The sequence below is a fragment of the Pleurodeles waltl genome, chromosome 8 (assembly GCF_031143425.1).
Source record: "Pleurodeles waltl isolate 20211129_DDA chromosome 8, aPleWal1.hap1.20221129, whole genome shotgun sequence".
Taxonomy (NCBI): Eukaryota; Metazoa; Chordata; class Amphibia; order Caudata; family Salamandridae; genus Pleurodeles; species Pleurodeles waltl.
In genome coordinates, this window is record NC_090447.1 from 1,170,513,839 (window position 1) to 1,170,802,196 (window position 288,358).

Here is a 288,358-nt window from a genome sequence, read left to right on the forward strand (position 1 = left end):
TCCCAGAGTGATTGTCCCATAGTTACCCTTAAAAGCACTTTACTTTGATTCGATTGTGAATGCAATTTGTTTAGCAAAACACAGTTTAAACTTAGCTTCATTAAATACTGTGCCAGCTGCTTTTGGGAAGGAGGGGGCAAAGATGAGTACGGGTTGACCCGGCCCTCAAATGCCAACCTCGCCCACCCTCCCCCCGCATCCGTGGCTATGGGTTTGATGCCAGCAAATAGGTGTACTGAGTGGCCAAGAAACGAAATACACTGAAGGCAGCATCCACCAAGCGGCATTTTATAAGGAACCATAGCTTGGATGCCCAAGGCCAACTCACCTTCTCCCCTATTAACTCTGCATAAACAAATACATTTCAATTTCAAGATTTTTTCTTCCTCTGGTGAAGAAGTTGAACTGCTTCAGGGAATGTGGGTGTCTCCATCTCTGTGAGATGGATGAAGCCTTTGTGATTTTTTATCTCGACTACACATAGTGTTAACAGTATACTGGCAAGACCTATTAATTCCACTGCATTGCATTCACCTAGAGTGGGATTTTTATCAGCCCCTTGCCCATGACTGAATAGCTCTGCTATCAATCACCATTGTCTGCTCCTGATTCAAGAGCATTCCTCTATGTTCCTATGTTTGTCCCATCCGGAAGCATTTCAGTCTCACAGTTTTCTGGTTGGAGGAGCTGTATCCTTCCACTGTATACTAGGGTGTATTTTTTATTTTGTCTTTAGGACTTCATTGGAGTGCATGTGTTTCCTTGCCCTCTCCTTCTTTTCCGCCTCTGCTGCGCACTCTCTCTCTTCAATCTCATCTGTTCCTTTAAGCTCCCTGCCCCTATCCCGCTCCCCAAGTATATATATATTTCTCACCTCTGTGTAGTTATAGTTAAGACCTTGTTACCATAGGAAATGTATTTTTATTTTGCTAATAACTTTGACGTCATTTGACGAATCTTCACAAAACTTTCCTAAATAAAGTTCATCCATCCCAGCTCTTTTCTGGAAAGTTTCAGGGTGATCCCTCAACTGGGGCCCAGAAAAAAGAGGGGAATCTGAGGAATCACAGGAGCCAGGAGGGGATTCCGACATGGCCGCTAGCGGAACCCAGGTCTGATAGAGCTGCGTCTTTCTAGTGGTGATGAGGTCTGATAAGGGGGCGGAGCCGCACTGCTGCAAGGAGAAAAGTGAGAAAGTCGAGACAGAAGGGCCTCCCAATAAAAGCAGAATTGAGAACCAAAGAAGTGAAGGAGGGAGGAGGCACCAGCACAATACGTACAGGATCAGAGTTGGTGTAGGGAGAAACTTAGCAGAGATACCTGCAGGAAATGGCATGGGTGATCATGATGGCAGCGTCAGCAGGTTCCAAGAGCCACAACCAACTACTTGCAAGCCCGGCAGTCAGGAGAAGCAGGAGGATGTACTGGGCACCACAGCCATAACTCTGGAGACAGGTTGTGGCCACAGGCAAGTGATGATTTTCTGGTTTTTACACTTACAGAGGTGGTGGTATAAAAGAGGGAGAAGAAAAGTACCCTAGAAGGAAATAACTAAAGCATAGTGGGGGGAGCATTGAGAGAAGGAAGACAAAACACTCATGAGGTGGATGGTGGTAGCACAAGCGCACATAATAAGCAAGGAACAGCCTATTAATTGTATTGTGTGTTCTTTTTCCAGAGGGTCTCCGCTCCTCTTAACTGGGCCACAGAAGAGAAGGGTAGAACCTCAGGCAGAGACCAAAGGCTGAGCTGGAAAATCCCTAGCATTGGAGGGATCCCTTTAATTGTAATACTTTGAGAATATTCACAATTACCCAAAAAGATTCTAATAAAATGATTTAAACCTATAGCCCGTGGTTCCATGGTTTATCCTACCCTATTACTGGTGGCTAAAACACAATTTCCCCATTCAGTTTCAATTGGGATTTTTTAACAGCTGAACAGAATGCAAATATGGCAAAAGGAGAGATCTTTACCCCCAAAAGCAGGCTTTTTGCGATATGGGGTAAATCCATTCAGTAGAGTTTGAGAAACTGTGGTTCAAAATTCATAAATATCTTGATGGTTGGGTACGTGGGTATCCCGCGAGCACTCAACTTCAAATATTAGAGAGATCTCATTGGCCAAGGAGGCTTGTCTTCCTGCTGGCTGCCTATCTCCCTTGACTTCTGTGGAAGCTTGCATTCTGATTGGTTGGCCACAACATTGAGTACAAGCATTTGCAATGCAATAGGTCTCACATTTGTGTGAGTTAGAGCTACTGGTATTGTAAAGGATAATGTTTTTTACTTACGTGTTTTGTTTTATAGTCTAGTGCAGTGGTTCCTAACCTGTGGTCCGGGGACCCCTGGGGGTCCCCAAAGTCTCTTCAGGGGGTCTGCGACTGCTTAGAAAATTTAATAACATTAACAGATTAGGTCCATAGCTTTCAGTGATTACTCATTGGGGGGGTCCCTGGATTCCAATGATGATTTATTGGGGGTCCCTGGGTTCCAGTACTGATAAATGGGAGGTCCACAGCGGTAAAAAGGTTGGGAACCACTGGTCTAGTGAATGTATGTGGTGTGTAGTGGAATTATCTGATTTTTTAAAATTGTAAGTTGTTTATTTGTGTGTTGTGGAATTGTGTTTTGCGTAGTGTATTTGTGTAGTATGATATGGCATGGTGAATAGATAGTGTTGAGAGCTGCAGTGAATAGACAGAAAAGAAGAATGACAGGGATAGATAGTTTGTGCAGTTAGTGGTTATTAAAATTGAGATAGAGGATTAGAAATAGTGTGTAAGAAAGAGATAAAGAAGGGGAGAACAGGTTATAGATGGCTAAAGAGGGAGTTTTTGTGTTTGTAGAAGACACTTTAAGAAGAGAGGAATAGCGTGTGTTTGAGGGATGGACAATTGGAAAAGGCACGTGAAAGAAACTGGGCATGAATAGAGCTTACTACCCCTGTTAAGGCGTCAAAAGTGCTTTTTGGAGAGTAGCGTGCTACTCTGAACATCAAAAGGATTAGTGATGGATTAGCATAGGGGAAACATGAGTATAGTATTAGTATTAGTATTAGTATTAGTATTAGTATTAGTATTAGTATTAGTATTAGTATTAGTATAGGGAGGTATTGGTTAATTTGAGAGGAGGACATGTGAGTCTGTTTCTTGGAGTGAATAGAGTACTGGAGAGATAGAGGAGGGAATTATTCAGAACTGTTAATCTGGAGATTAAAGTAGTAAAATGTGGTTTTGGATTAGTCAAGGAGAGATCAATGAGGGAGTATTTAGTGGGGTTTTGTGGGAGATTATAGTTGTAAACTGAGGTTTAGATTGAGGCAGGAGGGGTAGCGGAGGGAAGAGGTTAGGAAGGGTTATTTGGGAGATTATATTAGTTGAGTGGGTTTGGGATGGGTCTGACAGTGGATAAAGATGATGGAATCGGGAGTTTTAGGTACATTTATTTGTGGTGTATTTATGTTGTATTTATTATAGTGTTAATATGTGTAGTGTAGTAACGTGTTATTTATTGGTATTATGTAATGGAAACATGTTGTGTTGTGTGGTGCAAAATTGTGTTGGGTTGTATTGTGTGTTGCTGTGTGGAATTATGTGGCATCAATTGTAGTGGTATAATGTGGCATAGTATGCAGTAGTATTATATTGTTTGTAATTAAGTGGTATGTTGTGAAGTGGATATTTGTGGTGTATAGTGTGATTATGTGTTTTGGAATTTAGAGGGGATATGAGTAATGTAAATATGTTGCGTGAAATGTAGATTATAGTGTGATTATGTGTTGTGTAATTATTTGGTGTTGAATTGTTTTGTGTGGAATGTGATTATATATTTTGTATATTTTGTAGTGTAGTGTAATTATGTAGTAGAGAATTATTGTTTTAGCTATTTTAAACATATGTATCAAATATTTAAGTAATTATTGTGATGGAAAATGTTACATGCCCTCTGTTTTTCCCCTTTAAAGCAAACCTCCCATCAAGTGAAGTGAATTTGTGTTAAGCTGTTTTGCTGTTATGTTTTTTGAAGACCATGTATCATTATTTTCCTTGGCAGGCTACTAAACCATTTTACCCCAAGAGGATAGACATGGTATTGTAAGCATTCAATTGTATATGTGCTCCATTAAGTAAGTGTATTGAAATAAAATAGTCTCCTCTCCAATTATTTAAAATATTTTTTTTCTAGTGCATATATATATATATATGTATATATATATATATATATGCACTAGAATTTTTTTTTTTTTAATAATTGGAGAGGAGACTATTTTATTTCAATACACTTACTTTTTTTTCTAATGCATATATATATATATATATATATATATATATATGCACTAGAAAAAAAATATTTTAAATAATTGGAGAGGAGACTATTTTATTTCAATACACTTACTTAATGGACTAATTTAGGTTTGGGTTTGAAGTACGTTTTTTGTTTTTTACTTGATGTAACTATATATCCCATAATGCAACATAATGGCATTGGAGGTGTAATGATATAAAAGGGGAACTGAAGGGTATGCTCACTAACCGTGAACAAGACCTGACTGGTCGAAACGCGTCGGGTGATGGATGTTTTGGTCTATGGAATTCATTAAACATTAGATGACTGGAATCCTTGGAGTGCCGCGTTTTGACTTAATCGTCAATTGTTGTGAATTTACAAACTGGGAATCAGTCCGTCCCTGACACAGGCACCAGCTGGACAGCAGGCTGTGAGAGGGGGCCAACTTGTATATATATATATATATATATATATATATATATATATATTAAACATTTTAATTTTGGTGCAGAGATCATTTTGATGTTGAGCAATTGCCCTTGTTATTCATATAAGAGTACGTAAGTGCCAAGCAACTTAAACACTACCCTTTTCGTGGAACTAAATTGTTAATGGCTTAAGAGTTGTGTTTTGTAGGCTCCCCAAGAAGCTGCTTTGGAATTGATTTTGCTCAGCTTAAAGCTACATAATGCAAGTGGTGTATTCTGCTATTGTTAAAGTGTATATAAAGCGGCTCCATAGTTTCACCTTGTGTTCTATGTATTGGTCGTGCTGATGTTTGGCACACAGGAAATGTTTGCGTATTATAATTTAGTTGTCTCATGATCTTTGTAAGTTCATATAGGTTATAGTGTCTTACCTATACGTTAGTACTTAGTTGTCCATATGAATGTTTTGAATTTTCAAATATGTAAGTGTTAAAACTGTTTTTCATTGATAAAAGTCTCCAATAGCTAAAATGGAGATGCCTCCAAATGGATGATTTGATGCTTTTGTTTCTTGCAATCTGTTATGTATAAAATTTAACATAGTTGTCCCAACCACTGAAATGTCATCAATTATTAGTACTTTAAGTTGCACTAGTTTACTTTGAAGAGTAGTCCTGTTTTTATGACCTTACCGCTTTGGCCATCTTAAAAGTGGTTTGGCAAAGTCGTGGGAGGATGTCACGTCATACCGGTAGCATACCACCGAGTGTATTACAATGTTCCCGCCATGGGCATGGGCAATGTAGGGGCCTCCCCTACGGCCCCCGGCACTGACTTTCCACCAGCCTCTTAATGGTGGAGCCCCCGCCATGCAAAAGCTGGTGTAAAGTGGGGTTGTAATCAACTAGGCAGCACTGTGTTCCACTCTGACTGCTGTCACCCCATAGGGAACAATGTTCCTGGCAGGAACAGCCATCTCTTGTTGGGTTAGCCCACCAGGGTTGTAATGTGGCGGTCGGACCTCCACAGTTGCAGTGGTCCGCCTTTCACCGCGAGGCTTGCTGTCCTTGGACCACCAGCCTCGTAATTAGGCCCTGAGTGGCTGCTAAGTAAAAAATTTTGACACAGGTACTTTGAATGTGCTATATATATAGACCACCACACTCGTAATGAGCCTCATAGTCCGTTGGGTTTGGTGTTATATTACATTGTATGAATGGAGCATTTATGCTAATGTTGTGAACTTTTTTAAATGATTGTTTATGCCACAATTGATTATAAATAGTACAAATGTATTCTGGACCATAAAATATTTCTTTGTGGAAGTTGCTAATTATGTTTTTTGTTTTTTCTCTATTAGTTTGTACATTTGACTCGTTGTTTGTTGTGTCATATATGCTGTTATTGTGCATATGTACTTTTTTAGTGAATGTACAATTGTGTTAGTTTCTGAATTAGTAAATGGAATTGTCTCTGTATTTGTGTTAAGAATGCGCTTTTCACTTCAAAGGTTCTTCACAAACCTTTATTAGATTTGTAGCATGTTTATCCAACCTCCTCAGGCAGTGAACCGATCATAACTGACGACATTCAAATCTCCCACAGAAGCTTGACACTCCCTGGAATGCTGTGACCTCAAAGTGATTGTCACCACATTCCAGCCAAGTGATCTAGTGCAAGCCACAACACATCTCCCTCCCTTATAATTTAATATCAGAAAACAACAGTTGAAAATCAATATTATTAAAATAATAAGCTTCTAATGGAGCAAATTACATCACGGAAATCATATGCGTACAAAAATAAAATAAAACATATTATGTACATATACATACATTCAATTTATGTATACCAATAGAAGGTTCCCTTATTTAATAAAATTCTTCTATATCATGACTTAATTAAGTCTGTAGTTTGTAACTTTCCCCATTACATAGTCCTTGTGCTAAGCAGTTTATATCTATCTCTTCTTAACAAAAACATTTTATCATCATTCAAATCCTCCAGCCCATGACTCTCTTTTAACATAGTTTCGGAACCAACCCCATTTAGTTTTGTTAATCTAGATATACTCCAGATACTCCCTGAGTCTAAAATTGTGTCATTCTTTTTAAGAGAAGTTATCGCAAAAGGACCCATGAATTTTGAATGCCCCTTTCTTATTATATAGGTCTTTTCACTAAAACTCTGTCACCGACCTGAAACTTTGATTCATGTGCACAATTCTTAGCATCATAGTGAGTTTTATATTTATTTTGATGTTCCATCCTACGCAGAACAAGCTCATCCTTTGGAAAGTCCACATTTTGGTCCCCATTTATTTCTAGCCACACAGGATTGAGTTTGCAATGTTGTTTCCATTTTCCAAGTGAAACAAATGGAGATATAGATGTTACACTATTAGGAGTGGCACGGTGTGCCCACCAGGTTTCTTTCAACATTTCTTTTAGGAATGTCTTATTCAAGAGCACACGCTGTGCAAAAATTTTTATTATCTTATTCATAGTCTCTGCTTAATTACTGGCTTGAGGTGAATAGAGGGCTGTCTTGAAATGAGTTATTGACAATTCTTTAAGAACATTTTTCATTTCCTGGGATCAAACTGTACACCATTATCAGTTGTAAGAGTTTTTGGAACACCCTCCCTATAAAATTCTTCTTTTAAAAAATTGATTACTATTTTAGTGTTTACCGTAGCCACACACTAAATGACCACACTCTTTGACATATAGTCTACCAGCAGCATAACATATCATTCATCATCGGCTAGAAGATCAAATGGCCCTGCTATATCTAGACCTAGCTTAGTCCATGGCTCCACTGGAACCTCAACAGATGACAGAGGAACTGTGTGAGTTTGCTTTGTTTTTTCATTATTCGCACAATGCCAACAATCCTTTACTGCCACTTCAACCTCTTGATCCATTCCTGGCCACCAGTACCATTCACTCAAATGAGCCTTGGTCATATTTCTCCCTAAATGTCCTTCATGAGCCAAGTTAATTAACTTCTGTCTCAAAACATCATGAGGTACCACCCGTTTCCCCCTTATTACTTTCCCATCACTAATGCTAAATTAATCTTTTAGGATTAAGATCTTGTTATTGAGCTTAGAGCATAAGCCAAGTACAATAACTTCACATACCATCATCAATTGGTCAATTGGTGGTCAACAATAATAGATAGCGAAGGAAATAAACAAGGAAAAAGCAATGTAAAACAACATAAGATGTCTATGTCTATTCTGGGTCCTACCAAAAGGTCCTTTAACAGGGGCCAATAGGGACTAGCTGTGAAACTCTATAAGGGTGAGTACCGTTTTGTCTAGGTGGTGTCTGGATTGGTCAAGTGCAGTATTCATAGATAATGTGGGCAGGTCAGCTCTCTAAACTTGTCAGAGAGGTAGTCGATGCAGGAGCCCCAAGTCTTAGCAAACAGCGGCAGTGCCCCTGCAGCCCTCGCCGTGATCTTTTCCATGCCCAGAATATCCCATAATTTATGAAGCCAGTCCATGTGCGTGGGGATGTCACTTGAGTGGCACTGAGACAGTAGCAAATGTTTAGCGGCCCCTATCAGCAACGTGATAGCCCTCCCCTTTGGGGATTTGAGAAGATAAGGCAGGGGGTTTGGAAGCCCTAACAGAACGTAGCTTGGGAACCTCTGAATGGTAGTTTCATAGATGTCATCTATAGCATGTAGAACGGAGTCCCAGTTGGAGGCAATTTTAGGGCAGTGCCACAGAATAAGTGTTAATGTACCCAGCTGGCCACATTTTGTGCTACCCGACCTCCATCAGTGCTACCCGACCTCCATCCGGCAATCCGCTGAGGTCTATTTCACCAATAATGAGCTATTTTTAGGAAAAGTTCCTTGTTATTGATATTACAGGCTGAAACCCTCACCCGGTGAGGGACATCCCACCATTCTTTATCGGAGAAGGAGTGGCCACACTCCCTCTCCCACCTGTGTCTCACCGAAGTCTTCACCAAGAGGGGAGGCATCACCAAAAAAACATAAAGATCCGAAGTAAGCTTTTTATCAGTTGTGGGAGTAAGCAACCAGCTCTCGAAGGGGGTAAGGGGTCTGCATGTGTGTGGGCGGATCGCGGGTGAAGTCACCCAGTGGCGCAAGGCCAGATAATGCCAGTACGCTGCCGCTGGTATGCCATAATCCTCTTGGAACTGCAGGAAGTCCATGACACCATCAGCATTGAAAAAATATCCAACTCTCTTACAGAGAATCCTGCCAGATCTGGAATGCATAATAAAGAGTGCTTTGGGCAATAGCATAATTTTGACTGCTGACACACGGCCCAGCCAGGAAAGGCCATATCCTTTCCATCTAATCAGATCCATCCAGTAGGGTCCAACACCTCTGCTGCGTAGAGGGAGGTATGAAATCACTCAAGCTCCCTAAGAATCTGATCCTCCTCACCTGACACTGCTCTGTCCTGCAATCTAATATCATTTACCCTCCGCTGTGCTGTTTGGTTGCGGAGGTGAAATGCCAATAGGCGCCCTGCCTTATTTCACCCGCATAGCACTTTTGCTTTGTGCGCAGGAGAGCATACTCCACCCAGTCTGTATTTAGGGACTTTAGTTGTTTGTGGATCACCGTAAGCTCTCGGTGCGTCGACATCGAGCCAGTATTCCTATGCGTCCTCTCTAAATCTCTGACTCTGTCTTCCAAATGCTGGCGTTTGTCTGCTTTTGTCTCTTTCAAAGTGGGATTTTTTGCTAATAACTTTTCTTGTACTTTTACATTGTTCGTGCACCTGACAATATGGTCTCTGACAAGCGAATGAGTCAGTTGTTCAAATTCGCACATACAAGCTAATGTTTTGAAGGCTGCAACATACGTGCCAATTTTCTCCTGTTTCCCCTGCACTTTCATGAAAAATGTGTGCCTTTCCAGTACCAGATTAATCTGTGCACCAAAATGGTTCTCCGACATCATTAAAGACATGTCAAAAACATTATCTGGTTCACCATCCCCATGACTAATGATGATTTCCTCTAAGCTCTTATACGCATTTCTCACTTCTATTCCTAAATTATGTAATAATCAGCTTGTTTAAGAACTGCCGAAAATTGTTCTCCCCCAATTGCAACTAAGTATCAATCAAATATCTGCTTCCATCTTTTCCACGGCAAAATGGGATTGCCCTTCTCTGAAAGGAAATGAGGATGCTCAGACATATTAGCACCTGCCATAATGTCTGAATATTTGAATTGTTAGTAACAGTAGAAGTACTATGGGCTAACAACCTATTTCTCAGTTGCTCAAAGGGACTGCAGTGTGCTGATCACTGAAATAAAGACCAGCAAATAACTTGTATATGTATGTATAAAAAAGGTGTGCAGATCAACACTTGCTTGACGAGTGATCCACGTGTCAATAAATAATTAAATAATAATGGTGTGCGGATCACCGCTTGTTGCCGAGTGACCCACGTGAGAAAGATTAATCAAAAATGGATGTAGGCATTTACAATCAAGTTTCCCCTTGTACGTAAGAAGAAACGCTGTTGCAACAAAACTGCCTGTTTGCCATTACTCATGTTCCCCAGCTTTATCCAATCACAGTAGATGGAACGTCATATGCTGACAACATCAATCACTTGTGCTAACGATGTCATCATTTTGCTCGCAGACAGCAATGAGTGCACACCTCTCTCCCGACATTGGGAGTCATTACAACCCTGGCGGTTGGTGATAAAGTCGCAGTAATACCGCCAACAGGCTGGCGGTAAATACCGCCAAATTATGACCATGGCGGAAACAGCTCAGACAGACAGCCACTTTAACACACCGCCTGCCAGGGCGGATTCAACAGGCACCACAGCAGTAACCGTCTACAGCCAGGCGGGAGATAATGTTCCACCCACTGTATTAAGACAATCCAATCCACCACCATTTCCGGGGCAGTACCAACGACATCAAAAACCTGGTGGAAACAGAGCTCAGAAGGGAAAGGACTCACCTGTGGAGACTCAGGGAAAAACCACGCCACCATGGATCCCGAGCTGCATGTCTTCCCCATTATCTTCTACGTGCTGCTCCACTACGAACACCAACGACGGCGAAGACCACCTAGTACACAGGTGAGCTGGGGAGGAAAAAGAGAGTGACACACACATGCAACACACACACACACCCAACACCATACACACAAGCAGATGCAGTAACATAACATATTTACCCCGTATCCCTGAGGAATAATGCAAGGACAACTACAATAGATTAAAAAGATAAAATAGTAGCAATACGTGCATCAAAATAAAAAAGTATATACATATTTACAAATGTAGGGACACTGCCCAGTGCTCAATGTTCGTGGGCCACAGGGCCACATTATAAAGTCCAAGGCCCCAATTCACTCCTGCAACAACACGGATAGAACACTGCAGGGGCATTAGGTCAAAAATAGGCAGGCACCTCAGGGGGACGGGGAACGGGGGCACCTCAGCCTGAAGATGGTACATTGCCACTGGTCCTGGATGGGGCAACATGCCCTGTGCTTGGTCCTGGGGAGTGCAAGGCCACAGTCTCTCAAGTAGGTGACTTTCTCACATGCTCTGGAGGGGGCAACCTGCTCTGTGCTTGGTCCTGGGGAGTGCAAAGCCACAGTCTTTCAAGTGGGGGACTTGCCCACATGGTCTGGAGGGGGTATCGTGCCCAGTGACCTTCATCCTGGGGAGGATGGGCTGAGTGGATGTCATCTCCACTGGCTCTGGAGAGGGCATCATGCCCAGTGTGCTTCATCCTGAGGAGGATGGGTTGAGCGGATGTCATCTCCACTGGTTCTGGAAGGGGCATCGTGCCCTGTGATGCAGAGGTGCAAGGTCACAGTCTCTCGGCTGGGTGTCACACCCACTGGATTTGCAGGGGACATGCCGCACAACAGCCCATGGATGCAGGTCTACAGAATGTCCGCCGGCGGTGACGGCTGTTCAGTGTTGGCAGTGGTGCTGCTGCTGCTGATCGTGGTGGGGGGAAGCTCCAGCCCATCCCCTGCAGCCTCGGACGGCTGCCCACTGGTGCTGCTGCTGCTGCTGGTGGAGGGGGAAGCTCCAGCCCATCTCCGGCAGCCTCGGATGGCTGCCCACTGGTGCTCCTGCTGCTGGTGGTCATTGGGGGAGGCTCCAGCCCATCCCCTGCAGCCTTAGATGGCTGCCCGCTGGTGCTGTCAGAGCTGCTGGTATTGGTGGGGGGAAGTTCCAGCCCATCCCCTGCAGCCCCGGACGGTTGCCTCTGGTGCTGCTGGTGCTGCTGGTGCTGGTGGTTGTGGGGGGAGGCTCCAGTCCATCCCCTGCAGCCTCGGCCGCCTGCATCACCATGGTTGGTGGTGGGGTCCCTGACTGCGTCCCAGGACCAGGACCCTTGTCCTTACTGCCTGCTTGTGCAGGCCCCTTGCACTTCCTGCCAGCAGCCGGGATCCTTTCCCACCTGGAGTTGCTGGGGACATTACTGTGTCCGTGGACTGGGTGGCTGAGGTGCTCGCCTGGGTTTTGACCACCCTGGCCTGACGTGAAGGACGTGGTGAAAGGGGTAGGTAAGAGGTCAATGGTGGAGAGGAAATGCTTCTTAGGGACATTGGGGCAGGAAGAGGGAGAAGGAATGGGAGTGGAGGAAGAGGGAGTGGTTGTAGGAGGTGTCAGTCTGCTGTGTTTGGGTGCAGGTGCATGGGCTCATGCTGTTGTGAAGTGGATGGCTGTTGGGTGTCTGAGTGCTTGCGTTTGTGTACTTTGGGAGGAGGGGGCACAAACGCAGTGGCAGAGGACACAGGGGACGTGTGCATGGATCTGGGGGTGGTGACTGCCAGTGAGGTGTGTGTTCTGATAGGTGTGCTGGTGATGGGGGTAGTGGATGAGGATGTAGTGCATGCAGGTGTGAGTGGAGATGCTACTGGGAGGGAGGTGGAGGACGTGAAGGAGGGGGACACAGTGGAGGCAGTGGATGTTGGTATGTCTGCATCTGGATGGTGTTTGTGCAAGTGCCTGTGTTCGATTAAGTGTGGTGCTTGTGTTTGTCATGCCCACTCTTGTGTGTTGCCCTGTGTGCATGCCCATCTGCCTGTGTGCTTGAGATAGGTTGGGGTTGAGGGGAATGGGATTGGGTAGAGGAAGTTGGAGGGGGGAGGATGGAAACACGGAGAATGGCTGCCATCAGATAGGAGGCCAGAGCCTGGATTGATCTCTGTTGGGCCGCCAAGCCAATGTGAATGCCCTGCAGAAATGCACTGGACTGTTGCATTTGGGCTGCCAGCCCCTGGATGGCATTCACAATGGTTGACTGCACAACAGAGATGGATCGCAGGAGTACAATAGCCTTCTCACTCAGGGCAGCAGGGCTAACTGGGGCAGGGCCTTAGGTGCCTGGGGCAAAGGAGATGCCCACCCACCTGGGTGGGCGGGCACGGGAAACTCGCTGAGGGGCTGCTATAAGGGTGGTGCTGGTACAGGGGGTGGCAGCTGTATGTGTAGCTGGGGTGGGCACAGAGGTGTCCGCCACCACCAGGGAGCTTCTCTTGGAGGAGGTATCAGTGTCCGAACTGTCCCCTCCAGTCTCTGCCATGGTTCTCCCCTCGCCCTCTGTCCCACTGGTGCCCTCACCGTCAGTGTACTCGGCCTCCTGGGTCCTGTGGGATGCAGCTCCCTCATTCACCGGTGCCTCTGCTCCTCTGCCATATGATGCTAATGCACATAATGACAGGATAACAAAACAAAAAGGGGGGACACACACCGCCAACTGTAGCATACTTGAGACCCACACAGCCCTGATCAGTAGTGACTGCCTTCTAGCTAGGTTGGAGGAATTTCACATCAGAACCCTGCCCAACATGGACCTACTCTGCAGTGTCTGGCCTGGCCTAGGGGAACCCACAGGCCAACATCCCCCACCCGGATACCACCCCACCAGGCGTAAGTAGTAATGAAGGGTACTGTACTGACCCCCTTGTTGCTGCTGTGATGCCTCCAAGCACCCATCCACCTCTGGATAGGCCACTGCCAGTATACAGGCCATCAGGAGGGTCAGAGTTCGACGGGCACCCCTTCCCCGTTGGGAGGCCATCCTGAGCTGGGCGCCCACCGACTTCCGTGCCCAGGATCTCAGGTCCTCCCACCGTTTCCAACAGTGGGTGCTCCGCCTGCTGTAGACCCCCAGGGTCCGCACATCCTTGGCGATGGCAGGCGCTGACCTGCAGAGAAATACACACAGAGAAAGGTATTAGTCAGACCATCCTGCCTGTTACACTCATGGCCCACCATGCCCCTTCCCATTCCCATTTGCACAGACATGGCCCAGCATATATGATGCCCATCCACCAACCCCCCCACATGAGGACTTCACACACAGCACTCCATGCATTCATGCTCCATGCATCATACTCACAGTGTACTCACCTGTTGGTCTGGAGGCCCATACAGCAGTCGGTACTGGGGTAAGACCCCATCCACTAATAGCTCCAACTCCGCTGAGGTAAAGACAGTGACCCTTTCCCCAGGCACGCGCATCATGGTAGGTTCCAGACACGGGTCACAGCAGCACATGCAGTGTAGGTCCTCTCCTGTTGAAGGTCAGGTAGCAAGTGAGTGAACAGATGGAAATTGCGGTCATGTCCGCAGCGGTGTGTACCGTCACCGCCGGCGTACATCACCATTGGCCACTGTACCCCATAGGGCCCAATGATAACCAATGAGGAGTTGCACTGGGGTTCCCGACCGCCTCCCGCAGTGGTGCACAACGTCAGCAGAATTACCTCATTTCCACCTGTCCCTCCATACTGACAGGTAGACGCCATTTCGGAGGGGGCAAGCCATAGATCCTAACCGCGTCACAGTTCACAATTTCACATTCTTAACATATTCCCCCAAAATATTGTAATACTCACAAATTTGCATTGAACTGTAGTGGTTACAATGTACAGATAATGACCAGCTGCTCACTCTTTTACCCCATAGATTGCAACTGCTGCAGATGAAAAGGAGATGGAGCCATCCCCCTGTGTACAGATTCCTGGTGGACTTAGCAACAATGGAGGACAGACAGATTATCCTCACCTATAGACTTGACAGGGCCACAATCACAGAGCTGTGTGCCCAATTGGAGCCTGACCTGATATGTGCGATCCGTCACCCAACTAGGATGCCCCCTCTTGTGCAAGTGCTATCTGTGCTCCATTTTTTGGCAACAGGTTCTTTCCAAGTGACAGTGGGCTTGGCAGCAGGAATGTCACAGCCAATGTTTTCAATAGTGCTCACTAGAGTGTTGTCCGCCCTGATTAAACACATGTGCAGCTACATCGTTTTCCCCCAGGTGGAGGATTTGGCCACAGTGAAGGCTGACTTCTATGCAATGGGACATATCCTCAACATCGTTGGTGCGATTGATGGGACACATATTGCATTTGTTCCCCCCCGCCAAAATGAACAGGTCTTCAGAAATCAAAAAAGTTATCACTCGATGAATGTGCAGATGGTGTATTTGGTGGACAAGTACATCTCCCATGTCAATGCTAAGTATCCAGGCTTGGTGCATGATGCTTTTATCCTGAGGAATAGCAGCATCCCAGATGTGATGGCCCAACTCCAGAGGCACAGGGTGTGGCTAATAGGCGAGCCCTGGTTCCCACCCAGTGGATATTGGTTTGTGGGTATGGTGTGGGCCATATGGCATAGTGCGTGGCTAACAGTTGTCCCTCGATATCTGCAGGTGACTCTGGTTACCCCAACCTATCATGGCTACTAACCCCTGTGAAGAATCCCAGGACAAGGGCAGAGGAACATTACAATGAGGCACATGGGTGAACAAGAAGGATTATTGAACGTACATTTGGCCTTCTGAAGGCCAGGTTTCGGTGCCTCCATCTAACAGGTGGATCCCTGTGCTACTCACCCAAGAAGGTCTGCCAGATCATCGTGGCATGTTGTACAACCTTGCCTTGAGAAGCCGTGTGCCTTTTCTGCAGGAGGAGGAGGCTGGAGATGGCTGTGTGGCAGCAGTGGACCCTGTGGACAGTGAAGATGAGGATGCAAAGAATGAGGATGAGGAAAACTGAAGTGCAGTCATTCGTCAATACTTCCAATGACACACAGGTAAGACAGTGTTATTTCACATTTCATTGACAGTTTGATATGTGTCTTTGTCACTGGCAGGCTGTGAATTCCTACTTCAATGGCCACTCACTGTACCCATTGGCATCTCTTTTTGTAGATGTTAGTGCCCCACTATTGCTCCTGGTGTGCTCACTGCAGCCAACTACAAGTCTTCCCTATGTATACATTACTGTACAGCTGAATTGCAATGTTTAAAGCTTGTTAAACGAATACACACTTAAATCATTTGACTACTCATACTTGAATTTTTTCAAAGTGTGTTTATTGCAGTGCTATGAAGAAAAAAGGGAAGTGCTATGGACAGGTATGATGATGGAGGAAGGTCCAGGTTAGAGTCCAGTCTATTTGTAGCACAGGTGCATTGTCCAAGGGGGCATAGGAAGGGGAGCAATGGCAGTTTAAGGTGGACAGGGTGACTGAGTGGGGCACAAGGGTTACATTCAGGAGAGTCTTATTTCCTGGCGGGGGTCTTGGCAATAGTATCTGGCTTCTGCCTGGATTGCAGGGAATATTTGCGAGGTGGTTCTCCTTCTGCAGGGGGAGGGGTGATGGTGGCCTGTTGGTCCTGTGGCAGGGCCTCCTGTCCAATAGCGGCAATGGAGGTGGAGGGCTGTTCAGTATTCTGGCTAGTGTCAGGGGCCCGCTGGTGTGCCAATGCCTCCCTCATACTGTTGGCCATGTCTACCAGCACCCCTGCAATGGAGACCAGGGTGGTGTTAATAGACTTCAAGTCCTCCCCAATCCCCAGGTACTGTCCCTCCTGCAGCTGCATGTTCTACTGCATCTTGTCCAGGATCTGGCCCAGCGTATCCTGGGAATGTTGGTATGCTCCCAGGATCGCAGTGAGTGCCTCCTGGAGAGTCAGTTTCCTGGGCCTGTCCTCCCCCTGGTGCACAGCACTCCTCCCAGCTTCCCTGTTATCCTGTGCCTCTATCCCCTGAACCGTGTGGCCACTGCCACTGACCCCAGGTCCCTGATCGTCCTGGGTTTGTGGTGTGCCCTGGGGTCCCTGTAGTGGTGGACACACTGCTGATTGACATGTCCTGGGGACTGAGGTATGGGCCTGCTGGGTCGGTGCAGTGGTGGTGTTTCCTGAGGGGGGTGGCTCTATGGTGGTGTGAGGCTGTACCTGGGTAAGTGATTGTCCGCCAGGTTGGTCATCCAGATCGAGGTGACCAGAGCTGCTGTCATCACTGTGGGCCTCTTCTGTGGGGGGACTGGAAGTTGCTGGCACCTCTTCTCCGGTGACATTGGGGTACCGGTGGGGATGTAAATGCAGTATTATTGTTTCTGTGTGTGACATATTGTGCATGGGTGGGTTGCCCTCTATGGTTATCATTTCCCTGGCAGCTTTGCCTTGTGTGAGTTGTTATTTGGTGGGGTAGCTGATTGTCTCTAGTGTGCATGCTGTAGTGATAGGTGTCCATGCAGGTCTGTGAGTGGGTCCATACATTGGTATTGCATGCAGTGCTTGGCATTGGGATGAGTGGGTTTTGATGGTGGGGTGTTTGGGAGGTGGTGGAGTGATGGGAGTGAGGGTGGGGGTATGTGATGCCATGCAGTTAGCGGTGTGTGATAGGAACAGTGAGTTGACTTACCAGAGTCCAGTCCTCCTGCTACTCCTGCCAGGCCCTCAGAATGCATGATTGCCAAGACTTGCTCCTCCCATGTTGTTAGTTGTGGGGGAAGAGGTGGGCGTCCACCGCCAGTCCTCTGTACTGTGAACTTGTGTCTTGCTGCAATAGAACGTACCTTCCCCAGTAGGCCGTTACACCTCTTCCTGATGTCATCCCTTGTTCTGGGGTGCTATCCCACGGCGTTGACCCTGTCCACGATTCTCCGCCATAGCTCCATCTTCCTAGCAATGGCTATCTGCTGCACCTGTGATCCAAATAGCTGTGGCTCTACCCCGATGATTTCCTCCACCATGACCCTTAGCTCCTCCTCAGAGAATCTGGGGTGTTGTTGTGGTGCCATGAGTGTAGTGTGAGTGGTGTGGGTGAGGATGTGTAGGGTGATGTGTTGGGGTGTGTGACGTAAGGTGCGTGGGTGGTGTGTAGGTGATGGTGGTATGTGGCTCTGGTTGAGTGAGTGCTCTTGCTGTCTCTCTCTGCTGGCAATTATTGGTAGTCGTAAAGGGTTATGGGTAATGTGGGTGTGTGTTTTATAGTGGGGTGTGTGTGTGTGGGTGTGTGTATGGGTGTCAGGTGTGTGTAGTTTGAATTGTCGAAACTGATGTTGTTTTGTTTGAGTGTGTATATTTTGAGCGTGGCGGTATGTACCGCCAATGGTTTACTGCCATTAAATGACCGCTTTGGTGACTCATGGGTCATAATGTTGTGGGCGTAGTTCTGTTGCCGTAACGGTGTGGGTTTTGGTACCGCCAGTTTATCACTGACTTTTGGGCTGGTGGATTTGTGTGTGTGGCTAAATAGTGACGGATTGGTGTGTTTGTGTCATTGTATGGTTAGCGGATATCCGCTGCGACGGCAGTATGTTTGTGGCAGTCAGCATGGCGGTAAGTGGGATTTACCACCAATGTCAGAATGAGAGCCATAGTTCCTTTAACTAGTTGCACACACGCCAAGGTTCAACTCACACCTCGGCTCGGTTCACTGCCTTCAACCAGTCGCAAAACTTGCCAAAACTCTGCCCACACCTCGGGTCAGCAAAAACAAACAGAGCAGTTCCACTCTCTCGTGGTGTCTCTCCTTTCACCTCGGTGTCCACAATATCACTTCAAAAGATGCTTAATGTGAGTGGCGTGGGTTCCAATTCATCTAGGAGGTTGGCCTCGTCGTCAGTGTTAAGAATATGCGTTTTACTTCAAAGGTTATTCATAAACCTTTATTAAATTCAAAGCATGTTTATCCAATCTCCTCAGGCAGCGAATCGATCGTAACTGACCACTTTCAAATCCTTGATTGTCACCGTATTCCAGCCAAGTGATCTAGTCCAAACCACAACAATTTGTTTGTGATTAAGTATGTCATTATATTAAAGCCAATATTGTTATGTATTGCATTTTCTGTATGTTTATTTGAAATTATGGTATTATTAACTGTATCTATATTTGTATGTGTCTGATGTGCAAGTAACGTTTCTGTACTATATTATATGTAATAAGTATGACTGTATTTTTACTTGTATCTATATGTATGTGCAGCAAATCCTTTTGTACTGTTTTTTTCAGTTTTCCTTTTCTATTTTAGGTGTGCAGCTTGAAGTGTTTTTATATTAACTGTATTTATAGTTATTGGAGGTAGTTCAAAAGCAGCAGTATGTTCATTTGGAACTTTAATATTGTTTGCAAATTGATAAATACGTTGTATTATTCCTTCAAAGCTCGTCATCTAGATAGTAATACAGGTTCCATTTGGATGAAGCATCCCTTTGTTATCTCGGCTATGTGAATAAAAAATGAAGTAAGTATGTACATTTGTGAAAATTGAAATAGTATATGCCTTCATGCAGAGAATCATGCCCAAATGCAAATTTACTCTAAACCTAATGCACTTTTAAAGTCAGGATATCAAGGATCAATATGATATAGTATGCGACCACAAAAAGGTGTTCTTAGTTTAAGTGAATATATTGTGTTATTGTGCTGAATATAATTAGGTAATTCATCTGGCTGCATATGCATTTGATTAGTAATGGAATGCATTCTAATATATGTTATCACCCAAATCCATAGTATAATGTAAAACATTGTGATCCCAAGTTTCCGCAGGTTTATAGTACTTATGTGAAAATGCAAAAGTACTATTTGGTAGGCATTGTTTACCCCTTGAAGTATTTTCAAAATATTTAATTGCCCTGATGGTAATTTGCTTTTATAATGAAATCATATTAAATGTTTTGTAATTTAAATACAGTTTGTGTTTTTCTGGAAGTGTGTATTTATTCTGAAGAGCTATTGGTGTTTGTAATTGTTTTATGTATGTTGTATATTATTGCGGTGGTTGTTAAAGATAGTTAAAATGTTTCATAGTATATGTTGCACTGTGGATTGTTTTTGATTTATTGTTTTTGATATATTATGTGTTTGTATGCTAATTGTATGTAAGTTAGATACCCTTTTGTTTTAATTTATAATACATCTGGTACTTACTTTTTCAGATTTTGGAGTTGTTTAATTCCTGTAAGAGAATAAAAAGAAAATTATTAAATTCATGCTGTATATAAAGTTGTTTCTAGCGATGTGGTGTGGAATAGGTTGTAGTGTATTGATGTAGTGAAGTATATTGTATTAAAGTGTATTGTGGTATTTTGTGTCGAGTGTAGTGGGGTCGATTGGAGTGTGGTTTATTGAAATGGAGTGAGGTGGAGTAGGTTGGAATGAATTGAGGTATTGTGATGGATTGAATTGGAATAGAATGGGGTGGATTGCATTGTGATAGAGTGGGCTGCATAGAAGGAATGGGTTGGTTTGGAGTGGGGTGTATTGTAATAAGGTGATGTGGACTGGAGTGGTGTGAAGTTGATTGGATTGATGTGTGTGAGTGTATTGTTTTGCAGGTATAGGAGCACAGTGGGGTGAACTGGATTAGGTTGGGGTGGAGTGAATTGGGTTGGAGTGGGGTAAACTGGAGTGGGTGGAGGGGGGTGGATTGGATTATATTGGATTAGAGTGTGGAGGATTGTTTTGGAGTGTTTTGGGGTGAAGTGGATTGGACTGGAGTGTAGTGGATTGGAGTAGAATGGAATAGGTGGTTTGGATGGATTGGAGTGGGTTGGTTAAATTGGGGTGGGATGTACTGAACTGTGGTGGGGTGGATTAGATTGTGGTGGAATGGGGTGTATTGGAGAAGAATGGGCTGGAATTGAGTGAGGTGGATTGAGTGGGTAGACTGAGGAGTGGACTGAGTGGAATGTATTGGAGCAGAGTGGATTGGAGCAGAGTGGGGTGGATTGAAGTGAGGTTGATTGTATTGTATTGGAGTAGGGTGGATTGAAATTGTGTGTACTGGATAGGAGTGTGGTGTATTGGAATGGGTGGATTGGATTGTAGGGGGTGGATTGATTGGAATGGGATGGATTGTATTTGGGTGTGTGGGGTATATTGGATTGGGGTGAGTTGGGATGGATTGGTGTGGGGGCAATTGCATTAAGGTGGAGTAGATTGGAGTGGTGTAAATTGTAATTAGTTGGGTGGATTGGAATGGGGTTGATTGGAGTGGTGCGGGATGGGATGTATTAGAGTGTGATTGAAGGGGGGATGATACCGAGTGAGGTGGACTGAATTGGTGTTGATTGAATTGGGGTGGATTGTATTGGGGTGGAGTGAATTGGAATGAGGAGATTTGAGGTGTGGTAGATTGTAGTAGGGTTGTTTTTTTAAAGTGGGTTGTGGTGGGGTGTTTTGTATGGCGTGGATTGGATTGTGGTTTGTAGTGGGGTGGGACGGAGTGGGATAGATTGGAATGGAGTGGGATGGAGTGGATTGGGATGGTTGGGGTGTGTTGGACTGGAGTGAGGTACGATGGATAGGAGTGGGGTGAATGCATTGAGGTGGGGTGGATTGGAATGGGATTTGAATTTGGATTCGTTTGGATTGGATTGTAGTGGGTTGATTTTTCATAGGTTGGATTGAAGTAGATTGGAGTGAGGTGGGATAGATTTGAATGAATAGAAAATATTTATCTAAAAACAACAAGACCAAAATGACACAAATCCACAATACACAAGTTATCAATTAAAAAGCAAAAATAGTCTTCAAGTAGTTTTAAACACACACTAACACTGTTAGCGTGAAAATGTACCTTGGGTGCATCAAAAATAACCCAGCACGGGCGAGTGTGCTTTAAAAAGGGCTTGCAATGCGTTGATTTCACTCACGAGCGAGACCTTGCGTCATTCCTCCTTTAGTCGGGTCGGTGTGCGTCGTTTCTTCTCTCTGCAGGAGAGCGATGCGTTGACCCGGTCAGCACTCTTGGGTCCGGGCAGGCCTTGCGTTGTTTTTACACGCCCAGCTGTACTTGTGTCAGATATCCAGCCGCACGTTGATCCAAAAACCCACTGGTTGCGATCTCCCAGCCTCCGTCAGCGATGCTGCGTGTAATTTCTCCAGCTCCAGGCATCGATTCTTTGGTTGCGTTGCAGGCGAGCGTCGATTTTCAGCCACGAAGCCAGTGGCGCGTCGTTTCTTCAGTCACAGATATGGAGTTGCGTCGATCTTTTCCTCGCACGGTGTTCTGGAGGCAAGCTCTAAATCAAGCCCTTGGAGATCTTCACAAGATGGAAGGCACACAAAGTACAGTCTTTGCCCTCTTACTTCAGCTATTCTCCAGGCAGAGGTTCCTCTTGGTTTCCAGAAGTGTTCTCAAGTCTGTGGTTTTGGGTGCCCTTCTTATACCCATTTTCTCCTTTGAAGTAGGCCTACTTCAAAGTAAAGTCTCTTTTGAATGTGAAATCCTGCCTTGCCCAGGCCAGGCCCCAGATACTCACCAGGGGGTTGGAGACTGCATTGTGTGAGGGCAGGCACAGCCCTTTCAGGTGTGAGTGACCACTCCTCCCCTCCCTCCTAGCACAGATGGCTCATCAGAAAATGCAGACTACCCCCCAGCTCCCTTTGTGTCACTGTCTAGTGTGAGGTGCAACAAGCCCAACTGTCAAACTGACCAAGGCAGGGAATCCACAAACAGGCATAGTCACAGAAATGGTATAAGCAAAAAAATGCTCACTTTCTAAAAGTGGCATTTTCAAACACACAATCTTAAAATCAACTTTACTAAAAGATGTATTTTTAAATTGTGAGCTCAGAGACCCCAAACTCCACATGTCCATCCGCTCCCAAAGGGTATCGACACTTTAATCAGATTTAGAGATAGCCCCCATGTTAACCTATGAGAGGGACAGGCCTTGCAACAGTGAAAAACAAATTTAGCGATATTTCACTGTCAGGACATATAAAACACATTACTATATGTCCTACCTTAATCATACACTGCACCCTGCCCTTGGGGCTACCTAGGGCCTATATTAGGGGTGCCTTACATGTAAGAAAAGGGAAGGTTTAGGCCTTGCAAGTGGGTACACTTGCCAAGTTGAATTTACAGTTAAAAACTGCACACACAGACACTGCAGTGGCAGGTCTGAGACATGATTACAGAGCTACTTACGTGGGTGGCACAACCAGTGCTGCAGGCTCACTAGTAGCATTTGGTTTACAGGCCCTGGGTACCTCTAGAGTGCTGTACTAGGGACTTACTAATAAATCAAATATGCCAATCATGGATAAACTAATTACATCAAGTTTGTAGAGGAGCTCTTGCACTTTAGCATTGGTTAGCAGTTGTAAAGTGCCCAGAGTAAAAAAAACAGCAAAAACAGAGTCAACAACCTGGGAAACAGAGGCAAAAAGTTAAGGGAGACCAGGCCAAGGATGAAAAGTCTAACACTAGGGTGGATTAGACTGGGATTGATTGGATTGGAGTAGGGTCTGTTGGGATAGGGTGGAAGGGATTGGGCTGGATTGGATTGAGTGATGTGGATTGCATTGGTGTTGATTGGATTAGGGTGGATTGTATTGGTGTGAGGTGTATTGAATTGTGGAGAATTGGGGTGGATTGGATTTGAGAGTGGTGGATTTTTTGGAGTGAGATGCAGTTGGATGTATTGAGTGTAGTGAATTTAGGGTGGGGTAGAGTTGTGTGGATCGGAGTGTGGTGGATTGTATTTGGGTAGAGTGGAGTAAGGTGGGTATGTTGAATTGAGGTTGTGTGGATTTTATTGATGTGTAGTGTATTGTTTTGAGGTGTAATGGGTGGACTGGATGGGAATGGGATGAATTTGACTGAATGGGGTCAATTGGATAAAGTGGGATGAATTAGATTTAGTGGGGTGAATTGGATTGATTGGAGTGAATTAGATTGACTGAGGTAGTGTAAATAAGGTGGATTGGAGTGAAGTGAATTAGAGTGGAGTGGGGTGTACTGCATAGAGGTACTGTGGCTTTTATTGATATGTAGTATATTGTTTTGAGGTGTAGTGGGGTGGATTGTATTGGAGTGGGTGACTTGAATTGAATGGAGTGAATTGATTTATTTAGTGGAGTGCATTGGATTGATTGGAGTAAATTAGATTGAGTGAGGTGCTTTAAATATGGTGGATTGGAGTGAAGTGAATTGGAGTGGAGTGAGGTGGATTGGATTGAGTGTGGTAGATTGTTTTTAGTTGTGTGGATTGTATGTTGTTGGTTTTGATTGTATTGCTTTGGAGTGTGGTGTGTTGGATTGGGGTAGGGTGGATTGTGGTAGGGTTGACTGTATTGGGGTGATGTGGACTGTATTGGGGTAGATTGGATTGTGGTGGATTAGAGTGGAGTGCACTGGTTTGGATTTGAGTGGATTTGATTTAAGTGGACTGGACATAAATAGAGTTTATTGTATTGTAGTGGGTTGGATTGGAGTGGGATGGATTGGATTGAAGGGGTGTGGGGTGGGGTGAATTGGACTGTGGGGAGTGTTGTAGATTGGAATAGGATGGGATGAATTTAAGTGGTTTGTAGTGGGGTGAATTGGATTGGAGTGAGGTGTATTAAGGTGGACTGGAGTGAATTGGTTTATAGTATTTAATATGTATTCTATTGGAGTGGAGTAGGTGTATTGTGTTGCGGTGTATAAGATTGAAGTGGGATCATTTGGAATGCGATGGAATGGATATGAGTGGGTGTATTGGTTTAGATTGTATTGGAGTGGGGTGTACTGAAATGGTTTGAATTGAATTGGATTAGAGTGTGGTGTGTTGTATTACAATAGGGTTGATGTTAGTGGGATTTGTTGGTTCGCATGTGGTGATTTGGATTTTTAATGGGGTGTATTGGATTGGAGCGTGGTGGATTGTAGTGGGGTGGGTTGGATTGGATTGGGGTGGTTGGACTGGAGTGTGAATTGAATTGGAGTAAGGTGGATTGCGGTACATTGGAGTAAAGTGGATTTGTTTTGGGTGAGGTGGATTGGATTGAGGTTGATGGAACTGGGAAGCATTGGATTGGTGGGGGATGGATTAGATTGGAGTGGAGCAAATTATTTTTGTATTGGAGTGTGGAGATTGTTTTGGACTGGACTGGGCCAGGTTGTTCTTATTGAAGTGGGGCAGAAAGTTTTGGTTTGGAGTGAGGTAGATTGTTTTGTGTTGGAAAGGGCTGATTGTTTTAAATTGAGTGAAACAGATTGTTTTGAATTGAAGTGGGATATATTGGAGTAGGTTGGATTGTTTTGGATTGTATTGGTGGAGATTGCTTTGCATTAGAGTTGGTGTTTTTTTGTATTGGGGTGTGGCTGACTTTTTTGTATTGGAGTGAGGTAGATTGGAGTGAGACGTACTGTTTTGTATTAAAGTGGTGTAGAGTGTTTTTGAATATATAGGTTTGGATTGGAGTGGTGTATATTGTTTTGTATTGGAGTGGGATAGATTTCAGTTGAGCAGATAGGAGTTGTATACATTGAAGTGGGGCAGATTGTAGTGTATTGTAGTGTGTCATTTTGAATGGGGTTGATTGTTGTGGATTGGAGTGGTGTAGATTGTTTTTTTATTAGAGTGTAGAAGATTGTTTTGGATTGGAGTGAGGTAGAGTGTTTTGTATTGGAGTGGGGTAGATTGAAGTGGGATAGATTGTCCTGTATTGTAGTGGGTTTGATTATTTTGGATTATAGTGGTGTATATTGTTTTGGATTGGAGTGGGAAATATTGTATTATGACAGATTGCTTTTTGTTGGATAGGGGAGATTGTTTTGGACTGGAGTATAATATATTGTAGTGTGACAAATTGTTTTGAATCGGAGGGGAGCAAATTGTTGGGGTAGATTAAAGTTGACTGTATCGTATTGGACTGGATTGATTAAAATGGATGAAATTGGGAGTGTGATGGAGGGGAATGGGTGTATTGGGTAGTGGTGGATCTAATTGTAGTGTGAAGGACTGGAATGGGATTGAATATATTTGAGTGGATGTAGTGATTTGCATTGGATTGGAGTGTGGAGGATTGGAATGGTTTGGATTGTATTGAATTGGAGTGTGGTAGGTTAGCTTGGAATGATTTGAATTGGAGTAAGGTGGGATCGATTGGAGTATGATGGTTTGGATTTGAATGTGTTGAATTTTATTGGAGTGGGGTGGGTTGTAATAAAGTGGATTGGATTGGAGTGGGGTAGATTGGATTGAAGTGGAGTGAACTGTGGTAACTGAAGTGGGGTGTATTGCATTTGTGTGAGGTGTATTGGAGTGGGGTAAATGGGATTGGGCTGGGTTGTATTGGTGTGGGGAGTAGTGTTAGATTACTATTGGGGCAATTTGTATTAACACAGATTATAGTAGGGTATAGTGTTTTGTATTGTAGTGTGATAGATTGGATTGTGGTTGATTGTATTGGTTTATGATGTATTAGTTTGGAGGGTGTGATTTGTGATGGATTAAGGTTGATTGTATTCTGGCTGATTGGAGTGGAGTGATATGGAGTTATGCATGTTCTTATAGATTTGATTGAGGTACAATCTTTGTATGTGTTTAGGGCATTTTTGTTTTATTTGCAGTGTAGTTTATATTTTGGTGTTTAATGTTGTAAATTGGAGTGTGCAGATTGTTTTTGTTGTTGTTTTGGATTAAAGTAAGGCAGACTGTTTTGGATTGTAGTGGGGCAGATTGTTTTGGATTGTAGTGGGTTATATTGTTTTAAATTGAGTGGTACAGATTGTTTTGCATTGGAGTGAGCCAGTTTGTAGTAGGGCAGATTGTTTTGGATTGTTGTGGAGCAGATTGTTTTAGTTTTGAGCTGGGGGTATTGTTTTGGATTGGGGTCGGGCAGAATTGTTTTTAGTTTGGATTGGGAAAGATTGGAGTGGTTTGTATTGTTTTGTTTTGGATTGGGGCAGGTTGTTTTTGAGCAGATTGTTTTGGATTGGAGGGAGGTAAATTGAAGTAGGTTAGGTTGTTTTGGATTGTATTGGTGCAAATTGTTTTGGTTTGGCATACAGGTTATTGTTTTGTAATGTAGTGGTTGAGATTTTTTTGGATGAGAGTGGAGCAGATTGAAGGGTGGTATATTGTTTTGTATTGGAGTGGAGTGGATTATTTTGGTGCATATTGTTTTGGATTGGAGTGTGGAATATTGTTTTGGATTATAGTAGGGCAGATTGGAGTGAAGCAGATTGGAGTTGGGCAGACTGGTGTTGGGTAGATTGGAGTGTATTGAAGTGGGTAGATTGTAGTGAGGCAAATTCCAGTTGTGCGGATTGGCGTAATGTTGATTGGATTAAATTGGAATGGTGTAGAATGAAATTCGGTATATTGAGTTGGGGGGGGTGGAGTGAAGTGAAGTGGGGTGTATTAGCGTGGAGTGGGGTGGATTGTAGTGGTTTGGGTGTATTGAATTAGGGTGGATGGGGTACATTGGAATGAGCTGAATTGGAGTGTGGACAATTGTATTGAGGTGAAGTGGGCTAAAATGGGAGGAATTATATTTAGTGGGGTGGACTGGAATGGGGTGGATTGGAGTAGGGTGTATTGGAGTGGGTCGCAAGGGTTGTACTGGACTGGGTGGTGTAGTATATATTGGTGTTGACTGGATTAGGGTGGATTGTACTGGTGTGGGGTGTATTGCATTGAATAGAATTGGGGGGGTGGATTGGAATGTGGGGGATTTTTTAGAGTGGATTGCAGTGGGGTGTATTGTAGTGGGGTGTGGTGGAATGGGGTGAATTGTACTGGGGTGGAATGTATTGGGTTAGAGTGGAGTAAGGTGGGGTGTATAGCATTGAAGTGTTGTGGATTTTATTGATGTGTGGTGTATTGTATTGACGTGGGATGTATTGGATTGGAGTGGGGTGAATTGAATTAAGCAAGGTGAATTGCATTTCTTTGGAAAGTACGGGGTGTATTAGATTGAATGTGATAGATTAAATGAGGTGGATTGGAATGAAGTGGATTGGAGTGTAGTAAGGTGGATTGGAATGAGTGTGATAAATTGTTTTTAGTTGGGTGGATTGTATTTGATTGGTTTGGATTGTTTTGTTTTGCACTGTGGTGTATTGGATTGAGGTGGTGTGGATTGGGGTGGTGTGGATTGTAATTGTTATATTGGATTGTGGTGGATTGGAGTGGAGTGGTTTGGATTTGAATAGATTTGTTTTGAGTAGAGTGGTTTGAAATGGGGTTGATTATATTGTAGTGCTTTGGATCTGATTGGGGTGGATTGGATTGGAGTGTGCTAAGGTGAATTGGATTGCTGTTGAGTGTTGATTTGAGTGGTATGGGATCTATTAAAGTGGTTTGCAGTAGGGTGAATTGGATTTGAGTGGGGTGTATTAAGGTAGACTGGAGTGAACTGGTTCATGGTGTTTAAAATGTATTTGATTGTAGTGGGATGAAGTGGGGTGGGTGTGTTGGGTTGAGGTGTAACAGATTGAAGTGAGGTAGATTGGAATGTGTTGGAATAGGTATGAGTGGGTGCATTATATTGGATTGGATTGGAGAGGAATGTATTGGAATGTGTTCATTTGAATTGGACTGGAGTGAGGTGTGTTGTATTGAAATAGGGTGGGTTGTAGTGGAATAGGTTGGATTTGAATATGGTGGTTTGGATTGTAATGGGGAGGGGTGTTTTGGACTTTTTGTTGTTTGGTGGATTGTATTGAGGTGTGTTGAGTTTGGGTATTCTGCACATTATAATTTTGAAAATTAGACATAATATATACATTTTTGCTTTGCGAAAAATAGAAGAAGATATTAATTATCTTTTGAGAACAGCACCAACGAGCAATAAGCAACCATAATATTAGTCCAAAGCAACAGTATGGGGCCCAAGCCCTTGCTGTATTTTAGCAACAGTGTTTTGCAAGTGCATAGTTATATATGTCATCATCATCATCAAGTCAATTTATTCGGTTAGAAAATTTTCAACCATAGAAACATAGAAATAAACAACACATAAAAACAGTTAAAAAGACAATTACATTCAAAATTACAGTACTCATTTGATGAATCCATAAAAGAATAAATATTTATATAAACACTAGCAAAAATAAAAAATTAACACTTTTCCGACAAGTTATAGCTCCCTTTAAAAAGGAACCTATCCCTTGCCACACCAACGCATCAGAATTCATACACAGCCACATAAAGGCTGGGTGGTATTGCACAACACTCCTGTCCCTCAGAAGAGGTTAATAATATGTATAACATTTTTAATTGATAAATATCTCACTTTGTTATATTTGTAAGAAGATAATTATTAAGGGCCACATGTACAAAACTATTTAGCATGCGACAAATGGTGAATTTGACGATTTGTGACTGCTAAATGGCCTTTTGTAATGTACTAATGAAATGTGGTTTAGAGGCATGTGAAAAGCAATTTGTCTTTTCGTTCTCTTTTATATTTGTAAACTGCAAACCGAGCAATGTAGCAAAATACATTATTGAAATAGTATGCCTATATATGCCATGTTTGCACTTAAATTGCTAGGAATAAAAAGAAACACTGCTTTTCAGACACCTCTAAAGCATATTTAAAAACAAACAATTAGAAGACAAACATGCAGCTTTTTAATGCGCACAAACGGCACTGATAAATGTGATAAAGTTAAAGATCAAAGCCGATACATTTTAATTGGGTATAAACGTGACAATGAATGTAAATATTGTAATAGTGTGGCTAACAATAGAGAGAGATGCTGCCTTACAATTTGCACAAAGGCACCAATAACATGTTTTTTGTTTTGTTTGCTAAATTGTTATAGTATTTGTAATCTTAAATTGTGTTTATGTGTAATGTAAAATTATGGCTTCCTTTTATGTTGTGCTCTTTTATATAGCTGTAAGCTACAAGTATTCCTATCTCCCCTGCCGTGTAAAGAAGAATGTATGCTGGGAGTTATAGTAAGGCACATTAAAATTAAATGGGAATATAGTCACTTTCTGCAAATAGTTATCTAAGTAAAAGCATAAAGACCATTAAGTCTGCCAGATTTTTACATGTTTAACCAACTTGTTATAGTGAGGGCAGCTTTTAGTTTACTTAATATTTATATGCTTTGTAGTAGGATGAAAGGTGAAGGTAAAGGTAAGTGTAGCTAGAGATAGGTGTAGGTAAAGGTATGTGTTAGTGGAGGTAGGTAGCAGTAGATATAGGTAGAGATAGAGGTAGGTAGAGGTAAATGTAGGAGTAGGTAGAGGTAGGTGTAGTTAGAGATAGGTGCAGGTAGAAGTAAAGGTAGGTGTGGGTAGAAGTAGGTGTAAGTATTGGCAGGTAAAGGATAGTTAGAGGTAGGTGTAGGTGTAGATAGAGGAGTTTGCAAGTAGAGGTAGGTAGAGGTAGAGGAAGTCAGAGGTTTGGGTAGGAATAAGTAGAGGTAGGTGTAAGTAGAGATAGGTGTAGGTAGAAGTAAGGTAGGTTGAGGTGGAGGTAGGTAGAGGTAGATAAGATAGAGGTAGGTAGTGGTAGAGGTAAGTAAAGGCAGAGGTAGAGATAGGTGTAGGTAGAGGTAGGTGTAGATAGAGGTAGGTGTAGTAAGAGGTAAGTGTAATTAGAGGTAGAGGTAGGTAGAGGTAGAGAAGGTGTAGGTAGAGGTAGCTAGTGGTTAAGGTAGGTAGCAATAGAGGTAGGTAGAGGTATAGGAAGGTGAACGCAGATATCGGTGTAGGTAGAGGTAGGTGTAGGTGTATATAGAGGTAGGTGTATGTAGAGGTAGGTGTAATTAGAGGTAGAGGTAGGTAGAGGTAGGGAAGGTGTAGGTAGAGGTAGGTATAAGTAGAGGTAGGTAGTGGTTGAGGTAGGTAAAGGCAGGTGCAGGTAGAGGTAGAGGTTGATGTAGGAAGAGGTAGGTGGAGGTAAAAGTAGAGGTAGGTATAGGAAGAAAAAGGTAGAGGTAGAAGTAGGTGTAGGTAGGTGTAGGTAGAAGTAGGTAGAGGTAAATAGAAGTAGGTAGTTGTACTAAGACGTAGGTGTAGGGAGAGGTAGAGTTAGATGTAAGTTGAGGTAGGTGTAGGTAAAGGTAGATGTAGGTAGAGGTAGTGGTAGATGTAGGGAGAGGTAGTGGTAGATGTAGGTAGAGGTATGTGTAGGTAGAGGTAAATGTATGAACAGGTAGAGATGGGTGTAAGTAGAGGTTGAAATAGGTGTAGGTAGAAGTAGGTTTAGTGGAGGTAGAGATAGGTGTAAGTAGAGGTAGTGTAGGTAAAGGTAGGTGTACGTAGAGTTAGGTTTTGGTAGAGATAGGTATAGTTTAGGTAGAGGGAGGTAGAGTTAGGTAAAGGTTGGTATAGGTAGAGTTAGATGTAGGTGTAGGTAGAGGTAGTTGATGTAAAGGTAGAGGTAGGTGTAGCTTGCCGAAGAGTGCTGATAAAGAAATACATATTAGCAAAGCTGAAATATGTGGTGTTTTATATTGGTAACAAGGTGTGTATGGGCTTTGAAATCCTTACTTCAAATGAATTGCATTTCTCTGTTTGAAACCAAAAACCCAAAGCGCTTTATATAGCGTACATATGGACTCATAACAATAGAAACTAAAGTTTCTTAGCTCCCACTGTGCTCCCAGGCATGAAATCCATTAAAAAAAAAAACCAATTTAGCGTACATATTAAAAAGGGGCTCATTCTGATCTTGGCGGTCTTTAGGCAAGACTGCTGCGGTGGTGGCTGCCAACAGACTGCCATGTTGGTGGTCAACTGACCGCCGTATTACAACCCACACTGTGAAAACCACCAAAAAACAGCCAAAATTCTGAAACCGCCAGGATGACAGGCGGAATAGAGGCGGTCCCACGACCAACACCACCAGCCCGACACAAATCAGCCTACCAGATTACGATCCACAAATCAGCACAGCCATGACGGAAAACCATTGGTGGTGTGAGCCGCCACGGTCAGAAACCACCACTGACAGAACACAACACTACATTGTGCAGTTTGAATACCACACACCTGACACATATCCACACATCGGACACACCTCCACACACCACCAGATAGCACCACCCATAACCCACAATCCTATGCAACTAAAACACCATACAGATACACCGAGAGCAGGCACATACACAAAGAGAGCACCCTGACACCATAGGAACACACACACCACACGCATCACACATCTAAGAAACAAACACAACACACACATAACTACCACACACATTCTGCTACAACAGTTCATCCCTCACAACGCATCACCCAAACCCCATCATTCACCCAACACCGCACCCTTTCATACACTACACCCCCACACCGTAAACACAATCACAAACATGTCCTCACAAAAGCACCCAAGATTTACAGATGATGAGTTGAACATCATGATGGATGAAATTGCCAGGGTAGAACCATAACTGTTTGGAGCACAGGTCCAGCTAACAGTCAATTGCCAGGAAAATTTAGTTATGGTAAAGAATAGTCGACAGGGTCAACTCTGTGGGCAACCATCCACGCACAAGGGAGAACATCAGGAAGAGGGGAAACGACCTATCAAGGAAGGTGTGTTCCATGGCATCAAGACACCAAATAGCAGTGCAGAAGACTGAACAGTGGGCCCCCACCTCATCCCCCACACTTCACATCTTGGAAGGAGAAGGTCTTGGATATACTGCATTCTGAGGGTCTGACTGGATTACCTTGGGGACTGGAGCCTAATAAGTACCCACAACATCAATGGCACCATGATTGTCGTGTCCTGCATGCTTCCTCACCATCTAAATACCCCACAATTCACTGATTTTCCCACTGCACCTACCTGCCCATCACCCAATGCCCCTGTCCTGCACCACCCCACATAGTCCTATTGCCCACACAGCCCTTGGCAAGGGCAGGGATACCACATCCTAATCCTATCACTACGACTCCCACAATGCACCAAACCATCCATGGTAAAAACTGCAATGTGCACATCAGGTCACATTTCATGCAAGTAAGACTATTATACAATCTACACCATCTAGAATGTACGACAGAAGACCAGTTCATAGCAATGACAACAATGCAATGCAATGGCACACCAAGTAAGGCAAAACACAGCAACAGCCCTGTAACCATTCAAATTGGACACTGATCCATATCCCCAAGGCTGTAATGGAGTGACCATGGGTTGGAAAGTAAGATGCCAGACTCCATGCACACAAAAAAGATCCAGAGACATTAGTATGTACTCACATACCCTGTTCCCTATGGAACATCATGGGCCAATGTTCAGCCATTATGTGACACGACTACCAAGCCTGACTACACACCAGGTACCAGAGCCTGTTTGTCATGTCAAGTATCAGATAGTTACAGAAACCCATCTGCAGTGCCATATGTACCAAACATAGATGACAGCACACAACATGGAGTATGGCACTCTTGTCACAGATTCCCATGTACCACCAAGCTATGCCGTGCAACTACTGTCATTTTAATTGCTGGGAATCATGCTATGCCATTGTCTGTATCACAAAATTAGGGTGCCAAACACTTTCTTAACTGTACTCTGTGTCTCAATCCATCCACATGTAACCCTGCCATTGCCATCTTGGAGAGGATACCAGTCACTGCCAGTACTCCACAGGATGAAGGCCCCAGTGAGGACAACATGCCTGGATGTCTGGACAGTGACGACTTACCTGGCCCATCCGGGAAATCTGGTCAGTCGACGACTCCCAGCCTAACCTTGCCCACATCAGTCCCTCCACCACAGTTGCACAGGCATCACAGCCTAGCAAGCACCCCCAAACAGGTATCCCAAGGACTGTTTAAACAATTGTATGCCCCACAGTACAGGGTCCTGAGTCTGACCTTGACACCCCAGACAATGATGGCTCTGCTAACACTGGGAGTGGTCACACCGTACCAGGGGCACAGGCACCTGGAGGGAAGGGGCGTGGAAGGGATGCTTTGGGACAGAGGATGAGGCAGTCAAGGGACTCCACTGACCAGGGTACCATCTCACAAGTCCTGGGAGCATACCATTCTTCCCAGGACAGGATGGGTCAGATCATATCCATGTTGGGGGAAAATCAAAGGCTGCAGATGGAACACCACCAGGAGGCCATGCGGCAGTCACACAATGCCACCATGGCCTCCATAGCAGGGGTTCTGAGGGACATTAACACCACCCTGCATGACATAGCTATCCACCATCAGGACCCTTCCAAGAGCAACGTTGCATCTGCCCCCTCAACATCAGTGACAGCTAGTGGAATGGAGGCCTTGGCAGGGGAGTCCAAAGGCTCCCTCTGTAGCAGTAGAACCCCCGTAAACGTGGACGAACATCCAGACATCAGGCTGCAGCAGCTGCCAAGACCACACCCACTGCCAGGAAGTGAACCTCTCCTGGTTTGTCCCCCTTGTGCACCTCTGAGACACCCTGTTGCCTGTTCTGAATTCTAACTCTATTTTCCCATGGGACAATAACTCAGGACCTGTGTGGCCAAATATTGTACCAGCTACTCTGATCAATCTATCTTCCATGACTCCACTTATCACCTGATTATTATGTTGTACACTTTGATTTGGCTTCTCACAATACTGATATGCACAATAAATTATAGACACAGCTACTGTACATGTGTGTTTAATAGTACAACAACATATGTCCTTCTACACAAATGTGGTCTGGCAATGGCCCCCTGATTCTAATTGGCAATAAAATGGCCCATCAGAGGGAGGCCCACTCAGCAGGACACACATGACAACAGAAATGTCAATGGACAGATGTCACAGGATGATATAGATATCCACAGTAACACCAGGGTAGAGACCGTTGAGGCATCTGCAAATAGAGCAAGACATAGAGTACCATCAGGATGTAAGAATGAGTTAACAGTAAGCATATGTACAGCTAATCGACTGTGTGCCTATTATAGTAAGATTCCAAACCATAATCATCTAGATATGACCTATACAGCACAAGCTTCAGGACCTTCCTAATATCACATGAACAAACTATCTGTCCTGCACACCTCTCAGAACTATACTCCAAAACCTGAGTATGTATACCCGAAAGCCTAGGTAGAAGACCCACAGATGATATCCACATCCTGTGAGTGAGAAGAGCTGGCAACAGGAGAATACATGAAGATCAGCTCTAAACTGGTCAGTCCGTGATAGAAGTGATTGTTTGAATCAGTTGCCACAACACATGTTAGGGCAGAACCAACATACCTACTGTCTGTTGCAACAACTCACACACAAGCACTAGACATCATTACACCATCACATTTCCCAGCTAGCTACTTCTGACTGTGCATTGATAAGACATGAAAGGTTCCACCTCACATACCTGTCTGTCACTGGAAGTACTGGTAGATGAGCTCAGTCCTACAGTCAGCAGCTCCTTCGTCCTCTGGCTCTTCATCACTTTCCATATCACCATTTACAGGCACAGGTCCCTCTGCCTCACCCTCATCAGCTAGTAATGGTATCCGACGCCTCAGGGCTAGATTGTGGAGCACGCAGCAGGCAACGATAATTTGGCAAACCTTGTGGTGCGAGTGGAGGAAGGCACCTCCAGATAGGTCCAGGCACCTAAATCTTGCCTTCAGGAGGCCGGAAGTACACTCTATTACACACCTTTGTCCTCCTAAGGGCCATATTGAAACGGAGTTCCCCTGGCGTGGCTGGGTACCTCACAGGTGTCAACAGCCAAGGAAGGTTTGGATAGCCAGAGTCAGCTGTGAACAGAATGGTAGAACAAAACCAATTGAGGTACTGTGATTGTGCAGATTGTGAAGACAGGTCACATAACATTTAGAAACATAACAATGCATACTCAGCAACCAGCCAGGCCCTCTCTGTGTGTAGTCATGCCATCATGGTTGGGACATTGCTGTTCCGCATGATGTAGAAGTCATGCACTGATCCAGGAAAATTTGCAGTCACTTTGGAGATATACTGGTCTGCCAGGCACACCACCTGAACGTTGATTGAGTGGTCGTTTTTCCTGCTCCTATACACGTGTTCATTGATAGTAGGAGGGACCAGGAATACATGGGCACCATCAATGGCCCCTACCACATGGAGAATCAGTCCTCTCTAATAAAAGTCACCCTTCACATTGGCCATATCTGTTCTTTGGGGAAATATGATTTAGCTGTCCAGGTGTTGGAAGAAAGCACACAGCGCATCCCTCAAAACCTGACTGAACATGGGCTGAGACAACCCTGCTCTTAAGGCGACAATATGCTGGAATTTGTCAGTGGCCAAGAAGTGTAGCACTGACAGTACTTGAACGATGGGTGGTATGGAATAGGGATTGGGATTGCCTGGCATCAGATCTGGCTCCAACTATCTATATAGATCCATGATGATCTGGCAATTCAGATGGTAGGTCTAGATGCCATGTCTTTCCTAAATGGTTGCCAGGTCTACCAGTGGATGATACACTCTTTGCTGTCTCATTCCCCTCATGGCAGGATATCTAAAATGAGAGTAGTAAATGTACAATAAAGTCATGCAGTTGGCACACGACAGCAGCACACTGAATACTTTCAGACACCTCCACATGTGCAGTGACTGCGGAGCAGTATTGACATAAATATCACAGACAATAGAAATGGACATCAGACACCGTCATTACAGCACATTGGCTGGAATGTCAGTCAGAAAAGAGATGTGACACATATGTATGTGAACAAGTGTGGGTTACTGTGAAATACTGCACTGATGACACATATGTCACTAAATTCACCTATCACTATCAGATGCCTATGTACCTCAGAGTAGTTACACTGACCTATCCACATATATACAGGCTCAACAGGTCCTTTTTATATGTTTCTCCCATTGTGTAGCATTATCATGAACAAACTACATTGGGTCATATTGGATTAAGGTTGATCAGGTGTATGACACACTTATTTAAGAACCTGCATCGAGTGCATGTGCCCAAGGTGCCTGACCTACTGTTCTGGACAGTTGGAAGTGACCTCAGTCCGCCAATGGAAGTCGTCATGGAGGTAGGTGGTTGCAATCACCATGTAATAGGTTAACATTGCAGCCTATGGCGGAGTTGGGCCAATGGCAATGATCTCTGGTGATGAAGATCCTGTACATGGAAGTCGTGATCGCCATTTTCATGCAGTTTTGCTCACTAGACTCCTGGCACTGTTGCTAGCAAGACCTCCACTACATGAGCTTCTGTGTACTCCCTCTGGGAGCCATCATGCCACGTCCTGCAGATAATAGGACCCCTGTCTACACAGAGGAAGAGCTGGAAAAGCTGGTGGAGGAGATCCTACCCCTGTATGGAGAGCTATATGGGGCACCGGAGGAACAGGAGAGTCCAATGGCCCAGCCATGTGTGAAGTGTTTTGTGTGTGACGGTGAATTGGCCATGTGAGCTCTATTTGGTGTAGTTAAATGCATGTGGCATAGAGTACAGACATGTGGCCATGTCGGATGGGTATGTGTACTCACTTGCTGGTACAGTTGTGTAGCGTCAACTAATGTTGGTATGGTGCATGTGTACATTACTTTCTCCTTTTGTCTGTGTCATCCATGCAGGTGAACTCCCATCAGAAGAAAGGGATCTGGCATGCCATCGCCAGGCAAGTGCGGACCCTGAGGGTCCACAGCCAGGGGAGCACCAACTGTCGCAAGCGGTGGGAGGACCTGAGACACTGGGCCCAAAAGACCACAAAGGCCCAGCTGGGGGTGTGCTCCTAATGAGGGAGGGGTGCCCGTCAGAACCTGACCCCCCTAATGGCCCGCATTTTGCCAGTGGCCTACCCTGAGGTCGATGGGTGTTTGAGGGTAGCACAGTAGCCACAACGGGGTAAGTACTGACTGTTGCCTGATACTTGGCTCTAGTTGAATGCTGTTTACTGTCTCACTGTACCTTCAGTGACGATGTTGTAGGTGAGGATTATTTCTAGACTAGTGGTAATCAGCTGGTATCACCTTGCCCTTGTATGGGATGTGGAGCAGCCATAATGTTTTGCTGTGTATGAGTTTTGAAATCATGTATCATGACATCATTCTGACTGCATGTGGAAATGCTTGATGTCAATGGCACATGTGTTGCACATCCTGCCATTCCTATGCATGTGAGCTGGTGTTTCAGTATACCCTTTTAACCTATCCCACACCATCCCTCCGCATATGTTTGTCAGTGGCTCTAAGCTGTCTGATCACTCCCATTTGCATTAATCACCTGTTGTAGCAACAGGTTGAGTCACTTATTTGGTACAGCTTCACAACATTACTTTTTTACTGCTTAAGATTTGGACTCCATGTGAGGCTGCCATATCATGTACAAAACAAATATGGTCTGTCTAAGCCTGTACATATCTGTGTTTGGCGTTGTAACTCCATTGACCATTTATATCTCAATAACAATGGGGTATGCAACGAAGAAACATTGTACTTAAGGTATATGCTTTGGGTTTTCGTGATACAACTGCTTTTCCATGTGATTGACATGTGGGCATTTCATCTCACTCCCAATGGGTGGGTAATAGTCAATTCTAGTGGTTTGCCAGAGCCAGCTTTTTACAATATGTGATGTCAATAGTATGTGAGGAAATGGGCAACAATTCCTTTGAAACCTTAGTAATGTGCTGCCTACATCATGTTTCATTGTTTAATTAGGGGCACACCATGTGGAGTAGGACAATCTAGTTACCCTGGGCCAAGCTGATGTGTCCAGTCAGGTGAGGAATATGTATTGCATCACTCATGTGATCATGAAGTAATGGTCTGGCTGTACCACTATATAGTAAACAGGTATGTGTTGTAATTGGAAATGTCTTTAATGCACTGGCAGTCGTGTTGGGCCACGTGTAAATCATGTGTACATGTCATTTCCGTGTGATATTTGTGTAGTCTGGAGTTAGGAACATGTAATCACATGTCAGGTATGGTGTGAGTGATGTAGGTGTACTCATGTTGCCAAGTCCTGGAACTTTGAGCTGCATGTCAGGTGGAATGGTAGGTGGCCTGTAATGTCTATAGTGGCTGCTTATTGTGTAGTTGTTTTGACACTACACTCTGTGATTGACTATGAATGTGTAATGGGTGATATGTAGGCCATTGTAGCTGGACATGCAATAATGACGTTATGGGGGTTATTCTAACTTTGGAGGAGGTGTTAATCCGTCCCAAAAGTGACGGAAAAGTGACGGATTTACCACCAGCCGTAATACGAGTCCATTATATCCTATGGAACTCGTAATACGGCTGGTGGTATATCCGTCAGTTTACCGTCACTTTTGGGACGGATTAACACTCCTCCAAAGTTAGAATAACCCCCTATGTGTTGTATCTGTGTTTGGTGTGTGGGGATCTTCCTCTGCAATGCCATGGCTGTTCCACAGACATGTTTTCTATACATCAGTTGTCACCTGTACGGGAGTGCCACCTGTTGTGGCTTGATCAGTTCAGGTACCCCAGTTGCCATTTCTGAATTGGGGTCAGCAGCAGTGTGAAATGTATGGCATGTGCTGTGTGGGATGCGATTTGGGTAGTCTACACTTTGAAGGGACATTAGCATTTCATGTGGATTGGTCAGGTGTAGTTTCAGGACATGCATGATGTGTTGTGATCACTCACCTGCTCTTCATATCGGTGATGGGAGTATGAAGAGATAGGATGTGAAATATGCATAATATATCTACTTCACCAACGGCAGGAGTAGCATGTAGGCATGGCTTTTCAGGTGTTCAGATGGATTAATCCAGTCTTGCTTGATTACTCAAATTTGAATGTGTGGGAGAAGGATCACCTGAAGTGATGGATAGTATCAATATGATGTGACACGGGATAGGACATGTGTAAAGCCAACTGAGAAAGCCTAGCCTGGACCTGTTCACATACAGTACTGCATGCTTCCATGTTTATTTGTAAGTAATATGATGACTCTTTCTCTCCCTCTCTGCTCTCCCTCCCTCTCTCCATTTGTGTGCATCAGCAAGTGATGCTGCTGGCCACGGGACCCGGAGTGCTGCGACCAGCAACAGCAAGGGACCCAGTGGCCCAGAGGGCGAGGCGAGTGCCATGGGGGAGACCGGAACATCATCATCATCGGAATCCTCCTCCAGTGGACACTCCCTGGCAGTGGTGGACCCATCTGGGACCACCTCAGCACCATCTTTGTCCACTACTCCCTTATTACCACCACCCTCCCTGTAGCTCCTCACTCAGTTGTCCTTGCCCGCTCACCCAGGAGGGTGAGCGTCTCCTTCGCCGCAGCCACCTCTGCTCCTGTTCCTGTCATGGTGTACCCTTTTTGGGAGCACCACAGCACCATTTTTGTCCACCCTCCCCTTACAACCACCACCCTCCATGTAGCTCCTCTCCCAGTTGTCCGTGCCCACTCACCCAGGAGGGTGGGTGTCTCCTTCGCCACAGACACCTCTGCCCCTGCCCCTGTCAGCCCTGCTGCCTTCAGTGAGGAGGCTAGTGACCTCCTGATGTCAATCTCTGTGGGTCAGTCAACCATTGTGAATGCCATCCAGGGGCCTGCAGCTCAAGTACAATAGAGCAATGTGTTCCTAGAGGGCATGCATGGTGTACTGGTTGGCCTACAGAGACCCTTTCAGGCTCTGGCCTCCATACTGGCGGCAGCCAGTCACCCTTTGTCTTCTCTCCTCCTTCCATCTTCCTCTACCCAATCCCACACCCCTCTTCCCCATACCAGCCAGAGCACACAGACAGACAAGTATGTATCCACCTCAATAGCCAAGGATACCACAGTCAAACACAAGCACCAAAAGACCCACCACTGGCATGCACACAAACAACACCCACCTGCAGACACATCAACAGCCACTACCTGCAATGACTCCCCCACACCCCCACCTTCACAGACACTACACCTGACACACCAGCAGACACCACACCAACTTTCAAAGATCCAGCCACACCTTCAATCCTACCCACAGCCAGCACAATAGCAGACCCGCAGACATCCACCTCAGTCACCACATCTGCAGCCACCACAACCACCTACACGCCCACATGCAGAAGATCCATCATGCCTGCAGTCACCACCCTAGCAGATAGTCACTCATCCAGCACGTCATCTCCCAGCTCCTCCAACCCCCTCCTCCCAAGACAAATAAACGCACACACTCACCCACCCAACAGACACCCAGTACACACAAACATTCCTCGCAGACACCTGCACCCACAACATCCACTAAAACACCTCCTACAAGCACTCCCTCTCCCTCCACTCCCAAACCCTTTTGCCATGACCGTCCCCATGTTACTAATACGTTTTTCCTCTGAGTTGAACCTTTTCCCTACCCCTCCCCATCCAGTGTGACCCCCAAAAGATCTGTTTACCTCCCCAAGTCCAGCCCACCAAGTACTCCCCTGCCCTCCTCAAGTACCAATGCCCATCCCCAACCAAGAAGGCTACACTTCCTAAGTGTTCCTAGCCCTCCCCTAAGCCACGTCTGAAGCCCCCACCTCCCAAGCCCAAGGACCCCCTCCCAAACCTAGGCCCAAACCCCCACCACCACCCACAACCCCTAATCCCTGAGGTGCCTGCCTGCCCCCTACATGCCCCTACTCATTGAGGTATTTAGCAGTCAGGAGTCAAGTTGGGGCAGTATGACATGCCAGCTGGGCATGTTGCTCTTTGGACTATGGGACTGGACTAAGTTCTTTTACACTTGTATATTATGGTATCTTAACCCCTTCGCTGCCAGGCCTTTTCCCCTCCTGTGCCAAGCCTTTTTTTGGCTATTTGGGGCAGTTCGCGCTTAGGCCCTCATAACTTTTTGTTCACATAAGCTACCCACGCCACATTTGCATCCTTTTTTCCCAAATCCTAGGAATTCTAGAGGTACCCAGACTTTGTGGGTTCCCCTGAAGGAGACCAAGAAATTAGCCAAAATACAGTGAAAATTTTGTTTTTTTCAAAAAAATTGGGGAAAAAGGGCTCCAGAAGGCGGCTGGTGGTTTTTTCCCTGAAAATGGCATCAACAAAGGGTTTGGGGTGGCAAGATCACCATCTTCCTAGCTTTCAGGAACAGGCAGACTTGAATTAGAAAACCCAATTTTTCAATACAATGTTGACAGTTTACTGGGACATACCCCATTTTTACTGTTGTTTGCGCTTTCAGCCTCCTTCCAGTTAGTGACCAAAATGGGTGAGAAACCAATGCTGGATCCCAGACAGCTAAACATTTCTGAAAAGTAGACAAAATTCTGAATTCAGCAAGGGGTCATTTGTGTAGATCCTAGAAGTGTTTCCTACAAAAAGTAACAGCTGAAATAAAAAAATATTGAAATTGAGGTGAAAAAAACAGCCATTTTTCTCCACGTTTTACTCTGTAACCTTTTCCTGCAAGGTCAGATTTTTTAAAGCAATATACCGTTACGTCAGCTGGACTCTTCTGGTTGCGGGGATATATAGGGCTTGAAGGTTCATCAAGAACCCTAGGTACCCAGTGCCAATAAATGAGCTGCACCTTGCAATGGGTTTTTATTCTATACTGGGTATACAGCAATTCATTTGCTGAAATATAAAAAGTGAAAAATAGGTATCAAGAAAACCTTTGTATTTCCAAAATGGCCACAAGATAAGGTGTTGAGAAGCAGTAGTTATTTGCACATCTCTGAATTCCAGGGTGCCCATACCAGCATGTGAATTACAGGGCATTTCTCAAATAGACGTCTTTCTTACACACTGTCTTACATTTGGAAGGACAAAATGTAGAGAAAGACAAGGGGCAATACCACTTGTTTTGCTATTCTGTGTTCCCCCACATCTCCCGATAAAAATGGTACTTCACTTACGTGGATAGGCATAGCACCCGCGACAGGAAATGCCCCAAAACACAACGTGGACACATCACATTTTCACAAAGAAAACAGAGCTGTTTTTTCAAAAGTGCCTAGCTGTGGATTTGGGCCTCTAGCTCAGCCAGCACCTGGGGAAACCTAGCAAACCTGCCCAGTTTTGAAAACTAGACACCTAGGGGAATCCAAGATGGGGTGACTTGTGGGGCTCTGACCAGGTTCTGTTACCCGGAATACTTTGCAAACCTCAAAATTTGGCCAAAAAACACTTTTTCCTCTCATTTCGGTGACAGAAAGTTCTGGAATCTGAGAGGAGCCACAAATTTTCTTCCACCCAGCGTTGCCCCAAGTCTCCCGATATAAATGGTACCTGACTTGTGGGGGGTAGGCCTAGCGCCCGCGACAGGAAAAGCCCCAAAATACAACATGGACACATCACATTTTCACAAAGAAAACAGAGCTGTTTTTTGCAAGTGCCTAGCTGTGGAGTTTGGCCTATAGCTCAGCCGGCACCTAGGGAAACCTAGCAAACCTGTGCAGTTTTGAAAACTAGACACCTAGGGGAATCCAAGATGGGGTGACTTGTGGGGCTCTGACCAGGTTCTGTTACCCAGCATACTTTGCAAACCTCAAAATATGGCCAAAAAAACACTTTTTCCTCTCATTCCGGTGACAGAAAGTTCTGGAATCTGAGAGGAGCCACAAATTTCCTTCCACCCAGCGTTCCCCCAAGTCTCCCAATACAAATGGTACCTCATTTGCGGGATTAAGCCTAGCGCCTGCGAAAGGAAATGCCCCAAAACACAATGTGGACACATCACATTTTTCCACAGAAAACAGAGGTGTTTTTTACAAACTACCTACCTGTGGATTTTGGCCTCTAGCTCAGCCGGCACCTGGAGAAACCTATCAAACCAGCGCATTTTTGAAAACTAGACACCTAGTGGAATCCAAGATGGGGTGACTTGTGTGGCTCTGACCAGGTTCTGTTACCCAGAATCCTTTGCAAACCTCAAAATTTGGCCTAAAAAACACTTTATCTCTCATTTCGGTGACAGAAAGTTCTGGAATCTAAGAGGAGCCACAAATTTCCTTCCACCCAGCGTTCCCCCAAATCTCCCGATAAAAATGGTAACTCACTTGTGGGATTAGGCCTAGCGCCCGCGACAGAAAAAGCCCCAAAACACAACATGGACACATCACATTTTCACAAAGAAAACAGAGCTGTTTTTTCCAAAGTGCCTAGCTGTGGAGTTTGGCCTCTAGCTCAGCCGGCACCTGGGGAAACCTGGCAAACCTGCAATTTTTTTACATCTAGACACCTGGGGGAATCCAAGATGGGGTGATTTGTGGGGCTCTGACCAGGTTCTGTTACCCAGAATCCTTTGCAAACCTAAACATTAGGCCTAAAAAACACTTTTTCCTCTCATTTCGGTGACAGAAAGTTCTGGAATCTGAGAGGAGCCACAAATTTCCTTCCACCCAGCGTTCCTCCAAGTTTCCTGATAAAAATGGTACCTCACTTGTGGGGGTAGGCCTAGCGCCCGCGAAAGGAAAAGCTCCAAAACACAACGTGGACACATCACATTTTTCCACAGAAAAAAGAGGTGTTTTTTACTAACTGCCTACCTGTGGATTTTGCCCTCTAGCTCAGCCGGCACCTGGGGAAACCTAGCTAACCAGCACATTTTTTAAAACTAGACACCTAGGGGAACCCAAGATGGGGTGACTTGTGGGGCTCTGACCAGGTTCTGTTACCCAGAATCCTTTGCAAACCTCATAATTTGGCCCAAAAACACTTTTTCCTCTCATTTCAGTGACAGAAAGTTCTGGAATCTGAGAGGAGTCATACATTTCCCTCCACCCAGCGTTGCCCCAAGTCTCCCGATAAAAATGGTACCTCACTTGTGGGGGTAGGCCTAGCGCCCGCGAAAGGAAAAGCTCCAAAACACAACGTGGACACATCACATTTTTCCACAGAAAAAAGAGGTGTTTTTTACTAACTGCCTACCTGTGGATTTTGCCCTCTAGCTCAGCCGGCACCTGGGGAAACCTAGCTAACCAGCACATTTTTTAAAACTAGACACCTAGGGGAACCCAAGATGGGGTGACTTGTGGGGCTCTGACCAGGTTCTGTTACCCGGAATCCTTTGCAAACCTCATAATTTGGCCCAAAAACACTTTTTCCTCTCATTTCAGTGACAGAAAGTTCTGGAATCTGAGAGGAGTCATACATTTCCCTCCACCCAGCGTTGCCCCAAGTCTCCCGATAAAAATGGTACCTCACTTGTGGGGGTAGGCCTAGCGCCCGCGAAAGGAAAAGCTCCAAAACACAACGTGGACACATCACATTTTTCCACAGAAAAAAGAGGTGTTTTTTACTAACTGCCTACCTGTGGATTTTGCCCTCTAGCTCAGCCGGCACCTGGGGAAACCTAGCTAACCAGCACATTTTTTAAAACTAGACACCTAGGGGAACCCAAGATGGGGTGACTTGTGGGGCTCTGACCAGGTTCTGTTACCCAGAATCCTTTGCAAACGTCAAAATTTGACCTAAAAAACACTTTTTCCTCTCATTTCGGTGACAGAAAGTTCTGGAATCTAAGAGGAGCCACAAATTTCCTTCCACCCAGCATTCCCCCAAGTCTCCCGATATAAATGGTACCTGACTTGTGGGGGTAGGCCTAGCGCCCGCGAGAGGAAAAGCCGCAAAACACAAAGTGGACACATCACATTTTCACAAAGAAAACAGAGCTGTTTTTTGCATGTGCCTAGATGTGGAGTTTGGCCTCTAGCTCAGCCGGCACCTAGGGAAACCTAGCAAACCTGTGCAGTTTTGAAAACTAGACACCTGGGGGAATTCAGGATGGGGTGACTTGTGGGGCTCTAACCAGGTTCTGTTACCCAGAATCCTTTGCAAACCTCAAAATTTGGCCAAAAAAACACTTTTTCCTCTCATTTCAGTGACAAAAAGTTCTGGAATCTGAGAGGAGATACAAATTTCCTTCTACCCAGCGTCCCCCCAAGTCTCCTGATAAAAATGGCAGCTCACTTGTGGGGGTGGGTCAGGTGCCTGCAACAGAAAAAGGCCAAAAACATGTAGAGATTGAGGGGATAGCACAGCGAGTTGATAAGCACATATTTTTCTTTTATACATCTTTTAGGTTGACTCTGCTTTGGGGTCCCATGCAAGTGAGGTATCATTTTACTTGGGGGACTGAGGGGAACGCTGGGTGGTAGGAAATATGTGCCGCAGCGGTGATCCTACAAAGAAAAGTGAGGAAAATATGTTTTTTTTATGCAAATTTTGAGGTTTGTTGAGAAGTCGAATTGTGAAAAGAAATGCACTTAGGTTATGTTAAAAAGGCCCCTCAAGTTGGTGGCATGCTTCATCATCGGGGTCCCACCCGAGGCACCTAGCGTGTCACAGGTGTTCTGCGACGCCTGATTACAGCGGAGCAGGTTTTGTCATTTTTACCACTCATACTGGTTGGATTTGGCACGAGGGTGAGTGATGGTTCACTGGATCAAATTTTATTAACAAGAGATTTCACAAAAATGAAATGCACTGTTAATAACTGAAAGGCCAAAAAACGGAACCAATGACTCACAGCTCGTGAGCTGTAAAGCCACATTACAACACGCACATCGACAGACAGCGCCACTCAAGGGTCCATCACTTACATACACCCACATGCCTGATGCAGCAATCACACCAGCTGATGGGAGTGTGTGGACTGGTGTTTGGCAGGCAGTGGGTTGCAGTAGCCAACAGCAAGTTAATATATAGACTATGTACACCCTCGGCCAAGTGCCACTCCACACACAATGGCATCACTTTTTTTACACAAAGAAACCACTAATTAGAAATAATTACAAAACTACAAACACAAAAGCTCTAACTAAGTACATGACAGAAATGCCAACCATGAAACTGAACACATGAAAATACAAAACAGGCAGTATACACTCATGATTGTTCCCAGTAATTCTTCTGGGTGTGATAATTCTTAAAACAACCACCCAAACACAGCCCAGGCTTTGAAGGACAATCTGGGCAGTACATTAGAGTCTCCCTCCGGATACCTCTTCGAAAACACACTCTACATTTCTTAGCTGGAAAGTCTTTTTTGGGTGTGGGAGGAATGTGCTCAGCAAATTGGCGATCTTTCAATCTAGCCACATCCTCCACCACTACGTCTCTAGGAACTCTGGCCTGTTCCACCACAATAAGGCTCTCTATCACTGACTCCTGAAATTTCACAAATGTCATCTTTGACTCTGGAGACCTATCCTTAAACACAATAAAAGCATTAAAAGTTGCTAAGTGGAAGAGGTGAATTGCTAACTTCTTCTACCAAACGTAAGACTTACGAATAGCAGTATAAGGTTCCAACCTTTGATCAACTCTATCTACACCTCCCATGTGTTTATTATAATCTAAAATGCACACAGGTTTGTGCACTTCAGCAACCTGGCCCCAAACAGTCATGGGGGAAGTACTCACATCATGGATGGTACTAGAATGTAGACATCCCTCCTGTCTGAAAATTTCAAAGCTAGCAGCTCATCATTCCGCAAGCCACTGCACTGTCCCCTCTCAAGTATTTTTACAGACAAGCTCCCTTCGATAGCCTTTCCGGTTACAACGAATTGTGCCACAAGCAACAGTGTCCACTCTAAACAATTCCTTGAACAACTGCACTCCAGTGTAGAAGTTATCTACATACAAATGGTGACCTTTGTTGAACAGTTGTCTACCAAGTTCCCACACAATTTTCTCTGCAACTCTAAAAGTGGGAGGACAACCAGGGGGGTCAATACTGGAATCCCTACAAGTGTAGACACAAACATTATACACATATCCTGTACTACTTTCAGACAGCATATACAACTTAATTCCATATCATGCCCTTTTGCTAGGAATGTACTGCCTAAAAACCAAATGACCCTTGAAGAGGACCAAAGACTTGGCCACAGCTATTTCTTTGCCTGGAACATAGATCTATGAAAACCGATCTACAAAATGATCAAGGACAGGCCAACGACAGACCTAATCTTAAAAAGACGGTCAGAATCAGGGTGATCTCGTGGCAAGGCTAATGCTTGCCAATAAAATGCAGCATCCTAAGAAGAAGCAAATACCGATTACGACTCATGGTTGCAGGAAATATAGCTGTTGCCATCAAGGGACTAGTGGACCAATAAGAAGCCAGTGACGGCTTCCTTATCAACCCCATCAAAAGAGTAAAACCCAAAAACCATTTAATCTCCTTCAAATTTGTGGGAATCCACTGGGTAGCTCTAGAGTGTGGCCTAAGTCTAGCAGCATTGCCCCTCAAATAATACTGCTCCGCATACAAATTAGTCTTCCAAAAACACATCATCCACAAATAACTCAAAGAAATTGACAGGCAAAAAGTTATCTGTATTGACTCTACAGCCCGGGAGACCAGTTAAGGCAGGCAACTCTGGCTGCTCCATGTTTGGGGCAACCCAGAGTTCAGGTCTTCTAACGGGAAACCTTTCAGCCCCAGGTTGCTCAACTAATGGCACATCAGTGTCCTCCTCTAAAACAGGCTCTTCATCTGCACTGAGTGTGGCTTCCTCATCAGAAGATTCCTCTCTGACAGAAACTTCACTGCCAGAATCTTTCACTTCCTCCTCTGCCTCAGATGCAGAGTCTGTCTCATAATCATGATCAGACAATGACTCAAACAGCATACCAACCACCTGCTGAGCGGTCATCCTGCGGCTAGCCATGATCTTTCCTATGAAAATACACTGGACAAATGCACCACCAACAACCAGCACTGTGTAAGATAAGTAATAAAGCGTAGCTTTATTAGTAAGAGTTATAAACTCAAAACTATACCGCTCACTTGCCTGAAAAAGCTTGAATCACCAGCAACTACTCTGCACAGGCACAGCAATCACCAATGATATCCCACTAAAAAGAAAGAAAGAAAAGCAAATTAGAAATAAGACAACACAAATATCATTGTGCACAAATCTAAGGACAATTTCACACAAACCTGCATTTAGTACACCACCTACAAACATGTCATTCATGCATGGCAAGAATACTCCTTTGGAGTAAATTGTTTTTACTTACCTAAAACATGCAACTATGCAAACCGCAGGTCAACCACTGCCAAAACCGCAAGGAGCCACATCAAAGAAAGCAAAAGCTTTGAACTAGAACAAAAAGGAGGAAAAAAAATGATCACAAATGGAAATACTTCGTTAGTTGACAAACATCCCACCATCAAGCATTTAGAAATTGGTGCCTAAGTGGATTCTGCCATAGGGGCAGCTAGGCCTACTAAAAAATAGCCCTATCTGCCCCATGGAGGGCAGAAAATACCTTTAGTAGTGTGTCCCCCACGGGGAGCGACCTTTGCCCAAGGGGCCACCCCCGAAACAAAAACAAAAAAACACACACACTATCCCTGGTGCCTAAGTGGCTTCTGCCCCCTTGGGGACAATGGGCCTAAAAAAAAAAAGGCCTATCTGACCCAAGGGGCGCAGAAATGGCCTTGGCACACGTGCCCCCAAAAGGGGGTGACCCTTGCCCAAGGGGCCACCCCCATCCTCTAACACACACTATCCCTGGTGTCTCAGTGGCTTTTGCCCCCCTTGGAGGCAGATGGGCCTAAAATAAATAGGCCCATCTGCCCCCCCTGAGGCCAGAAATGGCTAACAGTTCAATGCCCCCCTTGGGGGGGGGGCACCCCTTGCCCAAGGGGATGCCCCCACATAAATAAACATATAAAAACAAATCCCTGGCGTTCTAGTGGTTTCTGCCCCCCTTGGGGGCAGATCAGTCTAAAAATAATAGGCCGATCTGTCCCCAAGGGGGGCAGAAATGGCCTTGGTACACGTGACCCCAAAGGGGGGTGACCCTTGCCCAAGGGACCGCCCCCCCCTCCACTAACACACACACACTATCCCTGGTGTCTAAGTGGCTTGGGCCTAAAAAAAATTAGGCCCATCTGCCCCAACAGTTCAATGCCCCTTGGGGGACGCCCCTTGCCCAAGGGGACGCCCCCCCACAAAAATGAAGATATAAAAAAATCCCTGGTGTTCTAGTGGTTTTGGGGGCAGATCAGCCTAAAAATAATAGTCCGCTCTGGCCACACAAACATGCACCACAAATGGGAGCGACCCTTGCCCAAGGGGCAGTTCCCCAACACAAAAACATTGCCACAATAAACACACATAAAAATCCCTGGCGTCTAGTGGGCATTCCTGCTGGGCAATGCTCAAAGAGACACCGGGGAAAAGGAAAACCCTTTCCTTTCCCCCGGTGCCTCTTTGTTTACAACCCCCCATCCGCCGGAGGAGAAACTCAACTGTTTCTTCGATCGCGCACTGGAAGCAAATGGCTTCCAGTGCGACCGGCACTGTGTAATGATGTCAGCACGCGATCGCACGCTGATGTCATTACGGAGGGGTGGGGGTGGAAGGTCTTCTCCTTCCATCCCTGCCTTGGGGGGGCGGGGGGTGGGGGTGGAAGGGCTTCCCTCTGGGCTCCGGGCTGAGGACGTAATGATTACGTCCTCGGCACAGGAACACTGTGCCGCAGGACGTAAACCATTACGTCCGCGGCACAGAAGCGGTTAAAAATGTTTAGCACTATTTATTTACATACATCTGGACCAGCCAGTTGCTGGTTCCAATGTTATCATCTTTGTTCTGCCTTTCGTTCATCATGGCTGATTTGGTCTTGTCTGCTTCATATTGTGTGTGAGTGTGTCATGTGTGTGTGGTGGTTCTGCTACGTGTTGTGTCTGAGCTGCCCGTGTGGCTGTGTGCTTTACATTTCTCATGCAGTGATGGCTGGGTGTGGTGTGTTGGGCATGTATGTGTGTGGAACATACTATTAGGTTGCTTTGTGTGGAATGATTGTGTTGGCTGTTGTAGTTTGGGTTGTGGTGTCCCCTTGTGTGGCTGTACTATGTGTGTGCATGTGTGTGTTGATTGGCATGTCTGAACGGTTGTGTGGTGTGTTTGCGTGGTGTGACATATGCCTCGTAGTATGGCTGTGTGATTATGGCCCTCATTACAACCCTGGCGATCGTTGTTAAAGCAGCGGTAATACCACAAACAGGATGGCGGAAAAAAAATGGGATTACAACCGTGGCGGAAACCGCCAACATAGACAGGCAGGAGACAAAGTACCGCCCACCCTCTTACAAGAGGCCTACCGCCACCTTTTCCGGGGCGGAATCAACGCTATCAAAAGCACGGCGGAAACAGTACACAGAAGGGAAAACACTCACCTCTCGACACCCAACGAGGAACCAGGATGCCATGGAGCCCGAACTTCATGTGTTACCCATTTTGGTTTACCTCCTATGAGGAGTACGAACGTCGGTGGCAACGACCTCAGTGAGTACTGCGCCTACAACACGGGGGGGAGGAAACAGAGTGACACACACACGCAACACCCCCACCCTCACCAAAACACACAACAACAGACACACAAATACATGCAGCAACATTAAATATACACCCCCCCCGCAGCCCCTGGAAGAACACAAGGACAAAAGGAAATGATTGTAACCATTGTAATCAAGAAAAATCCAGTATTCAAAAATCAAAATTCAGTATATACAAATATGTACACCAAGTCTGGATAGTGTACTAATCATTGTCTGTGGACCACTGGGCCCAAAATGCATGATATATCCTGGGGAGTGCAAAGCCACAGTCTCTCAAGTCTCTCCAGTGGGTGGGTTGCCCACTGCTTTATTCTGGGGAGTGCAAAGCCACAGTCTCTCAAGTCTCTCCAGTGGGTGGTTTGCCCACTGCTTTATCCTGGGGAGTGCAAAGCCACAGTCTCTCAAGTCTCTCAAGTGGGTGGTTTGCCCACTGCTGCATCCTGGGGAGTGCAAAGCCACAGTCTCACAAGCCTTTCCAGTGGGTGGTTTACCCACTGCTTTATCCTGGGGAGTGCAAAGCCACAGTCTCTCAAGTCTCTCCAGTGGGTGGGTTGCCCACTGTTGCATCCTGGGGAGTGCAAAGCCACAGTCTCACAAGTCTTTCCAATGGGTGGTTTGCCCACTGCTTTATCCTGGGGAGTACAAAGCCACAGTCTCTCAAGTGGATGTCATTCTCCACTGGTTCTGAGGGGGCCTGGTGCCCAGAGTGCTCCATCCTGCCAAGGAAAGAGGTAGTGGATGTCATTCTCCACTGGTTCTGGAGGGGGCCTGGTGCCCAGAGTGCTTCATCCTGCCAAGGACAGAGGTAGTGAATGTATCTCCCCACTGGTTCTGGAGGGGGCATGGTGCCCAGAGTGCTCATCCTGCCAAGGACAGAGGTAGTGGATGTCATTCTCCACTGATTCTGGAGGGGACCTCATGCCCAGAGTTCTCCACGTGCAGTGTGGCCGGTACAATTCCCTCACCTGGGTGTGCGTGCCACGAGATTTGCGAGGTTCAGGTAGCATGACACGCCAAGGAGGCAGCGACATACCCCACACTGCTGCAGCCGGGCCTTCTACCTGCAGGTGTAAACAGTGATGAAAGAAATGCCTCATGGAAGCTGCCAAGGGTCCAGGAACTCTCCTCCAGCCTCAGATGACTGACCACTGGGGATGGTAGCCATGTCAGCGGTGGTGCCTGTGTCCGAGGACGCCGCGGGGCCGGTGGCGGTGCTTGCGGTGGTGTCTGTCGAGGTGGTGCTTGCGGCGGTGTCTGTCGCGGGGGTGCTGGCGGCGGTGCATGGGTCAGCACCTGCAGAGGGACACAGCAGGACGTTTCCTGCAGCCTCGGACAGCTGCCCACTGGAGAAGATGCTGGGGACTGTCGCTGAGGCTGTAGATGTGCCAGGGGCAGTGCAGGTGACGGTGCAGGTGGCGGTTGTGGTAGCGGTTGTGGTGGCGGGCAGCTAGCGGTGTTCGCCGCAGTACAGGTTGGCGTGGTCGTGGACAGAAAGTGTGACACTGGTCCCTCAGTCGGTACCACCATGCCCTCTCCAGACCTGCTCTTCAGCTTTTGGACCTTCCCCAGCTTTGATGGTGCTGCAGTTGTCTTGCCACTATCCCCTTTGGTTTTTGCTGAGCCCTTTGTGGCTGGTACTTTCGGCTTCTCCCTCTGGGATGTGGGCACCTTTTTCACCTTGGCAGGTGGAGGAAAGTCCTTGCCCTCGCTACGTGGCACACTGGCAGCCCTGATGGGTGGCGCACTCCATGACCCCGCAGTTGCTGGCACCACGGTGTCTAGGGATTTGGTGGCTAAGGTGCTGGGCTGGGACCCGGAAAGCCTGGCCCTAGGGGAAGGACGGGGGGGGAGGTGTAGGGAAGAGGTCAATGTTAGCCAGGAAGAGTTTCTTAGATACACTGGGACGGGAAGATGGAGGGGGTTTGGGAGTGGAGGTAGAGGTAGTGGTTGTAGGAGGTGTACGTCTGCTGAATTTGGGTGAAGGTGCATGGGCCGGAGGCTGTTGTGAGGTGGATGGCTGTTGGGTGGGTGTGTGCCTGCGTTTGTGTACTTTGGGAGGAGGGCCCACAGACACACTGGGAGAGGACACTGGGGATGTGTGCATGGTATTGGGGGTGGTGAGTGCACGGGAGCAGTGTGTGGTGATGGGAGTGCCGGTGATGGAGGCAGTGGCTGAGGACGTAGTGCATGCAGGTGTGAGAGGAGATGAGACTGAGAGGGAGGAGGAGGACGTGGAGGAGGGGGACACAGTGGAGGCTGTGGATGTTGCTGTGTCTGCATGGATATGGTGCTTGTGTGAGTGCCTGTGGGATGTGTGGTGCTTATGTTTGCCTGTGCCACTCTTGTGTGTTGATGAGTGTGCATGCTGGTCTGATGGTGTGCTTGGGATAGGCTGAGGTACAGGGGATTGTGTCTGGGTGGAGGAAGTTGGAGGGGGGAGGCTGGACACAGGGGCAATGGCTGCCATCAGTGCTGAGGCCAGAGCCTGAAATGCTCTCTGTTGGGCTGCCTGCCCAGAATGAATGCCCTCCAGGTATACATTTGTTTGTTGCAAATGCCTCTCAACACCCTGGATGACATTCACAATGGTAGATTGCTCAACAGAGAGGGATCTCAGGAGGTCAGTAGCCTCCTCACTGAGGGCAGCAGGGCTGACTGGGGCAGGGCCTGAGGTGCCTGGGGCGAAGGAGATGCCCACCCTCCTGGGTGAGCGGGCACGGGACACACGCTGAGGGGCTGCTGAGAGGGCGGTGCTGCTGGGGGGGTGGCGGCTGTACCTGTTGATGTGGTGGGGACAGAGGTGCCGCCACCACAAGGGAGCTCCCATCAGAGGAGGAGTCGCTGTCACTGCTGTCTGCTCCTGTCCCCACCGTGGAGCTCCCCTCACCCTCCGTCCCACTGGTGGCTTCAGACTGTTGTTTCGCCCTCCAGGGCCATGTGGGTTGCAGCTCCCTCCTGCTCCGGTGCCAATGCTCCTCCACCTGATGATGCTATTGCACACAAGAACAGGGAGACCACAAAAAGGGGGGGGGGAGACAGAAGAAAGACATGTTCCGTGCAGGCAACACCACTACTGTTGACAGACACAACACACATGGAGCAGCCCTCTGCACTATGCCATGCACTAACAGTTCTTAGACATTTCAGCTGACTATGGGATATGAGGCCTAAGACCAATTGCTGCACACCTGGAAGTCACGGAAGCCTGACTAGATGTTTAAATGGCTCTTACCACTGGTGGGGTTGGGGTGCCACATAGCCTGCCTCACAAGGGACCTTGCCTACAAACTTCGCACTGGCCTAGGAGAACCCACTGCCCACCTCACCCACCCAGACACCTCTAATGCGCGCTGAGTCAGCTGAATGAGAGTGTACTCACCCCCTTGTGGCTGCTGTGATGCCCTCAAGTGCCCATCCAACTCCGGATACGCCACCGCCAGGATCCGAAACATCAGGTGGGTCATGGTGCGACGGGCACCCCTCCCACGTTGGGAGGCCATCCCCAGCTGGGTCTCCGCCGTCTTCTTGCTCCAGCGGTGCAGGTCCTCCCATCTTTTACGGCAGTGGGTGCTCTGTCTGTGGTAGACCCCCAGGGTCCGGACATCCTTGGTGATGGCACGCCAAATACCCTTCTTCTGGTGGGCGCTGACCTAGAGGAATGGTACAGGGGGAAAAGGAAATTACTTACCTGTCCGGACCGTCATACTCATTGACCCGCAGTTCCCACCCTTGCCCTAACGCACATACACTCCCCATCTGCACATGCAGGCCTCAGCTTCCCCCATGTATCTTCCATCCATACCACTCAAAACAGGCATTGCCCATGCAGCATGCTCACAGTCTACTCACCTGTTTGTCTGGAAGACCGTACAGTTGCGTGTACTGGGGGAGGACCCAATCCACTAGTTTCTCCAACTCCTCCGAAGTGTAGACAGGGGCCCTTTCCCCAGACACATGAGCCATCGTCGCTTCCAGACTGAGGTCCCAGCAGCACTTGCAGTGTAGGTCCTCTCCTGTTGAAGGTCAGGTATCAAGTGAGTGAACAGACAGAAAATGGCGGTCAAGTCCGCATCGGGGCGTACCGTCACTACTGGCGTACATCATTATTGGCTCCTGGGACCCATACGGCCCAATGTTAAAAAATGCTGAATTGTGCCGCGGTCTTCGACCACCCACCGCGACGGTGTAGAACGCCAGCGCAGTTACCTCATATCCCTTTGTCCAACCTTACAGGTCATGCAGCTGCCATTTAAGGAGGCCACATGGGATGGATGTTAACTGGGTCACACATATCTAGCCCGGGAATATAGACAGATACCAGCACATTGCGGATTAATAACGTTTCTGAAAATAAAACATTGTGATACCTCAGTGTTGGATGACTCTCTACTCGCTGTTCTCCTCCATAGGGCACGTCCGCTGGGGCAGGTGATGAGATGGCGGCATCCTCGGTTGTACAGACCCCTGGTGGACCTGTCGACAATAGAAGAGAGACACATTCAGGTCACATACAGACTTGATTGTGCAAAAATCCAGGAACTGTGTGCCCAGTTGGAGCCGGACCTGATGTCAGCTATCCGCCATCCCACAGGAATCCCCCCTCTAGTGCAGGTCCTGTCTGTACTCCATTTCCTGGCCAGTGGGTCTTTTCAAACAATGGCCATGGCATCAGGGATGTCCCAGCCAATTTTCTCAAATGTGTTGTCCAGAGTGTTATCTGCCCTGCTGAAACACATGCGCAGCTACATCGTTTTCCCTCAGGTGGAGGATTTGACCACAGTGAAAGGTGACTTCTATGCCCTGGGACATATACCAAACATCATTGGTGCCATTGATGGGACACATGTGGCATTTGATGAACAGGTGTACAGAAACCGGAAGAGCTACCATTCGATGAATGTGCAGATTGTGTTTTTGGCAGACCAGTACATCTCCCATGTCAATGCCAAGTATCCTGGCTCTGTGCATGATGCTTCCATTTTGAGGAATAGCAGCATCCCTTATGTGATGGGCCAACTCCAGAGGCACCGTGTGTGGCTAATAGGTGAGGTCAAGGTCCCAATACAGTTGACATAGGTGTCTGGGTATGGGGTTGTCCCTAAGGGTTAGTGTCTGTCTAACAGTTGTCCCTCGACATTTGCAGGTGACTCTGGTTACCCCAACCTGTCATGACTACTGACCCCAGTGAGGAATCCCAGGACAAGGGCATAGGAACGCTACAATGAGGAACATGGGCGAACTAGGAGGGTTCCCTGTAGTGGTGGACACACTGCTGATTGACGTGTCCTGGGGACAGAGGGGATGGGCCCGCTGGGTGAGTGCTGTGCTGGTGTTTCCTGACGGGGGAGGCTCTGTGGTGGCTTGTGACAGTGTCAGGGGAACCGACTGTCCAGAGGTCCCAGATGGGCCGGGCTGGTCATCTTGACCCAGTTGTGCAGAGCTGCTGTCATCACTGTGGGCCTCTTCTATGGGGGGACTGGATATGTCTGGCACGTCCTGTCTGGTGACGTTGGGTAGGGGTCCTGTTGAGGTGTAAATGCATAATTATTGTATGTGTGTGTGCCATTGTGTGCAATGAGTGGTTGACCCTGTACTCCAGTGCTTGCATTATTGGCTTGGTCCTTGTGTGATTGGTGATTTTGGGGCATGAGTGAGTCTCTTTAGTGGACATGCTTGGGTGATGGGTGTCCATGCATTGGTGTCACATGCAGGGCTTGGTTTTGGGATGTGTGGGTTGTGTTGGTGGGGTATCTGTGGGTTGTTGGGGTGATGGGTGTGAGGGTAAGGGTGGGAGTATGTGATGGCATGCAGGCAGGGTGGGGGGTATATAGTAGTAAAGGTTTGCCTTACCAGAGTTCAGTTCTCCTGCTACTCCTGCAAGGCCCTCAGGATGCAGTATAGCCAAGACTTGAGCCTCCCATGTTGTTAGTTGTGGGGGAAGAGGTGGGGGTCCACCGCCAGTCCTCTGTACAGCAATCTTGTGTCTGGAGACCACGGAACGCACCTCCCCCCCCCCGTAGGTCGTTCCACCTCTTTCTGATGTCATCCCTAGTTCTTGGATGCTGTCCCACTGCGTTGACCCTGTCTACGATTCTGCGCCATAGCGCCATCTTTATTGCAATGGACGCCTGCTGCACATGTGATCCGAATAGCTGTGAATCTACCCATACGATTTCCTCCACCATGACCCTGAGCTCCTTCTCAGAGAACCTGGGGTGTCGTTGAGGTGCCATGATGTGGTGTGGGTGATGTGTGAGGTGGTGTCTGTTGTGATAAGTGAGGGGGTGTGTTGGTGTGTGTTGTTTGAGGTGTGTGGATGTTGTGTAAGTGATGGTGTTGTGTGTCTGTGGATGCTGGTGTTGTTTTTGGTAGTGTATCTCTCTGGCGTGGTTTCAAGATTCTGGTAGTAAGGGTTTGTGGGTGATGTGGGTGTGTGCTTTATATTGGATTGGGTGTGTGGGTGTGGTGTGTGTATGTGTATCAGGTGTGTGTATTTTGAATTGTCCAATGTGGTTGTGTTTTGTATATGTGTGTGTATTTTGAGCGCGGCGGTGTGTACCCCCAATGGATTATGCGGTTGAAAGACCGCTGCGTTGATTCGCAGGTCATGATAGTGTGGGCATATTTCTGTTGGCGTGACGGTGTCAGTTTTGTTATCGCCAGTTTATCACTGACCTTTGGTGTGGTGGACTTGTGTAGGTGTCTGTATTGTGGCCGATTCCGGGCTGTGGTTCGTAATACCTGTAGCGGAATTTTGCATCCGCAGTGGTATGTTGGTGGTCTTCTGCATGGCGGTAAGTGGGATTTACTGCCTGGGTTGTAATGAGGGCCTACATGTCTTGGTACTATGGTGTTGTAACTTTGTGTTGTATATGTGTATTGTCAGGTGGGGGTGTGAGTTGTGGCATTTTGGCAGTGTGTTTGAGGTGTTGTGGCTGTTGTATAGTTAGGTGGTGTTGTGTGTTGTTATGTTTGACAGTGTTTGTGCTGTGTGTCTGGGGCTCTGTATGTGTTTTGGTAGTGTGTGTTGGCCATCGTGTGTGTCCTGGGTCTATGCGTGTGTATGTGACTGTGTGTAAATATGCATGCCAGTGTAGGAGAACATGTGTCACCCTTGCCACCGTTGTGTAAGCATTGCGACCTTGCCATTTTGCTATACTAACAGGTAAGTGTGTGTATTCACAGTTGCTGCCGTTGTCGTTGTTGATGGTTCCCGAGATCCTGGGCAAGCAGGAGCAGTAGGAAGACGTGTAGCTTAAGTTCCAGGGCGGCTCCAGATGGGTGTGGCTTCCTGAAGGTGAGTGTCTCCATTTATACTGCTGGTTTCCGCCAGGGTTTCTGTGGTGGTGTAACCGCGGTGGAAACATTGTTGGTGTGCTACTTCATAATCTGTCTGGCAGACACAAGGTTAACCTTATTCATAACAAAGAACTTATAAAAAGAAATCAGAGAACACAAAACACTGTGATTAATTATTATACACTATCACCTGTGTAAATTATGACAATTTAATATTTTAAAAGAGAGAGATGGATGGCTGAGTGCTGCAATTTGTTAGAGGTTTACTTCAAGTGTGTATGGTGGGTGGATAAGTTAGCTATTGAGATAAAATTATGAAACTTTACCTCAAATGAATTGCGTTTCTCCCTTTGAATATGAAAAACCAAAGATGCTAATAAAGCGTATTCATAGACTTATAACAATAGAAAGTAAAGTTTCTTAGCCCCCACTGTGGTTCCAGGCCTAAAATACAGTTTTTGTTAAAACCCAATTTAGTTTACATAATAAAAAGTGAACATTTTATGTTTAGCATGCCGATGGGTGCGGCTTAATTTGCAACTGAGGCAGGGCGTTGCCCATCTAATTGAAATACGTGTTTATAGCTGCTACCTAACAGCGTACATATGCAATTGTGCCTAAAAACCCTAAACAAGTGTCTAATTGAAATTAAACACTAAAGTTGTATTTAGCGCAAATTAGACCTAAAGGTTTTGGAGCACTTTTCGTATTTCATAAACAATAACTAACTCTTTGTGATCCAAAACCAAGCCTTAAACCATATTTTCTGCGTTAAAGTCGCTATATTTGGCTGTTATGCTATATGCTCTCTTTGCTTCCCTGCTTTCTCAGGTGGCACAATGGGATTGACCAAAAGATTTAGCTAGTGGCCCAGTCCTAGGATGCGGGAGGGGGGAATGAAAAAATAACGTAATATAAGACCTAAAGCTGCAGCAGTGCTGAGGAACTCCAGCACCTTAGTCAACCTTTTTTTGTAATGCTTTGTAGAATTGCAAGGCGCTGTAATATAATGGCACCCGTATGAAAAGGGGCATCATTTATATAGAAAGCACCAGTAGAGTGACTGAGTACTGTTGAGCAACAAATTCGTCTTGCAGTGCTTTTATATCTAAATTGAAAAATTAGCGTATCTATAGACATAGTGATCGCAAACGGAAAGCGTAGTTGCAACAAATATTGTAACTAGAGCATATACTTTGCACATCAAAGTGAAAAGCAAGCCAAATGAAACTCCATTACAATGTTGCTGGTTTCTTCCTGATAAAAAATCTTATGGAACGCTTTAGAAGTTACCAAACTCTAGACAGTGAAGAGCCTGTAAATAGTGTAAATTACCAAAAATCACCATATGTTAAAGTAAACATGCAACTAAAATTCAAAGTGAGAGTTTTAAAAGTATGCGCAATATGTTCACACTCACCTATTACCGTTTGTTAGAATTAAATTTCACAAGAGCAGAATTGCTACATTGCAAAACGCACAGATCACATCCCTGCAAGACGCAAGACGCCCTCAAAGTTTTATGTAAAAAAAATAACAAAAGATCAACATGTAGGGCCTCATTTCGACTTTGGCGGTCTAACAGTAAGACTGCCATGAGGGCAGCCACCAAAACACCGTCAAGTTGGCAGTCATACAGACTGACGTAATATGAGTTACACAGCCAGGACTGCTGAAATCAAGCCGAAATTCCAACACCACCACGACGTTGGAGGGTGGAAAAGAGGCGGTCCCACCACCAGCACCACCAGCCCGCCCAAAAATCACCGAACCTATTATGACCTACAAATCACAATAGTGTTTCTTCCATGGCGGAAGACCAATGGCGGTGCCAATCGCAGCAGCTGGCGGTCACCACAGTAATATACCACAGCACACTGGATAATTTGAAAAGCCAATACCTGACACACATCCACATATCTGACACACCTACACACTGCACTATAAAACACACCACTTGACTCCCCACAATCCTTTGCAACCAGAAAACCATACGCAGCTAAAAAATAAAAGGCAGCGCTCAGATATTAGAATCCACAGATTAGGCACCCCTACACACTTCACATAGCCCACAAAACACACACGCAACTCTTCCAACACAACATTAGACACCACCAGTCACCCATTCACATCACAGTACTCACACTTCATCACCAATTCAATTTCCCTATTTACTGTCTCGTCCATCACTACCATGTCCCAACAAAAACATCCTCGTTTCACAGATAATGGACTGGCGGTCATGGTGGACAAAATTATCAAAGTAGAGCCACACCTATTTGGAACACAAGTCCAGCAAACATCTATTGCCAGGAAAATGGAGATGTGGCAAAGAGTAGTTGAAAGGGTGAATTCTGTAGGCAACTATCCATGCACAAGGGAGGAAGTCAGGAAGAGGTGAAATGACCTCTTGGGGGAAGGTGTGTTCCATGGCTGCCAGGCACCAGCTGGCGGTCCTTTAGATTGGCAGTGGGCCCCCACCTTCTCCACCTACTTTCACATAATGGGAGGAGAAGGTCTTGGATATCCTGCATCCTGAGGGCTTGACAGGAATACCTGGGGGAGTTGAGTCAGGTAAGTCACAACACCTATGATGTCACCCTAACTTTTGTCTTGAATGATCACTGATCACCTTTTGATATATTAACAGCCAACACACTTACCACTCCTGTGTCCAACTGTCCAAATACCTCTTTCTGCCATACCACATGTCAACAAAACTCACCTGGGGCCACAGTGTCTGTGTATGGCATGGATAGTAAAGGACTGATAGCACTACAACTCCTACCAGGCACCGTTCCACCATTAAGAAAACCTGAACAGTGTAGTACAATTAAAATAGCCTTGCATGCTGAACTAACAAACAATTCAACCCAACTGAATGTTCCATAAGTGTACAGTCTATGGCAATGACAATACTATGGGCATCTGCCAGTACAATACCATCGAACACACAGCTACAGCTGTGTTCCCTGCTAAACTGGCCTTTAAATCTCCAGTCTAACAATGTAATGCTGATCAGTATGGGGAAAGGTGCGGAAGACATTGTGCCATGAAGGATTAATTAGCTTGAGCAGTGTAGATGGGTGTGATGCCTGTTGAACCCCCCCCCCCAAGCAACATGGAAAAGTTCATGATATTATTTTCAAGCTTGTTTGTGTAGAAGACTCCGTCTCAACCTTGAGAACAAGAGTACAGGGAGAAGATGGAATCAAAACAAAGGCTGGAGAAGGGCAGAGCAGCCAAGTACTGATAACATAGCTAGAAAATGCCAGAATGAGATAGAATCCAAGCTACAAGTTATTTAAGCACTGAAGTGTGGGTGAGGGATTGAAGCTCGCAGATGGAGTTATGAAACTGTCATCTTCAGACCCAGAGCTGCCTCCCTGTTTTGCTGTTCCAAGACCGTGACGCTCGAGGGGGAGAGAGGTCCAAGCGGGCGGTAGAGGGCTTCCCAGCATTTTGTGGACTAAGTTAAGTTTCACCCAGGTATGAAAGGCTTTTTGTTTCCCTGCTCTATTATTATGAATGATTATTTATGCTTGCACTGTGTTTATAACCTGAAGTATTCAGCTCGTTTATATTTTGCTTTCTAAACCTCGTAGTGTGAACCTGCTATAATAACTGAAACATGCATTTTGGTGTGCAGTAAATCAAAGCTTATCTGAAGTATTCAGTTCGTTTATATTTTGCCTCCTGAACATCGTAGTGAGAGCCTGATGCAGTAAATGAAACATGCATTTTGGTGTGCAGTAAATCAAAGCTTATCTGAAGTATTCAACTCATTTATATTCTGCTTCCTGAATATCGTAGTGTGATGCATTTTGGTATACAGTTAATCAAAACTTATATCTGTCAATGAACTCTTTGCTTATATATATATATATGCATAGATGCTCTTTGTAGTCTACTTATATATAAATAGATGCTTTTCTTTGCTATTCTTATTCTACTATTGTTAATGTGCTAAATGCCTACATTTACCTGCAATTCTAGTAAAGCTAAATTGTATTTATAATTGGCGTGTGGTCCTTCATTGAGCGTCCTTATTGACTTATACCAAACAGGTGTCAACCGGTCACCTGGATAAGACAAATGCACATTTGGTACCAGAAGTGGGGTATAAGTCAATAATGCCTCTTTTGGGTAGTAAGAAAAGTGAGGCAGAGAGCGGAAGGCAGCATGGGGCAGAAGCCAGATCCATTCCCGGGTGGTTAGCAACTGACCCGTTCTCTGGTGTGGCAGGACTCCTGAACTGGTGGGCAGCGCCAGTGTTATGGTAGGCATTAGATGAGAAAGTGACTCCTCTCTTAGTGGAAGATGCGGTTGAGAGGGTGAAGCTAAGAGGGGCGAAGCTGGAGCTGAAAGCAGCAGGGCAAGTGGGATGGCTTTTCCTGTCTGCGCTCCGTACGGTATACAGGAAAACATTAACACAAGATGCAGAGATAAGAAAACTGCGGGATGAGGTTGTAGCCTTGCAGGAAAGGCAGTTACTTATGAAAGAGACCATAGAAAGTGCAGTGACTCGCATAAGCAGTACGAGTAGCAAAACAGAAGAGTAGGCAGAAGCCTAAAATGCCCTCAACTGTGCAAGTGAGGGCACTGGTACGCAAACAGAAGAGTAGGCAGAAGACTAAAATGCCCTTAGCTGTGCAAGTGAGGGCACTGGTACGCAAACAGAAGAGTAGGCAGAAGCCTAAAATACCCCCCACTGTGCAAGTGAGGGCACTGGTACGCAAAGAAAATTGGGATCCACATACTTGGGAGGATGAGGTGGAAGTACGTGTAACAAAACTAGGTGGAGTTGAAAGTGGAGAAGGACGTGTAGGTGAAATCGAAGGAGAAAATGGAGTTAATGGTGGGCAAATACAGAATCCTCGTTTGGTAAGAGATTATACGCAGAGAGAGTTGTTGGAGGGAACCCGTATGTTTAAGCAGATGCCTGCAGAGGCTTTGTTTAAATGGTTGGTGAGATCGTGGGACACTGGAGCAAAAGATGCAATACAGAATCCTTTTACGTTAGGTCCCATCACAGAAGGAGACCCGTTTGAGCTGGAAATGATAGTACAGGATGATGTAGATGATGTAGTGATGTGGAGCCTATGGCAGAGGCAGGGAAAAAAGAGGGTGCCACAAGATTGGGCCTTAGTGGAAATAGAACACATAACTGATGATCGGCCGGTCACTTTAAAAACATGGGTCCCCATACTAGGTTGGAAAAGAGAAGGAGGGGTTGGCAATAAAGTAGGCAGAGCGCAGGAGTTTGCCATCGTGAAGTGGAAATGGTATCTGCAGCAGAGGGCAAAACCGGGACCAGCAGGAGTGTCGAAGTTACAAGAAGATAAGCTAGGGGCAGTGGACTTGCAGGCAATGGCCCCTGCACCAGAGCCCTCTGAAATGGAATCCTCACCATTTAAGACAGCCCCGCCTTTTGAACAACTCACCGAAGATGAACGGCAAAATGCATGGTTCACAGATAGAACCACCCGGTACTATCAAGGAAAAAAACAATGGCAAACAGTCGCATTCCAGCCTGCTACAGAAACGATGTTGCTGCGAGAAGGAGCTAATGAATCAAGCCAGCTTGCAGAACTGCAGGGGGTAGCAGCGGTGATCAAACAAGCCCCCATCAGAGAGAAAACATTTGTGTACACTGACAGTTGGGCCACTTACCAAGGACTAGCAAGCTGGGCTCCGACTTGGCGCAAGGATGGATGGAAAATCAAAGGCACCCCCATTTGGGGAGGCGAGCAGCTATGGGAAGAGATGTGGGAGAAAGGGCAAAAATGTCAAATCTATGTGGGACATGTGGATGCCCATTGCCCATCGGACACCTCACTTGCATCTCTATTCGACAACACCGCAGATCAGATGGCCAAAACACGAACAGTGGTCATCAATGAGGAGGCTGGAGTTGCTCTAGCAAACTGGGCCCATGCAACATCTGGACATCTAGGAGAGAATGGCACTTATGCATGGGCACAGCAACGACAGATTCCAGTTACTAAAGAACAGGTGCAACAAGCAGTAAAAAAGTACCCCACATGCAACCAGATAAGACAAATGCCCCTGCAAAAGAGGCCTAGCGACCATATCAGAAGAGGAACCGTAGCTGCTACAGTGTGGCAATTGGACTATATCGGGCCGCTACCAAAGGGAGGAGGAAAAAGCTACGTATTGACCATGGTGGACACCTACTCTGGCCTTATGTTGGGTATGCCCTGTAAGTCTGCAGACCAAAAGTCCACTTTGCGAGGGCTAAACTACCTGATCAAACATTATGGGGCACCTGTTGAGACGCAAACAGATAGGGGCACACACTCTTCAGGGAAAACAGTGCCGGGCTGGACGCAGGAACAGGGAACTTGGTGGATTTTATACCCTAGTTATTATCCACAAGCTGCAGGCATGATTGAGAGATATAACAGATTGTTGAAAGAACAGCTAAAAATGTTATCAGCACATCAGACTCTAAAAGGATGGAGTAGTAATTTAGACAAAGCCTTGTTCGAATTGAACGATAGACCAGTTGGGCAGCAGACTCCTTTCATTCGGATGACAGGGCATGATAAAGAAATCACCCACACAATGATTGTCTGGAAAACAGACCCTCGAGCTCGATTACCTTTACAGGATACTTCTGGCAGTATAGGACTGGACCTGTTTGCTCCAGAGGATGGAGAAATACCCATAGGGCAGGTGAAAACTGTTCCCTTAGGAATAGGAGTAAGAGTACCACCTGGAACATATGGTAGAATTGCCCCTCGATCCAGCCTAGCCATCAAGTGAGTGTCGGTGCTAGGGGGAGTCATAGACCCAGATTTTAGAGGAGAGGTTAAAGTAGTATTACTGAACCACGGAGATGCTGCTGTATCCTATCAAGCACATGACAGACTTGCACAAGTGATTTGTGAACCAGCGTACACCCCCCACATTGAAGAAAGATCTGCCCCCCCCCCCATAACACCCAGAGAGGTGAGGGAGGATTTGGAAACACAGGAAGAAAAGTATAAAGTATGGGTGAACCATCCAGGGAAAAAGCCAGAGACAGGAGAGCTATTGAGTCAAGGGTAGTACGTATATTGTACTTTTAAAGAACTCTAATGTATCTGTATTTGTAACTGAAGTGAGACTTACCCCACGGTCATAAACTATGACATCTGCGTTGATGATAGCAGAGAATGCCGTTACAGACCTTCATGTCACTTGTGCACCTCAAGCCGCTAACGTAACTGATGACCAGGGAAATGTTTCACTTTGCAACATGGAGGTACCTGGAGGCAAGTGGATGGCTGCCAAAGCTGTAACCTGGAAGGTAACTGGACAGCAAATCCGACATGCCAACGGACTGAACGAGGTGCAGGAGACGCCTGCAATAGTACAGGCTTGGAGTTATACGCTAAACATGATATGTAAATATTGTGATACCATTGTACCTTTTACACCAGTACAGGCATATCCGTGTAGACCTTATGATTGTTCTAACAAACAAAACATTTTACCAGGACATATGGTGGTTGTTACAATGACCAATGGAACCAAAGGAGTTCGATACTCCAAACCGCCCGTCTTTATGTTTTATGTAGCCGAAAGACGCATGGTTAGCAATTTAGGGAACGGTTTCATAGTTCGATATAGAATCGGATGTAAGCAAGCTTTGCATGCAAGCATAATTAACCATATTGTGTTACAGATAACTATTGCCAAGGGGAATGTTTCTAAGTATGATCCATTATGCACACCATGGACACTACAGTTATGGCCCTTGCCGAAGTTACGCATCAGAAGAGATCTAGGATCCTTGATAGCCGGGGCCACCGGAATTGGGGTAGGGGCCCTGAACGCTTTTGATATTGAAGCCATTAGGAATAAGCTATCTTCTACAGGATATAGTACAGGGGAGGCTGATCGGATTATCAATCAAAGCAAGTTGGACAAATTTTTTTAACTTTCTGCTTGGTGTGGTTCGGAAGGGAAGGGGGATGTTAATGTTTGGGGAAAAGGTTTAGAGGTGGGGAAGATTAGAATTCGAAACTGAATTGGAAGGAGGAGGAGGAACTCTCCCGAGTAATGTGTATTTTGTATTTTTTGTCTGGACCCGTGGTGTTTTTTTGGGTCAGCCGGTATTTAACTTCAAACTTTTAAACGTTTAATCTATTTTTTAATACACTTTTAATTCTTAAGTTTTTTTAAGCTGTCCGGTTTTAAGGGAGGGAGCAGACATCTTTCCCTCGCATTAGTGGCCCACTGGAGGTCTGCCATCTTGGGGTTGACGGTCTAGTTGACCGCAATCCAGGAGAGACAAAACCGGTCCCGTCGTCCGCGCAGCGGACGCGCCATCTGCGCGCCAAAGGCGTGCCAAAGGCAAGCCCGTCTGCGCCCGTTCGCGACAGGACGGGGCTAGTGGCCACTCCCCTTATCCCTGTGGAAGATGGTGAGTTCCGCTATACATACATATTCATCGGGGGAACTTAGGGATCTTATGAAGAGTCCAGGAGAGGGCTGCTGTCTATGTCCCAATTTAGCGGGGGGCGTGGACATGTCCCGCTTGTGAATGGACTCTGCAAGAGCCAAAAGGCTCGTATTTAGGGCATCCCAAACAAAGTTTGACTATTCAGTTGCTAAACTGCCGCTCTCTGCCGGCACATAAGTTAGATATAAATCTCCTTTTGAGTGAGGAGTCACCGGCCACCCTCTTCCTTACCGAAACCTGGCTCCATGAGGGCTCGGGCCGGAGTTAGCACTTGCACTACCCAAAGGGTATGTTATAGCAAGAATTGACAGAGATAAAGGTAAAGGAGGGGGCATAGCTGTTATTTTTAAACAAGGTCTTCTTTTTAGTTGCTGTCCTCTGGACCTTTTAGGATGCGAAGGGATGAGTTTCTCTTTAACCTTTAACCCAACATTTATATTTCACAGGAGTCCTACTATATCGTCCACCAGGACCCTATGAAGAATTCCTGAACATGTTACCAGAGCGGATTGCGGAACTTATCTGCAAAAAACCCAACTTTACGGTGTTAGGAGTTTTTAATATCCAAGTGGATAATCTAGAATTGACAGCAACTGCAACTAAGCGTCTAATGAATGATTTGGAAGCATTAGGATTGCATCAATTAGTCTGTGGTCCTACACAGGAGAGAGGGCATATGTTAGAGTTGGTATTTAGTAACCTTTCTTTGCTGTGTGCTCTACTCCCCGCTCCTGTAGCATGGTCTGATCACTTTTTAATCACATTAAAAATCAAGATGTCCAATCTTCATGGCTCTCATCAGCCTTTAAACAGGAAGGTCAGGAAATGGCACAGTTTTAAGGTAGTAGAATGGGTTAATATACTAACTAGAAGTAAAAAAGATTTTATGAGGGACCTTCAGATGGACCCCACCCTTTTTAACAATTGGATTTCTAACAGTCTTGATATGGTGCTGCCCTATAAAGCTCCCTCTGGGCAAAAGAATGGAGGCAAGGCTCCATGGTTCTCGCCTCTTCTAATGACATTAAAGAGAAATTGTAGGAGGATCGAAAGAAAATGGAGGAAATCATTAAAACAGGTAGAGAGAGAAGAATATAGATGCTCAATCAGGCTGTATCAGAAGGAGATTAGATTAGCTCAAGCAACGTTTTATGGAGATAAAATTGAAAGGGCTGCAGGCTCTCCAAAATAAATTTGTGGTGTGCTGAAGGAGTTGCTGTATATTCCTATCTGCCCTGAAGCAACGGAAGCTTCATTGGAACATAGTAATAATTTTGCCTCCTTCTTCTTACAGAAGATCAAGGATATTTATAAAAATTTCCCAGGTGAGGATGGGATAAGCTCCGTGCAACCCATTGAGAAGAAGGAGGGTGACATTGTGTTACAGAGCTTTCTCCCCATCTCGGAAGAAGGCGCCTCTGGGCTTCTTAGTAAATTAAAATCTGGATCCCCATTTGATCCCGCACCTCCTCATATGGTTATGCAGGGAAGAGTAGCCATAATACCGGCGATAACGGAGCTATTAAACAGCTCCTTACAAACCGGTAGGGTACCGGAATCCTGGAAGCATGCAGTGGTAAAGCCCCTGCTAAAGAAACCCAATTTAGATGGAGCCGAATTCAAACACTATAGGCCAATTTCTCTTCTTCCTTTTATGGCAAAATTAATCGACAAGCATGTTAACACCCAAATATCTGGTTTTTTAGAAGAACATAAGATTTTGCATACAACACAAATGAGCTTTAGACCGGCTCACAGTACTGAATCAGCTATGTTAGCGGTCACGGAAGAAGCTAGAAAACGGATGGATTTGGGACAGGTGACAACTGTAATAATGTTGGATTTAAGTGCTGCATTTGACACAGTCAATCATGGACTACTTATTCAAAGAATCGAAAAAAGTGGTATCAAAGGCCTGGCGCCTAAATGGTTGAGCTCTTTTCTGCAAAATAGATCCTTTCAGGTCTTAGATCGCTCTTTTTTTTCAGATCAGTTCAGACTTCAATGTGGAGTGCCACAGGGCTCATCTTTGAGTCCCACTCTTTTTAATATCTATATGACTCCCCTGGCAGATGTTGTGGAACCTTTCGGGTTATCCCTTGTATCTTATGCGGATGACACGCAGCTGGTGGTCTCTTTCTCCTCCAATAAGGATGTTGATAACTCAGTTCTACCTGCCTGCCTACAAGCGGTAGCTTCCTGGTAGACAGATAGCAGGCTTCAACTTAATGAAGAAAAGACAGAAATAATGTTTTTGGGAAAATTGGCCAATCCGGCAAAGAATATTTTGCCAGCAATACATTTAGAATACCTACCTCCACCGAAAGACCAGATTAAAGCATTGGGAGTTTGGTTGGATACCAAACTTACTCTAGACTATCAGGCCAGGAGAACCTCAGCCACCTGTTTTGGAATACTGAAGTTACTTCGTAAGGTCATTGGCTTGCTTCCGCCCTTGGCCAAAAGACTTGCAGTACAGGCCCTGATTTTATCCAGGTTAGATTATGGAAATAGTCTCCTCCTGGGTTCTCCAGGGTATGTGGTCAATAAATTACAAGTAGTCCAAAATGCGTCAGCCCGACTACTGTTTAGTCTGCCTAGGTCCACATCGGCTAAGAAAGCTTTGATTGCTTTGCATTGGCTCCCAGTGGTGAAAATAATTAAGTTTAAGGCGTTGTGTATTTTTCACAGAGTTCTATATAAAGGGGATCCTCACCAGTTAAAAACATTAGTCTCATTTTATACACCTACGAGGGTCTTGAGATCGTCCTCCAAAGCCCTGGTAGTGCTCCCTAAAGTAAATAGAGCCTCTTGGGGAGGAGGAACCTTGAAGTAACAGGGCGCCAAACTCTGGAACTCTCTACCATCTAACATTCATATGATGAGACAGGAGACAGAATTTCGGAAGGCCATAAAAACATGGCTATTTTAACAGCAATGCAGTATTATTGCTTCTACTGAGGCGGTAATATTCCTCCAGTTTGTTTAATCTTTTAGTCTGATCAGCGCTACGAAGCCTCCGGGTAGTTTTGCGCTATATAAGACTCAGTAACATAACATAACATAGCATAACATAACATAACATAAAAGTAATTTCACAATGGGGGCCCACACACTCACAAGAAGTATGGAAGGTTCTGCGTGGGTTGTATCGTGATTGGCAATGGCATAATTTCACTTATGAACAATTTGGAAAAAGCTTTCAAAGCACACAAACAGTGTCCAAAGGCATTCAGTGCATACCATGGCAAAGCATTGTTAATCAACAGTATGTAGACTTCAAAGCAGAATGGGGACAGCTTCAGGGTGAATATTGGAGACAACAATTGCATTTGCCTGAAGAAATATGGGTAAAGCCCATACAATTTTATTGTGAGGGAGAGATGTGTTATGCTCATTTTGATATAGCTAGAAGTGATCTTCCTCCTGAAATATGGTGCCCCTTTATATTGCTCCCTGTAGTAATAGGTGAAGAATGGTGGATACCTCACACTGACAAAAAATGGATTGATCAAACAAATCACACCGTAGATCCCACTAGATGTGCAGATTGGTCTAAGGGGTGGGTATGTACCCACACTGGATGGGTGCTAGATCCATGCCTTCACCCAATACCAGGAGAATGTGAATGGTTACCTTATCCTATTAATGGCACAGACTTATATCAAATAGGGACAGAGAGTATATGTTACGTTACTAATCATCCCTTACTTATGAACGGATTTGTACAAACCACCGGAGAGCAGGTAATGTGTATGTGCAATATTACCAGCATTATTGACATAAGTACTCACATCCTATACCGACTGACTAAGTTCACCACAACCACATTACAGACGCAAATTCAAGCACAGTTAGAATGGAACATCCCGCTTGTTGTGAAGCTACCTAGACTAGAGGCAATCAGGCGCTACGCACAAATCACATTTGCTAAATTTGACATGGCGGCTAAATATACCAAGGATACCGCCATACAGATGACCATAGACGCCAAACAGCTTATGCACACTGCTTCACGCATCCAGCAAGTAACTGAGCACCAATGGTATGACATCTTCTTAGGTTGGGCACCAGGAGCTACGAAGACGCTAAATATAGTGTTACATCCGCTAATTTGGTTATTGATTGTCTGTGTCACGCTTATGATTATACTATGTAGGCTATATGTACGCACAAACCAGCTTTATACTAAGATGCAGGCGCTTAGAATAATGCTAACAAGTATTCATAGCAACCTAGCTAGCGAAGTGTCAAAATAAATAATTCTTGTTTCGCATGCATCGCGCTCATCTAAGGGGTGAAGTGACCAGTATAGGGAAAGATACGGAAGACATTGTGACGCGAAGGGTTAATTAGCTTGAAACGTGTAGATGAGCGTGATGCCTGCTGAAGCCAGAGCAATGTGGAAAAAATTCACGATGATCGCTTTCAAGCTTGTTTTCTTTTTGACATTCCGTAGATAAACTTATTCACAGCTGCATGTGTGAGAAACAGGTTGTGAAGGAGATTCAGTCTCAACCTTGAGAACGAGACCACAGTAAAAGATGGAATGAAAACAATGGCCAGGGAATGGCAAGGCAGCCAAGAGACATGTGCCGATAACAGAGCTAGAAAATACTGGAAGGGGATAGAATCCAAGCTTCAGGTTATTTAAACACTGAAAGGCGGGTGAGGGAATTGAAGCTCGCAGATGGAGTTGTGAAAACTGTCATCTTCAGACCCAGAGCTGCCTCCCTGTTGTGCTGTTCAGAGACAGTGACGCTCGAGGGGGAGAGAGGTCCAAGCGGGCAGTAGAGGGCTTCCCAGCATTTCGTGGACTAAGTTAAGTTCCACCCAGGGATGAAAGGCCTTTGTTTCTCTGCTCTATTATTATGGTAGATTATTATGCATGCACTGTGTTTATAATCTGAAGTATCCAGCTTGTTTATATTTTGCTTTTTAAACATCATAGTGTGAGCCTGCTACAGTAATTGAGACATCCACTTTGGTATGCAGTTAAGCAAAGCTAGTCTGAAGAATTCCGCTTGTTCATATTTTGCTTTCTGAACATCGTAGTGTGATCCTGCTGCAGTAATTGAAATATGCATTTTGGTGTGCAGTAAATCAAAGCTTATCTGAAGTGTTCAACTCGTTATATTTTACTTCCTGAACATCGTAGTGTAACACATTTTGGTATACAGTTATTCCAAGCTTATATCTGTCAATGAACTCTTTGCTCATATGTATACATAGATGCTCTTTCTCTTTGTAGTGTACTCATATATATATATATATAGATGCTCTTTATTGCTATTTTTATTCTGCCATAGTTGAAGTGCTAAATTCATACATTTCCCTGAAATTCTAGTAAAGCTAAATTGTATTCATAATTTACGTGTGGTCCTTCATTGAGCGTCCTTATTGACTTATACCGAACAGGTGTCAACCAGCCACCTGGATAAGACAGTTATCAATGTCTTTCTTTAAATTAGAATTTTAATTACTTCTTGTCCTGCGATATGCTTTCTATGTTTTTTGTTTTCAGACTGTTTTTTTCTCCTAGAAGCATGGGCACCTCCTGATACTATAGGTTTCATAAAAGGTATTTCATAACAGGTATTTTGCAATGAGAAAATTGGCTGCCTTGAACTTAAAGCATACATCCTTGCACAAGCTTCTTACTGTGGCCTAGAGTGATAAAAAAATTATTAGCTATGGGAAGATATGGTCCTTGCAGCCAGTTAATTCACATTCAAAACCTTTCATTTGGATACAAATTGATCTGTGACTGTAATCCTGAGTATATGTCTGGGCCTGTTTGGCAAACAATATGTATAAATTAATATTGATGGTTTGTGTTAAAGGGTCAGAATTCATGGCAAATACTGGTTGTGGTGACAGTAAAAACATATTTGGCAAACTTACTGTTACGTGTATCTTTTCATTCTATCTCTAGAATCTAGTAAATCACAAATATCACACATCACTAAGTTCTCATGCACATCAACTGATTGTTACATTTTAAATGCCACATCTCTCAGACTTTTTTGCCAAAATTATGTACCTTGTATTTCTAGTTCAACTTGTCACAGTCAAGTAGTTAATGAAGCACAACATATGATACAGCAATCAGACTTGCTACTGTTACTTACCTTAATTATTGTACACTGGTGGGCCTCACTCCGCAATTAAAATAAAAGTGGTACTAAACTATGGAAACATTGCAGTCACTCCCCTTTTACCATAAAATATAGCAGCGATCTACCATACATGCCAATATTTTACAAGGGGAAAGTGGGAGATTTTGAAAACATAATAGGGGGAGTGTATTTTCCACACTGACATATATTAAACCATGGGCATTTTCAGGCGGAAGGCAGCTAATCTAAGAACATTTCTTTTCCTTTAAAAACCTGGAGTCTCCCGCCTAAATAAGGTCTGTTTGCATGTATAATAATTTATCAGCAGCAGTATTTCCATTGCACTAAAATAAGGAACGGCAGAAGTGGTAAAAAAAATTAAAACACAATTGTTGCTGCAAATTAAACTGAGCAATCAGCACCATCAATGCTTACAGGATTACTTCAATTACAACAAAAATGCATAAAGACAATTTGTTTACCTCTGTGTTGTGTTGAGCTGATCACATCGACTGGTCTATATTTCAAATGGCTTCCACTAGTTTAGCAGATGGAATGGCCAGGTGGCCCATTTACTTCCCTGCATTGTGGCCAATGACACAATGGCTATGCCACTGCTGTAACTGCCTTGCTTCTTCTATGAAATGCCCCACCACTGGGTGACAGCTGCAGCCAGCCAAAACAGACATTGGCATCTCAGCCCAGGAACAGCAACCTTGTTACTGTTTGCACTTCACATTTTACTTACTCTTGAAAACCTAAGATTATTTGAGTTTTTCAGGATGTTGTATTTCTGTAGATTTTTTTGCATGAAACATACTACTCATGTATGGTGCATACTGTCAAAAGATTCGCCTCTATATATCTGTGTGAGTTCAGGTTATAGATGCATGTATAATAATTTATCAGCAGCAGTATTTCCATTGCACTAAAATAAGGAACGGCAGAAGTGGTAAAAAAAATTAAAACACAATTGTTGCTGCAAATTAAACTGAGCAATCAGCACCATCAATGCTTACAGGATTACTTCAATTACAACAAAAATGCATAAAGACAATTTGTTTACCTCCGTGTTGTGTTGAGCTGATCACATCGACTGGTCTATATTTCAAATGGCTTCCACTAGTTTAGCAGATGGAATGGCCAGGTGGCCCATTTACTTCCCTGCATTGTGGCCAATGACACAATGGCTATGCCACTGCTGTAACTGCCTTGCTTCTTCTATGAAATGCCCCACCACTGGGTGACAGCTGCAGCCAGTCAAAACAGACATTGGCATCTCAGCCCAGGAACAGCAACCTTGTTACTGTTTGCACTTCACATTTTACTTACTCTTGAAAACCTAAGATTATTTGAGTTTTTCAGGATGTTGTATTTCTGTAGATTTTTTTGCATGAAACATACTACTCATGTATGGTGCATACTGTCAAAAGATTCGCCTCTATATATCTGTGTGAGTTCAGGTTATAGATGGGTGTTTATATTGGGCTGTGGTGAGAGCTGTAGAATTCAAGCTGAAGGCAGAGTGAATTCCTCAGGTCACATCAGTGGGTCATAAAGGGGGTCAGAATACATGCTCATTGAATCCTCTGCATCTCTGCAGAGTCCACAGAGAACAATCATTGTGTGTGCCAGTTGTAATTGTGATTCTATGTGAACATTTGTGAAGAAGGTATACAGCTTTCAAAGTATTGCCAGGGTGAGAGATAAGGAAAAGACAGTGCTTACAGGTGAGCAGATAAGTTGTGTTTGGTGGAGGCGAGAGGAAGGAGATGCAATGATGTATATGCAGGAGAGAGAGGAAGAGGGTGCCGAAGAGGAAAGGGATGAGGTATGAGATATGCAGATAAAGTGTTTTAGAAAAATATCAGGAGAAAAAGGGCATAAGAGTCTAACTGAGAGACTGCAGAAAAATATATATATGACCTCTTGACTCCAAATTTGGTGCTTTGCAAGATGAACTTTTCTGGGACTAAGTAGTTATGCATGCAAGTAACCATGCAATTCAAAGGAGTCTATGGGCCTGATTTAGAGTTTGGATTATAGGATGCAGTTCCTGAATCATGGAGAAACCCGTCAGGCTGACCATCCACCATATTTAAAGATGGTGATGAAGGACCCCCATTTGTCATGACAGAGTGGGGTCTGTCAGCCAATACCCAATACTCTGTCATCAGTTTCCAAGTCCATCATCGGACTCTGTCAATGTTGGGATGTCATACACCTGTCCACCATATTTAGAGCTGTCTGCCATCGGAGTTGGATGAGGGGAACCTCACAACTGAGTGCATCAATATTGGACTTATTATCAGACTGTGAATGCACCTGTCATATTCACAAACGGATCAGCCAACACACATACAGCTGCTGTATATTAACTTATCAATCAAACTTCCACCTCACACTGCAAAATGTACTGTTCTAACCACACAAACCATTTACCACTATTATATCACATCAGCAGTACCAGATCCACTTGAGTCCTTTTTCTTTTGTGTTTAACCAAAATGTCTGGTAGAAACCCTTCTAGATTTTCAGAAAAAGATTTATCAGTTATGATGGATTAGACAGTGAAGGTTGAGCCACAGTTGTTTGGAACCCTGGTCAAGACAGTAACCATGAGACAGAGAAGGTAAATGTAGGACAGAGTAGTGGATAAGGTACATGTTGCCTCCAACACAAGGTGCTAACAGTAGGATATCGGCAAGGCCTGGAACAATCTGCAGGGTATGGTACATCCCCTCACTTCCAGGGGACACTGAGATGCCCTGGCAAATGGTGGTGGTTTTCCCTAGCCCCTCAAATCCTTAAATTCATGCCCTGGGAGGAGAAGGTGTTGTCCATTCTATACACTGAAGGCATTGGAAGAACTACAGGTGGAGTGGAGACTGGTATGTCTAATACTCCTCTAAACCTAACCAACACATCCTATTTCTACTCTGGCATAATATTCTCTAACTCGCCACTAATGGCAACCTATTTCAAACATGATGTTTGTCACTACTAAATACATGTAATTATTCACTATGTGAAAGTGAACTTTTAATAGTGGTGGATTGTAGTCTGCCACAAGGAACGAAGACACTAACCTGTTAAGTGTAGTCAAAGGTTTCATCCATATAATCATGAGCTCAACCTACAGTAGCTAAAGCACAGAGCTGAGAGTCTTAAAGGTAAAGTGTAAAGCAAGAAATAAAACAGTGAAAAAGTCAAAGATGCAGAACAGTAAAAACCTCACTCAAATGTTTAAAATTGGTAAACTAAAAAAAATTACACCTAAATGACGGAAGTCCAAAAGAAACCAGAGATATGGAGTTTTTAAAGATTTAAGTTAAAATAGCTCCATGCAGCCCAAAGCGCCAATTTTAGTCTTTGGAATTGGTAGACCAGGACCCAGGCACGAATAGAGGCTGACTGCAATAGACCTCTGGTCAGATACACCATCGTAGATTGGTCCAAATTGAACTCTGGAAGTCAAAAAGTCCCAATGCAGAGTGTGGAAATGTAAGCATTTTGTTTAAAAAAAAGGACAAAGTACCTTTTTTATTTTGTGACTTGAAAAGTTTTTGAATAAAAATACTCAAGCGCTCCAAAGCTTCAGAGGGACCTGCTGCATAAAGTATCTGACTGGCAGTTCCATGACATTGGATTGATTTTCAGATTTGTCCTGCTCATAGGTCCCTGCAACTCAAAAAAAAAGAAAAAAAACACTTTCTGCATTGGGACTTTGAACAATTTGCAACAAAAACCTCAAAAGTTCAAGAGCTTCAGCAGGAGCATCAACTTGGTGTTTCCAATCAGGGCTCTGTTGTGGTTGGTCTCAAATTGCACGTAGGTCTCCCTTTAATTGGTGCTTTACTCTTTTAGCTGCTATATTTATCTTAAACTTCAAAAGTTAATATACCTATATTCACTTATTGTTTTCTTTTATTTTGGTCTCATTGTGGTCATTAAAATTTACTCTATTTTTTAAAAATGGTTTGGCCTTTTCTTGTTTGTAATATTGACTTTATTACTCTTTTGGTACTGCATAAATACTTTACACATTGCCTTAAGTTAAGCCTGTCTGCTTGGCGCCATACCTACAAGGAGTTGAGCTCTGGTTAATTTAGTAGCTTTGAAGGTTCACCCTGACAATAGTTGTAATTATGTCTTCAGGTGTCAAACATGCTTTGCGTCGCTTCCTTTAATTCTCTGAACAAAAACATATTTACACTTTTATAACGTGCACTTCCAACCTCTTTTTTTTTTTTTCGACTGACGACTACGCCAAAATGTTTTGCTTTCACTAATGACCGAGCTGACAAAAATCTCTGAAATGCACTTCTCAGTTCAAGGAAGACATTATTATTTCACCACGAGGTTCCTAAAAAATGAAGGAGATTACTAGGTCGAAAGCACACGTTTAAAAATAGTCACAACAATGAAAGGAAAATATATCAAAAATGATTCTCAACTGCAATGTACATAGCAAATATATGTGATTATATTATAGCATAATTGCAAAGCAAAGAATAAAGTAAAAATTCATCACCATAGGGCCTGCCAAGCTCTTCATCTTTCTCATGACAGCAAGAAAATGACCCCGTTCAACTGCGAGAAAGAGATATCCCCCCTCACGGGACAAGTGGGTGTCAGGCATTTGACGTCTAATTCTGACCGAGGTCTTGGAAATTCCGTCGCTACTGAGCAGGGCCACCTTTTTTTATACCTTTAAAGAACTGAAAGGGCTTTCTGGAAAAAAATCCTCCCAGGAAAGAGAAATATTCAAACATGCTGGCTACTGTAGGTCAGAGTTGGAAGAAAAAGTTGAAAACTGGCCAGATCTCAAGGCTCTCCTCCCAAGGCCGCACCATTCCCTGCACTGTACTTTCTTATCATGGTGACCGACTAACTGTTAGGTGAGAAAGAAATACGAAAAACAAGCTCAGTTTAGCATGTGGAAAAACACAGCTCAACTGCATTCTCTCAACTGCAACGTCTAACGCCACGATAAAGCCAATAGGCAGCTAAACTGAATACAAAATGTAATCTGCAATTAGTGAACACTGAACAACTAATATGGAAAGTAGTGCAACACAACGTCAGTGGTCAAAAACATCTATTTTCATTACATTTCCACTCTTTGATCAATGACTTTGTGTACTTTTTTCTTATTTAAAAAAAGAAAACATCAGAAGCAAATCAGGTTTGCATTGTATACAGCAACATAATGAAATGATAAAAGCAATCACTAGAAAGCAATGGAAGTGGATTAACGTATTGATCTTATTAACCTTTAAATCAGACACACCTACAATGAAAAGCCTGAAGCTTATATATTCTGATTGGGATAATAACTGATTGAATAGTGTCTCTAGGATAGCAAGTTGGTGTAGAATTAGATGGAAACATCATGAGTTCTAATCATGAAAAGCTACACGGTCCATCTGAAAGGTTTGCTGGAATGTAAGTGAAAGTCAGGTTTCCACACGAAAACAGCCAGCCAACTGGCAATTTTGCTTAATGAGACTGGCAGCAGTCATCAGATGATAACAAGCCATGGGTTAGTTCAAGTGGAAGAATGTAATCAAACAAGTTGACAGAACATCCATGGTACTCTCTATTGATCCCATGCAGAACTTTGATCTGTGAAGCACAATATGTGCAAAAGGGATCCAAAGGTTTTGTACTTTAAAAGCAGCAGGAGCACAAATGTTAATCAGGTTCAAGTTGGGGGTGCGGTCCCTCCCCCGACCCCACATGCAAACGCCTGAAGGGAGACCACACAGCACACTCATGGTCAGTGGCAAGTCGTAGTAGGATCTGTAAAAGAAACAAGTATGACTTTTCTTGCAAATAACATTTGTCATCTGAAATGTGCTCTCCGTTTCTTGTTTTATAATCGTTATTAGACGTTATTGGGGCTCTTTGCTATAATTTCTGTAGGTTCTGGAGGTCCATTTGGGGATTCAACCCACACCTTAGCACAGAGGTTTTTATCTGCTGAACTTCCCTTTCCTTGCACTGTCAGAAGAGCTGGGGCAGTCCCCTTCCTTATCAATCCTTCATATACTGCACTTATGATAAGCTGGACAATTCTGTCTCCATTCTGTATAAATAAATCAGCTTCTCCACTATTTAACAGAATAGCTTTGATTTCTACCTGTCCTGGTAACTTTCCTCTCCCCAATTGATCTTTGACTGTTTGTGGGACAGATCTCTGTTGTGTGTGCAGACAAATAGGACATAGCAAAATCACAGTTTTTATGAAATCCATGGAAATTTGCATCCCTCTAATCTCTGCCCTCCTGTAAGTGGCTTTTTCTCCCAGGTGTCCACATTTCTGGTGCGCCCACTTAGCCACCCCCTCCAAGTCAGAATTCTGGGTTGACACTTCTGCCTCTGAACTTTTGTCATTGACGTTTGCAAGGGGATTGAACCAGCATTCTAATGAGTCAATGGGACAATGAGCATCTATGACTTTACTCTGTTCTAAAAATTCCCAAATTTCCTGCCACAATTCTTTGCTCCACATCTCCTTTGAATGAATGAACCAGTTATGCACATGTCATGTGGAAGCCAAATGGTTATTCCATTGGCATTGGACCAAGAATCAATGTAAAATTTACATGTCTGAGGCAGCTTTTGCCTTAGGACCTCACACACAGTGTACAACTCTGCATATTGGCTACTCTGTCCTTTTCCTGTGGTAGACAACGATATTCAGTAACTGAATTGTATGACACTGCCTTCCAATGCCTTTTAGTACCCACGTATTTGAATGAACCATTAGTGAACCAAACATGCTATCTATCCTCAGGGGACAAGAATTCAAATGGTGCACTCCATTTCACTGGTGATTCTTTTACCGGTGGTATCTCCTGCACTCCCTCCTCATCCTGTACAGGGGCTTGTGACACCTGTCCATGTAGGGCTATAGTGCCTGACAGTCCTACTCAAGCCCTGTTTTGTATGTACCAGATCTGCATGTGAGATTTAGGTGAACTCATCACCCACTGCATGATTGATATTACAGGTCTCAGAATTACAGTATGACCTAGTGTTATTTGCTCAGTATTCCCTAGAGCCCAATAAGAAGTCAAAAGCTGTTTTTTCAAAAGGAGTATAGCGCTCCACAAAGTCAGATAGTTTTCTAGTCTGAATTCCTAGGGGCACCCTCGTCCTCCCCTGTTTCTGCCACAAACTCCAGTTTGCATATTGTCCCTGAACAGTTACATGTAACTCAATGTTTCCCTCTTGCACTGTACACAAGTCTAAAGTCTGTTGAGTTATTTCATTTGCCAAATCAAAACTACCCAGCTGCTCTTCACTCCATTCAAACTCATGTTTTCTCCTAGTTACTTTGTACCAAAGGGTTAAAATTGTACTCAGACGAGGGTCATACTGTTTCCAAAAATCAAACAAATTCATGGAACTCTGTGTCTCTTGTTTAGTGCAAATAGTATCAAACTCCAAAACTTTAGTTTTACCTGTAACAACATCTCTCTATGTTCTGGATTCCACTGAATTCCCAGAAACTGCACATTTTGCGACAGTACCGGTGTCTTGTCTGAATTAATTATACACATTGTACTCTGCAAAAGTGGTCTGAATATACGGGTAACATCGTAAACCTTTTTCTCAGAGTAATCTTTTAAAGAATGCATTTCAACTCCCGACAAAAATTGTGCGATACTCTGCGCATGAACTACGCTATGCTCATGCAGCTCACACTGGCTCCCACCTTTTTTAACCTCCTCATTACTGGAATGTGAAAAGTCAGATACTCCTGTAATAGCTTGGTAGATTTCAGCTTTATCTTGCAATAATTTGTTCTGGCTAATTTGCTCACGTAAATTCTTATTTTCATATTCTGTTTACATCTCTTATGCATTTTTCTGTAAGCAGACACAAGTATCCACACCCTCCTGTCAAGAACAAAAGGGACATCATTATTTTCAAAAGGCATCTTTTCTAAATATGTAAAAACATTCAACACTTTTGTTTTATCTAAGCACTGAAAAGAGGATATGTACATTTTGTAGCTGTATATTGTTATTGAACTTCAATGCACTTACCATCAGGCAAATATGTTTTCAATGAGTTCACAAATGAGGTCAAATGGGGTCCGTGCCTTCATCTTCATCAAAGTAATCTTGCTGTCACAACTCAAAAACATCACCCTGGAGTTCCCATTGGTAATCATCATCAGAGATAAAAGGTGTGTTTCTGTGTAGGGCATGTTGTGCAGCATACAAACTATTTTACAGACCTTCCCTGCAAAGTAGAAGAAAGACCCTCCAGACTTGTATGGGCACCGGAATCAGAAGTTCAGAAGCCCAAAATCCCACTACACACACCAATGTGAACTCACATGGGCCTTATTGAAGCAGAATTCCACTGGCATTGTTGGGTTTTGCAGTGGTGTGAAAGGCCAAGTGATTAGATTACGCTGAGTTCCCAAAAACTATACATCAAAATGCAAACATAATTTTAAGTATATCTGGATGCAACAATGAGCAAATAGTATCCCTACAAAACTCATGTTGTCACTTCCCAACAAGCCAGATCCTCATTTCTGCAACGTCTGCCGTTTGTTTTGGTATGCAGCCGTTGCATAGCACTAGCAATCATGGGTTGAGCAAGGACATTTTATGCACACACTGGTGATGTAGAAATCGGGTACATAAACCACCTGCACGTTGATGAAGAGGATATGCTCCTGGTTGTGGTACCCTTGCTCCCAGTCATGATGAGGCAGCAATGCAATGTGAGTTCTATCTACAGCACCAATAACATGTATGCCCTCTAAACCATAGAAGTCTGTCTGTAGCAATATCTGTAGCAATATCTGTAGGAAATTTGAGGACAGCAGAAAAAGTCAGCTGAAACATCCGATTGGAGACGCTAACTGGCTGGAAGGAGCCAGTTGCACAGAAATGTTACACTGCCATTATCTTTACAATAGTTGAGATGGCAGTTTGATTTCTAACGTCTAGCAAACGTGAAGATCTAAATTGTTGAGCTAAGGCTTGAATTATGGCCCGATCAGCCTGTACATGGTTGCTGGACAGTAAAAAATACAATAACAAACATTTATGATAAAACATGAATGTGTGCAAGATATAAAACAATTTTCACATACCTGAGAATTTTTAAAATATTGATAATGTTCTCATCTGTTTAGCAAAGTATTAAAAAAAAAGGATACTTTTAACTTAGTGTAACATATAAATATTTGTTAAAAATCAATTAGAAGTGGGCATAATTTTAGTTTTTGCATTAACTGTACCAACAATCATTCTTAACAATAATTAATTTGTGTTTTAAAAAAAAAGATTTAAATTCTTTGGGTTTAAGTCAGTCAAGGAAGGCATACCTTTCACTGTGGATGGTTCATCCCTATATTTTGGTAGATGTTCTAATTCATTTTGATGGAAGCAAAGATATGGATGTGAGATGCTCACTTAGAATTTGGAATACCAGTTTACCATACTGTCAGGCATATCAAGCGTGACAAAGATGGTTTATGTGGGCAGACGTAAATATGGGCCCTCAATACGAGTTTGGCGGTCTTTACAGAAGACCAAAAGGCCACCAGTGTTGATGGTATCACAACGCCGTATTAAAAACAGCCACAAATCCGACACTGCCAGCCTGAATGACAGTGGGAGAGAGGCAGTCCCCCACCCACACCGCCACGCTAACAACATACCGCCCTCCAAATTATGAACCACAAATTAGCACATCGGTCGTGGCATGGTACTAATCCATTGGCGGTCTGAACCGCTGCGGTCAAAAACTCAACTCAACCAGAACACAGCACCACACTGGACAGTACGAATACCCAATACCTGACACACATACACACACCACACACACCTGATCACTGCACTATAAAACACCCCACCACATGTACCCACAGCCCCTTGCATCCTGAATTTTTCACAGAGAAAGGAAAGAACGCACAAATAGAAGACACTGCACCTGGATACCATAGGCACCACCACACCTAACACGCAGCACACACTATACGATTGCACTGCTGAACACAACAACCATGTCACCACTGCACACAATCATCACATACCACAAGCACACTGAACCATACAACCCCACCGGGCCAAACAGCACACCACAACCCTGCACATTACACACCCCACCACCCACAACACATCCACCATGTCATGACAGAAAAACCCATGATTCACAGACGAGGAGTTGAGCGCTATGGTAGACAAAATCATTAGAGTGGAGCTACAACTGTTCGGAGCACAGGTACAGCAAACATCTGTTGTGTAGCCATTTTAGTTATAGCTCCATACACATTATTTTAAGCACACTAGGCCTGCCGCTGTGCACTCTTACCTAGACAGCTTTGTTTCATTATTTTCACAATAGCCACATTTTGCAGTCTTGTTTTATTTCTCTCTATCTAGCTGTTCTTTGCCTAGATCAGCACTGTGTTCTTAAACAAGACATTTTTTTTCACTCTGTGCTTTTCTCAAGACTGGAGTAAGATAGGTTGCTGGCAAACGCAGTAACGCTTTGTCTCTAGTGTTCATAGAAACATACACACTCTTACGTAGGGATTCTTTCTTGGAACATCAGCTGTTTTATTATAAAAACACATCTCTGTCCCATACACGTTGGAGGGAGATGACAGCCAGATGCCCACGACTGTATGCTGATTGCTGAGTGCTTTGCTACAGCTGCTTACGTAGACTACAGGCCTCTTGCTCAGGTATGAGGAATGATGTCTTCCCAGGGGAACCTGAAAGATTCTAGTGACAATATGGTAGTGTTAGTTTTATGCTTTACCCTCCTTGTCACAATTTTAATCCTGTCATGCTTCATCGTCCTAGTTATTGCAGTGCATGCTTTATTATCTAAGATGCAGTTGCTTCATTAAAATTTTATTGAAACATATACTGCTTCTGATTGTCCTTGTATATGTGAGACCAATGTAACTGAAAGAAACGGATGCGATCTGAGTGACCACAATTTCCCTGAGGAGTCAATTGTGTCATGCACTCGGCTGCCCAATCATCCCTACTCCTGGGTAGAGATGAGGCACTGCTAGTTAGCCAGAGCAAAACCTGGATAAGGCTGACAGGTATCACTTGTAGTGAGTTTAGACTCAGTCCCCCACAGAGCAAGTGATTCTGCCGCCCAAAATCCAGTAGTCTCATTGGAATAATGAGAGCCTATGCGACACATCCATAGCCAGGAAAATGGAGTTATGGCAGAGGATCGTCGATAGGGTGAACTCAGTGGGAAACCATCCACGCACAAGGGAGGGCATCAGGAAGAGATAGAACAACCTACGGGGGAAGGTCCAGTCCATGGCGGCAAGACACCAGTTAGCCATCAACAAAACTGGCAGTGGACCCCCACCTCCTCCCCCAGAGGGCCTGACTGGAATACCAGGGGGACTGGACTCTGGTAAGTCACCAACACTCCCCGGGCACCATATACTCCTGCACAGCATGTACCCCCACCACCCTTACACCCCCTCACTGCATCCATACGTGCACCAATCTACCCTGAATCCAATACCCTCCCTTGCATGCCACACCTCCCCACTACCACTAATCCCACACAGGCCCACCAAGTGCAAGGATATCTCCCACTGTAGCAAGTACTACAACTACCAACACTTCCCTCTCTTGTATAACTTCAAATTCCACTACACATTAGGACACCTGCAGCTATAACTATGTCACCCCCTTTACCTATAGGATACTTGTATTGCTCACTAGTATATGGCAATGACAGAATTGATGACCACAAATTTCTATACTACAAGCATACAACAACACCATCCATCAGCCCTTAAACATTGCCAGTGTTCAAGCTGCTGTCATTACCATCACTGGAAAACATGTTAAGGCTATGACTGCAAACAACCATGTGAACAACAAGTACATTTCAACAATGTAACACTTCCTTTCCATCCACAGGTATCGCTACTACTGCCACCCAGCAGAGGATGCCGTAGAAAGTCAGTCAGCCCCTGGAATAGGCCCAATTGAGGACTACAACCTCAGAAGTCCAGAACGGGATACCTCACCTGGCCCATCCGTGATGACTGTTCAGTCCACCGCCACCAGCCTCACCCTGCCCACATCTGAGTCCCCCACCTCTGTGGCTTCTACAGCATAGGAAACCCCTCCTTCCCAAACTTGTGTCCCAAGGACAGATCAATTTACAGTGTGTCCCACAGTACAGGGACCTGATGCGAACCCTAACATCCAAGACGATGAAGGTCCACTTTGCCAGGGTCACAGGCACAGAGGGCAAGGGGCAGTGGGAAGGCAACTGTGGGTCAAGGGGTGGAGCACCAATGGGATATGACTGGCCAGGAGACCTCGGAGCATACCAGCATTCCCAGGACAGGATGGGTCAAATACTGACAACCTTGCAGAGGGAATACCACCGGGAGGCCATGCAGAAGTGTCAGGCACACAATGCCACCATGGCCTCCATTTGTAGTGTGCTCACTGGACTCACCAGCATCCTGCGTGCATCCTCCACCCACCAGCAGGCCCCTACCAGTAGCCAATCAACACCTGTGCCATCTACATCTGCCACAGCTACTGCAAGGGAGGCCCAGCCAGAAGACCCACAGGTTAGTAGCACCCCTGCCTCTGCAGCTGACGATCCCCCATGCAAATATGATCACCCATTCAGGCATCCTGGAGGATCTGAGGCCAAGACCAAAAACACCGCCTGGAGGTGATCCCTCTCCTGAACAATCTACCTTATGTTCCACTGAGATGCCTAGTTGACTGTCAACTGCCAACATTCCATTTCCCCTTGGTCCTTGGAGACTGGACCTGTGAAACCAACCGCTAGGCTACCTTCTCTGATGCTTTCAAACCCCATGACCCCACTCCTCAGCAAATGCACTTTGAATCACAATAAACACATTTCAGCACAGTAATGGCTTATGTGTCATCACTGCCACCAGTACTATTTAATGTGAAAGATATACATAGAAATGCACATATAGGTGTCAGTAAGTCTGACAGATGTGGCAGAAATGTCAGCAGGTGTGTCATGACATCCTTCCCGTCCTGCAATCCTATGCCAAGGGTGCCAACAGTCATGTACAAAAGCAGAGTGTAACCACACATTTGACCTGAATATAGAACAAGGTGGGGTAAACCTTCAATGATGTCTCCCATGTTGCCCATCCAATACACATACAGAACATAATGCAATCCACAGAAATCATGTTGTAGTGGGGAGGTCACCACATATCTACAAAGTAGATCTGTAGGTCACACACATGCAGAGTAAAGTAACTATTCCTCATAGCTAACATCACCAACAGAAAACCTATCTTGCAATGTCTAAAACAGGTAGGTACCAGACATCAGCTTTGGGAACAGTGCGGATGGGTAGCTGGACTGTTATGTGACAGGATTTGGCCAGACCATTCACATCCAAGTTGCAGTCTTGAAACCATGCAACAGAGGGAACCCTATGCTGAAGTCATGCCATGCCAACAGCAAGTACCACATGGCTTTGGGAGTATAGCAGTTACACCTTCCCTGATGGTAAATCAGCATCCCATCAAAATGCATAACACAGATGTATTGCACTCATATCCCCTGATGCCAAACACAAGGAAGGACAATATCACTAGGCAGACAGGGGGTTCCATTAACTTTAGACCACACATACCTGCCATTCATTGACAAATTGCTGAATGAACTCAGTCCTAGAGTTAGCTGCATCCTCCTCACTTGCTTCCTCATCAGTTCCAAAGTCATCAGCCTGAGCCACTGGTCCAGCAGCCACATCCTCCTCATCTAACAGTGGAATGTGTCTTCTCAGGGCAAGATTGTGTAGCATGCAACATGCTACAATGATTTGGCAGACTTTCTGGGGTCTGTACTGTAGGGCACTACCGGACACATTTAGGCATCTGAATTGTGCCTTCAGAAGCTCAAATGTCCTCTCGATTACAAGCCTTATTTGGCTGTGAGCCTCATTGTAACTGTCCTACCATTCTGTTGGAGGGTACCTCACTGGTGTCAGGAGACAGGGCAGGTTGGGGTAGTTGGAGTCACCTGTGTGCACAAAGGTACAAATCATTAGAGAACCATGAGAGGCATGGAGCTGACTATGAAGTGAAGTAGCATAGACGTTAGACATAGACAGTGGTACACTCACCAATGAGCCAGGCCCTCTCTCTCTGTAGTCACTACATCACTGCTGTTCTTCAAGATGTAAGAATCATGTACAGATTCCGCAAACTTTGCTGTCACATGGGATATGTAATGGTCGGCAAGACACACCACCTGCACAATGATCGAAAAGTGATTCTTCCTGTTCTTGTAGGCTTGCTCACTGGCCCTGGGAGGAACCAAATCGATGTGGGTGCCATCAATGGCCCCTATTACATGTGGAACATGTGCAATGTCATAAAAGGCAGACTTCACAGTGTACAGATCAGCATGTTGGGGGGACCTGATGCAGCTGTTCAAGTGCTTGAGCAAGGCATCCAGTACACCCTGTAACACTAAACTGAACATCAGCTGTGACATTCCTGCAGCCAGTCCCACAGACAGACAACACCTTGTACTCTTGGTGGGATGGCACAGGGATTACGTATGGCTGGCAGGAGATCCAGCTCCAACTGGGTACACAGTTCCCTGATGGTCTAATGGTTCAGACAATAGGTCTGTATAATGTGTCTGTCTTCCATGATATAAAGGTCGACTAGGGGCCGGTAGACCAATGCATTTCTCAATCTCCCCATTGGGTGGTATCTAGACATAGGCAGAACAAATTTCAGGACATCTGTTACACTGTTGTCACTAAAGTACACCATAGAAGTGAAAACAGGACAAGTCATGTAAGGTTTTTTGAAACCTGACACAGGGAAACAGTTTATCACAAACTACACAACTTCAACATCCTGGCTGTAAATCCCATTACTATACTTGTCACAAGAGGTCTGTATAGAGATGGAAGTCAGACACAGTAAACTCGTCCCTAAGTCAGATACAGTGAACAAACGTCCACACAATGAAAAGACAATACATCAGACATATTGACAGGTGACACTCACTTCACTAGTGAGTTCACATAAGTTGACATCGTAAATCAAGCAACTAGTGATCAACATCAAACTATGACGCACTAGGATGACATAGATATCTTAAAAAATATGTAAAATGGCAGCCGCCTGTCCTGCATGCAGAGGACAGATGGAAGTGACCTCATTCTGCTGGCGTTAGTCATCATGGCGGGAGGCGGTCGGAACCACCGTGCAACTCCTCATTGGTTAACATTGATGTCTATGGGAAACGGGGCCAATGATGATCACCGCCGGCGGTGACAGTCATGACCGCGGCGGCCGTGACCGCCATTTTCTATAGCCCAGATGACTTTACTCCTGACACTCGAGCAAGCAAGCCCTCCACTGCGTGAGCTGCTGTGTTTTGTATCTGGAAGCCACATTGGCACGTCCTGCAGGAGATAGGGCCCCAGCCTTCACCCTGGAGGAACTTGAGAAACTGGTAGAAGGGGTCCTACCCCTGTATGGACAGTTGTATGGGGCTCCAGATAAACAGGTCAGTACAATGTGGAATACTTATCAGCTAGGGTGGTGTTTGATGGCAAACGTGTGTGAATATTGACATGGCATAATTGATTGCTGGGATTGTGTTGTATGAATGATAATGGCGTATTGTGGACTGCACATGCTGTGTGTAGGCCACTGCTGTAGGTGTACTGTATATCTACATGAATATTTCTTTATGTCTGTGTCTCCCATGCAGGTCAGCGCCCATCAGAAACAGGTTATGAAAGCCATCGCAAGCAAGGGCAGACCCTTGGGGTCCATAGACGGCATAGCACCCACTGCAGAAAGTGGTGGGAGGACCTCAGACGCTGGGCCCAGAAAGACCACGGAGGCCCAGGTGGGACGTCCTCCCAAAGAGACAGGGGTGCCCGTCGGACCGTGAGCCCCCTAATGGCCCACATATTCGCAGTGGCCTACCCGGAGATAGACGGGCCCTTGAGGGCAGCACAGCAGCCACAATGGGGTGAGTATAGACTGTTTAATATCAGTTGTATGAGCTCCTATTGTGTCAGTTAGATTACTCAGGTACTAATTAGATGAGATTATAGTCCTGGTTATTACTTCCACTGTTTAGAAGTGGTGCAAGTTAGTTTTTAAATGCCATGCAAGCAGAAATTTGTTGGTGCTATACCTCCTTGTCCAGTTATGTTTAGACACACTCCTATGTTGAGTGATTACCAAACCTTAATTCCCAATCCCTGAGTCTGCTGTAGATAGCCACTGTCATCTAGTTAGGGAAGATATTGGGTTTTGAGTCCTGTGAGTATGGAACTTCTACTGTGAAATCATTGCATTGTCCACGGACTTCTGTACACCATGAGTCTTTTACTGACCTGTCCTATTGTCTTGTGTGCAATTTACTTAGCCAGGAAATTTAAAAAAAATTCAAAAGTGTCAGATTGGCAAGTATATGTGAGTAGTTGGTAGTTTTTGCCATTGTTGAACGACTGATGACAGACTGCAGCATGTCCAAACTAGTCATTTTGTTGGAACTAAGAGGTAACAGCTTGGATATTAGGTTGTGTCTTCATGACCAATATTTGGGGACAATGTATCATAGCCATTCCTTGCCACGCCAGAGGAGGAGATAACTTGTTGGTATTGTGAACTAGATGGGTAATTATTGACCCTTTCCTCCCTTTCTTTCTCTCCCACCCTCTTTCCCTGTCCTCTTCTATCGTTGTGTGCATCAGTATCATCAGGCGAAGGAGAAGGGGCACCAGCGAGTGGGGAGCTGCAGCCCACAGGACCCAGGAGGCAGAGTCCACCAACACCGAAGGGACCAGTGGGACGGAGGGCGAGGGGAGCACCACGGGGGAGACCGGTACAGGTACATTATCGGATTCCTCCTCCAATGGCTACTCGCTGGTGGTGGCAGACCGATCTGGGTCGATCCCAGGACCATACTTGTCCACCACCCCCTTTACCAACACCGCCCTCCCTGTAGCTCCCCACCCACTTGCCCATGCCTGCTCACCCAGGAGGGTGAGTGTCTCCTTCACCGCAGGTACCTCTGCTCCTGCCCCAGTCAGCCCTGCTGCCCTCAGTGTGGAGGCTATTGACCTCCTGAGGTCGATCTCTGTGGGGCAGTCAACCACTGTGAATGCCATTTAGGGACTGGCATCCCAGATGCAACAAAGTAATGCCTACTTGGAAGGCATTCACAGTGCCTTGGCTGGCCTGCAGAGATCATTTCATGCTCTGGCCTCTTCTTTGATGGAAGCCAGTGTCCCTTCGTCTACGTCCTCCTCCAGCTACCTGTGCCCAATCCAAACCCCTCTCCCGTCATCCATCCAGAGTACACATACAGACCAGCATTCACCCACTACAACAGACAAGGTGTGCAAAGACAAATACAGGCACCACAGGACAAACCAAAAGCATGTACACAGTCAACACACACCTGCAGACACAACAACAGCCACTCCCTACATTGTCTCTCCACCACCTCCTTCATCACAGTCATGCCACCACTCACACCTGCTATCACTACATCATCACTCCCTGATCCTGCCACCAGTCCTGTAATACCCAGAGACACCACAAGCGCAGACCTGCAGACATCCACCCCACACACCACATCCACACTTACCACAACAACTTTCACGACCAGATGGAGCACACCCACCTTACTTGCATCCACCACCCCAACATACACTCACACATCGTGCATACCATCTCCCTCCATCACTTCTCCCTCTCCTCCCAAAAAACATAAATGCCCTCACTCACCTACCCAACATACACTCACCAGACACAAGCACACATTGCACACACATGCATCCACATCCTTCACACCAACACCTCCTGCAACCACTCCCTCTATCTCCACTCCTAAACCTTTTACCCATGACCGCCCCTGTGTACCTAAAAAGGTTTTCCTTGTCAGTCTTGACCTGTTCCCTGCTCATGTCCCATCTCCTGATGCGCCTAAGTGTCATGTCTCCCTGCCTCAACCCAGTCCTTCCACCTCCTAGTCCTCCCATTGCCCCTATTAGTGCCCATGCCCTTCCCCCTGCAAAGAAACCACCCCCTTCAAAGCCTAAGGTGCCTACTTCTACCCCAAGATCCAAACCCCCTGCCCCACAATCAAAATCTAAGCCTAAACCCCCCTCTCAAATCTAAACCCAATGACCCCCCCTTCCAAGCCCCCACCACTGCCCCCACCCCTGCTCCCACCCCTGAGGTGCCTGCCTGCCCCATTCATGCCCCTGCCATGTGGAGGCCAATTTGCAGTCAGGAGTGAAGTTGGGGCATGTGCCTGTGCCCAATGTGCCTAGGGCACATAAGATATTTGCTGGACTGGCCAGTAGTCCTCACTTGTACTTAATTTTAATTATTCAATACATCTGCCCACATAGATGTGGATGTCAAGCTTGAAAAATTGTCCTGGATTCCCTTCAACATGGTTGTGTTATATCTGTATTCTTTGATGTTTGTGTTGCATGTGTATGGGATGTATCTGTGTTGCAGCATGCGCTGGGTTGATGACTTGTACAACATGCTTGTTGTGATGTGTTGTTATGGTTGTGTGTGGCATTGTTTGGTAGTGGTGTGTGAGTCTGTGTGTATAGTGATGCATCTGTGATGTCCTTTGTATGTTGGTTGTACTTGTTGTGTCACCTGAATCCTTGTTTGGATGTCTGTGCTATTTATTTGATTGTGTGTTGTTGCTACATATTGCTGCCAGTATGTGTTGTCAGGTGGAGTTGTTCGATGTTCCTTTCTGACAATGCGTTTGTGTGTTTGTGTTGTTGTGTGATTGTGGGATGTTGTGTATGGATGTGTTTGACAGTGGTGTGCTTGTGCGGTGTGCTGTGTGAATGGTATTTGTCTGTGTAGTTAGTGTGTGTGTATGTAGATGTGTGTGTTGATACGGTCATTTGTTTGTGTATGTGTGTGTGATTGTCGCTGTCCGTGCCGGTTGTGTGTGGGTGTGTAATACTGCCCTTCCCTCCAGTCTGTGTTAGGTGGAGGTACTTAAGGTTGTCATCTTCTTCATCGTCGCTGGTCCTGGAGGTGTATGGTGAGACACAGCAGTAGGAAGACTTCTAGTTCCGATTCCTTGGAGGCTGCGGACGCTTCTGTGTACCTGGAGGTGAGTATCTCCTTTTATGCTGCCAGTGTCCACCAGGCTTTTCGTGGCAGTCATACCGCCCCGAAAATCCTGGCGGTCTGATGACTCATAATATGGAGGGCGGTGAATTGGTCCCTGCCGGCCTGGAGACGGCTGTCGCCGTCAGCGGCGGTCGGACCGCACCGGTGGTACTGGCAGAACCTTGGCTGTGTTGCGGTGGGATCACCGCCATGGTCATCATATGGCGGTCTTCTCCGCTGGGCCCACGCTGGTGTGACCGCCTCCTCCACCGCAGCAGTCCGGTGACCACCAAACTCAGAATGAGCACCATAATGTTTGTATATTGATATCAGACATGTTATTTGATATCAGTAATTCTATACATTGAAAAGCTTGGTTATGTCATTAAAAAGGTAAGTGTGAGCTGGTGTGCTTATGATATCAATAACCAGGCTTGCTGAGCTTAATAGACACCTTGGAAACCAAGGTGTAAGTCAACAACTGACATAAGTAATCACCATCCTGAATGGCGTGCACTCTGCCTGTCTGCGTTAGAGAGAGTTTTATGTACTGCAAGAGCCTCCTCTGACACCTGTGCTTCCCCTACTCTGAAAAAGAGGACACCTTTGCTGCTTGGGCGAGCGGATGGTTAAAAATGAAAGCAAAATGATCAAATTCCTCTTCCTGTATTTATGGTAGGTTAAGATCTTGACACTGAGTGCACAATTTCTGCCCAGCAGAACCTCTGCACACAGGGCAGAGGCTCTGTATGCGGTAGGTAGACCTGTGCACGTAGTACAAGACCTACAAATGTGAACAGCAAAACAGTAAATAAATGTAAGCAGGTATGGTTTCTGGACCTAATATATATGTGGTTATTTATAATTTTATAATGTTTGCTCTAAATCATGAGTGTAGTACGTGAAATATTATGGTTAAATGTTGGTCCAGATTAGTGTTATAATGTACAGGAACATATACAGACAACCTTTTTTTCACTAGACAGCACTTAGTAGGAAACATTATTTGAAGTAAAGAGAGTTGTCTCAGTATGGTATGTATAGACAGTGTATTAGACACCACCAGTCATCATTGACAAGAGACTGTCCAACCACAGAACTGCAGTAACCAAACAGGCTGCTCAAGAGAAAATGAGTTGACTAGCCCAGTGGTTCTTAACCTGTGATCTGGGGACCCCTGCGGGTCTGCAAACACTATTCAGTGGTCCGCGAGTGCTTAGTAAATTAAATAATGTTAACAGATTAATAGAGTATAAATAAAGAAGCAAAATTTAAAACTGTACATTTTAAATCATTCTGTAAATGTGAACAAATTTAAAATTCAAGGCTAAAAATTAAGCTAGTATCTTCATATTGATTTGTGGGAGCAGTGTAAGTGCATCAAACAGAACAGAGTATGGCTAATGAGTGGCCTCAAATGAATTTACAACAGCTCCAACCTTCCCATTAAAATTCAAATGTTGCTCTTTTTATATTTGTGAATTACATTGAATATTTAGTCATGTGTGTATTTATGTGGTGAATGCTTGTTTCTGTATTTTGTGTGTATTATTTTGTATTTCAAATCATAGAAAATGCTTAGGCCAGGTTACGCGGCTTGCAGTGATGACTCAATGGGGGTTTATTACAGATCCCAATAATGATTGACTTGGGGTCCCTGAACTCCAGTAATGATTAAATGGTGGTCCACATTAGTCAAACAATTAAGAGCCACTGGACTAGCTGATCCTGTGCCTGTATATCCTGATCTCTGTGTTGGGCTCCACCCTGGGTCCCTGGATGTGGCCGTAAGTCAGAGTGAACATATATATGTAAGCCCTGTCATATGGCAATGTTGTACAACTCACAACAGGCTATGACAATCTTGCACATAACTTCTGGGGCGTACAACAGCACCCCACTCCTTTACTGTCAAACATATGAATCGTGACTTGATGACCCCAGAAGTGTGTTCAGGAATGGCTTGTGTAATATGTGTGCCCTATTATACCTTGAGGAGCAGAGGTGCTGGAAATAAGAGTGTGATGGATGCTGCAGCCCCCTCATAATAACCTTGCAGGAACTCAGAAGCAGGATTAGCCAAAAGATGCTTTTAAAATTTGTGTTTATCTTGTGGCATTTGCTGAGAGTTCAAAGACAGGGGTCAAGTGCTGGACAATGTCTCCTGACAAATTTCTGTTTATCTACTATACAGACTGGCGTTTACTTTTTCTTTCACTAATTTGAAAGAAAGGGAATTTTAGAATGTGAACCAAATGGCAATCTTCCAGCAGTACAGCAAGGTTCAAATGTTTTCTAACACAACAAAATGTAAATAACTGTAAACTAAATGTACAAATATTTCTGAATGTATCAGCACAAAAAAGTAATAAGGAGGCACTTTTTTGTAATTCTGACGTTTGGTGGAAAGAAAGATTTGAATACAATCAAAATCAAGGCACTTTTCTTGTGTGATGCACACATGATAAATATGTGGAGAAGTCCAATTTCCACACGATCGTGTGTGTGCTCTGTAGATGTGTTTAATAGTAAAATGCCATACCTGATGCTAATTTAGAGGCCTTGTACAATGTTCTCTCTGTACATTTTAGTACCCTACAACACGATGCTTTTGTTATTTGACCACTTGGCACTTACCCACCATTTTTCTGCTAAAACGGCATGTCTCATTTGCTGCGTGTGTTCCCTAATGCTTTAATTTTTCACAACCCCTTAATTGATGTGACATTGATGACACCACCCCACTCTGAAAAGTGTTCCAGCACCCCTGCTGCTGAGATACTGCGGATGGGTAAATGTATGGTTTGAAGAGATGGGGGGAGAGAGAGCATACCCGACATCACCTCCAAAAAAGAAAGTTGATTTTTTAAAAGAGATATCTTTTGTAACTGTACCACATCATGCCTCTTTACATGCAGTTTGTGCCAGTATAATGTGTGGGTATTGTGTTGAAATGATTAATGATTATGTTTGATATTCCAACCCCAGATACAAATGTAGCCTAAATGTGAGATTATGTTATTTACCAGTAAGCCAAGTCACCAAATCCCCATCAACCAAACGATGTGCAAGAACCGACGTTCAGAAAATGAAACTGCTGTGTGTGCTTCAAGGAAAAGCAGCATAAACATGAGTGACGCAGCCCCTGGCATCATAGTCGGCCTTTACATTGATGGAATACCAGCAATGTGTTTTGCGAAAAATGACTGTTATGTGGTGTGGTGGCTGAAGTGCCACATGGGTGCAGTCAATGACACCTAGCACACAAGGAAAGTGGCCAAAGCCATAAAATTCCCTTGCCATCCTTGGCCTTCCCACCAGTGGCTGTGGCATGGTAATACGCTGGTGCACTGTTCTGTTGATACATCTCACTACCTAATGCAAGCATCAGGAGTGGTTTGCCTGTCAGATGTCAATGCTGTCACATTCAGCAGAGTGAATTGTGTTGGCAGACAAAGAGAATAGATGAGATCTTGAAGCTGGTGAAATACAGTCGTGAGTTTTGTATGCAAAGCAGAAAAAGCTTAAAGAAAAGTTGATGATTGCTCACACAAGGCAATTTGAAAAGGGGTGCAGAACACATTTGGTTTAAATATGAATTTTGTTCAGCCTGGAATGAATCAAATGCAAGGTGTGCAGATGGGAAATTAAGTGACACAGGTGCAGGTTGGTGGAAGAGGAATGATGAGCAATGGTGACATGAATGTAAATGTTGAAATGATAAAGAAGAATACTGCTTGTCAATTCTGGAGGCTGATCAGGGATGGGAAGAGGGAGTGTCATCAGAATCCAAATAGGGTTTGGGGGAAGGTGTTCCACAAATCCAGAAAGATGTGATGGTCCCAAATATGCAAAATTCTGAGCAGATGGTCTGAAATCATTTTGAATGTTGATACCTTCAGCTCCAGTGATGCAGCAAAACATGATAAACAAAATGCCGTATAGTGCAGGGTAGAAGCAGAATCCATTGATTCTGAAGGATGAGATGGCAGTGAGCAGATCACAATGATGGTGCCTAAGGGTAGAGGAGGATTGTGTACTTGCAGCAGTCTTAAATGGCCCATGTTGATGGAGAAGTCAACAGCTATCCTGTTTCATTTTTAATTGATGGGGACTACCTGGGTAAGTCTTGTTATGTGGAAGTTATAAACCTGCCCCTTTCTGGAAGAGAAGTTAAAGTTGTAAGAATTAGTAATAAACAAATTGTTAACCAGGTTGTCAGCAGATGTCCCAATAAAAATTGGTCAGGTGGAGAACAAATGTCAGTTCATTTTGTGTGACTCAAGCAGGGGTAGTCCTGAGGTGAGAGGAAGTTTGTTCCATGCGTTGGCCACAGGTGCGAGAAGGAGCGTTCTCTGCTGTTGGTTCAGCGGATCCGGAGGTGTCAGTGAGGAAGACGGAGGCAAATCGAAGGTGCCTGGTCAGTTGGTGAAAGGTCAGGTGGTGGATGATGTATGCTGGTCCTTTATTGTGCAGGGATTTGTAAGCACGGGCCAGCAACTTGAACTGGCATCTCTTCTGGATCGGGAGCCACTGCAGTTTCTTGAGGAGGGGTGTGATGTGGTCCTTCTGGGGAGGTCGAGGATGATTTGTGCCGCTGAGTTTTGTATTGTCTGAAGTCTCTTCAGGAGGTGTGCAGTGATTCCTACATAAAGTTTGTTTCCATATTCCAGCCGGCTGGTGACGAGGCCCTCCATGATATTTTTTCTGGTGTTGACTGGGAACCACCTGAAGATTTTGCTGAGCATGCAAAGGGTGTGGAAGCAGACAGATGAGACTGCGGTGACCTGTTCTTTCATAGATAGCATTCTGTCAAGGATGATCAGAGGCTGCGGGTAGGGGGTGGGCGGTGTGCCATGGGCTACCCTACATTGTTCCAAGGTGAGGTGTTGTTCCCGAAGATGAGGACACCCATCTTATCCACGTTAAGTTTGAGATAGTTCCCCTGCATGCAATCAGCAATGTTTTATATGCATCTGTCGAAGTTGACTCTGATTGTTGAGGGGACTTCAGACAGCGAGAGGATGAGCTGTCCAAAGGATTCAGTGTTTATAATAAACTCACAAGATTCAAGAGTTCAGTTGTTTCTGATGGATACATTTACCTCTGGATTCCTCAACTTTTGAAAACCCCCAGGTGCCAACATTCACCTGAAATTTTTTCTCTCTAGTTCTCCATGTCGACATGGATGTCACAATAACACGGCTCTGCACGCGACTCCGTCTGATGTCATCAGAGCCATAAGAAGTCCTCGCTGGCCTGCTGACATCAGTTTCCCTTTTTCTGCGCCTTCCACGCGTAATGTTTTTTCCTACCTCTCCGTGTTGGTTACACTGTTTCCAGAGAATCAAGGTTTTGTTGTCTAGATAGGAGACAATGTCTCCACCTCAAAACGCCAGGTTTCAAATCTCATTGGAAATATGGAGGCCAGATGTCGGTTACAGATCCGCATGAAGAATGTCTCTGGTGCTTTAGCTCTGATCATGACGTCAGGGACTGTGCTTCCTGTCAGAGCATGAATCCTAAGGCTCTGAAGAAGAGAGAAGCAAAGTTAATCTTGGCCAAGGAGAAGGACAACCGTGGCCGTCATAGATCCTGGCCTCGGGCAGAGTCGCCATCTCATCGGTCTTTGAGGTCGCACAAGAAGAGATTACATCATGGTTGACGGTGTCGGTCTTCTCGATGAGTGAGTCCATGGCCTCAATCTCCTGTTCCAAAGTCCCAGCGCTGAACACGTTGGGAAATGAGTCCACTGCCTATATCTCCTCCTCCTCCTCCTCCGTAATCACCCGAAGGTTCCAAGGGCCATCTTTAGTGGAGATCCCAGCATCACCTACGACGGCAGTGTGCTCCCTTTTTTCTTTTTGTCCAATGACTGCTCCCTTGAGCTAACGAGCTGACGAGCTCTGGAGAGGCACCTGTGCGCCAGTGAGTGGTACATAAACCTGAGAAGACTTTTGGCGGCATTTCAAGCAACCCCATAGACTTGGCTGCTCTCTGCTGATGACGGGCTAAACCTAGAAACACGTGTCCAGAGATACACAGCACTTGCTGCACCTACTTAGGTGAAAGACTTTTGATTACTTTTTCAGCACAAAACGAAGTGACTGCATTTACCATGATGCATTGGGGCTAACTTTTTGCTTGAGTGTGAGGCAGTGTGCTCCCTTTTTTCTTTTTGTCCAATGACTGCTCCCTTGAGCTAACGAGCTGACGAGCTCTGGAGAGGCACCTGTGCGCCAGTGAGTGGTACATAAACCTGAGAAGACTTTTGGCGGCATTTCAAGCAACCCCACAGACTTGGCTGCTCTCTGCTGATGACGGGCTAAACCTAGAAACACGTGTCCAGAGATACACAGCACTTGCTGAACCTACTTAGGTGAAAGACTTTTGATTACTTTTTCAGCACAAAACGAAGTGACTGCATTTATCATGATGCATTGGGGCTAACTTTTTGCTTGAGTGTGAGGCAGTGTGTTTCCTTTTTTCTTTTTATCACCTACGACTCCGGTGGTGCAGTTTTCACTGGTAACTCTGACGGATCGAGAGACGGAAGCGGTCACGCCGACGTCAGGAACTGCTCGACCACCTCAACAGGAGCTGGAGTACCCTACTTTTCCAGCTCCTGGGACAGACCCAACAAACTTCTTAAATGCTATCTAGAGAACTTTCAACAGATCAATGACTCCCTCTGGTGTGCCAGCTGGTCCTTCTCCCTTGGAAGTTTCCCGGCACCATATAGGCAGGAATTCGTTCCTTTCATAGATAACTTGCTGTTGAGGATGATTCAGAGATTGCATGTGTGGTCAGTCAGGGTAGGGGGTGGGCCGAGTGCCGTGGGCTACCCTACATTGTCCCAGGGTGAGGTGTTGTTCCCAAAGATGAGGACTTCCATCTTATCTGTGTTAAGTTTGAGACAGTTGCCCTTCATACAATCAGAAAAATTTGTCATGCATCTTTGGAAGTTGGCTCTGGTTGTTGAGGGATCTTCGGACAGCAAGAGGATGAGCTGTCTGAAGGATTTAGTGTTAACAATAAACTCACAAGATTTGAGAGTTCAGTTGTGTGCAGCTTTAACAAAAGAAGACCCAACTCTGAATTTAAGACATACTGTCAAGGATGAAGTTTGGGATTTTTCTGGGAAAGAAATTGGACTGTTTAAAAGAGCAGACCCAGTTAATATAAAAGTAAAACCAGATGCAGTTTTCCCTAGAACTAGATACTACAGGCTCACTAAAGAAGCAAAAAAAGGAATGAAACCAGGGACTGAAAGAATGATTGGGCAGGGAATCCTCCAGGAGGTACTTGGTAGGCCTTGTAACCCTCCCATGATCAGAATTAAAAAGCTGAATGACAAATGCACAATAGTGCAAGAGCTTCAAAAATTAATAAAACTGTTGTTCCATGTTGTCCAGTGGCACTGATTACAGCAGTGGTTTTGTTCTAAATTCCTTCAGATGCAGAATGGGGTACAGTCATGAACTTGTGCCAAGCCTTCTTCTCGATTCCTCTGCACGAGGACAGCCAGTTCTTATTTGCATTAATTTTTTTAAGAAAGTCCTTATTTGGTGCAGAATCCCATAAGGGTATACGGAAAGTTGTTTGATTTTTAGCCAAATCCTGAAGAAAGATCCAGAGAGTTTGAGGTTGCCTTGCAATTCAGTCTTAGTGCAATCTATTGAAGAATTACTGGTCGCATCTAAGACACAAAAAAGGACTGAAAACTTGATGCAATTGCTTTGCTAAATCAATTAGCTGAAAATGGACATAAAGTTTCCGCAACAAAATTGTGGTATTGTAAAATGGAAGAAATCTATTTTGGAAAGAAATTGAAAAAGGGGTGAGAAAAGCCTAAAAAAAAAGTGTTTCTGCAATTCTGAAAATGAGCCTACCAACCACCCACCGGAGGTTCAAATGTTTCTGGGATTTTAATTGCTGGTTATTGTAGGCAGTTGATTCCAAACATTTAGTGAGCTTGACATGTACTGACATACAAGAACCGGAACCAACTGATAAAGAATATTCTGATGTATTTGAAAAATTGAAAGAGTTTGTGTTATGCATCAGCACTTGGGACGTCTGACTACAGTCTAACCTTCTTTGTCTTTTGTCATGAGATAAGTGGATAAGCGATTTAATTTCTCACACAGAAATATGGTGGTCTCATGTGCCCAGCGGATTACTTATCAGCTATGATGGAGCCAGTAGCTGTAAGTATTCCAGGTTGTTTGAAATCAGTTGCAGCTGTTTGCCCTGTCATTCAACAAAGTGAAGGAACTGTGATGGGTCATACTTTAGCCATATATGACCCACACTCGGTTGAGATTCTTTTGATCAGAACAAGGACTTAGCATATAACTAACAGTAGGCTGACTCATTATGAGCAGGTCATACTTGCAGTTGAGAACGTCTCTATTAAGAGGTGTGATTTGTTAAATCCAGTGACACTGATTCCTTTTTCTGACAGGAAATGTGAAGACAGGGGAAATATGGAGAATGATGATGAAGCTGAGCAGGACTGTATAGAGATTACAAAGTTATTCACAAAACCAAGACCAGAATTTAAGGAGATACCCTTTGAAATGGCTGATCTGACATTATTTGTTGATGGGTCTCGTTTAAGGGATCAGTATGGAGCATTGAGATCTGCTTATTCAGTGTGTTTAATTTCTGAGATTTTGGAAGCATCTTCTCTGCCAAATGTAACTTCAGTGCAAGTGGCAGAATTGGTTGCATTGACAAGAGCTTGCTGCCTGTCAAGGAATTTGAGTGGGATGATTTACATGACAGCCAATATAGTTTTAGGGTTGTGCACGAATTCAGTCAGCTGTGGTCACAAAGACACTTTGGCCCTCATTACGACTTTGGCAGTCTTTTGGCAAGACTGCCGCAGTGCAGGCACCAAAAGACCGCCCGTGTTGGCAGTATTCCGCCCCCCGTTATTAAGAGTCCACAATGAAGACTGCCTAAAAACAGCCACAAATCTGATACCGCGAGGACACTGGTGTGCGGGAAAGATGTGGTTCCACCACCAGCACCACCATACCGACAACTTACCACCCACCATATTATGATCCACAAATCACCACAGCAGTTCTTCCATGCTGGAAAACCATTGGCGGCTGAACTGCTGCTGTCAGAACAAAACACTACATTGGACTGTGACGCCGCGGACTACCAGAGCATCCCTCTTTCGGACCATGGTCAGGCAGGCTGTCCGTATTTCAGGACGCCGGAACCGCCGCAGCCCATTTTTTGTGCTTGTTTTGCTGCGGTGCAGCACAGGAGGCACATTTCGTGCTCTGGGTCGCGCTGCAGCCCCTGACAGCCTCCCTGATTTTTCTTTTACGTACCTCTGTGAGTCTTACCTCTTCTTTCCTCCTTTTTATTTTTATTTTTCTTCTGTCTTTGTTTCTTCTTTTTTCTTGGTCTTCTATATTGTCTTCTTCCTTGGTGTTCTTCCTCCAAGCATGTCTTTTTTCCTCTTCCTTTTCTACTTGGCCTTTTTTCTCATTTATTTCTATGTGGTTTTTCCCAATCCAAGATGGTGTTGTACTTTCTTCCTGTTGTGGCACTTCCTGTTTCATGGTATACAAGCACTGCAATTCCTTTCTTTCTTGCCTTGCAAACACTTCCTTCTTGGTGGTGATCCTCGCTCCTGTTTCCATTTTTTCTCTGTGCTCCTGCTTCTTCCTGCAGAATTATATTCTATTTTTTCCCTTTTTTTCATTGTTTTTTTCACTTTTTCAGGAAATCCTGTGGTAGAGGGTTTTTTCCCCATTTTTGGGGTTTTACTCTGTGACTTCTTCTGGAGGGTATGGTCTGCCTTGGCGTCTTTTCCATTCCACAGTACCGTGGTTACTAGAAAGGGTCGCCCCTATCTTGGCCAGTCCAGAACCAGTAAGCAACCGGGCGTTCCTCCAAGTTCTTCAGCCTACGATGGAAAGAGACGTGCAGACCAGGACATGGACAGTTCGAAGACCCACACCTGACACACTTCCACACAGCAGACACATCAACTCACAGCACTATATAACACACCCTCACACAACCCACAAGCCTTTGTGACTAAAACCACTGATCGGGAGACGAGAGCAGCCACAATCACTAAGCTAGCACCAACACACTAGAGGCACATATATACTTCACACTCACCACACACCACACAACTGCACCACCAACACTATCCACACATCACAACTACACACAAACACCACAACCTACCAGCACTCACAAACACCTCCACCCCACCAAGCCCCCTACACACACAACACCCACCCACAACACAACTACCATGTCACGTCAAAAGCACACATGCTTCAGTGACGATGAGCTGAGGGTCATGGTCGATGAAATCATCAGGGTAGAGCCACAACTCTTAGGAGCACAGGTACAACAAACCTCCATAGCTTGGAAAATTGAGTTATGGCAGAGAATAGCTGACAGGGTCAACTCAGTGGGCACCCATCCACGCACAAGGGAGGACATCAGGGAGAGGTGGAACAACCTACTGGGGAAGGTGAGTTCCATGGGATCCAGGCACCAGCTGGTGGTACTGAAGACTGGCGGTGGGCCCCCACCTCTTCCCCCAGAGTTCACATTGTGAGAGGAGAAGGTTTTGGACATCCTGCATCCTGAGGGCCTGACTGGACTACCTGGAGGACTTGTCTCTGATGAGTAACTAACATTCCCCTGCCACTAATTCGTCCTGTCCAGCATACTTCCTCACAAACCAAACACTCCCCAAGTCAGCCCATCTCCCACGATACCTCCCACCCCACCCAGTCACCTAATGAACCTCTCCTGCATGCCACACCACCACCCTCCCCCAATGCCCACACACTCCCTGCCAAGTGTGCGGATTGCACTGCCAAGTATAATCACTATGACTCCCACACTGCACTAGCCCATCCACATTAAAACCTGCAATGTACACGTCCCACCACACCTCTTGCATGTATGACTATTGCAATAGCTACAACAACTGGATGTTTCAACTGAGGAACACTACATGGCAATGACAGCAATGCAATGGCACTACACAATGCCAAACTAGCCCAAACGCAGACACAGCATTGTCACCAATCCTGAGGGGCATTAATCCAGGCCTACTTCCCTGAAATGGACTAATCCTGGCCTTGAAAGTAAGAAAGTATACTCCATGCACAACAGGCACAGACGGCCCCCCTTCCCATTTAGACACCAACAGCTATGTCCAGCCATTCCCACTCACATATACCAAGGAAGAATGCCCACCAGCTAACAGGGCAACCCTGTCATGCGAACCATGACACAGGAACAGAAAACACCCACCCAGCTAAAGTGACCACGCCTGATTTACAACAGCTCCAAGGAGCATGGTACACATATCACTATCCACAAACAGTGTTAGCTGTGCTGCATATGTCAATGCCATTGCTGGAAATCAAGTCAAGCCAGTGTATGCATCAAACTAACAGACAACCAAACAACCCTCCAACATTTAACTTTCTCTCTCTCCATCCACAGGTACCCCTGCCACAGCCACCATGGAGAGGTTACCAGAGACTGCCAGCAAGCCTCTTGATGAAGGCCACGGTAAGGGCAACACCACTGGATATCTGGACACTGATGACCTACCTAGCCCATCTGGGACCCCTGGTCAGTCTACCACTCCCTGCCTCACCCTGCCCACATCAACCCCCCCAACCCGGTGGCAACAACATCTCAGCCAACCCGTCGTCCCCAAACCTGTGCCCCAAGGACTGTTCAATCAATTAATGCCCCACAGTACAGGGGCCTGAGTCCACCTCTCACACCCAAGAGAATGAAGGTCCTGGTGAAACTGGGATAGTGAACACAGTGCCAGGGGCACAGGCATATGGGAGTAGGGGCGTGGGAGGGAACCTGTGGGCGAGAAGACGGGGCATCCATCAGAGGCCTCTGACCAGGAAGCCATCTCCCAAGTCCTGGGAGCATATCAACTATCCCAGGACAGGATGGGCCAGATCATTAACATGTTGGGGGAAAACCAGAGGCTGCAGAGGGAATACCACCAGGAGGTCGTGCAGCAGTGGCAGGCCCACAATGCAAAAACAACAAGTGACACCATGGCCTCCATTGCAGGGAAGCTCAGGGACCTCACCACCATCATGAGTGCTTCCTCCACCCACCAGCAGGCCCCTTCCACTAGCCACATCACACCTGAGCCTTCTATATCTGCGGCTGCTAGTGGAATGGAGGCCCTGTCAGGGGAACCACAGGCCTCAGGCACCCCTCTCTCCGTAGCTGAGGAGCCCCCTGCAAACATGGACGTCCATCCAGAGATCCGGCTGGAGCAGATGCCAAGACCAAACCCACTGCCAAAAAGTGACCCTCTTCTGATTATTCTCCCTTGTGTGCCACTGAGACACCCTGTTGACTGTTCAATGACATTACTCCATTTTCCAATGGCCCATGGACACTGGACCTGTGCTACCTACAGCTGTGCCACCTACTCTGAGGATTCCATCTACCATGACCCCACTCATCACCTGTTTGCCACTGTATTCACAATAAACACCATAGATTACAGCTACTGCTTTTGTGTCTTTGTACACATTCAAATGTTTAGTGTGCAAAATGTGATGTGGGTGTGGCCCCCCCAATCCAACAAGTAGTGTAATGGACTGCAGAGGGAGGCATCCTCTGTAGAAGACACAATACAACAGGTATGTCCAAGGATATGTGTAAGGGAGTCACTAATACAGCCACACACCAGAGTACATCCAAATATACAACCTGCAAAAAGATCATGACAAAGACTACCATCAGGATTGTAGGCATGGCACCACATAAAGCACATGCAGTTCATAGTTGTCCTGTCCAATGTAGTTGGCCATCTAAACAGGCCACAACAGATGTGACACGAGAACAGGAGAATGCAGGACATATACCACAATACAGGCCTCTCCATAGGAGATGTGAGTGTTGCAACCTGCAGAGAGTACACATGGTAGAGATGATACATTTAAAGACAGCACCTTACATGCATTCAGACACCCCCCACAACACCCACATAGGTTTAGGTACACATTGCACCACCACTGATTAACCAAATCAGGAGGACCATTGACAGCAAACTATTTTGAAATAGTACACATGCAAATACACACACAGCATACCTGTATGTTACTGGAAGTACTGATTGATGAGTTCTACCCTGGAGTCAGTTGCACCTTCCTCATCTTCCTCCTCATCACTTTCCACTTCTGCATCACCAACCACTGGTCCAGCTGTCTCCACCTCATCACCTAGTAAGGGTATCTGACGTCTCATGGCCAGATTGTGGAGCATGCAGCAGGCAACTATTATCTGGCATACATTTTGGGGACTGTAGAGGAGGGCACCTCCAGAGACCTGCAGGCACCTGAATCTGGCCTTCAGGAGACCAAATGTCCTTTCTATTACACGCCTCATCCTGCTGTGGACCTCACTGAAACAGAGTTCCCTTCCAGTGGCAGGGTACCTCACAGGTGTTAATAGCCAGCAAAGGTTAGGATAGCCAGAGTCGCCTGTGTGCACAGAGGTAGGACCTGTTACAATACAGGTACAGACAAAGGAAAGAATGTGATGACAGGTGCCATAACAGAGACACACATCCAAATGCATCCATACCAATGAGCCAAGCCCTCTCTCTCTGTAGTTGCGCCATCATGTGGGAGACATTGCTGTTCCTCAAAATGTCTGAGTCATGCACTGATCTAGGAAACTTGGCTGCCACCTGGCAAGGCAATATGGGTGCCATCTATGGCCCCATCACATGAGGTATGTGTCCCACATCATAGAAGTCTGTCTTCACATAGGCCAAATCCCCTTGTTGGGGAACCTGATGTAGCTGTGGAGGTGTTTGATGAAAGCACACAATAAATCCTTCAACACAAGACTGAACACGGGCTGGGACATCCCTGCTGCCAAGCCCACTGTAGTCTGAAAGGATCCTGTGGCAAGAAACTGTAGCACTGACAGGACTTGAACTGTGGGAGGGATAGCATAGAGGTTATGAATGGCAAGGAGTAAATCTGGCTCCAACTGGGTAGATAGATCCATGATGATCTGACGATTCAGACGATAGGTCTGAATTATATGCCTCTCCTCCAGGGTTGCAAGGTCCACTATTAGACGGTACACTGGTGCATGTCTCAATCTTCTCATGACAGAGTATTTAGGATAGTGAGGACAGAATGTACAATGTGATATGGACACAAGACATGTTAGCAGTACATAACAAATTAGCACACACCTAACACTGTAGACATGCTGCACACTGCAGACACATACTATATTTGGCATGCTAAAGTGGCATGGACTCCATCCTTGATACACGTTGCTGCCCCTGATCTACAGTTTCTGACATACATCAAATGTGTCATGTTCCATATGTGGTACACTGACCTGTCCTGCACTGAGCATGTCTGTAGTCATGCCATATACCAGTACGGTTACAGGGCAATCAGCCGACTAGAAACTGGACATGCTGGTCATCAGACAGACAGCCACAAAAGGTCACTGTGTCAGGCATGTATTGTATTGTATTGTAATCATATTTATATAGTGCTTATTACCCCTGACGAGGCGTCAAAGCGCTTTTCGATGAATAGCATGCTACTCTGGAACCCAACAAGAATTAGTGATGGATTAGTATCGTTAAACAATGAGTACAGTTTTAGTATTATTATGAGTTAATTTGAGCCGCGGATATGAGAGTTTGTTAGGTAGATTGACTGGAGTAATGGAGGGGTGGAGGAGGAAAGAAATCCAGAAGTGTTAATTGGGACTATACCCTTCATTTACTCAACCCAAAGGCTTGGGATGAGTAAAGGGGGGGTGGATGGGGGAAGAGTATGTGGAAGGGTTAGGGAGAGCAATGTAGCAGGGTGAGATAAATGCAGGAGAATTTAGTAGGGTTGTGTGGGAGGTCACAGTAGCAGAGTGGGGTTTGGTGAGTTAGATGTGGGAGCGGAGGGAAGAGCTTAGGCAGAGTTATTTAGGAGATGAAAGTAGGAGAAGGGATTTGGGATGAGTCAGAGTGAGAATGGAGGATAGTTTGATAGAGACATGACGTATGATGATGAGTAGATAAGTGTGATAAGATCAGAGCAGGAATTCATAGATATCTAGTATAACAACCCACCCAGGAGCCATGCAATGATCCACGAACATGCCAAGCACAGAAACAACATATACACATACATACATACATATATATATATATATACACACATACACATACACATGAATACATACACATATGCACATATAATACATAATTAGAAACATGGGTAAAAAATACTTAGTCAAACAGGTTTAAAGAGTGTGTGTGTATTTTATTGTTATGACATAGTAGCAATACATATATTCTAAAAAAACTATAAATAAATAGAAATATACATATAATCTGAAAAAAATATTTATCAACATAGGCATATGCAGTTCATAGTTGTTTGAAAATGGTGGTTATGAAGGAAAGAGACAACTCTTGAGTAGTTTTCTGAAGACAAGAAAGTTATCTGTGGCTCTTATAGTTGGGGGAAATGAATTCCATAGTTTGGCTGCTTGGATGGAGAAGGATGTACCAACTATAGTCTTTTTCTTGTATGGTGGTGTTCTAAGGCGGGGTGCCAATCTTGAGCGGAGGGTTCTTTGTTTGATGTATTTGGTAATTTTCTTTCTGATAAAAAGCGGTCCTGTTCCATGTATAGCTTTGTGGGTGATACAAAGCAGCTTGAAAGTGCATCTTCTGGCAACGGGTAACCAGTGTAACATGTAACATGTATGTGCAAACCCATGATGGCACAATTAAGGCCTTCTGTGCATACTGCCGACAAAGGTGTATGGTGGACTTATTTTGCTGCATCAAGGCATGATATGTGCATAAAATGGCAGCTGCCTATCCTGCTGCACAGGACAGGTGGAAGTGACCTAAGTCCACTGGCGTATGTTGTCATGGCAGCACACGGTCGCAACCGCCATGCAACTTTTTATTGGGTAACATTGCTGACTATGGAGGATTGGGGCCAATGGCGATCACCGCCGGTGGTGACGGTCATGCACACGCTGGCCGTGGCCACCGTTTTCTGCCGCCTAGCTCACTCAACTCCTGATACTCCTGCAAGCAAGAACTCCATGGCGTGAGCTGCTGCATACTATCTCTGGGATCCTTCATGCAACGTCCTGCAGGTGATAGGGGTCCTACTCTTGTATGGACAGCTGTATGGGGCACCAGAGGAGCAGGTGAGCCCAGTGCCATTGTCCTGTGTGATAGGGGTGTGTGTCAGGGTTAATGGTGTAGGCATTCCGGCCAGGGAGTACATGCATGCAGAGGGCATGTGAACCGTTACGATGGATTTGTGTAGGCAGCTGGTATGTCTGATGTGTGTAGTCTACTGCTGTCGATGTGGTGCCAGTCTTCATTACTTTCTCCTTCTGTCTGTGTCACCCATCCAGGTGAGTGCCCATCAAAAGAGGATTTGGAGTTCCATCGTCAAGCAAGTACGCTCCCTGGGGGTTCATAGCCGGTGGAGCACCCACTGCAGAAAGCAGTGGGAGGACCTGAGACACTGGGCCCAGAAGACTGCAGAGGCCTAGCTGGGGATGTCCTCCCAACAAGGGAGGAGTGCCCGTCGGACCCTGACCCCCTAATGGCTGCACTTTGGCTGTGGCCTACCCTGAGGTGGATGAGCGTTTGAGGGCAGCACATCAGCCACAAGGGGGTGAGTACTGACAGTATCCTCAGACTTGAAGGCCTTAAATGGGATTGGGTGGCTTCCTACTGGGAAAATGTGATTGTGGTCAATGCTACATGCACATTGACAATGGGAAATGGGTATCAGTCACTCTATCTTTTGTAGATGTGTGACCATACTATGCTGTCAGTGGATGTACATTTCCCATTTCCATTCCTTTCCATGTCTGTAATGTGTAGATCCACCAACGACATGACATGACCACATGTGTGACTCCATCCTGGCAATACAATGGTTGTGAGTGTTTGGATCACCCTAATTATTGTGTATGACCAGCTCTGTCCATCTGCATTAGTGCATCTGAGGTGTAAGTCCATTACCATCTATGTAGCCATCCTGTATGTGCTACTGTGTTACTCTCCTATAATTACTGAGACAATTTACATCTTGTATTGTAGCTGGCATAGACTGATTGTGGGGCTTGCATTGCAGTTCCACCACATAAAGGGCCTAAATGGGACAGGAGTATGGCCCTAGTAGCTCACTATGTATATATAGGTAATCTACAGAGTGTAGGGTATGTGTAGAGAAACAACCATGGGATACTGATAAATTATTTTTTATGAAGGCAGAAAGGCAGATTGCACAGATAATGCAGTCTTTGGAGCTACTACTGTGGGGATTTGGCCTTTCAACAATGGGATGGTACCAGGGGCCAGATGTAGCAAATCGGCAATTTGCGACTTGCAAATTGCGAGTCCCTGCGACTCGCAATTTGCAAGTCGCAAATTGCTATGCAGTACGGTGTCTCAGACACCGACTGCGACTCGCTATGGGGTCGCAATGACCCACCTCATGAATATTCATGAGGTGGGTCGCAAATTGCGGCCCCATAGCGAGTATAGGCACTCGCTAACATGGAGGCCTGCTGACGTCAGCAGACCTCCATGTTCGTGACCTGCTTTTAAATAAAGCATTTTTCTTTTTTTTAAGTGTAGCCCGTTTTCCTTACAGGAAAACGAGCTGCACTTAAAAAAAAACGAAACCTTTTGTTTCGGTATTTTTTCAGGGCAGGGATACTCCCTGCCCTGAAAAAATATTTTTGGGTCCAGTCACAAACTGGAAGGGGTCCCATGGGGACCCCTTCCAATTTGCGAGTGGGTTACCATCCACTTGAAGTGGATGGTAACTGCGATGTCATTTGCGAGTGGTATTGCATCCCACTGCGACTCGCAAATAGGAAGGGAACACCCCTTCCTATTTGCGAGTCGGAAATGCATTTTGCGAGTCGGTTCCGACTCGCAAAATGCATTTCTGCATAGGAAACTGCGTTTGGCGACTCGCAAACGGCAAATTTTGCCGTTTGCGAGTCGCAAACAGTTTCCTACATCTGGCCCTAAATGTGGTAAGTGCCCTGGGATGTCCCTGATTTTTCACCATTGTGGGTTAATGTCATGTATGATAAAGCCCTAGCAATTCCTATGCTGCAATGCAGAGTAACTGCCTCCATCATGTCAATGTTAAATTGGGTGCACATCTGATGTCCTATGACTATTACAGCTTGGCTTGGGCAATAGGTAGTGTCAGAAATGGAGTTCAATTGGTATGGCATGACACATTGCGTGTTCATGTGATGATCATTTCCAATCCAAGCTCCTCAAGCTAGTTTATGTGATAGTACGATATGCAGCTGTAGTACAAGCTGTGGTATTTGTCCATGTGTGCCACATGAAAGCACATTATTCCCCTCTAAGATGTGTGTTGTCTGGGCTCAGTGACAGGGTTTGCCATTTGTCGAATGGTGTTTGTGTTTGGCTGGAGTTGTCATGGTGAGCTGTCCAACTACTGTTCCTGTATGTGTGGTGGCATTGGAATTGGTCCATGATGTGGCATGTGTGCTCCAGGGGTACATATGTTGTCACACTCCACTCAGTGGATGTGTGGTATGTATTACAATGGACCATGGCTGATGCAGTGAGCAGTATGCTGAGCACTGATGTATGTTTTGGGGGTCAGCTGCTCAGACTATGCCAAAGGGTCTGACTGGACAAATGGGTGTGCCACAGATTCACATGGTACAACTCAGATGTGAACTGCTAGGGTATGTGACTTGTATTGGCAGGATCTAAGTAGAACTCCATTCTGCATTCACTGTACTGAGTGGGCAGGCAGGTAATATGACAGCTAGATGCTCTGTGGTCTGTTAGTGGAGTTTTATACAGTGTAATTGACATGTTACAGTGGACATGGAGTAATCAGGTGTTGTAACTGTAGAGGCCTGAAGTGTTGTATTCTGTCAGCTCTCCAACCAGTGGGTGAAAGGTGAATGGAGAGGTGAGATCTGTATTCAGCCATACTATAGTCACAGCATCCAGGGCATGATGTGCCAACTAAAATGCCTTTGGTTGGCATCAAGGGGATAACTCTTGTGGTACAGTCATACAGTCATACTTAGATATTGTTGTAGGTGTGAGTGTTAGCATACAGGTGTGGGTAGTAGTGACATATAATGACATGATGTTGGTTATGTGTATCGCCATATGCAATTGCTTAGCCATGATATGTAACGTAAGAGATGCAAATGTTCATATGTGTCTATCGGAGGGTCAGGGGAGTGACACTGGGGAGACCGGATCTACAAGCTCATCTTTGGAATCCTTTGGACATTCTGGTGGTGGCAGACCCATCTGGGACCACCCCTGCACCATCATTGTCCACCACCCCCCTTACTAGCACCGCCCCTCACTGTAGCTCCCCACCCAGTTGCCCATGCCCGCTCACCCAGAAGGGTGGGCGTCTCCTTCACCGCAGGCACCTCTGCCCTGCCCCATTCAGCCCTGCTGCCCTCACTGAGGAGGCTGTTGACCTCCTCGTGGGTCAGTTTGCCATTGTGAATGCCATCCAGGGACTGGAAGCTCAAGTCCAACAGAGTAATATGTTCCTGGAAGGCCATTCATGGTGCCCTGGCTGGCCTCCAGAGATCCTTTCAGGCTTTGGCCTTCTCACTGACAGCAGCCAGTGTCCCTTTGTCTACCGTCCCCCCTCAACCTACCTCTTTCAGATCCCAAACCCCTCTCCCCTCACCCATCCAGAGCACAATTTATCACAGGCATGCATCCACCTCAACAGACACGGTTGGCACTGACAAACACAGGCACCACAAGACTCACCACCGACATGCACACAAGCACCACCCACCTGCAGACACAACAACATCCACTCCCTGCACAGACTCCCCCACCACCTCCTCCTTCACAGACACTACAACTGACACTCCTGCAGCCAGCACATCATCATTTGCAGATCCAGCCACCAGTCCCATCTTACCCACAGTCACCACAATATTGGACCCTCAGACATCAATCCCAGTCACCACATCCACACTGACTGCTACCACCGACACCCCCACATGCAGCACATGTACATACCTGCAGACACCACCACAACAGACAGTCACTCATTCAGCATGGCATCTCCCAGCACCTCCTCCGCCCCTCCTCCCAAGACACCTAAACACCCGCACTCACGCACCCAACAGACACCCAGCACAGACAAGCATTCCACGCACGCACCTGCACCCAAGACACCCTCAAAGACACATCCTACCACCATTTCCTCTCCTTCTAATCCCAAACCCTTTTGCCATGACCACCCCTGTGTGCCAAAGAAACGTTGAGTTTTCCCTGTTCCCTACCCCTCTCCTACCTCATTAGGCCCTGAAGCACTCTGTGTCCCTCCCCAAGTCCAGCCCTGTCACCTTCAAGTCCTCCCCTGCTACACCCAGTAGTGCCCATGTCCCTCCTCCTGCCAACCCCCCCAAACCCACGCACCCCCTATCAAGCCCAAACCCCCCTCCAACTTCCCTCCCTCACCACTGAAGTGCCTGCCTGCCCCTTGACGCCCCTACCCAGTGGAGGTGATTTTGTACCCAGGAATCAAGTTGGGGCACAGTGAGGTGCCTAATGTGGCTTTGGCACCTCTGACATTGGAATGGCCTATGGCCTTTTATTGTACATAATTATTATTTATTTAATTGTTTTCACAATTTAATACATTTGGGCCAACAAGATGTTGGCATCCAACGAACACTACTTGTCCTACCTTTCTTTCTTCATGTCGGATTTGTGTCTATGGTCCTTAGTTTGTGTGTGTGTGTTGGTTGTGGGTGCTGCTGTGCATGGCCTGCATGTGTGTATGAGGCCCTGCCATCAGTCCTGCTGTGATGGGTGTGTATTGTGTTTGGGATATGATTGTATAGTTACGTGCATGTGTGTAGCTATATTGTATATTGTTCATGCTGCAATGTGTTTTGTGCCATTGCGTGGGTGATGTGTGTGTGTCCGTGTGTGTGGCAATGGCTATGTCATATGCGTTGTGTGTTTTGTGTGCGTGGTGTGACATTTGGTACATTGTATGGGTATGTGATGGTGTTGATTGGTTGTGAGTTGTTGTTCCGTGTTGTTGTCAGTATGTGTTGTTGTGTAGGTGCGCAGTGCAATGGCTTGCCAATGCATTTGTGTAGTTGTGGTTGTGATGTAGTTGTGTGACTTGGTGGTGTTGTGCTTGTGTGTGTAAGCCAGTAGCGGTGATGTGTATGTGCGGGGTGGTGTGTGGTTGGCACATGTGTGTTGGCCATGGTGTGGGTTGTGTGTGCATGTGTGTATGTAACTTTGTGTTGGTATGGGTGTGTAAGTGTCGCTGGCCGTCGTGGCTGGGTTGTGTGTGCATGTGTTCTAATGGCTTTGCCTCCAGTGTTTGCTAGGTGGGTGTACTTACGATTGTTGTCTTCATCATCACTGGTTCTGGAGTCTTAGTGCAAAAGGAGCAGTGGGAGGACTTCGAGTTCTGGTTCCATGGCTGCTCTGAACCTGTCTGTGTTCCTGAAGGTGAGTGTCTCCTTTTATTGAGTTCATTTCCGCCAGGGTTTTGGTGGCGGTGCAACTGCGACAGAAACCTTGGCGGTGTGCAGCCTCATAATGTGTCCGGCGGAAACACGGTCCCCACTGGTCTGAAGGTACCTACCGCTGTCCGAGGCAGTCTGACTGCACTGTCGGTACTGGCAGGTGTTTGGCTGTGTTCTGTTAGGAACACCGTCATGGTCATAATTTGGCGCTGCTTCTGCGTCCGCCAACATGGCAGTCCTGGGACTGCCAAACTTGTAAGGACCACCTTTATGACATCTTCAGGAGCTTACATATTGGATTGTTTGAAAATGATACAGAAGCCATAGGAAATTGCTGTGGTCAAGGGTGTTACCCAAAAGGCTGGAAAGGATTTAGTCACACTTAGAAACAAATGCGCAGGCCAGACAGCAAAATACTGTGTGTTACAGGATGAGACAGATGTACAGGAGTGTTGATGAACCGTATTGGCATATCAGAGGGCCCATTTACAAGACTGTTTTCTAAATGGGTTGGGGAATACAGGACCCGAAGATCAGATAGCCTTGCAGTTGTCAAATTGTTATTGAGGGAGTTAATTCTCTGATTTGGTCTTCTAACTTCTACTGACACAGATCATGGTACTCATTTTAAAAAGTAGGTTTTGCAAATCACCTGCGATGCTTTTCAAATCAACCAGCGGTTTCACACTAGTATTCGTTCATAATCTTTTGGAGTTGCAGAAAGTGCAAATGGAACTCTCAAGAATAAACTGGCAAAAGTGTGTGCTTCAACTGGTATGAATTGGTCAGATGCCCTTTCTCTTGTTTTGATGAGCATGTTGAGTACTCCCGACAGAAAGACTGGTTTATTGCCCCAGGATACCATTATGAGGAGAGTAACGAGACTTGCATATGTTCCTTCAGGTACGCTAGTTTCAATAACTGACAACATTGTGCAAGATTATTGCAAAGGCTGATATGGTGAAATCTGTCTCCCACCGGGTGAATGAGGCAACAGAAGAAACAAAAGGCATTTCCTGCCACAACCTGAACAAGGAGATTGGATAGTGGTCCAAAAAGACAGTAGGAAAAGTTGCCTTGAGGAGAGGTTGCATGGACCCTTTCAAGAAAGTTTGATGACAAACACTGGGGTCAAGTGTGCTAGAGTGCCACAGTGGATCCACACTGCTCACACAAAGAGAGTGGAAGCATCTAAAGTAGTGGATGAATCAAATGATCAACTACATAAAAGGCCACAGAGTCAAATACAAAGTCAAGTACAAAGTCAAGTACAAAGTCAAGCTCAAAGTCAAGCTCAAGTCTGCAGCGTGGATCCAGAGAATGGTGGATGAAAATGTTGATACTGACGAAGAAACTGAAAGAAATGAAGTATTGATATTTCAGCTTTAGAGCAAAGTTCTGCTGAAGAACCTGAAAATTCTGAAGTTCAGTTTCAAAGCGGGGATCAGGGTAAAGAGCTGTTAAAGTACAAAAGTCAGAAATTGCAGTTGAAAATCTGAGTTACAAAGATCTCCTGAGGAAGAAAGAAGTTCACGATGAACAAAGCAAACAGAGTTGATCTGAACAAAATTCAAGTTCAAGTCAAAGTTCATTGGAGAGTAAAGAGACTCTGACAAAGACATTGCTAAACAAAGAAAAGCTGAAGAAGATATTCTAAGGAAGAAAACTTGCAAAAAAAGTACTGTGAATCAGAAGAAAAACCTGAGAAACTAGTAAAAGTGAGCAATGAGGTGTTTACCAAATAGACATGATCCTTCAACCGAGTGGGTATATCTTGCTGCAGTATCTGCAAAAAATGCAGCAGAATAAGGGGATTAAAATGTAGCAGAGAATCATTGCCAGTACAAGTTTGAGACTGAATCTGAGAGTGAGGTAGAGACAGAAGAGCCACCTTGAAAGTATAAAGAGACTGTTCAACAACGTTGAAATGTAAGACAAACACTATGTGAGATGAGATTCTAAGAAAGTTGACGTTCAAAATGAAATGAACTTTGAGAAATAACAAAGGTAAGAAGATTATTTTAGATTTTGTTTTGATTACTGTTTTAATAAAGTTAAGGAGAAAGAAGAAATGTATTATTGTTTTAAATAAACTATTTGTTCCCTTTTGAGTTTTTGAGTTCCAGGATAGATTTTCCGTCCCAATTAGAAGACGCACTAGAACAAATGCTGTAAAATTGTAGGGATAATAATACTATTACCAATACTATTAGTTTTAGTTGGGCTGTTGGTATGCTTCCTATATGGTATATACTTCTATGAGTGTTGAATTAACAGCTGTTCAAAATTAATTTGATCACAATATTTTAGAGCATAGAGAAAGTCTTAACCCCTTAGCTGTTGGGCCTTTTCTCCTCCAGTGCTGAGACCTTTTTTGGCTATTTGGGGTAGTTCGTGCTTAGGCCCCCATAACTTTTTGTCCACATAAGCTATCCACTTCAATTTTTTGTCCTTTTTTTCCATCATTCCGGTGATTATAAAGGTACCCAGAGTTTGTGGGTTCTCCGGGGGAGACCAAGATGTGAGCCAAAATACAGCAATTTTATTTTTCCGGAAAAATGTGGAAAAAGTGTTGCAGAAGAAAACATCTGTTTTTCCCCTGCACAGGGCATCAATAAAGGGTTTGCAGTGCTAAAATCACCATCTTCCCAGCTTTCAGGAACAGGCAGACTTTATGCAGGAAATCACATTTTTCAAAACAGTTTTGGCATTTTCTTGGGACATACCCCATTTTCACTATTTTTGGTGCTTTCAGACTCCTTCCAGTTAGTGACAGAAATGGGTGTGAAACCAATGGTGGAATCCCCAACAGCTAAACATTTCCAAAAAGTAGACAAAATTCTGAATTCAGCACGGGGTCATTATTGTCCACAATAGGAAATGCCCCAAAACACAACGTGGACACATCACATTTGTCCAATGAAAACGGACGTGTTTTTTGCAAAGTTCCTACCTGTGTATTTTGGCCTCTAGCTCAGACGGCACATAGGGGAACCTACCAAGCCTGTAAATTTATGAAAATTAGATATCATGGGGAATCAAGGATGGAGTGACTTGTGGGGCTGTCACTAGGTGCTGTCATCTAGAATCTTTCGCAAACCTAAAAAAATGGCTAAAAAACACTTTTATCTCACAATTTGGTGCTGCAAAGTTTTGGAATCTGAGGGAAGCAACAAACTTCTTTCCACCCAGCATTTCTTCAAGTCTCCTGATAGAAATGGTACCTCACTTGTGTGGGTAGGCCTAGTGCCCACAACAGGAAATGCCCCAAAACACAACGTGGAGACATTACATTTTTCCAATGAAAATGGATGTGTTTTTTGCAAAGTGCCTAGCTTTGGATTTTGGCCTCTAGCTCAGCTGGTGCCCAGGGAAACCTATCAAACTTGTACATTTAAAAAAAAATAGACGTCTAGGGGAATCCAAGATGGGTTTACTTGTGGGGCTCTCACTGGTTCTATCACCGAGAATCCTTTGCAAATCTCAAAATGTGGCTAAAAAAACACTTTTTCCCTCACATTTCGGTGCTGAAAATCTCTGGGATCTGAGGGGAGCCACAAACTACCATCCACCCAGCATTCCCCCAAGGCTCCCAATAAAAATGGTACCTCACTTGTCTGAGTAGGCCTAGTGCCCGCAACAGGAAATGCCCCAAAACACAATGTGGTTACATCACATTTTGCCAATGAAAACGGATGTGTTCTTTGCGAAGTGCCCAGCTGTGGATTTTGGCCTCTAGCTCAGCCGGCACCTAGGGAAACCTAGCAAACCTATAAATTTTTAAAAATTAGACGCCAAGGGAAATCCAGGATGGGGTGACATGTGAGGCTGTCGATGGGTTCTGTCTCCACGAATCTTTGCAAACCTGAAAATATGTCTAAAAAACACTTTTTCCTCACATTTCGGTGCTAGAATCTGAGGGAAGCCACACACCTCCTTCCACCCAGCATTCCCCCAAGTCTCCTGATAAAAATAGCCTAGTGCCCGCGACAAGAAATGCCCCAAAACAAAACGTGGACACATCACATTTTTCCACTCAAAACAGATGTATTTTTTGCTAAGTGCCTAGCTGTGGATTTTGGCCTCTAGCTCAGCTGGCACCTAGGGAAGCCTACTAAGCCTGTACATTTTTGAAAATTAGACATCTAGGGGAATCTAGGATGGGGTGAACTGTGGGGCTCTCACTGGGTTCTGTTACCCAGAATCATTTGTAAACATCAACATTTGGCTAAAAAGAACACTTTTTCCTCACATTTCGGTGCTGCAAAGTTCTGGAATCTGAGTGAACCACAAACTTCCCTCCACCCAGCATTCCCCCAAGTCTCCTGATAATTTTGATGTCTCCACAATCCGCTTTGGGGACTTCCCTGTCGCAGTCACTTGCCCCCCCACACAAGTGAGGCAACGTATTTCTCTGGAAACTTAGTGAAATGCTTGGTGGTAGAAAATGTGTAGCTGCCTGCAGATTCCAGGACTTCTCCTCGCTGAAATGCAAGGGAAATGTGTTTTTTAAGCAAAGTTTGTGATTTCAAGGGGATTCTGGATGAAGGAAAACTGGGGAGAGCCACGCAAGTCCTGCACCCTTGGACTCCCCTGGGACTAGTAAATTAAAGTTAATCTACCACTCACACTGGTTGGTTTTAGCACCTCCAGAAATTATGGTTTCAAAGCATGAATACTTATCAACGTATCTGAATATTGAAACCAAACCTTCTGAAGGTGAGCCATAAAGCCACTTTAAGGCACCAGCCGCTTTCATGGTCCATTCACACACACCATTCACTCACAACAAGCAACACTTTCATACCGCTGTCCATGGGCCCAATCCAAGCAATCACTGCACTCACATCAACTTACCGCTGCAAAACAAGGGCCCATCACATTCATACGCCACAGGACAGAATAGGTTTCATTACATTTTACCACCTGTCAAGTAACTGCCTCCTTCTTCCTGAACATTACCGAAGGCATGTGAAAGGAACCATTACTAATGACTTCCATGACAGCCTCCTGAGGCTCAGAAAGACATGTTTTTCATGCACCTTTAGTGCACTCACTGTTGTAAATCCAACCCCTTCCAGTTTGTGGACGCAAGTTGTGGGTGTCCGAGTATGCCTTGTCAGGCCTATTCCTCGAACTGTGGAAGCATATCTACATTTGAAACTAAGGCAGCCATGCTGGGGAATATTTGCGAAGTTCCCTAAAGAGAACATCATAAACTATGAAGAAGGGTAGTGTTTGGCACATAGGGTAGTCCATGAAAACGTATCATATGTCCCAGCCACCATTATGTGCAGTGCCTTACTGTAATGCACTTTTCATAGAGCAAATTGAACATCTACTGATGGAGAATGAACATGGCAAGCAGGTCAAAAACTGACCATACGTGTCATTGTCCTTAAGTTCCATGGTGGCACCAATGTGTTTGAATCCATAGGTGTAGATGATGTGCATCTGTACTACCTTTACTATCTGCATTCTACCTGTGCAATATCCCTATAAAAGCATACCTACCATAAGCTTTTCTTACCCGTCCATGTCTCTGTCCTCATCAGAGTCCTGACTAATCCTATATAATTGCCAAGTGAACCTATACTAATGTCTTCCGCAATTAGCTACTTGAAGCTCAAGAAAACATGTCTTTCATGCGCCATCAGCACATTTACTGTGCTAAATCCAACTCCTTCCAGTTTGTGGATGCAAGTTGGGGTGTCCAAGTATGCCTTGGGAGGCTTATTCCTCAAACTGAGCGAGCATATCTATAGTTGAAACTAAGACAGACATGATGGTGAATACATCCTAAGGTCTCCAAAGTAAAAAGTCAAACAAATATCCTGTGGGACTCATTCACCAACAGTTCTACTTTTCCTTTGAAAGTGAAGCTATAAATTGAGTTTGCACACTTTCAAACAAGTAGAAATATTGCTGAATATGTCCAACAGAACATTTGTTGGACTTATTACACTTACTCTTGTTCTCATTGGCAATCATGCTGGTCCTTGTGTAGCATACATAGGTTCCATAACAAGCACTTCAAAATTCAGTCATGCCTTTAATATTTTGCCACACACGGTACTCTGTGACAAAGTGACATATGTTCTGTCCACTAGTATTTGCAGTGTGGGGACTATAATGCATGTTAATCGAACAGAACACCTACCATGTTCTGATGGTGGATATAGGTGTTGAGCAGGCCATAAGGAAGTCCATGATTTCCTGAAGTAGATGAAGGAAAATTCTGTGGCAGCTTGCCTAATAAAACAGTGGCCCATGCCCATTTGGTATCCATGTACAGCTACTGAAAGGTCTTCCCAATGGCAGCTGCACCTCAGTCAATTTCCCAGAACTTTGCTTTAGTATGATACAATGTAAAGCAAGTAGGGACACAGTGGCCTTGCTGAGATGGGCACTGGTGACAGTAATACCAACCCCTGCCGCTTTTCATGCTTTGAGCACACTTTACAACGACAATATGGACCATCCTTTTTGGGGGTTTTAGGAGTGCGATCAGCAAAGTGTTGCTCCTGCAGCCTTGCCACATCCTTCAGAACATATGAAGTGGAAGCTGCTGCTTCTGTAACAGCAGTGAAGCTTTCAATTGCAGACATCTGGAAGTCAAGGAAAGTCATGAGTCTTCCTGTGGTGTCTGACGATAAACAACATTGTATGTAGCCGTCTGGATCAGGTTGGTAAACATTTTCTCGTACCAAGTTCAAGTTTTACGACACACATTGTATGGTTGAAGAACTTGGTCATTCTTGTCCACTCCACCCATGTACTTATTGTTATCAGGTATACAGGTGGGCTTGTGGACTTCGGCCATCTGACCCCAAACCATGATAGGGAAGTGCTTTCATCATAAATTGTAGTAAGCACGTATACATCCCGCCTATCTGAGAACTTGACTACGAGCAGTTTGTTGGAACGCAACACAGTACTCTGGGATTTCTGGAGCTTCTTGCAAACAAGCTCCTGCAGATATCCTTTGCGTTACAACAAACTGTACTGCCAGCTTTGTAGAGCTCACTGGACAGCTCAACTCTTGTATAGAAATTGTCCACATGAAGGTTATAACCTTTTTTAAGGAGTGGCTGGACAAGTTCTCATACATTCTTACCTGTGACCTCTAACGTGGGAGGGCAACCTACGAGGTTTAGGATGGAGTCCTTCTCTTTATACACTCTCAATCTGAACACATAGCCAGAAGAGTTCTCACATAGCATGTACAGCTTGATGCCATAGCGAGCTCTTTTGCTTGCAATGTACTGTCTGAACAGCAGCTGCCCTTTGTACAGGATCAAGGACTCACCGACTGCAACATTATTTCGGGAGGGGAATAGATCTCTGGAAACCTGGCAGACAAATGTTCCACGACAGGCCAAATTTTGAACAACCTGTCATGGTCTGGATGGTCCCTGGGCAATGCAGCAGAATTGTTATTGAAGTGCAGCATGTGCTGCAATAGCAAAAAACGATCTCTGCTCATGTACGGTGCGAAGATGGGGGTACCCAAACCGTGCAAGTTGTCCAGTAGGACTGCAAGGTGGGTTTCTGCACTATTTCCACTTTGAGTCTAAGGCCCAAAAATATCTTCAACTCCACCAGCGAAGAGGGAGTCCACTGTCGTGCCCTAGAACAGGGCTCTAAAGAGCCTTCATGCTCCCTCAGAAATTGTTCTCCACGCAAATTCGTTTGCTGCACAATTTGCTGAAGGAAGTCAACATCCAAAAAAAGATGGACATAGTCGACTGGCAAAAAGTTGTCCGTATCGACTTTACATCCAGCGTCACCAGTAAAAGGGAGAATTTGGGGCTGAACTAAATTGGGAGGCTGCCAAGAGAGTACTCTCTCTGAGCTTGTCGCCACACCCAGCTACTTTCCGGGTTGGGCTAAACCGTTGTTGTCTTGCTGCACAAACTGTGCTTGCGAAGGGACACCACAACTGTCCTCATTGTCTCCCTCAGAATCACTGGAAGAGGTGTCATCAGATGGGACTTTGCTGACTCAAAAATCACTCCCAGATTCTGCCCCGTTGTCTATCCCTCAAATGCTGTCTCAGTCTCTGATCCAGCCTCAGAGCTGTCCGCCATAACCCGAGTTACGGCTTCAGCAGCAGTCATCCAACAAGACGCCATCTCTGCTACTGGCTAAACTGTCCCTCTAAAGAACTAGCATACATGTGTGCTTTCCCTGGAGCTGATCGTGACCCCAAGGCAAACCACTCATGTATTAATAAAAAAGTATGCCCCCATAGGGGGTCAGCCTGTGTCAGGAGGGTCAACCTCAACATTTTTTTATGTTTTTTTTTTTTTTATTTCCCCTGGGAGGCATTCTTTTTTTAATTATATATTACCCACCCCAGGGGGTTGGCTCGTGTCAGGAGGGCCGACCCCGCCATATTGATTTTAAAAAAAAAATCAAATTTCATTCCCTGGGATGTCGCGATCGCCCACTATGGCAAAACCAATCTTTTTTTTATTTAAATAATGCCACCGGGGGACGAGGGAGCCGACCAACTTACACGAGGACGACCTCTCCAAAGAAGATCCCTGGTGCCTAGGACCATTTCCTGGCAATCGATCGCAGCTGCGCTGCGAACCATGGCCAGGAAAGGGTGCCAGGAAGGCTTTGATGGAAAGGGGAGACTCTCCCCCTTTCCATCGATGCCTCCATGGCATCTGGGGAGGCCGTTTTGGCCTTTTGCCCCACCGGAGAAGGGAGAGGACACTCACCTCGTCCGCTCTGCTTTTCCAGTGGGGAAACTGTGGCGTCAGTGCGCCTCGCAGCACGCTGATGTCACAGACGGGCGGGAGGGGGCAGGGGAGACGCAGAAGTTCTTCTGCGTCTCTCGGGGGGAAAAATAAATCCTCCAGTGCATTGCACCAGATGATTTTTAAAACCCCTCCCTGGCATCGGCCACTGATCATGCCCCGCACCAGGGAGGATGTGCATGTGTCGGCCATTGGCTGAAACACGCACCAATGGGGTTAATAATGGTTTTCATGATAACATATATATGAAAATGATAAGAGAATTTGTGAAGATTTTGTGAGTTGGTGGTTGTTATGTTTGCACTTTACTTCCTTCTTCTGTTGGTGAGGGTGTAACCTATAGTTAACCGTCTATTATCTTACTCTATGTTCTGCAACAAGTATGGTGCTATATTTAATAATAGTGGTTGTCTTTTCCCTTATTTGACTGATGTTAATGTGTATTTAGAGAATCTTCCAATAAGAAAGCTGTAGAGGGACAGGTAAAGGGATAGGAAGAATTTAGATTGTCAAATATGCATCCTAAACTGTGGAAGGAGCAAGAATAACAGGTGACGTGTATGGTAAGAAGAAGGCCTTTGAAGAATGATAATGTTGAAAATATGCGAGAGAGTGAGTGTGAAAGAACTTATAAGATGAGTGGAAATTTTTTGAAGGGTGGAGAACCAATTGTGAGAGGAATTTATTATGCATTTGGGAAGAATGTTTATTTAAATGTGCCAGTAAATTGAATTGGTTCTTGCTAGCTTGATATAGTGTTTCCTCAAATCTGTCATGTGAGTAAAATTGATGAAGCATTGGACTTCAGAAGACTCAAAAAAACTTTTTGGAAAGTACCCTTAGTTATATTAGGTGTTATGACTCCTTTTATAGGTGTTGCATGGGGTGGGTGGAAAAAAACACTCCACTTGTGGAGTTGGCAGAATTCAGGAACTCCGTGCTACATGTATAATGTGGCATTCCAGATAAATTCAGCAATCCAGCGTGTGGTGGAACTTATTTATTTTTGGCGCACGCAAGACTTGTTGTGGTACGCACTGGCGAGGGCCATGATACTTTTAGGGTGCTTGCTACTGTGCTTCTTGCCACAACTGTGCCTTTTTATGGCGCCTTTTTCATGCAGTTGGTGACTGCGAGCAAGCAGCTAAATCTACTTGAGAAGCAGCTAAATCTACATGAAAAGACGTCTTTGAGTGGATATTCTACTCCAACGGACCGTTCAAGTTGTTTTTTAGTGCAAGGAGTATTTTTTTTAAACGTATTTATCAACAGGAAGGAAGTGCGCCAGAGATTCTAACTCCCTGTTCCTGTCTAGCACGCTCCTCCCAGTGCCTTGTCCATCTCCTGGTCACTTTTCTTTTGGAGTTGGAGGTGGAAGGATCACTCTCTTTGTCTGCTGGAATTAAGGACTTTGTTTTTGTAATATCAGAAGTAAGTTAAATAATTATGGTATAGGAGTGTTGTTTAATAGGACATGCACCAGTATTTCTTTGTTCTTTTATTTGACTTTTAAAATTCATTGTGGTGGTTGGCCTGGAGTTTCAGTAGGGGTCTAGTTATGTTTTTGCATTTCATTTTTCATCATTTGGAAAGGAAAAATGTTGCACAGTTCAGTACATTTTCTCCTTGTCTGTTACATTTGCAATATTCATTTATTTGACTATGTGGCCTAGTCTGCCTAAGGGACATCCAGCCTGTAGGCCAGAACTAGTCATTGTGCATGAAAGAACTGTTTCTATGGTATATGTGGTTTTAATTTAAAAGAAACCATCATTTAGGGCAAGGATGGCAAATTAAAAGTGTGGGTTATTGTTTGTATTTCACATTTTTTTTTCTGGTAATATATGATACCATGGGAGGTTGTGTGCTGTTGTAAAGTTGTTATTGCTCAGTTACTTTTCGTGTTTGGCACTGCTGAATTAGTGGTGCTGTGTTCTTAAGTGTTACCATGCTGCTTTTATCTGGCCAGTGTGTGTGTCAGTGTTTTTGCTATAGACTACCATTTGTCTTTGTTCTCCATGCTATGTGGCCAGGGGCCATTTTGTATAGTCCGTTTCCATAGGTTTCAATGTGTTCTTTTTTTTCCATGCCTCCTTGCTTGTTGGTTGCCCATGTGGCTGGTGTCCATTTTCTTGAGCCAGCCAGCGTGCTTTTGCCATAGGCCTGCATGCGTTCTTTGTTGTGGCTATGCCTCCTTATTGCAGTTGTTGTTTGTTGACCATGTTCCTGGTGGCTATTTTTTGTAGCCAGCCAGCATGCTTTTGCCATATACCTGCATATGTCCTTTGTTGTGGCCGTGCCTCCTTGCTTGCTGTTGTTTTTTTACCATATGGCTAGTGGCCATTTTGTCCAGCCAGTGTGCTTTTGCCGTAGGCTTGCATGTGTTCTTTGTTCGCCATTCCTCCTTGCTTGCTGTTGTTGTTTTTTTTTTACCATGTGGCTGGTGGGCATTTTTCGTAGCCAGCGTGCTTTTGCCATATGCCTGTATGCGTTCCTTGTTGTGGCCATGCCTCTTTGCTTGCTGTTGTTGTCTGTTGACCATGTGGTTTGTGGCCATTTTATACAACCAGTCAGTGTGCTTTTGCCATAGGCTTGCATGTGTTTTGTTCGCCGTTCGCCGTTCCCCCTTGCTTGTTGCTGTTTTTTGACCATGTGGCCGGCTGCCATTTTGTGAAGTCAGGCAGTGTGCTTTGCCATAGGCTTTCATGTGTTCTTTGTTCTCCATGCCCCCTTCTTGCTTGCTGTTGTTGTTTGACCATGTGTTAGCAGCCATTTCTGTAGCCAGCCAGTGTGCTTTGCCATAGGCTTGCATGTGTTCTTTGTTTTCCATGCCTCTTTCTTGCTTGCTGTTGTTGTTTGACCATGTGGCCAGCAGCCATTTGTATAACCAGCCAGTATGCTTTGCCATAGGCTTGCATGTATTCCTTGTTCTCCATGCCTCCTTGCTTGCTGTTGTTGGTTGACATGTGGCCAGCAGCCACTTAGTGCAGCCACCCTTAATTCCAGTTTTCAAGGCCATTTTCTTGGGAGACTTATAGGAAAGGGTCCTTCCCTGATATCAGTTTAATAATATGCTTGAGGATCATTGTAGTATGTGTATATTAAGAATCTAAATATTATGAACAGTGCTTTTATATTACATGCATTATTTTGCATTTTTCATTTGCAACTCCTTGCCTCCCAATGGGTTTCTGATACTCCCGCAGTACATCAGCAATTAATTAAAAAATATATATTATTTTTCATTTTATTTTCTTATTTACATTTCTTTATTTAAAGATGCTATATTATTTTTTTAGAATTTTTAATTTACATTTTCTTATTATTTTGAATTTCTTTTTAAAAATGTTTTTGTATTTTGCTTCCATCCATCCACTGCCCCTGACTGCCATAGGCGCACAGCTGCAAAAAATGTTTTTAAGTATTATTCTGTTTTGCTCTGGACCCCCTGCCTCCCATATTAGGTGCATAGCACACACCAGCATAATTCATTTTTTAAGGATTATTTAATTTCCCCCCCTGTACTCCCAAGCCTGCCATAGGCACACACAAGCCTTCATTTTTTAAGGATTATTACATTTTCCCATGCACCTCCCTGACTGCCAAAGGCATCTCACTTAGAACAGATGGACATAAAGAAAGAGTAACATGTGTATGATGTTATCCTGATTGGAAATTACATTTTATATTAAGGTGGTGTGGTTTGACTTTAAAATGGTTGGATATATTGTTGTTAATTATTTAGGAAACTTAAGTAAGCAATCTCGCTAAATTATATTGTTTCTGCCTGTCCTTTTTCAAACTGCAGCAATGCCTCGTTTCAAAAAAAAAAATTCTTGCTTGCTTGCTTTTAGGTGCACAAGAGAAGAGACATCACCTACAATACTGCCAGACAGAAAACCTATAGAAAGACACGTGACCACACAACATGTGATGAGAGTCCTTCAATATCTTCCACTTGCACAGCTCAGTGTCCCTGCTAACGGACAGCTTCAAGATGGTCCCAAAGAAAGGTGGCCAGTGAGAAGACGCAGCTTTCCACCACAACCTTTTTCCGGAATTTTGTGCCTGCCATACCGGCATCTGGTAAGGAAGCTGGGAGCAGCACTATCCTCATCAACGGCACCACCTCAACCTAAACCCAAGCCCATGTTTGTCAGCACGGCCGCCACAGCAATCGTGGCGCCGCTGAGGTTGAATTAGATTTGTCCCTTTCGCAAAATAATACCAACCGTTGCAGGAAACTGAGGAAAGTGGACAGCAGCTGCAGCCAGTAATAGTATATCATCCTGAAGTGGGAGCAGAACAAGAGGTTGAGCTTCCTGCCAAGCAAGAACCTCCTCTTTTAAAATCATTGGCTCCCAGATCTCCAGTAAGAAAAAGGAAGGGCACCCCTTCTGATGATCTGGACATGGATTGGACCCTGGCAGAGTCCGAGATACGCCAGAAGAGGCAAGGGAAAAGAAAAGTTCCTGAAAGCCTTACAATTATGGAAGAGGATTACAAGGATGACAAGTTAGTCAGTATAATGGAAGCTGGCCCAGAGGACACCAATATCATCCCTCCTATTCAACCTGCTCCAAGAGAAGTGGCACTGGTACCACTGCCATCGCCAGCTTCCATATTTGCAAGGCTCTCGCTGAAACCTGCATCAATCCCTACCTCAATAGAAGTGTCCACTGCAGAGAGGCAGCCAATGACACACCCACCTACCTCCAGTTCTTTTTCAGGCAAAGGCACTGGCACACTATGAAAGTTCTCCTCCCCAGTTTGGGACTTTTTTACGATTAGCAAGCTGGAGCATAATTGCAAAATGCTCCATTTAAGAATAGAATTCTGAGCCACCAATGTGACTAGGACCCAATGTGCATAGCAGAAATAGAATGTTCACAATTTTACCAAGATTATAAATGAAACATCCCCATATTGTCCCAAATCATCATGTATTCATATCAACACAGTTCTTTCAAATATACACACATATGCTGAGATATATACAAATGTTGTTTAATGAACAGTAAAAAGTGCAATTTGCTTGAATGTCCAATAATGGTTATTGTAAAAGTTTTTTCCAGGTGAGTAGAATTCGTAATGTGCAATGATACCTGAGGCATTTCAGGACAAAATGTTCCTTCTTCCACGGTAATGCTGAACAATAAATAAACATAAGAAAAAGGAAGGAGAGAAGCAAAGGAAAGAGAGAAAAAAAGAGGAAAAAAAGGAAACAGGGGACAAGGAGGAATGTTAATCATGGTATTATTAACCCAAATAAGAGCCCTTTTCTGACCCACTCGTAACCAGAAGACTGCATGCCAAATCAGCATCATGCTTATGCTGAATGCCTCGGTGACAGCCGGTTATGTGTCAAAATCATCAATGCCATAAACCACAATGTGTGCCCTTCAAGTAAGACACCACGCGCAACCACATTGCTAAAAAGAGACTAATTAGTGCTCAAAAAACTGTGCCACATGTGACAAAAACCCCAAAACGTGTTTGGAGAACATGGGCAATATGCTCCAATGAATACCCACATGCACAAGGTAGCTTACTTGCTCACTTTAAATATGTGATCCAAAAATGGAAGAAACAACCATCCAAGCGTTTTACAAGCTAGTCTAACGAATAGCTAAACAATAAAAAAACGCGAAGTATTATAACCGAATTAACTCTTCTGTCCCAATGTATATACATATGGATGTATGTCAAATACCTGCTAGACGTGCAATCTGAATGCGAGCTGAGTTGCCGTATTGACCAACGTTAAAAGTTAAAAAGTATTTGCTGCCAAAAAGCACAAAATAAACCACATAATGCAGTGAGTCAAACTGAACTGTCTCAAAGACAACTATAATGTAAACATTTGTAAGCTTACCTCGAGCACGGGCTCATATGTCCATGCAATCCAGTTCTCACAAACAACAGTAGGCCGCAATTGCAAACTGTGCCCACAAACTTTACATTTTCTGATGTGCAACCACCAAAAAACTGATTGGCTGAAGTAAAAGTAAACACAGCCGATGGACGCCCAATACCAGAACTAACAACTAGAACATGAACTGTGAAAAACAAATATTCCATGCGCCTACTTGTGTACAAAAAGTAAACACAACCGAAGGATGCCCAATACCAGGACTAACTACTAGAACATGAACTGTGAAAAGCACATACCCCATGCGCCCACTTGTGTGCAGAATTAAAGCTCTGTCGAATGTGAGAATTACAGATAATACATAAGAATACAAGACATATGTATAAGTCAAATGTACAGTTGGAACAAACCTCTAAATAAATGGTTACATTTAAAAATGATATTAAATACAATTCTAATGCTGCCATGTTTCATGAAAAATTAGGTCAGTCCCAAAAGTAAACCAAAAAACATTGTGGGTAAAAAATAGTGATCACTCTTCTATACCTGTGTAATCAGTAGTGAGCAAAAATGGTATGGGTGTAGTCAATAGTTGTCAACAAATGGAGAACAGGGAGAGTGGCTCTATCACTACTGAGTGAGTCAGAGAAAACATGACAGTTCTAGTTTATCATTAGGACCTTACGGGGGTCGATGTCTCAAAGCATTTAATCCAAAATGATTCACATTGTAACAACAATTTTGCAGAATCCACTTCAGGGCTAGTTTTCACCACCTCTAAAACGTGAAAACAAAACTGAGCAATACTATGCTTGAATTCCAACAATTGGGCTGCCAGATTTGAAGAAATGTTTTTATTCCATGTCATACTTTTGTGTTCTGTGATATGAATTTTATTCTTTCTTTCTGTTTTTCCAGTGTATGCCAATCCACAAGGGAACTTGATTTAATATATCAAAAAAGATAAGTTGCAGAATGTTTTAATTTCACAGCCTTGCCTGTGATAGGATGGTTGATGGTATTCCCTGCGATTATGTTATTGCAATGAATGCAATTATGGCACTTTCTGGTCCCAGACCATGTGGTGGTAGGAGTGGTCGTAGAAGATGACAACATTTCTTTCACATTTTTGGATCTAGATTATGGAAATAGCGGCTTTTCCATGAAAATACCTTTAAAGTCAAGTTCTGTTTGTAGTATCGCCCATCTTTTGCATACAATTATTTTGATCATTGGCAATTTAGTAGAAAATTAAGACACAAAGATGTTTCTGTCCGTTTTTGAAGGTAACTTTTTATGCAATACGGCTTGGCATTCTTCCATAATGACTTTGGTCACCATGTTATGAAGAAAATCTCTAGGATAACCCTGCGCTAAAAAAGATTATTTGTATTCCTCTAGGATTGTGGTGCATGTGACTGTTTCAGATGTTATCCTTTTGAGTCTTAAAAATTGAGAAGGCAAATGGTTTATGAGGAAGGGTGGATGAAAACTGTGGAATAACAAGACATTGTTGCGATCTCTAGGTTTTCTGTAAACGCTGTTACTGAGACTGGACTCACCTAGTTCTATCCAAACACCCAAAAATGAGATACTACTATTGCTGATGTTATGTATGAATTGAATCTTCGGATTCCTTACGTTCAACTGGACAATCACATTCTGAAGACTGTCTCTGGTATTGTGCCATATGTGAAAAATATTGTCTATATACCGGGCATACATCACCAAATTATCACACCAGGTTGCATCAGTAAGAGTGTATTCCTCCTCACATTTAGCCATGAAGATGTTTGCATGTAATGGAGCACCTGAAAACCCCATGGAAGTCCTGTCCTCTGTGCATAAAATTGTGCATCACACATGAAGTAAATGTGATATAAACAAAAATTAAGTATCTCCAAAAGAAAAAAGTTATTAGCTTGAACCTCCTGTAATTGCAACAAAGCCCATTCAACCACTTCACAGCCTTCTTGGTGTGGAATGGAAGTGTATAGAGCAGTAACGTCAATCGTGCAAAGCCACAAAGAGGCATTATCCTCAAAGGACATTCTCTGCAATTTTCTGAGAAAATCTGTGGTGTCTTGAATATACGTCTGCCACTGTTGAACAAAAGGTTGCAAAAAAATCCTTTCCAAGTTGTTCATGTCATGATCCACAACCCGAAACAATTGGTCTAAACGGTGGTTCTGTAGGATGTTTGTGTATCTTAGACAACGTGGTCTGCATGGAAAAACAGTGGTCAAATATTTTTCAGTTGTTTCACTACTCCAATCCAGATATAAAGCTTTCTCCAAAATAATAGCCAAGGTTTTAACGAATGCCAATGTCGGATCTTGATCCAGTTGCATGTATGTCGTATAATCAGAAACACGTTCTATAACTTTGGTCTTATAATAGCTGGTATTCATTACAACCAATGTGCCACCTTTATCTGCTGTTTGAAATTTGAGTTCCGGCTTGGTAGATAGTGCTTTCAAAATCCCAAGCTCACTAGAAGTTAAGTTGCCAAATTTATTAAATTGGACATTGATATGCCTAAGGTTTTGCTTAACTAATGTTTCAAAAGTATCCAGGATCGCATGTGAGGTTGGAGTAACAAATGTGGACTTGGGTTTGAACTCTTGGTACATTGAATCTGATTGAGTGGCAGATTGTGTTGTAACATTATCAAAACATGTTGTAAATGTAATTTCCTCATAAATTTAAAAAGGACACTTCAGTTTCACGCAGATTGGTATCATAAGTAGGAACAAATGACGTGTTTAACACTGCTTATTGCTTAGTTGACAATTTAACGGACGAGATGTTCATGACTAAACCTTGTTGTGACTTATCAGATTCATCCTGCGATTTTTGTCCTTTTCCTTTGTGGGTTTTGCGGTTGTAAGGGCAGATTTTGTTCTGCCGAGATTGCGCGTCTAGCAGGTATTTAGCATACACCCACATGTATATGTATTGGAACAGAAGAGTTAACTCAATTATAATTTAATCTTCCGCATTTTTTCATTGTTTAGCGATGTGCTAGACCAGCTTCAAAAACCTTTGGATGATTGTTCTCGCACTGTTGGATCACATGTTTACAGTGAGCAAGTAAGCTACCTTGTGCACGTCCGTATTCATTGTAGCATAGTAGGCATGTTTTCCAAGCACGTTCTTTGGGTTTTTGTCACATGTGGCACAGTTTTTTGAGCACTAATAGTATCTTTTTAGTAATGTGGTTGTGTGTGGTGTCTCACTTGAAGGACAGGCATTGACGATTTTGTCACGTAACCGGCTGTTACCCTGACATTCAGCATAAGCATGATGCCGATTTGGCATGCAGTCTTCTGGTAAAGAGTGGGTCAGAAGAGGGCTCTTGTTTAGGTAGATGATAATATGATTAACATTCCTCCTTTTCCCCTGTTTCCTTTTTTTCTTTTTCTCTTTTTTCTCCCCTTCTTTTTCTTCTCTCATTCCTTTTAATCCTATGTTTATTTATTGTTCAGCATTACCCGTGAGGAAGAGACATTTTGACCCGAAATGCATTGGGTATCATCGCATATTAGGAATTCTGCTCACCTGAAGAAATTTCTACAATAAGCACTATTGGACATTCAAGCAAATAGTACTTTTTACTGTTCATGAAATAGCATTTGTATATATCTCAGCACATGTTTGATAGTATTGTTGATATGAAGACATCGTGATTTGGGACTATATGGCGGTTTCATTCGTAACCTTGGCAAAATTGTGAACATTCTATTTCTGCTGTGCACATTGCGTCCTAGCCACACTGGTGGATCAGAATTCAATTCTCATATTAAGTACGTGTATTTGGCAGTTCACGTCCCTTTGTAGCATGCAATATTTTGTAAAATTGCCAAAACTATTAAAATTGTTCAGTAATCAGGAGTGCATGATACACATTTTCTATTTCTCTCAATATGTTCCATTTGCCACACAAGTGTTTGTCGAGGTAAGCCTGGTTCACACTATGGTACTGGAGGCAAAACAACCCATATGAAAATACATCATGCAATCTGGTGGGAGGAGCACCTTCAAAAAATTGCTGCAGGTGGTGGTGGTGAAGGTCAGGAGAGCAGGGAATCGCCTCCGATCACGGTGGGAGGTGATGGGGAGGAAGAGGGTGATGTATTTACCCAAAGCAGCCCTGTCCCGAGCACTGCACCAGTATTACCCACCTCAGAAACCTCAAAATGGAACAGCATACAGTGACTGCCCCAAGACGCACATTGAGTCTGCCACCTCCTAGTCCTCAGACGTCTCCTGCGACAATGGCCCCAGAAAATAAAAAAATGCAGGCTACTATTACAGGCATGTTTAGGCATGAGGGGCCCTACGACCCCAACCACCCAACAGAATGTTTTTACAAAGGGAAGCTGGCTAAAATGTTAGAGCTGGACCGCCTCTCTTTTCTATTGTGGAAGGAGTGGGGTTTTTAGAATTTGTGGCAGCCATCTGCCTGAAATGGAAGGTTCCCAGTCTAACCTATTTTGCCAGAGTTGCTGTTCCAGTGCTCCATCACAATGTGTTGCAATTGGTTGGACAAGCTTTGCAGCAAAGTGCTGTTCACACGATCTACCTGACAACAAACATGTGGACCAGTTGTCAAGCAATTTATTACATGTGTATCACTGCACACTGGATCTCTTTTGCAGGGGTTAGGCAACAGCTACCTACAGGTCTCAGCACTGAAGATACCTTTAAGGTCGTTTGGCGGCATGCACCAGTAGCCATGTTTGCCATGGAGAAATCCCATAGAGCTACAAACATCTTGGACGACTTTAACAGCAAGGTGTGTGAATGGCTGCGACCCAGAGGTCTCAGAATTGGATTTGTTGCCACGGACATTGGCAGTTGGTGGCTATTTCAGGGTACTGGTTGTGCAGGACTTTCTAAAAAAAAGAAGATATAGGGCCTGATTTAGATCTCGGTCACAATGGTGAAATCTGAATACCATAGAAAACAATGGTATTTATATTTCAGCGGAAGGGATAGCCTTCATAGTTGCAACGGAGTAACCGTTCTAAGTCAGGCCCATAGTCAGCAATATGCGGGTCAGATGCAGAAGAATCTGCACTAATTTCAGTCATTTTTCAAAAGCCCAGAAGCAGTTGAGGATCATTCCATACGCTTATAGAGTACAAGTTAAAGCCTTCGTACAGGAGGTGCCCACATGTTGGAATTTGACATATTACATGTTGTAAAGTCTGTTTGAGCAGTATAGACAGATCAATGACTGCCATTCAAAGAGGAAGCGATGCAATTGGCAAATGCATGACAGTGGATGCACACAAAAGGGGCCTAATCAAATGTCTCACACAGATGCTACTTCCTTTTGAGGTTTTCAGGCAGAAAATCAGCAAGGACGACAGTACGATGGGCCAAGCTATCCCATTGTTGCATCTGCTACAGGACCAGTTAAAAAAGGTGTCTGAAAGGTTCATAGGTGTGAACAAAAACACAGACGTGCATGTGTTGGTTGAGAGCCTAATCCTTCACTTGGCTGTTAATACAAGGATGCAAAGAGACATCTGTGCCATACTACATGATCCAAGTTTCTGGCTATTTTCATTCCTTTGTGTGAAGGAGATGTTTCAAAATACAAGACGTGGATTGTTGAGCAAGCCAGAGACCTGCAAGAAGAATAGCTGGAAATTAGAGTCCCATTCCTGGGCAGAGGTTCTGGAGTGTCGCCTTCAACTTCCAGAAAGGGCAGTCTTGTCTCACAGCACCCAACAAGAACACACACAACAAAAGGAACAGAAGAATTGACCCCAGCCCCTGCACTGGCTTGGTTTCAAGTGGCAGGTCTTATGTCCAGTACAGAAGTGAAGGCAAAATGATTCAAGAAAGTGGCAGCACCAATGACCACTGAGAGGATTTTCCAGGAGTATCCGGATGACCCAAAAGAGTAGAGGTCTATGTGGATCAAAATCCATTTGTATATTAGTTTGCGAAGATGCAACAATGGCCATTGCTCATCAAGCTGGTAATAAAGTATCTGGCTTGTCTGTTAGCCATAGCAACACAAAAGGATGATGGACGGAGTGCTGAACAATGCAAACACTCACCCCCAGTCACAGATCTGGGTTTAATCCATCGTTCTTTTGCACACCATGCCACCCCAGTTTGGACCCAGCCATATGCAAATCAGTCTTGACCCTGTTCCTCATGGGAACAGTCCAGCCCGAACTGCCAAGCCAGGTCCTCACTGGACCGGAAACAAGCATCCTGGGACCGGTTTCAGGGGTTCACCCTTCATCAGCCAGGCTAGCTTGAATCCAGTGGCACGATGAGCAAGGGACCCACGTCCGGGCATACCCTTCCCACTTAGGGCAACTTTAGCAACACAAAAGGATGATGGACGGAGTGCTGAACAATGCAAACACTCACCCCCAGTCACAGATCTGGGTTTAATCCATTGTTCTTTTGCTCACTATGCCACCCCAGTTTGGACCCAGCCATATGCAAATCAGTCTTGACCCTGTTCCTTATGGGAACAGGCCAGCCCGAACTGCCAAGCGAGGTACTCACTGGACCGGAAACAAGCATCCTGGGACCGGTTTCAGGGTTTCACCCTTTATCAGCCAGGCTAGCTTGAATCAAGTGGCACAGTGAGCAAGGGACCCATGTCTGGGCATTCCCTTCCCACTTAGGGCAACCTTAGCACCACAAAAGGATGATGGACGGAGTGCTGAACAATGCAAACACTCACCCCCAGTCACAGATCTGGGTTTAATCCATCGTTCTTTTGCTCACCATGCCACCCCAGTTTGGACCCAGCCATATGCAAATCAGTCTTGACCCTGTTCCTCATGGGAACAGTCCAGCCCGAACTGCCAAGCCAGGTCCTCACTGGACCGGAAACAAGCATCCTGGAACCGGTTTCAGGGTTTCACCCTACATCAGCCAGGCTAGCTTGAATCCAGTGGCACAGTGAGCAAGGGACCCATGTCTGGGCATACCATTCCCACTTAGGGCAACTTTAGCAACACAAAAGGATGATGGACGGAGTGCTGAACAATGCAAACACTCACCCCCAGTCACAGATCTGGGTTTAATCCATCGTTCTTTTGCTCACCATGCCACCTCAGTTTGGACCCAGCCATATGCAAATCAGTCTTGACCCTGTTCCTCATGGGAACAGTCCAGCCTGAACTGCCAAGCCAGGTCCTCACTGGACCGGAAACAAGCATCCTGGGACCGGTTTCAGGGTTTCACCCTTCATCAGCCAGGCTAGCTTGAATCCAGTGGCACAGTGAGCAAGGGACCCACGTCTGGGCATACCCTTCCTTGTCTATTAGCCAGTCTGCTGAATGTGTGTTCAGTGTCGCTGGTGCAGTTGTCACAGTGAGAACGAGCAGTCTTTAACCTCAAAACATTTAGAGATTGACCATGATCAAAATGAAACAGCACTTCATATCACTCAATTACACCTTTCCTGAAATACCATAGGAGGAGGATGATTGGTCTGACTAAAGTGTGTTAGCTGACCAACTTGTGGGCGAACCACCTAAGTTTGAGGGCGAACTCTACTTTCCTGACTGAGTAGGCCACCATAGTACGTTTTAATTATTCATTGTTGACCTTCTTTCCTGGCCAAACAAAAAAATAGAATAAAAGGATATTGATAGTGGAACATTATTCTTGTCTGACTTATGCTGCCCTACTATTTTTAGGTCCATGTATGGCCAGACTGGACCAGTATGCAGTGAAGACAGGACACTTCAGGACATTGAAGACATGCCTGCCTTCCTCCCATGCCTATCCTGTTTTTCATCACCTAGCAGGGCTGTCCCAGAAGATCATTGATTTACAAGATTGTCAAATTCCAATGTGTTGCTTGCATCAAAGAGAAGCTACAATTGTTTACCATGCTTGCATAGGAAGAGGTAACTATTGCACCAATGAATGATGATATATTATTGAGTGATTATGAGTCATGATTGATAATTTATGTGGTGGCAGAAAGTGAGGGAGAGTGTTAAACTAATTTGTAAACATTATTTTGATGATTTGCAATGTTTGGGGCCTAATGGGTGATCACTTTTCCTGAAAGTAGTTGGCCCTTTCAAACTAAATGAAAATGACCTGCAGGTACCACTCCTTCTGGTTCTTCAGACCAGTCACTTTAGTTAACAAATACAAATCTACACAAGATACTCTCAACTTGTTTTTCAACAGCAGTGCACTACAGGTCTATCTCACTTGGGTCAGTAGTGGGACGGAGTTACTAGGAGTCAGGAGGAGAATGGAAGGACTCAGGGCAGGACTAACTCAACAGCCAGAAGAAGGAATTTATCAACTTCAAAGGGAAACCATGATGATGATGACTCTGAGCCTATTACTCTAGTCTGTGGACTGGAGAGAGGTGGTTGATTTGAGAAGTGCTGATGAGTGTCTGCTGCACTGCTGGCTCAAATGTGAAACTCCTCTTATGTTCTTGCTCTGCCTGAGTCCTCCTGGTACACTCCTTATGAAGATTATCTTCGTTCTTCTCCTTGACTCTACAGTACATCTCTGCTTTACAATCCACAGATCTTCTCCTCTCCTGCATAAAAGGCAAAAGCTCAACATTCCAGCTTACTGACCGGACTGGTTTAGCCAGGCATCCGAGTGACAAACATTCCGAGGAGAATGCAGATGCACCGCCCAATTTGGCAATACAGTATAATTTTTCTTTTAATAATCATAATTTTTTGAACTGGGTGAGTTCACATCACTCCTCCATAATTTCATATTTTTCAAACCTAGATGACAAAACATTTAGATATCTAATAACAACTTGGGTCTCTGGGACTGAAGCACTGTTTGCAATGCATTTAAAATGTTTGTTTTTGTCATATCTTTCCCCAACTCTCCGTCCCCATCCATTCATCCATTCCCTCACCCTCTTTCCCCAGGCTGTGTGATTTATTGAGATGTGTCTTAAGTTACACCATAAATGTATCATGCAGTTGGTGGGGTGGATTGGTGGTTAAATTTGACCCCTACTCACTGTGAGATCTTCTATTACCTGAACAATAGCCCACACCAGCCCCACTTACCCACCCACTCATAAAAGGGATCCATGTTTTAGATGTATAAGAATATAATTTGTCATCGTCAACATGATCATACAGGCCTATGTGTTGCATAAACTCTTAACCTTGTCCACTCCAGACTTTGAGTACACTTTTCCTGACTTGGGGATTTCGTAACTTTAGTTTTAATTAAATTCCATGCTCCCCATTGCTCAGAATACGTTACTATTGCTAGTTTTTGTTATAACATCTAGTATTCTTTGTTGTGTCATGGTGGTAGTAGTCTAGTCTCAGTCTTTCTAAAGATATGATAGAAATATATAACCCATTAACTCTGTGTTTTTCTTTCAATTTAGTTGCCTGTGATGGATAATCCTTTGGATTAATGCTACAGTTGGGCTCACCTTGGTGGGAGTGGGACCTCGGTTATCATGCTTTCTCTGTTAGGGCACTACCACCACCATTTAGAAGGCACCTTGGTAAACCCTACAGTAAAGAAGAGGGAGAAGTAGCATTCATTGCTTCATTTATTTAGGTAAGAGAATAATGGAGTGAAGTGAACTTGTTCATAGGTAACTAACTACTACTGCAGATAAGTAAATTCTTGTTCATCTAGGCTGTTGTAGGTAATATTAGCAACGGCAGCAACCCCCCCCCCAATCATCAGAATAGTTGCAGAGGGTACTAGGACAAGGGTTTAGCTAACTATAACTAACTGGTATATTCTCTGATAATGAGATAAAACATTCTGCATGAAAAGGCAGCAGCGCAAAGTAAAACACAAAAACCTACTCTAGGCACAAAGTATAAGAATATTTTTCCCTTTACTCAACTAGTTCCAATTTCCAACAGGAAAACCCACCCTCTCCTCCCACATCAAGCCCACCCCCTCCCCAAACAAATTATCCCGTCCCCAACCAATGTCCAAAAAGAGTCCAACAAAAATACCCTACAAAAAGTCCTGGTCCCTTCACAATTCCCACCCTCTCCACCCACAACAAAAGTCCCTCCCACAAAAAAAAAAAAAAAAAAGGTCTCAAAAGAGGGCATTTTCCAGAGGGTCCACAATTCGAGGCATGCCATCCGGCGGCCCAAGCGTGCCAGCTCACGCAACACGTGGCTTGGAACAGGTGATCTGAGGGGGGCAGCAATGGTGGTATGGGCGTGGGCAGCTGGCAGTGGTGCTGGCAATGATGTGGCCCACAGGGTGGAGGTGCAGGGGGCTAGCTCGCTGGAGGAACTGGGGCCCGGGGAAAGGGTATATGCTTCACCCTGCTACTCCTTCAGTTGTTGGTAGTCCACCTAGGTGGCCTCCATCCTCTGCTGCCACAGCCTTGCTGCTACCTCCTGCCATTTCGGTTGTGGTGGTGAACCGGCAGTTGTAGCTATATCAAGAAAGAAAAAAAAAAGACACATTGTAAAGAATGTTCTGTGTAAACACTTGTTCAAAATTGTACAGTTGCACAGTAGCAGCACATTGCTGGTCCACTAGGGCCATTGGATTTTTTGATGTGATTAGGAGAGTCACAGGGACATGATTTTACCCACACAATGCTGCACATAAAAGCACTGACTTCCTGAAAGAAACTAAGGTAACATAACACCAGATTTAAAAAAACAGAGTTTTTCTTGTGAAGGATTTCTTAAAAAATAAAGAGACACTTTGTTGAAAAATAAATAAAAATGAACTCTCATTAATGAGTGAGGCATCATCTACTATGGAGTACAAGTATTTTTGTTGTGCTAAATTAATGGAGGCATGCTAGCTAGGACATTGGGAACTACTGTGCTATTCTCTGTAGCCTACTTTCATTCCAATGGCTCTGCTCTTCTCCAAATGCCTTTCAATTCTACCCTGACTCCAAAGAAGCACATGAATAATACATCACACTCGTCATGTATAACATGCAGGTAATAGAAATCCTGTTTGCTGTAAGTAGATGGCGGGAAAAATAGTGCACTGTAGTACAGGAAAGGAAAGGGATGTATAGATTTTAATAGACATGCTTATCACAGAGTACCCCATCCGCAAAACACAAAATCAGGCACTTAGGCTCTCATTATGAACATGGCGGTCCGTTCTGCGCCACCGCCGGTGGTAGTAGAAACCGCCAACAGAGGAGCGGGCCGGACCGCCAAATAATGAACCAAACGAAAGACAGGCATCCCGCAAACCACCCACCGCCAGCAGAGGAGTGCCGACGACGACGGCAGAGTCCGCCCACAGGCCGGCGGAAAGGCCCAACCCGCCCATCAAATAATGAACCACCAGTCCACCGCCAGTTCCAGGGCTGGAACCACTGCCGCGCAAAGCCAGGCGGAAATGAACCAAATTCTATTAAACACTCACCGGAGGCCCACAGAAAACGCCGAAGCAGACATGGATAGAGAGCTGCAGATCATACCAGCTCTGCTCCTTGCCATATACCTCCACGACCGAGACCGCCGACAAAGACGACGACGGTAAGTACCGAAACCTACTGAACAAGGGAAGAAAGGGCACAGTCACATACCCACCCACCCTGCTACGCCTCCCCAACCCTTCACAGCAGCACACGTCATACACCCCACAGCAAGAGGTACTTCCCCGACACAAGGCTAATCCAACTTGACCAAACTACATACAAATGCCCCACACCCATTAACAATGAAACAAAAGACCAGGGTTCAACAGTGTGCCGCCGAAACACAGGTGACACAGAAACTTTAATGTGAAGCTCACAGAGCCAAACAGTCAAAACAGAGCCAATGGCCAGTCCGTATGGCTACAATTGTCATGGGCCACAACGGTCCCAACCTGACTCCTACAAGTGCATGGTACTCCACGTAATGGGCAACATATGGGCCTCCAGGCACCTCACGGAACGGGGTCAGGGAGTGGCGGGGTGGGGATTTGCAACGGGGGTTGGCCTTGGACTTTCGGTTGGAAGGTGGAGGGGGGTGGGTTTGTTCTTTGAAGGGGGTGGGGCCTGTTTAGATTGGGTGGAGCTAGATGGACTCGGCTCAGTCCGGGCCTTTTTTTTATCTGGGGAAGGGGCACGAGAATGTGAAGGGCGGACAGGGGTGGGCTGTGATGTGGAAGGAGTGGAAAGGGCAAGGAGGTGAGCACATTTGGGGACAAGACGGGGTGGGTCAGTGGGTTGGAAGAGGTCAGCACGGGAGAGGAAAAGTTTCTTTGGAGCAATTGGGGTGGTCCTGGATGAGGGCGTGGGAGTGGATGCAGAGGGTGTAGATGTATGTGGTGTAAGGGTGCGTGTAGTGAGTGCAGGTGACTAGACAGTATGCTGTGGTGTGGTGTGGTGACGTCGTCTGATGGGTGGGTGTCTTGGTGTGTTTGTGTGTTTTTGGAGGGGGTGGACACAGTGGAAGAACACAGACAGCTAGTGTGGATGTATGTTGTGTGGGTGTCTGCAAGTCTGGTGAGTGTGCTGCATGTGTCAACTACAGTAGTTGTGATGAGTGCAGGTGTGGTGTATGGGGTGCATGTATGGATGTATGGATGTCTGCTGTTGTGGTGAGTGCAGGAAGAGGAGCAGCAACAGTGATTGAAGGTGCAGTGCATGAGGGTGTGGATGTAGAGGGGACAGACAGGGAGGCAGAAGAGGTGAGCACACTGGGGGAAGTGGATGTTGTGTGTGCATGTGTATGTTGCCTGTGTGAATGCTTGTGGTGGGAGGTGTGGTGCTTGTGTTTAGAAGTGTGTTTCTTGTGTGTTGATGTGCTTGACTGCGTATCTGAATGTATGCCTTGGACGGGTGAAGGGAGTGGGGTGCTGGAAGTGGTAGAGGAGGTTGGAGTGGGGACGGAATGGCCAGGGAAACTGTCTGCCGTCTGAGAGGAGGCCAGAGCCTGAAAAGATCTTTGTAGGGCAGACACGGCACCGTGAATGCCATCCAGATAGGCATTTCTCTGCTGCACCTCTGATGCTAGCCCCTGGATGGCATTGACAATGGTTGTCTGCCCTACAGAGATGGCTCTCAGGAGGTCAATAGCCTTGGTCAGTAGCCTCCTCTGTGAGGGCTGCAGGGCTGACAGGGGCAGGGGAGGAGGTGGGGCGAAGGAGACGCCCACCTTTCTTGGTGGGCGAGCACGGGCAACTGGGTGGGGAGCAGAAGTGATGGAATGGGGGGGTGGTGGAAGATGTCACGGTAGTGGTGTGCCCACTAGGGTCCGCCACTGCCGGGGAGCCCCCATCGGAGGAGGTCTCGGAGTCACTAACTCCTGCGGTAGTTGCCTCCCCAAGGAACTCCCCTCGCCCTCCCACCCACTGGTCCCTTGGGCATCGGTTGTCTCTGCCTCCGAGGATCCGTGGGCCGCTGCCTCCCCACTTGCCAGTGCCTCAGCTCCCTCGCCAGATGTTGATGCTGTACCAAAACAACACAAGACAACAGGGATGGGGAGACAAAACAGGAGAGACACTTGTAAATAGCTGAATGGAGGTACATAATGGCCAGACATACACCCACCCAGAAGACACACCAACACGCAGCACCGTACACTATGCCCATGGCCATGCCCTTGACTACTGACCAGAGTACTGCTCTACACCCATCCCCTGGAATACCTAAGGAGGTGACATATGGGAGACCTGACAAAGACACCCCTACACCCTTTGGGGACAATAAAGTAGATGGAAGCCAGTCAAAGTCCCTGCCTCTAAGCAGCATGAACCCTAATGCACACCCAGACATCCTTCCAGACTGAAGTATGTGAAATGAGTACTCACCCCCTTGTGACTGCTGTGTAGCCTTCAAGCACCCATCCAGGTCTGGGTATGCCACCGCCAGGATCCGTCGCATGACGGGGGGTCAGTGCCCGACGGGCACCCCTTCCACGTTGGGTGGACTTCCCCAGCTGGGCTTCACTGATCTTACACGCTCAGCGCCGCAGGTCCTCCCACCTCTTTCTATAGTGGGTGCTCCGCCGGTTGTAGACCCCCAATGTCAGCACCTCCTTGGCGATGGCATGCCAATGTGCCCTTTTCTGGTGGGCGCTGACCTAAAAGGGCGACGCAGATATGGAACACAGAGGTCAGGCACTTGCACGATAGGAACAGCTGGCTAATCGTCCAAAATGGGACGGACAGTACTGTCAGACATACAGGACATACGCACACAGCATGCCATGCCCCATGGCCCATGCAGGCTCAGAGGTGCACACATATGTCCAGTCAACACCATCCATTACACACACACAGTGCCCCCAAACCCAGACTCACCTGTACCTCTGGCCGTCCGTACAGTTTTGCGTACAGGGGCAGGAACCGTCCACTAGCTTCTCCAGTTCCTCCTGGGTGAAGGCCGGGGCCCTTTCCCCTGCAACACGAGGCTCATCCATGGCCAGAGGCAGGCCACAGCAGTACACACAGTGGAGTACCTGTCCGCATGAGATCAGTGAGTCAAGTTGTTGTAGTTTAGCAGCGATCAGATTAAGCATTAGCAGGAGACATCTTGTATTTAGCAACTATTGTGAACATTTCGCGGAGTCCATTTTGTATTCATGGCAGCCATTTTCTCTGCCACATGCTGCCATGTGCTCTGTCCTACCTTCCTGTTAACTACTCTTGAAAATCTGTCTAGTGACAAGTTCTATTTAGCATCTCCCACTTTCGCACATGCCCAGTAAGATCTGCAGCTGTTAGTCCTTGAAAACTGTTAGCCCCTCCTACCTGTCGACTGTGCATTTCCATATGACTTTATATGTATAGAAGTCTTGCTTCTATAATTGTACCACCTCCTTTTAGCCCCTGTGTGGGTATAAAAGGACCATGCTCTCTCAGTTCAGTGTGCTACTTCAAACATTACCAAAGGGTGCTGTTTGAACTGTAGTACCACCTCATGAGGTTTAATAAACTTAGGGCCAGATGTATCAAGCGATTTTGCATTCGCAAACAGAGCGAATTGCAAAATTCGGCTGTTTGAGAATGCAAAAATGCCTTTCAGAATGTATGAAAGGCATTCGCAGTGCAATTTTAAGGAATCGCTAAAATAGCGATTCCTTAAAATTGCGATCCCATTTAGAGAATCGCAAATTGCGATTCTCTAAATAGGAAATCGCAAATAAGGAATCCTTATTTGCGATTTCTTAAGCACATGTATCAAGCATTTCCTAAATGCGAATTGGGCATTTAGGAAATGCAATTACCACCAACAAAAGTTTGGTGGTAACCATGTGCAAATTTTAAAAATGCATTTTAAATGCATTTTTAAAATTGACATGTAGCGCACACATGCCCCTAAAGCATCCCTATGCTACAGCACATGTTTTGGGTTCTACTGATCAGTTTCTGGTTGATACAGGAGCTACTCGTAGCGCCTTGTCTAAACAATTGATTCCAAGGGCTCCCCTGTCTGGCTCAACCATTACATCGATAGGTTTCGATGGAACACCTTCCCCTAGCCCATTGTCACAACCACTTGCATTCCATGTTGATAAATTTACTGCTCCATGTCCGTTTTTGCTTTCTCCAAATACACCAGACAATATTGTGGGTCTTGATATGCTCAAGTATTTCAGGGCTACACAACGATGCTCTCCTGAAGGGGTGCGTGTTATTTTGAATGATAATCATCCTGTGATGGAAAGAGTTTGTCTTGTTAAAGAGGATATTGTATTAGCTTCACTCCCTAGTACACAGGGGACAGTGTTACAGGACTGATATGTGTTTTATTGGTTGAAGTGAGTGAATAGTGCTATTTACAGTGATGGCAAGTCATAAGGTGGGGGGGTGTCCTCAAGACCAACATGTTGGCAGGCTTGTTGGTAGTATTGATGGGTCCTTCTTGTCTTACAGTAGTTCATATTGCCACTTAGCAAGGTGTGGTTGGTGATTGGGTGGGATGGTTTTGCTGTGCATATTGTTGCTGAGTTACTTTTTGAAGGGGGCCTTATTCTTAGCAGGGATTCCAGTGCCATATCTTGGCCTGACGGTCCGTTTGGGCGCCTGCTGTTGATCTTCAGGGGATGACATGGTAGGCCCTTGGGTTTCCTGTGAGGGTAGTTCCTGGGATGTGTCTGATAATGGGGTACTCTGATGCTGGTTGTCCAGTGCTGTTGTGGGGGCCTCTTGTCCTGTGTGGGTGTCAGACAGGTTTTTGACCAGCTGCAGCAGTGCTCCTGCTATGGTGGCCATTGAGGCATTGTGCTATTTCCACTGCTCCATGGCCTGTTGGTGGTGTTCCTGCTGCATCCTCTGACTGTGCTCCAGGGTGGACACAATTTGTGCCAACCTGTCATGGGTATGCTGGTAGGCCCCCAATACCTCAGATATCACGTCCTGGGCTGCTGCATCCATCCTGTGGCCTCCCCCATGGCCAACTGCAACCCTTGCACTTGCCCTAGCCCCCTGTGCCTGTGTCCCCTGCACAGGTCTGGCAGTACCACTTGTATTGGGGCCCTCGCCTTCCTGCATGTTGGGAGTAGAAGACTGTGGCCTCTGTATCTGTGTTCTAACAGTCTGTGGCCTGGGTACACTGGTGTGGGGACGCCTGCCCTAGGCTGCTGGTAGGGGTGACAGTGGTTTCCTGGGTGGGGCTGCTGCATGGTGAGAGTCCAGGACTGTGTGAGGGGCCTGCCTGCTCATCAGTGTCCAGAGATCCTTCACCAGTGTCCTGTGAGGTGCCTCTGTCTCCCTGGGGGGCACTGGCACTCCTTGTCCCGTCCGTTAGGGTTGCATGGGTGGTGGTGCCTGTTGGGGGACATAGACATGTCTATTACAGCTGCATGAACGTTTGAGGTGAACAGGACTGGGCTATTTCGTGCTGGTGTTACTTTCAGTGGCCTTCCAGGGTGCCTTTGTGAGGTTGACATTGCATTTTGCGCCAGTGTGGGGTTGCATTGTGGTGGGGGGTGTCGTTCCATTGTGGGTACGTGCAGGGGTAGGTGACTGTGCACAGGGGGGAGGGATGTGGGCCTCTTAGTGGGTTTGTGGTCATGCGGGGGTGGATGTAGTGGCTATTGCCTGGGTGGGGTGTTGGTGCTGGTGGGTGTGGGTGTGGGTGTGGTGGGGTGGTGCATGCATTACAGGTATGGTGTATATAGGTATATGTTGATGACTTACCTGAGTCCATTCCTCCAGTGAGTCCAGTGAGTCCCTCAGGGTGCAGGATGGCCAGTACCTTTTCCTCCCAGTCTGTGTATTCAGGTGATGTTGATGGCGGTCCTCCCCCAGTCTTCTGCACTGCGATGTGGTGCCTTGATGTCATGTCCCTGACCTTCCCCCGCAGGTCATTCCATCTCTTCCAGATGTCCTCTCTGGTGTGTGGATGGTGTCCCACTGCATTGACCCTGTTCACAATGGTCTGCCACAGCTCCATTTTCCTTGCAATGGGTGTGTGCTGCACCTCGGCCCGAATATTTGTGGCTCCACCTTCAAGATCTCATCCACCATGGTCCTTAACTCCCTTTCGGTAAAGCGTGGGTGTTTAGGGGGGTGACATGGTGAGTGTGGTGAATGGTGTCGGGCTGGGAACGAGGTGAGGGTGCTCTGCTGTGGGTCGGTGTGCGTCTCCTGTATGCTGGCGTTCGCTGTCTGCCGCTGGTGCTCTCCGTCTTCTTGACCTGGTTTCATTGCAAAGGATTGTGGGGTGTGTCTGGGGGTGTTTCATGGGGTTCTGGATGTGTGTCAAGTGTGTGGGTCATACGCCTATCCAATATGTGCACTTCTTGCTGTTGAGTCCACTTGCTGCCCGTGGCGGTCGCAGCCGGCAATGGTCATCCAGCCTCCACTGTCCACCAAGGTGATTTGTGCATCATTATTTGGAGGGCGGGATGTGGGTGTGCTTGTCGGTGGCGGGGTGGGGAGGTGTGGGACTCCCGCCAACAGGGTTATGGTGGGGAGTGGTGGTCTGGTGATTCTTGTCGGGGTTGGAATTTTCGTTCATTATATGGCGAGTTTCCATTCACTGCCAACGGCGGGATTCTGTTCACCGCTGCCACGTCGGTCAGCGGTGTTTCCCGCCGTGTTCATAATGACCACCTTAATCCCACTTTACTCCCTGGTCTCGTCCTCGAACAGAAATTATTTCTAACAAACACATTTGCTTAACATAAGGAAGGGAAACTTAATTTATTACACTGCAGGGTAAGTTAGAGAGATTAGGCTGGGTAGGTAGAGATTCTGCTATATAATAATGGGGTATCACTGATCATCATCATGTGCCTACACGTTGGCTTAGTCAGTCACTGTAGTTCTGAAGTCAAAAGAGAAAAATTTGAACAGGCGTAAATCCATTATGGAAGCCATTAAATATATAAACCATGTGGCCAGTAAAATGTGACAAGTTCCACCCAGGCCTAGTGTTGCAATGAATGATGTGAAAAAAAACGTTGTTCTACTATAGTGGATAAATTGGCAGTAGATACAGCTGGAGCACCGAAGCAGGTAATTGAAGAAATTATTGTAGTTGGAGTTATGGTTATTCAGAATATTTGAGATTATCATGGTGAAGGAAGGGGGAATCTACAAGGTAATTGAGGCAAAGAGCTGTTGTATCTATGTCCTGGAAAATAGTAGGGTTATTAATTCATATACTGTTCATATTACTAATCTCTTGCATTTCATTGAATCTGTTGAATCTATGTGAAACTCTAGGTTCCTGGTTTAGTGAGCTGGTTTAGTGAGCTAGGAAAGGGTTTTAGTAAGGTTGGAGAATGGTTGGATAATTTGTGAAGGAGTACTCTCAAACTAATCCTAACCTCTGTAATAATTATAATGGCTTGTATAATTATTATGTTTCTTTTGCTAAACGTTTCTGAGTGTGTCTGGAAGATGTAAACACACAAGCAAAAGAAATTAAAGGTTGAAGATGAGGAAAAGATCTGTTGAAATGGAGATGGAAAGTATTAAAGAGCATGTCTACAACTAGATGAAGAGGGCAGAGAAGAAGTCCAGAAACCAACTGAAACCAATGCCAATATCTAATAAATGATTTCTTTATAACACTTTATTAATGTATTTTTAGTGATTATAAAATATTCAGAGGGGGATTTGGGAAAAAAAATTTTAGGTTCACCATTTTAGTTGATAATGTTGAGTATTAATGCTTTTATGATGGATATGATAGGTAGAAGTTAAATTAAAATTGCAGTTGAAACACACTGAATATGCATTGCTGAATTGTGGTTATTAACCCCTTCGCTGGCAGGCTTTTTCCCCCTCTGGTGCAAAGCCTTTTTTTGCCTATTTGGGGCAGTTCACGCTTAGGACCTCATACCTTTTTGTCCACCTAAGTTACCCACACCACATGTGCGTCCTTTTTTTCCACCATCCTAGGGATTCTAGAGGTACCCAGACTTTGTGGGTTCCTCTGAAGGAGACCAAGCAATTAGCCAAAATACAGTGAAGATTTTGTTTTTTTTTCAAAAAAGTTGGAAAAAAGGGCTGCAAAAGAATGTAGGAAAGTGCCATCTTGCCTGGCATGTTACCCCCATTTTTACTTGTATGTATGTTTGTTTTTGCCTACGTCACTGGGATCCTGCTAGCCATCACCACAGTACTCATAAAGTGTGCCCTATATGTGTTCCCTGTGTGGTGCCTAACTGTATCACTGAGGCTCTGCTATCCAGAACCTCAGTGCTTATGCTCTCTCTGCTTTTAAAATTGTCACTGCTGGCTAGTGACTAATTTTACCAATTCTGATTGGCACACTGGAACACCCTTATAATTCCCTAGTATATGGTACCTAGGTACCCAGGGTATTAGGGCTCCAGGAGATTCCTATGGGCTGCAGCATTTCTTTTGCCACCCATAGGGAACTCAGACAATTCTTACACAGGACTGCCACTGCAGCCTGAGTGAAATAACGTCCACGTTATTTCACAACCATTTTACACTGCACTTAAGTAACTTATAAGTCACCTAAATGTCCAGCACTCACTTAGTGAAGGTTAGGTGCAAAGTTACTTAGTGTGCGGGCACCCTGGCACTAGCCAAGGTGCCCCAACATTGTTCAGGGCAAATTCCCCGGACTTTGTGAGTGCGGGGACACCATTACACACGGGAACTACATATAGGTCAATACCTATGTGTAGCTTCACAATGGTAACTCCGAACCTGGCCATGTAACATGTCTAGGATCATGGAATTGTCACCCCAATAACATTCTGGTATTGAGGGGACAATCCCATGCATCCCCGGGGCTCCAGCATGGAACCCGGGTACTGCCAAACTAGCTCTCTGGGGTTTTCTCTGCAGCTACCGCTGCTGTCAACCCTCAGACAGGTTTCTGCTCCCCTGGGGCCTGGGCAGCCCAGTCCCAGGAAGGCAGAACAAAGGATTTCCCCTGAGAGAGGGTGTTACACCCTCTCCCTTTGGAAATAGGTGTTAAGGGCCTGAGAAGAGTAGCCTCTCCTGGCCTCTGGAAATGATTTGAAGGGAACAGATGGTGCCCTCCTTGCATAAACCAGTTCAGGGATTCCCCAGCCCCTGCTCTGGCGTGAAACTGGACAAAGGAAAGGGGACTGACCACTCCCCTGTCCATCACCACCCCAAGGGTGGTGCCCAGAGCTCCTCCAGTGTGTCCCTAACCTCTGCCATCTTGAATGCGGAAGTGTGAGGGCACAATGGAGACCTCTGAGTGGTCAGTGCCAGCAGGTGATGTCAGAGACCCCTCCTGATAGGCTCTTACCTGGTTAGGTAGCCAATCCTCCTCTGAGGGCTATTTAGGGTCTATCCTGTGGGTTTCTCTTCAGATAACGAATGCAAGAGCTCACCAGAGTTCCTCTGCACTTCTCTCTTTGACTTCTGCCAAGAATCGACCGCTGACTGCTCCAGGACACCTGCAAAACCGCAACAAAGTAGCAAGAAGACTACCAGCAACATTGTAGCGCCTCATCCTGCCAGCTTTCTCAACTGTTTCCTGGTGGTGCATGCTCTGAGGGCTGTCTTCCTTCACCCTGTACTGGAGGCCAAGAAGAAATCTCCCGTGGGTCAACGGAATCTTCCCCCTCCCAACGCAGGCACCAAATTTATGCATCACCTGTCCTCTGGGTCCCCTCTCATCTTGACGAGCATGGTCCCTGGGACACAGGAGTTGGATCCAAGTGGCCCCGACAGTCCAGTGGTCCTTCTGTCCAAATATGGTGGAGGTAAGTCCTTGCCTCCCCACGCCAGACAGTAATCCTGTGTAATGCATGATCTGCAGCTGCTAGGGCTTCTGTGCACTTTTGCAAGACTTCCTTCGTGCACAGCATAGCCCAGGTCCCCAGAACTCCATCCTGCATTGCCCAACTCACTGAGTTGACCTCTGACTTCGTGGGACCCTCTTTTGTTGTCTAGAGACGACCGCCGTGCTCAGATTTTCCGAACGCCTGTTCAGGTACTTCTGCGGGTGCTGCCTGCTTCTGCGTGGGCTCTCTCTATTGCTGAGCGCCCCCTCTGTCTCCTCCTCCAAGGGGCGACCTCCTGGTCCTTTCTGGGCCCTGGCAGCACCCAAAATCTTCAACTGTGACTCTTCCAGCTAGCAAGGCTTGTTTGCGGTCTTTCTGCGCGGAAACAACTCTGCAACCTGTTCCTGGCACCTTCCATTGTTGCAGAATCGTCGCCTTCTTCCACCCGGAGGCAGCCCGTTTGCACCTTCATCCGGGGTTTAGTGGCCTCCTGCCCCCCCTGGACACTTACGTGACTCTTGGACTTGGTCCCCTTCCTTTGCAGGTCCTCAGATCAAGGAATCTGTCTTCAGTGCTTTGCAGTCAGTTGTTGTCTTTGCAGAATCCCCTATCTCGACCTTACTGTCTTTCTGGGGGAGTAGGGTAATTTTACTCCTACTTTTCAGGGTCTTGGGGTGGGGTATCTTGGACACCCTTAGTGTTTTCTTACACTCCCAGTGACCCTTTACACACTACACTTGGCCTGGGGACCATTTGTGGTTCGCGTTCCACTTTTGGAGTATAAGGTTTATGTTGCCCCTAGGCCTATTTTCTCCTATTGCATTTTATTGTGTTCTACAGTGTTTGCACTGCTTTTCTAAGTGTTTTACTTACCTGGTTTTGGTTTGTGTGTATATTTTGTGTATTTTACTTACCACCTAAGGGAGTATATCCTCTGAGATACTTTGGCATATTGGCCCTCATTACAACATTGGTGGTAAATTCCGCTTACCGCCGTGCAGAAGACTGCCAACACACCGCCAACACACCGCCGCGGTCGCGGAATTTCCGCTACAACTATTACGACCCACAGCTCGGAATCTGCCAAAATCCAGACACCTACACAAGTCCGCCACACGGAAGGTCAGTGATAAACTGGCGATAACAAAACCTCCACCAGGAATACGCCCACACTATCACGACCCACGAATCCACAAGGCGGTCTTTCAACTGCGGTAAACCACTGGCGGTACACACCGCCGCGCTCAAAATACACACACATTTACAAAACACAACCACATTGGACAATTCAAAATACACACACCTGATACACATACACACACCACTCCCACACACCCAATACAATATAAAACACACACTCCCATTACCCATAAACCCTTACGACCAGAATTGCGACAGCAGGCCTGAGAGAGACACAACACCATCAACAAACTAGCATCCACAGGCGCTCAACACCATCACTCACACAACATCAACGCACCTCACACAACACACACAAACAAATCCCCCCACACATCACAACACACACCACCTCACACATCACCCACCCCACCCCATGGCACCGCAAAGACACCCCAGGTTTTCTGGAGCTCAGGGTCATGGTGGAGGAAATCATCCGGGTAGAGCCACAGCTATTCGGATCACAGGTGCAGCACACCTCCATAGCTAGGAAGATGGAGCTATGGCGCAGAATCGTGGACAGGTTCAACGCAGTGGGACAGCATCCAAGAACACGGGATGACATCAGGAAGAGGTGGAATGACCTACGGGGGAAGGTGCGTTCCGTGGTCTCAAGACACCAAATGCAGTTCAGAGGACTGGCGGCGGACCCCCGTCTCCTCCTCCAGAACTAACAACATGGGAGGAGCAGGTCTTGGCTATACTGCATCCTGAGGGCCTTGCAGGAGTAGCAGGAGGAATGGACTCTGGTAAATCAAATCTTTAACTACCATATCCCCCACCCTACCTGTAAGCTATCACATACCCCCACCCTCGCCCTCACCCCCATCACTCCAACTCCTCACATATGTCCCATTATCACAAACCACACATCCCAACACCAAGCCCTGCATGCAACAACAAAACATGTACACCCATCACCAAAGCATGTCCACTACAGATACCCACACAGACCCCAAAACAATTATCACACAAGGTCCTACACAAGAATGTAAGCACTAGGGTACAGGGTCACCCACCCATTGCACACCATGGCACACACAGATGCAATAATCATGCCTTTACACCCCTGCAGGACCCCTACCCAACGTCACCGGAGAGGAGGTTCCAGACATGTTCACCCCCCCCCCCACAGAAGAGACCCATAGTGATGACAGCAGCTCTGTCCAACTGGATCTAGATGACCAGCCCGGCCCATCTGGGACCTCAGGACAGTCGGTTCCCTGACACAGTCACAGGCCACCACAGAGCCTCCCCCCTAAGGAAACACCAGCACAGCACCCACCCAGCGGGCCCATACCTCTGTCCCCAGGACACGTAAAGCAGCAGAGTGTCCAACACTACAGGTAATCCAGGCAAACCCACCACCCCAAGAACAGCAGGGACCTAGTGGCAGTGGGCACACGGTTCAGAGGAAAGAGGCTCAGGAAAACCGGGGAACTGGGAGGTCTGCTGTGCAACAGGGGGACGACAGGCCCAGGGAACCCACTCTCCACGAGGCCCTCTGCAACATCATGGGAGCATACCATAATTCAGAGGAGACGATGGCAACGGTACTTGCCAAGTTTCAGGAGACTCAGCGGCTGCAGGAGGAACAGTAGTTGGGGTTCAGGGAGGAACTCAAGTCCATCAACACCACCCTGGGCACCATTGTAGGGGTGCTGAAGGACCTTGTGAACACCAGGAGGGTCACTGACACAACAAGGGGCCCCTGACACTAGCCTAGACGATGAACTGCCCACCACCTCTGCCGGCGCTAGTGGACAGGAGGCACCGTCACAGGACCACGACACCAGCACCCCACCCCATGCAGATGGAGAACCACCCCGCAAACGGTCCCTGAGATCCAGGACAAAGACAGAGAACAATGCCAAGACCCCCGCCAAGAAATGAGACCACCCTGAATGTCATCCTTCTGTCCCACTTTGTCACCCTGTCCATTCTTAAACTGCCCTAGCTCCACTTCCTATGCCCCTTTGGACAATGCACCTGTGAGACAAATAACTGGACTCTGCCATGGACATTCCTCCACCATCACCCTTGACCATTTTACAACCCCCTCCACTTGAATAAACACCCTTGAATCACAAAACAATCTGGAGTCAGTCTGTGCTTTCACAAATGTGTATTTGCAATAACTGAGGAAAATAGCAATGTCCATTCTATTGTCAACATACCTATGTCACACAGCTCTAGTCCATGAGGTAACATAGCAGAGGTCACACAGTGGGAGCCACATCTGTGAAATGGAAAGGCAAAGTGACAATTCAGGGTCCATACACTGGGTGAAAGTGACAGACAGATGATAGGTATAACAATTTTATCAGATGTAGGAGGCAGTGATGTCTTCTTACCTGTGTTTCACTGGAAGTATTGCTGGATCACGTTGTTTCTGTTGTCTATGTCCTCTTCTTCTGCCTCCTCTTCTTCACTGTCCACAGGCTCCACAGGTGCCACAAGACCTCCTTCTGGACCATCCTCCTGCAGAAAAGGCACCTGTCGTCGCAAAGCCAAGTTGTGCAGCATACAGCAGGCCACAATGATCTGGCACACCTTCTTTGGTGAGTAGGTTCAGGAGGCCGAAGGTCCTTTCTATCACTCTCCTAGTTCGCCCATGTGCCTCATTGTAGCGTTCCTCTGCCCTTGTCCTGGGATTTCTCACTGGGGTCAGTAGCCATGACAGGTTGGGGTAACCAGAGTCACCTGCAAATGTTGAGGGAAATCTGTTAGACACACAGTAACCCTTAGGGACAAGCCCAGACCCAGACAACTATTCACAGGGTATAGGGTCCTTGTCCTCACCTATTAGCCACACACGGTGCCTCTGGACTTGCCTCATCACATAAGGGATGCTGCTATTCCTCAGAATGTAAGCGTCATGCACTGAGCCAGGAAACTTGGCGTTCACATGGGAGATGTACTGGTCGGCCAAACACACCATCTGCACATTGATTGAATGTTAGCTCTTCCGGTTTCTGTACACCTGTTCACTCCTGCGGGGGGGGGCAAGGCCACATGTGTCCCATCAATGGCACCTATGATGTTGGGGATATGTCCCAGGGCATAGAAGTCACCTTTCACTGTAGGCAAATCCTCCACCTGAGGGAAGACGATGTAGCTGCGCATGTGTTTCAGCAGGGCAGACAACACTCTGGACAGCACGTTGGAGAACATAGGCTGGGACATCCATGATGCTATGGCCACTGTTGTTTGAAAAGACCCACTTGCCAGGAAATGGAGTACTGACAGGACCTGCACTAGAGGGGGGATTCCCGTGGGATGGCGGATAGCTGACATCAGGTCTGGCTCCAACTGGGTACACAGTTCCTGGATTGTGGCACGATCAAGTCTGTAGGTGACTATTACATGTCTCTCTTCTATTGTCGACAGGTCCACCAGAGGTCTGTACACCGGAGGATCCCGCCATCTCCTCACCTGCCCCAGCGGACGTGCCCTATGGATGAGAGCAGCGAGCACAGAGTCAGCCAACACTGAGGTAGTAAAAAAACAATTATATTGCACACATTTGTCAATACGCTATGTGCCTGTCTCTGTGTATATGCAAGGCCTATATAAGTGTGACGCATTAAAAATTAATACCATGTGGCCCCCTGAAATGGCGGCTGCCTGACCTGTAATGTGGGACAAGGGGATATGAGGTAACTGCGCTGGTTTTCTACACCATCGCGGTAGGCGGTCAAAGACCGCGGCGCAATCCTGCATTGGTTAACATTGGGCCCTATGGGTTCCAGGAGCCAATGACGATGTACGCCGGCGGTGACGGTACGCACCGCCGCAGACGTGACCACCATTTTCTGTTTGTTCACTCACTTGATACCTGATCTTAGACAGGAGAGGACCTACACTGCAAGTGCTGCTGTGTCCTCAGTCTGGAAGCGACGATGGCTCATGTGTCTGGGGAAAGGGCCATCAATGGCACCAATGATGTTTGGTATATGTCCCAGGGCATAGAAGTCACCTTTCACTGTGGTCAAATCCTCCACCTGAGGGAAAACGATGTAGCAGCGCATGTGTTTCAGCAGGGCAGATAACACTCTGGACAACACATTTGAGAACCTTGGCTGGGACATCCCTGATGCCATGGCCATTGTTTGAAAAGACCCACTGGCCAGGAAATGGAGTACAGACAGGACCTGCACTAGAGGGGGGATTCCTGTGGGATGGCGGATAGCTGACATCAGGTCCGGCTCCAACTGGGCACACAGTTCCTGGATTTTTGCACAATCAAGTCTGTATGTGACCTGAATGTGTCTCTCTTCTATTGTCGACAGGTCCACCAGGGGTCTGTACAACCGAGGATGCCGCCATCTCATCACCTGCCCCAGCGGACGTGCCCTATGGAGGAGAACAGCGAGTAGAGAGTCATCCAACACTGAGGTATCACAATGTTTTATTTTCAGAAACGTTATTAATCCGCAATGTGCTGGTATCTGTCTATATTCCCGGGCTAGATATGTGTGACCCAGTTAACATCCATCCCATGTGGCCTCCTTAAATGGCAGCTGCATGACCTGTAAGGTTGGACAAAGGGATATGAGGTAACTGCGCTGGCGTTCTACACCGTCGCGGTGGGTGGTCGAAGACCGCGGCACAATTCAGCATTTTTTAACATTGGGCCCTATGGGTCCCAGGAGCCAATAATGATGTACGCCAGTAGTGACGGTACGCCCCGATGCGGACTTGACCGCCATTTTCTGTCTGTTCACTCACTTGATACCTGACCTTCAACAGGAGAGGACCTACACTGCAAGTGCTGCTGTGTCCTCAGTCTGGAGGCGACGATGGCTCATGTGTCTGGGGAAAGGGCCCCTGCCTTCACATCGGAGGAGTTGGATAAACTAGTGGATGGGGTCCTCCCCCAGTACACGCTACTCTACGGTCCTCCAGACAAACAGGTGAATACACTTTGAGCATGCTGTATGGGCAATGCCTGTTTGGAGTGGTGTGGATGGAAGATACGGGGGGGAGATGAGGCCTGCATGATCGGACGGCGAGTGTATGTGCGTCAGGGCAAGGGTGGGAACGTGAGACAATGACTGTGACGGTCCGGACAGTTCCTTCAGGTCAGCGCCCACCAGAAGAATGATATTTGGCGTGCCATTGCCAATGACGTCCGGACCCTGGGGGTCCACCACAGATGGAGCACCCACTGCCGTAAAAGATGGGAGGATATTCGCCGCTGGAGCAAGAAGACGGCGGAGGCCCAGCTGGGGATGGCCTCCCAACGTGGGAGGGGTGCCCATCGCACCATGACCCCCCTGATGTTCCGGATCCTGGCGGTGGCATGTCCGGAGTTGGATGGGCACTTGAGGGCATCACAGCAGCCACAAGGGGGTGAGTACCGTCACATCCATCTGACTCTGTGTGCATTGGAGGTGTCTGGGTGGGGGAGCTGGGCAGTGGGTTCCCCTAGGCTAGGGCGAGCTTTGTAGGCAAGGACCCTTTGTGAGGCAGGCTAAGTGGCACCCCATCCCCACCAGTGGTAAGAGCCATCTACACCTAGTCAGGCTCCTGTGACTTCCATGTGTGCAGCAATCGGGCATAGGCCATGTACCCCATGTCCCTGTGACTAATTAGGGAACTCTAAGTGCATTGCGTAGTGCAGAGGGCTGCTGTGTCTGTAGTGTCCGCCAACAGTTAGCGGTATTGTATGCACTGAACATGACTTTCTTCTTTCTTCCCCCCCCCTTTTTGTGGTCTCCCTGTTCTTTTGTTCATTAGCATCATCAGGCGGAGGAGCTGTGCCACCAGAGCAGGAGGGAGCTGCATCCCACATGGCCCTGGAGGGCGAGACAACAGAGTCTGAAGTCACCAGTGGGACGGAGGGCAAGGGGAGCTCCACGGCGAGGACAGGAGCTGAGACCAGCGACACCGACTCTTCCTCTGATGGGAGCTCCCTTGCGGTGGCGGGCCCCTCTGTGCCCACCGCATCTACAGGTACAGCCGCCACCCCCCCTACCAGCACTGCCTTCCCAGCAGCCCCTCAGCGTGTGTCCCGTGGCTGCTCCCCCGGGAGGGTGGGCATCTCCTTCGCCCCAGGCACCTCAGGCCCTGCCCCAGTCAGCCCTGCTGCCCTCAGTGAGGAGGCTATTGACCTCCTGAGATCCCTCACTGTTGGGCAGGCTACCATTTTGAATGCCATCCAGGGTGTAGAGAGGCAGTTGCAACAGACAAATGCATACCTGGAGGGCGTTCATTCTGGCCAGGCAGCCCAACAGCAAGCATTTCAGGTTCTGGCCTCTGCACTGATGGCAGCCATTGTCCCTGTGTCCAGCCTCCCCCTCCAACTTCCTCCACCCAGACCCAATCCCCAGTACCTCAGCCTGTCCCAAGCACACCATCAGACCAGCATGCACACACCTCAACACACAAGGGTGGCTCTGGCAAACATAAGCACCACACAGCCCACAAGCACTCACACAAGCATCATACCATGCACACATACCAACATCCACTGCCTCCACTGTGTCCCCCTCCTCCACGTCTCCCTCTTCCCTCCCTCTTCCCTCCCTGTCACATCTCCACTCACACCTGCATGCACTACATCTTCAGCCACTACCTCCATCACCAGCACGTGCACTCACCACCCCCACTACCATTCACACATCCTGTGTCCTCTCCCAGTGTGTCTGTGAGCCCTCCTCCCAAACTACACAAATGCAGTCACACACCCACCCAACAGCCATCCACCTCACGACAGCCTCCAGCCCATGCACCTTCACCCAAAATCAGCATACAAGCACCTCCTACAACCACTACCTCTTCCACCACTCCCAACCCCCCTCCATCTACCCATCCCAGTGTTCAAAAAAGCTTTTCCTCTCAAATGTTGACCTCTTCCCTACACCTCCCCCGTCCGTCTCCTAGGGCCCGCCTTTCCAGGTCCCAACCCAGCACCTCAGCCACCACATCACCGGGCACAGTGGTGCCAGCAATATCCGGATTCTAGAGTGCACCAAGCAACAGGGCTGCCAGTGTCCCAAGGAGCGAGTCCAAGGACATTACCCCACCTCTAAACAGAAGAAGTTGCCCACATCCCGGAGGGAGAAGGCCAAAACACCTGCCACCAAGGGCTCAGCCAAGACAATAGTTGGGAGTAGCAAGACACCATCCAAGGTGGGGAAAGGCCTGAAAAATAAAGGCAAGTCAATGTCGCTGCCAACCTGCACGGCGGACAAGACCGGCCCGCCACCAGCACCGCCGCTACTCACACCGCCACCAGCACCGCAGTCTGTGAGCCCGCCACCAGCACCGCCGCTACTGACACCGCCGCCAGCACGGCAGTCAGTGAGCCAGCCACCAGCACGGCAGTCAGTGAGCCAGCCACCTGCACCGCAGTCAGTGAGGCCGCCACCAGCACCGCCGGCCCAATGACCGCCGCCCCAATGACCGCCGCAAGTACCGCCGCTACTGACCCCGCCGCAAGCACCGCCAGTGGCCACGTGACATCCTGAGCCAGTGGCACCACCGCAGACATGGCTGCCATCCCCAGTGAAAATTCGTACGAGGCTGGTGGTCAGTTCCAGGGGCCTGGGCAGCTTCGATGTTGCCCCACCGTCAGTGGAGTGTCACATCCACTACCTCAGTCCTTGGCAGGATGAAGCACTCTGGGCACAAAGCCCCCTCCAGAACCAGTGGAGAAAGGCATCCACTACCTCAGTCCTTGGCAGGATGAAGCACTCTGGGCACAAAGCCCCCCCAGAACCAGTGGAGAAAGGCATCCACTACCTCAGTCCTTGGCAGTATGAAGCACTCTGGGCACAAAGCCCCCTCCAGAACCAGTGGAGAAAGGCATCCACCTGAGAGACCGTGGCTTTGCACACCCCAGGATACATACAAAACAAACTCCAGGAGATGGAGAGGGTCCAAAGGCACTAACTTCCTGTATGAATTGCCTGGTTCATTAAGTTCGTGTGGGAACTTTGCCCTCTGTCCCTCTGTGCCCACCGCATCTACAGGTACAGCCGCCACCCCCCCTACCAGCACCGCCTTCCCAGCAGCCCCTCAGCGTGTGTCCCGTGGCCGCTCCCCCGGAAGGGTGGGCATCTCCTTCGCCCCAGGCACCTCAGGCCCTGCCCCAGTCAGCCCTGCTGCCCTCAGTGAGGAGGCTATTGACCTCCTGAGATCCCTCACTGTTGGGCAGGCTACCATTTTGAATGCCATCCAGGGTGTAGAGAGGCAGTTGCAACAGACAAATGCATACCTGGAGGGCGTTCATTCTGGCCAGGCAGCCCAACAGCAAGCATTTCAGGTTCTGGCCTCTGCACTGATGGCAGCCATTGTCCCTGTGTCCAGCCTACCCCCTCCAACTTCCTCCACCCAGACCCAATCCCCAGTACCTCAGCCTGTCCCAAGCACACCATCAGACCAGCATGCACACACCTCAACACACAAGGGTGGCTCTGGCAAACATAAGCACCACACAGCCCACAAGCACTCACACAAGCATCATACCATGCACACATACCAACATCCACTGCCTCCACTGTGTCCCCCTCCTCCACGTCTCCCTCTTCCCTCCCTCTTCCCTCCCTGTCACATCTCCACTCACACCTGCATGCACTACATCTTCAGCCACTACCTCCATCACCAGCACGTGCACTCACCACCCCCACTACCATTCACACATCCTGTGTCCTCTCCCAGTGTGTCTGTGAGCCCTCCTCCCAAACTACACAAATGCAGTCACACACCCACCCAACAGCCATCCACCTCACGACAGCCTCCAGCCCATGCACCTTCACCCAAAATCAGCATACAAGCACCTCCTACAACCACTACCTCTTCCACCACTCCCAACCCCCCTCCATCTACCCATCCCAGTGTTCAAAAAAGCTTTTCCTCTCAAATGTTGACCTCTTCCCTACACCTCCCCCGTCCGTCTCCTAGGGCCCGCCTTTCCAGGTCCCAACCCAGCACCTCAGCCACCACATCACCGGGCACAGTGGTGCCAGCAATATCCGGATTCTAGAGTGCACCAAGCAACAGGGCTGCCAGTGTCCCAAGGAAGGAGTCCAAGGACATTACCCCACCTCTAAACAGAAGAAGTTGCCCACATCCCGGAGGGAGAAGGCCAAAACACCTGCCACCAAGGGCTCAGCCAAGACAATAGTTGGGAGTAGCAAGACACCATCCAAGGTGGGGAAAGGCCTGAAAAATAAAGGCAAGTCAATGTCGCTGCCAACCTGCACGGCGGACAAGACCGGCCCGCCACCAGCACCGCCGCTACTCACACCGCCACCAGCACCGCAGTCTGTGAGCCCGCCACCAGCACCGCCGCTACTGACACCGCCGCCAGCACGGCAGTCAGTGAGCCAGCCACCAGCACGGCAGTCAGTGAGCCAGCCACCTGCACCTCAGTCAGTGAGGCCGCCACCAGCACCGCCGGCCCAATGACCGCCGCCCCAATGACCGCCGCAAGTACCGCCGCTACTGACCCCGCCGCAAGCACCGCCAGTGGCCACGTGACATCCTGAGCCAGTGGCACCACCGCAGACATGGCTGCCATCCCCAGTGAAAATTCGTACGAGGCTGGTCAGTTCCAGGGGCCTGGGCAGCTTCGATGTTGCCCCACCGTCAGTGGAGTGTCACATCCACTACCTCAGTCCTTGGCAGGATGAAGCACTCTGGGCACAAAGCCCCCTCCAGAACCAGTGGAGAAAGGCATCCACTACCTCAGTCCTTGGCAGGATGAAGCACTCTGGGCACAAAGCCCCCCCAGAACCAGTGGAGAAAGGCATCCACTACCTCAGTCCTTGGCAGGATGAAGCACTCTGGGCACAAAGCCCCCTCCAGAACCAGTGGAGAAAGGCATCCACCTGAGAGACCGTGGCTTTGCACACCCCAGGATACATACAAAACAAACTCCAGGAGATGGAGAGGGTCCAAAGGCACTAACTTCCTGTATGAATTGCCTGGTTCATTAAGTTCGTGTGGGAACTTTGCCCTCTGTGCCCACCGCATCTACAGGTACAGCCGCCACCCCCCCTACCAGCACCGCCTTCCCAGCAGCCCCTCAGCGAGTGTCCCGTGGCCGCTCCCCCGGGAGGGTGGGCATCTCCTTCGCCCCAGGCACCTCAGGCCCTGCCCCAGTCAGCCCTGCTGCCCTCAGTGAGGAGGCTATTGACCTCCTGAGATCCCTCACTGTTGGGCAGGCTACCATTTTGAATGCCATCCAGGGTGTAGAGAGGCAGTTGCAACAGACAAATGCATACCTGGAGGGCGTTCATTCTGGCCAGGCAGCCCAACAGCAAGCATTTCAGATTCTGGCCTCTGCACTGATGGCAGCCATTGTCCCTGTGTCCAGCCTACCCCCTCCAACTTCCTCCACCCAGACCCAATCCCCAGTACCTCAGCCTGTCCCAAGCACACCATCAGACCAGCATGCACACACCTCAACACACAAGGGTGGCTCTGGCAAACATAAGCACCACACAGCCCACAAGCACTCACACAAGCATCATACCATGCACACATACCAACATCCACTGCCTCCACTGTGTCCCCCTCCTCCACGTCTCCCTCTTCCCTCCCTCTTCCCTCCCTGTCACATCTCCACTCACACCTGCATGCACTACATCTTCAGCCACTACCTCCATCACCAGCACGTGCACTCACCACCCCCACTACCATTCACACATCCTGTGTCCTCTCCCAGTGTGTCTGTGAGCCCTCCTCCCAAACTACACAAATGCAGTCACACACCCACCCAACAGCCATCCACCTCACGACAGCCTCCAGCCCATGCACCTTCACCCAAAATCAGCATACAAGCACCTCCTACAACCACTACCTCTTCCACCACTCCCAACCCCCCTTCATCTACCCATCCCAGTGTTCAAAAAAGCTTTTCCTCTCAAATGTTGACCTCTTCCCTACACCTCCCCCGTCCGTCTCCTAGGGCCCGCCTTTCCAGGTCCCAACCCAGCACCTCAGCCACCACATCACCGGGCACAGTGGTGCCAGCAATATCCGGATTCTAGAGTGCACCAAGCAACAGGGCTGCCAGTGTCCCAAGGAGCGAGTCCAAGGACATTACCCCACCTCTAAACAGAAGAAGTTGCCCACATCCCGGAGGGAGAAGGCCAAAACACCTGCCACCAAGGGCTCAGCCAAGACAATAGTTGGGAGTAGCAAGACACCATCCAAGGTGGGGAAAGGCCTGAAAAATAAAGGCAAGTCAATGTCGCTGCCAACCTGCACGGCGGACAAGACCGGCCCGCCACCAGCACCGCCGCTACTCACACCGCCACCAGCACCGCAGTCTGTGAGCCCGCCACCAGCACCGCCGCTACTGACACCGCCGCCAGCACGGCAGTCAGTGAGCCAGCCACCAGCACGGCAGTCAGTGAGCCAGCCACCTGCACCGCAGTCAGTGAGGCCGCCACCAGCACCGCCGGCCCAATGACCGCCGCCCCAATGACCGCCGCAAGTACCGCCGCTACTGACCCCGCCGCAAGCACCGCCAGTGGCCACGTGACATCCTGAGCCAGTGGCACCACCGCAGACATGGCTGCCATCCCCAGTGAAAATTCGTGCGAGGCTGGTGGTCAGTTCCAGGGGCCTGGGCAGCTTCGATGTTGCCCCACCGTCAGTGGAGTGTCACATCCACTACCTCAGTCCTTGGCAGGATGAAGCACTCTGGGCACAAAGCCCCCTCCAGAACCAGTGGAGAAAGGCATCCACTACCTCAGTCCTTGGCAGGATGAAGCACTCTGGGCACAAAGCCCCCCCAGAACCAGTGGAGAAAGGCATCCACTACCTCAGTCCTTGGCAGGATGAAGCACTCTGGGCACAAAGCCCCCTCCAGAACCAGTGGAGAAAGGCATCCACCTGAGAGACCGTGGCTTTGCACACCCCAGGATACATACAAAACAAACTCCAGGAGATGGAGAGGGTCCAAAGGCACTAACTTCCTGTATGAATTGCCTGGTTCATTAAGTTCGTATGGGAACTTTGCCCTCTGTCCCTCTGTGCCCACCGCATCTACAGGTACAGCCGCCACCCCCCCTACCAGCACCGCCTTCCCAGCAGCCCCTCAGCGTGTGTCCCGTGGCCGCTCCCCCGGAAGGGTGGGCATCTCCTTCGCCCCAGGCACCTCAGGCCCTGCCCCAGTCAGCCCTGCTGCCCTCAGTGAGGAGGCTATTGACCTCCTGAGATCCCTCACTGTTGGGCAGGCTACCATTTTGAATGCCATCCAGGGTGTAGAGAGGCAGTTGCAACAGACAAATGCATACCTGGAGGGCGTTCATTCTGGCCAGGCAGCCCAACAGCAAGCATTTCAGGTTCTGGCCTCTGCACTGATGGCAGCCATTGTCCCTGTGTCCAGCCTACCCCCTCCAACTTCCTCCACCCAGACCCAATCCCCAGTACCTCAGCCTGTCCCAAGCACACCATCAGACCAGCATGCACACACCTCAACACACAAGGGTGGCTCTGGCAAACATAAGCACCACACAGCCCACAAGCACTCACACAAGCATCATACCATGCACACATACCAACATCCACTGCCTCCACTGTGTCCCCCTCCTCCACGTCTCCCTCTTCCCTCCCTCTTCCCTCCCTGTCACATCTCCACTCACACCTGCATGCACTACATCTTCAGCCACTACCTCCATCACCAGCATGTGCACTCACCACCCCCACTACCATTCACACATCCTGTGTCCTCTCCCAGTGTGTCTGTGAGCCCTCCTCCCAAACTACACAAATGCAGTCACACACCCACCCAACAGCCATCCACCTCACGACAGCCTCCAGCCCATGCACCTTCACCCAAAATCAGCATACAAGCACCTCCTACAACCACTACCTCTTCCACCACTCCCAACCCCCCTCCATCTACCCATCCCAGTGTTCAAAAAAGCTTTTCCTCTCAAATGTTGACCTCTTCCCTACACCTCCCCCGTCCGTCTCCTAGGGCCCGCCTTTCCAGGTCCCAACCCAGCACCTCAGCCACCACATCACCGGGCACAGTGGTGCCAGCAATATCCGGATTCTAGAGTGCACCAAGCAACAGGGCTGCCAGTGTCCCAAGGAGCGAGTCCAAGGACATTACCCCACCTCTAAACAGAAGAAGTTGCCCACATCCCGGAGGGAGAAGGCCAAAACACCTGCCACCAAGGGCTCAGCCAAGACAATAGTTGGGAGTAGCAAGACACCATCCAAGGTGGGGAAAGGCCTGAAAAATAAAGGCAAGTCAATGTCGCTGCCAACCTGCACGGCGGACAAGACCGGCCCGCCACCAGCACCGCCGCTACTCACACCGCCACCAGCACCGCAGTCTGTGAGCCCGCCACCAGCACCGCCGCTACTGACACCGCCGCCAGCACGGCAGTCAGTGAGCCAGCCACCAGCACGGCAGTCAGTGAGCCAGCCACCTGCACCTCAGTCAGTGAGGCCGCCACCAGCACCGCCGGCCCAATGACCGCCGCCCCAATGACCGCCGCAAGTACCGCCGCTACTGACCCCGCCGCAAGCACCGCCAGTGGCCACGTGACATCCTGAGCCAGTGGCACCACCGCAGACATGGCTGCCATCCCCAGTGAAAATTCGTACGAGGCTGGTGGTCAGTTCCAGGGGCCTGGGCAGCTTCGATGTTGCCCCACCGTCAGTGGAGTGTCACATCCACTACCTCAGTCCTTGGCAGGATGAAGCACTCTGGGCACAAAGCCCCCTCCAGAACCAGTGGAGAAAGGCATCCACTACCTCAGTCCTTGGCAGGATGAAGCACTCTGGGCACAAAGCCCCCCCAGAACCAGTGGAGAAAGGCATCCACTACCTCAGTCCTTGGCAGGATGAAGCACTCTGGGCACAAAGCCCCCTCCAGAACCAGTGGAGAAAGGCATCCACCTGAGAGACCGTGGCTTTGCACACCCCAGGATACATACAAAACAAACTCCAGGAGATGGAGAGGGTCCAAAGGCACTAACTTCCTGTATGAATTGCCTGGTTCATTAAGTTCGTGTGGGAACTTTGCCCTCTGTCCCTCTGTGCCCACCGCATCTACAGGTACAGCCGCCACCCCCCCTACCAGCACCGCCTTCCCAGCAGCCCCTCAGCGTGTGTCCCGTGGCCGCTCCCCCGGGAGGGTGGGCATCTCCTTCGCCCCAGGCACCTCAGGCCCTGCCCCAGTCAGCCCTGCTGCCCTCAGTGAGGAGGCTATTGACCTCCTGAGATCCCTCACTGTTGGGCAGGCTACCATTTTGAATGCCATCCAGGGTGTAGAGAGGCAGTTGCAACAGACAAATGCATACCTGGAGGGCGTTCATTCTGGCCAGGCAGCCCAACAGCAAGCATTTCAGATTCTGGCCTCTGCACTGATGGCAGCCATTGTCCCTGTGTCCAGCCTACCCCCTCCAACTTCCTCCACCCAGACCCAATCCCCAGTACCTCAGCCTGTCCCAAGCACACCATCAGACCAGCATGCACACACCTCAACACACAAGGGTGGCTCTGGCAAACATAAGCACCACACAGCCCACAAGCACTCACACAAGCATCATACCATGCACACATACCAACATCCACTGCCTCCACTGTGTCCCCCTCCTCCACGTCTCCCTCTTCCCTCCCTCTTCCCTCCCTGTCACATCTCCACTCACACCTGCATGCACTACATCTTCAGCCACTACCTCCATCACCAGCACGTGCACTCACCACCCCCACTACCATTCACACATCCTGTGTCCTCTCCCAGTGTGTCTGTGAGCCCTCCTCCCAAACTACACAAATGCAGTCACACACCCACCCAACAGCCATCCACCTCACGACAGCCTCCAGCCCATGCACCTTCACCCAAAATCAGCATACAAGCACCTCCTACAACCACTACCTCTTCCACCACTCCCAACCCCCCTCCATCTACCCATCCCAGTGTTCAAAAAAGCTTTTCCTCTCAAATGTTGACCTCTTCCCTACACCTCCCCCGTCCGTCTCCTAGGGCCCGCCTTTCCAGGTCCCAACCCAGCACCTCAGCCACCACATCACCGGGCACAGTGGTGCCAGCAATATCCGGATTCTAGAGTGCACCAAGCAACAGGGCTGCCAGTGTCCCAAGGAGCGAGTCCAAGGACATTACCCCACCTCTAAACAGAAGAAGTTGCCCACATCCCGGAGGGAGAAGGCCAAAACACCTGCCACCAAGGGCTCAGCCAAGACAATAGTTGGGAGTAGCAAGACACCATCCAAGGTGGGGAAAGGCCTGAAAAATAAAGGCAAGTCAATGTCGCTGCCAACCTGCATGGCGGACAAGACCGGCCCGCCACCAGCACCGCCGCTACTCACACCGCCACCAGCACCGCAGTCTGTGAGCCCGCCACCAGCACCGCCGCTACTGACACCGCCGCCAGCACGGCAGTCAGTGAGCCAGCCACCAGCACGGCAGTCAGTGAGCCAGCCACCTGCACCGCAGTCAGTGAGGCCGCCACCAGCACCGCCGGCCCAATGACCGCCGCCCCAATGACCGCCGCAAGTACCGCCGCTACTGACCCCGCCGCAAGCACCGCCAGTGGCCATGTGACATCCTGAGCCAGTGGCACCACCGCAGACATGGCTGCCATCCCCAGTGAAAATTCGTACGAGGCTGGTGGTCAGTTCCAGGGGCCTGGGCAGCTTCGATGTTGCCCCACCGTCAGTGGAGTGTCACATCCACTACCTCAGTCCTTGGCAGGATGAAGCACTCTGGGCACAAAGCCCCCTCCAGAACCAGTGGAGAAAGGCATCCACTACCTCAGTCCTTGGCAGGATGAAGCACTCTGGGCACAAAGCCCCCCCAGAACCAGTGGAGAAAGGCATCCACTACCTCAGTCCTTGGCAGGATGAAGCACTCTGGGCACAAAGCCCCCTCCAGAACCAGTGGAGAAAGGCATCCACCTGAGAGACCGTGGCTTTGCACACCCCAGGATACATACAAAACAAACTCCAGGAGATGGAGAGGGTCCAAAGGCACTAACTTCCAGTATGAATTGCCTGGTTCATTAAGTTCGTGTGGGAACTTTGCCCTCTGTCCCTCTGTGCCCACCGCATCTACAGGTACAGCCGCCACCCCCCCTACCAGCACCGCCTTCCCAGCAGCCCCTCAGCGTGTGTCCCGTGGCCGCTCCCCCGGAAGGGTGGGCATCTCCTTCGCCCCAGGCACCTCAGGCCCTGCCCCAGTCAGCCCTGCTGCCCTCAGTGAGGAGGCTATTGACCTCCTGAGATCCCTCACTGTTGGGCAGGCTACCATTTTGAATGCCATCCAGGGTGTAGAGAGGCAGTTGCAACAGACAAATGCATACCTGGAGGGCGTTCATTCTGGCCAGGCAGCCCAACAGCAAGCATTTCAGGTTCTGGCCTCTGCACTGATGGCAGCCATTGTCCCTGTGTCCAGCCTACCCCCTCCAACTTCCTCCACCCAGACCCAATCCCCAGTACCTCAGCCTGTCCCAAGCACACCATCAGACCAGCATGCACACACCTCAACACACAAGGGTGGCTCTGGCAAACATAAGCACCACACAGCCCACAAGCACTCACACAAGCATCATACCATGCACACATACCAACATCCACTGCCTCCACTGTGTCCCCCTCCTCCACGTCTCCCTCTTCCCTCCCTCTTCCCTCCCTGTCACATCTCCACTCACACCTGCATGCACTACATCTCCAGCCACTACCTCCATCACCAGCACGTGCACTCACCACCCCCACTACCATTCACACATCCTGTGTCCTCTCCCAGTGTGTCTGTGAGCCCTCCTCCCAAACTACACAAATGCAGTCACACACCCACCCAACAGCCATCCACCTCACGACAGCCTCCAGCCCATGCACCTTCACCCAAAATCAGCATACAAGCACCTCCTACAACCACTACCTCTTCCACCACTCCCAACCCCCCTCCATCTACCCATCCCAGTGTTCAAAAAAGCTTTTCCTCTCAAATGTTGACCTCTTCCCTACACCTCCCCCGTCCGTCTCCTAGGGCCCGCCTTTCCAGGTCCCAACCCAGCACCTCAGCCACCACATCACCGGGCACAGTGGTGCCAGCAATATCCGGATTCTAGAGTGCACCAAGCAACAGGGCTGCCAGTGTCCCAAGGAGCGAGTCCAAGGACATTACCCCACCTCTAAACAGAAGAAGTTGCCCACATCCCGGAGGGAGAAGGCCAAAACACCTGCCACCAAGGGCTCAGCCAAGACAATAGTTGGGAGTAGCAAGACACCATCCAAGGTGGGGAAAGGCCTGAAAAATAAAGGCAAGTCAATGTCGCTGCCAACCTGCACGGCGGACAAGACCGGCCCGCCACCAGCACCGCCGCTATTCACACCGCCACCAGCACCGCAGTCTGTGAGCCCGCCACCAGCACCGCCGCTACTGACACCGCCGCCAGCACGGCAGTCAGTGAGCCAGCCACCAGCACGGCAGTCAGTGAGCCAGCCACCTGCACCTCAGTCAGTGAGGCCGCCACCAGCACCGCCGGCCCAATGACCGCCGCCCCAATGACCGCCGCAAGTACCGCCGCTACTGACCCCGCCGCAAGCACCGCCAGTGGCCACGTGACATCCTGAGCCAGTGGCACCACCGCAGACATGGCTGCCATCCCCAGTGAAAATTCGTACGAGGCTGGTGGTCAGTTCCAGGGGCCTGGGCAGCTTCGATGTTGCCCCACCGTCAGTGGAGTGTCACATCCACTACCTCAGTCCTTGGCAGGATGAAGCACTCTGGGCACAAAGCCCCCTCCAGAACCAGTGGAGAAAGGCATCCACTACCTCAGTCCTTGGCAGGATGAAGCACTCTGGGCACAAAGCCCCCCCAGAACCAGTGGAGAAAGGCATCCACTACCTCAGTCCTTGGCAGGATGAAGCACTCTGGGCACAAAGCCCCCTCCAGAACCAGTGGAGAAAGGCATCCACCTGAGAGACCGTGGCTTTGCACACCCCAGGATACATACAAAACAAACTCCAGGAGATGGAGAGGGTCCAAAGGCACTAACTTCCTGTATGAATTGCCTGGTTCATTAAGTTCGTGTGGGAACTTTGCCGGGGGACATGGACCCAAGACCTCCAAAAAAGGGGTAAATTGACAAAGGAAAGTGGTAAAGTCCCACTGAATAAAGTCTGTATTTAAAGTCCAAATACCATAAATGCAGTAAGTCCAGGTGGACAAGATTACAAAAAGAGTTGTTATTGATCCAAATTAATTGGTTTATTTTATGTAGAGAAAACAAATGATATCCAAAACAAGATACATCAGAAATGAATCCAGAGAGAAACCATGAGAGTCAGCCAACACGTGTTTCGCCCCACCAGGCGCGTAAGCCGGGGCTTTCTCAAGGCTGAAAGAAAGGGAAATAAGATCCAACTGAAGGTAATTCAGTATTATAAAGAAGAATTATTAGAATAAAGCAACACCGAAACGTGAAAAATCCGGAATTAGTGCAAAGGATTTAGTTATCCAGGTTCAATTGGTCCCAAGAAGTGATAATACATAGAAACAATACTGAAGCAAGGTGAAAGATTGTAAAGAACAAAGGTGAATCCAAGGTATGAGTTACTTTTTAACCACTAAAACAGTAATGCAAAAAATTGAAGTGAATATGTGAGTAAGTAGATAGGCGAAGTGAATTTCTGAGAAGGATGTGACAAGCGTAACCCTTAAAATAAGGAGCAATATAGTTTTATCTAGGGTGAATAGTCAAACCGTGAACTCCATTAATGGTGCCTGTGATTAAAAGTGAAAACAGGAAAGTGACTAGGAATGTGCAAGATAAAAATAGTAATAAAAATAGTAATAAAACTAGTAGTATCAGACAGGAGAGTGTAGCTATGATCTGACATACCCTTTAGACAGAGTTCAGCAATATAAGACAGTTGTTGTGTACATAATTGAATAAATTCATAATCTGCAAGAAATACATACAAACAACATTGCTGTAAATATAAATACAGAAAAAAACAATAGTAAACAAGAGTAATGTAATCTACAATTTAAAGATTAGCTAGCAGTCACCCTTGATGGGTTAAAAATAAGAATAAGAGAAAGCAATATAAGCTGACAATAGAAGGAGACAGTATGTGACTTAGAGAAACAGTATGTTACTTAAAGAAAAAGAATTCGAACATGTGGCATCATATTAATCTAATGGCAAAAAGCCCCGTAATGTGGGAGAATTACTGCAAAGATCGGCAGCTAATTTAGAAGTACATTCATTGATGTAATGAGGTGGTGCAAAACCAGGCTCACCTTAATGAGAAAACCAAGACACGGGGAATCGCGTCTGTTTCCTGTGGTAAATAACGGGACGGACGCGAAAACACCGCCATCGCATTTAAGTACAAGACGGAAGATGGAAAAACCAAGTGTCCTACCTCGATGAAGTTTCCGAGGTGAGAAAAGAGAAAAAGGACTACCTTGGGCTCAGATGGGTGGCGCCATCTTAGCCCCTGGCAAAAAACGCTGCCATCTTGGAATGGAGGAGACCAGTATTAAAGAAGGGTGAAAGTGAGAGAGATAAATGAAAAAGACATAATAGGAAAAGGAAAATGAAAAAAAGGACAAAATAGATATAAGATAAAAATAATAATAAAAATGAGAAGTGAGAGTTAATAAATAAGAATTAATGAAAATTAAAAGTAGAAAAAAATAGCAAGAAGTAAAACATAAGTGATAAGAGAGGTAATATAGTATTATGGAATCAGACTAAGGTGGTCATTACAACCCTGGCGGACGATGTTAAAGCGGCGGTAAGACCGCCAACAGGCCGGCGGTAAAAAAATTGGAATTATGACCGTGGCGGAAACCGCCAACAAAGACAGCCACTTTAACACTCCGACCGCCATGGCAGTAGAAACAAACAGCGCGGCGGTCACCGCCAACAGACAGGCGGAAGACAATGTACCGCCCACAGTATCACAACCTACCACTCCACCACCTTTTCCGTGGCGGATTCACCGCGGATAAAAACACGGCAGAAACAGCCATTTCAAAGGGAAAACGCTCACCTCTACACACTCCACGAGGAAAGAGGGCACCATGGAGCCGGAACTCCATATTTTGCCAGCGCTAGTCTTCCTGCTCCTTTACGAGGATCATCAACGCCGGCAGTAACACCCCCCAAACCCCCCGGAAGAATGCAAAGACAAAAGGAAATGAGTGGAACCATTGTAACATATCAAAATACAGTAAGCAAATATATACATATATATATATACACAATAAACAAAATATACACCACGATTAGTAGTGCAGGTATTGCACCATTCATAGTCCGTGGACCACTGGGCCCAAAATGCATGGGCGAGGCCCACACAAGATACCCGATCAAAACGGAGAGAACACTGCAGGGGCATCAGATCGAAATACAACAGGCACCTCAGGGGGAAGGGAAGGGGGTGCACCTCAGCCGGATGAATGCACCACGCCAGATCCACGAGCGGGCTCCATGCCCATTGATGTATCCTGGGGAGTGCAAAGCCACAGTCTCTCAAGTCTCTCCAGTGGGTGGGTTGCCCACTGTTCAATCCTGGGGAGTGCAAAGCCACAGTCTCTCAAGTATCTACAGTGGGTGGGTTGCCCACTGTTCCATCCTGGGGAGTGCAAAGCCACAGTCTCTTAAGTCTCTACAGTGGGTGGGTTGCCCACTGATCAATCCTGGGGAGTGCAAAGCCACAGTCTTTCAAGTGGATGCTGTTCTCCACTGGTTCTGGAGGGGGACTGGTGCCCAGAGTGCTTCATCCTGCCAAGGACAGACGGAGTGGATGCTGTTCTCCACTGGTTCTGGAGGGGGACTGGTGCCCAGAGTGCTTCATCCTGCCAAGGACAGACGGAGTGGATGCTGTTCTCCACTGGTTCTGGAGGGGGACTGGTGCCCAGAGTGCAGGACACACCCCGTGACAGACCCAGTTGCGTCACTGCCCCTGCCACAAATGGACTAGCGGTGCATTCCATGGCGGTCTTTGCCCTGTTCAGCGGTCCTTGGCCTGTTCAGCAGTGCTTGAGTTGCCAGTGTCAGACCTGTTCAGCGGTGCATTCCATGGCGGTCTTTGCCCTGTTCAGCGGTCCTTGGCCTGTTCAGCGGTGCTTGAGTTGCCAGTGTCAGACCTGTTCAGCGGTACTTTCCATGGCGGTATTTGCCCTGTTCAGCGGTCCTTGCCAAGGCGGTCCTTCATTGCCCAGCAGGGCTGTGGCTGGCGGTCCTTCATAGGTCAGCTGGGCTGTGGCTTGCGGGGCCCTCCTGGCCAGCTGGGCTGTGGCTGGCGGTGGCCTCCTGGGCAGTGACTCTGGCGGTGGTGGCCTCCTGGGCAGTGACGATGGGGCTGACGGTGGCCTCCTCGCCAGTGACTCTGGGGCTGGCGGTGGCCTCCTGGCCAGAGACCATGGGGCTGGCGGTGTCCTCCTGGGCAGTGACTCTGGGGCTGGTGGTGGCCTAATGGCCAGTGAGGATGTGGCTGGCGGTGGCCTCCTGGGCAGCGGGGATGATGGCGGTCTTCCCGCCGTGCTGCTCCTCCCAGACTTTGGAGATTTCTTCTGCCCCTTCCCCACCTTGGAAGGGGTCACAGCTGAGTCGACACTCCCCCCGGGACCCCTGTGAGCAGCATTGCTGGCTGGAGTCTTCCCCCTCTCCCGCTGGGCACTGTCCAACTTCTGGTGCTTCACAGGGGGGGGACTGGCTGTGCTTTGGCTCCGTGCCACACTGGCTGGCCTGGTGGCCGGTGCACTCCACATACCTGTAACAACAGGCACCACTGGTCCCGGAGATTTTTTGGCTGAGGTGCTAGTACGGGACCTATGAGTTGGACGGCGGGGGTGGGGGGAAATAGGTTAAGGGTGGACAGGAAATGTTTTTGGGAGACACTGGGACGGGTAGCTGGAGGGGGTTTGGGAGTGGAGGAAGAGGTGGTGGTTGTAGGAGGTGTAACTTTTGTGGATTTGGGTGCAGGTGCATGGGCTGGAGGCTGTCGTGGGGTGGAGGGCTGTTGGGTGGGTGTGTGCCTGCGTTTGTGTATCTTCGGAGGGGGCGTCACAGACACACTGGGAGAGGACACAGGGGACGTGGAAATGGTAGTGGGGGTGGTGACTGCACGTGAGCGGGATGTGGTGGTGGGTGTGCTGGTGCGGGACGTAGTGGCTGTAGTGGTAGTGCATGCAGGTGTGAGTGTAGACGAGACTGGGAGAGAGGAGGGAGACGAGGAGGAGGGGGACACAGTGGAGGCAGTGGATGTTGGTGTGTCTGTATGTGTGTGATGCTTGCGTGAGTGCCTGTGGGATGTGTGGTGCTTATGTTTGCCTGAGCTTCCCTTGTGTGGTGAGGTGTGTGCAGGCTGGTCTGATGGTGTGCTTGGGATAGGCTGGGGTACAAGGGATTGGGTCTGGGTGGAGGAAGTTGGAGGGGGGAGGCTAGACACAGGGACAATGGCTGCCATCAGTGCTGAGGCCATAGTTTGCAGGGTTCGATGAAGGGCAGCCTGACCAGAATGAATGCCCTCCAGGAATGCATTTGTGTTTTGCAACTCCCTTTCTACACCCTGGATGGCATTCAAAATGGTAGACTGCCCAACAGTGAGGGACCTGAGGAGGTCAATGGCCTCCTCACTGAGGGCAGCAGAGGTGACAGGGGCAGGGGCTGAGGTGCCTGGGGCGAAGGTGATGCCCACCCTCCTGGGTGAGCGGGCACGGGGCGAAGGCTGAGGGGCTGCTGGGAGGGCGGTGCTGGTAGGGGGGGTGGCGGCTGCACCTGTAGAAGTGGGCGGCACAGATGTTGCCGCCATCAGAAGGGAGCTCCCATCGGAGGATTAGTCCGTGTCGCTGGTTGCAGATCCTGTGACCGCCGTGGTGCTCCCCTCGCCCTCCGTCCCACTGGTGTATTCTGAGTCCGTGGTGTGGCCCTCCATGGCCATGTGGGATGCAGCTTCCTCGTGCTCCGGTGCCACTGTACCTCCGCCTGATGATGCTAATGCACACAAGAACAGGGAGACCACAAAAAGGGGGGGACAATAGAAGAAAGACAGGTTGAGTGCATGGCTTACCGCTACCGTTGGCGGACAATACAGACACAGCAGCCCCCTGCACTACGTTGCGCTGTTAGGCTCTACAGATGCAATTCCTGGGAAATGGCCTACATGGCTATGGACGACATCTGCACACATAGATGACACAGGGGCATGTATACCTGTACTTGGCACTCTACAGAGGTGGGGTGGGGTGCCACGTGGCCTGCATTACGGAGGGGCCTAGCCTACGGAACTCGCCCTGGCCTAGGGAAACCCACAGCCCTCCTCCCCCACCCAGACACCTTCACTGCGCGCAAAGTTCGCTGAATGATAGTGTACTCACCCCCTTGTGTCTGCTGTGATGCCCTCAAGCGCCCATCCAACTCAGGGTAGGCCACCGCCAGGATCCGGAACATCAGGGGGTCATGGTTCGACGGGCACCCCTCCCACGTTGGGAGGCCATCCCCAGCTGAGCCTCCACCGTCTTCTTGCTCCAGCGGCGAATGTCCTCCCATCTTTTCCGGCAGTGGGTGCTCCGTCTGTGGTGGACCCCCAGGGTCCAGACCTCCTTGGCGATGGCACGCCAAATATCCTTCTTCTGGTGGGCGCTGACCTACATGACATGTACAGGGGAAGAAGAGAAGTCATTACCAACTGCACCGTCTAAGTGAGTGGCCCCCATCCCTACCCCTGCCATGTGGCACATGCATTCACAGTCCTTCATGCACGCAGAACTGTGCCCCCTTCCTTCTTACAACCAGCCCTCTCCACACAGGCATAGCCCATACAACATGTTCCCTGTGTACTTACCTGTTGGTCTGGAGGACCGTAGAGTAGCGTGTACTGGGGGAGGACCCCGTCAACGAGCTTCTCCAACTCCTCTGCAGTGAAGGCAGGGGCCCTTTCCCCAGATGCACGAGCCATTGTTTCTTCCAGACCGAGGTCAACGCAGCACTTGCAGTGTAGGTCCTCTCCTGTCGAAGATCAGGTATCGAGTGATTGAACAGATAGAAAATGGCGATCACGTCCGCGGCGGTGCGTACCATCACCGCCGGAGTACATCGTCATTGGCTCCTGGGACCCATAGGGTCCAATGTTAACCAATGCAGCATTGTGCAGCGGTCTTCGACCGCCTACCGCGACGGTGTACAATGCCAGCGCAGTTACCTCACATCCCATTGTCCCAGTTTAGAGGTCAGGCAGCCGCCATTTCAGGGGCCCACATGGCCTAATTACCAACTGCGTCACACATACCTAGGCCTTGTCTCACAACACAAATACAGGCCACATTTTGTGTATGAATGGTGTTCTGTGTAGACTGTGGGTACATACCTCTGAGTTGTTTGACTCTGTGGTCGCTGTTGTCCTTCATAGGCACCGTCCGCTGGGACATGTGAGGAGATGGCGGAATCCTCCGGTGTACCGACCGCTGGTGGACCTGTCGACAATGGAGGAAAGAAGTTTGATCATCACCTACAGGTTTGACCGTGCCACAATCCAGGAACTGTGTACCCAGTTGGAGCCTGACCTGATGTCAGCAATCCGCCATCCCACAGGAATCCCCCCTCAAGTGCAGGTGCTATCAGTGCTCCATTTCCTGGCAAGTTTGTCATTTCAAACAACAGTGGCCATGGCATCAGGGATGTCCCAGCCTATGTTTTCCAGAGTGTTGTCTGCCCTTCTGAAACACATGCGGAGCTATATCGTTTTCCCTCAGGTGGAGGACTTGCCTACAGTGAAAGGTGACTTCTATGCCCTTGGACATATCCCCAACATCATAGGTGCCATTGATGGGACCCATGTAGCTCTGGTCCCCCCTCCACAAGCGTGAACAGGTGTACAGGAACTCGAAGAGTTATCATTCCATGAATGTACAGATGGTATGTTTGGCAGACCAGTACATCTTCCAGGTAAATGCTATGTTCCCTGTCTCTGTGCATGACGCCTACATCCTGCGGAATAGCAGCATCCCTTATGTGATGGGTCAACTCCAGAGGCACCAGGTGTGGCTATTAGGGGACTCTGGTTACCCCAACCTGTCATGGCTACTGACCCCAGTGAGGAATCCCAGGACCAGGGCAAAGGAACGCTACAATGAGGCCCATGGGCGGACTAGGAGGGTGATCGAACGCACCTTCGGCCTCCTGAAGGCCAGGTTCAGGTGCCTCCATATGACAGGTGGTTCCCTATTCTACTCACCAAAGAAGGTGTGCCAGATCATCGTGGCCTGCTGTATGCTTCACAACTTGGCTTTGCGACGACAGGTGCCTTTTCTGCAGGAGGATGGTCCAGATGGCGGTGTTGTGGCAGCTGTGGAGCATGTGGACAGTGATGAGGAGGAAGCAGAGGAAGAAGACATTGACAACAGGGACTCAGTTATCCAGCAATATTTCCAGTGACACACAGGTGAGAAAACATTCCTGCCTATTACAAGTACTTTAACACTTCTACCTCTATCCTGTCTGTCGATTTCAACCAGTATATGGTCACTGAGTTGTACATTTCCCTTACGGTTTCACAGGTGTGGTTTCCAACGTGTGTCATCTGCTTAGATTCCTCATGGACTTGAGATGTGTGACATAGGTATGTTGACATTACATTTGAAAAAGCATTTTGTCACTGTCATTGCTAATACACATTTTCGAAATCACAGACTGACTCCAGATTGTTTTGTGCTTCAAGGGTGTTTATTGAAGTGCTCAATATTGGAGGGGGTTGTAAAATGGTGAGAGGTGATGGTGGAGGAATGTCCATGGCAGAGTCCAGTCTATTAGTCTCACAGGTGCAATGCCCATATGGGCATAGGAAGTGGAGCTGGGGCAGTTCCAATATGAACAGGGTTACAAAGTGGGACAGTGGTATGACAATCAGGGTGGTCTCATTTCTTAGCGGGTTTCTTGGCATCGTGCTCTGTCTTGTTCCTGGATCTCAGGGATCGCTTGCGGGTGGTTCTCCGTCTGCAGGGGGGGTGCTGGTGTGGTGGTCCTGTGGCGGTGCCTCCTGTCCACTAGCGCCGGCGGAGGTGGTGGGCAGTTCATCGTCCATGCTAGTGTCAGGGGCCCCTTGTAGTGCCACAGTGTCCCTCCTGTTGTTAAGTATTTCCTTCAGCACCCCTACGATGGTGCCCAGGGCGGAGCTGATGGTTCTGAGTTCCTCCCTGAAGCCCAAATACTGTTCCTCCTGCATGCGCTGGGTCTCCTGAAACTTGGCCAGGACCGTTGCCATCGTCTCCTGGGAGTGGTGGTATGCTCCCATGATGGAGGAGAGGGCCTCGTGGAGAGTGGGTTCCCTTGGCCTGTCTGCCCCCTGTCACATGGCAGCCCTCCCAGTTCCCCTGTGTTCCTGTGCCTCCGTCCCCTGGACCGTGTGCCCACTGCCCCCAGGTCCCTGTTGTTGTTGGGGTGGTGGGTTATCCTGGGTTCCCTGTAGTGGTGGACACACAGCTGATTGACGTGTCCTGGGGACGGAGGTATGGGCCCGCTGGGTGGGTGCTGTGCTGGTGTTACCACAGGGTGGAAGGTCTGTGGTGGGCTGTGCCTGTGTGAGGGGAACCGACTGTCCCGAGGCCCACGATGGTCCGGGCTGGTCATCTGGATCCAGTTGAACATAGCTGCTGTCATCACTGTGGGCCTCTTCTGTGGGTGGGGTGGAGATGTCTGGACCCTCCTGTCTGGTGCCGTTGGGTAGTGGTCCTGCAGGGGTGTAAAAGCATGATTATTGCATCTGTGTGTGTCATGGTGTGCAATGGGTGGGTGACCGTGTACCCCAGTGCTAGCATTCCTGTGTGGGGGCTTGTGTGATGATGGTTGAGGGGGGTGTTATGGGTATGTGCAGTGGGCATGCTTTAGTGATGGGTGTCCATGCTTTGTTGTGTCATGCAGGGCTTGGTGTTGGGATGTGTGGTTTGTGTTATTAGTACATTTGTGAGGAGTTGGAGTGATAGGGGAGGGGGCGAGGGTGGGGGTCTGTGATAGCATGCAGGTAGGGTGGGGGATATGATAGTTAAAGGTTTGACTTACCAGAGTCCATTTCTCCACCGACTCCTGCGAGGCCCTCAGGATGCAGAATCGCCAAGACCTGCTCCTCCCATGTTGTTAGTTGTGGGGGAGGAGGTGGGGGTCCACAGCCAGTCCGCTGTACAGCCAGGTGGTGTCTGGAGACCACGGAACGCACCTTCCCCTGTAGGTCGTTCCACCTCTTCCTGATGTCGTCCCTATTTCTTGGGTGCTGTCCCACTGCGTTGACCCTGTCGACTATTCTTCGCCATAGCTCCATCTTCCTAGCTATGGAGGTGTGCTGCACCTGTGCCCCAAATAGCTGAGGCTCTACCCGGACGATTTCCTCCACCATGACCCTGAGCTCCTCCTCCGAGAACCTGGGGTGTCTTTGCCGTGCCATGGGGTGGTGTGGGTGATGTGTGGGGTGTGTGTGGTGATAAGTGTGGTGATATGTAGTGGTGTGTGGTGTTCTGTGCGTGGAAGTTGTGTGGGTGATGGTGTTGAGTGCCTGTGGCTGCTAGTTTGTGGATGGTGGTGTCTCTCTCTGGCCTTCTTTCGGAAATTTTTGGTAGTAGGGGTTTGTGGGTGATGTGGGTGTGTGTTTTATATTGTATTGGTTGTGTGGGAGTGGTGTGTGTATGTGTATCAGGTGTGTGTATTTCGAATTGTCCAATGTGGCAGTGTTTTGTATGTGTGTGTGTATTTTGAGCGCGGCGGTGTGTACCGCCAATGGAATACCGCGGTTGAAAGACCGCCACGTGGATTCGTGGGTTGTGATAGCATGGGCGTATTTCTGTTGGCGTGACGGTGGAGGTTTTGTTTTCGCCAGTTTATCACTGACCTTTGGGTGGCGGACTTGTGTGGGTGTCTGGATTTTGTCAGATTTCGAGATGTGGGTCATAATAGCTGTGGCGGAATTCCGCGGCCGCGGCGGTGTGTTGGCGGTCTTCTGCACAGCGGTAAGTGGCTTTTACCGCCAATGTTGTAATGACCCCCTAAGTGTTTATGTAGTGTTAAAAAAAATTGAAAGAAAAGAGGGCTAACCAAGGATAAAAGGAAAAACACTTTTGACAATACCTATCCGGGTAAGTTTTTCATCCAATACAAATATACAAAAGACCTGAATAAAGTATTATATAATACAGCTAGTATATTTCTTAAGAGAAATTACAGTAAAATATAATAGAAATATCAGAAGAATCAGAGAAACTAAGAGCACATAAACAGGAAAAATGATAACAAAAAATAAATGAATTTTTTTTATGAATGCTGAAAAGAGACCTGTTTTGACCGAAACTAATATGATGAATACGCGCTATGACAAATACAGTTTACATTAACCAAAAGTGCCACTATGAAAGCCTGTATAATCAAATCCTGAGAGAGCATATTTTGAACAATTGTGTGTCTGATTTGTTGCTCCAATACTTGGTAGACTCAGATCTGACCTCTCCCCAAGAATTGGGAAAGAAGGCAGACAAATGGGTCAGAACAAGAGTGAACAGAAAAGTTCATACAGGGGGTGAAAAGGATGGCAAGAAGAAGGATGGTAAGTCTTCTGACAAGGGTGGGGACAAAGATGAAAAACATTCGGAGTCTTCATCAGTCCCACAAAACTCCTCTGAGGGTGGTGGGTCCAAATCCTCTTCTCACAATCAGAAAAAGCCATGGTATTATTTATGTAAAGTAAAAGGCCATTGGGCAAGTGATGCCACTTGTCTAAAGAAAAACACCAAGGCTCCCACTACCACAACCCCAACTGCAACCTCTAGTGCCCCTAGTAATAGCAGTGGCGGTGGGAAGTCTACTACAAATAGCCAATCCAAGGGTGTAGCTGGGCTCAATATTGGCAGTGTAGTTGGGGTTGGTCTTGTTAGGGAGAGCACAGAGGCTATTTTAGTCACTGATGGTGGCATTGACTTTGCCACCTTGGTTGCTTGTCCCCTTAATATGGGTAAGTATAAGCAACTACCCCTAATCAATGGTGTTGAGGTTGAGGCCTACAGGGACACAGGAGCCAGTGTAACTATGGTTATAGAGAAACTGGTTCACACTGATCAACACCTACTTGGTCAGCAGTACCAAGTGACTGATGCTCACAATAACACACTTAGCCACCCCATGGCTGTTGTGAATCTCAACTGGAGGGGGGGGTTACTGGTCCAAAGAAAGTTGTGGTCGCCACTGAATTACCTGTAGATTGCTTACTAGGCAATGATTTGGAGACATCAGCTTGGGCTGAAGTGGAGTTGGAGGCGCATGCAGAAATGCTGGGCATTCCTGGGCATATTTTTGCTTTAACAAGGGATCAGGCCAGAAAGCAAAAAGGAAAGGGAAACTTGGACCCTGGAACAATGGACCAAGTGCTTCCAAAAGCTAGAGGTAGGAAGGGTAAATCCTTCTGAGGAAGAGGAATCCTCTCCCTGTGCAGAACCTACACCAGATGAGCTGGCAGCAGACACTGCTGAGCTTTTGGGTGCAGGGGGGCCTGCTAGGGAAGAGCTGAGTGTGGCACAGCAGACCTGTCCCACACTAGAGGGTTTAAGACAGCAAGCTGTCAAACAGCAGAATGGGGATGTCAGTGATAGCCATAAGGTGTATTGGGAAGACAACCTCTTGTATACTGAATCAAGGGACCCTAAACCTGGAGCTGCCAGGAGATTGGTCATCCCTTTGCAATACAGGGAGTTCCTTCTTACCTTGGCACATGACATTCCTTTGTCTGGGCATTTGGGCCAAAGTAAAACTTGGGACAGGCTTGTTCCCCTGTTTCACTGGCCTCATATGTCAGAGGACACCAAAGAGTTTTGTTGCTCTTGTGTGACCTGCCAAGCTAGTGGCCCCCTTAATTCCACTTCCTGTGGTTGGGGTGCCCTTTGAAAGGATAGGGGTTGACATAGTTGGCCCGCTTTACCCTCCAACAGCTTCAGGCAATAGGTTTATCCTGGTGGTAGTGGCCCATGCCACTAGGTACCCTGAAGCAATTCCCTTAAGGACCACTACAGCTCCTGCAGTGGCAAAAGCCCTCCTGGGAATCGTTTCCAGAGTGGGCTTCCCTAAGGAAGTGGTGTCAGACAGAGGTAGTAACTTCATGTCTGCATACCTCAAGGCAATGTGGTAGGAGTGTGGTGTAACATACAAGTTCACTACTCCTTATCATCCACAAACAAATGGTCTGGTTGAGAGGTTTAATAAAACTCTCAAAGGTATGATAATGGGACTCCCTGAAAAACTCAGAAGGAGATGGGATGTCCTGTTACCTTGCCTCCTTTTTGCTTACAGGGAGGTACCCCAAAAAGGATTGGGCTTTAGCACCTTTGAACTCCTCTTTGGACACCCTGTGAGAGGTCCCCTTGCACTTGTTAAGGAGGGTTGGGAACAACCTTTAAAAGCTCCTAAACAGGACATTGTGGACTATGTACTTGGCCTACGATCAAGAATGGCTGAGTACATGAAAAATGCCAGTAAAAACCTTCAGGACAGCCAGGAGCTGCAAAAGCAATGGCATAGCCAGAAGCCTGTCCTGACCCAGTACCACCCAGGACAGAAGGTGTGGGTATTGGAGGCTGTGGCCCCAAGAGCACTCCAGGACAAATGGAGTGGACCCCATCTAATTGTTGAGAAAAAGGGTGAGGTTACCTACTTGGTAGTCCTGGGCAGTGCCAGGAGTCCCCTTACGGTGCTCCATGTCAACCGCCTAAAACCCTACTATGACAGGGCTGATCTCAACCTGCTCATGGTAACTGATGAGGGACAGGAGGAAGAGAGTGACCCATTCCCTGATCTCTTCTCCACCACTGAAGCTGATGGCTTAGTGGAGGGAGAAGTACTTGCAGATTGTCTTACTGCTGAACAGAAAGACAACTATGTAAATCTTTTAAGTCAGTTTTCTGAACTCTTCACACTGATACCAGGTACCACTACTTGGTGTGAGCATACAATCAATACTGGAGACAGTTTGCCTGTCAAACGTAAGATTTATAGGCAGGGGCGTGGCCGGGCCACGAAGTAAGATGGCCGCCTAGAGAGTGAGCTACGGGCCGCGGTGATCCCGGGGAGGCGACGGGGGCGCAGAAACCACTGGAACGACTGCCCTATCTGGCGCTGACCCCTTCTGCCGCTGCCGCGGTCCGGATCTGCGCCAGGAGAGTCCACTGACACAAGCCTGTGGACCCGCGACTCGCTGCTCGCCCTCGAGGGAAAAGGCCTGCCCGGGTGGAGAAGTCGCGCTACTCGGACGTCGCGGCTGGCTCATCGGAGGCCCTTTTGAAACTTCGAAGACCAGGCCCCCGGCGGGGGGACCTGCTGGAACACCGGGGGCTCTCCAGCAAGCGACGTGAGGACGAGGGCTTTATCGGAGAGGTGGAGCTGCGCCTTCGGAGTCCAAAGTGGAGCGGCCTCACCGCCGAGGAAATCACTGGCTGCTCAGGTACGGCTCCCTGCTTCCCAGCGCTAACGGGAGGCACCGTGCCACCCTGCCGACCACCCTTCATCGGGACATTGCACTCATCCCCCCCTCCTCCCCTTGTAACAAATAAAGAAGAAAGACAAAAGAAAGAAGAAAGGAAAAAACAAAGAGCAAAAAGAGGAGAAAAAAGGACAGGAGGAGAAAGAGGAGGGGGGAGAACTGAAAGAGCTGGAGGGAAAGAGGGACAGGAGGGAGAAAGAGAGATGAGGGAGGAAAAGTAAACTGCCAGCATCCGGAGAGAGGCAGACACCCCACACCCCTCTCTACACAGGACATGTAGGAGGGAGACGTGGAAGGAAGGGGCAAGACAATAAAATAATAAAAAAGAAATAAAAAGAGAAAAAAAGATAAGAGGATAAATGGAGAGAAACAAAAAATAAATAACGATAAAACTGAACAATAATAAAGGAAAGAAGAGACGAAAAGACACACAAAAAAGGAAACTACACAAGGGGCAGACGACTCAAGCTAGTACAACGAGGCAGGCCTTACTACCATCTACCTCCTTCCACCCACCCAGGTCACCCAGGCGTAGGAGCAGGGGCTAACGCCCTCACCGCAACCCACAGGTGCCAGGGGGACACCAGCGACTACGGAAGGGGTGCCCAGGAATACATGCCATCAACCACGACGGACAACGCATGGGATCACTGGAAGCACAGGCCACCGTGTCCCAGGACTGAGACCAAGACCTCCTCTACCTTAGGAGTAAACTAACTGATATGGAGGACAGAAGTCGAACAGACAACATCCGCCTACTTGGCATTCCGGAAAACGAAGAAGGCACAGATATACAGGCCTTTCTGAGCTCTACCCTCTCTAAATTGACCTCACTGGATTTCGACCCACCGCTGGAATTCCAACGGGCACACAGAGTAGGTCCGAAACGCTCTGACAAATCCTCAAGGCCTCGACCAATCATTGCATGCCTACTACGGCATAACCAAACCCATCAAATACTCCAAACGGCGCGCAGCCATGGACCCTTCTGGGTAGATCAGCATGACATCCGAATAACCGCCGACTATTCCAAAGAGACCAATGAATGCAGAAAGGCCTTTCTAGCTCTACGACCCCGGCTTCGTCAACGGGAGATGAAATATGGCCTTTTTGACCCTGCAAGAATGTGGGTCACCAAAAACGTAGTATCCAAGGATTTTTACAACCCCGAAGAACTGAGGGGGTGATTCTCACCCTGGCGGGCGGCGGAGGCTGCCCGCCAGAGTTCCCCCCTCCAAAATACCGCTCCGCGGTCGCAAGACCGCTGAGGGTATTTTGGGTTTTGCACTGGGCTGGCGGGCGACCGCCAAAAGGCCGCCCGCCAGCCCAGTGCAAAACAGCCTTCCCACTAGGAAGCCGGCTCAGAATTGAGCCGGCGGAGTGGGAAGGTGCGACGGGTGCAGTGGCACCCGTCGCGTATTTCAGTGTCTGCAAAGCAGACACTGAAATACAAAGTGGGGCCCTCTTACGGGGGCCCCACGACACCCCATACCGCCATCCTGTTCCTGGCGGTGTCAGAATCCCCATGGCGGCGCAGCGAGCTGCGCCGCCATGGAGGATTCTACAGGGCAGCGGAAAACCGGCGGGAGACCGCCGGTTTTCCCTTTCTGACCGCAGCTGAACCGCCGCGGTCAGAATGCCCTGCGGGGCACCGCCAGCTTGTTGGCGGTGCTCCCGCCAACCCTGGCCCCGGCGGTCCATGACCGCCGAGGTCAGAATGACCCCCTGAGACTCTTCCTTGACTCTTTCCAATTTCAACCTATGGATTCTACCAGCACAAACCGCCCGCATGATATTTCAGGGGATGATGAAGGTAACAGAACTTTCCCCCCAGGAATGGAGAAAGCAAGTACGGCCCTACATGACACTGACACCTGTCAAAGGGGCAGGGACATGGAGAGACTAGCCAGATCACATGATGACAGGGGCCAGGTCTTACACGCCGTGGCAGTCCACACTCAGCTGTCGGAAAGAGACAAATCCCGCTCCCCTTTAAAACCAACTACTGTATCTCCTTGAGATGGCGATTCGATACAGTGCATATGTGAGACAATTGCTAGAACCTTGAAACGCAGCCGCCAACAACCCCAAGGACGGATGAGTCCCTATTCGGATCTTATATTTGTATCTTTCTCATAACTGTTTATGGTCGTTGGTGTCATTGTTAAAAATAGGCGGTTAATATGCCCATGTTCTCCACAAAGTAATATAAGACCTTATAATGTGACAACATCAGGTAAATTGTTTCTAGTGCAAGATAGGGTACACATATCAGCGCCTGGACTAGATTTCCCCGACTCCCACAGGCTACATAAGAGCCAAGACTTGGCTTTATAGCTTTACACTGACGTTATCAAACACCTATTAAATAAACTGACACCGCCTCACAGCACTACAGAATACCCCATAGCAGCAAACAATACAGCATAAGCTAAACCTGACCTAACATGTAATACATAGGGTCAACACCGCCACCAGAGCTAACTAACCCCCATAGGTATCCCAGGGGCTAAGATCAGATCAAATAAAATTAAACTAACCTAAACTCTGTGACACACAACCCAATGCACATCAGTGCCTTTTATAATGCAATGCAATGCTGCAAACCACGGTATCATAACATAAATTGTTAATAGCCTCTACTGAGCATACGTACTCGTTTCCAGACTAATTACTGCCGACATCCGCAATCCCCATACAGGACAGGGCAATCATGATTATATCACATGTTAAGCTAGCAAACTATCAATATCTGAATATACTCCACTTTATAGTATTATGATGTAATAATACAATACAAGGTATATACAGCGAAGTGAGGCACACACCGCCTACACATAGACCAGGATTCAGCAGTTCTCATTATTTACTCTACAATAAGTCGCCTGGCATCCAGCTTAACAGTCAATATTATAACGGTATGATAAGGCATTATGATACATTATGTTATCAGAACTAACAGGTTACAGTAATGTTGTGTTATGTGATAAAGTGACACTATAGATGAATAGAAGTATTCAGGATGTTTTATGCCTGTACCTCTTTGTACCTTCGCCTGAACCAGAACTATATTGTCCTATTCCCCCCACCCCAACCTCCCCTCCCTACCCTCTTTCCATCTCCCCCGTCCTTCCCCTACACTCCCATAATATACCCTCAACCCCCTGCATCAACCCCTATCTTCTCTTCTCTTATCAAATCACACCCACAATCTATAATTCTATACGACAGTACTACCCAGGCACGGTGACGAACCTCTATCCCAAAACTGTAAACACATGAGTCGCGCAAACATCACACTTGTCATCATTCGTCGCCGAGCAGACCCGTCCCCATACACAACCACGAACCTCCCTCCCCTCCCTGTCACTGTCACATTAACACAACGCTACCCCTCCAGTACATCAAACCAAACCAATCCAAATCAAGCCAAATCAAATCAAATCAAACCAAATCAACGATACCCTGTGGACCAAGGTCCTGTCCACTGCCCAAATGTAATCACCTCTCTATCTAATCTTATCCTCATCCAGGATGATAAACCTTGATCATTGTCATCATCATTATCATGGTCACTAACCCCCTCCTCCAAGGTTTTCTCCCTTTACAATATACTTGCGACCCCATCCCCCCCTCCGGGACCCGCGCAATCTCTGTTATTGCCATAAATTGATACCGGCTGCCTTTTGCCCCCCACTTGCCTCCCTGACAGAGACCACCCCGACGGCACAGGAGTTCCGAGAGGAATCGGATCCGCCGTTTACAGATCTAACCACAGAGGCTGGACCCCTAGCTTCCCAACCCCTCTCTTTCCTATCTCCTCTCTCAGCATTTTCTCTTGTTATTTTATTTATCTTATCCCATATCTCGATTTTCACATCCCCCTTCCTCTTCTTTGCACTCTCTCTCGGCTCCCCTATCTATCTATCTATCTATCTATCTATCTATCTATCTATCTATCTATCTCTATCTTTTTTTCTTTTTTCTCCTTTTTTCTCCTTTTCTTCTGCTCCCACCTCCCTACCCCCTCCTTTTCTAGAGAGAACACCTGGCCCCTGCCAGCTGCTTCCCCCCACCCCCAAGCCATCACACTATAACAAGCACAACTCCCACCCTAACAGCTGAAGTAGCCCTCCCCCCACCAGTACCATACCTTGAATATCGGTGAGGCTCTACACTACCACCCAGAATGTGAGGGAATGCCCCACATGCGACACGTCCACTAGGAATCCTCTCCTGGAATGTACACGGCATGACGAGCTATGTTAAACGGAAAAAGATACTGTCCTACCTTCAATCCAAAAGAGCGGACATTGCCCTGATTCAAGAAACTCACCTCGACATCCTGGAATCCAGTAAACTTAAACGGGACTGGGTAGGAAAGGTTGCTTTTAGCTGCTGCCCAACAGACCAAGGGACTGGGAATAGCACGCCTCGCAAATCCGGAGTCGCGATACTAACGCGTAGGTCCCTCCTGATTACAATCATTAAAACATGGAATGACGCGGAGGGAAGATATATATTCACTAAATTAAAACTAGGAAATACCTTTCTATGCGTGGGTTCCGTTTATGCACCAACCGGCTCAAAGCGCCCCTTCATCCTACAACTAAATCGCCTCCTGACCGAAATCGGAACTACCCGCTATATAATCGGGGGAGACTGGAACCTCGCCCAAGACACCCTACTGGACAGGACAGGCCCCATTGATATAGGCAATAATCATGACAGAGCACTACTGACGGACCTAACCACGGATGCAGGCCTAGTTGACTGCTGGAGAATACAACATCCGAAAGATAAGGAATATACTTTTCTATCATCTGTCCATGGTACCCAATCACGCCTGGACTATTTCTTTGTATCACTCACTATAATCCCCCAAATGCTAGACAACTGTATCTTAGATAGCGGTCTCTCAGACCACTCCCCGATACTACTCCTGATCCAAGTAGGTCTAACTCCCCCCAGCCGAAAACCATGGCGCTTCGCTGTAGATAGATACCGCTCCCCCCAAGGGAAGGAGCAACTTAAGACCCATATATCTACATATATGGCCGAAAATACGGGCACTGTGACTTCAAAAAGGGTCCTATGGGCAGCGGCAAAAGCGACTCTGAGAGGGAACATGATGCAAGACGCAGCATTAGCTAACAGAGACAGAGTAGCCTGCCAAAATACCTTGCAAACCACAATCCAGAACCTCACTAAACAATACACTGCCCAACCGTCTCCCAGGTTGCGTCGCTCCTTAGAACAGGCCCAAATGGCACACAATGAACTCTATACATCTCAGGCGGAATACGCACTGAAAAAATTACGCGGTCGCCACTATGAACAAGGCGAGAAGGCATGACGTCTCCTAGCGGCACAGCTCCAACAGAGAGAGGCTGCCTCTGCCATCCCGGCCATAACGTCCTTCTCAGGAGCGGTACTGACCCGCCCACAAGAAACTGTGAACGAATTTGCCACGTACTACCGACATCTCTATACCCCTGAAATAACAACCGATCATATACAGACAGAGGCATTCCTTAACGCGGCCAACCTACCTTGTCTGTCGGAGGCAGGTCGAGCCCTCCTAGAAGGCGATATAAGCAGGGAAGAAATAATGCAAGTTATCGCAAACCTCCCCTACCATAAATCTCTGGGAGAGGACGGATTCCCTGCAGAATTTTATAGATGGGCCGGGGAAGAGGCAATCACAGCAGTGCAAGAGGCACTTGCGGAAGCATGTCAGGAAGGCTCCTTGGGTGCTCTGTCCAACAGGGCCACGATTGACGTTTTACCTAAGCCAGTGAGGGACCCTCTACTCTGTGGCAGTTATCGTCCCATCTCCCTTCTGAACGGAGATGTTAAACTCCTAGCCAGCGTCCTAGCAGCACGCTTACGTAAGGTGATACCGTCCTTGGTTCATAATACCCAGGTGGGGTTTGTACCAGGTCGCACCTCCAGAAATCATATGCGTACCCTCTGCCATACCTTCCTGGAATCCCTACAACTACCAGAGGAAGCCCTAGCTCTATCTCTAGACGCGGAGAAAGCATTTGACCGTATCGAATGGTCCTACCTGTTTACTACCATGAAACACTTCGGCCTCGGAGAGCAATTTATTTCCAAAGTCCGCCTATTGTATGACCATCCCACGGCACAGGTTAATTGCGGGGGCTTTCTATCAGACCCATTCCCCATTGGAAGAGGCACTCGCCAGGGTTGCCCCCTGTCACCGCTCCTATTTCTACTGGCCATGGAACCTCTGGCAGCTACCATACGGAACTCCCAACAGATAAAAAGTATCCCTTTAACAGGGGGCTCATCCAAAATCTATCTCTACGCAGATGACATTTTGCTAACTTTGTCCGACCTTGAAAACTCCCTGCCATTACTACTCTCTACCATAGAGGGCTTTGCACCCTTATCCGGATATCGGGTGAACTGGAACAAGAGCGAAGCGCTACCACTATCCCGCGTAACAACAAGAGCTGCAATACATGGCCTCCCATTTAAATGGACCCCGACTCGCCTTAAATACTTAGGAACGATTATCAATCGAGGCCTGGAACACATAGTCAGGGACAACCTAGATCCTCTTATATCCCGAATGAAACAGGACTTCGCCAAGTGGTCACTACTGGGCCCGTCCATGTGGGGCAGGACGCAGGCGGTCAGAATGGTTACCCTCCCGTGCTTTACATATGTATTAGGCATGCTCCCCCTACAGGTACCTCTCTCCTCGCTCCGCCAGATCGACACATCAATAATGACCTATGTCTGGGGCTCCCTACGGCCAAGGCTGAAACCTGCAACGATATTGGCACGACGACCCTATGAAGGTTTAGGCCTACCCTCGGTAGAACAATACTCATTAGCCTTACAATTGTCACAGCTAGCGTACACACTCCCAGATACACCGGACCCTCTGCAATGGGTCACCATAGAGAAACTTCTAAGAGGTCAGCATACGGAGATGGGAGGGATATACACTGATCACTCCCACTTACCTAACCCCATCCTTATGGCCACAAACTCAGCATGGCGCAGAGCCCACCGATTACTTGGTACACACCCTTTCCTGCATGCCCAGGCCCCTATAGCAGGGAATAAAAGCATAAAAATAGGAGGAAACCTCCTCAGATGGCCCCAATGGAACGAGGCTGGTATCCATAACATATCTCAAATCATAGACGGAGATAGCTTTCGAACCTTTGCCTCCGTTCAGGAAGAGTTCGGCCTACACAATAACCAAGAGTGGCGATACATGCAGCTTAAGCACTGCATGCGCAGAGCCCTGGGAACCCCTGTGGATGCTTAAAGCTTTGCCCATTGTCACCTATCTCCAGAAGTGGGGTCGACACAGAGGTGTTATGGCTGGTCTATATGCAGAGCTAACAAACCATCTTTATTCGCAGCCTCTTCTTGAACGACTGCGCCTAAAATGGCAGGACCGACTTGAGATCGCCTATACGGAAGAAGAATGGTCGGACATAATAGAAGCCCTTGACAGGGGAGTCCGCGAAGCCCGCCTGAAATTTTGTCTATTTAAAGTTCTCCAAGAATGGTACTGGACCCCCATAAAACTTTTCAGGGCAGATTTGATGCCGCATGCGAAATGCTAGCGATGTGCAGACCCCCATTGTGACTTACTTCACATCCTATGTCATTGCCCGATGATACAACCCTTATGGGAAGCGGTACACAACGCCCTGACAGACTCTATACAGATATCAAACCCGACCCCGCCATCACTCATTCTGTTACACGATATGCGCCCGTACCCCTCCCTATCACGAGCCCATAAACGGTTACTTCATAATTGCCACAGCCAAAATATGCATACTCCGGCACTGGAGATCCAGTATTGCCCCCACACCAACAGAATGGATGACAGCCATGTTCCAAACTGCCACCCACGAAGGAGTAATTTACAACGTGCAGGATCAAGCGGCGCTATTCGCTGAAGTCTGGAGTCCCTTCCTGACACGATCATGAGGCAGCTGGTGGACGGTCGGCGAGAGTCAGTCAATCGTCATCATAGAACTCTTCACTCTCCTCCCCCCCTCCCTCCCCTACCCCTTCCCACTTTTATCTTCCCCCCTTCCACTCCCTTCTTTTTTCTCCACCCTCTCGGTCTCTCGCCTTGATAAACGTCCTAGACCCCGGGCCGAGTAACCATATATTCCGACTTCTCCCCTTACCCGACCAGTGTCTCAATATCTAACTCATATAAGAAGGACCCATTCCCCAAATAAAACCATTCCAATCTATATACCCCCACGGACACCCCCTTGATCGCTCCCTTCCTGGTGCTATCCTTCCTCACGTACTTGAACCTTTACCTCATATCATAACCATCTAGGCACATATGCCATACTGTCCACCCCTAGGCGACAACTCACATCAGACAGGGAATAATCAGGCTACTCATACATCAGCCTTGACATTCTGGCTACAAGACCCCCTGTCCCTTTATTAATTTATCTATTTTTCCTCCACTCTCCTTCTCCCCCTCTCTTAGGTTACATGATATTTTTATCCTCCTCCCATCCCATGATCAACCTCTTTCTTCGTCCTCCATTTTCTCTTACAATCCTTCCCTTAAATGTTTATTTACAACCCTTCAACCTATTATTCAGAATATTTGTTAGATTGCATATGTGTATATATCTATTGTGATATTACTTGTTGTAAATAAATGCTTTGAAGGTATATTTCTATATACTCTGTATCACCCTATATTCTTTAATAAAACCATAAAAAACATAATAAAAGATGTATAGGCAGCCTGACCATGTCAGGGACTGCATTAAACAAGAAGTTCAGAAAATGTTAGACTTAGGAGTGATTGAGCCTTCAGAAAGCTCATGGGCTAGCCAAGTAACCAAGACAGATGCTCACCCTATACCCAGGGCAGATGAGCTGATAGATACACTGGCCAAGTATCTAAGCACTTTTGATTTAACTGCAGGGTATTGGCAGATTAAATTATCAGAAGATGCTAAACCCAAGACTGCATTTTCAAACATTGGAGGGCACTATCAATTCACTGTGATGCCCTTTGGTCTGAAGAATGCGCCTGCCACTTTTCAAAGGTTGGTGAACAAAGTCCTGCAAGGGTTGGAAGCTTTTAGTGCAGCATATCTGGATGATATAGCTGTCTTTAGCTCCACCTGGGATGATCACCTGGTCCACCTGTGGAACGTTTTGGAGGCCTTGCAAAAGGCAGGCCCCACTATCAAGTGCCAGATAGGGCAGGGGAAAGTGGTTTGTCTGGGCCACCTGGTAGGTGGGGAACAGATTGCACCACTGCAGGGGAAGATCCAGACCATTATGGAATGGGCTCCCCCTACAACTCAAACCCAGGTGAGAGCCTTTCTAGGCCTCACAGGGTATTATAGGAGGTTTATTAAGAATTATGGCTCCATTGCAGCTCCTCTTAATGACCTTACTAGTAAAAAGTTGCCTAAAAAGGTATTGTGTACAGCTAGCTGTCAAAAAGCTTTTGATGAGCTCAAACAGGCCATGTGCTCTGCACCTGTCCTAAAAAGCCCTTGCTACTCCAAAAAGTTCATAGTCCAGACTGATGCTTCCGAATTGTGGGTTTGGGCAGTGCTATCACTGCTTAATATTGAGGGCCAGGATCAACCTGTTGCTTTCATCTGCAGGAGGTTGACCCCTAGAGAAAAGCGTTGGTCTGCCATAGAGAGGGAGGCCTTTGCTGTGGTCTGGGCACTGAAAAAGTTGAGACCATACCTGTTTGGTACTCACTTTATTGTTCAGACAGACCGCAAACCTCTACTTTGGCTAAAACAAATGAAAGGTGAAAACCCTAAATTGTTGAGGTGGTCCATATCCCTACAGGGAATGGACTATACAGTGGAACATAGACCTGGGAGTACCCACTCCAATGCAGATGGACTCTCCAGATATTTCCACTTAGACAATGAAGACTCATCTGGGCAAGGTTAGCCTTATAGTCCCTCGTTTGGCGGGGGTTGTGTAGGAAAGTACCATCTTGCCTGGCATGTTACCCCCATTTTTACTTGTATGTATGTTTGTTTTTGCCTACGTCACTGGGATCCTGCTAGCCAGGACCCCAGTGCTCATAAAGTGTGCCCTGTATGTATTCCCTGTGTTGTGCCTAACTGTATCACTGAGGCTCTGCTAACCAGAACCTCAGTGTTTATGCTCTCTCTGCTTTTAAAATTGCCACTGCAGGCTAGTGACTAATTTTACCAATTCTGATTGGCACACTGGAACACCCTTATAATTCCCTAGTATATGGTACCTAGGTACCCAGGGTATTGGGATTCCAGGAGATCCCTATGGGCTGCAGCATTTTTTTGCCACCTATAGGGAGCTCAGACAATTCTTACACAGGACTGCCACTGCAGCCTGAGTGAAATAACGTCCACGTTATTTCACAGCCATTTTACACTGCACTTAAGTAACTTATAAGTCACCTATATGTCTAACCCTCACTTAGTGAAGGTTAGGTGCAAAGTTACTTAGTGTGAGGGCACCGTGGCACTAGCCAAGGTGCCCCCACATTGTTCAGGGCTAATTCCCCAGACTTTGTGAGTGCGGGGACACCATTACACGTGTGAACTACATATAGGTCAAAACCTATGTGTAGCTTCACAATGGTAACTTAGAACATGACCATGTAACATGTCTAGGATCATGGAATTGTCACCCCAATACCATTCTGGTATTGGGGGGACAATCCCATGCATCCACGGGGCTCCAGCATGGAACCCGGGTACTGCCAAACTAGCTCTCTGGGGTTTTCTCTGCAGCTACCGCTGCTGCCAACCCTCAGACAGGTTTCTGCCCAGTCCCAGGAAGGCAGAAAAAAGAGATTTCCTCTGAGACAGGGTGTTACACCTTCTCCCTTTGGAAATAGGTGTTAAGGGCCTGAGAGGAGTAGCCTCTCCTGGCCTCTGGAAATGCTTTGAAGGGCACAGATGGTACCCTCCTTGCATAAACCAGTCTACACCGGTTCAGGGATCCCCCAACCCCTGCTCTGGCATGAAACTGGACAAAGGAAAGGGGAGTGCGTGCTCGACTGTCCATCACCACCCCAGGGGTGGTGCCCAGAGCTCCTCCAGTGTGTCCCAGACCTCTGCCATCTTGAATGCGGAGGTGTGAGGGCACAATGGAGACCTCTGAGTGGCCAGTGCCAGCAGGTGATGTCAGAGACCCCTCTTGATAGGCTATTACCTGGTTAGGTAGCCAATCCTCCTCTGAGGGCTATTTAGGGTCTCTCCTGTGGGTTTCTCTTCAGATAATGAATGCAAGAGCTCACCCGAGTTCCTCTGCACTTCTCTCTTCGACTTCTGCCAAGGATCGACCGCTGACTGCTCCAGGACTCCTGCAAAACTGCAACAAAGTAGCAAGAAGACTACCAGCAACATTGTAGCGCCTCATCCTGCCAGCTTTCCCGACTGTTTCCTGGTGGTGCATGCTCTGAGGGCTGTCTGCCTTCACCCTGCACTGGAAGCCAAGAAGAAATCTCCTGTGGGTCGACGGAATCTTCCCCCTGCCAACGCAGGCACCAAATTTCTGCATCACCTGTCCTCTGGGTCCCCTCTCATCTTGACAAGCGTGGTCCCTGGAACACAGGAGCTGGATCCAAGTGACCCCGACAGTCCAGTGGTCCTTCTGTCCAAATTTGGTGGAGGTAAGTCCTTGCCTCCCCACACCAGACAGTAACCCTGTGTACTGCGTGATCTGTAGCTGCTAGGGCTTCTGTGCACTTTTGCAAGACTTCCTTTGTGCACAGCACAGCCCAGGTCCCCAGCACTCCGTCCTGCATTGCCCAACTCGCTGAGTTCACCTCCGACTTCGTGGGACCCTGTTTTGTTGTGCTGAGACGACCACCATGCTCAGATTTTTTGAATGCCTGTTCAGGTCCTTCTGCGGGTGCTGCCTGCTTCTGCGTGGGCTCTCTCTGTTGTTGAGCGCCCCCTCTGTCTCCTGCTCCAAGGGGCGACCTCCTGGTCCTTTCAGGGCCCTGGCAGCACCCAAAATCTTCAAGGGTGACGCTTGCAGCTAGCAAGGCTTGTTTGCCGTCTTTTTGCGTGGAAACAACTCTGCATCCTCCAGCACGCTGAGGGACATCTTCTGACCAAAGGAGAAGTTCCTGGCACCTTCCGTTGTTGCAGAATCTTCAGCTTCTTCCACCCGGAGGCAGCCCATTTGCACCTTCATCCGGGGTTTAGTGGGCTCCTGCACCCCCTGGACACTTGTGTGACTCTTGGACTTGGTCCCCTTCCTTTGCAGGTCCTCAGATCCAGGAAGCCGTCTTTAGTGCTTTGCAGTCATTTGTTGTCTTTGCAGAATCCCCTATCTCGACTTTACTGTCTTTCTGGGGTAGTAGGGTAACTTTACTCCTACTTTTCAGGTTCTTGGGGTGGGGTATCTTGGACACCCTTAGTGTTTTCTTACACTCCCAGCGACCCTCTACACACTACACTAGGTCTGGGGTCCATTCGTGGTTCGCATTCCACTTTTGGAGTATATGGTGTGTGTTGCCCCTAGGCCTATTTTCTCCTATTACATTCTATTGTGTTTGCACTACTTTTCTAAGTGTTTTACTTACCTGGTTTTGGTTTGTGTGTATATTTTGTGTATTTTACTTACTTCCTAAGGGAGTATATCCTCTGAGATACTTTTGGCATATTGTCACTAAAATAAAGTACCTTTATTTTTAGTAACTCTGAGTATTGTGTTTTTTTGTGATATAGTGCTATATGATATAGGTAGTACAGTAGGAGCTTTGCATGTCTCCCAGTTCAGCCTAAGCTGCTCTGCTATAGCTACCTCTATCAGCCTAAGCTCCTAGAACACTACTAATCTACTAATAAGTGATAACTGGACCTGGCACAAGGTGTAAGTACCACTAGGTACCCGCTATAAGCCAGGCCAGCCTCCTACAACGAAGGCTTGTGGCTTTTTCCCTGAAAATGGCATCAACAGAGGGTTTGCACTGCTAACCTCACCAGCTCCCCAGCTTTCAGGAACAGGCAGACTTGAATCAGAAAACCCAATTTTTCAACACAATATTTACATTTTACTGGGACATACCCCATTTTTACTGTTTTTTGTGCTTTTAGCCTCCTTCCAGCTAGTGACAGAAATGGGTGAGAAACCAATCCTGGGTCCCAGAGAGCCAAACATTTCTGAAAAGTAGACAAAATTCTGAATTCAGCAAGGGTTAATTCGTGTAGACCCTACAAGTGTTTCCTACAGAAAATAAAGTAAAAGAATATTGAAATTAAGGTGAAAAAAACAGCCATTTTTCTCCACGTTTTACTCTGTAAATTTGTCCTGCGATCTCAGATTTTTTAAAGCAATATACCGTTACATCTGCTGCACTCTTCTGGTTGCAGGGATACATAGGGCTTGTAGGTTCATCAAGAACCCTAGGTACCCAGAGCCAATAAATGAGCTGCACCTTGCAATAGGTTTTCATTCTATACCAGGTATACATCAATGAATTTGCTGAAATATAAAAAGTGAAAAATAGGTATCAAGAAAACCTTTAGATTTCCAAAATAGGCACAAGATAAGGTGTTGAGAAGCAGTGGTTATTTGCACATCTCTGAATTCCGGGGTGCCCATACTACCATGTGAATTACGGGGCATTCTCAAATAGACATATTTTTTACACACTGTCTTACATTTGGAACGAAAAAATTTAGAGAACGACAAGGGGCAATAACACTTGTTTTGCTATTCTGTGTTACCCCAAGTCCCCCGATAAAAATGGTACCTCACTTGCGTGGTTAGGCCTACTGCTAGCGACAGGAAACATAAAATGGACACATCACATTTTTACATTGAAATCTGACATGTTTTTTGGAAACTGCATAGCTGTAGATTTTGGCCTCTAGCTCAGCCGGCACCTAGGGAAACCTACCAAACCTGCGCATTTTTGAAAACTAGACACTAAGGGGAATCCACGATGGGATGACTTGTGATGCTCTGACCAGGTTCTGTTACCCAGAATCCTTTGCAAACCTCAAAATGTGGCCAAACAGAAAGTTCTGGAATCTTAGTGGAGCCACGAATTTAATTCCACCCAGCGTTTCCCCAACTCTCCCGATAAAAATGGTATCTCACTTGTGTGGGTAGGCCTAGCGCCCGCGAAAGGATATGCCCCAAAACACAATGTGGACACATCACATTTTCACAAAGAAAACAGAGGTGTTTTTTGCAAAGTGCCTAGCTGTCGATTTTGGCCAATAGCTCAGGCGGCACCTGGGGAAAACTAGCAAACCTGCACATTCTTGAAAACTAAACACCTAGGGGAATCCAAGATGGGGTGACTTGTGGGGCTCTGACCAGGTTCTGTTACCCGGAATCCTTAGCGAACCTCAAAATTTGGCCAACAAAACAATTTTTCCTCTCATTTCGGTGACAGGAAGTTCTGGAATCTGAGAGGAGCCACAAATTTCCTTCCACCCAGCGTTCCGCCAAGTCTCCAGATAAAAATGGTACCTCACTTGTGAGGGTAGGCCTAGCGTCCGCGAAAGGAAATGCCCCAAAACCCAACGTGGACACATCACATTTTTACAAAGAAAACAGAGCTGTTTTTTACAAAGTGCCTAGCTGTGGATTTTGGCCTCTAGCTCAGCCGGCACCTGGGGAGACCTAGCAAACCTGTGCACTTTTGCAAACTAGATACCTAGGGGAATCCAAGATGGGGTGACTTATAGGGCTCTGACCAGGTTCTGTTACCCAGAATCCTTTGCAAACCTCAAAATGTGGCCAAAAAAACACTTTTTCCTCTCATTTCGGTGACAGAAAGTTCTGGAATCTGAGAGGAGCCACAAATTTCCTCCCACCCACCGTTCCCCCAAGTCTCCCGATAAAAATAGTACCTCACTTGTGTGGGTAGGCCTAGCGCCCATGAAAGGAAATGCCCCAAATCACAACGTGGGCACATCACATTTTCACAAAGAAAACAGAGCTGTTTTTTACAAAGTGCCTAGCTGTGGATTTTGGCATCTAGCTCAGCTGGCACCTAGGGAAACCTAGCAGACCTGCGCATTTGTGAAAACTAGACACCAAGGGGAATCCAAGATGGGATGACTTGTGGGTCTCTGACCAGGTTCTGTTGCCCAGAATCCTTTGCAAACCTCAAAATTTGGCCAATAAAATACTTTGTCCTCTCATTTCGGTGACAGAAAGTTCTGGAATCTGAGAGGAGCCATAAATTTCTTTCCACCCAGCGTTCCCCCAACTCTCCCGATACAAATGGTACCTCACTTGTGTGGGTAGGCCTAGCGCCCGCCAAAGGAAATGCCCGAAAACACAACGTGGACTCATCATATTTTCACAAAGAAAACAGAGCTGTTTTTTACAAAGTGCCTAGATGTGGATTTTGGCCTCTAGCTCAGCCAGCCCCTGGGGAAACCTAGCAAACCTGTGCACTTTTGCAAACTAGATACCTAGGGGAATCCAAGATGGGGTGACTTGTGGGGCTCTGACCAGGTTATGTTACCCAGAATCCTTTGCAGACCTCAAAATGTGGACAAAAAAAACACTTTTTACTCTCTTTGCGGTGACAGAAAGTTCTGGAATCTTAGAGGAGCCACGAATTTCATTCCACCCAGCGTTCCCTCAAGTCTCCAATGAAAATGGAATCTCACTTGTGTTGGTAGGCCAAGCGCCCGCAAAATGAAATGCCCCAAAACACAACGTGGACACATCACATTTTCACAAAGAAAACAGAGCTGTTTTTTGCAAAGTGCCTAGCTGTTGATTTTGGCCAATAGCTCAGCCGGCACCTGGGGAAAACTAGCACACCTGCACATTCTTCAAAACTAAACACCTAGGGGAATCCAAGATGGGGTGACTTGTGGGGCTCTGACCAGGTTCTGTTACCCAGAATCCTTAGCGAACCTCAAAATTTGGCCAAAAAAACACTTTTTCCTCTCATTTCGGTGACAGGAAGTTCTGGAATCAGAGAGGAGCCACAAATTTTCTTCAACCCAGCGTTCCCCCAAGTCTCCAGATAAAAATGTTACCTCACTAGTGTGGGTAGGCCTAGCGTCCGCGAAAAGAAATGCCCCAAAACCCAACGTGGACACATCACATTTTTACAAAGAAGACAGAGCTGTTTTGTACAAAGTGCCTAGCTGTGGATTTTGGCCTCTAGCTCAGCCGGCCCCTGGGGAAACCTAGCAGACCTGCACATTTCTGAAAACTAGACACCTAGGGGAATCCAAGATGGGATGACTTGTGGGGCTCTGACCAGGTTCTGTTGCCCAGAATCCTTTGCAAACGTCAAAATTTGGCCAATAAAATACTTTGTCCTCTCATTTCGGTGACAGAAAGTTCTGGAATCTGAGAGGAGCCACAAATTTCCTTCCACCCAGCGTTCCCCCAAGTCTACCGATAAAAATGGTACCTCACTTGTGTGGGTAGGCCTAGCAACCGCGAAAGGAAATGCCCCAAAACACAACATAGACTCATCATATTTTCCCAAAGAAAACAGAGCTGTTTTTTACAAAGTGCCTAGCTGTGGATTTTGGCCTCTAGCTCAGCCAGCACCTGGGGAGACCTAGCAAACCTGTGCACTTTTGCAAACTAGATACCTAGGGGAATCCAAGATGGGGTGACTCGTAGGGCTCTGACCAGTTTCTGTTACCCAGAATCCTTTGCAAACCTCAAAATGTGGCCAAAAAAACACTTTTTCCTCTCATTTCGGTGACAGAAAGTTCTGGAATCTGAGAGGAGCCACAAATTTCATCCCACCAAGCGTTCCCCCAAGTCTCCCGATACAAATAGTACCCCACTTGTGTGGGTAGGCCTAGCGCCCGCGAAACAAAATGCCCCAAATCACAACGTGGACACATCACATTTTCACAAAGAAAACAGAGCTGTTTTTTACAAAGTGCCTAGCTGTGGATCTTGGCATCTAGCTCAGCTGGCACCTAGGGAAACCTAGCAGACCTGCGCATTTGTGAAAACTAGACACCAAGGGGAATCCAAGATGGGATGACTTGTGGGGCTCTGACCAGGTTCTGTTGCCCAGAATCCTTTGCAAACCTCAAACTTTGGCCAATAAAATACTTTTCCCTCTCATTTCGGTGACAGAAAGTTCTGGAATCTGAGAGGAGCCACAAATTTCTTTCCACCCAGCGTTCCCCCAAGTCTCCCGATACAAATGGTACCTCACTTGTGTGGGTAGGCCTAGCGCCCGTAAAAGGAAATGCCGAAAACACAACGTGAACTCATCATATTTTCACAAAGAAAACAGAGCTGTTTTTTACAAAGTGCCTAGCTGTGGATTTTGGCCTCTAGCTCAGCCAGCCCCTGGGGAAACCTAGCAAACCTGTGCACTTTTGCAAACTAGATACCTAGGGGAATCCAAGGTGGGGTGACTTGTGGGGCTCTGACCAGGTTCTGTTACCCAGAATCCTTTGCAAACCTCAAAATGTGGCCAAAAAACCACTTTTTAATCTCTTTGCAGTGACAGAAAGTTCTGGAATCTTAGAGGAGCCACGAATTTCATTCCACCTAGCGTTCCCCCAAGTCTCCCGATAAAAATGATATCTCACTTGTGTGGGTAGGCCTAGCGCCCGCGAAAGGAAATGCCCCAAAACACAACGTGGACACATCACATTTTCACAAAGAAAACAGAGCTGTTTTTTGCAAAGTGCCTAGATGTCGATTTTGGCCAATAGCTCAGGCGGCACCTGGGGAAAACTAGCAAACCTGCACATTCTTGAAAACTAAACACCTAGGGGAATCCAAGATGGGGTGACTTGTGGGGCTCTGACCAGGTTCTGTTACCCAGAATCCTTAGCGAACCTCAAAATTTGGCCAACAAAACACTTTTTCCTCTCATTTCGGTGACAGGAAGTTCTGGAATCTGAGAAGAGCCACAAATTTTCTTCCACCCAGCGTTCCCCCAAGTCTCCAGATAAAAATGTTACCTCACTAGTGAGGGTAGGCCTAGCGTCCGCGAAAGGAAATGCCCCAAAACCCAACGTGGACACATCACATTTTTACAAAGAAGACAGAGCTGTTTTGTACAAAGTGCCTAGCTGTGGATTTTGGCCTCTAGCTCAGCCGGCCCATTGGGGAAACCTAGCAAACCTGCATATTTTTGAAACCTAGACACCTAGGGGAATCCAGGATGGGGTGACTTGTGGGGCCCTGACCAGGTTCTGTTACCCAGAATCCTTTGCAGACCTCAAAGTTTGGCCAAAATAATACTTTTTCCTCTCATTTCGGTGACAGAAAGTTCTGGAATCTGAGAGGAGCCACAAATTTCCTTCCACCCAGCGCTCCCCAAGTCTCCCAATACAAATGGTACCTCACTTATGTGGTTAGGTCTAGCGCCCGCGAAAGGAGATGCCCCAAAACACATTGCAGACACATCACATTTTCACAAAGAAAACAGCTGTTTTTTTCAAAGTGCCTAGCTGAGGATTTTGGCCTCTAGCTCAGCTGGCACCTGGGGAAACCTAGCAGATCTGCGCATTTCTGAAAACTAGACAACTAGGGGAATCGAGGATGGAGTGACTTGTGGGGCTCTGACCAGTTTCTGTTACCCAGAATCCTTTGCAAACCTCAAAAATTGGCCAAAAAAACACTATTTCCTCTCATTTCGGTGACAGAAGGTTCTGGAATCTGAGAGGAGCCACAAATTTCATTCCACCCGGCGTTCCCCCAAGTCTCCCGATACAAATGGTACCTCACTTGTGTGGGTAGGCCAAGCGCCCGCGAAATGAAATGCCCCAAAACACAACGTGGACACATCACATTTTCACAAAGAAAACAGAGCTGTTTTTTGCAAAGTGCCTAGCTGTTGATTTTGGCCAATAGCTCAGCCGGCACCTGGGGAAAACTAGCACACCTGCACATTCTTCAAAACTAAACACCTAGGGGAATCCAAGATGGGGTGACTTGTGGGGCTCTGACCAGGTTCTGTTACCCAGAATCCTTAGCGAACCTCAAAATTTGGCCAAAAAAACACTTTTTCCTCTCATTTCGGTGACAGGAAGTTCTGGAATCTGAGAGGATCCACAAATTTTCTTCAACCCAGCGTTCCCCCAAGTCTCCAGGTAAAAATGTTACCTCACTAGTGTGGGTAGGCCTAGTGTCTGCGAAAAGAAATGCCCCAAAACCCAACGTGGACACATCACATTTTTACAAAGAAGACAGAGCTGTTTTGTACAAAGTGCCTAGCTGTGGATTTTGGCCTCTAGCTCAGCCGGCCCCTGGGGAAACCTAGCAAACCTGCACATTTTTGAAACCTAGACACCTAGGAGAATCCAGGATGGGGTGACTTGTGGGGCCCTGACCAGGTTCTGTTACCCAGAATCCTTTGCAGACCTCAAAGTTTGGCCAAAAAAATACTTTTTCCTCTCTTTTCGGTGACAGAAAGTTCTGGAATCTGAGAGGAGCCACAAATTTCCTTCCACCTAGCGCTCCCCCAAGTCTCCCAATACAAATGGTACCTCACTTGTGTGGTTAGGCCTAGCTGCCGCGAAAGGAAATGCCCCAAAACACATTGCAGACACATCACATTTTCACAAAGAAAACAGCTGTTTTTTACAAAGTGCCTAACTGTGGATTTTGGCCTCTAGCTCAGCTGGCACCTAGGGAAACCTAGCAGACCTGCGCATTTCTGAAAACTAGACACCTAGGGGAATCCAAGATGGGATGACTTGTGGGGCTCTGACCAGGTTCTGTTGCCCAGAATCCTTTGCAAACCTCAAAATTTGGCCAATAAAATACTTTGTCCTCTCATTTCGGTGACAGAAAGTTCTGGAATCTGAGAGGAGCCACAAATTTCCTTCCACCCAGCGTTCCCCCAAGTCTACCGATAAAAATGGTACCTCACTTGTGTGGGTAGGCCTAGCACCCGCGAAAGGAAATGCCCCAAAACACAACATGGACTCATCATATTTTCCCAAAGAAAACAGAGCTGTTTTTTACAAAGTGCCTAGCTGTGGATTTTGGCCTCTAGCTCAGCCGGCACCTGGGGAGACCTAGCAAACCTGTGCACTTTTGCAAACTAGATACCTAGGGGAATCCAAGATGGGGTGACTCGTAGGGCTCTGACCAGTTTCTGTTACCCAGAATCCTTTGCAAACCTCAAAATGTGGCCAAAAAAACACTTTTTCCTCTTATTTCGGTGACAGAAAGTTCTGGAATCTGAGAGGAGCCACAAATTTCATCCCACCAAGCGTTCTCCCAAGTCTCCCGATAAAAATAGTACCCCACTTGTGTGGGTAGGCCTAGCGCCCGCGAAACAAAATGCCCCAAATCACAACGTGGACACATCACATTTTCACAAAGAAAACAGAGCTGTTTTTTACAAAGTGCCTAGCTGTGGATCTTGGCATCTAGCTCAGCTGGCACCTAGGGAAACCTAGCAGACCTGCGCATTTGTGAAAACTAGACACCAAGGGGAATCCAAGATGGGATGACTTGTGGGGCTCTGACCAGGTTCTGTTGCCCAGAATCCTTTGCAAACCTCAAACTTTGGCCAATAAAATACTTTGCCCTCTCATTTCGGTGACAGATAGTTCTGGAATCTGAGAGGAGCCACAAATTTCCTTCCAACCAGCGCTCCCCCAAGTCTCCCGATACAAATGGTACCTCACTTGTGTGGTTAGGCCTAGCGCCCGCGAAAGGAGATGCCCCAAAACACATTGTAGACACATCACATTTTCACAAAGAAAACAGCTGTTTTTTACAAAGTGCCTAGCTGTGGATTTTGGCCTCTAGCTCAGCCAGCCCCTGGGGAAACCTAGCAAACCTGTGCACTTCTGCAAACTAGATACCTAGGGGAATCCAAGATGGGGTGACTTGTGGGGCTCTGACCAGGTTCGGTTACCCAGAATCCTTTGCAAACCTCAAAATGTGGCCAAAAAAAACACTTTTTACTCTCTTTGCGGTGACAGAAAGTTCTGGAATCTTAGAGGAGCCAAGAACTTCATTCCACCCAGCGTTCCCTCAAGTCTCCAATAAAAATGGTATCTCACTTGTGTGGGAAGGCCTAGCGCCCGCGAAATGAAAGGCCACAAAACACAACGTGGACACATCACATTTTCACAAAGAAAACAGAGCTGTTTTTTACAAAGTGCCTAGCTGTGGATTTTGGCATCTAGCTCAGCTGGCACCTAGGGAAACCCAGTAGACCTGAGCATTTGTGAAAAATAGACACCAAGGGGAATCCAAGATGGGATGACTTGTGGGGCTATGACCAGGTTCTGTTGCCCAGAATCCTTAGCAAACCTCAAAATTTGGCCAATCAAATACTTTGCCCTCTCATTTCGGTGACAGAAAGTTCTGGAATTTGAGAGGAGCCACAAATTTCCTTCCACCCAGCGCTCCCCCAAGTCTCCCAATACAAATGGTACCTCACTTATGTGGTTAGGCCTTGTGCCCGCGAAAGGAGATGCCCCAAAACACATTGCAGACACCTCACACTTTCACAAAGAAAACAGCTGTTTTTTACAAAGTGCCTAGCTGTGGATTTTGGCCTCTAGCTCACCTGGCACCTAGGGAAACCTAGCAGACCTGCGCATTTGTGAAAACTAGACACCAAGGGGAATTCAAGATGGGGTGACTTGTGGGGCCCTGACCAGGTTCTGTTACCCAGAATCCTTTGCAGACCTCAAAGTTTGGCCAAAATAATACTTTTTCCTCTCATTTCGGTGAGAGAAAGTTCTGGAAGCTGAGAGGAGCCACAAATTTCCTTCCACCCAGCGTTCCCCCAAGTCTCCCGATACAAATGGTACCTCACTTGTGTGGGAAGGCCTAGCACCCGTAAAAGGAAATGCCGAAAACACAACGTGGACTCATCATATTTTCACAAAGAAAACAGAGCTGTTTTTTACAAAGTGCCTAGCTGTGGATTTTGGCCTCTAGCTCAGCCAGACCCTGGGGAAACCTAGCAAACCTGCGCATTTCTGAAAACTAGACACCTAGGGGAATCCAAGATATAGTGACTTGTGGGTCTCTGACCAGGTTCTGTTACCCAGAATCCTTTGCAAACCTCAAAATTTGGGCAAAAAAACACTTTTTACTCTCATTTCGGTGACAGAAAGTTCTGGAATCTGAGAGGAGCCACAAATTTCCTCCCACCCAGCGTTCCCCCAAGTCTCCCAATAAAAATGGTACCTCACTTGTGTGGGTGGGCCAAGCCCCCGCAAAAGGAAATGCCCCAAAACACAACCTGAACACATCACATTTTCACAAAGAAAACAGAGCTGTTTTTTGCAAAGGGCCTAGCTGTGGATTTTGGCCAATAGCTCAGCCGGCACCTGGGGAAAACTAGCACACCTGCACATTCTTCAAAACTAAACACCTAGGGGAATCCAAGATGGGGTGACTTGTGGGGCTCTGACCAGGTTCTGTTACCCAGAATCCTTAGCGAACCTCAAAATCTGGCGAACAAAACACTTTTTCCTCTCATTTCGGTGACAGGAAGTTCTGGAATCTGAGAGGAGCCACAAATTTTCTTCAACCCAGCGTTCCCCCAAGTCTCCAGGTAAAAATGTTACCTCACTAGTGTGGGTAGGCCTAGCGTCTGCGAAAAGAAATGCCCCAAAACCCAACGTGGACACATCACATTTTTACAAAGAAGACAGAGCTGTTTTGTACAAAGTGCCTAGCTGTGGATTTTGGCCTCTAGCTCAGCCGGCCCCTGGGGAAACCTAGCAAACCTGCACATTTTTGAAACCTAGACACCTAGGAGAATCCAGGATGGGGTGACTTGTGGGGCCCTGACCAGGTTCTGTTACCCAGAATCCTTTGCAGACCTCAAAGTTTGGCCAAAAAAATACTTTTTCCTCTCTTTTCGGTGACAGAAAGTTCTGGAATCTGAGAGGAGCCACAAATTTCCTTCCACCTAGTGCTCCCCCAAGTCTCCCAATACAAATGGTACCTCACTTGTGTGGTTAGGCCTAGCTGCCGCGAAAGGAAATGCCCCAAAACACATTGCAGACACTTCACATTTTCACAAAGAAAACAGCTGTTTTTTACAAAGTGCCTAACTGTGGATTTTGGCCTCTAGCTCAGCTGGCACCTAGGGAAACCTAGCAGACCTGCGCATTTCTGAAAACTAGACACCTAGGGGAATCCAAGATGGGATGACTTGTGGGGCTCTGACCAGGTTCTGTTGCCCAGAATCCTTTGCAAACCTCAAAATTTGGCCAATAAAATACTTTGTCCTCTCATTTCGGTGACAGAAAGTTCTGGAATCTGAGAGGAGCCACAAATTTCCTTCCACCCAGCGTTCCCCCAAGTCTACCGATAAAAATGGTACCTCACTTGTGTGGGTAGGCCTAGCACCCGCGAAAGGAAATGCCCCAAAACACAACATGGACTCATCATATTTTCCCAAAGAAAACAGAGCTGTTTTTTACAAAGTGCCTAGCTGTGGATTTTGGCCTCTAGCTCAGCCGGCACCTGGGGAGACCTAGCAAACCTGTGCACTTTTGCAAACTAGATACCTAGGGGAATCCAAGATGGGGTGACTCGTAGGGCTCTGACCAGTTTCTGTTACCCAGAATCCTTTGCAAACCTCAAAATGTGGCCAAAAAAACACTTTTTCCTCTTATTTCGGTGACAGAAAGTTCTGGAATCTGAGAGGAGCCACAAATTTCATCCCACCAAGCGTTCCCCCAAGTCTCCCGATAAAAATAGTACCCCACTTGTGTGGGTAGGCCTAGCGCCCGCGAAACAAAATGCCCCAAATCACAACGTGGACACATCACATTTTCACAAAGAAAACAGAGCTGTTTTTTACAAAGTGCCTAGCTGTGGATCTTGGCATCTAGCTCAGCTGGCACCTAGGGAAACCTAGCAGACCTGCGCATTTGTGAAAACTAGACACCAAGGGGAATCCAAGATGGGATGACTTGTGGGGCTCTGACCAGGTTCTGTTGCCCAGAATCCTTTGCAAACCTCAAACTTTGGCCAATAAAATACTTTGCCCTCTCATTTCGGTGACAGATAGTTCTGGAATCTGAGAGGAGCCACAAATTTCCTTCCAACCAGCGCTCCCCCAAGTCTCCCGATACAAATGGTACCTCACTTGTGTGGTTAGGCCTAGCGCCCGCGAAAGGAGATGCCCCAAAACACATTGTAGACACATCACATTTTCACAAAGAAAACAGCTGTTTTTTACAAAGTGCCTAGCTGTGGATTTTGGCCTCTAGCTCAGCCAGCCCCTGGGGAAACCTAGCAAACCTGTGCACTTCTGCAAACTAGATACCTAGGGGAATCCAAGATGGGGTGACTTGTGGGGCTCTGACCAGGTTCGGTTACCCAGAATCCTTTGCAAACCTCAAAATGTGGCCAAAAAAAACACTTTTTACTCTCTTTGCGGTGACAGAAAGTTCTGGAATCTTAGAGGAGCCAAGAACTTCATTCCACCCAGCGTTCCCTCAAGTCTCCAATAAAAATGGTATCTCACTTGTGTGGGAAGGCCTAGCGCCCGCGAAATGAAAGGCCACAAAACACAACGTGGACACATCACATTTTCACAAAGAAAACAGAGCTGTTTTTTACAAAGTGCCTAGCTGTGGATTTTGGCATCTAGCTCAGCTGGCACCTAGGGAAACCCAGTAGACCTGCGCATTTGTGAAAAATAGACACCAAGGGGAATCCAAGATGGGATGACTTGTGGGGCTATGACCAGGTTCTGTTGCCCAGAATCCTTAGCAAACCTCAAAATTTGGCCAATAAAATACTTTGCCCTCTCATTTCGGTGACAGAAAGTTCTGGAATTTGAGAGGAGCCACAAATTTCCTTCCACCCAGCGCTCCCCCAAGTCTCCCAATACAAATGGTACCTCACTTATGTGGTTAGGCCTTGTGCCCGCGAAAGGAGATGTCCCAAAACACATTGCAGACACCTCACACTTTCACAAAGAAAACAGCTGTTTTTTACAAAGTGCCTAGCTGTGGATTTTGGCCTCTAGCTCACCTGGCACCTAGGGAAACCTAGCAGACCTGCGCATTTGTGAAAACTAGACACCAAGGGGAATTCAAGATGGGATGACTTGTGGGGCTCTGATCAGGTTCTGTTGCCCAGAATCCTTTGCAAACCTCAACATTTGGCCAATAAAATACTTTGCCCTCTCATTTCGGTGAGAGAAAGTTCTGGAAGCTGAGAGGAGCCACAAATTTCCTTCCACCCAGCGTTCCCCCAAGTCTCCCGATACAAATGGTACCTCACTTGTGTGGGAAGGCCTAGCGCCCGTAAAAGGAAATGCCGAAAACACAACGTGGACTCATCATATTTTCACAAAGAAAACAGAGCTGTTTTTTACAAAGTGCCTCGCTGTGGATTTTGGCCTCTAGCTCAGCCAGCCCCTGGGGAAACCTAGCAAACCTGCGCATTTCTGAAAACTAGACACCTAGGGGAATCCAAGATATAGTGACTTGTGGGGCTCTGACCAGGTTCTGTTACCCAGAATCCTTTGCAAACCTCAAAATTTGGGCAAAAAAACACTTTTTACTCTCATTTCGGTGACAGAAAGTTCTGGAATCTGAGAGGAGCCACAAATTTCCTCCCACCCAGCGTTCCCCCAAGTCTCCCAATAAAAATGGTACCTCACTTGTGTGGGTGGGCCAAGCCCCCGCAAAAGGAAATGCCCCAAAACACAACCTGGACACATCACATTTTCACAAAGAAAACAGAGCTGTTTTTTGCAAAGGGCCTAGCTGTGGATTTTGGCCAATAGCTCAGCCGGCTCCTGGGGAAAACTAGCAAACCTGCACATTCTTGAAAACTAAACACCTAGGGGAATCCAAGATGGGGTGACTTGTGGGGCTCTGACCAGGTTCTGTTGCCCAGAATCCTTAGCAAACCTCAAAATCTGGCGAACAAAACACTTTTTCCTCTCATTTCGGTGACAGGAAGTTCTGGAATCTGAGAGGAGCCACAAATTTTCTTCCACCCAGCGTTCCCCCAAGTCTCCAGATAAAAATGTTACCTCACTAGTGTGGGTATGCCTAGCGTCCACGAAAGGAAATGCCCCAAAACCCAACGTGGACACATCACATTTTTACAAAGAAGAGAGAGCTGTTTTGTACAAAGTGCCTAGCTGTGGATTTTGGCCTCTAGCTCAGCCGGCCCCTGGGGAAACCTAGCAAACCTGCATATATTTGAAACCTAGACACCTAGGGGAATCCAGCATGGGGTGACTTGTGGGGAACTGACCAGGTTCTGTTACCCAGAATCCTTTGCAGACCTCAAAGTTTGGCCAAAATAATACTTTTTCCTCTCATTTCGGTGACAGAAAGTTCTGGAATCTGAGAGGAGCCACAAATTTCCTTCCACCCAGCGCTCCCCCAAGTCTCCCAATACAAATGGTACCTCACTTACGTGGTTAGGCCTAGCGCCCGCGAAAGGAGATGCCCCAAAACACATTGCAGACACATCACATTTTCACAAAGAAAACAGCTGTTTTTTACAAAGTGCCTAGCTGTGGATTTTGGCATCTAGCTCAGCTGGCACCTAGGGAAACCCAGTAGACCTGCGCATTTGTGAAAACTAGACACCAAGGGGAATCCAAGATGGGATGACTTGTGGGGCTATGACCAGGTTCTGTTGCCCAGAATCCTTTACAAACCTCAAAATTTGGCCAATAAAATACTTTGCCCTCTCATTTCGGTGACAGAAAGTTCTGGAATTTGAGAGAAGCCACAAATTTCCTTCCACCCAGCGCTCCCCCAAGTCTCCCAATACAAATGGTACCTCATTTATGTGGTTAGGCCTAGTGCCCGCGAAAGGAGATGCCCCAAAACACATTGCAGACACACCACACTTTCACAAAGAAAACAGCTGTTTTTTACAAAGTGCCTAGCTGTGGATTTTGGCCTCTAGCTCACCTGGCACCTAGGGAAACCTAGCAGACCTGCGCATTTGTGAAAACTAGACACCAAGGGGAATTCAAGATGGGATGACTTGTGGGGCTCTAACCAGGTTCTGTTGCCCAGAATCCTTTGCAAACCTCAACATTTGGCCAATAAAATACTTTGCCCTCTCATTTCGGTGACAGAAAGTTCTGGAATCTGAGAGGAGCCACAACTTTCCTTCCACCCAGCGTTCCCCCAAGTCTCCCGATACAAATGGTACCTCACTTGTGTGGGAAGGCCTAGCGCCCGTAAAAGGAAATGCCGAAAACACAACGTGGACTCATCATATTTTCACAAAGAAAACAGAGCTGTTTTTTACAAAGTGCCTAGCTGTGGATTTTGGCCTCTAGCTCAGCCAGCCCCTGGGGAAACCTAGCAAACCTGTGCACTTCTGCAAACTAGATACCTAGGGGAATCCAAGATGGGGTGACTTGTGGGGCTCTGACCAGGTTCGGTTACCCAGAATCCTTTGCAAACCTCAAAATGTGGCCAAAAAAAACACTTTTTACTCTCTTTGCGGTGACAGAAAGTTCTGGAATCTTAGAGGAGCCAAGAACTTCATTCCACCCAGCGTTCCCTCAAGTCTCCAATAAAAATGGTATCTCACTTGTGTGGGAAGGCCTAGCGCCCGCGAAATGAAATGCCACAAAACACAACGTGGACACATCACATTTTCACAAAGAAAACAGAGCTGTTTTTTACAAAGTGCCTAGCTGTGGATTTTGGCATCTAGCTCAGCTGGCACCTAGGGAAACCCAGTAGACCTGCGCATTTGTGAAAACTAGACACCAAGGGGAATCCAAGATGGGATGACTTGTGGGGCTATGACCAGGTTCTGTTGCCCAGAATCCTTAGCAAACCTCAAAATTTGGCCAATAAAATACTTTGCCCTCTCATTTCGGTGACAGAAAGTTCTGGAATTTGAGAGGAGCCACAAATTTCCTTCCACCCAGCTCTCCCCCAAGTCTCCCAATACAAATGGTACCTCACTTATGTGGTTAGGCCTTGTGCCCGCGAAAGGAGATGCCCCAAAACACATTGCAGACACCTCACACTTTCACAAAGAAAACAGCTGTTTTTTACAAAGTGCCTAGCTGTGGATTTTGGCCTCTAGCTCACCTGGCACCTAGGGAAACCTAGCAGACCTGCGCATTTGTGAAAACTAGACACCAAGGGGAATTCAAGATGGGATGACTTGTGGGGCTCTGATCAGGTTCTGTTGCCCAGAATCCTTTGCAAACCTCAAAATTTGGCCAATAAAATACTTTGCCCTCTCATTTCGGTGAGAGAAAGTTCTGGAAGCTGAGAGGAGCCACAAATTTCCTTCCACCCAGCGTTCCCCCAAGTCTCCCGATACAAATGGTACCTCACTTGTGTGGGAAGGCCTAGCGCCCGTAAAAGGAAATGCCGAAAACACAACGTGGACTCATCATATTTTCACAAAGAAAACAGAGCTGTTTTTTACAAAGTGCCTAGCTGTGGATTTTGGCCTCTAGCTCAGCCAGCCCCTGGGGAAACCTAGCAAACCTGCGCATTTCTGAAAACTAGACACCTAGGGGAATCCAAGATAAAGTGACTTGTGGGGCTCTGACCAGGTTCTGTTACCCAGAATCCTTTGCAAACCTCAAAATTTGGGCAAAAAAACACTTTTTACTCTCATTTCGGTGACAGAAAGTTCTGGAATCTGAGAGGAGCCACAAATTTCCTCCCACCCAGCGTTCCCCCAAGTCTCCCAATAAAAATGGTACCTCACTTGTGTGGGTGGGCCAAGCCCCCGCAAAAGGAAATGCCCCAAAACACAACCTGGACACATCACATTTTCACAAAGAAAACAGAGCTGTTTTTTGCAAAGGGCCTAGCTGTGGATTTTGGCCAATAGCTCAGCCGGCTCCTGGGGAAAACTAGCAAACCTGCACATTCTTGAAAACAAAACACCTAGGGGAATCCAAGATGGGGTGACTTGTGGGGCTCTGACCAGGTTCTGTTACCCAGAATCCTTAGCAAACCTCAAAATTTGGCGAACAAAACACTTTTTCCTCTCATTTCGGTGACAGGAAGTTCTGGAATCTGAGAGGAGCCACAAATTTTCTTCCACCCAGCGTTCCCCCAAGTCTCCAGATAAAAATGTTACCTCACTAGTGTGGGTATGCCTAGCGTCCACGAAAGGAAATGCCCCAAAACCCAACGTGGACACATCACATTTTTACAAAGAAGAGAGAGCTGTTTTGTACAAAGTGCCTAGCTGTGGATTTTGGCCTCTAGCTCAGCCGGCCCCTGGGGAAACCTAGCAAACCTGCATATATTTGAAACCTAGACACCTAGGGGAATCCAGCATGGGGTGACTTGTGGGGAACTGACCAGGTTCTGTTACCCAGAATCCTTTGCAGACCTCAAAGTTTGGCCAAAATAATACTTTTTCCTCTCATTTCGGTGACAGAAAGTTCTGGAATCTGAGAGGAGCCACAAATTTCCTTCCACCCAGCGCTCCCCCAAGTCTCCCAATACAAATGGTACCTCACTTACGTGGTTAGGCCTAGCGCCCGCGAAAGGAGATGCCCCAAAACACATTGCAGACACATCACATTTTCACAAAGAAAACAGCTGTTTTTTACAAAGTGCCTAGCTGTGGATTTTGGCATCTAGCTCAGCTGGCACCTAGGGAAACCCAGTAGACCTGCGCATTTGTGAAAACTAGACACCAAGGGGAATCCAAGATGGGATGACTTGTGGGGCTATGACCAGGTTCTGTTGCCCAGAATCCTTTACAAACCTCAAAATTTGGCCAATAAAATACTTTGCCCTCTCATTTCGGTGACAGAAAGTTCTGGAATTTGAGAGGAGCCACAAATTTCCTTCCACCCAGCGCTCCCCCAAGTCTCCCAATACAAATGGTACCTCATTTATGTGGTTAGGCCTAGTGCCCGCGAAAGGAGATGCCCCAAAACACATTGCAGACACACCACACTTTCACAAAGAAAACAGCTGTTTTTTACAAAGTGCCTAGCTGTGGATTTTGGCCTCTAGCTCACCTGGCACCTAGGGAAACCTAGCAGACCTGCGCATTTGTGAAAACTAGACACCAAGGGGAATTCAAGATGGGATGACTTGTGGGGCTCTAACCAGGTTCTGTTGCCCAGAATCCTTTGCAAACCTCAAAATTTGGCCAATAAAATACTTTGCCCTCTCATTTCGGTGACAGAAAGTTCTGGAATCTGAGAGAAGCCACAACTTTCCTTCCACCCAGCGTTCCCCCAAGTCTCCCGATACAAATGGTACCTCACTTGTGTGGGAAGGCCTAGCGCCCGTAAAAGGAAATGCCGAAAACACAACGTGGACTCATCATATTTTCACAAAGAAAACAGAGCTGTTTTTTACAAAGTGCCTAGCTGTGGATTTTGGCCTCTAGCTCAGCCAGCCCCTGGGGAAACCTAGCAAACCTGCGCATTTCTGAAAACTAGACACCTAGGGGAATCCAAGATAAAGTGACTTGTGGGGCTCTGACCAGGTTCTGTTACCCAGAATCCTTTGCAAACCTCATAATTTGGGCAAAAAAACACTTTTTACTCTCATTTCGGTGACAGAAAGTTCTGGAATCTGAGAGGAGCCACAAATTTCCTCCCACCCAGCGTTCCCCCAAGTCTCCCGATAAAAATGGTACCTCACTTGTGTGGGTGGGCCAAGCCCCCGCGAAAGGAAATGCCCCAAAACACAACCTGGACACATCACATTTTCACAAAGAAAACAGAGCTGTTTTTTACAAAGGGCCTAGCTGTGGATTTTGGCCAATAGCTCAGCCGGCTCCTGGGGAAAACTAGCAAACCTGCACATTCTTGAAAACTAAACACCTAGGGGAATCCAAGATGGGGTGACTTGTGGGGCTCTGACCAGGTTCTGTTACCCAGAATCCTTAGCAAACCTCAAAATTTGGCCAACAAAACACTTTTTCCTCTCATTTCGGTGACAGGAAGTTCTGGAATCTGAGAGGAGCCACAAATTTTCTTCCACCCAGCGTTCCCCCAAGTCTCCAGATAAAAATGTTACCTCACTAGTGTGGGTATGCCTAGCGTCCGCGAAAGGAAATGCCCCAAAACCCAACGTGGACACATCACATTTTTACAAAGAAGACAGAGCTGTTTTGTACAAAGTGCCTAGCTGTGGATTTTTTGCCTCTAGCTCAGCCGGCCCCTGGGGAAACCTAGCAAACCTGCATATTTTTTAAACCTAGACACCTAGGGGAATCCAGCATGGGGTGACTTGTGGGGAACTGACCAGGTTCTGTTACCCAGAATCCTTTGCAGACCTCAAAGTTTGGCCAAAATAATACTTTTTCCTCTCATTTCGGTGACAGAAAGTTCTGGAATCTGAGAGGAGCCACAAATTTCCTTTCACCCAGCGCTCCCCCAAGTCTCCCAATACAAATGGTACCTCACTTATGTGGTTAGGACTAGCGCCCGCGAAAGGAGATGCCCCAAAACACATTGCAGACACATCACATTTTCACAAAGAAAACAGCTGTTTTTTACAAAGTGCCTAGCTGTGGATTTTGGCCTCTAGCTCAGCTGGCACCTGGGGAAACCTAGCAGATCTGCGCATTTCTGAAAACTAGACACCTAGGGGAATCCAAGATGGGATGACTTGTGGGGCTCTGACCAGGTTCTGTGTCCCAGAATCCTTTGCAAACCTCAAAATTTGGCCAATAAAATACTTTGTCCTCTCATTTCGGTGACAGAAAGTTCTGGAATCTGAGAGGAGCCACAAATTTCCTTCCACCCAGCGTTCCCCCAACTCTCCCGATACAAATGGTACCTCACTTGTGTGGGTAGGCCTAGCGCCCGCAAAAGGAAATGCCCGAAAACACAACGTGGACTCATCATATTTCACAAAGAAGACAGAGCTGTTTTGTACAAAGTGCCTAGCTGTGGATTTTGGCCTCTAGCTCAGCCGGCCCCTGGGGAAACCTAGCAAACCTGCATATATTTGAAACCTAGACACCTAGGGGAATCCAGCATGGGGTGACTTGTGGGGAACTGACCAGGTTCTGTTACCCAGAATCCTTTGCAGACCTCAAAGTTTGGCCAAAATAATACTTTTTCCTCTCATTTCGGTGACAGAAAGTTCTGGAATCTGAGAGGAGCCACAAATTTCCTTCCACCCAGCGCTCCCCCAAGTCTCCCAATACAAATGGTACCTCACTTACGTGGTTAGGCCTAGCGCCCGCGAAAGGAGATGCCCCAAAACACATTGCAGACACATCACATTTTCACAAAGAAAACAGCTGTTTTTTACAAAGTGCCTAGCTGTGGATTTTGGCATCTAGCTCAGCTGGCACCTAGGGAAACCCAGTAGACCTGCGCAATTGTGAAAACTAGACACCAAGGGGAATCCAAGATGGGATGACTTGTGGGGCTATGACTAGGTTCTGTTGCCCAGAATCCTTTACAAACCTCATAATTTGGCCAATAAAATACTTTGCCCTCTCATTTCGGTGACAGAAAGTTCTGGAATTTGAGAGGAGCCACAAATTTCCTTCCACCCAGCGCTCCCCCAAGTCTCCCAATACAAATGGTACCTCATTTATGTGGTTAGGCCTAGCGCCCACGAAAGGAGATGCCCCAAAACACATTGCAGACACATCACACTTTCACAAAGAAAACAGCTGTTTTTTACAAAGTGCCTAGCTGTGGATTTTGGCCTCTAGCTCACCTGGCACCTAGGGAAACCTAGCAGACCTGCGCATTTGTGAAAACTAGACACCAAGGGGAATTCAAGATGGGATGACTTGTGGGGCTCTGACCAGGTTCTGTTGCCCAGAATCCTTTGCAAACCTCAAAATTTGGCCAATAAAATACTTTGCCCTCTCATTTCGGTGACAGAAAGTTCTGGAATCTGAGAGGAGCCACAACTTTCCTTCCACCCAGCGTTCCCCCAAGTCTCCCGATACAAATGGTACCTCACTTGTGTGGGAAGTCCTAGCGCCCGTAAAAGGAAATGCCGAAAACACAACGTGGACTCATCATATTTTCACAAAGAAAACAGAGCTGTTTTTTACAAAGTGCCTAGCTGTGGATTTTGGCCTATAGCTCAGCCAGCCCCTGGGGAAACCTAGCAAACTTGCGCATTTCTGAAAACTAGACACCTAGGGGAATCCAAGATATAGTGACTTGTGGGGCTCTGACCAGGTTCTGTTACCCAGAATCCTTTGCAAACCTCAAAATTTGGGCAAAAAAACACTTTTTACTCTCATTTCGGTGACAGAAAGTTCTGGAATCTGAGAGGAGCCACAAATGTTCTCCCACCCAGCGTTCCCCCAAGTCTCCCGATAAAAATGGTACCTCACTTGTGTGGGTGGGCCAAGCCCCCGCGAAAGGAAATGCCCCAAAACACAACCTGGACACATCACATTTTCACAAACAAAAAAGAGAGCTGATTTTTGCAAAGGGCCTAGCTGTGGATTTTGGCCAATAGCTCAGCCGGCTCCTGGGGAAAACTAGCAAACCTGCACATTCTTGAAAACTAAACACCTAGGGGAATCCAAGATGGGGTGACTTGTGGGGCTCTGACCAGGTTCTGTTACCCAGAATCCTTAGCAAACCTCAAAATTTGGCCAACAAAACACTTTTTCCTCTCATTTCGGTGACAGGAAGTTCTGGAATCTGAGAGAAGCCACAAATGTTCTTCCACCCAGCGTTCCCCCAAGTCTCCAGATAAAAATGTTACCTCACTAGTGTGGGTATGCCTAGCGTCCGCGAAAGGAAATGCCCCAAAACCCAACGTGGACACATCACATTTTTACAAAGAAGACAGAGCTGTTTTGTACAAAGTGCCTAGCTGTGGATTTTGGCCTCTAGCTCAGCCGGCCCCTGGGGAAACCTAGCAAACCTGCATATTTTTTATACCTAGACATCTAGGGGAATCCAGCATGGGGTGACTTGTGGGGAACTGACCAGGTTCTGTTACCCAGAATCCTTTGCAGACCTCAAAGTTTGGCCAAAATAATACTTTTTCCTCTCATTTCGGTGACAGAAAGTTCTGGAATCTGAGAGGAGCCACAAATTTCCTTCCACCCAGCGCTCCCCCAAGTCTCCCAATACAAATGGTACCTCACTTATGTGGTTAGGCCTAGCGCCCGCGAAAGGAGATGCCCCAAAACACATTGCAGACACATCACATTTTCACAAAGAAAACAGCTGTTTTTTACAAAGTGCCTAGCTGTGGATTTTGGCCTCTAGCTCAGCTGGCACCTGGGGAAACCTAGCAGATCTGCGCATTTCTGAAAACTAGACACCTAGGGGAATCCAAGATGGGATGACTTGTGGGGCTCTGACCAGGTTCTGTGTCCCAGAATCCTTTGCAAACCTCAAAATTTGGCCAATAAAATACTTTGTCCTCTCATTTCGGTGACAGAAAGTTCTGGAATCTGAGAGGAGCCACAAATTTCCTTCCACCCAGCGTTCCCCCAACTCTCCCGATACAAATGGTACCTCACTTGTGTGGGTAGGCCTAGCGCCCGCAAAAGGAAATGCCCGAAAACACAACGTGGACTCATCATATTTCACAAAGAAAACAGAGCTGTTTTTTACAAAGTGCCTAGCTGTGGATTTTGGCCTCTAGCTCAGCCAGCCCCTGGGGAAACCTAGCAAACCTGTGCACTTTTGCAAACTAGATACCTAGGGGAATCCAAGATGGGGTGACTTGTGAGGCTCTGACCAGGTTCTGTTACCCAGAATCCTTTGCAGACCTCAAAGTTTGGACACAAAAATACTTTTTACTCTCTTTGCGGTGACAGAAAGTTCTGGAATCTGAGAGGAGCCACAATTTTCATTCCACCCAGCGTTCCCCCAAGTCTACCGATAAAAATGGTACCTCACTTGTGTGGGTAGGCCTAGCGCCCGCGAAAGGAAATGCCCCAAAACACAACGTGGACTCATCATATTTTCACAAAGAAAACAGAGCTGTTTTTTACGAAGTGCCTAGCTGTGGATTTTTGCCTCAAGCTCAGCCGGCATCTGGGGAAACCTATCAAACCTGCACTTTTTTGAAAACTAGACAACTAGGGGAATCGAGGATGGAGTGACTTGTGGGGCTTTGACCAGCTTCTGTTACCCAGAATCCTTTGCAAACATCAAAACTTGGCCAAAAAAACACTTTTTCCTCTCATTTCGGTGACAGAAGGTTCTGGAATCTTAGAGGAGCCACAAATGTACTTCCACCCAGCGTTCCCCCAAGTCTCCCGATAAAAATGTCACCTCACTTGTGTGGGTAGGCCTAGCGTCCGCGAAAGGAAATGCCACAAAACCCAACGTGGACACATCACATTTTTACAAAGAAGACAGAGCTATTTTTTACAAAGTACCTAGCTGTGGATTTTGGCCTCTAGCTCAGCCGGCCCCTGGGGAAACCTAGCAAACCTGCACATTTTTTAAAACTAGACACCTAGGGGAATCCAAGATATGGTGACTTCTGGGGCTCTGATGAGGTTCTGTTACCCAGAATACTTTGCAAACCTCAAAATGTGGCCAAAAAAACACTTTTTCCTCTCATTTCGGTGACAGAAAGTTCTGGAATCTGAGAGGAGCCACAAATTTCCTCCCACCTAGCGTTCCCCCAAGTCTCCCGATAAAAATTGTACCTCACTTGTGTGGGTGGGACAAGCCCCCGCGAAAGGAAATGCCCCAAAACACAACGAGGACACATCACATTTTCAAAAAGAAAACAGAGCTGTTTTTTACAAAGTGTCTAGCTGTGGATTTTGGCCTCTAGCTCAGCCGGCACCTGGGGAAACCTATCAAACCTGCAGTTTTTTTAAAACTAGACAACTAGGGGAATCGAGGATGGAGTGACTTGTGGGGCCCTGACCAGGTTCTGTTACCCAGAATCCTTTGCAGACCTCAAAGTTTGGCCAAAAAATACTTTTTCCTCTCATTTCGGTGACAGAAAGTTCTGGAATCTGAGAGGAGCCACAAATTTCCTTCCACCCAGCGCTCCCCCAAGTCTCCCAATACAAATGGTACCTCACTTGTGTGGTTAGGCCTAGCGCCCGCGAAAGGAGATGCCCCAAAACACATTGCAGACACATCACATTTTCACAAAGAAAACAGCTGTTTTTTACAAAGTGCCTAGCTGTGGATTTTGGCCTCTAGCTCAGCTGGCACCTGGGGAAACCTAGCAGACCTGCGCATTTCTGAAAACTAGACACCTAGGGGAATCCAAGATGGGATGACTTGTGGGGCTCTGACCAGGTTCTGTTGCCCAGAATCCTTTGCAAACGTCAAAATTTGGCCAATAAAATACTTTGTCCTCTCATTTCGGTGACAGAAAGTTCTGGAATCTGAGAGGAGCCACAAATTTCCTTCCACCCAGCGTTCCCCCAAGTCTACCGATAAAAATGGTACCTCACTTGTGTGGGTAGGCCTAGCGTCCGCGAAAGGAAATGCCCCAAAACACAACGTGGACTCATCATATTTTCACAAAGAAAACAGAGCTGTTTTTTACAAAGTGCCTAGCTGTGGATTTTGGCCTCTAGCTCAGCCGGCACCTGGGGAGACCTAGGAAACCTGTGCACTTTTGCAAACTGGATACCTAGGGGAATCCAAGATGGGATGACTTGTGGGGCTCTGACCAGGTTCTGTTGCCCAGAATCCTTTGCAAACGTCAAAATTTGGCCAATAAAATATTTTGTCCACTCATTTCGGTGACAGAAAGTTCTGGAATCTGAGAGGAGCCACAAATTTCCTTCCACCCAGCGTTCCCCCAAGTCTCCCGATACAAATGGTACCTCACTTGTGTGGGTAGGCCTAGCGCCCGCAAAAGGAAATGCCCCAAATCACAACGTGTGCACATCACATTTTCACAAAGAAAACAGAGCTGTTTTTTACAAAGTGCCTAGCTGTGGATTTTGGCATCTAGCTCAGCTGGCACCTAGGGAAACCTAGCAGACCTGCGCATTTGTGAAAACTAGATACCAAGGGGAATCCAAGATGGGATGACTTGTGGGGCTCTGACCAGGTTCTGTTGCCCAGAATCCTTTGCAAACCTCAAAATTTGGCCAATAAAATACTTTGCCCTCTCATTTCGGTGACAGAAAGTTATAGAATCTGACAGGAGCCACAAATTTCCTTCCACCCAGCGTTCCCCCAAGTCTCCCGATACAAATGGTACCTCACTTGTGTGGGTAGGCCTAGCGCCCGCAAAAGGAAATGCCCCAAAACACAACGTGGACTCATCATATTTTCACAAAGAAAACAGAGCTGTTTTTTACAAAGTGCCTAGCTGTGGATTTTGGCCTCTAGCTCAGCCGGCACCTGGGGAGACCTAGCAAACCTGTGCACTTTTGCAAACTAGATACCTAGGGGAATCCAAGATGGGGTGACTCGTAGGGCTCTGACCAGGTTCTGTTACCCAGAATCCTTTGCAAACCTCAAAATGTGGCCAAAAAAACACTTTTTCCTCTCATTTCGGTGACAGAAAGTTCTGGAATCTGAGAGGAGCCACAAATTTCCTCCCACCCAGCGTTCCCCCAAGTCTCCCGATAAAAATAGTACCTCACTTGTGTGGGTTGGCCTAGCGCCCGCGAAAGGAAATGCCCCAAATCACAACGTGGACACATCACATTTTCACAAAGAAAACAGAGCTGTTTTTTACAAAGTGCCTAGCTGTGGATTTTGGCATCTAGCTCAGCTGGCACTAGGGAAACCTAGCAGACCTGCGCATTTGTGAAAACTAGACACCAAGGGGAATCCAAGATGGGATGACTTGTGGGGCTCTGACCAGGTTCTGTTGCCCAGAATCCTTTGAAAACCTCAAAATGTGGCCAATAAAATACTTTACCCTCTCATTTCGGTGACAGAAAGTTATAGAATCTGACAGGAGCCACAAATTTCCTTCCACCCAGCGTTCCCCCAAGTCTCCCGATACAAATGGTACCTCACTTGTGTGGGTAGGCCTAGCGCCCGCAAAAGGAAATGCCCGAAAACACAACGTGGACTCATCATATTTTCACAAAGAAAACAGAGCTGTTTTTTACAAAGTGCCTAGCTGTGGATTTTGGCCTCTAGCTCAGCCGGCACCTGGGGAGACCTAGCAAACCTGTGCACTTTTGCAAACTAGATACCTAGGGGAATCCAAGATGGGGTGACTCGTAGGGCTCTGACCAGGTTCTGTTACCCAGAATCCTTTGCAAACCTCAAAATGTGGCCAAAAAAACACTTTTTCCTCTCATTTCGGTGACAGAAAGTTCTGGAATCTGAGAGGAGCCACAAATTTCCTCCCACCCAGCGTTCCCTCAAGTCTCCCGATAAAAATAGTACCTCACTTGTGTGGGTTGGCCTAGCGCCCGCGAAAGGAAATGCCCCAAATCACAACGTGGACACATCACATTTTCACAAAGAAAACAGAGCTGTTTTTTACAAAGTGCCTAGCTGTGGATTTTGGCATCTAGCTCAGCTGGCACTAGGGAAACCTAGCAGACCTGTGCATTTGTGAAAACTAGACACCAAGGGGAATCCAAGATGGGATGACTTGTGGGGCTCTGACCAGGTTCTGTTGCCCAGAATCCTTTGCAAACCTCAACATTTGGCCAATAAAATACTTTGCCCTCTCATTTCGGTGACAGAAAGTTCTGGAATCTGAGAGGAGCCACAACTTTCCTTCCACTCAGCGTTCCCCCAAGTCTCCCGATACAAATGGTACCTCACTTGTGAGGGTAGGCCTAGCGCCCGCAAAAGGAAATGCCCCAAAACACAACGTGGACTCATCATATTTTCACAAAGAAAACAGAGCTGTTTTTTACAAAGTGCCTAGCTGTGGATTTTGGCCTCTAGCTCAGCCAGCCCCTGGGGAAACCTAGCAAACCTGTGCACTTTTGCAAACTAGATACCTAGGGGAATCCAAGATGGGGTGACTTGTGGGGCTCTGACCAGGTTCTGTTACCCAGAATCCTTTGCAAACCTCAAAATTTGGCCAAAAAAACACTTTTTCCTCTCATTTCAGACAGAAAGTTCTGGAATCTGAGAGGAGCCACAAATTTCCTCCCACCCAGCGTTCCCCCAAGTCTCCCGATAAAAACAGTACCTCACTTGTGTGGGTTGGCCTAGCGCCCGCGAAAGGAAATGCCCCAAATCACAACGTGGACACATCACATTTTCACAAAGAAAACAGAGCTGTTTTTTACAAAGTGCCTAGCTGTGGATTTTGGCATCTAGCTCAGCTGGCACCTAGGGAAAGCTAGCAGACCTGCGCATTTGTGAAAACTAGACACCAAGGGGAATCCAAGATGGGATGACTTGTGGGGCTCTGACCAGGTTCTGTTGCCCAGAATCCTTTGCAAACCTCAAAATGTGGCCAATAAAATACTTTGCCCTCTCATTTCGGTGACAGAAAGTTCTGGAATCTGAGAGGAGCCACAACTTTCCTTCCACTCAGCGTTCCCCCAAGTCTCCAGATACAAATGGTACCTCACTTGTGTGGGTAGGCCTAGCGCCCGCAAAAGGAAATGCCCCAAAACACAACGTGGACTCATCATATTTTCACAAAGAAAACAGAGCTGTTTTTTACAAAGTGCCTAGCTGTGGATTTTGGCATCTAGCTCAGCTGGCACTAGGGAAACCTAGCAGACCTGCGCATTTGTGAAAACTAGACACCAAGGGGAATCCAAGATGGGGTGACTTGTGGGGCTCTGACCAGGTTCTGTCACCCAGAATCCTTTGCAAACCTCAAAATTTGGCCAAAAAAACACTTTTTCCTCTCATTTCGGTGACAGAAAGTTCTGGAATCTGAGAGGAGCCACAAATTTCCTCCCACCCAGCGTTCCCCCAAGTCTCCCGATAAAAATAGTACCTCACTTGTGTGGGTAGGCCTAGCGCCCGCGAAAGGAAATGCCCCAAATCACAACGTGGACACATCACATTTTCACAAAGAAAACAGAGCTGTTTTTTACAAAGTGCCTAGCTGTGGATTTTGGCATCTAGCTCAGCTGGCACCTAGGGAAAGCTAGCAGACCTGCGCATTTGTGAAAACTAGACACCTAGGGGAATCCAAGATGGGATGACTTGTGGGGCTCTGACCAGGTTCTGTTGCCCAGAATCCTTTGCAAACGTCAAAATTTGGCCAATAAAATACTTTGCCCTCTCATTTCGGTGACAAAAAGTTCTGGAATCTGAGAGGAGCCACAACTTTCCTTCCACTCAGCGTTCCCCCAAGTCTACCGATAAAAATGGTACCTCACGTGTGTGGGTAGGCCTAGCGCCCGCGAAAGGAAATGCCCCAAAACACAACGTGGACTCATCATATTTTCACAAAGAAAACAGAGCTGTTTTTTACAAAGTGCCTAGCTGTGGATTTTGGCCTCTACCTCAGCCAGCCCCTGGGGAAACCTAGCAAACCTGTGCACTTTTGCAAACTAGATACCTAGGGGAATCCAAGATGGGGTGACTTGTGGGGCTCTGACCAGGTTCTGTTACCCAGAATCCTTTGCAAACCTCAAAATGTGGCCAAAAAAACACTTTTTAATCTCTTTGCAGTGACAGAAAGTTCTGGAATCTTAGAGGAGCCACGAATTTCATTCCACCCAGCGTTCCCCCAAGTCTCCCGATAAAAATGGTATCTCACTTGTGTGGGTAGGCCTAGCGCCCGCGAAAGGAAATGGCCCAAAACACAACGTGGACACATCACATTTTCACAAAGAAAACAGAGTTGTTTTTTGCAAAGTGCCTTGGTGTCAATTTTGGCCAATAGCTCAGGCGGCACCTGGGGAAAACTAGCAAACCTGCACATTCTTGAAAACTAAACACCTAGGGGAATACAAGATGGGGTGACTTGTGGGGCTCGGACCAGGTTCTGTTACCCAGAATCCTTAGCGAACCTCAAAATTTGGCCAACAAAACACTTTTTCATCTCATTTCGGTGACAGAAAGTTCTGGAATCTGAGAGGAGCCACAAATTTCCTTCCACCCAGCGCTCCCCGAAGTCTCCCAATACAAATGGTACCTCACTTGTGTGGTTAGGCCTAGCGCCCGCGAAAGGAGATGCCCCAAAACACATTGCAGACACATCACATTTTCACAAACAAAACAGCTGTTTTTTACAAAGTGCCTAGATGTGGATTTTGGCCTCTAGCTCAGCTGGCACCTGGGGAAACCTAGCAGACCTGCGCATTTCTGAAAACTAGACACCTAGGGGAATCCAAGATGGGATGACTTGTGGGGCTCTGACCAGGTTCTGTTGCCCAGAATCCTTTGCAAACGTCAAAATTTGGCCAATAAAATACGTTGTCCTCTCATTTCGGTGACAGAAAGTTCTGGAATCTGAGAGGAGCCACAAATTTCCTTCCACCCAGCGTTCCCCCAAGTCTACCGATAAAAATGGTACCTCACGTGTGTGGGTAGGCCTAGCGCCCGCGAAAGGAAATGCCCCAAAACACAACGTGGACTCATCATATTTTCACAAAGAAAACAGAGCTGTTTTTTACAAAGTGCCTAGCTGTGGATTTTGGCCTCTAGCTCAGCCGGCACCTGGGGAGACCTAGCAAACCTGTGCACTTTTGCAAACTAGATACCTAGGGGAATCCAAGATGGGGTGACTCGTAGGGCTCTGACCAGGTTCTGTTACCCAGAATCCTTTGCAAACCTCAAAATGTGGCCAAAAAAACACTTTTTCCTCTCATTTCGGTGACAGAAAGTTCTGGAATCTGAGAGGAGCCACAAATTTCCTCCCACCCAGCGTTCCCGCAAGTCTCCCGATAAAAATAGTACCTCACTTGTGTGGGTTGGCCTAGCGCCCGCGAAAGGAAATGCCCCAAATCACAACGTGGACACATCACATTTTCACAAAGAAAACAGAGCTGTTTTTTACAAAGTGCCTAGCTGTGGATTTTGGCATCTAGCTCAGCTGGCACTAGGGAAACCTAGCAGACCTGCGCATTTGTGAAAACTAGACACCAAGGGGAATCCAAGATGGGATGACTTGTGGGGCTCTGACCAGGTTCTGTTGCCCAGAATCCTTTGAAAACCTCAAAATGTGGCCAATAAAATACTTTACCCTCTCATTTCGGTGACAGAAAGTTATAGAATCTGACAGGAGCCACAAATTTCCTTCCACCCAGCGTTCCCCCAAGTCTCCCGATACAAATGGTACCTCACTTGTGTGGGTAGGCCTAGCGCCCGCAAAAGGAAATGCCCGAAAACACAACGTGGACTCATCATATTTTCACAAAGAAAACAGAGCTGTTTTTTACAAAGTGCCTAGCTGTGGATTTTGGCCTCTAGCTCAGCCGGCACCTGGGGAGACCTAGCAAACCTGTGCACTTTTGCAAACTAGATACCTAGGGGAATCCAAGATGGGGTGACTCGTAGGGCTCTGACCAGGTTCTGTTACCCAGAATCCTTTGCAAACCTCAAAATGTGGCCAAAAAAACACTTTTTCCTCTCATTTCGGTGACAGAAAGTTCTGGAATCTGAGAGGAGCCACAAATTTCCTCCCACCCAGCGTTCCCCCAAGTCTCCCGATAAAAATAGTACCTCACTTGTGTGGGTTGGCCTAGCGCCCGCGAAAGGAAATGCCCCAAATCACAACGTGGACACATCACATTTTCACAAAGAAAACAGAGCTGTTTTTTACAAAGTGCCTAGCTGTGGATTTTGGCATCTAGCTCAGCTGGCACTAGGGAAACCTAGCAGACCTGCGCATTTGTGAAAACTAGACACCAAGGGGAATCCAAGATGGGATGACATGTGGGGCTCTGACCAGGTTCTGTTGCCCAGAATCCTTTGCAAACCTCAACATTTGGCCAATAAAATACTTTGCCCTCTCATTTCGGTGACAGAAAGTTCTGGAATCTGAGAGGAGCCACAACTTTCCTTCCACTCAGCGTTCCCCCAAGTCTCCCGATACAAATGGTACCTCACTTGTGAGGGTAGGCCTAGCGCCCGCAAAAGGAAATGCCCCAAAACACAACGTGGACTCATCATATTTTCACAAAGAAAACAGAGCTGTTTTTTACAAAGTGCCTAGCTGTGGATTTTGGCCTCTAGCTCAGCCAGCCCCTGGGGAAACCTAGCAAACCTGTGCACTTTTGCAAACTAGATACCTAGGGGAATCCAAGATGGGGTGACTTGTGGGGCTCTGACCAGGTTCTGTTACCCAGAATCCTTTGCAAACCTCAAAATTTGGCCAAAAAAACACTTTTTCCTCTCATTTCAGACAGAAAGTTCTGGAATCTGAGAGGAGCCACAAATTTCCTCCCACCCAGCGTTCCCCCAAGTCTCCCGATAAAAACAGTACCTCACTTGTGTGGGTAGGCCTAGCGCCCGCGAAAGGAAATGCCCCAAATCACAACGTGGACACATCACATTTTCACAAAGAAAACAGAGCTGTTTTTTACAAAGTGCCTAGCTGTGGATTTTGGCATCTAGCTCAGCTGGCACCTAGGGAAAGCTAGCAGACCTGCGCATTTGTGAAAACTAGACACCAAGGGGAATCCAAGATGGGATGACTTGTGGGGCTCTGACCAGGTTCTGTTGCCCAGAATCCTTTGCAAACCTCAAAATGTGGCCAATAAAATACTTTGCCCTCTCATTTCGGTGACAGAAAGTTCTGGAATCTGAGAGGAGCCACAACTTTCCTTCCACTCAGCGTTCCCCCAAGTCTCCAGATACAAATGGTACCTCACTTGTGTGGGTAGGCCTAGCGCCCGCAAAAGGAAATGCCCCAAAACACAACGTGGACTCATCATATTTTCACAAAGAAAACAGAGCTGTTTTTTACAAAGTGCCTAGCTGTGGATTTTGGCATCTAGCTCAGCTGGCACTAGGGAAACCTAGCAGACCTGCGCATTTGTGAAAACTAGACACCAAGGGGAATCCAAGATGGGGTGACTTGTGGGGCTCTGACCAGGTTCTGTCACCCAGAATCCTTTGCAAACCTCAAAATTTGGCCAAAAAAACACTTTTTCCTCTCATTTCGGTGACAGAAAGTTCTGGAATCTGAGAGGAGCCACAAATTTCCTCCCACCCAGCGTTCCCCCAAGTCTCCCGATAAAAATAGTACCTCACTTGTGTGGGTAGGCCTAGCGCCCGCGAAAGGAAATGCCCCAAATCACAACGTGGACACATCACATTTTCACAAAGAAAACAGAGCTGTTTTTTACAAAGTGCCTAGCTGTGGATTTTGGCATCTAGCTCAGCTGGCACCTAGGGAAAGCTAGCAGACCTGCGCATTTGTGAAAACTAGACACCTAGGGGAATCCAAGATGGGATGACTTGTGGGGCTCTGACCAGGTTCTGTTGCCCAGAATCCTTTGCAAACGTCAAAATTTGGCCAATAAAATACTTTGCCCTCTCATTTCGGTGACAAAAAGTTCTGGAATCTGAGAGGAGCCACAACTTTCCTTCCACTCAGCGTTCCCCCAAGTCTACCGATAAAAATGGTACCTCACGTGTGTGGGTAGGCCTAGCGCCCGCGAAAGGAAATGCCCCAAAACACAACGTGGACTCATCATATTTTCACAAAGAAAACAGAGCTGTTTTTTACAAAGTGCCTAGCTGTGGATTTTGGCCTCTACCTCAGCCAGCCCCTGGGGAAACCTAGCAAACCTGTGCACTTTTGCAAACTAGATACCTAGGGGAATCCAAGATGGGGTGACTTGTGGGGCTCTGACCAGGTTCTGTTACCCAGAATCCTTTGCAAACCTCAAAATGTGGCCAAAAAAACACTTTTTAATCTCTTTGCAGTGACAGAAAGTTCTGGAATCTTAGAGGAGCCACGAATTTCATTCCACCCAGCGTTCCCCCAAGTCTCCCGATAAAAATGGTATCTCACTTGTGTGGGTAGGCCTAGCGCCCGCGAAAGGAAATGGCCCAAAACACAACGTGGACACATCACATTTTCACAAAGAAAACAGAGTTGTTTTTTGCAAAGTGCCTTGGTGTCAATTTTGGCCAATAGCTCAGGCGGCACCTGGGGAAAACTAGCAAACCTGCACATTCTTGAAAACTAAACACCTAGGGGAATACAAGATGGGGTGACTTGTGGGGCTCGGACCAGGTTCTGTTACCCAGAATCCTTAGCGAACCTCAAAATTTGGCCAACAAAACACTTTTTCATCTCATTTCGGTGACAGAAAGTTCTGGAATCTGAGAGGAGCCACAAATTTCCTTCCACCCAGCGCTCCCCGAAGTCTCCCAATACAAATGGTACCTCACTTGTGTGGTTAGGCCTAGCGCCCGCGAAAGGAGATGCCCCAAAACACATTGCAGACACATCACATTTTCACAAACAAAACAGCTGTTTTTTACAAAGTGCCTAGATGTGGATTTTGGCCTCTAGCTCAGCTGGCACCTGGGGAAACCTAGCAGACCTGCGCATTTCTGAAAACTAGACACCTAGGGGAATCCAAGATGGGATGACTTGTGGGGCTCTGACCAGGTTCTGTTGCCCAGAATCCTTTGCAAACGTCAAAATTTGGCCAATAAAATACGTTGTCCTCTCATTTCGGTGACAGAAAGTTCTGGAATCTGAGAGGAGCCACAAATTTCCTTCCACCCAGCGTTCCCCCAAGTCTACCGATAAAAATGGTACCTCACGTGTGTGGGTAGGCCTAGCGCCCGCGAAAGGAAATGCCCCAAAACACAACGTGGACTCATCATATTTTCACAAAGAAAACAGAGCTGTTTTTTACAAAGTGCCTAGCTGTGGATTTTGGCCTCTAGCTCAGCCGGCACCTGGGGAGACCTAGCAAACCTGTGCACTTTTGCAAACTAGATACCTAGGGGAATCCAAGATGGGGTGACTCGTAGGGCTCTGACCAGGTTCTGTTACCCAGAATCCTTTGCAAACCTCAAAATGTGGCCAAAAAAACACTTTTTCCTCTCATTTCGGTGACAGAAAGTTCTGGAATCTGAGAGGAGCCACAAATTTCCTCCCACCCAGCGTTCCCGCAAGTCTCCCGATAAAAATAGTACCTCACTTGTGTGGGTTGGCCTAGCGCCCGCGAAAGGAAATGCCCCAAATCACAACGTGGACACATCACATTTTCACAAAGAAAACAGAGCTGTTTTTTACAAAGTGCCTAGCTGTGGATTTTGGCATCTAGCTCAGCTGGCACTAGGGAAACCTAGCAGACCTGCGCATTTGTGAAAACTAGACACCAAGGGGAATCCAAGATGGGATGACTTGTGGGGCTCTGACCAGGTTCTGTTGCCCAGAATCCTTTGAAAACCTCAAAATGTGGCCAATAAAATACTTTACCCTCTCATTTCGGTGACAGAAAGTTATAGAATCTGACAGGAGCCACAAATTTCCTTCCACCCAGCGTTCCCCCAAGTCTCCCGATACAAATGGTACCTCACTTGTGTGGGTAGGCCTAGCGCCCGCAAAAGGAAATGCCCGAAAACACAACGTGGACTCATCATATTTTCACAAAGAAAACAGAGCTGTTTTTTACAAAGTGCCTAGCTGTGGATTTTGGCCTCTAGCTCAGCCGGCACCTGGGGAGACCTAGCAAACCTGTGCACTTTTGCAAACTAGATACCTAGGGGAATCCAAGATGGGGTGACTCGTAGGGCTCTGACCAGGTTCTGTTACCCAGAATCCTTTGCAAACCTCAAAATGTGGCCAAAAAAACACTTTTTCCTCTCATTTCGGTGACAGAAAGTTCTGGAATCTGAGAGGAGCCACAAATTTCCTCCCACCCAGCGTTCCCCCAAGTCTCCCGATAAAAATAGTACCTCACTTGTGTGGGTTGGCCTAGCGCCCGCGAAAGGAAATGCCCCAAATCACAACGTGGACACATCACATTTTCACAAAGAAAACAGAGCTGTTTTTTACAAAGTGCCTAGCTGTGGATTTTGGCATCTAGCTCAGCTGGCACTAGGGAAACCTAGCAGACCTGCGCATTTGTGAAAACTAGACACCAAGGGGAATCCAAGATGGGATGACATGTGGGGCTCTGACCAGGTTCTGTTGCCCAGAATCCTTTGCAAACCTCAACATTTGGCCAATAAAATACTTTGCCCTCTCATTTCGGTGACAGAAAGTTCTGGAATCTGAGAGGAGCCACAACTTTCCTTCCACTCAGCGTTCCCCCAAGTCTCCCGATACAAATGGTACCTCACTTGTGAGGGTAGGCCTAGCGCCCGCAAAAGGAAATGCCCCAAAACACAACGTGGACTCATCATATTTTCACAAAGAAAACAGAGCTGTTTTTTACAAAGTGCCTAGCTGTGGATTTTGGCCTCTAGCTCAGCCAGCCCCTGGGGAAACCTAGCAAACCTGTGCACTTTTGCAAACTAGATACCTAGGGGAATCCAAGATGGGGTGACTTGTGGGGCTCTGACCAGGTTCTGTTACCCAGAATCCTTTGCAAACCTCAAAATTTGGCCAAAAAAACACTTTTTCCTCTCATTTCAGACAGAAAGTTCTGGAATCTGAGAGGAGCCACAAATTTCCTCCCACCCAGCGTTCCCCCAAGTCTCCCGATAAAAACAGTACCTCACTTGTGTGGGTAGGCCTAGCGCCCGCGAAAGGAAATGCCCCAAATCACAACGTGGACACATCACATTTTCACAAAGAAAACAGAGCTGTTTTTTACAAAGTGCCTAGCTGTGGATTTTGGCATCTAGCTCAGCTGGCACCTAGGGAAAGCTAGCAGACCTGCGCATTTGTGAAAACTAGACACCAAGGGGAATCCAAGATGGGATGACTTGTGGGGCTCTGACCAGGTTCTGTTGCCCAGAATCCTTTGCAAACCTCAAAATGTGGCCAATAAAATACTTTGCCCTCTCATTTCGGTGACAGAAAGTTCTGGAATCTGAGAGGAGCCACAACTTTCCTTCCACTCAGCGTTCCCCCAAGTCTCCAGATACAAATGGTACCTCACTTGTGTGGGTAGGCCTAGCGCCCGCAAAAGGAAATGCCCCAAAACACAACGTGGACTCATCATATTTTCACAAAGAAAACAGAGCTGTTTTTTACAAAGTGCCTAGCTGTGGATTTTGGCCTCTAGCTCAGCCAGCCCCTAGGGAAACCTAGCAAACCTGTGCACTTTTGCAAACTAGATACCTAGGGGAATCCAAGATGGGGTGACTTGTGGGGCGCTGACCAGGTTCTGTTACCCAGAATCGTTTGCAAACCTCAAAATGTGGCCAAAAAAACACTTTTTAATATCTTTGCAGTGACAGAAAGTTCTGGAATCTTAGAGGAGCCACGAATTTCATTCCACCCAGCGTTCCCCCAAGTCTCCCGATAAAAATGGTATCTCACTTGTGTGGGTAGGCCTAGCGCCCGCGAAAGGAAATGCCCCAAAACACAACGTGGACACATCACATTTTCACAAAGAAAACAGAGTTGTTTTTTTCAAAGTGCCTAGGTGTCGATTTTGGCCAATAGCTCAGGCGGCACCTGGGGAAAACTAGCAAACCTGCACATTCTTGAAAACTAAACACCTAGGGGAATACAAGATGGGGTGACTTGTGGGGCTCTGACCAGGTTCTGTTACCCAGAATCCTTTGCAAACCTCAAAATGTGGCCAATAAAATACTTTGCCCTCTCATTTCGGTGACAGAAAGTTATAGAATCTGACAGGAGCCACAAATTTCCTTCCACCCAGCGTTCCCCCAAGTCTCCCGATACAAATGGTACCTCACTTGTGTGGGTAGGCCTAGCGCCCGCAAAAGGAAATGCCCGAAAACACAACGTGGACTCATCATATTTTCACAAAGAAAACAGAGCTGTTTTTTACAAAGTGCCTAGCTGTGGATTTTGGCCTCTAGCTCAGCCGGCACCTGGGGAGACCTAGCAAACCTGTGCACTTTTGCAAACTAGATACCTAGGGGAATCCAAGATGGGGTGACTCGTAGGGCTCTGACCAGGTTCTGTTACCCAGAATCCTTTGCAAACCTCAAAATGTGGCCAAAAAAACACTTTTTCCTCTCATTTCGGTGACAGAAAGTTCTGGAATCTGAGAGGAGCCACAAATTTCCTCCCACCCAGCGTTCCCCCAAGTCTCCCGATAAAAATAGTACCTCATTTGTGTGGGTTGGCCTAGCGCCCGCGAAAGGAAATGCCCCAAATCACAACGTGGACACATCACATTTTCACAAAGAAAACAGAGCTGTTTTTTACAAAGTGCCTAGCTGTGGATTTTGGCATCTAGCTCAGCTGGCACTAGGGAAACCTAGCAGACCTGCGCATTTGTGAAAACTAGACACCAAGGGGAATCCAAGATGGGATGACTTGTGGGGCTCTGACCAGGTTCTGTTGCCCAGAATCCTTTGCAAACCTCAACATTTGGCCAATAAAATACTTTGCCCTCTCATTTCGGTGACAGAAAGTTCTGGAATCTGAGAGGAGCCACAACTTTCCTTCCACTCAGCGTTCCCCCAAGTCTCCCGATACAAATGGTACCTCACTTGTGAGGGTAGGCCTAGCGCCCGCAAAAGGAAATGCCCCAAAACACAACGTGGACTCATCATATTTTCACAAAGAAAACAGAGCTGTTTTTTACAAAGTGCCTAGCAGTGGATTTTGGCCTCTAGCTCAGCCAGCCCCTGGGGAAACCTAGCAAACCTGTGCATTTTTGCAAACTAGATACCTAGGGGAATCCAAGATGGGGTGACTTGTGGGGCTCTGACCAGGTTCTGTTACCCAGAATCCTTTGCAAACCTCAAAATTTGGCCAAAAAAACACTTTTTCCTCTCATTTCGGTGACAGAAAGTTCTGGAATCTGAGAGGAGCCACAAATTTCCTCCCACCCAGCGTTCCCCCAAGTCTCCCGATAAAAATAGTACCTCACTTGTGTGGGTAGGCCTAGCGCCCGCGAAAGGAAATGCCCCAAATCACAACGTGGACACATCACATTTTCACAAAGAAAACAGAGCTGTTTTTTACAAAGTGCCTAGCTGTGGATTTTGGCATCTAGCTCAGCTGGCACCTAGGGAAAGCTAGCAGACCTGCGCATTTGTGAAAACTAGACACCAAGGGGAATCCAAGATGGGATGACTTGTGGGGCTCTGACCAGGTTCTGTTGCCCAGAATCCTTTGCAAACGTCAAAATTTGGCCAATAAAATACTTTGCCCTCTCATTTCGGTGACAAAAAGTTCTGGAATCTGAGAGGAGCCACAACTTTCCTTCCACTCAGCGTTCCCCCAAGTCTACCGATAAAAATGGTACCTCACGTGTGTGGGTAGGCCTAGCGCCCGCGAAAGGAAATGCCCCAAAACACAACGTGGACTCATCATATTTTCACAAAGAAAACAGAGCTGTTTTTTACAAAGTGCCTAGCTGTGGATTTTGGCCTCTAGCTCAGCCAGCCCCTGGGGAAACCTAGCAAACCTGTGCACTTTTGCAAACTAGATACCTAGGGGAATCCAAGATGGGGTGACTTGTGGGGCTCTGACCAGGTTCTGTTACCCAGAATCCTTTGCAAACCTCAAAATGTGGCCAAAAAAACACTTTTTAATCTCTTTGCAGTGACAGAAAGTTCTGGAATCTTAGAGGAGCCACGAATTTCATTCCACCCAGCGTTCCCCCAAGTCTCCCGATAAAAATGGTATCTCACTTGTGTGGGTAGGCCTAGCGCCCGCGAAAGGAAATGGCCCAAAACACAACGTGGACACATCACATTTTCACAAAGAAAACAGAGTTGTTTTTTGCAAAGTGCCTTGGTGTCAATTTTGGCCAATAGCTCAGGCGGCACCTGGGGAAAACTAGCAAACCTGCACATTCTTGAAAACTAAACACCTAGGGGAATACAAGATGGGGTGACTTGTGGGGCTCGGACCAGGTTCTGTTACCCAGAATCCTTAGCGAACCTCAAAATTTGGCCAACAAAACACTTTTTCATCTCATTTCGGTGACAGAAAGTTCTGGAATCTGAGAGGAGCCACAAATTTCCTTCCACCCAGCGCTCCCCGAAGTCTCCCAATACAAATGGTACCTCACTTGTGTGGTTAGGCCTAGCGCCCGCGAAAGGAGATGCCCCAAAACACATTGCAGACACATCACATTTTCACAAACAAAACAGCTGTTTTTTACAAAGTGCCTAGATGTGGATTTTGGCCTCTAGCTCAGCTGGCACCTGGGGAAACCTAGCAGACCTGCGCATTTCTGAAAACTAGACACCTAGGGGAATCCAAGATGGGATGACTTGTGGGGCTCTGACCAGGTTCTGTTGCCCAGAATCCTTTGCAAACGTCAAAATTTGGCCAATAAAATACGTTGTCCTCTCATTTCGGTGACAGAAAGTTCTGGAATCTGAGAGGAGCCACAAATTTCCTTCCACCCAGCGTTCCCCCAAGTCTACCGATAAAAATGGTACCTCACGTGTGTGGGTAGGCCTAGCGCCTGCGAAAGGAAATGCCCCAAAACACAACGTGGACTCATCATATTTTCACAAAGAAAACAGAGCTGTTTTTTACAAAGTGCCTAGCTGTGGATTTTGGCCTCTAGCTCAGCCGGCACCTGGGGAGACCTAGCAAACCTGTGCACTTTTGCAAACTAGATACCTAGGGAAATCCAAGATGGGGTGACTCGTAGGGCTGTGACCAGGTTCTGTTACCCAGAATCCTTTGCAAACCTCAAAATGTGGCCAAAAAAACACTTTTTCCTCTCATTTCGGTGACAGAAAGTTCTGGAATCTGAGAGGAGCCACAAATTTCCTCCCACCCAGCGTTCCCCCAAGTCTCCGGAAAAAAATGGTACCTCACTTGTGTGGGTAGGCCTAGGGCCCGCGAAAGGATATGCCCCAAATCACAACGTGGACACATCACATTTTCACAAAGAAAACAGAGCTGTTTTTTACAAAGTGCCTAGCTGTGGATTTTGGCCTCTAGCTCAGCCGGCACCTGGGGAAACCTAGCAAACCTGCACATTTTTTAAAACTAGATACCTAGGGGAATCCAAGATGGGGTGACTTGTGTGGCTCTGACCAGGTTCTGTTACCCAGAATCCTTTGCGAACCTCAAAATCTGGCCACAAAAAACACTTTTTCCTCTCATTTCGGTGACAGAAGGTTCTGGAATCTGAGAGGAGCCACAAATTTACTTCCACCCAGCGTTCCCCCAAGTCTCCTGATAAATATGTTACCTCACTTGTGTGGATAGGCCTAGCGCCCGCAAAAGGAAAGGCCCAAAAACACAACGTGGACTCATCATATTTTCACAAAGAAAACAGCTGTTTTTTACAAAGTGCCTAGCTGTGGATTTTGGCCTCTACCTCAGGCGGCCCCTGGGGAATCCGAGCAAACCTGTGCACTTTTGCAAACGAGATACCTAGGGGAATCCAAGATGGGGTGACTTGTGGGGCTCTGACCAGGTTCTGTTACCCAGAATCCTTTGCGAACCTCAAAATTTGGCCAACAAAACACTTTTTCCTCTCATTTCGGTGATAGAAAGTTCTGGAATCTGAGATGAGCCACAAATTTTATTCCACCCAGCGTTCCCCCAAGTCTCCCGATAAAAATGGTACCTCACTTGTGTGGGTGGCCCAGGTGCCTGCAACAGAAAAATACCAAAAACCTGTAGAGATTGAGGTTATAGCACAGCGACTTGATATGCACATATTTTTCTTTTATACATCTTTTAGGCTGACTCTGCTTTGGGGACCCACACAAGTGAGGTATAATTTTACTTAGGAGACTGAGGGGAACTCTGGGTGGTAGGAAATTTGTGCAGCAGCGGTGATCCTACAAAGAAAAGTGAGGAAAAAATGTATTTTTAAGCAAATGTTGAGGTTTGCAGAGGAGTCTAGGTAAGAAAGTGTTGGGGGATCCAGGCAAGCCACACCTCCTTGGACTCCTTGGGGTGTCTATTTTTATAACATGTCTGGGTTTGGTAGGTTTCCCTAGATGAAGGCTGCACCCGGGACCAATAACATAGGTGCCCCCCCCAAACACAGCTAGTTTTGCAATAGATACATTTCATGTGTCCACCTACTTATGTGTTGTTCCAAACACTAAAATTGTGAAAAGAAATGCACTTTGGTTATGTTAAAAAGACACCCGCCCACCAACCAAGTTGGTGCCATGCTTCATCATCGGGGTCCCACCCGAGACACCTAGGGTGTCACAGGTGTGCTGCGATGCCTGATTACAGCGGAGCAGGTTTTGTCATTTTTACCACACATACTAGTTGGATTTGGCACGAGAGTGAGTGATGGTTCAGTGGATCAAATTTTATTAACAAGAGATTTCACAAAAATGAAATGCACTGTTAATAAATGAAAGGCCAAAAAACTGAACCAATGACTCACAGCTCGTGAGCCGTAAAGCCATGACTAGGCACCAACCGCTTTACAGTCCATTCACGGTGACATGCACATAGATGACATGCACAAGACCATTCACACTGCCAGCCACGGGCCCAGCACATTGCAACACTCGCATCGACTGACAGCGCCACTCAAGGGCCCATCACTTTCATACGCCCACATGCCTGATACAGCAATCACACCAACTGATGAGTGTGTGGACTGGCATTTGGCTGGCACCGCCAACGCACACCGCCAGCCAAGCACCACCCCACTCACACTGCCAGCCAAGCGCCACCCCACTCACACTGCCAGCAAACGGCACCCCACGCACACCGCCAGCCAAACGACACCGCACGCACACCGCCAGCCAAGTGCTACCCCACTCACACCGCCAGCCAGGCACCACCCCACTTACACTGCCAGCCAAGCGCCACCCCACGGACACCGCCAACCAAGCGCAACTCCACGCACACCGCCAGCCAAACACCACCCCACGCACACCGCCAGCCAAGCGCCACCCCACGCACACCACCATCACTTTTCTTTTTTTAAACAACAAAGAAACCACTAATTATAAAGTACAAAACTACAAACACAAAAGCTCTAACTGAATACATGACTGTAATGCCAATCGTGAAACTGAACATATAAAAATATAAAACAGCAGTTTACGCTCACGGAATTTCCCAATAATTTGTCTGTGTGTGGTAGCTCCTGAAACAGCCATCCACACACAGCCCAGGCTTTGAAGAACAATCAGGGCAGTACATCCTAGTCTCCTTCCTGATACCTCTTCGAGCACAGACTCTACATTTCCTAGCAGGAAAGTTTATTTTGGCTTTAGGAGGAATGTGCTCAGCAAAGTGACGATCTTTCAATCTAGCCACATCCTCCACCACTGCTTCTCTAGGAACCCTTGCCAGTTCCAGTACATCAAGGCTCGCTATGATAGACTAGTGAAATTTCACAAATGTCATCCTTGACTCTGGGGAACTATCCTTGAACACAACAAAAGCATTCAAAGTTGCCAAGTGGAACAAGTGACCCGCTAATTTCTTATACCAAACATAAGACTTACGAGCAGCAGTGTAAGGTTCCAACCTCTGATCTACTCTATCAACACCACCCATGTGCTTATTATAGTCTAAAATGCACACAGGTTTGCGCACTTTGGCAACCTGACCCCAAACAGCTACAGGTGAAGTACTCTCATCATGGATGGTACTTAGCATGTACACATCCCTCTTGTCTACAAATTTCAGAGCTAGCAGCTAATCATTCCGCAAGGCACTGCACTGTCCCTTCTCAAGTTTTTTACAGACAAGCTCTCTTGGATAGCCTTTCCGATTAGAGCAGATTGTGCCACAAGCAACAGTGTCCACTCTGAACAACTCCTTGAACAACTGAACTCCAATGTAGAAGTTATCTACATATAAATGGTGACCTTTGTTAAATAGTCGTCTACCAAGTTCCCACACAATTTTCTCTCTAACTCCAAAAGTGGGTGGACAACCAGGGGGGTCAATATTGGAATCCCTACCAGTGTAGACCCGGAAATTATAAACATATCCTGTACTACTTTCAGACAGCATATACATCTTAATTCCATACCGTGCCCTCTTGCTAGGAATGTACTGCCTAAACACCAAACGACCCTTGAACAGGACCAAAGACTCATCTACAGATATTTCTTTGCCTGGAACATAGATCTCTGAAAAACGATCTACCAAATGATCAAGGACAGGTCTAATCTTAAAAAGACGGTCAGAATCAGGGTTATCTCGTGGCAAGGCTAAAGCATTATCTACAAAATGCAACATCCGAAGAAGATGCTCATACCGGTTAAGACTCATGATGGCAGGAAATATAGCAGTTGCCATCAAGGGACTAGTAGACCAATATGAAGACAGTGACTTCCTTATCAGCCCCATCAAAAAAGTTAAACCCAAGAACTTTTTTAACTCTTCGAGATTTGTGGGAATTCACCGGCTAGCTCTAGAGTGTGGCCTAATTCTTGCAGCGTTGTCCCTCAAAAACTGCTCTGCATACAAATTAGTCTGCTCAACAATCTCTTCCAAAAATATATTGTGCATAAACAACTCAAAAAAGTTGACGGGCAAACAGTTTTCCGTATTAACTCGACAACCTGGGAAACCAGTAAATGCAGGCAACTGTGGCTGCTCCATGTTTGGTGCAACCCACGTGTCAGGTCTTCCAATGGGAAGCCTTTCAGCCGCTGGCTCCTGCACCATCGGCACATCAGTGTCCCCCTCTAAAACAGGCCCTTCATCAGCACTGAGAGTGCCATCATCAGATGATTCCTCTCTGACAGAAAATTCACTTCCAGAATCTTGCACTTCCTCATCTGCCTCAGATGCAGAGTCAGTCTCATAATCATGGTCAGAAGATGACTCAAAAAGCACACCAACAACCTGCTGAGCGGTCATCCTGCGGCTAGCCATGATCCTTCCTACATAAATTAACTGGACAAATGCACCACCAACAACCAGCACTGTCTAAGATAAGTAACAAACAAAGTGTAGCTTTATCACTAAGGGTTATAAACTCAAAAACTATACCGCTCACTTGCCTGAAAAATCTTGACTCACCAGCAACTACCCTGCACAGCCACAGCAATCACCAATGATATCCCACTAAAAAGAGAAAAAAAGCAATTTAGACATAAGACAACACAATAATCATTGTGCATAAATCTAAAGAAAATTTCACACACACAATCCTGCATTCGGTACACCAACTACAAACATGTCATTCATGCATGGCAACAATACTCCTTTGGAGTAAATTTATTTACTTACCTAAAACATGCAACTACACATACCGCAGGACAACCACTGCCAAGACTGCAACAAGCCAAAGGAAGCAAAAGCTTTGAACTAGAACAAAAAGAAAAAATAAACTGTTATTATCATAAATGCAAATACTTCGCCAGTTGACAAACACCCTGCCACCAGCCATTTTTAAATGTTCCCTTGTGTCTAGTGTTCTTTGCTTGGGGGCAGATGAGCCTAAAAAAATATCGGCCAATCTGCCCCAAAGGGGGGCAGAAATGGCATAGAATATATTGCCGCCTTTAGAGGGCGACCCTTGCCCAAGGGGGCACCCCCCCACACACACACATGATCCCTGGCGCAAAGTGTATTCTGCCCCCCTTGAGAGCAGATGGGCCTGAAAAGAAAAAATAAATAAATAGGCCGATCTGGCCCCAAGGGAGGCAGAACTGCCCAATAGTGCTTTTTGCCCCTTGGGGGCGTCCCTTCCCCAAGGGGCGCACCCCCAACACAAAATAAAAACAAAAGAAAATAAATCCCTGGCGTCTTCATGGTTTCAGCCCCCCCGTGGGCAGAAGGGCCTACAAATACTAGGCCAATCTGCCCCCAATGGGGGCAGAAATGGCCTACATTACATTGCCCCCTTTGGGGGGTGACCCGTGCCCAAGGGGCCACCCCCCACACAAAGCACACACACACACACACACACATGATCCCTGGCGCTAGTGGATTCTGACCCCCTTGGGGCAGAAAGGCCTCAAAGAAATAGGCTGATCTGCTCCCAAGGGGGCCAGAACAGCCCAATAGTAATCGTTGCCACTTGGGGGTGACCCTTGCCCAAGGGGGCACCACCCAACAAACAAAAAAGAAAACAAAAGAAAATATTATCCCTGCTGTCTTCGTGGTTTCTGCCCCCCCTGGGAGCAGAAGGGCCTACAAAAACTAGGCCTATCTGCCTCCAAGGGGTGCCGAAATGTTGTACATTACATTGCCCCCTTTGGGGGGGCGACCCTTGCCCAAGGGGCCCAAAGGGGCACCACCCAACAAACAAAAAAGAAAACAAAAGAAAAAAAAATCCCTGTCGTCTTCATGGTTTCTGCCCCCCTGGGAGCAGAAGGGCCTACAAAAACTAGGCCTATCTGCCCCCAAGGGGGGCAGAAATGGCCTACATTACATTGCCTCCTTTGGGGGGGCGACCCTTGCCCAAGGGGCCACCCCCCCACACAAAGCACACACACACATGAACCCTGGCGCTAAATTGTTTGGGAAGAAAGGCCTAAAGAAAATTGGCTGAGAATGGCCCAATAGTACTTTTTGCCCCTTGGGACGACCCTAGCCCAAGGGGGCGCCCCCAACACACACAAAAAAAGAAAACAAAAGAAAAAAAAATCTCTGCCGTCTTCATGGTTTCTGCCCCCCCCCCCGGGGACAGAATGGCCTACAAAAACTAGGCCAATCTGCCCCCAAGGGGGGCAGAAATGGCCTAAATTACATTGCCCCCTTTGGGGGGCGACCCGTGCCCAACGGCCACCCCCCACAAAAGCACACACACACACACACACACACACATGATCCCTGGTGCTAAGTGGATTCTGCCCCCAAGGGGGCCAGAACAGCCCAATAGTAATTTTTGCCACTTGGGGGCGACCCCCCCACACAAAGCACACACACACACACACACACATGATCCCTGGTGCTCTGGGGATTCTGCCCCCCCCCATGGGGGCAGAAAGGCCTAAAAAAGAAAATAGGCCTATCTGCCCCCAAGGGGGGCAGAACTGCCCAATAGTGCATTTGGGCCCATGGGGGAGACCCTTGCCCAAGGGGCCGCGCCCAACACAAAAAACAAACATAAAAATCAATCCCTGGTGTCTAGTAGCTTTTTGCCCCCTTTGGGTGCAGATCGGCCTAAAGATAAGGCCAATCTGCCCCCAAGGGGGGCAGAAATGGCAAAAAAAATGTATTGCCCCCCAAAGGAGAGAGACCCTTGCCCAAGGGGTCGCTCTCCATAGCAGTAAACACACACACACTAAATCCCTGATATCTAGTGGGCATTCCTGGTGCTCGATTGCATTGCGATCGGGCAGCAGGAATGCACAAAGAGACATCAAGGGAAAGGAAAACCCTTTCCTTTCCCTCAATGCCTCTTTTACAGGCATTCCCCCACCCCCTGGAGGTAAAACCTACCTCCTTCCTTTAGACGCGCTGGAAGCCAAATGGCTTCCACGCGTCTTTCCTCAGTTTCATGATGTCAGCACACTATTGCGTGCTGACGTCATGGGGGCGGGGCTGGAAGGGGAAGGGATTCCCCTTCCAGCCCTGGCTTGGGGAGGTGGGGGGTGGCCCTCGGGGGGAGCGCTCGCGATTCTCCCGAGGGCGGTGCAATGGACATAATGGTTACGTCCATGGCGCCACACAGGCGCAGCCATGGTCGCAATAATTACGTCCATGGCACACAAGGGGTTGATGAACTTCCTTATGTTCCCATTTAACAAGTTTACAAGGGTCTTCTACTGTAGTTCTGTTGCTGGAGCCTGGCAACATTCACTTGTGTATGGGTTATTGTTTGCAATGTTTCATAATGTTGTTCACATCTCAGGACAGCAACAGCATAAAAGTTGCCCTATGATTTCTTGAAAGTGTGTGTTATAAATATTTTATTGATGACTCGACTCCTGATTTGCCCAACGTGTTATTTTTAATCATGGCACCATGAAGCTGCAAGCACACACACAACATATATTTTAAAGCCTTTTTTACTTACCTCAACTGCCATGGCATATTCCAGCTAACTGTACTCCATTTGTATTACACTAATAGTGAATAATACAACATTATTTACTATTAGTGTAATAAAAAATTGATAGAAAACAAAAAAAGTGGAGCCCAAACGAACATCAATAAGGATGAGCTGCCACTGTGTTCCTGCCACCTGAAGTTGCCACCTCAGAGGCCTGGGGTCGCAAAGCCAGTGCCAGGGGTAGCAAACGGCAAGCCAGGAGTCAAAGCTGCGATCCCTAAATGACATCTACGATGGGGGTTATGAATAAGTGGTGTAATTTTGTGAATTAACTTTCCTTTTCTCTCTAAAATATGTCCAGATAATGTTTTAATATGCCACATGCTGTATAGAGCGCAATGGTAAATGCAGAGTTTTACACTTCTTAAGATCTTTGAGTTTGTAGTCACCAGTAGGTAGTTATAGTTAGGACCTAGTTTCCATAGAAATTCCCAGAGTCTTTAGACACAACTGCAGCCTGAACAGAAGGACTAAATTAGACCAAATTTGGGTCCAGAAATCACGCTTTTTGTTCTTTGGTGCAAATCTGTTCAGTAGTTTTAGAGAAATTTAAGGAAATCCATATTTGTCTATCTAGGGTTGCAACGACTTTGCAAATGCTCCTGATCTCGTGCAGAGCTCTGATTGGCTGCCAACAGTTCGAAGTGTTGGCAGCCATTTTGGGACTTCGCTGAAATGCAACTAAAAATAAAGGGGCAGGGTATGCTTACCCTAGGCCCTAGCCTTGGTGCAGGGGGGTCCTGCTGGGACCCTGCCAGGGCAAAAAAGCATTTTTTGTTTAAATTCACAGCTCAAATCATGAATATTCGCAAATTTTGCCATGAATTTAAAGAAAAAACAAGTGCGGTCTCCTGTGCTTGTTTACAGTTTAGCGTGTAGGTGGGCCAGGTCTCAGGGGCAAATGTTTATATCTGTTTTCACTGCTTTCTCCTTGCTTACCCAAACCCCTGTTTTTGTGCATGCCTGGTGCTTGTCTTTTGCTTCTTCTCACTGCTTTCTCCTTTCTCTCAACACTGTTTTGTGCATGCCTGCTGCATGCTTTTCCCTCCTTCTCACTGCTTTCTCCTTGCTCTAAGCCCCGTGTTGTCCATGACTGCTGCGTCTCTTTCCCTCCTTCTCACTGCTTTTTCCTTGCTCTCAGCCCTGTTTTGTGCTTGCCTGCTGCATGCCTTTTCCTCCTTCTCACTGCTTTCTCCTAGCTAGCAGCCCCATTTTGTCCATGCCTGCTGCTTGCCTTTCCCTTCTTCTCACTGCAGTCTTCTAGCTCTCAGCCCCGTTTTGTGCTGCCTGTTGCTTGACTTTCTCTCATTCTCGCTGCTTTCTCCTCTCTCTCAACTCTGTTTTGTGCGTGCTTGCTCCTTGACTTTCCCTCCTTCTCACTGCTTTCTTCTTACTCTCAGCCCCATTTTCTGCTGCCTGTTGCTTGCCTTTCTCTCATTCTCACTGCTCGCTTCTTGCTCTCAGCCCCGTTCTGTGTGTGCCTGCTTGTTGACTTTCCCTCATTACTGCTTTCTTCTTGCTCTCAGCCCCATTTGGTGCTGCCTGTTGCTTGCCTTTCTCTCATTCTCACTGCTTTCTCCTTGCTCCCCACCTCTGTTTTTTTGTACGCCTGCTGCCTTTCTTTCTCTCCTCACTGCTTTCTCCTTGCTCTTAGCCCTGTTTTGTGCATGCCTGCTGCGTGCATTTTCTTCCTTCTCACTGCTTTCTCTGTGCTCTCATCCCCATTTTGTGTGTGCTTGCCGCTTCCCTTTCCCTCCATCTCGCTGCTTTCTCTGTGCTCTCAGCCCTTTTTTGTGCATGCCTGCTGCTTGCCTTTACCCCCTTCTCACTGCTTTCTTCTTGCTCTCAACCCTGTTTGGTGTTGCCTGTTGCTTGCCTTTCTCTCATCTCACGGTTTTCTCCTTCCTTCCCCCGTTTTTTGTATGCCTTCTCCTTGACTTGCTCTCCTTCTCACTGCTTTCTCCTTGCTCTCACCACCTCCCCAGGTCTACATACTAAAAATGAATGGGGGGGCATGGATCCCCCTGGACCCCGGGGACCACCACCTTCCCGGGACTATATTGATTATTAAAGAGGCCCCCCGACCCATGTGACCACTACCTTTCTGGAGCCAGCCCGTTCTAAACAAAGAAGCCATTTATGGCCCTGGTGACCATCACCCCTTAGGGCCGGCTCCTGCTGTCTCCTGAGGTGCCCATCCTCAGAAAATGGCGCTTTGCTTTTGCTTGCCAGAGGCTGTGAGAGCTTGTGCCAAGCAAAACCACTCCCCTTTCATCAAGCAGGAGCTGTCAAAATGCTCCGCTTGCTGGAAGCAGAGTTTTTTGTGGATGTGTTTTTGATGTACAGGAATATGATCACATCTCCACCAAACAAAGAAGCATTTCATGAGTGCTGTGGTGCAGGGTTGGAGGCCCTGCGGGCAACCCACACCACACACAGCAGAAGTATATATATATACATATATATATATATAAAAACAAATCCCTTTCCCTTTCAGGGTTAGAGTGCTGCATAAATTACGCAAAAAAGAATAGAGAACTCTGGGTAGTTCCCAAGTTTAGATGGAGAGCAGCTCTAGTAAGGAGCACCCTGCGACACCAGCGACACTCTAGATTTGCTCACCTCAAATGTCTGTTTATCTAGCAAAGTTTTTAAGCATTGGATCAGCACAGTGCTATCCATGCCAAGCTAGATAGTGACAAAGTCTTTTGCCATTTGTACAGCAAAGTCTTTAAGCATAGGTTTGACACAGTGTCAACCTTGCCGAGCTGTAAAATGACAAAAGCCATTTACCACTCCAGGCACAGTATTACAGCTTTGGACTGGTAAAATACCGTCCAAGCCAAACTGGAATTAGTAAAAGCAACTCCTGACATGTGTTTCGTTCTTATTAGAGCTCATCAGAGAGGTTTAGCTTTGACCAGGCACAAGGGAGCACCCGGTATAAGTCAAAACAAATCCCTTTCAGGGTGAGAGTGCCACATAAATTACGCAAAAAAGAATAGAGAACTCTGGGTAGATCCCAAGTTTAGGTGGAGAGCAGCTCTAGTAAGGAGCACCCTGCGACACTAGCAACACTCTAGATTTGCTCACCTCAAATGTCTGTTTATCTAGCAAAGTGTTTACGCATTGGATCAGCACAGTGCTATCCATGCCAAGCTAGATAGTGACAAAGTCTTTTGCCATTTGTACAGCAAAGTCTTTAAGCATAGGTTTGACACAGTGTCAACCTTGCCGAGCTGTAAAATGACAAAAGCCATTTACCACTCCAGGCACAGTTTTACAGCTATGGACTGGCAAAATACCGTCCAAGCCAACCTGGAATTAGTAAAAGCAACCCCTGATATGTGTTTCACTCTCATGAGAGCTCATCAGAGAGGTTTAGCTTTGACCAGACACAAGGGAGCACCCAGTATAAGTCAAAACAAATCCCTTTCAGGGTTAGAGTGCCACATAAATTATGCAAAAAAGAATAGAGAACTCTGGGTAGTTCCCAAGTTTAGGTGGAGAGCAGCTCTAGTAAGGAGCACCCTGCGACACCAGCGACACTCTAGATTTGCTCACCTCAAATGTCTGTTTATCTAGCAAAGTTTTTAAGCATTGGATCAGCACAGTGCTATTCATGCCGAGATAAATAGTGACAAAGGGGGTGATTCCAACCCTGGCGGTCGGTGATAAAGCGGCGGCCAACCCGCCAACAGGCAGGCGGTTATAAAAAAGGAATTCTGACCCTGGCGGGAACCGCCAACACAGCCTGCCACTTTAACACTCCGACCGCCACAGCGGGACAGACAAACAGCGCGGCGGTCACCGCCAACAGGCAGGCGGCAGACAATGTACCGCCCACCCTATCACAACTCACCAATCCGCCACCTTTTCCGGGGCGGGAGCCCCGCCGATAAAAACACGGCGGAAACAGACTACGAACGGGAAAACGCTCACCTATACACACTCCACGAGGAACCTGGACAGCATGGAACCCGAATTAAACATCCTACCAGCTATTGTCTACCTGCTCATCTACCACGAGTACGAACGCCGGCGCAGACGACAACGGTGAGTACTGCACCTACGACACAGGGGAGGGGGGAGGAGGAAAGCTTACGGGCACACACATACGCGACACACCCACCCCCCCACCCCACCCACCCCAACTATCTACAAACCAATGCAGAGCAACAACTCAGAGGTTCATTGAAGTCATGGAAAATCATCTATTAGAAATATAAAAAATAAAAAAATGAAGTCCAGCTCATTTTGTTAAAGTTCCACAGTCCGTGGGCCAATGTCCACAAACACATGGGCAAAGCCCACACAGGAGACCAGATACCGTTGGAGAGAACACTGCTGGGGCATCAGATGATAAAACTACAGGCACCTCAGGGGGAAGGGAAGGGGGGGCACCTCAGCCAGTTGAGTCCACGACGCCAGATCCACGAGGGGCCTCCATGCCCACTGTACCATCCTGGGGAGTGCAAAGCCACAGTCTCACAAGTCTCTACAGTGGGTGGATTGCCCACTGTGCCATCCTGGGGAGTGCAAAGCCACAGTCTCTCAAGTCTCTACAGTGGGTGGATTGCCCACTGTTACATCCTGGGGAGTGCAAAGCCACAGTCTCTCAAGTCTCTACAGTGGTTGGGTTGCCCACTGTGCCATCCTGGGGAGTGCAAAGCCACAGTCTCTCAAGTCTCTACAGTGGATGGGTTGCCCACTGTTACATCCTGGGGAGTGCAAAGCCACAGTCTCTCAAGTCTCTACAGTGGGTAGGTTGCCCACTGTGCCATCCTGGGGAGTTCAAAGCCACAGTCCATCAGATGGATAACCGACTCCACTGGTATTGGAGGAGGCAGGGTGCTCAGAGTGCAGCGTGAACACCAGCTCGACACAGAACCGGCACTGTCAATGGGCCAGCGGTGCTTGAGACGGCGGGGCCCAGCGGAGCGGTGCTTGAGACGGCGGGGCCCAGGGGAGCGGAGCTTGAGATGAATGGCCCAGCGGAGCGGTGCTTGACAGGAAGGGCCCTGCGGAGCGGTGCTTGACAGGAAGGGCCCAGCGGAGCGGTGCTTGAGATGAAGGGCCCAGCGGAGCGGTGCTTGAGATGAAGGGCCCAGCGGAGCGGTGCTTGAGATGAAGGGCCCAGCGGAGCGGTGCTTGAGATGAAGGGCCCAGCGGAGCGGTGCTTGACAGGAAGGGCCCAGCGGAGCGGTGCTTGAGACGGCGGGGCCCAGCGGAGCGGTGCTTGAGATGAAGGGCCCAGCAGAGCGGTGCTTGAGATGAAGGGCCCAGCGGAGCTATGCTTGAGATGAAGGGCTCAGCGGAGCGGTGCTTGAGACGGCAGGCCCGGCGGGGCGGTGCTTGACAGGAAGGGCCCAGCGGAGCGGTGCTTGAGATGAAGGGCCCAGCGGAGGGGTGCTTGAGACGGCGGGGCCCTCTTCAGCGGTGCTCTTCACGGCAGGGCCCTCTTCAGCGGTGCCTGTCTTGGCGGGGCCCTCTTCAGCGGTGCCTGTCTTGGCGGGGCCCTGTTCAGCGGTGCTCTTCACGGCGGGGCCCACTTCAGCGGTGCTGTTCACGGCGGGCCCTCTTCAGCGGTGCTCTTCACGGCGGGGCCCTCTTCAGCGGTGCCTGTCTTGGCGGGGCCCTCTTCAGCGGTGCCTGTCTTGGCGGGGTCCTGTTCAGCGGTGCTCTTCACGGCGGGGCCCTCTTCAGCGGTGCTCTTCACGGCGGGGCCCTCTTCAGCGGTGCTCTTCACGGCAGGGCCCTCTTCAGCGGTGCCTGTCTTGGCGGGGCCCTCTTCAGCGGTGCCTGTCTTGGCGGGGCCCTGTTCAGCGGTGCCTGTCTTGGCGGGGCCCTCCTCAGCGGTGCCTGTCGTGGCGGGCCCTGTTCAGCGGTGCCTGTCTTGGCGGGGCCCTGTTCAGCGGTGCTCTTCACGGCGGAGCCCTCTTCAGCGGTGCCTGTCTTGGCGGGGCCCTCTTCAGTGGTGCTTGTCCTGTCTTTCAAGGGAGCCAGACCTGGCCAGGACTCCCCGCTTAGTCGCCCTCCGACCGTGCGGTTGCTGGCCCCTCCTGTGATGGAGTCCTGGGCCCGTGGGTATCCTCCGTCACACCCGGTATGGGGCTGGTGGGGCCCTCATGGTCCGCGCGCCTGCTGGCTGACTTCTCCGCCCTCCTGCCCTTGCCCTCCTTCGATGAAGCTCTCTGGCCCTTGCCTCCCCTTGATGTTGTGGCAGGTGACGGGCCACGACTACGCTCCTTGGTGGCAGCCGTCTCAGCCTTCTCGCGCCGGCCCTTTGTTTTTCGGGTTCTCTTCCCAGGGGGTGGGCTGGCTGTCCCCTTGCTGCTGGCCGATGTATCTGCACTCGGAAAAGGTGGACTCCAAAACCCGTGCACAATGGTCGCCCTCGATGCAGGGCTGGTGGTGGCTGAGGCGCTCTTAGGACTCTTACCAGATGGAGGGGGTGGGTCAGGTGATGCAAAGAGGTTAACTTTGGAGAGGAAAAGTTTTTTAGGAGCAATGGGAAGGGTAGGTGCAGTGGGTATGGGAGTGGAGGAAAAGGATGTGGTTGTAGGAGAGTCAAGTGTGCTGTCTTTGGGTGCAGGTGCTTGTGACGTAGGCTGTCGTGAGGTGGATGGCTGTTGGGTGGGTGGCTGCCTGCGTTTGTGTGTTTTGGAAGAGGGGGTGACAGACACAGTGGGAGAGGACACAGGGGAAGTGTAAATGGCAGTGGGGGTGGTGACTGCACGTGTGCGGACTGTACTGGAGGGTGTGCTGGTGATGGAAGTACTGGCTGATGGTGGTGTGCATGCAGGTGTGAGTGGAGACGTCACAGGGAGGGAGGAGGGAGACGAGGAGGAGGGGGACACAGAGGTGGTAGTGACTGTTGGCATGTCTGCATCTGGATGTTGTTTGTGTGAATGCTTGTGGGATCTGTGGTGCTTATGTCTGGATGAGCTGCCCTTGGGTGTTGAGGTGTGTGCAGGCTGGTCTGATGGTGTGGATGGGATAGGCAGAGGAACAGGAGACTGGGACTGGGTGGAGGCAGTTAGAAGAAGGAGGCTGGAAACAGGGACAATGGCTGCCGTCAGTGCTGAGGCCAGAGCATTGAACGATCGTTGATGGGCAGCCTGACTCGAATGAATGCCCTTCAGGTATGCATTGCTCCGATGCACCTCCCTTTCTACACCCTGGATGGCATTCAAGAGGGTAGACTGCCCAACAATGAGTGTCCTGAGGAGGTCAATGACCTCCTCACTGAGGGCAGCAGGGGTAACTGGGGCAGGGCCTGAGGTGCCTGGGGCGAAGGAGATGCCCGCCTTCCTGGGCGAGTGGGCACGGAGCGAAGGCTGAGGGGCTGCTGGGAGGGCGGGGCTGGTGCACTGGGTGGCGGCTGTACCTGTTGTGGCGGTGGGCACGGATGTTACCGCCACCGCAAGGGAGCTCCCTTCCCAGGACGTGTCGGTGTCGCTGACGTCTCCACGGGTCCCCGTTGTGGAGCTCCCCTCGCCCTCCGTCTCACTGGTGAACTCGGTGTCTGTAGCATGGCCCTCCGGGGCCATGTGAGTTGCATCTCCCTCGTGCTCTGATGCCAATTCTCCTCCGCCTGATGATGCTAATGCACACATGCACAGGAAGATAAAGAAAATGGGTGGGGGGAGAAATAAAGACAGGTTGAGTGCATGCATTGGCAACACCATTGGCGGAGAGGACAGACACAGAAGCCCCCTGCACTACGCCGCGCAATCGGGGTACACTACTCAGTACTTGTGACTAGGCCTACAGGACTATGGACAACAAATGCACACATGGGTGATGCAGGACCATGGATAGCTCGACTTGGCACCCTACAGAGGTGGGGGGCGGGGGCACAGGGCCATGCCTAAAGGAGGGGACTAGCCTACAGAAAGCGCCCCGGCCTAAAGTCACCCACAGCCCTCCTCCCCAACCCAGACACCTCCACTGCGCGCAAAGATAGCAGAATGTGCTGATACTCACCCCCTTGTGTCTGCTGTGATGTCCCCACGCGCCCATCCAAATCGGGGTAGGCCACCGCCAGGATCCGGGACATCAGGGGGGTCAATTGGCGGCTGGCACCCCTCCTACGTTGGGAGGCCATCCCCAGCAGAGACTCGGCGGTCTTCCTGGTCCCGCGGCGGATGTCCTCCCACCTCTTTCGGCAGTGGGTGCACCGTCTGTTGTGGACCCCCAGGGCCCGGACGTCCTTGGCGATGGCACGCCAAATCTCAATCTTCTGATGGGCGCTGACCTATGTGACATGTACAGGGTGGGAAAGGAAATATCATCACTTTTCTGCATGGTAGATGTGAGTGGCCCCCCCTCCCCAACCTTGCCATGTGGCACATGCTCTCATCTGTCGTGCGTTGCACTCCTCATTCGCTCCCCTCCCCACCATCTTACATACACCCCACTCAACACAGGCATAGCCCATTCAACGTGCACCCAGTGTACTCACCTGTTGGTCTGGAGGACCGTAGAGTAGCGCATACTGGGGGAGGACCCCATCAACAAGTTTCTCCAACTCTTCTGAAGTGAAGGCAGGGCCCCTTTCCCCAGTCGCAGCAGCCATAGTATCTCCCAGACCAAGGTCACAGCAGCACTTGCAGTATAGGTCCTCTCCTGTGGATGATCAGGTCTCGAGTGATTAAGCAGCTAGAAAATGGCGGTCACGCCCGCGGCGGTGCGTACCGCCGTGGTGCGTACTGCGACCGCCGGCGCACATCGTCATTGGCTCCTGAGACCCATAGGGTTCAATGTTAACCAATGCGGCTTCGCACCGCGGTCTTCGACCGCCACGGTGTGCCACGCCAGCGCATTGACCTCACATCCCATTGTCACACTTCACAGGTCAGGCAACCGCCATTTCAAAGGCCCACATGGCTTAATTTCTACTGCGTCACACAGGCCTAGGCCGTGCATTGCCACTCAGACACGCCTTTCACTGCATTGCGATTCATTTACTGTGCAAGCTGTGTGAACGAACCTGTGGCTTGCTTCACTCTGTACTCCATGTTGTCCTTCCTAGGCACCGTCCGCTGGGACTTGCGAGGAGAAGGATGAATCCTCCCGTGTACCGACCGCTGGTGGACCTGTCGACAATGGAAGAACGACATATTATACTTCGTTACAGGCTTGACAGAGCCACTATTCATGAACTGTGTGCCCAGCTGGAGCCAGACCTGATGTCCCCCATCCGCCAACCCACAGGGATTCCCCCTCTGGTGCAGGTTCTCTCAGTACTCCATTTTTTGGCAAGTGGGTCTTTTCAGACAACAGTGGCCATGTCATCAGGGATGTCTCAGCCTATGTTTTCTAAGGTTTTGTCCACAGTGTTGTCTGCCCTGATGAAATACATGCGGAGATACATTGTTTTCCCTGAGGAGGATGATTTGGCTACAGTGAAGGGTGATTTCTATGCCCTTGGACATATCCCCAACATCATTGGTGCCATTGATGGGACCCATGTGGCTTTGGTACCCCCCAAAGGCAGTGAGCAGGTGTACAGAAATAGAAAGAGTTATCATTCTATGAATGTCCAGGTGGTCTGTTTGGCAGACCAGTACATCTCCCATGTGAATGCCAAGTTCCCTGGGTCAGTGCATGACGCGTATGTTATGCGAAATAGCAGCATCCCCTATGTGATGGAACAGCTACAGAGACACCGTGTGTGGTTATTAGGTGACTCTGGTTACCCCAACCTCTCCTGGCTATTGACCCCAGTGAGGAATCCCAGGACAAGGGCAGAGGAACGGTACAATGAGGCCCATGGGCGAACTAGGAGGATAATAGAAAGGACCTTCGGGGTCCTGAAGGCCAGGTTTAGGTGCCTGCATATGGCAGGTGGATCCCTAATGTACTCACCAAAGAAGGTGTGCCATATCATCGTGGCCTGCTGTATGCTTCACAATCTTGCATTGCGACGCCAGGTGCCTTTCCTGCAGGAGGATGGTCCAGATGGTGGTGTTGTAGCAGCTGTGGAGCCTGTGGAGAGTGAAGAGGAGGAAGACGACAGGGATGACACGGACAACAGGGATACAGTTATACAACAGTATTTTCAGTAGCACACAGGTAAGATTCACCCACGCCATTTTACATTTACTTCAGGCCTCCTGCGTTTCTACTTTCTGTGTTTCCCACCATTTCCTTTTAACTGAATTGTGACTTTCCCTTCACTTTTCAGAGCTGTTTGACCAACTGCGTGACTTCTGCTTTGTTTGCCCATGGACTACAGCTTGTTGTCATTGGTATGTTGTCATTACAATGTAACAGAACATAATTGCACCGTTATGTGTGATACATAATAGTAAAATAAAAGCAGACTCCTGTAATTGTAAGTGCAATAAGTGATTTATTATAAGTGCTACATATAGGTACATGATAGTAAAACGGTGATGGGTGGGGGTGGAGAAATGTCCATGGCAGAGTCCAGTTCTCAGTTTCACAGGTGCATTGTCCATATGCCTGTGGAAGGATGGAGCAGGGGCAGTTCAAGGTTGGACAGGGTGACAATGTGGGACAGTGGGATGACATCAGGGGGTATCTTATGCTGGCGGGGGTCTTGCAATCCTACTCTGTCTTCTTGTGTGATCTCAGGTTCCGCTTGCGGGGTGGTTGTTCTTCAGCAGTAGGTGGGGTTCTGGTGGCCTGACATTGTGTGGGGGCCTCCTGTCCACTAGCGCCGGCGGAGGTGGTAGGCTGTTCCTGGCCTGGGCTAGTGACAGGGGCCCTTTGGGGTGCCACATGGTCCCGCAATGTGGTGACTATCTGATTAAGGGCCAGGACGATGGTCCCCATTGCGGAACCGATGTTCCTCAGTTCCTCTCTGAACCCCATGTACCGTTCCTCCTGCTGTGCCTGGATCTCCTGGAACCTGGCCAGTACCGTCGCCATCGTCTCCTGGGAGTGGTGGTATGCTCCCATGATGGTGGTGAGGGCCTCTTGGAGAGTCGGTTCCCTGGGCCTGTCCCCCCCCTGTCGCACAGCAGCCCTCCCAGTTCCCCTGTTTCCCTGGTCCTCTGTCTCCTGGACGGTGTGCCCACTACCACTGCCCCCAGTTCCCTGTTGTTGTTGGGGTTGTGGGTCAACCTGGGTGCCCTGCAGTGGCGGACACACCGCTGATTGACGTGTCCTGGAGACAGAGGCATGGGCCCGCTGGGTGGGAGCTGTGCTGGTGTTCCCAGAGGGGGTTAGGTCTGGTGTAGCCTGTGGCTGTCTGTGGGGAACCGACTGTCCAGAGGTCCCCGATGGGCCGGGCTGGTCATCTGGGTCCAGGTCGACAGAGCTGCTGTCATCGCTGGGGGCCTCTTCTGGGGGTGGGATGGACATCTCTGGACCCTCTGCGGCAGTGTGGTGGCGTTCGGGTCCTGCAGGGGTATAAGGGTATGGTTATTGGTTCTGTGTGTGGCATTTCGTGGGATGGATGGGTGTCCGTGTACCCAAGTGCAGGCATTCCCGTGTGGGGGCTTTTGTGAGGGTGGCTTGTGGGGGAGATGGTTATGTGCAGTGGGCATGCTTTGGTGATGGGTGTCCATGCTTTGTGGTCGCATGCAGGTCTAGGTGTTGGGATGGGTGGGTTGTGATGGTGGTACATTTGGAAGGAGTTGGTGTGATGGGGGTGGGGGTGAGGGTGGGGGTATGTGCTGGCATGCAGATGGGGTGGGGGTGGGAAGTAGTAGTTAAGATTTGACTTACCAGAGTCCATTCCTCCACCTACTCCTGCAAGGCCCTCAGGATGCAGGATGTGCAAGACTTCCTCCTCCCATGCTGTGAATTCTGGGGGAGTAGGTGGGGGTCCGCCGCCAGTCTTCTGCACCGCAATGTTGTGCCTTGATACCATGGAACGCACCTTCCCCCGTAGGTCGTTCCATCTCTTCCTGACGTCCTCCCGATTGCGTGGATGCTGTCCCACCACGTTGACCCTGTCGACTATCCTTTGCCATAGCTCCATCTTCCTAGCAATTGTTGTATGCTGCACCTGTGCCCCGAAGAGCTGGGGCTCTACACGTACTATTTCCTCCACCATGACCCTGAGTTCTGCGTCAGAGAACCTGGGGTGTCTTTGGGGTGCCATGGGGTGGTGTGGATGAGGTGAGGGATGTTGTATGTGTTGTGGAGTGTGATGTGTGTGGTGGTGTATGGTGTTTTGTGCGTTGTAATTGTGTGGGTGATGTTGTGATTAGCCTCTGTGTGATGGTCTACTCTAAGCAGTGCTGTCTCTCTCTGTCCTTGATTCGCAATTGTGGAAGTAAGGGTTTGTGGGTAATGTGGGTGTGTGTTTTATATTGTATTGAGTGTGTGGGAGTGGTGTGTGTATGTGTATCAGGTGTGTGTATTTCAAATTGTCCAATGTGGTTGTGTTTTGTAAGGGTGTGTGTATTTTGACTGCGGCGGTGTGTACCGCCAATGGAATACCGCGTTTGAAAGACCGCCGCGTGGATTCGTGGGTCGTAATGGCATGGGCGTATTTCTGTTGCCGTGACGGTGGAGGTTTGGTCATCGCCATTTTTTCGCTGACCTTTGGTGTGGCGGACTTTTGTGGATGTCGGGTTTTTGGCGGTTTGCCAGTTGCGGGTCAGAATGACCGTGGCGGTTTACCGCGGCCGCAGCGGTGTTATGGCGGTCTTCTGACCAGCAGTAAGCGCCTTTTACCGCCGAGGTCAGAATGACCCCCAAAGTATTTTGCTATTCGTACAGCAAAGTCTTTAAGCATAGGTTTGACACAGTGTCAACCTTGCCGAGCTGTAAAATGACAAAAGCCATTTACCACTCCAGGCACAGTATTACAGCTTTGGACCGGTAAAATACCATCCAAGCCAACCTGGAATTAGTAAAAGCAACCCCTGACACGTGTTTTGCTCTCATTAGAGCTCATCAGAGAGGTTTAGCTTTGACCAGACACAAGGGAGCACCCAGTATAAGTCAAAACAAATCCCTTTCAGGGTTAGAGTGCTGCATAAATTACGCAAAAAAGAATAGAGAACTCTGGGTAGTTCCCAAGTTTAGGTGGAGAGCAGCTCTAGTAAGGAGCACCCTTCGACACCAGCGACACTCTAGATTTTCTCACCTCAAATGTCTGTTTATCTAGCAAAGTTTTTAAGCATTGGATCAGCACAGTGCTATCCATGCTGAGCTAAATAGTGACAAAGTATTTTGCCATTTGTACAGCAAAGTCTTTAAGCATAGGTTTGACACAGTGTCAACCTTGCCGAGCTGCAAAATGACAAAAGCCATTTACCACTCCAGGCACAGTATTACAGCTTTGGACTGGTAAAATACCGTCCAAGCCAACCTGGAATTAGTAAAAGCAACCCCTGACATGTGTTTCGCTCTCATTAGAGCTCATCAGAGAGGTTTAGCTTTGACCAGACACAAGGGAGCACCCAGTATAAGTCAAAACAAATCCCTTTCAGGGTTAGAGTGCCGCATAAATTACGCAAAAAAGAATAGAGAACTCTGGGTAGTTCCCAAGTTTAAGTGGAGAGCAACTCTAGTAAGGAGCACCCTGCGACACTCTAGATTTGCTTAAGAGAGTCTTATATGTATAGCTACCACTTAGTGGTCACCATTAAGGGAAGCACTAGCGACATTTACTTTGGATATGGCAGAAGGACTAGCTTACAGCGAGGAGGAGCTCCAGGCAATCCTCTCAGCTCCATCACTACTAGGTGACTCTTCATTGACAAGGACAATAGCCCAATTGGGCGACTGGAATACACTCATAGAACTCAAAAGAACACATAAACAAGCAATACTACATGGGGCCTTCTAACGCAGTATCTGCGCAACAACGCAGCTCCAAATGGACTACTTGTAACCACTGAACCACGTATTTTCCTTGAAGACAGGGAATTTAGAAAGGATTGGTCACTGATAGCCTGGAAGTGCACACGAGATTGGCTGATCCTAATTATAAGAACAGCCTCCGGGCTATCAGAGACCTTGATGGTACAGCTCAAGACAGCAGAAAACAATCTGAAGACCGGTCTGACAACCACTGCCTTTAAAAAGAAACTAGATGAGACCAACAAAACAATCAATTAATATAAAGGCTACCTCACACAACGCAAAATTGCAAAATTACAGAAAGACCTAGAGAGGTTCTCACTAGAGAAGGTACACCCATATTCCAAGGATGACTACGTTGCAAAGTCTCCCTTGCCATCCGACACATCCTCCGGGGGCTACTCGAGCTCCGACTCTGAGAAGGATCACACACAGCCCTCACGCCTGAGACGTGTTCGAAGGGGTAACCCAAAGAACAATTGGTTCACCCCTTATTCAGGCCCCCAGGCCCCTCCACAGAATATGCCACCCTGGGTTTGGCCCTCCCCTTACGGGCCACCCAACCATTTTCAACCCCCAGTGTATCCTGCACCACCGGTCACCTGGGCTTACCCTAATGCTCCTTTTTTGGGGAAAGGCCCTGGACGAGGGAGGGGAAGGAAAAAGGGAGTGAGCTGGAATTTAGGAGAGGTACTACCAGACAACGAGACCCCCAGCACAAGCAAGACGTAAGCAATGGATCTACTACCATCATTAACCAGAGCCCTAAGACATTGAAAGATAATGAGCTAAAAGCACTAGAGAAGGACCTGGGTTTCGTCCCCACACCTAAACTGGACATTTTCAAGTTGAGAATTGAGATGGCGGACTTTTTCCGAAAGATAAGATTAAAAACCTTCTTCCTAAACCATCCCGAACCCACCATCAGGCAGGACAGGAACACAGGTTTACGTCCCAAATCCAAGTTCACCCCCCCATGTCAACAAATGCTAACCCAAGTACTGGCTTTTGAGAAATCAGTTAGCCGAAAAATAGACAATCTGCGAACAGACCAGAATGAGGTTTTTCACAACATCAGTACGCTGGAATTAGCAGCTCTAAATGACCTGAGTAATGACCCCTCAAACGTTGTGAAACCAGCCGACAAGGGAGGTGCCATAGTCATAATGCCAAAGGTTATGTATGAGAAGAAGTGCCTATGCTTACTAGGAAACAACTATCACTACAAGAAACTGTCCAAGGACCCTACATCAGAAATAAAAGAAGAGATTACCTTTCTAAACAGGAAGGGCATAGAAAATGGCTGGATAATCAAACATGAGGCAGCTTTTCTTAACCAAGCAGATCCCAAAACTCCTTACTTCTATATTTTGCCAAAGATTCATAAGAACAAGCATCCATCACCAGAGAGACCGATAGTATCAGGGATCGGATCCATCCTGGAACCCCTATCTCAGTTCTGCGATTGGTTCCTCCAACCATACATGAAAAGGATCCCCACTTACCTTAAAGACACCAAAGATGTTCTGATAGTATTAAACAACTTAGAGTTTGATAAAGATCAGGAACAACTGGTCACACTGGACATTGAATCCCTTTACACTAACATCCCACAGGAAGCAACTTTAGAAGTCATCAGCAATCTGCTGAATGATAGTACTTGGGATTCCATCACTCCTCAAGAATTTGTCTTGGACCTCGCCTATCTGGCACTAACCAGAAACTTCTTTGAATTCAACAAAAACTTTTACCTACAGATACAAGGTACCTCAATGGGGAGCACATTTGCACCTAGTTTGGCCTGCCTTTACATGGACCATTTCGAAAAAGAAATGGTTCTGACAGATGACAACCCATTCTTTGATAACATTAAGTTATGGAAAAGATACATTTTTCTCATCTGCTTGTCATATGATGGTAGAGGTAGGATTGCATACATGTGTATGGCTTTGTCAATGGTGCAAGATTACTGATAAGGAGGATCCATTGAGCTTTCCAAGATGGGGTCAATTTGAACTGAAAATTATTGACAGACTAAGGCGGTCATTATTAACATGGCAGGAAAGAATGCCGACTGCCATGGCAGCGGTGAACAGAATCCCGCCGGCGGTGGCGAATGGAAACCCGCCATATAATGATCGAACAACCCACCCTGCTAAAAATTCCCAGACCACCACTCCCCGCCAGGACCCTGTCGGCGGGAATCCCGGCCCACCCCACCCCGCCACCGCCAAGCACACCCACATCCTGCCCTCCAAATAATGATGCACAAATCACCTTGGCGGACAATGGAGGCTGGACAATCATTGGCGGCTGCGACTGCCACGGGCGGCAAGTGGGCCCAACAGCATCCAGTGCACACATTGGCTAGGCCTAGCACCCACACACCTGACACACATCCAGAACACCATAAAACACCCCAAGACACACCCCACAATCCCTTGCAACGAAACCAGGACCAGAAAACAGAGAGCACCAGGGCCAGACAGAGAACGCCAGCAGACAGGACACACATAGCGACCCACACAGGAGCACCCAAACCCCGTCCCCAGTCCCGACGCCATCCACCTCCCTCACCATGTCCCCCCAAAAAAATCCTCGCTTCACCGAAAGGGAGCTAAGGACCATGGTGGACGAGATCCTAAAAGTGGAGCCACAAATATTCGGGTCCAAGGTGCAGCACACACCAATCGCACGGAAAATGGAGCTGTGGAAGACCCTTGTGAACAGGGTGAATGCTGTGGGACACCGTCCACGCACCAGGGACGACATCTACAAGAGATGGAACGACCTGCGGGGGAAGGTCCAGGCCATGGCGTCCAGGCACCACATTGCAGTGCAGAAGACTGGGGGAGGATCCCCACCAACCCCACCCGACTACACAGACTGGGAGGAGAAGGTACTCGCCATCCTGCACCCAGAGGGACTCACAGGACTCACTGGAGGAATGGACTTGGGTAAGTCATCTACAATTACCCCATATACACCATACCTGTAATGCATGCACCACCCCACCCCACCCACACCCACCTAGACCCACACCCCACCCAGCCTTTACCCACCACATCCACCACCCCGCATCACCCACAACTCGCTACCAGGCCCACATCACTCTCACCGTGCACAGCCACCCACCCCTGCACGTACCCACCATGGAATAATAACCCCCACCACAATGTAACCCCACCACTGCCACTAAATGCAATGACCACCTCACAAAGGCACCCTGGAAGGCCACTGAAAGGCACACCAGCACAAAAGTGCACAGTTCAGTACACCTCAAACCCTCATGCATATGTAACATACATTTCTATGTCCACCAACAGGCACCACCACCCATGCAACCCTAATGGAGGAGACAAGGAGTGCCACAGCACTCCAGGGAGACAAAGGCACATCACAAGACACTGGTGAAGGATCCCTGGACACTGATGAGCAGGCAGGCACCTCACACAGCCCTGGATGCTCACCATGCAGCAGCCCTACCCAGGAATACACTGTCACCCCTAACACCCAGTCAAAACCAGCAGGCCAGGGGAGGCGTACCCACACCAGTGGACCCAGGGCACAAACAGGTGGAACACAGCTACAGAGGCCACAGTCGCCCACCCCCAACATGCAGGAAGACGAGGGCCCTAGTACAAGTGGCACATCAAGACCTGCGCAGGGGACACAGGGGGCCAGGGCAAGGTAAAGTGCCCCAGTGGGTCATGGGGTAGGGCACCGGACAGATGCAGCAGCCCAGGATGTTATTGCAGAGGTATTGGGGACCTACCAACATACCTAAGACAGGTTGGTACAGATTGTATCCACCCTGGAGCAAAGTCTGAGGATGTAGCTGGAACAACACCAACAGGCCATGGAGCAGTGGAAAGAACACAATGCCATAATGGCCACCACTGCTTAAGCACTGCTGCAGTTGGTCAACAAACAATCAGACACCCACACCGGACAAGAGGCCCCCACAACAGCCCTGGACAACCAGCAACAGATGACCCAAGCAGCTGAAACAGCACAGGAAATACCCTCCCAGGAATCACAAGGCCCAACCATGCCACCCCAAGAAGCTCCACAGCAGGCGTCCAAACATAGTCTCAGGCCAAGATATGGCAATGGAAACCCAGCTAAGAACAAGCCCCACTCCAACAACTGACACTGCTACTACTGCCAAGCAACCATCCCACCCTTCACCAACTACACTTAGCTGAGGGCTAAATAAAGTACTAAACTACAAATAGGACCCCCCTATGACATCAAACAGGCCTGCCACCAAGTTGGTTTTGAGGACACCCAACCACTACGACTTCCATCACTGTACATAGCACATTTCACTGCATTCCACCAATAAACCACATATCTCACCTGTAACACTGTCCCCTGTCTTTAATGTTAAACAAAGTGGAGTATGGATGCAACTGGCAGGGAACAACTTTATTGTCAATTTGTGCATGGTGGTGGTAATGTGTGTTTCAAATTAGGCAAGGAGGGAATGCATATATTGTCTGACAGTACCATGCTGAAGAGGTCCATGTCTCGCCTATCCTGACCAATTCCCCCTAGATGACATGGCACACTTACAGTATCAGTCACTAACCACATTTACAGGCTTAGGTCCCACACAGTTATTGGAAGTAGAGCTGTATCAGTTGGTTCCTGGAATTGACATCTTCCCCTTCCTCATCCTCACCATTACTCTCCTCATCTCTCTGCGGTAACTGATCAGGACCTATAGCACCCTCCACCTCCAAAAAGGGGATTAAATGTCTCACTGCCACGTTGTGCAGCATGCAGCAGGCCACCACTATTCTACACACCTTATCAGGCCCATAGGCCCGAGAACCCCCAGAGATATGTAGGCACCGGAATCTAGCCTTCAGGGGACCTATAGTATGCTATATCACCCTCCTAGTACATCCATGGACCTCATTGTATTTCCTCTCTGCATCCATACTGGGATTCCTCGCTGGTGTCAGAAGCCAACGCAAGTTTGGATAGCCAGAATCACCTAGAGAAATGGTGCAATACAGAGTTGTCATTGTTATGCCCCTTAGTCAGACAGGCTGCTTCTCAGCAATGTGTCAGTTAGTGACAGGCAAACTTACCTATGATCCACCCTCTGTCCTCTTGTAGTTGTTCCATCCTCTGTGGCACACTACTGTTCCTCAAAACAAATGAATTATGGACAGAACCCGGAAACATGGCATTCACATGGGATATGTACTGGTCTGCAGTACATACCAATTGGATGTTCATGGAGTGAAAGTTCTTCCTGTTTCTGTACACCTGTTCACTTACTCTTGGGGGGATGTTAGCTATGTGGGTGCCATCGACGGCACCTATGACATGGGGAATGTTTGCAAAGGCAAAGAAGTCAGACTTGATGGCAGGGAGGCCAGCACTTTGGGGGAATTGCACATAGGATTGCAGATGTTGTACAAATGCATTCAGAAATCTTGTCAGTACTTGGCTGAACATTGGCTGTGAGAAACCAGCACCCATGCCCACTGTCACTTGAAAAGAGCCTGTGGCCAGGAAATGGAGTGCGGAGAGCACCTGCACCTCAGTTGGAATGGCATGATGATTACGATTTCTGGGAGTCAGTGCAGGATCCAGTAATGCACATAGGTCCTGAATAGCTGCACGTGTGAGTCTGTAGGTGATTATGATCTGACGCTCCACCATGGTCCCCATATCCACAAGTGGTCTGTACAGTGATGGTGCCCTTCCATGCCAGAAGGGTCGGTACCTATGAGGGGTAAGAAAAAGGAGTGATGTGCACACATACACTGGCATATTTGCTACATACATGCACTGCATTCTTCATAGTAGTGTCTGTACAATAACTGCAACCTGACAGATGTAAATGTACATCACTAGGAGGGAACAGAGTAAATCATGTGTGATTATATACTCAATGGATAGAGACCTAGGTGCTTCTTATGGCTAGTAGGCCCAGCATTGTGAGTAATATGAATTTCAAGTTGCGTAGAAGATGGCAAAAGGTCTGCCCACTGTAGTTCTGCCCCTTTGTTGTAGAAGTGACCTAATACCGCTAGCGGTTGACGTCACAGCGTACGGCGGTGTTGACCGCTGTTCGCACCCTCATTGGCTATCATGGATGCCAATGGGGAATTCTGGCGTATCATGATCGCCGCCGGCGGTAACGGTGCATACCGCCGCGGAACGTACACACGTTCATCATCGTTTGATCACTTGACTCCCTGATCTTGTGCGGACAGGTACTCCACTCTGTGAACTGCTGTCGCCTGCCTCTGGCTATGGATGTTCCACGTGGTGCAGGAGAAAGGGCCCCGCCCTTCACCCAGGAAGAACTGGAGAAACTGGTGGAAGGGGTCCTGCCCTTGTACGGAAGACTCTACGGACGGCCAGAGGTACAGGTGAGTCCGGGTTTAGGGGGCACTGTGTGAGTGATGGATGGAGTGGATTGCACAGAGGTATGCTCCTGCTAGCCAGGATGGGGCTTGGTGCATGGAATGCTGCGTGCCACTGTCCTGCATGTCTGGGAGTACTGTCTGTCCTATGTCTGACAATCTGCCAGCTGTTGCCATTGTGCAGGTGCGTGACCTCTGTGTCCCATTTCTGTGTCACCCTACTAGGTCAGCGCCCACCAGAAGAGGGCACATTGGCATGCCATCGCCAAGGAGGTACGGACCCTGGGTGTCTACAACCGGCAGAGCACCCACTGTTGAAAGAGGTGGGAGGACCTGCAGCACTGGGCACGGAAGATCACTGAGGCCCAGCTGGGGAAGTCCTCCCAACGTGGAAGGGGTGCCTGTCGGGCACTGACCCCCCTCATGCGAAGGATCCTGGCGGTAGCGTACCCAGACCTGGATGGGCGCTTGAAGGCTGCAAGCAGTCACAAGGGGGTGAGTACTCACAGCCCATACTTCAGCCTGGAAGGATGAGTGTGTGTGCAATAGGGCTCATGGTGCTTAGATCAGGGATTTTGACTGGTGTCCAGCTACTGTCTGCTCCCCAAAGGGTGTAGGGGTGTCCCTGTCAGGTTTCACCTACCTCAGCTCCAATACAATTTCAGGATATGGGTGTAGGTCAGTATACTGCTCAGTAGTCAGGGCCATTGCCATGGGCCTAGTGCACAGTGCTGCCTGTTGGGTGTGTCTGCTGGGTAGATGTATGTCTGGCCATTGTGTATCAGCATTCAGCTACTTACAAGTGTCTCTCCTATTTTGTCTCCCATCCCTGTTCTCTTGTGTTTGTCTTTTGTTTGTCTGGTACAGCATCAACATCAGGCGAGGGAGCTGAGGCACCGGCAAGTGGGAAGGCAGCGGCCCACAGATCCTCAGAGGCAGAGACAACGGACGCCCAGCGGACCAGCGGGTGGGAGGGCGAGGGGACTTCCACAGGGGAGGCTACTACCACAGGAGGTAGTGACTCTGAGACCTCCTCCGATGGGGGTCCTCCGGCAGTGGCGGACACTAGTCCACCACCGTGAGATCTTCCGCCACCCCCCATACCATCAGCACCCTCCCTTCTGCTCCCCACCGAGTTGCCCGTGCCCGCCCACCCAGGAAGGTGGGCGTATCCTTCGCCCCAGGCACCTCCTCCCCTGCCCCAGTCAGCCCTGCTGCCCTCACAGAGGAGGCTATTGACCTCCTGAGAACCATCTCTGTAGGGCAGACAACCATCGTCAATGCCATCCAGGGTCTGGCTTCTGCGGTGCAGCAGTCCAATGCCTATCTGGATGGCATTCACGGTGCTGTGTCTGCCCTAAAGAGATCTTTTCAGGCTCTAGCTTCCTCTTGGACGGCAGCCAGTTTCCCTGGCCATTCCGTCCCCCCTCCAACCTCCTCTACCCCTTCCAGCACCCCACTCCCTTCACCCGTCCAAAGCACACAATCAGACCCGCTTACAGGCACATCAACACACAAGAAGCACACTTCCAAACACAATCACCACACCTCCCACCACAAGCATTCACACAGCCAACAGACACCTGCACACACAACGTCCACTTCCCCCAGTGTTCCTGCCTCCTCCACCTCCCTGTCTGTCCCCTCTACATCCACACCCTCATGCACTGCACCTTCACTCACTGTTACTGCTCCTCCTCCTGCACTCACCACAATAGCAGACAGCCATACATGCACCCCATACACCACACCTGCACTCACCACCTCCACTGTAGTTGACACATGCAGCACACTCACCCGACTTGCAGACACCCATCCAACATACATCCACACTAGCTGTCTGTCTTCTCCCACTGTGCCAACCACACCTCCCAAAACACTCAAACGCACCAAGACACCCACCCATCAGACATCCACCACACCACAGCATACTGAGCAGCCACCTGCACACACTACACGCACACCTACACCCCATACATCAACTCCCTCTGCCTCCACTCCCACGCCCTCATCCACGCCCACCCCAATTGCTCCCAAAAAAGTTTCCTCTCCCGTGCAGACCTGTTTGAACCCACTGGCCCACCCCGTCTTGTCCTGAAATGTGCCCACCTCCTTGCCCTTTCTGCTCCTTCCACATCGCAGCCTACCCCGGTCCAGCCTTCCCATTCCCGTGCCCCTTCTCCGGTGAAGAAGAAGGCCCGCTCGGAGCCTAAGCCATCCAGCTCCACTCGAGCCAAACAGCCCCCACTCCCCTCAAAGGAGAAGCCCACCCACCCTCCAACATCCTCACGCAAGTCAAAGTCCCACCCCTGTCGTAAATCCCCACCCCCCTTCCGTGAGGTGCCTGGATCCCCATATTATGCCCCGTTCAGTGGAGTACCCAGCACTTGTGGGAGTCAGGTGTGGCCAGTTGTGGCCAAGGACAAATGACTTTTGAAGGACTGGCCATTGGCCCTGTTGGTACCATTTCGCTCATTGAGCTACATAATAAAGTTTCTGTGTGGCCTGTGTTTGGGCTGCACGCAGTTCCACCCTGGTGTTTGTTTAAATTATTTATGGGTATGGGGCTATTGTAGGTACTATGGCCAAGCTGCAGTGGCCTTCGGTCGGGTACGTCCCTCTTGGTGTGGGGTGTCTGACTTGTGCTGCTGGCAAGGGTTGGGGGGCGTTGTGGGGTGGGTGGGTATATGTAACTTTGCCCTTTCCTCCCTTGTGTCGTAGGTTGTGATACTTACCGTCGTCGTCTTCTTCGGCGGTCTCGGTCATGTAGATATATGGCAAGGAGCAAGAATGGCATGATCTGCAGCTCTCTGTCCATGGCTGCCGCTGCACGTTTTGTTGACCTCTGGTGAGTGTTTCCTTCTTTTTGTTTCTTTTCCGCCTGGCTTTGTGTGACGGTGGGTCCCGCCCCGGAACTGGCGGCGGAATGGTGGTTCATAATTGGATGGACGGGTTGGGCCTGTCCGATGGCCTGTGGGCGGACTCTTCCGTCATCAGCAGGACTCCTTTCCTGGCAGTGGGTGGTGCGCGGGATGCGTGTGTTTTGTTTGGTTCATTATTTGGCGGTCCGGGCCGCTCCTCTGTTGGCGGATTCTACCGCCACCGCCGGTGGAGTGGAACGGACTGCCATGTTCATAATGAGGGCCTAAGAGACAAGCTTTGTGACATGAAGCCACCTCCTAGACTTACACAATTTGAAGCACTGGGGGCCAGATGTACGACCTTTTGTTCTGCGAATAGTAAATTGCGATCCGTTTGGGAATCGCAAATTGCTAGTCACAAAACAAAATGTACAACAGTGTTAAGTACACTGTTAGCGATTCCCAGTGGGGTCGCAAATGATCCACCTCATCAATATTCATAAGGTAGGTCACAATTTGTGACCCCATTGGGAATGGCTGCACTCATAGGGGTGGTGACCTGCTGGGGACAGCAGACCCCCATGTCTGTGACTGCTTTTTAAATAAAGCAGTTTCTTTCAAAATGCACCCCGTTTTCTTAAAAGGAAAATGGGATGCATTTTAAACAAAAAAAAAGAAAAGTCTACTTTTCATTTTTTCAGATTAGGCAGTGGTCCATGGGACCACTACCTGCTCTGAAAAAAAGATTTCTCTTCCATTCTCATAGAGGAAGGGGTCCCCTAGGGACCCCTTCCTACTTGCGAATGGGCTAACACCAATTTGAAATTGGTGTTCACTGCGATTATTTTGCGACCGCATTCACGGTCACAAAACCATCATACATACCACTGTGACTCACAATTAGCAAGGGACGCCCTGGAACGCCCTTTCCTAATTGCGACTCGCAAACCCTTTTTGCGATTCGGTAACAAGATTACTGAATCACAAAATTGGGTTTGTACATTGGGAAATGCTTTTTTTCTTGTCCCAAACAGTCATATTCTGTGAATTGGGGCGTTTGCGACAAGAAAAAAAGCTTTGTACATCTGGCCCTAAGTGCTTGGGAGAAAATGGCGCACTCTAGAGAAAGAGAGTCATTTCGGAAATGAAAAAGAGAATTGTGAGAAATTATGCAGATGCAATATGGGGTGAGCAACAACAAAGATGGAGGAAAGGTGAGGTAGAGGAAACTAGATTATATCCTGTGATTACTAATGAGAAAGCTGAGAAACATGAGAAACTGTAAAGGTCAAAAGTTAAGGGACAAAAAGATAAAAAAAGATTAAAAGAATTCAGACTCTGCTAGTGATTCAGGAGATTATATACTGGAAGAATTATTAGCTGCGCATTCACCACCTTATGGACAAATACTGAGAGTACTCTGACATGTAATGTGTCAGTTGCTCAGCCCCTGTTGACCTGAATGTGATTCAGATTGAGAAACCATTTCAGAGGAGCACAGCCAGTTATGACCTATCCTGTACAATCTGTTATACCTAATAATGCACCTGCCCAAATTCAGACTGCCGTGTTAGAGTGTTACTGGTTATATTATGGCTTCACCAGCACCTGACCCTAGAGTAATAACAGCACAGCCAGTACAGATTCGCAAAGCAACTGCTCCGATTAATATTGTTCCAAATATGGTATTCAAGGAGCTGTTGGAGGAGCACCACCTGCAACCGGATGTATTCCAACGTTGCAGAATTCACAGATTGTTGCATGAACAGCACCGAAGTTATGAGATTAAAAACAGAATTAGAAGAAATAATTAGAAGATGTTTAGATCTTAATCATATGAATCAATACCAAGAAAAAGAATTAATCTATTTGAGCAAAAAAATTACTAGGCGTGCAACAACTACACAGGATAAATTGATTGATTTGGGCAGAAAATGTTGAGTTGATCTTTCAAAAAGTGCCCATTTGCAGAACGGTTTCAGGGGACAATTAAATATTGAAGCAGTTCAGACAAAGCGTTCATCAGGAATGCGATTACACATTACTGAATTAGTGAAATGTATTTGAAAATGAAGTGATTTTGAGAAATTATAGAGCAAATAGACAAAGAAACATGAAAAGAAATAGAAACAATCAGAGGCAGCTGGAGTAAAAGGAAAGCCACCTTAAGGTCCCCCAGATGACGGAGAAGCTTCAGATTATCCATTGAGAGAGAGACCAGCTGGAGAGTGCCATTGAATAGAGGAGATTTTGCAGCATTTACAAACAATTTTTCAAAATTGAGAGAGAAACCTATGCAATGGTACATCCAAGCTGAAAGTGTGTTAAAACTTTCAAAGTGCTGTGGACTGATTTGAATACGTTCCTTGATATTGCTGTTCCAAATGATTTGTGGGCAGAATGCAAACTTGCTGTACATTGGCCAAGTTCAGAGCCACAGAGAAATGTCCACACTAATGCACCATCTCCTATTGTTATGGATAAATATGAGGTGATTACTTTCTTGAAGGGCAGAGTTGTTCCGCCAGGAGATGAAGCAAAGGAAGCTTAAGGAAAAGTATATGTTAGCCCAGACAAAATGGGCACAGAAACGTTTTCAGAATCAGTCATTTGCAAGAAGTGTTGGTGAAATGCAGGGAATTGGTTTTCCAGATGGAATAGAAGATGTTCAAGGAGGTATGGCTGGTTCTCAGGGTAGAGACTGAGGAGTTGGAATTAATTTGACTTCTGGTGTAGATGTTGCAACGTTGACGAAAATAACTCCTTTTCATTTCTGTAACAAGATCAGGCATTGGAAGAGGGCGTATAGACTGAATCCAGATGGAATGAGTAGAAATAACCAAATGCAAGGAGAAATCAGATGCAGAATGTACCCGTTCAGCAATTACAAGAGCCAATGCAGACAGAGGTTCCAGTGATGAAGGACCCACAAGCCCTGATGGCCTCACAATATGTGGGTAATCCCAAAATTGAACACAAATCAAAAGCCCAGAGTAAATAAAAACCCATTACAAACCCAGAACCAGAACCCATTTCAACAGATCTCTGTGGTGAGAGCTTTGGCTCCGACAAGCAGAGTGACGGTGCCTGAATGGGGAGGAACATTGCATATTTAGTGCAGTCTTAGAGGTAGACCACAGTAGACCATTTGTAAAAGGTGAGGCAAATGGCTGCTGTAGGAAACTGGCACTTGATGCAGTTTCCTCCCACCCCCCACACTTTTAGCCTGATATTGATGCCGACTTGACTGAGAGTGTGCTGGGATCCTGCTAACCAGGCCCCAGCACCAGTGTTCTTCCCCTAAAAATGTACCATTTTTTCTACAATTGGCACACCTCTGGCACACAGATAAGTCCCTTATAAAAGGTACCAGTGGTACCAAGGGCCCTGTGACCAGGGAGGGTCCCTAAGGACTGCAGCATGTGTTGTGCCACCCTAAGGGACCCCTAACCACACACATGCACACTGCTATTGCAGACTGTGTGTGTTGGTGGGGAGAAAAAGGCAAAGTTGACATGGCATCACCTTCAGGGTGCCATGCCCACAAAACACTGCCTATGGAATAGGTAAGTCACCCATCTAGCAGGCCTTACAGCCCTAAGGCAGGGTGCACTATACCACAGGTGAGGGCATAGCTGAATGAGCAATTTGCCCCTACAGTGTCTAAGTCCATTCTTAGACATTGTAAGCGCAGTGTGGCCATATTAAGTATATGATCTGGGAGTTTGACATTTCGAACTCCACCGCTCCATAATGGCTTCACTGAATACTGGGAAGTTTGGTATCAAACTTCTCAGCACAATAACCCCCACTGATGCCAGTGTGGGATTTATTTAAAAATGCACACAGAGGGCATTTTAGAGGTACCCCCTATAGTTTACCCAATCCTCTAGTGTAGGACTGGATCGTCTGTGTCAGCCTGCAACTAGCAGATGAGTTTCTGACCCCATGGGGTGAGGGCCTTTCTGCTCTCTGAGGCCAGAAACAAAGCCTGCTCTGGGTGGAGGTGTTTCACACCTCCCCCCTGTAGGAACTGTAACACCTAGCGGTGAGCCTCAAAGGCTCAAGTCTTGTCTTACGGTGCCACAGGGCACTCCAGCTAGTGGGGATGCCAGCCCCCCAGACAAAGCCCCACTTTTTGCGGCCAGTTCGGTGGGAAACCTAAGCAAAACAAGGAGGAGTGACCACTTCAGCTGGGACCACCCCTAAGGTGTCCAGAGCTGAAGTGACCCCTCCCTGCAGAATCCTCCATCTTGGTTTGGAGGACAGGGACCAATAGGGATAGGAATATGCCCCCCTCCCCAAAGGGAGTGGACACAAGGAGGGTGTAGCCATTGGCTGCTGCCCTCTGACCCCTGTAACGCCTCTAAATCTTGTATTTAAGGGCTACACTGAACCCAACTCACCAGAAACCTGGCGACCTACAAGAAGAAGAAGGACTGCTTAGCTGAAACCCCCAACAGAGAAGGAGGAAGATGACAACTGTTTTGGCCCTAGCCCTACCGGCCTGTCTCCTACTTCAAAGAAACTGCAAAAGACCAGTGATGCATCTAGCGGGACCAGCAACCTCTGTCCAACTCCAGAGGACTGCCCTGCACCCAAAAGGACCAAGATCTTCAGAGGACAGCAGCTCTGTCTAAGAAAACCTACAACCAAGGACTCCCACCTCACTCCGGATGTGTGAGTCCTGACCCCTGTGCACCCGACGCCCACAGCCCGTGTCCAGGTGGTCCACCCAGCAGGAGAGGGTCCCCAGGCGGTTGCGAGCAAGTGCCCACCCTGGATTGACCTCTCCACGACGACACCTGCAAAGGGAATCCCCTGACCGCAAAGCTCTGGACGAAGATATCCGACACCTAAAGACACACTGCACACGCAGCCCCCAGGCCTTGGAGAAACCGACAACTGGTGCACCTACATTCAGCAGGCGGCCCTCCTCCCTGTCCAACTGGTGGTGTGCATGAGACACACCGCCGGACCTCGCCTGCTGCCTCTGAGTGACCCCTGGGGTCTCCTCATAGACCAGCATTGGAAACCTGACGCCCTGTTTGCACCCTGCACCCGAGCACCCCTGTGCGCTGAGGGTGTTTGTTTGGTGCCTACTTGTGTCCCCTCCAGTGCTCCTTCAAATACCCCTGGTCTGCCCTCCGAGTCGCAGGTACCTACCTGCAGGCAGGCCTGATTCCGAGTACCCCCTGTCTCCATAGGAGCCCACTTTGAAATGTCTAATCTTGCACCTCTGCACCTGGCCGGCCCGTGTTGCTGGTGGTGGGTGTTTGAGGTTAACATGAACCCCAACCAGTGGACTTCCTAAAACCCAGAGACTAAAACTGTAAGTGTTGTAATTACCTGCAAAAAGATCTAACATTTCTTTCCCCCAGGAACTGTTTCTGAAAATTGCACAGTATACATTTTTAAAACAGATTATTGCCAATATTTCAAAACTGTATTACTTACCGATTTCAAACAAAGTACTGTTGATACATGTGTGAAAAACAAATCTATTGAAGTACTTAACTGCAACTTGAATCTTGTGGTTCTAAAAATAAATGAAGAAAATATATTTTCGCTATATAAGAAACAATTGGTCTGGAGTTAGGTCATTGAGTGTGTGCTTCTTCTATTGTTTGTGTGTGTGTGTACAACAAATGTTTTGCACTACCCACTGATAAGCCTAACTGCTTAACCACCCTACCACAAAAGAGAGCATTAGAATTATCTACTTTAGCTTCTACTAAGCCTCTAGGGAACCCCTAGACTCTGTGCACATCTATCTTACTTTGATATAGTATATACAGAGCCAGCTTCCTACAGCTACCAAGTCTCATTTCTTATTGACACCGGAGCTACCCGTTCTACTTTTAGAAAAGTGGAAGTCCCAGACCTACCCCTTTCACGAAAGAAGATCCAAGTTGTAGGAGTCAGTAATAAACAGATTACTGTTACAGTTTCAGAACAGGTTCCTGTAAAAATAGGTTAATTTAAAGAAAAGCCCAGGTTTGCTTTGGGTGACTGGAGTCCTTGAGTCCTGTAAACCTGCTTCGGAAATCTGCTAGGAAGAGATTTGTTGTGCAAGTTAAATTGGACAGTCTACTGCACACTAAATGGTATAGCATTCCAAACACATGATGGGGATGTGGAGTTTAAATTGGTTCAACAAGAAGCTCTTGTACTTTATCCAATAAGAACAGCATAGGATTTGACCACTGATTTGAGAGAGACTTTGAACCCAGATGTATGGGACTTTACAGGTAAAGACATTAGACTAAGACATTAGAGCCAGCCCGTATCACAGTGAAGCCCAATGTATATTTTTCAAGACCACCAATGTTACAAATTGGGTTTTTGGTTGTCAGAGTATGCACCCCGTACAAGCAGGAACCACAATCCTAGTCAGGGTAAGTCAGATACACTAAAAGGTAACTTGTGTTCATCCTCTGGTAGCTTGGCACAGAGCAGGCAGGCTTATCTAAAGAGACAATGTGTAAAGTATTTGTGCAACACAACACACAGAAACAAAATGGGAACACCCCAAAAAGACTCCACACTAGGTTAGAAAAATAGTCAATCTTTTTATAAATAAATCAAGACCGAAACACCAAAAATCCAATGCATAGAAGTCTGGATATACATTTTTAAAGAATAAAAAGAGTTCTAGCACTTAGAAGCAGTAAGTACCATTGGGTGTAATCTGGTCATGCTAGACTGGGGCAAAGTCAATAGTCCAAGCCAACAGTGATGGAGTGCAGGCCAAGGACAAGAGCCACACAGGCTAGGTGAAAAGAGTACCTTGATCCTGGTCCCAACAAGTGAGATGCAGGGTACAGACGAGCGATGCATCGGTGTCAGGCCTACATTTGAGGTGATGCATCGATTTTCTTCACGCAGTGGTGGCAATGCGTCACTTCCAAACACGAAGAGCCGAGATGCGTTGGTTCTGAAGTGCGATGAGCTAGGTTTCTCAGTACAGTCGAGAGGATACATTGACCTCTCCATGCTGCTGCAACAGTGATGCGTGGTTCCTAGTGTCAGGCTCTCAAGGCAATGCGTTGCTTCCAAGAGTGGTGTGCCGGTTCTACTCCTACAACAGGGTCGATCTGCCACTTCTGCTCCAATCAGAATGGAGATGCGTTGATTTTTCTGGTGCAAGTATCTGGGTCAACTTCCAAACAACTAGGCATATGAGCAGGGGTAGGGGCTTTGATATCCCTGAGACTCAAGCAACAGGAGGCAAGTAAACAAGCCCTCTTAGAGATCACTTGAGGTGCAAAGCCAGAGTCCAGCAGGACAGCACAGCAGAAAAGCAGTCCTTCCACGTCAGCAGTTCAGAAGAGTAGTTGTACTTGATGCAGCACAGCAGTGCTTCCGACACCTTCTATCCCCTCAGAATCCTCCACCACCATATCCTCTTCTTCATCTCTGACCTTTCTTATGTAATTACGTTACTTATCCATCCTGGTCTTACATGCCAACAACTTTCCACAGCTCTCACCCTGCATGTATTACCTAAGCCTACTGGCTTTCGACTGCTGTAATACTTTTTCTTCTAGCCTCAGCGTAACTTTCGATTGTAAATCCTCCAATTTTCCTGCCAGGCTTTTACTACTCTCCCCCTTGACATGCAATTTTTTCAGCTGTTTCTAAGGTGACTGTCTCTTCCAACTGTGCTAACTGCATCCTTTCTCTCATCCTCCAAGCAATTGAGGGGCTCTTCAATGTCCCCCTCAGCCAGATCTTAAGAGTATCCCACACTATGCGAATGGGGCAGTTGTCAAATTCCACTTAAAAAAATCGCCAGCACCTTTGCCTATCTCCTGTATAATTCCTGGCTGAAAGAATAGTCTCCTATTAACAGTCCATCTTCTTAGTTGCATTCTTGCTGGCGATTTAAGTTTTAACAATAGTGCTGAGTGATCTAATATATGAATAGGGAAATACTCTATGTCTAGGATTCTCGCTACCGCACCACTATCAGCAAAGAAATAGTCAATCCTTGAATAGTGTCCATTCTTCTTCCTATAAAATGAGTAATTCCTACAGTACCCCTTTACCCTGCCCCAAACATTACAAGGATCTGCCTAAATTATTATCCAGTAACATATTAAAATCCCCGCCTAGGATGATAGGAGTTCTAAATTCCAAAAGACTAGTAAAAAGGGTAGACAACGAAGAAATGTCATCTGTATTCAGGCCATAATAACTAGCTAGCGTATACAAGTTCTGCCAGGCCTTAATCTCAGCTACTATCCAGCGCCCTCCCTCATGGTCATCCTTTCGCCGGCATAATTCCGAGAACCCATTTTAAGCAAATCTTCCCCAATAATTATAACCCTGCCTAGACAAAATGGAAACATTTTTTTGTTTTTATACTCTTGCTCCCCACCTCGTGTGCTGCCTCCTGCTCCCCGGGAGCCCCCCACTCTTTCCTCCTGGCATTCTATGCTAATTCAAGCTCACACCTATGGGAACTACTCTGAGACATTAAGGGCTTCAGTATGAGTGTGGCAGTCTGAGGACCACAACACTCGCATTGACAGTCTGACTTCTGCACTCCGGGCGGTCCAACTGCCCAATTATGACCCTGTCGGGTGGACCCACCAGCAAGCTGTCGTCCCAGCCGGGAACATTGTTCCCGACGGGCTGACGGCCGTCTTGGTTGTAGCCAGCCAGGGTGTCACTGAACTCAGCGCCGCCTGGCTGATTACAACCTTGTTCTCTGCTAGCCTTTTCATGGTGATTTCCCAACCATGAAAAGGCTGGCGGAGGACGAGTGCAGGGGCCCCCATGCCCAGCACCGTCAGAAGGCACACTGTCTGTTTTGCAGGGTGCTGGTTGCCCCCCTCTGCACTACGATATAGCACTCAGCTCTCTTAAGGTTAGCCCGGCAGGAACATTGTAATACGCTCGAGGGGACTCCACTGCCAGGGCCGTGGCGTCCTCCCCAAAAGTTTGGCGGTCCCGGGGTAGGCCTGCCAAACTCGTAATGAGGGGCTTAGTTCTTCTCCTAAATAGAATTCTAGATTTGCACCCCTTGCTTGCCTCCTGTTGCATTCTGGGCTATGAAGAGCTGTCCACATCTTCTGGGAACAGGAAGTTAATCATTTCATTAGCCCACATGACTTTCAAAATTGCTGGTAACCTCAACTGAACCACCGCCGCCATTTTTCTAAGATCCGCCATATATTTACTCAGCTCCCACTGCCTGCCTTCCATAGCCCAAGAGATATCTGACCTTATTTTGAATGAAATCTCTTGGACCTGCAGAGACTTTTCCTTTTAATGCTATGCACAGAATTTTCTCTTTGACCTAATATGACTGAAAGTTGATGAATATCTTCCTATGTCTCTTGTGCCTTGGATTCAGTTTAAAGGGGTCCTGATTAACTCTTTCAATTTCTGCCCCTAACTCACAGAGGAGGTTGCCTGAGGTAAAACCTTGGTCAGCAGATCTATCACAAATAATTTAACATCAGCCCCCTCTGCTCCTTCCTTAACATCCAAAATTCTGATGTTATTCATTGTTAAGCTATTTTCTATTCTTTCTAGTTTCTCTGACATCTCCTTTTCTATGTGCCTTATTTTAGCTTCCACTTGCGTTTCCCACTTACTGCTAAGCTTAATTCCTGTGCCTACTCTCTAACACATCAGTGCGCTGGGCCAAACTCAACATTTTCTCCTCCAAACTTAAACATGTTGCCTGTATCTCTTTTTGGTTCACTTCAGAGGTTGAGAAGTGCTCTTTAATTTCTTGCGACAGCTGAGTAAACATCTCATGCACTGCTCTCCAACCTGTAGATTTGCTCCAACCACTGGTAACCATCTGATCCAACAATAAAAGTGGCATAGGTGAAAGAACACCCTTCTCTAGCCTATTTTGATTTTCTGTCACCCCTCCATTCCCACTAACTTGCACCAGGCTCACTCTGTCGTAGTTGGACTCTTGCTCCTAGGCGAGACTGCTGGTTTAGGGGAAACAGCACTTTTGTTTGTATGTGACTAAGCCACTCCTACAACAAGTCGCAACTTTCGGCCACACCCTCCCAGCTCTCAAGCAGAAAGCAAAGGTGACTTCTGGCAGCCTTAAGAAGGAGTTCTAGATAAGACCTCTCAGGGAAGTCGTGGTGGAACAGAAGTTATCCTTTTCTCACGTTAGCAACAAGTCTCAGTCACACACAGGCAATGAAGGAGATGCAAGACAGTTTTCAATATATTTATTGAAAAGACTGCAACCTACGATAAAATGCATGAGCTGTAATGATTAGAATAATGAACAGTAAAAGAAGCATAATTGCGAAGATGAGCGTTGTGAATATAAAAACCCCACCATCTTACAATAAACATGAAATGTAAAATTCCTAGCAAAGAGAACCTAATCTGTAACCTAATGAAAACTAGTTGTGATAATCCTAATCTGCCTGTACCATCTTAATGAGAAGCGCCGCCCAACCCTTGTTACCTTGGAATGAAGTCTCTAGGTCAGACTCTGTGGTGACACAAAAGCTGAGTTCTGCAGCAAGGTGACGTGCAGTGTAGATGGCATCTAGAAGGAACCTCTCTAATGACCTTGTCCGTGTGAGATGTATTTATACAGATCACGTAGGATCCTTACACAGATATGTTTCTATACAATTGATAAGGGGGCAGACTTGTGGTGGCAATTATACAAACAATCCCCAACAAGTGTACATTATGTTCCTATCACATGTAAGTGAGAAAGAGACATGATAACAATGCCTACGTACATTACTTATCATGACACTGATAATGATGCCTTCTCAAAGTGGCAATGATAATGCAAATCAAAACATATTTATCAACTAAAAACATTGCAGCCATCTTAGAAGAAATAATAAAATAAATAAAATAAAACAAAGCAAGCTAAGTAGGTTAAAAGTCACTAGGTGACAGGGCACAGGCCTGCAGACCGTAAGGCTAAGCTAAACTCCTGAGTCCCATTAACCCCTTCCCCGCCACGGACGTAATGGTTACGTCCATGGCAGCGCCCGTGTGGCGCCATGGACGTAACCATTACGTCCTGAATGCTTCCCTCGGGAGAAGCGCTAGCGCTCCTCCCGAGGGCCGCCCCCCCACCCCCCTAGGTCAGGGCTGACCGGGGAATCCCTTCCCCTTCCACCCCCGACCCCCCCCCCACCCCCCCCTGTGACGTCAGCGCGCGAGCGCGCGCTGATTTGTCACAGGGGCCTCCCTAGTCGCGCTGGAAGCTCTGCTTCCAGCGCGATTGAAAAAGAAATGCAAAAGCATTTCTTTTTCAATCACTTGGGAGGCCCGGAGGGGCTTCAAAGGGAAGGAAAAGTATTTCCTTCCCTTTGAAGTCCCTCCGAGGGTTTCAAAAGCCGGATTGCTTGCAATCCGGCTTTTGAAACCCCACTAGACACCAGGGATTTTTTTTTTTTTCATTGAAATTGACCAAAGGGAGCGACCCCTTGGGCAAGGGTCGCTCCCAGGGGGGGCATTTTTTTGAAAAGGCCTTTTCTGCCCCCAGGGGGGGCAGAAACCTCTAGGCACCAGGGACCATTTTTTTTTTTTTTTTTTTTTGTTTCATTTTTTTTTATTGAGGTGGAGAGCGACCCCTTAGGCAAGGGTCGCTCCCCTTGGGGGGAAATTATATTTTGGCCATTTCTGCCCCCCTTGGGGGCAGATTGGCCTATTTTGATGAGGCCAATCTGCCCCCAAGGGGGGTAGAAACCACTAGACACCAGGTTTTTTTTATTTTTTATTATTGTTATTGACAAAAGGGAGCGACCCCTTGGGCAAGGGTCGCTCCCAGGGGGGGCATATTTTTGGGAAGGCCTTTTCTGCCCCCCCCTGGGGGCAGATCGGCCTACTATTAGGCCGATCTGCCCCCAGGGGGGGCAGAAACCTCTAGGCACCAGGGACCATTTTTTTTTTTTGTTTCATTTTTTTTTTTTTTGGTGGGGAGCGACCCCTTAGGCAAGGGTCGCTCCCCTTGGGGGAAAATTATATTTTGGCCATTTCTGCCTCCCTTGGGGGCAGATTGGCCTATTTTGATGAGGCCAATCTGCCCCCAAGGGGGGTAGAAACCACTAGACACCAGGGAGTTTTTTCTTTGCGTGAATTTCACGCAAAGGGAGCGACCCCTTAGGCAAGGGTCGCTCCCTGGGGGGGAGGGCAATTTATTTTAGGCCATTTCTGCCCCCCCTGGGGGCAGATCGGCCTATTATTAGGCCGATCTGCCCCCAGGGGGGGAAGAAACCTCTAGGCGCCAGGGCAAATTTTTTTTTTGTGTTTTTTTTTTTTGTTCTTTCTTTTTTTTAGAGATGGGGAGCGACCCATCAGGCAAGGGTCGCTCCCCTGGGGGGCAAATTGTATTTAGACCATTTCTGCCCCCCTGGGGGCAGATTGGCCGATTTTAGGTCAATCTGCCCCCAAGGGGGCAGAAACCACTAGGCACCGGGGATTTGTTTTTTGGCGCCAATGTCACGCAGGGGGAGCGACCCTGTAGGCAAGGGTCGCTCCCGGGGGGCGGGGGGTGGGGGTTGGGGGGGCAAATTTATTTTAGGCCATTTCTGCCCCACCGGGGGACAGATCGGCCTATTATTATTTCTGCCCCCCCCCCCTGGGGCCGGCTGAGCTACAGGCCAAACACCACAGGTAGGCACCTTGCAAAAAACACCTCTGTTTTCTGTGAAAAAATATGTTGTGTCCACGTTGTGTTTTGGGCCATTTCCTTTTGTGGGCGCTAGGCCTACCTACAGAAGTGATGTACCATTTTTATCGAGAGACTTAGGGGAACGCTGGGTGGAAGGAAATTTGTGGCTCCTCTCAGATTCCAGAACTTTCTGTCACCGAAATGAGAGGAAAAAGTGTTTTTTGGGCCAAATTTTGATGTTTGCAAAGGATTCTGGGTAACATAACCTGGTCAGAGCCCCGCAAGTCACCCCATCTTGGATTCCCCTGGGTTTCTAGTTTTCAAAAATGCACTGGTTTGCTAGGTTTCCTCAGGTGTCGGCTGAGCTACAGGCCAAAATCCACAGGTAGGCACTGCTTTTTTATAAAAAAATGTGATGTGTCCACGTTGTGTTTTGGGCCCTTTCCTTTCGTGGGCGCTAGTCCTACCCACACAAGTGATGTATCATTTTTATCGGGAGACTTGGGGGAACGCTGGGTAGAAGGAAATTTGTGGCTCCTCTCAGATTCCAGAACTTTCTGCCACAGAAATGTGAGTAACATGTGTATTTTTAGCCAAATTTTGAGGTTTGCAAAGGATTCTGGGTAACAGAACCTGGTCCGAGCCCCGCAAGTCACCCCTCCTTGGATTCCCCTAGGTCTCTAGTTTTCAGAAATGCACAGGTTTGGTAGGTTTCCCTAGGTGCCGGCTGAGCTAGAGGCCACAATCTACAGGTAGGCACTTCGCAAAAAACACCTCTGTTTTTTTCCAAAATTTAGGATGTGTCCACGTTGCGCTTTGGGGTGTTTCCTGTCGCCGGCGCTAGGCCTACCCACGCAAGTGAGGTATCATTTTTATCGGGAGACTTGGGGGAACGCTGGGTGGAAGGAAATTTGTAGCTCCTCTCAGATTCCAGAACTTTCTGCCACAGAAATGTGAGTAACATGTGTATTTTTAGCCAAATTTTGAGGTTTGCAAAGGATTCTGGGTAACAGAACCTGGTCCGAGCCCCGCAAGTCACCCCTCCTTGGATTCCCCTAGGTCCCTAGTTTTCAGAAATGCACAGGTTTGGTAGGTTTCCCTAGGTGCCGGCTGAGCTAGAGGCCAAAATCTACAGGTAGGCACTTCGCAAAAAACACCTCTGTTTTTTTCCAAAATTTAGGATGTGTCCACGTTGCGCTTTGGGGTGTTTCCTGTCGCCGGCGCTAGGCCTACCCACGCAAGTGAGGTATCATTTTTATCGGGAGACTTGGGGGAACGCTGGGTGGAAGGAAATTTGTAGCTCCTCTCAGATTCCAGAACTTTCTGCCACAGAAATGTGAGGGACATGTGTTTTTTTAGCCACATTTTGAGGTTTGCAAAGGATTCTGGGTAACAGAACCTGGTCCGAGCCCTGCAAGTCACCCCTCCTTGGATTCCCCTAGGTCTCTAGTTTTCAGAAATGCACAGGTTTGGTAGGTTTCCCTAGGTGCCGGCTGAGCTAGAGGCCAAAATCTACAGGTAGGCACTTCGCAAAAAACACCTCTGTTTTTTTCCAAAATTTAGGATGTGTCCACGTTGCGCTTTGGGGTGTTTCCTGTCGCCGGCGCTAGGCCTACCCACGCAAGTGAGGTATCATTTTTATCGGGAGACTTGGGGGAACGCTGCGTGGAAGGAAATTTGTAGCTCCTCTCAGATTCCAGAACTTTCTGCCACAGAAATGTGAGGGACATGTGTTTTTTTAGCCAAATTTTGAGGTTTGCAAAGGATTCTGGGTAACAGAACCTGGTCCGAGCCCCGCAAGTCACCCCTCCTTGGATTCCCCTAGGTCTCTAGTTTTCAGAAATGCACAGGTTTGGTAGGTTTCCCTAGGTGGCGGCTGAGCTAGAGGCCAAAATCTACAGGTAGTCACTTTGCTAAAAACAGCTCTGTTTTCTGTGATATGTCCACGTTGTGTTTTGGGGCATATCCTGTCGCAGGCGCTAGGCCTACCCACACAAGTGAGGTATCATTTTTATCGGGAGACGTGGGGGAACGCTGGGTGGAAGGAAATTTGTGGCTCCTCTCAGATTCCAGAACTTTCTGCCACAGAAATGTGAGGAACATGTGTTTTTTTAGCCAAATTTTGAGGTTTGCAAAGGATTCTGGGTAACAGAACCTGGTCCGAGCCACACAAGTCACCCCTCCTTGGATTCCCCTAGGTCTCTAGTTTTCAGAAATGCATAGGTTTGGTAGGTTTCCCTAGGTGGCGGCTGAGCTAGAGGCCAAAATCTACAGGTAGTCACTTTGCTAAAAACAGCTCTGTTTTCTGTGATATGTCCACGTTGTGTTTTGGGGCATATCCTGTCGCGGGCGCTAGGCCTACCCACACAAGTGAGGTATCATTTTTATCGGGAGACGTGGGGGAACGCTGGGTGGAAGGAAATTTGTGGCTCCTCTCAGATTCCAGAACTTTCTGCCACAGAAATGTGAGGAACATGTGTTTTTTTAGCCAAATTTTGAGGTTTGCAAAGGATTCTGGGTAACAGAACCTGGTCCGAGCCCCGCAAGTCACCCCTCCTTGGATCCCCCTAGGTCTCTAGTTTTCAGAAATGCACAGGTTTGGTAGGTTTCCCTAGGTGGCGGCTGAGCTAGAGGCCAAAATCTACAGGTAGTCACTTTGCTAAAAACAGCTCTGTTTTCTGTGATATGTCCACGTTGTGTTTTGGGGCATATCCTGTCGCGGGCGCTAGGCCTACCCACACAAGTGAGGTATCATTTTTATCGGGAGACGTGGGGGAACGCTGGGTGGAAGGAAATTTGTGGCTCCTCTCAGATTCCAGAACTTTCTGCCACAGAAATGTGAGGAACATGTGTTTTTTTAGCCAAATTTTGAGGTTTGCAAAGGATTCTGGGTAACAGAACCTGGTCCGAGCCACACAAGTCACCCCTCCTTGGATTCCCCTAGGTCTCTAGTTTTCAGAAATGCACAGGTTTGGTAGGTTTCCCTAGGTGGCGGCTGAGCTAGAGGCCAAAATCTACAGGTAGTCACTTTGCTAAAAACAGCTCTGTTTTCTGTGATGTGTCCACGTTGTGTTTTGGGGCATATCCTGTCGCGGGCGCTAGGCCTACCCAAACAAGTGAGGTATCATTTTTATCGGGAGACTTGGGGGAACATAGAATAGCAAAACAAGTGTTATTGCCCCTTGTCTTTCTCTACATTTATTCCTTCCAAATATAGGGGTGTGTGTAAAAAAGACATCTATTTGAGAAATTCCATGTAATTCACGTGCTTTTATGGTCACCCCGGAATTCAGAGATGTGCAAATAACCACTGCTCCTCAACACCTTATCTTGTGCCCTTTTTGGAAATGCAAAGGTATTCTTGATAGCTATTTTTTACTCCTTATATTTCAGCAAATGAATTACTGTATACCCGGTATAGAATGAAAACGCACTGCAGGGTGCAGCTCATTTATTGGCTCTGGGTTCCTCGGGTTCTTGATGAACCTACAAACCCTATATATCCCCGCAACCAGAGGAGTCCAGCAGACGTAACGGTATATTGCTTTCGATAATCTGACATTGCAGGGAAAAGTTACAGAGTAAAAAGTAGAGAAAAATTGATGTTTTTTTCACCTCAATTTCAATATTTTTCTTTTTCAGCTGTTATTTTCTGTAGGAAACCCTTGTAGGATCTACATAAATGACCCCTTGCTGAATTCAGAATTTTGTCTACTTTTCAGAAATGTTTAGGTTTCTGGGATCCAGCATTGGTTTCATGACCATTCCTGTCACTGACTGGAAGGAGGCTGAAAGCACAAAAAATTGCACAAATGGGGTATGCCCCAGTAAAATGCCAAAATTGTGTTGAAAAATTGGGTTTTCGGATTCAAGTCGGCCTGTTCCTGAAAGCTGTGAAGCTGCTGAGTTTAGCACCGCAAACCCTTTGTTGATGCCATTTTCAGGGGAAAAACCACAAGCCTTCTTCTGCAGCCACTTTTTCCAATTTTTTTGAAAAAAACAAAATTTTCCCTGTATTTTGGCCAATTTCTTGGCCTCTTTCAGGGGAACCCACAAAGTCTGGGTACCTCCAGAATCCCTAGGATGTTGGAAAAAAAGGACGCAAATTTGGCTTGGTTAGCTTATGTGGACAAAAAGTTATGCGGGCCTAAGCGCGAACTGCCCCAAATAGGCAAAAAAAGGCCTGGCACAGGAGGGGGAAAAGGCCTGGCAGCGAAGTGGTTAAGAACTAAAATGGATTCACCACAACTCCAGCCAAACATGTAAACTTATTTGCAATAGGTACGTCTGGGTGAATAACCGGAGTTTTTACATCTGTCTCCACCATTATCTCCCCTTGAGACTTATCCTCCATGCCCTTGTCCTAAGGGCCTACCCACCCTCCCCCGAGCTCCTTGTACTGCTCATGGCATTCTCCTTATATTAGGACCTCAGCAAAGGTGTCACTCTAGAGTGCCTTGTACCTGTATCGTTGGTTCCTTTACTAGCCACAGGGTCAGGTCTCAATGGCACTTTACTCAAAGGTTTCCTGGGATGTCGTGGGCTAGCCCCTGCTGACTGCTTTACCTGTTGGCTACCCCACCCTTTCCCACCCACAGCCCAAGTGTCTGGTTCGTTTTGCAATAAGGTCTTAGACCTTAACCTATATTGTTTGGCCACTAGCTCATCCCCCTGGGTCACCTTATCAGCCTTATCTGTTAGACTCCAGTCACAAATGCCTTTAAGTGCTCTTGATGGGCCCCCAGACCCTCAGTCCACTGCTTCTTTTCCATATGCTTTGTCTCTGGGTCAATAGCCATCCATTTCCCTCCTCCTCTGATCCTCAGCGTTCCACCACCAGCCCTGCTGGAGACTGAAACACCAAGCTGGACCTCTCGACCAGTAGCCTGATCACTACAGCTTGTGCTGCCTCTGCTGATGCTCCCTGCGCCAGCTCTGCTTCTGTATCAGAGAAGGACCCGTTGAGCCGCCCTGGTGTTGCTGAGCCAGTACAACTCACTTTGCCACTAGTACATTGGCATGTTGGTGGAAGACTCAATTACACAGCCCAGAAACTGGTCCTGGCAGGGGAAGAATAGGGAACGGTGCACTGCTGCACTGCTCTGTGTCCCCTTGGGCAGAGCTCCAGCACCGCTACACTAGCTGGCCGCCATGTTCCCCGACCTAACATCAGAAACTCTTGAGGTGGATGAGGACGAGTTGGAAAGTTGCTTGCGAGATAAACAACTGCCTAAACTTACTCAAGAGCAGCAGCAATTTTTGAGTGGTGAAATAACTGGGAACCACATTCTGACGACTGTCAAAAAGCTTAAAAGAGGGAAAGCAGCAGGCCCGGCCGGGATCCCAAACAAAATTTACATTTTGTTGCCTGAGGTAGTGATTCCAGACTGGACAGAATTGTTTAATGCTGTTTTATTGGATGGCTCTCCCTTGCCAGTCTCTTGGAATGAGACCGTTATCTGATTGATTTTAAAACTGAGTAAGAACCCTACAGTGTCAGTCATATCGACCGTTATCACTGTTGAATTATGAATATAACGTTTTTAGGAGTATCCTGGCAACTCGCATATGTGAGGTCGTGGGGGGATCTAATTAATGAGGATCAGGAGGCAAATGAGAGAGCTGACACATACCCTGATAGGTTCAATTGATCTTGCTACCACTCTAGGAATTCTGCTATCAATTGTAACCCTTGATGCAGCCCAAGCCTTAACCGTGTCAATTGGAAAATTTCTAGTGGGCATATTGAAGAACTTTGGAATAGGGGATGAAATTCAGAATGTGCTCCATACGATTTACAGTACATCATGCGCCTAGGTGTTAGTTAATGGTAGTCTTACCTCACCAGTTAAGATCGGTAGGGCGACTAGGCTGGCTGTCCCTTGTCTTCCATTCTTTTTGATTTGTATATTAAACCTTTTGCATAAAGCTAAGGTTAAATAGGGAAATAAGGCCATTTGTGGGTGGTACCTTCTCCAAAAAGATAGCTCTTTATGCGTACAACTTGATCTTGTTTTTACTTCAAATGCTGAGCCTGCCATACCATGCTTGATGGCAGAGGTGAAGTCCTTTGGGAGGCTATCTGGCTATAAAATTAATGAAACTAAAACCAGGATAATGGTGTGGAACCAGGATTATAGGGATATTCAAACCTAGAAAGAATTAAGATAGTTGGGGCTAATGATACTGCATGAACTGAAGAGGGTTCCACCCGCAAATATGGAGAGAGTTTATAAGGAAGTAGATGAGACTCTAAAAAGATAGCAGCATCTGCCTCTTACTCTGCATGGTCGAGTAAACCTGGTTAAAGTGTCACTCTTACCCAAGTTCTCATATTTATTAAATAATATCCTGTTAGGTTTTGATAATAAATCTCTCAAGAAGAAACGGGGAGAGTTACATCCGTTATATGAGCCAGTAAGGGGGACAGGCTCTCTTGGAAGAGGTTGAGGAGGAAGACATGGAATGGCAGATTAGGACTTCTGAATTTTCTACTGGACTGCTGGGTGTATTAACTGAAGAATAATAGGATGCGCCTTCTTCATCCTGATAGATCATCAGTGGGCCTTATGTATAGCACTATGTTGAATAATCTATCTAAAGATGGCTTCTTTTACAAGTTTGGGGATCCTAAATTATTTTTAAAAGTGTGCTTGAAGTGCTTAAAGGCTGCAGCTAAAATGTGGTATGGGGCTATATCACTCCTGGGTATTCCGTATTAGAGCAAGTTGGCAACGGTGTGGGATTCACCAGGGACCCAGGAGTACTTGCTGGACAGCTTGGCAAATCCCCTGAGGAAATCCAGAATCTTGTACTGGGGAGATGGTGGAAGGGAGAAAGGGATTTGTAGCTGACTAATGGGGCACTTTCCAGGTTCCATTTCTACCAGATAAATGCTTGGCTTAGATCTTCAGGATCCCAGAGCAAGGAAGAAGGAGGTTTCATGTTGATACGGGTATCTTCTGGCAGCCGCAGGAGAAAGTATGAGGCCATGTTACTTGGTCTGGGATGGATACTTGCCGAGCACAGAGCTGGAAGAAATATGGCAAGTATCTATAACATTTTAGAATACACAAAAAGCATTACTAATTTGAAACCTGAATTAAAATCATTAGAAAACACTAGTGATTTAGAAAGTTTTGGCAAAGGAGTTTCTGCGATTGGCAACTGGTTTACAGAAGCTGGAGGAGGAATTCTCAAAGCAATACTAGCACCCATACTAATTGTGGTGTTTGTTTCCTGCCCTCATTAGGATTTTACAAAGCTATCAAATGTTATCTTGTGAAGAGAAAGAACAAAGAGAGAAACAGGCAAATAAAGAGGAAATTATAATTAAATGATCACATTAGTTGGCAATATAAAAAGCTGAAAGCATCTGAGTTTGAAAAGAAAGAGATAAGACTCAACTGGCATAGAGAGTAACCTCTAAAGATTCAACAGTGAAGAATCTGTGATGGTTAGAAACCATCAGAGGGGGAGGTTGATGACACGTTTTAAAAGTATTGATTATTAATGCAATGTACAGAAAAAACATGTAGGCCTTGGATGAAAGATAATGCTTTTAGCTGAAGTAGCATTTTCTGCAAAGCGGACCTAGGCTAAGAATGTGATCTGTTTAAATTATAACAAGCTGACATGCCGTGAAAGCAATGACTTAATGTAAAAGAAGTTAGTTTTGATCTTCCCACAGGCATATTTTTCATGGAACACAATAATGTATTAAAACGTTTTAGTTAACTCTGCAAAATGTTTCTAATCATACAAAGACTTAGTATAGAGAATAAATAAGTAGCTTGTGTTTTAGTGAAATGATGTAAAAGCTTAAACATGAAACTGCAGTTTTCTTAAGGAAAGTAAATGATGGGAAACCTTCCTTGGGGTTTATATAAAGCAGTTGATAAAAATGATTCACTTAAACACTGCTGTCTACGGACTAATGTTCCTCTGGTGAGAAGACAACGAAATGTTCCTGTTCCCAGGAGGATATAGAAAGCTGACTGCGAAAAAAAGATGAAACATATTGCAAAAAGCTCAGACTGCTATGTTATATTAGTGCGTGTTCCTAGAGTAGGTCAGACACTTTCCAGACTCAGGTGCTCATTCTGAGTTTGGCGGGTGGCAGAGCCCGCCTGCCAAACTCAACCCGTCACCTGACCGCTTGTGCCGCCAGAACACCGCCACCCATATTCCGACTTCACCACCGGGAACAGTGTTTCCACCCGCCGGCCCTGCGGTGAAAAGGGCCTTAACATTGACGCAGGCTCGGAATCGAGCCGGCGCCAATGTGGCAGTGTAGCAGCACCCATTGCGCATTTCAATGCGCGATGGGGCTGTGCATGGGAGCCCCTGCCACCCCCATTCCGACAGCTTTTCTACGGCGGTGTGAACCACCATGGAAAGGCTGGCGGAATGGAACTCATAATCCGGCTGAAAACAGCACTGCCCTGGTGGATTACAACCACCGGGACCGCCAGGCTGGAGGCCGTCTCCGGCATGGGGATGTCGGCTGTATTACCGCAGCGTTTTGGCCGCGGTCGGAATGTGGCGGATCGGACCGCCACTACTACGGCGGTCTGATGGCCATCCCGAGTCTGGCGGTCCAAAGACCGCCAGACTCAGAATGAACACCTCATTTACTTTCCATGCCTGAATCTAAGCTGCTTTAAGACTTTACTGAGTTTCTCAAATCTCTCTTTAAGGGAAGTTCCGCTTTGATTGATAACTGATATTTGACTCTGAGGTTTTAGCCTCACTATTTGGAGCTCTTTATGGGTTCTGACTGACACCTTTTTCGCGTTCTCCCCAATACCATCCTAAGTCTTAGATTAGAGATTTGTTTCCTGTATAGAATCTGCTTAATGCACGTATTCTGAAATACTGTTTGCTTTTTTTTACATTGATTTATGATTGAGACTGATGACCATATGCTGATTTAAAGAAAGACGCGCTATTAAAAAAGCTGATAAATAAAGCTTTTGAACTCACATCAAACTCTCATTATTGACAAAAAATATTACTTGAAATTGTGAAGATTATTTAAGTGATGTACAGCTCCTGGTTAATCCCATCTTACTTCAAAGGTCAGCTGGAGCGTGGAATATTAGTTAAATATTGGGTTACAAAGTCAGATTTACCGTCTCATCAGGGAAGTATCTCGCACCACTGGGCTTATGGACCTTGGTCACAGATGAGATTAACCAGGAGCTGTAAATCAATCAATTGGTCATCAAAATTTCAGTTATTGTTTTCAGTCAACGATGAGAGTTTGGTGTGAGTTCAAAAGCTTTATTAGAACTTTTTAGTAGGTTACATCTTTATTGAATAGACATCAGCAATCAATTAATTTAATAATCCATATATTTGAATATTATCACAGCAGATGCATAAAGCATGATCCATAAAGGAAAATTCCCTAATCTAAAACTCAGAATGGAATTGGGAATGGGCAAGGAACGGTGTCAGCTAGAACCCTTAAAGAACTCCAAAATGGAGAGGTGAACGCACACAGCTTTTAGCATCAATTCTCAAATCAAAGTGGAACTTCCCATAAAGAGAAGTTCAGGAAACTCAGTAGAGTCTCAGAGCAGCATAGATTCAGACAGAGAGAGTGAAAGGTGCAAGAAGACACAGAGTCTCTGGACAAAAAGTATGAGGAAATGAGTGACTGTGAATTAATGTGAATGTCTAGGAGCACGCACTATTATAACATCTCATCTCTAGACTCTCGTAACAAGTTTCATCTTCTGTCTCGTCATCAGCCAATCAGCAAATTATATCTTCATGGGAAAAGGAAAGCTTCTGTCATCTAAGCAGTCAAAGAACATGGGTCTACAGATATCAACATGTGAATGAAAAATTATGTGAAATATTTTGTGGAAACTCAAGAGTTACCCCAAAATTAGTCTGAAAAAAAACTACAGTTCTTGGATAGGTCTTTAAATCACTTCATTAAATCATAAGTTTCTTGTGTATTTCAATTGACTAAACCATTGTTCATGAAGAAACATTTTAATACACTATCGTAATCTTTACAAAATATGCCTATGGGAAAGTTGAAATTAACTCATCTAACATTGTCATCATATTTTCAGCATGTTGGCTTCATTGAAAGTTTAACATTTTACATTCCTAATCAAGGTCAACTTTTATTAAAAAAAAGTGCATTTTGCAGCTATTTAAACTTAGTATGTGTAACTGTGACAGCCTAGTACTCTCACTTGCTTTAAAATATGTTTTTGTGTTTGAGGCCTACACATTATTTCTATGTGTTAACTGCATTAATTTTCATGATTTAAAAATGCATTAAGATGTCCATTGGCCTGAGTCGCAGGGACTTCTCCCTGATGAGCTGGTAAGTCTTACTTCGTAAACCGATATTTAACTGAGGTCCCTCTCCAGCACACTCAACATTTATTATGTGCCGCCGGATTATGGGATTTTGAAATAAAACCCTTTCACCTTTTAGTTTAGTTAACTTTTTAGTTTTGAAAAATGCACAGCTTTGGTAGGCTTCTTTAGGTGCCGGCTGAGCTAGAGGCCAAAATTCACAGCTAGGCACTTTCCAAATAACACGTCAGATTTCAATGTAAAAATGTGATGTGTCCATGTTGCGTTTCCTGTCTTGGGCATTAGGCCTACCCGCGCAAGTGAGGTACCATTTTTATCTGGAGACTTGGGGGAACACAGAATAGCAGAACAGGTGTTATTGACCCTTGCCTTTCTCTACATTTCTTCCTTTCAAATGTAAGACAGTGTGTAAAAAAGACATCTATTTGAGAAATGCCCTGTAAGTCACATGCTAGAAAGGGGACCCCGGAATTCAGAGATGTGCAAATAATCACTGCTTCTCATCACCTTATCTTGTGCCCACTTTGGAAATACAAAGGTTTCCTTGATACCTATTTTTCACTCTTTATATTTCACCAAATGAATTGCTGTATGCCCGGTATACAATGAAAACCCATTGCAAAGTGCAGCTAATTTATTGGCTCTGAGTACCTAGAGTTCTTGATGAACCTACAAGCCCTATATATCCCTGCAACTAGAAGAGTCCAGCAGACGTAACAGTATATTGCTTTCAAAAACCTGACATTGAAGGAAAAAGTTACAGAGTAAAACGTGGAGAAAAATTGCACTTTTTTTCATCTCAATTTCAATATTTTTTTATTTTGGCTGTTATTTTCTGTAGAAAAATCTTGTAGGATCTACACAAATGACCCCTTGATGTTTTCAGAATTTGGTCTACTTTTTAGAAATGTTTAGCTGTCCAGGATCCAGCTTTGGTTTCACACCCTTTTCTGTCACTAACTGGAAGGAGGCTAAAAGCACAACAAATAGTAACAAACAAGTAACAACGGGTCTTGCAATAGCTCGAGTTTGAACTATTAGAATTGTAAAGAATAAAATGCAGCACAATCACACTATATAAAATCCAGGGCAATCATACTGCGTGGAAAATAAACAGATAAAGTAGTCCGGACACCATGCTGAAAACACTGAGCCTCGTATGTTTTTTTTAGTAGTTTACCGGTGCTGTGTAGGTGGGCTAGACACCAGAGAAGGCATGACGCATGCATGCCTTTCACAAATTAAAGCAAGCGGATTTTAAAAGACAAGCTCACGAGCCAATGAAAGTGACTGACATGACATGGGTGCGGTTTAAAGCCGAAAGAGATTACAGAATGGGATGGAGTGCTTTGCGCTTGCCCATAAAAATGGGGTATGTCCCTGTAAAATGCCAAAATTGTGTTAAAATTTGTTTTTTTTCTGATTCAAGTCTGCCTGTTCCTGAAAGCTGGGAAGATTGTGATTTTAGCACCGCAAACCCTTTGTTGGTGCCCTTTTCAGGGAA